The sequence below is a fragment of the Lissotriton vulgaris genome, chromosome 2_1 (genome assembly GCF_964263255.1).
Source record: "Lissotriton vulgaris chromosome 2_1, aLisVul1.2, whole genome shotgun sequence".
Lineage (NCBI taxonomy): Eukaryota > Metazoa > Chordata > Amphibia > Caudata > Salamandridae > Lissotriton > Lissotriton vulgaris.
The window spans coordinates 1858072380-1858360737 of record NC_141687.1 but is presented as its reverse complement, the minus strand read 5'-3'; the positions used below and the strand labels follow the sequence as shown (position 1 = coordinate 1858360737).

At 48.5% G+C, this 288358-nt stretch overlaps 1 protein-coding gene across 1 annotated transcript; it reads left to right on the top strand.

Annotated features, from left to right (window-relative positions):
• Nucleotides 1-152369: 152369 nt before the first annotated feature.
• Nucleotides 152370-285283, top strand: PDCD7 (programmed cell death 7). Its single transcript, XM_086958042.1, has 5 exons — nt 152370-155136; nt 173526-173664; nt 188117-188353; nt 257192-257279; nt 284641-285283. Exons 1-5 carry the CDS (start codon nt 152449-152451, stop codon nt 284765-284767), a joined length of 3279 nt encoding a protein of 1092 aa, XP_086814168.1. The 5' UTR covers nt 152370-152448; the 3' UTR covers nt 284768-285283.
• The last annotated feature ends 3075 nt before the right edge of the window (nt 285284-288358 follow it).

Genomic DNA, 288358 nt, shown 5'->3' with positions numbered 1-288358 from the left:
TCAATGCGTGATGCTTCATTTTCCATGTTACACATTGAGAGGTTAGAGTCATTACCGTTTTCTGTTGCTGAAGCAACTGCTGTAACGTGGCTTATCCACGGATTAATCACATTACCATTTGCCTTGTACAAGTTTACTAATTGTATGCGTTACATAGCTATAGGGAGATATGAACCTTTGGGGAACTCATTCCTACACGAGACGTGGTCTCTTCCATTCACTTATAGATGCCTGAAAGACGGGAAAGAGGTGTACCTTAATGGGGAAGAATGTACAGAGTTCCTTGACCATTCATTGATATGCAGACCCATCCAGTTACATGGTTCTTGTAATCAGGACCGGCCTAATTTAGCTTGTTTTTTAAAGGGGACCCAAGTTCCTGCAATTGTTCCCACATTCACATTACTGGCGAATGGTAGTTATTTGCTGTTGAACAACGAGGAGTGTTGTGGTTTAATTAAAGGGGTCGCTTACGTGGTAACTGTATCGGAACGTGTAGTCCGTTGCAAAAACGTCCTGTATCCCCCTACACATGGGAGTTCAGCTGTTTCCATCTGGCCGCGCATCCCAACCTTGAAAGCAGAGTTCAATGGTATGACTAGAATAAGAGCCCTTTTGTCTCAAAAAGATGTGGCCCTGAGTTCGGCCCGAGAAACATTCGTCCTTCACATAGCTAATACGCGCACCGAGGTGCAGGCCCTTTTGAACACTGATTTACCGTTACATTTCACTGAGCTGGTTCACCAAATCTTTAATGCCTCCTCTACATCTGGCCTGGCTCATTTTTTTAAATTGGTTAGCAGTGGTCTCTTGACTTCATTCGAGAAGATATTTGGAATCATCCCTAGCTTTTTCCATTCTATTTTTTCGAGTCGGTTTGGCGGCTTCTCGGTTTTGCTGGCATTAGCTGCAGGCGTTTTTATACTATTTAGTTTTGTTAAACATGGATGCCCGTCCTGCGCTGGAAGCCGCAGAGCCCCTCCTACTGCTGTTTCGCAACCGGATGCTTGATTACTATGGCACCCTGCCGCTTGCGACTTTAAGCACGGCTTTTGGATTATCATTTCGGTTTTCCTACTTCACGTGTGTCTAGCCTGTCTTTCATTGCCTGAGCTGCGATTTCGAATGGGCCCTTGATTTGTGTCTCTGCTTGACGGTGTCTCCTGACGTCGATTTTAATCATCTGATGAGCCCCGTAGTTGCTCACGAGTTGGTTTGTTCTGGCGAAAGGATTATGGCCTTGGCAGCGATGCATGGACTAATGGGTCATTGGGACATACTCTCAGCGGCGCATGAGTTCTTGGCACATAGCGTTCTGGAAAACCCACCGGGTTGTCCTCTGATGCTGCTAGAGGATCCAATGCTGGAGGAACACATTTGTTCTTTTCCACTGCTTAATTGGATGGCTGAACTGTTTTCGGATGATGACAGTGATTTCATTTTAGAAACTGTTGCTGCATATTTTGCATATACAGTCCTACCATGAGTTGCCTCGGATACTTTGGATTATTTGGGCACGTACCTGTTTGTATTTTTGATGGTGCCTTTGGCTTTCACTGAGTGCTTTTTATACGCCCCGGGCCTATTGACTTTGTATTCCCCAGGCCAATATATTTGGGGTTTTAAAAAATTTTTGGGCCACTATAGGCCATCATTTATGACTTTTAAGATTAGCTTTGCTCATTACTATTGAACTTTGCTTTCATGTTATGCCCCTATTCTGGTGTTACATTTCCTTGGTTTTGTCCGTGCTCGGATCATTGGGGGGGTGTCATATAGCTTCTTCTTTTCTATATACTGTGTTAAGTTAGCATGAGCTTATTACAAAGTTTAAACGCCATTTTACCTTTCTGCCTCATTTTGCACACGACACATAATTGTTGATTTAGCTTTCAACGCAGAAGAGCTTCGTGATTTTCTTGAGAAATAATGTGTTATTGCTCTGATATCTGTTTTGCTCGGTACACTGTCTGCACAGTGAGTGCTGAAGGCTGAAAGGATAACTAAACACGATGTTGTTGTGAGAAATGATCTTAGCACGTCCATAGACATAACACACATGCTGCTGTCAAAATCTGGCTCTAGGCGGGTTTTATATTGTTGTGCTGCACACACACGAAACACACTTGATGGTTATTCGCATGCAGAGAGCTGGTGGAAGATGATGTGATCCTCTCCCACTGAGATTTTGAGGTATGGGCCCGCCCTGCTAAAACCCAAATGAGACCCTCATAGATATAAAATACTATGCTAAATAGGGAGGGTGAGAATTAGGTGTTGTTAATTCCTATTCATTACAGCATCTTAGTATGCTGTCACCATTCGCCTTTTATGGACTAATAACTATGCTGATAACTTTGTTGCTTATAATATGTTTGCTAGTATTGTACAAGATACTGCGTTTGAGAACCTTGTATTAGTAAATAAATATTTCAAACATGCACGTGTCCTCTTTTACTCCACGTTCTGTTTTGTAATGATTATATAACGAAAGAGTGTTCATGTGTTCCACGATACCTGAGGTAATCTAAGTTCATGTTCTGGTCTGTCTAAGCATTGGGAGTTTGTTATGACCAATGAGACACTGTAGCTAGCTCGGTAAGGGGATTTTGGGTACTGAGGTGAGTTTTGGGCCATCCTAATTCACCGAGGTTCCAGGTCTCTATGCACGGTTCTGTAGGAGAACGGAATTCCCGCTACACTACACAGGATGAAATGTGATCTAGGGGAGGTTAGCAAGCGCATGGGGCAGTGTGAGGTCTTGTGGTCAGAGATCGTGCCACGTAGGGTGTGGTGCGGTGCAAAATCGGTACAGGCAGTGGAGCGATCCAGGAGACGAGTCAACTGCTCCATGCGCAAGTTCACGGAGCAGAGGGTCCTGGGTTTCATCAGACATGAAATGATCCAGGAGAGGGTCAGAGGGTACTATGAAGAGGATGGGGTCCACCTATCCCCAGTAGGGATGGACTTATTCTTGTTAGATATGAAGGAAGCGTTCAAGTTGAGAGGGTGTAGGTAAGGACAAAGGAGAAGGGTAGTGTGGGGGGCCCTGTCAGCGACGGTGGCCCCCACCAGGTCTGTGGCGGAGTTACAGGGCGATCTTGAAGCAGATGGGTACAGAAGGTTACCTCAGCAGGGCACATAGGGGTGCCAGAGCCTAAAACCAGGGGCCTCATTGGAGGTTCCTGGAACCTATGTCTGCGCCCCAGTAGTCCTTCGGGCGGTTGTGGGCCTAAACAACTGGGGGCTTGCCTAGCTACGCTCCGCCCCGAAAGGGGTGTGAGGCATAAGGACCAATGATCAGGTGATTCTTGAAGGATTATCGGAAGGGGCAGCACAGAGGTGGGTCGCCACGGTGCTGCTTGGCTCCTCAGGCGGGCAGGTGGCTAGAATGCTGCCTGCCCTTGAATCACCCGTAAGCTAACCCACAATGATTACATAACATTGTATGTAAAAAACCTGCAGCAGCTTTTCCCAAGTTAACACTTGTGTGGTGTGTGTTATTTGCGGGATGCATGCTATTGTGGGGTCGGGGCCTGTTGCCATGATGTTACTATGCGGCCGCCCGAGGCCACCGTAGGTGGCCACTCAGGAGGGCGGCCCTCTAGTAGCATTGGGCTTCCTCCGCCCAGTTACATCCCACTCCATCTCTGTCCCCAACGGGGAGGGGGGTGGAAAGGAGGAGACATGTGAGGGGCCGCAGGCGGGACGTCACGTCCGGTGCACCAGGTAGGCAGGGCTAAGAGTACTTAAACCCCCACCGCCATCTCTCATCCTCTTTGTTGCACCGGACACGCAGTGGTCGCCCGGCTAGGGGACACACTATCTCCCTCCCTACCGCTTACCCTTCGTGTGGGCAATGGGGATGGCCAGAACCTTTTAATACTTTCTTTATCGTTGCAGGCGGAGTTACAGGGCGATCTAGCAGCAGATGGGTACAGAAGGTTACCTCAGCAGGGCACATAGGGGTGCCAGAGCCTAACACCAGGGGCCTCATGGGTGGTTCCTGGAACCTATGTCGGCGCCCCAGTAGTCCTTCGCGTGGTTGTGGGCCTAAACAACCGGGGGCTTGCCTAGCTACGCTCCGCCACGAAAGGGGTGGGAAGCATAAGGACCAATGGTTAGGTGATCCTTGAAGGATTACCGGGAGGGGCAGCACAGAGGTGGGTTGCCACAGTGCTGCTTGGCTCCTCAGGCGGGCAGGTGGTTAGAATGCTGCCTGCCCTTGGATCGCCCATAAGCTAACCCACAATGATTACATAACATTGTATGTAATAAACCTGCAGCAGCTTTTCCCAAGTTAACACTTGTGTGGTGTGTGTTATTTGCGGGATGCATGCTATTGTGGGGTGGGGGCCTGTTGCCATATTGTTACTATGGGTCCTGTCCTGGGAGATCCCATTTCACCCAAAGTAGATCTTATTCCACAGCACCAAGGGAATTTGTGGCAACAGATATTTAAAAAAACCCTACTGTTCCATGGCTTACCTCGGGCGAAACGAGATTTTGCAAGGCAGTGGAAGGATGTCATGCGACCCTCAGCCGGTGCCTGGAAGAACGGAATGGATCACTGTATGGGTACGGAGATGGCAGTTTATCAGGCCATGGGGTGCCATTAAAAACATGCAAAAATATGGCAGAGGTGGGCGACTCATAAAGGTATAGTTTAGCTCTGCGTCCCCACGGTAGATTCCCTCATTAATATTGAAACGCGACAATACAGCGGTGGCTCACAAGACCCCTTGTTCCCTGCATTATTCTGGTGTCTTTGCTGAAGGAATGTATGATATGCTGATCGTGGGTGGGATGGTGGAACTGCTTTATGTCCATTTCTTTTGTGTTGCTGGGAACGGGCAATGGGTTGCGGCTGCACAGCAGGATTTGATAGGCCATATTGACCGGATTGTAAAGACAAAATGGAAAACCAATAAAATGTGTTGTAAAAAAGAAAAAAAAATAACATAAAACAAATGATGTGGGTATATGGTCTGGAACAGGGGAGTGATGTGTGTAGTAGATTATGCGGAGTCTAAAAGTTTCCTACGATGATGATGTGTACATCACTTTTAAGTGTAATAAGTAATGTAATCAACAGCGTATTTACATTCAAGGGTATCAGTCTGTGGGAAGGCCACTACTTTACACTACGTGTGTGCCTTGTGGGGTGGAGGGAATAAGTTGAAGCCACAAAAAGCGTGTTTTGTGTACAACAGGACCAGGAGGTTGAGAAACGCCCCATTTTGTAAGAAGGAAAAGAGTAACAGAGTGTGGGGCCGAGCCGACACTCGCAAGCATCAAACACTACCCAAGACACAAAAATTCAATGCATAGTGCCTTATAACTTCTCTAACCAGTGCCTGGTAAGAAGGGTGTATTACAAGCTGGACTACTAAGAAGCCCATTCCATTGTTAAGAAGGCAATGATGTTAGTGTGTCTCACTGTTAATGCATAGTGGCATTAGCAATACCTGGAACAACCCTAGAGATTCTATCATTTAACAACCTTCAGAGCAATCACTGGAAATTAAACAAGATCATAAATCAACCATGATGGATGTGGTATGTCAGAAGGAATAAGTGCTGGAAGTCCCGTTTCTCTTTTCAGTGTTTTTTGAGTAATTGAATAATATCGCTAACAAGAAATATCATTGATGAGATATGATGTGGTTTCAGAGCCTTTTGACATTTCAGATCAGTTGTTGCTTCTGTTTAAAATATTCAGAATCATCGCTGGCGGGTGTGAGGGCAGAGGCAGCCGACACTCAATGCACCGTTTCCGACAATTTTTGTACATATTTGTTAATTATTTGAGGGCATTTTGGTATTATTTGCCTGAATGGAATTGAACACCTTCCGATGTGAGGAGGCAAACTTGTACGTAAGGGCCATATATGTGAAGTTTTGTTTCTGCTTAATCGAATGCATAGCACCTAAAAAGAAAAAATATTTGCATTTTTATTTAGGTAGTCAATATATGCAGCAATGGAAGAAATTGGATGTTTATGTGAACACTTTCTGATGATGGAATTAGACACTTTTATAGTTGTGTATCTAGGGTCTGGGCAGTGGACTAAGGAACCTGGAATCATACTTAAAAACATTTTAAAATATTCCTTGTTCGGCATCATCCCCACAGCTGTTCCTTTCAGAGCACATGTTAAAATACTGAAAGTACCATGAACAAGTAAAATATGTTTCTTATGAACACTTGTAACTTCAGATTCCTCACCTTAGAATATCCCATATACATCAGACTTGAACTGGAGAATCTTATAACAGTGCTCCTGCCTGCCAATAGGTGGCGTTGTGCAGCCCCGCACTGGCTCCATACTTCCGAGGAAGTGATGGAACAGAGCGCATATAAGTGCCACACCTGCATATGGACGTCAGTTCCTTTTTTCCACACCTTTCAGAGTGAACTCCAAAACCTTTCCACGGTGTTGCGACTACAGGAAGCAGATATTGGGCACTGACCCGCACAAAGTATACCATTGGTGTCTGGGCTCTGGACACCACCCTACGTCATGTGATAAATGTGCCATAATGCACATGAAGGCGATTTGAGACTGGCATGCGAAGTTGTATGTCGCCGACCATTATAAGTACTTGCTGTCTTCATGCAGATCCTACTCACACTCCAAGTTGTGGGCCTGGTCCTGGGACCCTTCCAATGACCCCTCCAATTCCCACCCTAAATCTTCAGGTAAGTTGAGGTGCAAGTCTAAACAAAAGCACAAGATAGCAAAGCAGGACTCAATGCCATCCCACCACCACAAGTCCAAAGAGAAGGCGCAAGGGCATCCTGATACAAGTTGCACTTCCTTCAGGTCTTTGGCCACTGAACCAATTTCTCAGTAAGTCCTGACACACCCTGAGTTCCCTGGGCCATAACCGCCCATAGCACCTCGAAGCCTTTGAAGAGGCCTTGCTGCAAATTTTGGGACCCATTACCAGGCCTGTACGGTCTCCAGAGCAGATTTACTCTGTGGCCCTGCGATTCTAGCCGGTCTTTGGCGCACCGTTGATGATCTGATGGCAATGTCTGACCTAGAATCGAGATCGACTCAAGCTCAACTGATGTCCTGCTACAAAATTAAAAAACTGCAACCATTTCTCATACGTTTGACTTTAACCCAGTGCCGCTACCACATCACAACTATCAGCAGAGCCTCTATGTCCTTATTGATACTGATTTGGATTCTGATCCTGTGCATGAGGGTGCACTTCGGGGTACTGATGATGATGGTGAACGGGATGGCTTCCTTCCCTTCATTCTACTGATGATGTCATATATCTGGATTTACAAAGTACCAGTGGGTTTGATACCATACCCGAGCTAGAGCTTGATTCGCAACATGGGCCACCACCAGAAGAAAGTTCCTCATTTGAAGGAGTGGTTCAGAGGGCAGGCGAAGTACTATAATTACAGCTGTCCTCCATTGAAACTTAAATGTTTTGTAGTCTGGGTACAAGAAATTGGGTTATTAGTTGAGGGGGCTAAGTACCCACCTCAACAAATAATCGCAGACCTTGATTGAGGGCGGGGGGGGGGGCTTAAAATCACTAAATTAAATTTAGCTCAATCTCCTGGTAGCTATGGCACAGATCTGACAAAGGCAATGTATAAACTATATATGCAGTACTAAAACAGTAATAGAGTCAAAACGCTTAACAATAGAAATCCCAACACAAATGAGAATAAACAAAATGACACCAAAATGGCATAAATCCAATACAGGTAAGAAGTGCCAAGGATAGTCAATGGCCATGGTAGAGCAGGACCTAGGCACAATTTGATCCTGACTGTGATAGCATGCGGGTCAGATACACTAACCAGGTTCGTCCTAGTCAAAACTTTTACCCGCTGACTTCATGCTTTTAAGTCCCAATTCACCACAGGAGTACACTTCTAAAGCCCCCCAGGAGAGGCACTTAGAGACTCACGGGGTGACAGGCAGAGGACAACAGGAAGATCTAGTCCAGGTCTAGTTGCCACTGGTCAGCTGGGCAGTTGCTTGTTGTGTCCCTGTAGTCTTAACAGAAGGTCAGCCATGTGACCCTTGGAGTCGACTTTCTTTCTTTGTCATGGGTGCAAGAAAGTGAGCAGGTCCAGTCTTCCAGGCTCTTCTTGAGTCTCGGACAGAAGGTTCAGTCCTCTTCTGATCTTCCATAGCTCCAGGATCATTCTGAAGTGGGTGCCTAGAGGAGCCACGTTTGTCTGGCACCAGCTACTGCATGGGAATGACCCCGGGGATGCCCTAACCAGTGGGGTAAAGGTTTCTGGGATTATCCTACCCACTTTGGGCATTTTCAAGATGGTCAAAGATTTGGCACACTAAGCATAGGCTCAGAGGGCTGAGGGTGTGTGTGTGGAGAATGGAGTGTATGATGACTTCCCACATCAAATACTAACATCCAGTCCCTTTAGCCCCAACAAACTCAGAGACACAAGACTTGTAAGATGAAAGTGGAGCTTTTAGCAACTAGACAGTGGATACACACAATGTGTTTTATCATTTTGTTGCCCTCCTTTGAAGTGCACCCCAAATGTTATACATAAACCTAGCAGACCTGTCAAATAGGCTGAGACACTATAATGTCAAAGCAAGACCCACGGCTCTTGGGGCCTGACTGGCTGGCAGGAAAAAAGAAAGGCTCTGCCCAAGTGTCACCCAACATTTGCCTGTGACAGGGAAGGCTTCTTTAAACTACACCCAAGTGTCATATGAAACCCTCAAAATACTTGTGAAACAGGATGTGACATTTAGGCAGAATTTATCACTTTAAAGTTAAAGAGGATGCTCAGTGTCCCCCCTGTAAATTCTGTCAGGTTCAGAGGGCTCATCTCTGCCCATTCAGAACAGCCTATTATTTTGTTCCTGGGAGCAGGTTCACAGCTCTTTCACGCCTGTCTAAATACAAATTACTAGCTGGCTGACGTGGGCGAACAAAATGCAGATTTTAGCTTCCAGGGGCTGTGGGTAAGTTACCTTTTGTAATATTTATAACAAATCTAACTTCAACATTGAATTGGATTTAAACAACTATTATAATAGTTGTTTAATTATTTTTCTAGCTAGTCCCATTCCCAAAATACAGGATTAGTATTTAATATTGCATCCCAGTGTTTTCCTATGGAACAGCCAAGCCTGTCACAGTGAAAATAGCTTTGATGGCATTTTCACTGTAAGGACATTTAACATTAAACTTTTAGTCCTACTTTTAAGTGCCAGGCACACAGCCTTTGTGGGCAATACGGCCTACATAGAGACAACTTATAAATATTTCAAAGGAAGGTTTAGGTTGGTTAAAATGGGTTATTTTGATAGGTCGACTTTTCAGTCAAAACAGCACAGCCAGGCTACTGGATGCAGGCCTGTAGTCATGTTTTACTCTAATACTGTAGTGGTTGGCACAACGAGTGCTGCAGCCTCCTGGTGCTATTTAACTTACAGGTGCTGGACAATTGTGCATACCATATACAACAGATTTATAGGTACGTTAAATATGCCAATCATGAGTATACCAATTATACCTCATTGAAAGGAGGAACCCAAGTACCTTACCACTGGTCAGAAGGGGTAAAGTGCACAGAGTTCTCTAGACAGCAAAAATGGTTACAGCAAAAAGGCAAAAAAAAACCAGGGGGCGTGGCCTAGCGAGTCATCATGGCGGTCGCACTGAAGGCGAGCTCCACTGAGCCCGTCATTAAAATTAACCCTGGGTGTAGGACTATGCTACGCTTGCGGAGCGTGAGTAGTTTACGCAACTACGCGATATGCGAAATGCACATAGCACAGTGCAGAAACGCGTAGTGGGCATTTTTTGCTTGCTTGCTGTCCTCAACCTCAAGTTGGCGACTGCGAGCAAGCAAAATAATATCCTGGCGAGACATTTTCCTCGTTCACCATCGGCAACATCAAGTGGCCGATCGCGAGCATGGAAAATAAACTCAACGCGGCCGCTCATAATGAGAAACTACCAGTCGGCATTGAGAAAACTGCTGCTCGAGTACAAATCTACACGAGCGGCAGAAAACGACCGCTTGCACTGTGCAAGATGCGGTTTGCAATGATTGCACAGTGCGGACAAGCATCTGGCACTGTGCAATCAGTGCGAACAGCATTTTCCCTACCGCACTATGCAGTTCGTGTAGCTTAGAAAGTGCACTTCGCGTAGCTACATGTAGCGCTGCTACGCGAACTACGCCCAGGGTTAATGAAAATTCTTTACCTATCCTGCTTTAATGATTTTTGCCATCGTAGAAATGCTGTGAAGGGGGCTGAGTGCCGCGGGTACTCTGCGGCTGTGTCATCGACCAGCCCCGGGCATGCTCCAGCCTGTCCTGTTGAGGTGCGCGGTCTGTGGGCTCTGTGACGAGCCTGAGGCGGTGTGGCGCGGCTGAGCCCAGCGCAGCGGGGACAGGAGCTGGGCGCTGACCTGTGGGGCCGACATCGTGCCCCGACTGTGTGTCCCTATCTGCGGAGAGGCAGCAAACTGGAGAGTGCTGATATCCTGGTACGGAGGGGCTGAGGCGGCTTGGTGAGTCGATGGAGAAACCCTCCCACTTTCCCCTGTGATCCTACTGAGCTCTGCCTTCCTTGGTGCCCTGGGGGTTCGCTGCTCCGACGAGGCTCCTGGCCAGCTGATCCTGGGGGTGTGTGTGAACCCCGTTTGTTGCCCTGCCCCCGCTCCAGAGGTTGGATCGGTCCATGCGCTGGAGGGGAGAGTGGCGGCGCTGTGCGGGGACGTATGTCCAGAAAAACTGTGGGTGATTCGACCAGCTTCTGTGCTGGGGGACTCCTGTGATTTCCCTGTGGTGCCATTCTCGGGCCCCGGTTGTGGGTCCCTGCCTGCAGTGTAGTGGTGGAGGGTGCAGTGCTGGTGGGCCGTTGTGGAGGGGGTGAGGTGGCCTGGTGGACCTGTGGAGGGCCCTCCCCCGCATCCTTACCGGGATCTGCCACTCTCGGACCACAAGTGATGTCGCCCCTGTGGGGCTTCTGGCCGGTTTATCCTGGGGGTGCGTGTGGACCCTGTCCCTGTTGCCCTGTCCCGCATCGGTGGTTGGATTGGGCCCCCCCTGGAGTTGAGGGGGTGACTGTGTGCATTGAGGCCGGCTTCTGTACTGGGGGCTCCCAGCTTTGGGCTATATCCTCCCCCCAACTGTGCTGGCGCATTATCGGCGGTCATATTGGGCCGTGTGTGCATTTGAGGGTGTGTGGAGTGGCTTTGGGTGTTGTACTGTGACCCACTTGGCTTTGTAGAGTGGAGCCATCTCCGGTGGTGCCGTGGCCTGTTCCCCACGTGTGGGCTTTCCTCCCCGCTGCAAGATCTGGCAGCCAGGTCAGGCCGCGATTGGAGTGAGTGCGTTGGGGCTCCTGCGACATCCTGTGTGGCCTGGTCGGGGTGGCACAGCTAGTTGACTGGAGGCTACTCCTGTGTGGTGGTGACGTGCTCCTCCTACGTAGGGGTGGACTTGTTGTGGCCCCTTTATCATTTGTGCTGTGCATACTGTGGAGTGGAGGTTCCACCCACGGCTGGAGTCCTAGTGCCACCATGACAAGTGATAAGCATATAGGGGGCCTGGCTAAGCAGAGCACCATGGACCGCTTTACTGGTCCAGCGGCCTTGGCTGCAGAGCAGGAGGGTGCGCAGGGAGGAGTCCCGGACAATGCTGCCCTTATGGCAGCAATTACGCAGTCCTGCACGGCCCTCGTGACCAAAATAGGGTAGGTGGGTTCTGAGGTCTGACTCCTTCGCCAGGACCTGCACAATGCTACTGAGCACATTACAGCGGCAGAAAACAGGGTCTCTGGAGTGGAGGACTTGGTCATTACTTTACAAAAGAAAGTAGCATCATTGGAGACCCTCACTATGGGCCTGGCATCTTGTGCTGAGGATGCAAAAGGGAGGACACGGAGAAGTAATCTGTGCTTTGTGGGGTTCCCGGTGGGCTGTGAGCTATGGGGGATATGGAACAGCTCTTAACCAAATGGCTGGTCAGTTGGCTCCCCCCAGAATCTATGTCTAACTGCTTCGTCCTTCAGAGGGCGAATCGGGCCCTCATGCAGAAGCCGCCACCGGAGCTTGAGCACGACCAATCATAGTGAAAATCCTGAATTATCATGATCGGGATGCTATCCTGAAACATGCCCGCCTTAAGGAACCATTGCATTGTGACAATACTTGTATCCTTATCTTTCCAGACTACACTTGCCTGGTTCAGCAGAAGCGCCTGTCCTTTATGGTGGCGAAGGCCCGCCTACGTCACTTAAACCTGCTGCACACTCTCCTGTATCCTACTAAGCTGAGGGTGGTTTATCAGTCACAAACTTTGTTTTTCGATTGCCATGAGGAAGTCTTCCAATGGACTGACGAGACAGTAAGGGTGCCTTCGCATACACCGCCAAGACTGGAGTCCGACTCGTCAACGAGTGAATCCGCCCGCAAGCCACCTAAACCCAAAGGCAACAAGCACTCAAGATCCAGACGTCGCTCGCAGTCCCATAGTGATGCCAGAAGGTCGGCCTCATAACTACGTACATATTTGTTTAGGCTGTCGAAGCATATTAGCAGGCTGTTATCCCCCGTTGGCCTTGGCAGTCCGGGGGACAGCCCGGGTTTCATGGGGGGGCTTCTGGGGATCCATTGACGGAGTTGGGCCGGGTCCTCCCATTGTGATCACCATACCACCTTCCCCGAAACAGATACTTCAGTGGTTTTGAAGTATTGGGGTGGGGGGTTGGGGTTGGTGGGGATGTCTTTGTTCACTATTTGAAAGTCTTCTAACTGTTCATCAGATGTTTTTTGCTTTAATTGTTACGTTTTATGGGATTGTTTTGATTTCACTGCCCTGTCATTTTGCTGCTTTGTGCCGCTGTGTATTTACATGTCACCGCAGGTCCTGCTCATTGTGTTTATTGTTTCTCTGGATGTTCGCCCCTGTGGTTAGCCCACTGCCTATTGCTGGGGCCCTTAGGATTGTGAGTTGGAATGTCAGGGGGCCCCTGGATAAGGTAAAGAGAGGGGCTATCCTTTTCCAGGCTAAGCGCTACCAGGCTGATGTTCTTATGTTCCAGAAGACAAGTTTATTGGGGACCAAGGCTCTTTGCCTATGGAGATATGGGTATTCCCAGGTTTTCTACTGTGGGGTTCATGAGGCGTTCCCGTGGGGTGGCTCTACTCATCCACTGAAGGGTCCCATATGTTCACTCCAAGACGTGGGCAGACACTCAGGGGAGGAATGTCTTTATACAGGGATCTATTTAGGAGGAACGGGTGGTGCTGGGTAGTGTCTACGCTCCTCCCCCCGTCCTGGACTTTGGCTGAACGCATTATGACTTTGTGGGTGGATGTTCCGGATGGAGTGACAGCTGTGGGTGGTGACTGGAATGATGTGATGGATGGGGCTCGGGGGTGACTGGGGAAATGCCAGCTGCTGGCCAAACAACTAAATTATCCTCCTTGGTGTCTGGTCTGGGCTGGGTGGACTCCTGGCAATGGCCGCATGCGGGGAGCAGGGTTATACATATTTCTCTGCTGTGCATAAATCGTTCCCACAGTTGGACCAGATCTTGTACCGGTTGCAGTGGCTGGGAGAGTGACGGACGCGGAGATCCTTCCTAGAGGTCTATCGGACCACTCACCGGTTGCGCTCACTCTATGGTTCGGCCCAGCGAGGCCATCATTTCGTTGGCGTCTCTCCCCCATGTATCTGCAAGATGACCAGTATAGGGATCATCTGGGACAGGCCATTGATCAATATCTAGATCTTAGTGTGAGTTCGGTGGCGACCGCTGCACCGCTGTGGGAAGCGATGAAGTCTATTATTCGGGAAGTGGACATATCTTTATTGCTTCGTGGCATGGAGTCCTTGGTGCGCTCGGAGGCCCACATGTTGGAATTGGAGCACGCAGGTAGGGAGGATGGGGAAGCCCTGGCGCCTCGACAGTTGCTAGTGGAGAGACAAATGCACATGGATTTATTGCTGGATGAGGCTCGGGTTGGCATGGCTGGTGTCACGTAGTAGGATCTATCAATGGGGCGATAAGTCCAGTAAATTGCTCCATCGTCTGTGTCTGGTGACGGTGAGTTCCCTGTTCTCTCTGTGCTTTTGGGGCTGGATGGTAGGGCATTGGGTGATCCCTCAGTTATAGCTGAGAGCTTTGCGCACAACTATGCTGATTTGTATGCCCCACGGGAGTCCCTGTCAGAGGACATGGTTTGCCGTTTTATTTCGGATCTCCCACCCTGGTCTCTCTCAGATGAGGCTTGGGCAGAAATGGATCTCCCACTCATGGTGGAGGAACTAGGCACAGCATTAGGGAAACTTAATTCTGGGAAGGCCCCTGGGCCCAGCGGATTCCCCAGTGAGTTTTTCAAGAAATATTTTTGGAAACTGGGACTCCATCTCCTTCGGGTTGTGAAGGAGGCACAGGAGTGTTGGTGCCTTCCGCGTGACTGGGGACACGCCAGGGTGGTCGTGTTTCAAAAGCCGGGCCGTCCTCCGGATCAACACTCTTCATACTGCCCCATTTCCTGCTAAATATTGAGTCCAAGGTTTTGGCCAAGGCCTTGGCCACTCGCCTATGCTCCCATATCACCTCGATGGTCCATCCGGACCAAGGGGGCTTCATGCCTCGCGGAAGACACTACACAATATCCGGCTGGTACATATTGCTATAGACATGTTTCGGAGGCTGGATGTGCCAGCGGCTCTCCTTTCGGCGGATATGTATAGGGCTTTTGATTCCCTTAGTTGGACGTATCTATTTGCGGTTTTGGATGATTTGAATTTGGGCCCACGTTTCTTGGCCTATTTAAAACTTCTTTATACACATATCACGGCTTCGGTCCAGATTGCGGGAGCTGCCTCCTTCACTTTTCCTATTGGGCGGGGCACCCATCAGTGATGCCTGCTGTCGCCATTTCTTTTTGCCCTCGTGATGGCGCCCTTGGCGGCTTGGGTGCGAATTGACGCACAAGTGGTGGACTTCAAATGGGCACAGGTAGTATTGGACCGTATCACTCTCCACACGGACGGTGTTCTTTTCTTTTTGACCGACGTGAATGGGATGGGCCCCAGAATGCCGCCTATTATGGATCTATTTGGGGAGACTTCCGGTCTATTCATGAACGCGAGTAAGTCCGTGTTGTGGACACTAGGGCATCAGGTGGAATTGGGTACCTGGGCATCTGCGGTGCTGTTTACCATGGTCGGTATGAAATATCTGGGGGGGTTTCTGTCCGATTCATTGGGGGAGACCTGGGACTGTAATGTTGCATCGGTTTGGGCGCGGGTGCGTGACAAATTGAAAACTTGGTTTCATATGCCCCTTTCTCTTCCAGGTCTGTCGGCCATCTTTAAAATGGTCTTGTTGCCGTGCTTGCTCTATCAGCTACAGAATAATCCATTCCCCGTTAGGCCCTCTTGGTTCCTCCAGGTTAATTTGGTTCTGGGTCAGTTTCTTTGGGTAGGAGGGGCACCCAGGGTTGCGATACAGATATGTTTTCATTCCACTTCCAGTCCTACTATCCGGCCTTGCAACTCCTGATATTGAACAAATGGTGGTATGGGGATTGCTCTGATCCTGCATATGCAGTGGAGCGGAGTTTGATGGGTTACTATTCCTTACACACGGTCTTATACTTGGCTTCTATTTGCATGACACTGCCATCCATCACAAGGGTAGTTTTCCAGGTGTGGAGCCAGGCCCTGTGCAAGATCGGGTGGTGGGGCAGGCTGACAAGGAAGACTCCCCATTGGTCCAATTGTAGATTGCCACAACTTGCAGGCTTGGGGGGTTTCTGAGAATGGAATAACATTGGCATTTCTACCTTGCAGGATTTTATGCGTGGCACGGTTGTAAAATCTTTCCAGGATCTCCAGCATGACTTTCAGATGCCGAAAACACAATTTTTCGAATACTTGCAGTTTAGACATGCCATATTTTCCAGCGTTGCAGAATTGGAGTCTCTTATTGAGTTCAGTCCTGTTGAAGCTAAAGTAAAATCTCCAAGCTATATCAAACCTTTGTGACAAATTTCGCCACTACTTTAGATAAACTTAGAGAGAGGTGGGAGGATGACCTTGGTCCCCTGGATGAGGAGGACTGAACTGAGGTGCTTGCGTTCCCTCGAGGAGTGGCGATAGCTATTCGCCTTCGGTTAATCCAATTTAATTATCTTCACTGAGTATATTATACACGTGTTGGGCTGTGGAGGGCAGGCTTGATAGGGTCCCCAGTGTGACTACGATACGGCTCTGCGAATGGTACTCTGCTTCCCACAATTTGGCAGTGCGCGGTGCTCGAAAGGTTCTGGCGGGGAGTTTTGGCCTGCCTTGCTGAGGTCTTGGGGTGGGAGCTCCCTTACTCCCCAAAAGTGGTGCTGTTTCATATAATGGAGGGGGTGGGGGGGAAATATTTATAAGCGCCATCTGATGCTACTGGGCTTTACTCTGGCTAAACGGGACATTGTAAGTGGAAGGCTGGGGCCCCACACCAGCTCTCGGCGTGGAACTATGGTTTGGATTTCAATATGGGTTTGGAGCTTCCTATTTTTCAGTCACGAGTGTGCCTGTTGAAGCATTTTAAGATCTGAGAGAGGTGGGTGACATTCTAGGGTTTGGACCTAGAGCCCCCTGTCGTGAGGGATGTGGCAGTTGAGGGTTAAGTTTGGTAGGAGTTGTGGTTCCGGACCTATTAGGTCCTGCAGATAATGTTCCTTATGTGCAGGCGAATTTGTGTGATTAATTGTGTGGTGCAAAGACAGTGCAGGGGGAGGATGGGTTTCTTTATTGTTTCAGTTTTTGCATAATCCATATGCTAAAAGTCAACGCAATATTTCTGGTGTACCATGTGGCAGTCTGTCTCTGGGTTACAGAGCTTTGCATTGTATTTGACAATTGACATAATAAAAACTGTTGTTAAAAAACAAAAAACAGGCGTGATCCTGCAGAAAAGAACATTTCCAACATAAACACACAGTTTATTGTACTGATTTACAAAAGTGTCTCACAAATGCATACATGAGGACAAGTGTTTCTGATCCTTGAAGGTGCCAAGATTCAGAACACCAAGTATGTAATTCAAAATAGTTTAATCAAACTCTGTGTTCGAGGTCCTGCAAGTAAGAAAAGACCTGTTAATTGAAAGGAGAATTCAGATCATATTATGGCATCATTGCAGCAAAGGACGATTAGTGTGTAGGCTTGCACAGTTTTCCCACCAAGTGTAACGAAAGATCTTCCGGTTGGACTTGGAGGCATAGATATCCTAATCCCATACTTGTGAAAACATTACAGTTCATTGTAGGTGCTGAGATCCAGGTGCTTATCGCCATTTTGGAAGGATGTATATTCTTGAGTTTCTGCAAAACATTTATGCAGTTTAATGTCAGTCATTGGTGTAGGGTCCCATGGCCACAATGCCATCAAGACTGAACGTGTGGGGGCTTGTATAATTTCTGATGGACTCAGAATCTGTTGTTGTATCCTGCCCTAGAAGATGTGGAAAAGTGATACAAGAAGGCTGTTGGCCAAAGCAATTCACCTGGACCTAGGACTGATGATAAGCATGCAGAGAGTTTGTATCAGTGTATCAGACACCTAAGACATATGACTATTGACCCAGAATTGATATTTTTTACCATTGTACAAAGTAGAAGGTCACAGTCCACAAACCTCAGATAAATAGTGATGATTTTACTGGGGTTGGATCAAAGTTTATTTCGAGTTCTTCATGGCTTTCCTAAATCTTTTCAGAAACTAAGGTAAGTCCTACAGTCCTAGCTGGATACCAAAACAGACTAAACCAGGGCTTAACAGGCTTGAAAATACGGGGAAACAACATGCAAGGCAGGTGGCAAAAAACGGAGCTTTCCAGTGTACTGCAGTAAGGGATCATTTAAATAGCTTCGAAAAACCGAACAGGTCATTGAAGTAGCTCTGAGAAACCACAAAGCAAGCAGGATCTAATGACAGATTGTCGCAGTCTGTGATTCCATTCCCTTCGACCCCCTAAAGGATCTCAATAAAATGGCTGACAACAAATGAACACGCCCCATCCAGAACAAAATGGTAGCTTTATAGCCACATGCCAATGGACTGAATTCAGACGGGAGACACCAGATATTTAAGTTTAAGAAAAACTTTCGTTTGTCTCCCGCCTGAAATCCCATCTGCTTCAATAAGGGTCAATGGGAAAAATACATTCTCCCGATTTTAGTTTTTGAAAACTCACACTTTCCTCTTCTAAAATGTTGGCACAGAGTATGACAGAGCAGTGCTCATTCAATTCGAAGCAAATGACCAATCTTTTTGTGAAACTCAAAACACTTACACCAGAGTCCAATACCCCATTCCAGTGTCCACCTAACCGACCACATGATGCTTTATCGGATTTCTGGAATGCACTGTATAATACATTTCATTGTCTGCGAAGGCTGTGACACATGCCACTGAAGAGGACATGCTCATTGCACTGAAGTATATGGGCTTACCCAATCCTGGATATAGATTGTAGGTACAGTAGGTGTAGCGTGTCATGTTGTTCTTGAGTGAGCAGGTGGAGGGGCCACCTCAGTTCCAGCATGCATGCTAAGGCGGTCCTCAGTACAAACTGCAACTTATGGTTACCCTGTGAACAGGACCAACTGAACGACTGCTCTTCTGCGATGTTGGAGTAGCTTTACTCTCCGCCAGCTGCCTCAAAACAGCAGGAAAGGAAAATAAAACGATAATAAACACGTTTTATTATAGTTTCATTTTTATTTTCCCAGCTGAGTCTTTGGGATGGAGGCCAGGGGGTGACAGTCACTGGAAAGGGACTGGTATCCGGACGGCCGAACTGACATGCGCACTGAAGCTGTCTCCAAACTGAGCTGGGTTGGAGACAACAGGCACAGGCTCCCAGTCTCACTAGGGGTGCAAATTCAGGATGTTCGGGCATTAGAGCAGGGTCAGGATTGGCCGTACTGGAGTCTGGGAGCCTGTGCCTGCAGTGGACCTGGAGAAGGTTAGGGCGATGCCACTGGGCGCAGGTAGTTTATTTTATTACATTTATTTTTGTCTTTTATATGTCGTCCATCGTCCACCCGACCCCTTACCCCCTGCCCCACCCAACAACTCGTCAACAACACCCACCGCTACCGGACCAACTATTTTAGTGTGCTCATATTTCTCCAGGTATCACCCTCATGTGAAAAAGGCTGCAAGCTGCTGGCAGTGCCTAGTCTCACAATTGTTTATGTATAGATATAGAATGAGGAGTTCAGTTTTTGTCTAGGTAATGGTTTTTTGAGGTGACACCACACACAATTCTCAAACATAATTGCTTTATTATTTGTCCTGGATAACCTTGTAAGGATCATTGTTCGCAGTGATGTTTTCACTGCTGCTGCAGTGCTTGGTAATGAATAAAATCAGCACGTGCGTTTACTGTAACTGCACCCACATGTGCTGGCAGTGTATGGGCTCTCTTTGTCCTTATCTGTAGAAATTGCAGTATATGTAAGCTAAGCACACAAGTAGGATCATATTTGATCTAGTACAGTAATACTAAAGTAGTTCTTGGAGCTGAGTTCCCTGATTTTTTTAATTGTCTCTTTTAAGCTGCTGCAGTCTTGCTCTGGAATGTTATCAGGTAATGTTCCACGGCGTGTTTCAGTTTTTATCATCCCTCTATGAATTGGTGGACTACAGCCTCCATTTTGGCAGTCATTTTCACATTTTACTAAAGGAATTCCACGTATGACACCAGATTAATGTGGGTATGGTATAGTGACCACAGAACCAACGGAAAAAGATGAAAGTAACAGTTTAATTTGTTTTCAACGAAAGGTCTCTTTAAACAAAAGGTATGCCCTAGTCATTTCTTATGCGATGCATTTTGGGTTTCCTTTTGTAAGCGGTAGTTAGTTTCTTGTGTGGTACTTGGCTGTCTTCTTCTAACCTGTTGTCTTCTCTCTTTAGGCTTTTGTGGAATGGACCCTTTATGGAGGTTCCCACCCTCGTGGGAACAGAGAACATATCAGGTAATTATTTTTGTCAGCTGTTGTAATCCCACCCTCGTCGCCATTGTTACAATCCAAAAGATGTCCAGAGGTAGCCATGAAGTAGGTTATAAATAGACGGTTAATTCAGCTTAGTTACAGGTTTAGATGGTAAGTAGGAGATATGAAGTTCAGCCCCACCAGGAGCAGCATCCTTGCTGCTCAGCCCACACGCTCCAATTGTCTCTCTCTTAAACACACCAGGCACTCCAGCATTCCACTACCTCATCAAGCATTCCAACATTCCAAACACATCATACTGGCTGAGCAGCAGGGAACAGGGAACCAAGGGAAAGAATGCATTATGAGAATTTAAGTCAGAACATCAGCAAGTCTGTTTCTTTTCTTGCCTTTCCTTCTGTATGCGTTCTCTCTTATTAACTCTTCTTATTCAGTTCCTGATCTCTATCAGCTTTTCTTTACTTCTTTTCCTGAATTACAATTATTTTTCTTGAAAAATTTTAAAAGGGACTTTCTTGTTCTCAATGGATGGCTTTTACTTTAAAAAAAACTACCCTTTAGCCAGTTTCTAATTATTGGGATTCTCTTTCCCTTATCTTCAACTCTCTGGTTTTTACTAACCTCTCTCCTCTTATCTTGAAGGTCTGATATTGCCTTTGTACCACAACCCACATTCTAACTTTCATTCATTTCTTACTTAATAGGTTAAGTGACGCAAACCCCACAACAAAGCAAACAAACAATTGTTTGCCTTTGTGTTTCTTTATTTTATACACGGATCTTGCAATGTTTTCCCCTTTACTGCTTGGCAACATCTTATTGCCACTCTCCCTCCAACCAGCTTGTGTGAGCAGCTTCATTCGTGGACACGCACCTGTGTTTGCCAACCTCCTCTGAGAGCAAGGTGGAAGTACAGTACTGGTCCGGTCTCTTTCTGGGTTGGGAAGTACTCAGCGGCAAGCGGCTGGCTCCTGAAGTGGTTCTCTGGTTTTGCTCTGCAGCATCAGACCCTGTAGCGTGTCACCTGTCCTGGATCCCATCTCTCCTCCTGTCTGTAGGCTTTCCTCATGTGGCTCTTGTTTAATCTTTTCTTCTGCCTTTTGCTCAAGTCTGTCTGTCTGTCGCCTTCTTTTTGCTGGTTTTACTCCATGCTCTGTGGAGTGACACAGAAGAGTATTTTGTCTCTTTCTGTTGTTTTCTTCTCTCCCTTCTGTCCCTTTTTGCTTTTTAACCCATTGTTTACTTTTCTCTTCTCTCTAGGGTCCTTGCAGGATGGGACGTCTGCTGGGAGCTGGAACATGTCTACCTCCACAGGTAAGTCTATTTTCTTCTTACAATACTCTAAAATTACACTTCTTACTTTTATTAAAATCAAAAGCCCATTCTATTGCATATATTGTGTATAGTTGTTACTATAAAAAAAGAGAATAGTGGCAAAAATTGCAGCAAATAAACATAATATTAACCCCTTCAATGCTGATGACGGCCCCCAGCCGTCAAGCACTACGGTGGGCGTGTGCTGATGACGGCTGGGGGCCGTCATAAACCCACCCACTTCAAAAAATGCTGCACAGGCGCAGAATTGCGGCCACGCCCAAGGGGTTAATAAGAACTGCAAAATCAACAGAATATTAGAAAGAACAGAAACATTATGATTATGATGGTAATTCAGAATTTACCTGGATTTGTTCTCCCAACCCTCCCTTTTTTCCTCTAACTAAACTATTGTCACAAACTCCTCACCACAAGTATTAAAACAAGTATTACAAGTCCATCTCATAAGCATGTTTGTACCAATAATTTTTCAATGTATAAACAATAAGATATGTTGTATTACTGTAATGTCTTTTTTGTTATTGTTTTGTGTGCTTTAACACTCATGTCAATAGGGGCTTCACCATGTGACTCATTTATTTGTGCTGATTCTGATGACTCATTCGTTGTTTCCCTTTGCCAACAGGTGTCAGTTCTGGAACATGCCCAAATGACCTGCTGACCCTGATGACTCATTTGTTTGTGCTGACTCTGATGACTCGTTGTTTCCCTTTAGCAGCAGGTGCAAGCTCTGAAACATGTTTAAGGGTACTGCATTCTGAGACAGCACCTTTATTTAAAGAGGTTGTGTCCTTCCAGCTAGATTTCAGAGAGGTGTTCCATTCTTCCTACAGATCAAAGCTGCATGTGTTTACTGACACCAAAGTCTATAACTGTGTGCTTTCAGTCCCACTCGCCTTTTTCAGACGTTTAGATGAGGTACTGCCTTCTGGCACTTGAGCAGAAATTCTTCTGGCCAATTAAGAAAAAACTGCACTCTGGTAAGTTGGCAAGTTGGGGGCAGGGCACATTTAGGTCTACACTAGGGGTTGGTGAAGGGAGATCAACCAACCATAGTACCAGAGACACACTAGGAACTAACTCCTAGATCCCCCTCAGTAGAGGTTTGTCTGTGGCTTTATGGGCTTGTTTTGGGAACTTAAAATCAACCTTGAAAAGATTGGTTAAAGATTTTGGTTCAGGAATATCAAGAAAGTTGTGTTATTTAACATAAGGAACTGTTTATTCTGGACTCTGTTCTCTTAAAAGGAACAAACAGCGTTTTCTTGTGTGAAATGTAAAAACAATTCTTCGTGAAAGTAGAACTAAGAATTGTTGACTAACATTTTTCTTTCCCGGCCTCCTTCCCTGCAGTACCCATCCTAAATTTTCTTCACCCCCGTTTGGCCACATCAATTCTCCAGTGAAATATAAAAATCCTAGTCGGAAGGAGGGACTCTTGAGAGGATTGCTGCAGAGGAACCATGTCTGACAACTATCTTCTCAGTAAAAGGAGCCTCTTTGAGTTTCTTAGGTGGTGTTGCATTTGACCTGCATATTTTGATGGCCTGTATAGCCCACGGTCCCTGCTTGTTGCCATCAAAAAGGTGATTATAGCTCCTGTTTTCATAAACCTAGTCTATCAGCTCCCGGGAAGTGTGAAGATTCCTCTCACAACACTGTATTTAGCGTAAATACTCTTTTCAAATTGTTTTGAAAATAATGGGGCACTTATTGAATGTTGCCAAAAATAACAATCAACATGCACCTTCACTTACCTCTGCTACTAGGAAACATTATTGAATGTTTGAATTACATATTTGAACAATTGCTAAAATAAACACAAAACAATATAAATCATTGCTGCCTTTGTACGATTAGTTAATGTTGATGCTTGTAATTCAAAGACAAACATTTAACAATATATTCATGCTAACAGTACTAAATACAATATGCGTGTACAATTTTAAACTGGGCACTCAAAAAAATGAATATCTATGAAATGCAAAGGGAGATACTTAAGCAGTAAAAATGGGACAATTTCATCATCCATGAAATCATAGTGAAAAGTGTGTGTGTGTGTGTGTGTACTTTGTTCATTGAAAAAACAAAGGTTACAGGGGTGTTATAGTTAGGCTCAGGATTCACTCGTACAAAACGAGTGAAATACAGCCGTTATAGTTATTTGAGCTAACTATAACTCGCGCCCCCCACAATGAACTGCTTATAACCTTGCATATTACATCACTCGTGACCTGGTCAGTGACATCACTGATGACATCTCAAATGACTTGACAGATGACATCCTCCAGTGACTGTGAGTGTATTTAAAAAGTGTATGAGTGTTAAATATATATATATATATATATATATACCAAGGTGTATTGATGAATCAGTGGTTGTATGAGTGCCTTTATGCATGATTCAGTGGGTGCGTGACTGACTGTATTAGTGAGTGATTAGGTTTCTCAGTGAATATATGGGTGAGTGACTGGTTGTGTGAATGTCTGTATCAGTGGATACATGAGTGGCTGTATTGGTGAGTGATTGGTTGTTTGAGTACCTGTATGGTTGCCTGAGTGTCTGTCTGTGTGAGTGGGCGTGTGACTGCCTGTATGGATGAGTCGGTGTGACAGTCAGTGGCTATATGGATTAGAGAGCATATGTGAGGGGCTGTATGGCTGTGTGGTTAGGTAAGTGGATGTGTCAGTGGTATATGAGTGAGTAAATGGATATGTGAAAGGAAGTATATGTGATTGATGGGGCATATGAGTGACTGTATGGGTGCTTGAGTGAATGTAAGAGTGGCTGTATGGGTGAGTGTGTGAAGATCTATGAATCAGTGAGTGGGTGTGTAAGTACTGGTATGGGTGTATGAATGGATATTTGGGAGTGGGTGTGTGAAAGGTTCTATTGGAGTGCGAGTGGGTGTGTTAGTGATTCTGTGGATGATGTTATGTGATGTCATCAGTGATGTCACTGACCATGTCATGAGTGATGTAATATGTGAGGTTATAAGCAATACATTGCGGGGCAAGTTATATTTAGCTCACCTAATTATAACTGCAGAATTTCACTGGTTTTGTACGAGTGAAACCTGACCCTAACTATAACGTCGCAGTAACCTTTGTTTTTTTCCATTAATTTCTATGGTGTTTTTTTATTCCCTTTCCGAACTATAACTTACCTGTAAATTTAGTTTTTTTCATTGAGTTTCCTATTGTTTTTGAACTAGTAGTCATGTTTGCAGTGTGGTGTGAGAAAGGGTGCAGGCCGCCAACCAGCTCACAGCAATCCCGCTGTCTGGGACTTACTGGAGGTAACAGAAGGGGTTCCTGGCCCCCAATGCCCCTCTGGAGAGAAAGCACTTCATTCCCCAACCAGCGATGTGCCAGGTAGTGCTTTTGTAGAGTGGTGGGAAAAGGGGGCATGGCCTCAGAAGTCATCTCAGCAATCTCACTGTGTGGGACTTCCTGGAGGTATCAGGAGGTCTTGTTGGCCCTCAAGGACCCTCAGCAGCCCAGGGGACTTCACCGGCGCGCAGAGTATTGGAGAAAGGGGGTGGGCCTACGGTGAATTTCCAGGCTTTTTTAATGTTTTTTTTACGGAAGGGGGCTGACTAGGCACCCTTCCCTGACCATATTTCGGCCCCAGGGTCCCCATACCCCGAGGCACGGCCTCTATTCTGGGTGCGCTGGTCCCATCCAGACCACCCAGACACTTCATTAGGGACCGCAGGGGGCCTGAAGGTCTCCTCTGTCTCTAACGGCTCCAGAGTACTGTGGTAGCCAGCAATGCTTTTGGACAGAGGGAGCTGCTGCATATGCAACTTCCCCTTTCCAAAAGCAATTCCCTTCCGCTTTCAGCGAGCAAGAGCATTTTAATGCACTAGCTTGCTGAAAGCAGAGCAATATTTGCTATGTCTTGGCCGGAATGGTAAGGCTCCCGCCAAGCAATAGCAAACTGCATTGGCCTAGGGGTGGGCACCCCAGACATTGCAGAAGCCGTCCCTGGGGGGTGGTGGTCCACATGGTCATTATTGACTCCAGGAAGGGGCCCGCGCCGCCCCCCCTCCATTTTTGTCATTTGCCCAGGGAGGTGGTGTTCCCTGGGCTGTGGGGGGCATGCGGCCCACGCATTCAAATATGCAAATACCCTGGGGAGGTGGCAGTCCCCAGGGCAACATGGGTCAACATGGTACCACACTTTTTTTTCAAAATGAAAGCCCCGGGGAGGTGGTAGCCACCTCGGGGCTGCAAGGGTGGTCCGGCTGGGGGTCCACACCCCTTTGCATTGTTTTAAGAAAAGCTCCAGGGAGGTGATGGTCCCCGGGCCAGCGGGGGAGGCTGTATAGGCCTCCCCTGCGTTAGTTAGTAAAGAAGCTCCGGGGAGGTGTTCGTGCCCGGGCCATTAATAAGCCCCAGGAGGTGGGGGCCCATGTGCCTCCCTCCTATATTTGCATAATGCCCCTCAGACCTGGCCCAGCCGGGGGCTGATAATGAATGTAGCGCGGGAGCCCGCGCTTTGTTTTTTTTTAATTTACAGCCGTATCTGCTGTGTGAGCAGTTGGCCTGGCACATGCTGTCCACTAGTTATAGTGGGCACCTTGCACCAGTCCAAACAACCCTTATTGATGATAAGTTTATAGACAGCCTTTATTGAAAGCTATCCTAGTGGTAGCTATGGAGAGCAGCCTTCAGGCTAAGTCTTGTGAGAGTGTAAAGCAGCTTAGTTTACCATATTATAACCTCTTGAATGTCTAAATGAAAGGAGAACCACACAAGGTATATATAAAATATATGTATTTATTTCTAAACACTCTATAGTAATCTCTTTATGAGATTACAGAGCAAGATACACAATTTAAACACCCTAGAGCTTCAGTAAATAGCACAATATACACTGGGCCCCAGAGGGAGACCAACCCGTATATTAAGAAAGTGGTATGAGAACCACGACTTGACTAGACACAGTGCCTAGAGCACGTAGAATTGCTGGGACCCCAAGGAACCACCCAAGGTAGTGACACAGGGGACACACGGGGGACACGTGCAGTATGGGAACACAGCCGCGAGTGCCATTAGCTTCTATGGGGAAAGTCACGATTGGAATTTTAAAGCTTAAGGACACTTAGGAGAGGACTTTGAGCAAACCTCTTTAGACTTAAGGGGTTCTAGGGCCAACACCCATGGGAGCACCATAGTACTCACGTTACCTCACCCAGGGAAGCCGGGTGCATAGGTGTCAAATAGTGTCAGGAATCGCCGTTGATTTCAATGGCGAACTGCTGCAAAGTGCTGCTGCCGTGAAGAAGGAAAGTGTCCAGTGTGATCCAAACCTGGATCGCAGATGTGAAGAATCTGAAAGAAAATGGGACAGAGTATGGGTCACTTGCCAGTGACCAGGTGCACGGAACATGAATACCCTCCGGTGTTTCAGGTGCAAAGAGGTGAAGCTTGACTCTGCAGCCACGAGGACCAGGAGGTCTTGACGATGATTAGGAGCTGGATTCGAGCTGTCCCACAAAAGATGTCGAGTACTGCAGCACCGATGCTCGAATTGAAGACAACAAGCCTTGGCAACAGCAACCCACGCAGGAAGACAAAAGATGCTTCGGTGTAGACCAGAAAGGTCCAGGGGACTACCCAAACAATGGAGAGTCAGGGCACGTCTAGAGAAACCAGGTAAGCCCAAGGAAAGTTAAATTTGCCTTCTCAAGGACCCACAGGTTGATGGACCAGGGATCGCGAAGGTACCTTGAGAGAAAACACAAAGGGCCAGCTCACGGAACACCCGTGGAGTGCAGGCTGGCAATCTTTCGTGGAAATGCTGCTCGAGTCTGGCCAACAATTAACCCAATGCACAGCCTCAACGATTGTCAAGAAGCATATGCACTTGCAAATGTGCACAGTGTCCAGGGGTTCCGGTTCCACAGTACCCACGAGGGCTATGGGTCTCAGCTTTGCTGTTGACTCGTGTTGGCCTCTGGAAAGTCTCGGGACCCACCTCCTCAGAATCCGGCAGTAGGTTCGGAGATGCAAACTGGTCACTTTGGTGCCTGCCACGCAGGGGAGTAACTCCTTTACTCCAAGGAAGATTCTTCAGTCATCTAGCGCTTTGTAGATATTCGAAGTTCCAGGATTCAGTATCTGAGTTTCATCCCAGTACATTTAAAGTCCTGTAGCCAGGGGTTCCTATCTTATACCCAAGGAAGGGGTGGAACAAACTCTGGGGGACCCACCTATGGGAGGGTTTGGAAAGAGGGGTGGCTACACCCATTTCCTTTGTCCAGTTTCATGCCATAGCAGGGGCTTGTAGCCCCTGTAACCGGTTTGAACTGGGCTATGCACAGGGACACCAAATGTGCCCCCAGTGCTGACTTCAAAGCACACTTGGAGTGCACCCACCCAGCCCCAATACACTAAAGCCTGTCTGGGAGGTGGTGACGCCTGTCTGGGAGGTGGTGACACCTCCCTGTGACAGGAAACCTATTGTCCAGTCCTCCCCTGCCGGAGTTTCGTCCAGCAGCAGGCCAGAAGACTTGTGTCTGTGGCTGCAGCATCCATTTTGTGATGCCAGGTTTCTGTTAAGCTGGTACCGGGTGTACCGGTGTTGCCATATTTCTCCCTCTAGAAGGGTGGAATCACACCTCCGCCGCCAATACTGGCAGGGAGGTATGATTCCAAGGTGTTTGACACCAAACACAACATGTTTCCTTGAAGCCATTCCAAGTTAGTATTTACCGCGAGGTTATAATGCACTTAAGAGTATATGGTCTGGCTGCATCACAGAACAACCCCGGAGAATAGATTCCAAAGGCTGCAGAGGAGCCCTGCCCATGCATGGGCACCCTCTCACCCAAAACTCAGCACCCTGCCTTCAGGATTGATAAGCCCTGCCATAGGGGTGACTGATAGTTTTATATGTGCAGTAATATAAGGTAGATATAGGAAACCTATATCTAAGTAGGGGTGCATACACCACCTTACACAGGCTGCTGTAGCAGACCTGGGGTGTCATTTTAGAAGGCTGCCCGGGGGTGGCATAATACATGCTGCAGCTCCAGGTAGGCCTCTGGGGTACCTATGCCCTTGGTACCTAGGGTACCATATACTAGGGACTCATAAGGACACCCCAGTATTCAATCTGGAGTGTAACTAAAGTACATGGAATCCTTTTAGAGAGGAAGCAGCTAGGCTGGGGTCCTGGATAGCAGGGCCCCAGCCAGATTAAAGTCGAAAAACAGTGAAACATCAGCAAAAAGTGGGGGTAACTATAAGAAGCAGATCCTACTCTCCTACACACTGATCCCACCCAAATCTTTTTTTCAATTACTTTTTTGGGCCATCTGGGATCCCACTAGGACCCTCCCCCCCCCCCCCCCCCCCCTCCCAAGAGGCCTAGGGGATCAAGGTGTTTCTGCCCAGCCCCCTTTTCTTTTATATTACATATTGTGTGGGACTCTGCTTCAAGCCAAGTCCCAAGATGGCTGCCAACACTTCCTGTAGGATTTTGGTCTCCCACATATCTATATTTTTTAACCTTAAATATCTCTCAAACTACAGAACGGATTTACATCAAATCACAAAAAGCACACTTTCTGGACCAACATCTAGCTTTCTGACAAATTTGGTGTAATTCTGTTCAGAGGTTCAGGTTGTATTTGTTTTCAAAAATGTAAAAAATTCCCATAGACATAATATGGGAAGAACGTGTTTTGGGACCCTCCTTCTTTCTTGGGCCCCACTTGACGGATCACCCCGAAACTTTCAACACTGCAGTTGAACCAAAAAGGGGAAGTTTTTTAAAAGTTCGAAATGATTCGTCAAGCGAAGTTATTGGCAAATCAAAAAATGCTTTTCCTATTGTCTATACGCACTGGAAATTAATAAAAGCTAGGCAATAATGCCTAATTCACCTTAGCAGCTTGGTACAAGAAAACTAAAATTAATTCTGAATGGATTAAAAGCAAAAAGTTGGCTTAAGGCAGCTAAACAGACAAACAGCAGCAGCTGCTTTTTTCTCTTGTTTTTCTGAGTTCTTAGCACTATAGAAACCGATGCAAGCTTTCAAACTTGCAGCATCAAAGACGGATATCATTGATCAAGGTGACTAAGTCTCCAAATTCCCTTCACAATAAAAGGAATAACAAATGTTAAAATAATGAATAATGATTCCCGCCAGCTGTTGATGATGAATCCATGATCTGACTGAAGAATAAAAATGTTAAGCCTCTCAGATGTCGAGTTGAAGATGTAGTTGTAGTTAATGAAGCATTTTGTGCAGTGACACCAATTTGGGGTTGAACATGATGAGATTGTCGGTTGTCCTGTGCTTGTTAGCACAGGTGAAGGCACAGATACAGAATCATACACTGCAGCTTTGATGATGGGTAACTGCATTGCACTGCAGAACGCCTGATGCACTCTGATTCATTTAATTACTGTCAATTAATTAAATGTCAATAGGTAGTAAAGCTAATGCTTCCAATGTTAAATGTCTAGAATGTCTATTTTTCACAGCATCTCATGCAACAAAATACAGGACCCTTCCAAAATAGAAAGCATAGCTTCACAAGGAAAAATTATCCCACCACACATATTTGAGAATAACGAACTGAAGAAGGAAAGGATGAATCTAAAAATAGTCTTAAAATCAGCCAACAAGCCAGATCCAATGGTTTTAAAAATATGGATAGTGCCAGCTGTATTTGAAGCATGAACTATAGTGTGCAATGGATCAGCATAAAGCATTGGGAATTAACGGGCACATGCATCATTGTCAATTGCATTCGCAAACGGTGCGAATCTCAATTTTCGGTCGTTTGCGAATGCAATTGACAAAATTGGGATGCATCATGTTTTTCGCAAATTTAGAAATCGCAATCATGTTGCGATTTCAAAAATTACGATTGTATTTAAGAAATCGCAATTTAAGATTTCTTAAATGCAATGCATGAACTTTTTTAATTTGCGAATTCGCAAATAGGGAGAGGTAAATTACCATGAAGTTGACCTCCATGGTAATTTGCGAAAACTTTCAAAAATGCACAAAAGTGCATTTTTGAAAGTTTTATTTTACACACACACACATGCCCTTGGGGCATGTGTGTGTGAAAAATGCACTTAAAGTTATATTTCAGGGGTGCAGGGGGGGGGTCCTTTGGACCACCCCCCTGCACCCTTGAAATTGCATTTTCAATTTGCGATTCGCAAATTGCTAATCGCAAATTGAAAATGACTTCCCATTCATTCCTATGGGCCCTAGGCCCACAGGAATCAATAGGAAGGGATTCCTTAATTGCGATTCGCAAATTGTGAATCGCAATTAAGGAATTTTAAGAAATCGCAAAATAAATTGGGATTTCTTAATGCATAGCCTTTTGCAATTTCTTAATTGCTATTCCTTAATTTTCGCAACTAAGAAATCGCAAACAGCAACAATGATGCATGTGGCCGCTGGTCTGCAAAAGTTGCTGAATCTCAAATGCAGGCTGGGCTATTTTGAAGATCAAATGTTTTCTGACCCAAATTTAATGATACTTCTTTCTAGGTTATTTTAATTTATCAAGGCACATGTTTATCATGTTTACTTTTGGCCAAGAGTCAATTACAGTTATCTTTCTTTGTTGTCAGTGGGTAAACTGCGACACCACAACATTTTACAATTTAACTATTTTTGGAACAGTTAACAAATATACAAAGCCTGGGGTCAATCCACAACAGGTTTGATTTGTTCGAATTATGTAGGAACCATTTCCTAGAAGCGTGTGATAAGGAAGAACGAAAGAAGCAAGTGCTATGAGGAGTTTGGAAGCAAGACTGGGCTTCAAAGGATTACAAGCACTGTTAATAATGATAAATTCACAAAGAAGTGAGTGTCCTAGTGGATTGGTGCACTCAATTTTACTAATGAAGGCAGGATTTTCTTTTGTCCAACAGTTATACTAAAGGGGAAACTTCCAGAATTGTTGTAGTAAAGTGTTGTATATGCTTTTATAACATCCAAGACATGTATGCTGCTCACAATCATAGAAATAAAAAAGCAGTGACTGTCAAGGTGATTACTCCAAGCAGAAGCCACATAAGATGTGGATCTTTATCAACAGAAAACTGCACAAGTGTTGCCTCTCACATCAATGGAAATGTGGTAATGGAATGTGCCCTGAAAGCCTCCCCATCCCTATGTGCTCCAGCTACCTACCCTACGCTTGTCTCGAGATATAAAACATAAAACCTGTACCAACTTACGATATCACTCAGAGTGCACCAACACTCCTAAAATATCTACAACAGTAATAGTACCGTTAAAACCTCGAGAGTAAAAACACTTTTCGCTAAACAACTATTAAGAGTCGTCCAAAATTACGAAGTTTAAACTCCAAGGCAACAGGTCTGCTTGAAATCCACACTTCCCCAACTACAATGTGTCTGCATCAGTCAATGCAAACATTATTCACATGGCATTGTGAATAGATATCAGCTTCCATCCTCTCAAAGTTAGAGCCATCCTCACAGAGTAATTATCTTTGTGAGCTGAAGCACCAAAAGAAGTTGGAAGATAGCTACTAGTAACGTATTTGTATTAACTTTTAGAATGTTAAGGAATCCAACCTTTTTTCTTCAGTTGCTGCTGTGAGTTGGGCAGTGAAAGAAGTTAATATTAGCCCCTTGTGCCTTGCTATAAAATCAGTATCAACCACATTCTTCTAAACAATTCCCTTTTGGTGGTCAACCCAGTGCATGCTCTCGATTTAGTGTCCTCCCTAATCTCATCTCAACGTTTTAATTTTGGTCTGTTTGTAACACTTGCACCTTTTAATTATTTAGAGACAATTCTGTCAATTGAACAATCTATACCTGAACAATCTATTTCTACCTGGGCACTGTCACACTTAGAAGCAGTGAGTCCCATGGATCCAGGAACATAGAAGAAAGACCCAGGCAATGCAATGATCTTATTAGTCCATTCTTAGTTGTGGTAGCAAGAAAAAAGGCTTTTCAGCTAAGCTATAAAAAATAGATGTCTTTCCTGAAGACATATACATTCTTATACAGGTTTGTCCTGTCATAACGTCCAAATAAAGGGCAATATCGAAACATCTGATGAATGTATTCCTATGTAGTCTGCAGAAATGTTTCTTCAGGAAAATTGAGGGCACAACGCTGCCATAATACAATGTATAAAGTACAAGGGTATTGTAGACACTACAGTTAGTTCAAGAAATAACTCATGCTGCATGTATAGGCATGATTGGCTCTGAATTTAAGTCAAGGATGTGCCTTTTGATGGCATAGTCATGTTTGTTCTCTCAAAAGGTGAGCTTCTGGAGAAATGTAACACTGGTGTGGTGACAGCAAACTCCTAATGTTCCATTGTCTCAGGTCAACAGAAGGGCATTCACTAGAACTCACAGGCATTTGATGCTTTCAGAGCCAGGCAGACCTCCAAAGGTCAAAAATGACCCAAAATCACCAATGTCACCTGAGAAACACGCCTGCAGCCAGGACTACCAGTTCTAATAATGCTGTCCTTCTGTGAGAATTTCTGTAAATATCTACACCAAGGGGCAGGTCGCCACAGCAGGTGGTTGTTTTTCTTTCAGACTTTGCAGCATTTCATAACTATAGACAATGGGTGCTGGAAATAATTTTGCACAGTCTACCTGTAACCTCCCAGAAGTCCCTCCTGCCTCCCCTCCAAAGTTGAATAAAAAATATGTAGATCTTCTACAGGAAATTCAAAAGCTTCTGCTTCTGGGAGTTAATAAAGTGGCTCCTGAATCAAGAAAATGGTCTTAGGTGTTACACCGGGAACATCACTGTCCCCAAAAAAAGGCTGGGGCATCAGGCCTTTTTTAAACCTATTCAACACAAATCAGTTTCTCTTAATAGATACATACCTGATAATGCTATTGCCTTAGTCCTGGTGAATTGTACTCAGATACCCGATGGAGGTTGAGAGACCAAGTAGGAGGAGCCTCCTTCAGCCAAGTTGCATAAAAGGACAACCCATTCTGTAAAGACTGAAAGACATTCAATGGCTGAAAGGATGTTTCGGCAGTAACTCTTGATGACCTTCATTAATTCAATAAGTATACTGTTGCAGGTTTCACAACTCCTGGACAGAGAACAATTGGCCTGACGCTAGTGTCAATGCATTCCCAGGACTCCGCTGAAGGTTCTCAAAGACAAAAATCTTTGTAAAAGCACTGCTTGTCCAGAGACTTTGTATATATAGGACTATATATGGTATTTCTATAGCACAAACCTTGCCAAAAGACAGCAGAGCATTGTACATGGTCAAAGACCAGCATAAAGTCAACAAGTCAGAGGAGATTAAGCCGGATTGTGAATGATTTATGCATTGTAATGTAGTGTTCTTTAAAGTGGCGAAGCTTTAACTCTTTTTTTTAATTGGAGCAGCATTGGCTGTCTTGATAGATACAGGGATGTTGTTCAAGATCCTGCATGGATAGATGAAAACACCTTCCATCTTGTTTTTTTAAAAATATTTTACACTTTTTAATCTGCAGTCTGATTGTGTCCTAGCTGCAGGTGTGCCGACATCCAAGGAGATGGTGAGATTGTCTGCAACATACGCAAGGTGCTGGTTTAAATAGCTTTGTAAATGCTGCAGCTGGTTTTGCAGATGGTAGAAGCCAACAAGGGGAGCCAATGAAGTTCCATCAGGATGGGGGTGATGTGATCATATTTCTTCAGGCCCTGATTGAGACATGCTGCAGCATGTAGGAAATTATAAGGGGTGCCAGTGTGTATTCTGGGAGGCTCTGGAATAGGGCACTACCACCAACCAGATACAAGAGTAGGAGGGCTTGAGCAGCAGTTCCAAAGTCACTTTCCGGATAACTATAGACAATGATGTTTCCTCCTGTACTTCTGATTGGGGCAAAACTGGCTTGGTCTTGATGAACCAGGTTTGACAACAATGGGGCAATCGTATTTGACAGCAATTGACCCAGTATTTTACAATTTACGTTTCACATGGAAAGTAGGCAATAAGCGGTCATTTCTAGTGGGTCGCAATATGACCTTGGCATTACCACCAGTTTTGCCTCCCGGGTTGACGGCAGTTTCCATCTGTTGTATGCCCCAGATACATTTGCTGTAATTTGGGGGCCAACCATGTACTATAGATGGCATACAACTCTGTTGGGAGAACATTGCTCCCAGGAGTTTTGCCAAATGACAAGTGTTTGAGCACATGCTTAAACTCTGCTGGGGTAACCGGGGCATCCAATTCCTCTGCCTCCAGAGAAGGTAACATCTTCTATCTCATCCCTTGTGCATAATCTCCTATTCTGGCACTCATGGCTTGTGGAGGTTCACATATAATTTCCTGTAGTATTCTGACATTGCCTCCTTGATTTCCGTATAAATGTTGACATTAGGCCTTTCTCTGGTTCTTAGGGCTATAATGAGGGTGATGGCTCTCTCACTTCACACAAACCATGCCGCAAGGTCACCTGATGTGTCCGCCTTATCATACTCTCTGGCTGTTGTAGTCCTTTTAGTCCGATAGCCTCAAGTGCTGCATACATTCCTTATAGCTTTGTCTGGTTTCTAATAGTATTTCCATTGTTGCTTGTATTACTGCTTGTTTATCTGGAGTGCAACAGTCTTTCTCTAGTACGTTAATTTCCTTATTTAACGTCGATCTAACATAAACTCAAGTGTCTAGTTTATGCAACTTCCCCCAATTTCGATTTTAAATGCTTTGTTTTCCACCTGTGGGCCACCCACTGATTCGTCCTTGGTGTCAAAATAATTTTTAATATTATCTCTGATGGTGGCCGAGAGCACAGCGTCAGCTATAGAACCTCAGCAGGAGGCAGTGATCAAACAGCGTCCTTGCTAAATAGTCAGCATGGGTTACTGCACCCTTATGGGGGTTTGAGTGTAAAACCAGGTCCAACCGTGAATGGATTTCATAGCTGTTAGAGTAATGCAAATACTCAGTGCTGGTCAGATGGAGAGCCCACCAGGAGTTAGTCCGCCTGCAGTCACATAACCTTGAACCAAAGGTTTCTGCTGCTTTAGCTGTCTGAGTGTTCTGTAGTGGAGGGAATGATCTGCCTGACACATACAAGATCAGGATTAAGTTACATATATACAAAAACCTCATTAGGAGCTGGATGTTAACGCAGCTCAGCCCTTCTCTCCATGAGCTGCCTCACTACCTCCTGGAGGAGTACTGGCACACCCAGAGGACTCTGCAGCACATATTCCATCTCCCAGTAAGAAAACTCTTGCGCGTACACTTGGATACTACTCTCACACAACATATATCTCAGACCTAGATACTACACATTCTTTGCCTCCTTTGTCAGCATGATGGTTCCCCTGAAGACCTTCATCTGGGGCTCCCTATTCTCAATCTGTAACAGTTCTTGAGTCAGGGGCCATGCATTCTTCCTGTGAATCTCCACTTCGTGATCTCCTCCATGACCCTGGTTTGCTCTGCCATCGCCCGCTCCTCAGGCGGTCTGCAGCTCTGGTTTCATCTACCAGCTTGTAGCTGGGTAGTGAGTGTGCTACTTGGAATACAGGTTTATCAGGGAGTTCTGTGGGTGCTGTTGGTACTGGGCGATGAGTAGCCGCGGAACCGTTTTCATTCATGGACATACCCAGGGCACAAGTCCTAAATAAAGAAATGTGAGGGCTAACCAAGTTAGGCAGTATACAAGTGACATCATGGAGAATGACATCCCAGTGGTGGACAACGCAGCCAATGACAACCAATGACCTCACAGGAAGAGACACCACAAGAAGTGACATCATATCTTAAGACCTCACACATTTGTTTAGCAGGTCTATCATGAGTACCATTTGAGCGCATTACAATATTTAACAAATAGGATTTTGCATCAGGTGTGTACCAAATAAGTGAAATAAACCCCAAAGTAAAATCTGGGCCTCAGCTTATACATTTTTTTTTAAAACCCTACCACAAAGAAGTTGGCAACAAGGAAACACCTGGCAGTAAATCTTTTCTGCTTAATTGGTTGCAAAGTCTGCATTTTAAAATATCTTATGCCTGGGGTTAAGGCTCCTGCTGCAGAGATCTTGGTGTGCCAACTAAATCTCAGTGAATAATAACAATACAAAAAAAACTCTGGAGGTTAACCTATTTGCTGGAGAAGCCTGTGTTTTGTCTGGTCCCAGTTTTGAATTAAAGTAGCATAGAGGGTTAATATATCTCACTGCAAAGCACATTATGTAACACACGGATGACAGGGCATTTGTAGTTTAGAACTGCATTTTTGTGTGTGCATGGGGGCGGAGCTTTGATCCATGGTTTCGTTGTTGATCGAAAGGGGGAAACTTTAACAAGAAACAATTGATGTTAGTCCTCTACAATATACACAAAAGTAGTAGAAGCTTTAATTCGTTTTAATGTATTAAAATGTAAATACGTGTGATGTTTTAATGTTTGTTTTGCCTGTTTGGCACAATATCAAAAATAAATAAATGAAACAAACTTACCTGTAAGCTATGTCCTCGGTCATTGTAACACTTCCGACGATCATTGAGAAGTCTAGGAAAGGAAATGTTGCTTCAATTATCTTTTCAATGACTGTCCCATTTGTACTACATAATAATTCTTAAGTGGTCCCTACTGTAGAGAGCCATCCGGGCTCTCCACTACATTGTTGCTGCTTGAAATCCACACTTCCCCAACTACAATGTGTCTGCATCAGTCAATGCAAACATTATTCACATGGCATTGTGAATAGATATCAGCTTCCATCCTCTCAAAGTTAGAGCCATCCTCACAGAGTAATTATCTTTGTGAGCTGAAGCACCAAAAGAAGTTGGAAGATAGCTACTAGTAACGTATTTGTATTAACTTTTAGAATGTTAAGGAATCCAACCTTTTTTCTTCAGTTGCTGCTGTGAGTTGGGCAGTGAAAGAAGTTAATATTAGCCCCTTGTGCCTTGCTATAAAATCAGTATCAACCACATTCTTCTAAACAATTCCCTTTTGGTGGTCAACCCAGTGCATGCTCTCGATTTAGTGTCCTCCCTAATCTCATCTCAACGTTTTAATTTTGGTCTGTTTGTAACACTTGCACCTTTTAATTATTTAGAGACAATTCTGTCAATTGAACAATCTATACCTGAACAATCTATTTCTACCTGGGCACTGTCACACTTAGAAGCAGTGAGTCCCATGGATCCAGGAACATAGAAGAAAGACCCAGGCAATGCAATGATCTTATTAGTCCATTCTTAGTTGTGGTAGCAAGAAAAAAGGCTTTTCAGCTAAGCTATAAAAAATAGATGTCTTTCCTGAAGACATATACATTCTTATACAGGTTTGTCCTGTCATAACGTCCAAATAAAGGGCAATATCGAAACATCTGATGAATGTATTCCTATGTAGTCTGCAGAAATGTTTCTTCAGGAAAATTGAGGGCACAACGCTGCCATAATACAATGTATAAAGTACAAGGGTATTGTAGACACTACAGTTAGTTCAAGAAATAACTCATGCTGCATGTATAGGCATGATTGGCTCTGAATTTAAGTCAAGGATGTGCCTTTTGATGGCATAGTCATGTTTGTTCTCTCAAAAGGTGAGCTTCTGGAGAAATGTAACACTGGTGTGGTGACAGCAAACTCCTAATGTTCCATTGTCTCAGGTCAACAGAAGGGCATTCACTAGAACTCACAGGCATTTGATGCTTTCAGAGCCAGGCAGACCTCCAAAGGTCAAAAATGACCCAAAATCACCAATGTCACCTGAGAAACACGCCTGCAGCCAGGACTACCAGTTCTAATAATGCTGTCCTTCTGTGAGAATTTCTGTAAATATCTACACCAAGGGGCAGGTCGCCACAGCAGGTGGTTGTTTTTCTTTCAGACTTTGCAGCATTTCATAACTATAGACAATGGGTGCTGGAAATAATTTTGCACAGTCTACCTGTAACCTCCCAGAAGTCCCTCCTGCCTCCCCTCCAAAGTTGAATAAAAAATATGTAGATCTTCTACAGGAAATTCAAAAGCTTCTGCTTCTGGGAGTTAATAAAGTGGCTCCTGAATCAAGAAAATGGTCTTAGGTGTTACACCGGGAACATCACTGTCCCCAAAAAAAGGCTGGGGCATCAGGCCTTTTTTAAACCTATTCAACACAAATCAGTTTCTCTTAATAGATACATACCTGATAATGCTATTGCCTTAGTCCTGGTGAATTGTACTCAGATACCCGATGGAGGTTGAGAGACCAAGTAGGAGGAGCCTCCTTCAGCCAAGTTGCATAAAAGGACAACCCATTCTGTAAAGACTGAAAGACATTCAATGGCTGAAAGGATGTTTCGGCAGTAACTCTTGATGACCTTCATTAATTCAATAAGTATACTGTTGCAGGTTTCACAACTCCTGGACAGAGAACAATTGGCCTGACGCTAGTGTCAATGCATTCCCAGGACTCCGCTGAAGGTTCTCAAAGACAAAAATCTTTGTAAAAGCACTGCTTGTCCAGAGACTTTGTATATATAGGACTATATATGGTATTTCTATAGCACAAACCTTGCCAAAAGACAGCAGAGCATTGTACATGGTCAAAGACCAGCATAAAGTCAACAAGTCAGAGGAGATTAAGCCGGATTGTGAATGATTTATGCATTGTAATGTAGTGTTCTTTAAAGTGGCGAAGCTTTAACTCTTTTTTTTAATTGGAGCAGCATTGGCTGTCTTGATAGATACAGGGATGTTGTTCAAGATCCTGCATGGATAGATGAAAACACCTTCCATCTTGTTTTTTTAAAAATATTTTACACTTTTTAATCTGCAGTCTGATTGTGTCCTAGCTGCAGGTGTGCCGACATCCAAGGAGATGGTGAGATTGTCTGCAACATACGCAAGGTGCTGGTTTAAATAGCTTTGTAAATGCTGCAGCTGGTTTTGCAGATGGTAGAAGCCAACAAGGGGAGCCAATGAAGTTCCATCAGGATGGGGGTGATGTGATCATATTTCTTCAGGCCCTGATTGAGACATGCTGCAGCATGTAGGAAATTATAAGGGGTGCCAGTGTGTATTCTGGGAGGCTCTGGAATAGGGCACTACCACCAACCAGATACAAGAGTAGGAGGGCTTGAGCAGCAGTTCCAAAGTCACTTTCCGGATAACTATAGACAATGATGTTTCCTCCTGTACTTCTGATTGGGGCAAAACTGGCTTGGTCTTGATGAACCAGGTTTGACAACAATGGGGCAATCGTATTTGACAGCAATTGACCCAGTATTTTACAATTTACGTTTCACATGGAAAGTAGGCAATAAGCGGTCATTTCTAGTGGGTCGCAATATGACCTTGGCATTACCACCAGTTTTGCCTCCCGGGTTGACGGCAGTTTCCATCTGTTGTATGCCCCAGATACATTTGCTGTAATTTGGGGGCCAACCATGTACTATAGATGGCATACAACTCTGTTGGGAGAACATTGCTCCCAGGAGTTTTGCCAAATGACAAGTGTTTGAGCACATGCTTAAACTCTGCTGGGGTAACCGGGGCATCCAATTCCTCTGCCTCCAGAGAAGGTAACATCTTCTATCTCATCCCTTGTGCATAATCTCCTATTCTGGCACTCATGGCTTGTGGAGGTTCACATATAATTTCCTGTAGTATTCTGACATTGCCTCCTTGATTTCCGTATAAATGTTGACATTAGGCCTTTCTCTGGTTCTTAGGGCTATAATGAGGGTGATGGCTCTCTCACTTCACACAAACCATGCCGCAAGGTCACCTGATGTGTCCGCCTTATCATACTCTCTGGCTGTTGTAGTCCTTTTAGTCCGATAGCCTCAAGTGCTGCATACATTCCTTATAGCTTTGTCTGGTTTCTAATAGTATTTCCATTGTTGCTTGTATTACTGCTTGTTTATCTGGAGTGCAACAGTCTTTCTCTAGTACGTTAATTTCCTTATTTAACGTCGATCTAACATAAACTCAAGTGTCTAGTTTATGCAACTTCCCCCAATTTCGATTTTAAATGCTTTGTTTTCCACCTGTGGGCCACCCACTGATTCGTCCTTGGTGTCAAAATAATTTTTAATATTATCTCTGATGGTGGCCGAGAGCACAGCGTCAGCTATAGAACCTCAGCAGGAGGCAGTGATCAAACAGCGTCCTTGCTAAATAGTCAGCATGGGTTACTGCACCCTTATGGGGGTTTGAGTGTAAAACCAGGTCCAACCGTGAATGGATTTCATAGCTGTTAGAGTAATGCAAATACTCAGTGCTGGTCAGATGGAGAGCCCACCAGGAGTTAGTCCGCCTGCAGTCACATAACCTTGAACCAAAGGTTTCTGCTGCTTTAGCTGTCTGAGTGTTCTGTAGTGGAGGGAATGATCTGCCTGACACATACAAGATCAGGATTAAGTTACATATATACAAAAACCTCATTAGGAGCTGGATGTTAATGCAGCTCAGCCCTTCTCTCCATGAGCTGCCTCACTACCTCCTGGAGGAGTACTGGCACACCCAGAGGACTCTGCAGCACATATTCCATCTCCCAGTAAGAAAACTCTTGCGCGTACACTTGGATACTACTCTCACACAACATATATCTCAGACCTAGATACTACACATTCTTTGCCTCCTTTGTCAGCATGATGGTTCCCCTGAAGACCTTCATCTGGGGCTCCCTATTCTCAATCTGTAACAGTTCTTGAGTCAGGGGCCATGCATTCTTCCTGTGAATCTCCACTTCGTGATCTCCTCCATGACCCTGGTTTGCTCTGCCATCGCCCGCTCCTCAGGCGGTCTGCAGCTCTGGTTTCATCTACCAGCTTGTAGCTGGGTAGTGAGTGTGCTACTTGGAATACAGGTTTATCAGGGAGTTCTGTGGGTGCTGTTGGTACTGGGCGATGAGTAGCCGCGGAACCGTTTTCATTCATGGACATACCCAGGGCACAAGTCCTAAATAAAGAAATGTGAGGGCTAACCAAGTTAGGCAGTATACAAGTGACATCATGGAGAATGACATCCCAGTGGTGGACAACGCAGCCAATGACAACCAATGGCCTCACAGGAAGAGACACCACAAGAAGTGACATCATATCTTAAGACCTCACACATTTGTTTAGCAGGTCTATCATGAGTACCATTTGAGCGCATTACAATATTTAACAAATAGGATTTTGCATCAGGTGTGTACCAAATAAGTGAAATAAACCCCAAAGTAAAATCTGGGCCTCAGCTTATACATTTTTTTTTTAAAACCCTACCACAAAGAAGTTGGCAACAAGGAAACACCTGGCAGTAAATCTTTTCTGCTTAATTGGTTGCAAAGTCTGCATTTTAAAATATCTTATGCCTGGGGTTAAGGCTCCTGCTGCAGAGATCTTGGTGTGCCAACTAAATCTCAGTGAATAATAACAATACAAAAAAAACTCTGGAGGTTAACCTATTTGCTGGAGAAGCCTGTGTTTTGTCTGGTCCCAGTTTTGAATTAAAGTAGCATAGAGGGTTAATATATCTCACTGCAAAGCACATTATGTAACACACGGATGACAGGGCATTTGTAGTTTAGAACTGCATTTTTGTGTGTGCATGGGGGCGGAGCTTTGATCCATGGTTTCGTTGTTGATCGAAAGGGGGAAACTTTAACAAGAAACAATTGATGTTAGTCCTCTACAATATACACAAAAGTAGTAGAAGCTTTAATTCGTTTTAATGTATTAAAATGTAAATACGTGTGATGTTTTAATGTTTGTTTTGCCTGTTTGGCACAATATCAAAAATAAATAAATGAAACAAACTTACCTGTAAGCTATGTCCTCGGTCATTGTAACACTTCCGACGATCATTGAGAAGTCTAGGAAAGGAAATGTTGCTTCAATTATCTTTTCAATGACTGTCCCATTTGTACTACATAATAATTCTTAAGTGGTCCCTACTGTAGAGAGCCATCCGGGCTCTCCACTACATTGTTGCATTTCCACACTGTGCACTCGACCCGAGAAGATAAATAAACGGCGGAAGACCCCTCGGGGTCTTCCCGCCAGAGCATATCCAAAGAGTGTGAGCGTGCAAATGTTTCAGCGCTGCGTAGGACCTTACTGCCCTCGGCCCCGCCTTGCTACATTGGCAACGGGGCCGGTCATACCCCCGGTGCACCATCCCTGCCAGGCAAGGAGAGCGAGGAGCCCACCCGCGACGGTCCGCTATCCAGGGCGCCTAATCCTGCCACCTCTCCACGAGCGCAGCTTGCCACGGTCTAGGCTGTGTCTCCTGTCCCCTGCGCTGCCTCTGCCGAGGTGCATCTGACTCTGCCTCTGACACCGCTGCTCCAGCCGACGTCCCCCCTTGCCAGGTGCGACTCTGCCGACATGTCCTGCACCCGCGGAACGCTTCCCTGGACTGACGGGAGCGTGCTCAAGCCGGCGGTGCATCAGACAAGAAGGACTGTATGAGCCTGCACGCGGCCGAGTCTGACAGCCCCAAGAGGTGCTCCTGCGGTGGCGCGCTGCGGTATTGCAGGTCCAAAGTGAGGGAAACAGTGATAGGAGCCTCCCACGTGGCCCATGTCTCCCCATCTGCTGCAGGGGAAATCAGCAATTCCCAGCCAGCCTCCAGGGGTGGACCTGGAACCCTACCTCCCTGTCGGCCCCCTTGGAGGGAGACCCAGAAGGCCCTGTGCAGCCTAAGAAGAGAAATTGCAACCAAGACTCCACCACTGGAAAAATTGAAGATAGGGGAGTTGTCAGTCAGCCACGCAGCCGACAGGGAGACAGTACCACTTTACCCAGATGAGCAAGCCCAGTGCATCGTGCCTCACCTGACCCATCACACACGCCGGTGCAAACCTCGCATCCAGGACCCCTAGTGCTAGCACTGTGCCACAGCAACCACGCCCACGCACGCCCCCACCATGAGCACGCCAGCCGCGCCAGGCATGGCGGGCCAATCGGCCGATGCGGACAATCCACCCAGGGGTGCCAACGCATCACCCCCAGGACACAGCCACACAGTTGTATCCCCACTGCCACCATTTAGCGAAACAGCTGAGCCTGTCATGGTGGCCCCGCAATGGAAGGCGAGGATTTGGCGTTTGAACCACTATTTCAAGGGCACCAGAGAAACGCATGGTACGGTGAAGAGGTCGCTACTTATATACTACGGCAGCGCGGAGATCTACGATCTGTTCGAAGCCCTGCCCAACACAGGTAACGATGATGAGTATGAGGTGGCGGTCGCAGCGCTCAACAGGCACTTCGACCCTCAACTTAACCCAGACTTCGACCAGTTCAAGTTTAGACAGGTGTCGTAGTGGGACACGGACATGTTTTACGTGCGGTTGCACAGGTTAGCCAGCACGTGCGCCTTCCTGGACCAAAGGGAGGAAATACACGGCTAAGTCATCCAGGGGCGCCGCTCTACACTGCTGCGGAAACTGATCCTTTGCCAACCGGGGATCTCTCTGGATGAGATCCTTATCTTAGCCAGGTCTCATGAACTATCAGACGTCCGGGTGGGAGAAATGGAGGTGGCTTTGCACAAGTCCGCCACGGCGACACACGCCCCAAGATATTCGCCTGTCAAAGAAGAAAGGGTTAAAGGGATACTACGGCGTCCTTCCATGGCTTGCCAGGCACCAAGGACAACAACCGGCAGGAATGCGGCAACTGCAGACCACCTGACGAGGACAGTGTGTGGAGCAAGGGGGAAGACGTGCTTCCACTGTGGGAAGATGAACCACTTTGCTAGGGTGTGTCAAAGAACCGGTCCCGGCAGGTCCCTCAAAGGTCACAGCGGCATGTCACAACGCCTACGCTTGATCTCGCTCGAAGACCCACAGTCTCGCTCTCAAAGACGATGACAACAAAGTGTTTGTCATATCTTTTGTCAGCAGGTCAGATAACCACCGGAGGCTGACAAAGATGTGCTCTGCCCTCGTAGAAGGGTCCGCTGTCAGGGTGCTCATCGACACAGGCGCATCGGTCAACGTTATGGATTCGGAACAGTGTGACCATCTGTCACCACGGACCCCGCTCGCATTCACCAAGGCTCGAATTTTCACAGATGGAGGGACAGACCCACTCCCTCTTCGAGGAGTCATCGATGCCAAAATCGTCAGCGGTTAGCATGTCACAGTGGCTCGTTTCCACGTCACGGAAGGGAGAACAGGCACGCTACTCAGCTGCCACATGGTGGAGGACCTAGGCCTGGTCTTCTTTGTGAACCAGATCCACGACTCTCACGCCGAAGACATCCTGAGGGAGTTCCCGGCACTGTTCACTGGACTTGGCAAGGTAAAGGGGAAACGGTTCGAGCTCCACATAGAAATCACAGTGAGGCCCACCCCCCTGAGGCACCGGAAAGTGCTGTTCAGTCTCCGCCCGCAAGTGGAAGAAGAATTCAAGAAACTGGTAGACCTTGATGTCATCAAGAAGGTGTCCGGCCCCACCCCGTGCGTGTCCCCGCTGGTCGTGGCTCCAAAGCCATAGCAGCCGGAGCTTGCATGGACATGAGGCTCCCAAACCTGGCGGTCAAGAAGGAACGCCACCTTACGCCTACCATGGATGACATTGTTGCAGATTTGAACGGAGCCAAATGGTTTTCTAAGCTGGGCCTAATCGTGAGATACCACCAGCTGGAGCTAGAACCCGAGCGCAGGTACATCACCAAGTTCTCAACTCACATTGGCCTCAGGAGATACAAGAGACTGAGTTTTGGGGGGTCGTCGACAGCCGAAGTCGTCCAGAATGCCATCAGGGAAGCACTGTCGGGTCTGCAGGGTGTCATCAACCTGAGGGACGACATCCTGGTGTTCTCAAACACCCTGGAAGAACATCACACTCACCTCGAGGCCACCCTCTGGCGACTCGAAAACTGCGGGCTGACCCTTCACAAAGCAAAGTGTTCATTCTACCAGGAGTCGGTTGACTTCTTTGGGTACATCTTCACCCGGGAAGGACTACAGGTGGATCCCAAGAAAGCCGTGGCCATACGGGCAGCCAGCACTCCAAAGACTCCCACAGAGGTTTGCTGTTGTCTTGGCATGGCTACATAGTGTGGCAGGTTCATTCCGAATCGGGCCTCCCTGTCAGAACCACTTTGCACCCTCACCCGCAGTGACCACAAGTGGGAATGGACCGTGGCCGCCAACACTACAGTCAACAACATCAAGGCTGCGCTCATTGAAAAGACAGTGATGGCCTACTTTCACCCGGGGCGGTGCACAAGCTGATCGTCGATGCCAGCCCTGTAGGCCTTGGAACAGTCCTCCTTCAGGAACACGCTCAGGAAATCTGGAGGCCAGTAGGGTCCGCCAGCTGGGCATTATCGGACACTGAGACAAGGTAAACCCAAATCAAAAGGGAGGCCCTGGCAATAAAATGGGCATGCCAGCATTTTCACCTGCACTTGTATGGACAAGAGTTTCAAGTGGTAACTGATCACAAGCCACTGCTCCCGCTCTTTGCAGGGTCATCAAGACTGGCTCCTCCGAGAATAGAGAGATGGGCTGTACAGCTACAGGCTTACAATTTCAAAGTTATCTTCCATCCAGGTGCACACAACCCAGCCGACTACCTCTCAAGGCACCCTAAGTCCCTGGTCCCTCGAAGTCACCCAACGGATGTAGCGTAGGCTGAAGCATTTGTGAAAATGATTTTGCATTAGGCATGCCCCATTGCCTTGACGCTAGAGAAGATTGGCCACGAGACGGACAAAGACGAAATACTAACCAGAGTAAAGTCTACCCTGCTGAGCAATGGATGGGCACACTTCCTGGATAGGGCTCAGGCACTCTGGGCTGAAGACAGCCACGCTCGACAACAGATCTGGCAGGTATGCCACAAACTGTGGGAGAACAGGGAGTTGTTGTGAGGGGACATGTCATCATAATCTCAAAGAGAATGCAACACCGGATCCTCCATTTGGCGTCTGTCGGACACCAAGGGATGGCAAAGACAAAGGCCAGACTGCGGAACAAGGTGTGGTTCCCGGCCATGGATGCCATGATGGAAGACATGGTGAGACAATGTCACGCTTGCACAATCACTGACGGGGATCCGGCACCGGGGCAGGTAATCACGGGAGAGCCAAGCAAACTCCCATGGGCAAAAGTCAGACTTTGGGAGCTTCCCGGATGGTCGCACCATGTTGGTGCTGGTTGACTCCTTCTCAAAGTTCCCGATTGTGGAAGTGGTGGCGTCGACAGCATTCCTGCATGTACGGAGAGTCCTTGAAAAGTCATTTGCGCTCATGGGCCTACCTGATGAAATACGTTCAGACAATCGACGTCTGTTCCATGGATGTGAGTTCCAAGAATACCTGGAGAAGAAGGCGATTCGTCACAAGAAAATCACCCCTCTGTGGCCACAAGCTAATGGGGAGGTGGAACGTCTCATGCGGATACTCAACGGGGCCCTGTAAATTGCTGTTGATCAAGGGGAAGACGCAGAATCAGCACTCAACCAGTTCCTAGATGCCTACAGGCAGACACCACACAGCACGACCAAGTGTGCTCCCGCTCACCTGCTCTTCAAAAGGCCCCTGAGGAACAGCATCCCGACTGATCCAACATGGAAACCCTAGAACAGGACAATGAGGCCATTGAAGCGAGAAGGACATCAACAAATCAAAAGGCGAGTGAAGCCAGCAGAGCAAAAGAGCCACAGTTGAAAGTGGGGGACCTTGCCGCGGTCATTGACAGACACATTGTTTGGAAGTTTAGAACACCATATGACCCGGAAGAATGGGTCATCATCAAGGTACAAGAGACCATGGTTACCGCTCAGCAGGGGCAACAAGTTGTCACTAGGAACGTGTCAAGCTTCAAGAAAATTAGTGGGCAGGCGGTGACCAGGAAGAGTCTGAAGGTCTGGCGGACACCCCGAGCCTCACCCCCATTGGCTCGCCGGGACCATTAGTCTTTTCACCAAGTCCCTCGCGGGCAGAGAGTGGAGGGATTGTCCCTGTTGCCAGCGGGCTCAGCCAAGAGGTTGTGACTGTTTCACCCCCGAATACTCAGTCGGATGCAGTGGCCAGCTCCAAATCCCAGAGCTAGAGGTATGGTCTCTGGCCAAACCCTGCACCCAGCCAGCGGCTGAGAGACTTTGTGTGTACAGTCCAGCCAAGTATCACGCATTAGGCGTTCGACTAACGCATTTCAGTGTGGTACTCCGCATTACCGCACTGAAATGCATTGTCACGCACAATGCATAGTCTCTCACAGCTGCCACTGAAGTGCTGGCTGGCTGTTAAAACTGTTAAGTACGGCAGCGTGCCATGCCCACACTGCTCACACAGGCTTGCAGTTGAGCTGTTTAGGCTGCTCTGGCAGGGTGAAGGCTCACACTGCTACAATGTATCACCTTGAACCCCCACGGAGCAGCCGACCAATCAGGTTGTGTGCATCCTTGCTGCCAAACTATGGAACAGCTTGCCTGAAACCATACGGGGGATGCAAGACCTCTTAGCCTTTAGAAAGGCCATTAAAACCCATCTTTTTCAATAATCGGTTTTCTCTGTGCACCTTCACTCTGCTCTCTGGTCAGCTCGCAGCGCCGGGACGCCCCTTGGCTGGGGCAGCCGTGCGCTATACAAATTCCCATAACATTAACATTAACATTAACATTAGGCCGGGCCACGGGGGATGTCACATCCTGCTGCCTGAACGGGTCCAGAAAGTTTGTGAAGAAAAGCGGAGGCTGGTTTGTGTTTTGCACGGCTCCGCAAATGTATTCAAATATGGTGCTTGCAGCGTCGCGTTGCCTGCTGCACGCAGCTCGCACCAGCCCATTGCCTGCCGGACGCTATCAGCCGTTTTGCTTAACACTCCCCTGCCCCCCAATTCAATAATGCCGGACGCAAGGAAGTCTGAGAAGAGTGAGTGATCCGGGTTGCAGCGACCGCCAGAACAGAGTCTGCATGTCACTGAATGGGCCCGCCTGGGATTCACCAGCCTGGAGGGTGACTATTAACTGAGGCGGCCCGGGACGTCAAACCAGAATTACCGCAGCAGGCAGTGGCTCGCAGCCTAATTAAGCCTGCAGCCACTGCCTTGCAGAAAGATAGTGTGTCAAGCAATTCTTTAAGCGGAGCGTCACCATCATACTTCTCCAGACTCTGCAGCTACTGCCCAAGTAAGTGCCACAAGCCTCTGTGTGATTTACGCAATGAATGGCAGCACGTGGTTAGGCAGCTGCAGCCTGCAGTCAATGCCTGCCTGTGTTAGTACTAAGGTGACACTGCGGGATATTTTCAATACTGCTGGCCTTGACCCCCAGTTGCTAATTTCAGATTTGTGCTCGATGTCTTGCAGTACATCAGGCAGAAGGCTTGTGGACACTGCAAAGCTCTTTAGTTTCATCCCAGACTATTGCTGGATGGATGAACTACCTATGAAAACACTTAAGCTGTTGTAAGGGGATATGTGCTACGAATAACATTTGCTAGACTGAAATACCCACGAAAGAGTCATTGTGTTGGTATAATATACGCAAACAGTCCCCAGTACCAAACTGTATTTTTACAAGTCAATAATTGGAACACAAAGATTTTTCACCTGGAGCAGGTTTTCATATTGGGAAGGTTTACTCAGTTTAGAAAAGAAGTGACGGGGGGGCGTGGCTACGCAAGCGGCGATGGCGGTTGCAGCCTGATAGAGCTCCCGCCGGCCCGCCATTGATCCGACGAATTATCCTTGTCCCCGAGCCCCCTGACCCACAGCCGACACGGGGCTACGATTACCGGAGGTGCCAGTGACCGTCCGGTGTGTTCGGCGGCGATCCTGCGCGTCCGAGCGGCGCTGGGCGGCAGGCTGCGGAGTGCGGCCTGGTGGACTGCGGAGCAGCCGGGGCCTCGATTTTTGAGCTACCGAGGAGCGGGCTGCGGCTGAGAGACGGCGGCGGCGCCCCGCCTGCCCTGGGGCGGAGAAACTGCTGGCAAATCATCCGTCCGAGGCCCGGCTGAGCCTGAGGGCAGTGTGGACATAGCGGACTGACCGGAGCGGCAGGGGCGGCCTGGTGGCCCGAGCGCAGCCGGGACCTCGATTTTCGCGGCCTGGTGTCAGAGGCCGGCAGCATAGAGGGGAGACAGACGCCCTGGAGAGCCCTATCGGCGGCGATTGTGCCGCGGCGACTACGCAGCACTCCGGCAGCAACTGTGAGTAGTGGGGGCCCCCACCTTCTTCCCCCCCCCACTCCCCCCCGGGCCCACGGACCAGAAGGGACAGCATCGCGGTGGCGCGTGACGCAGTGAGTCCACGCTCCGACTAGGCGAGCAATACCGGTCACGGCGAGCCACGATCATTGGCGGCTGGTGTGGGGGCAGTAACTGAGGTCCACACGGCGACATACCCGACAATCAGCCGACCCGGAGTGCCCTGTCTAGGATTCCCAAGGGCCAGCGGCGGCCAAGTGACCCTGCTACCTCTGCCACCATGACCAGGGGGGGTAACAACTCCACTAAGCAAGTCACCATCGATAAATTCACCGGGCCTAGTGGGGGCCCCGGACCGTCAGGGGGTGGCCCGCCTGGAGGGGGGCCGGATAACGCGGCCCTTATGGCGGCCATAACCCAGTCGCGGGACATGCTGGACGCCAAGATAGGGGCCGTTGGTGCAGATGTGACACTATTGCGCCAGGACCTGAGGAACGCAGTGGCGCGGATCACGGAGGCAGAATCCAGGGTGTCAGTGGTGGAGGACGATGTGAGTAACCTTAAGAAGAGGATGGCGGCGATGGAATCGGCGCAGCGGATTACGGCGCTCCGAGTGGAGGATGCAGAAGGGCGGGCGCGCCGCAACAACCTCCGCTTCCTTGGATTTCCCGAGAGCTGTGGGAAGGGTGGCATGGAACAGTTCCTTACACAGTGGCTAGAATCGTGGATGCCCCCGGGGACGCTGTCTGCATGCTTCATTATTGAAAGGGCGCACCGGGCCCTGACACAGAAACCACCGGAGGGTGAGCGACCTAGGGCGGTGATCGCACGGCTGTTGAACTACCATGACAGGGACGCCATCTTGAGGGAAGCTAGAAATAAAGACACCCTCTTATGTGAAAATCAGAAGATCTTGATCTTCCCAGACTCTACCAAACTCGTCCAACAGCAGCGCCAATCCTTCATGGCAGCCAAGGCGAAGTTGAGGGGCCTTAAGCTACAGTATTCCCTGCTGTATCCGGCGCGCTTGAGAGTGATCTTCCAATCACGGACACTATTTTTTGATACGCCGGAAGACCTGTTCAGATGGACCGATGAAACGGTACAGGTCAGACCGAATCCACAACCGGGGCTCAATCCGGGCTCCCCTGAGGGCTCGCCTCGGCCACAGCGTGACCGATCGTTCAGACATGGCCGTACCAAACGCTCCAAATCACGCAAGCGAGCGGCCTCGGCAGATGACACGCAACACACTGCTAGAACCGAAGACTCCGAACAATCTAGCACAGATCATTGAAGTCTCCGGGGCCTCGGCTCCCTATTCTGCTACCAATGCTGCGATTCCCGGATGGACGCACCTGGTCGCCTGAGACCTGCTGGTTTGCTGGCTGTATCGTGGCCTTATGACAGTACTGTTATTGCCTACTGAGGGTAGATGAGGCTGTGGGGGGGGGGGGTTAGGGGACTGCATAATGGTGGCTGCCACTCTCCCGTTGTGAGAGGGACACGGAGGGGAGGGGGTGAATTCACTGTTCCTTTTTGGGATGTTGGGATCCATTGGTATGAGTGGGCCTGAGCCCGCTGTTTCGGTCTCGGGGCTACTCATACCGCGACAGATACTTCATAGTTCATTGAGGTATAGGGTGGGGGAGGCGGGGGACGGGCGGTCAGGGTTGTGGCTGCTGAGTTGGGGTTTGGGACTGTTGGGGACTGTGGGGCAGAGGGATTGGTGATGTGTTTTGGGGTAGATAGTACAATGCATGTGTGTGTCGTGATAATGATTCCTGTGGCGCGTGGTGGGTGGTGCTGGAGTGGGGGGCTTATGTGGTGGACTCCGAAAGACTATGGCTGATACGATACATCGGACTCCAGAGGACTCTATGCGAGTAGTCACGTGGAATGTCAGGGGGTTGCTAGACAAAATCAAGCGTGGGGCTGTTTTGCGATGGGGTAAGAGAGCAGCGGCAGATGTGTTATTGCTCCAAGAAACTCATATGATGGGTACGAAGACACTGGGCCTGCAGAGGTTTGGATATCAACAAGTTTTCCATGCCGGGTTTACTCGGGGATCCAAGGGAGTGGCCATATTGATCCACCGTAGAATAGCATATGTCCATGAGAAACAATGGATAGATCCACAGGGTCGCTACTTGTTTGTGAAAGGCAAGGTGGGCACGGAACCTGTGGTGTTTGGGAGTGTGTACGCCCCCCCCCCCCCTGCAATGGGCCCTGGCTGAGAGGCTGTTCTCTGTGTGGGATGATATATCCGAGTCGGTGGCAGTAATTGGGGGAGATTGGAATGACGTAATGGATGTGTGTATGGATCGCCGGAGGCGCCTAGTAACGGCTGAATCTCCTTCCCCTTCCCTTCCACCCACTAGACTGCATGCAATGAGTGAGGGGCTGGGCTGGGTGGATGCTTGGCGACATATGCACCCTGCGACCCGTGAATATACCTATTTATCGGCGGTGCATGGATCATTCTCGCGCATAGATTGTGTTTCTACCTCGTGAATGCCTGAGTAGGGTGAAGAGCGCGGCCATCTTGCCGAGAGGCCTATCCGACCATTCCCCAGTTTCGGTTGATGTAGACCTCATGCGGACACGGCAGCCGTTCAGGTGGAGGATGTCCTCGTGGCATCTGCTACAGCCAGCCTATACTAAACATTTGCGAGAAACCATAGATCACTACTGGCGGGAGAACCTGATAGAGGGGGCGGACGTGGAGGTGGTATGGGAGGCGATGAAACCTACCGTGCGTGGTGTGGATATCGCGTGGTGCTCGGAGGCCCGTAGGCGGCGCCGGGAACAAACTGAGGTGGCGGCTGAGCGAGTGGCGACCCTAGAACGGGAACGCCGCGAGGGTGGAGATGAGATCGGGCTCAGGCTGCTTTTACAAGCACAGCAATCGTACGCGTCCCTCTTGATGGATGAAGCCAGACAGGCGTGGCTGGCCACCAGAAGTAGGGTGTATCAATGGGGGGACAAATCGTGCTCCATGCTCCATCGCTTGTGCCAACACAACTTTCAACCCCTTGTACTGCCGGGCATTATAGACGGTAATGGGGAGGTCCTGACTGACCCTAGCGAGCTGGCAGCGAGCTTCGCCTCTTACTTTGAAGCCCAATACGCCTCTGGTGACCGATTGCCTGAAGGTGACTTAGACCGGTTTTTCGCGGACTTACCGCCCATACGGGTATCGGACGAGACCAAGGAGATCTTGGATGCACCCCTCACGGCGGAAGAGCTGGGAGACGCCCTGGGGCAGCTCAATGCGGGTAAGACTCCTGACCCTAATGGCTACCCGTGCGAATTTTTCAAGAAGTTTCACGTACAGCTAGGGCCACACTATCGTCGAGTGCTTGAGGTGGCGAGGACGCGAGGCGCGTTGCCCCCCGATTGGCGCCATGCCGAAATAGTAGTATTTCAGAAGCCTGGTAGACCCCCGGGCAGCCATGACTCGTACAGACCTATCTCCCTTATCAACATAGAGGCCAAAATATTGGCCAAGGCCCTAGCAAACCGCCTGGCTCCGTATATTACAGACCTAGTCCATTCAGATCAGGCAGGCTTCATGCCCCACAGGGCAACACGACACAATATTAGGCGGGCACAGGCGGCACTGGACGCTGTTGGAGCCTTGGGGGACCGAGCGGCACTGCTATTGGCCAATATCAACAAGGCTTTTGATTCGGTCAGCTGGTCGTACCTCTTTACACTGCTATCGTGGCTCAACCTGAGGTTCCGTGACAATCGTAAGTGGTGTTTTCGACTCGCACGAATATGGTCGAGTCTGGTATCTATGAACCGCAAATGACGAGTTTAGTAAGTGTGCGCAGTTTCGCTGTGCTAACTTAAACCGTTCGTTTGTTATATGGGTTTGTCATCTGTACCCACGGGTTCCATCTTAGATACGGCATCCATTTTGTCTCTTGCCCTCAAGTAGCCAGCGAACGGACGTTGTCCGCTTCGCGACCCTGGGACTCCCAAGATATTTGCGGAAGACACATGTCCTTTGTAAGTGTCTTTATGACGAGGGGGATGCTACTGTAAAGCAGATGGTGCCGCTTGAGGCTCATCTTGCTGCATGGACATATTGTCTCAGCCGTGCATCTCATTAGGCACGTCCCTTTGATGCCTGTATCTCGTGTTTCCCGATACCTCCCCTTTTACACCCTTTCCGATCTCCCCACTGTCTCCGTCTTCCTCTGCACCTGTCCTTGTTCCTATTTCGATCTGTTTTACTGTCGATTGGAATTCACTAATGTTGGGAAGATGGGTTTTTACAGTTGGGAACCACCAAATGTCTCCGCACTTATGTTCCGGACCTCATGTGTTTCAAAGTGACCAAAGCGACCCCTTTTGGGGATAATGGTGGGAACCGGGTTGTAAACTTTCGTGTTCAATGTAACTCTATGGGTAAAAACTGTATAAAAGGAGCGATCCACAGAACCAATTTGAAGCAGTCTCCCCAAGTTGCACGTGGTGTACTTGTCGTGATATCTGTGTTCCCTGCAGCAAATAAACCCTGAATCTTTGACGCCGAAGGAAGTGTCCCGTGTCTCTGTCATTCGTACGCCGGAGCAGGTTACCCACGAAGGTTTCAGGTGTTGTGCCCTGGCACCGCTGGGTCTTAAAGAACCCAGTCCTTCAGTTGGCGCCCAACGTGGGGCTGCATCAGTGGTACCGGTCCAAGCCCGACAATCGTGAGGAACTTCGTGTGAAATCTCCGAGGGAAGGTGCACTCCGCTTCATCGATCCTGTTGTCGAAACAAGTGGCCCGAAGACTTTTCCCGCGAAGATTCCCGCCTCCTGACGGCTGCGACGGACTGCTGCCCTGACTGTAGACCTGTTTTGGCGCCTGGCGTAGACCTTGGTAGAGCGAGACGATTGACGGGCCTTCCTGGTGACGCCATCGATCTTTGAGTTAAGTATTTGTGGGTCGCTCCCAGAGTTCTTGGTTGTTGACACTTTAGCGAGTGTTTTTGTTGTTTACGCTGTGTGAGTGTTTTTTTTCGGTGACACTTTGCTAGCGTACTTTGTTGTGTTGTTTGACGACTGCAGCCGCCAAAAACCGAGGGTTTTGTTCTTTGCTGGGACTTGGTAAATCCCGTAACCCTTGAAGTTTGTGAAACTCGGCTAGTGTGCAAGATGCCTGGTCGCAGTACTTTGTTTAGTTGTTTCAGACCTTGTGGTACGGATTCCCGACTGGAGGACTCGTGTCCGATACCTCCGGTTGGAACTCCCACTTATGAGCTCTATAGCAAACATGGGCTAGGCCCCATTACTTTTAATGATTACTGGATTAAATATACGAAGAAGGACGGCGACCTTCGCTGGCCACCTCATGGTAGCTTCGAGGCCCCGATCCTAGATAATCTAGAGATTAAATTGTTTGAAAGAAAGTCAAGGCCGGCCATGTTTGATGCCTTTCGGTTGTGGCGCAAAGAAGCCCGACAGAAAGAAATCAGACAGACTAAACGAAATCAGAGAGATAGTGCTGGTACCATTGTAAAGAAAGCAGAGCAGTTCCAGCATGATAAGGAGGTTAGGGAAAAGGAAGTGTTTGACAGATTACAGCGTATGACTATAGATAAATGCTATCCTACTTTGCCTACGGAGTCGGAAAAGAAGGAAGAGCCAGTTGAGGATCCTTTAATGTCTTATCTCATGAAGTCGCCACCTCCGTACGTACAGGGTACCGCAGCCCCTGTGGTCCCTGCCGTTCCTATTCTTCCGCCTATTCTTCCTCCGCTTGTTCCTCAACCTGCACCCATTCTTCCGACTGTTCCTGCTCCTTTGCCTGTTGCTATCCCTACTGCTCCTCCGCTTCCACATGCTCCTGCTCCCGCTACTGCTCCAGCTACTGCTCCTGTTTTGTTAACTCCTGCTGTTGCTACTGTTTCTACTCCTTCTCTTGTTAGTCCTGTATCGTATGCTTCTCCCTCTACTCGTAGTCGTAATTCTCCTCTTGCGGCTAGCTTCTTTCATTCGCTCGGACCTGTTCATGGGTCCGCTGGTTCCGATGGTCCTCAGAGACGTAGTCAGCTTCCTGGAAACAGAGAACGCGTTGCGCTATATAATATGGCGATGGGTTGGATGGTAAATCCTCTTAGAAGTCCACCCCGTGTCGTACTCGATACATTTTGTCAATTCAATATACCAACCCAGAGATATGTGTTTAACGAAATGTGTAAGTTCCTTCATGATCAGATAGCGGCCGATGCGCCTGACGAGGTGCTCGCCGCTCTGTCTGATCTTCAGCTTCAGTTCGCAAATGGACTGATAGTGGATACTAACGTTCGACGTGCTGTTGAGCGGTTGCTATCTTTTCGTCCCGCTCCAATCCCTCATGCATTGTTTGTTGAAGATATTGAAAGACAGCCAGACGAGTCTGGTCAATTTCTTATGCGAGAAGTTCCACCGGTTTGGATACCAGCTAATCCTAATGCTGCTCCTCCGGTATTGGCGCACTTCCAGAGAGTATGGATACATCTCCCATGGAAACGCTCGGAAGTATTGCAGGTGAAGCAATCTTTGCCTGACCCACGCAAAAATCCTACAGGGTATTACAAGGAATTATCGCAGCTCGTAGATGCTACGGTAATGAATCTTGCCGATATCGATATGTTGTTCGGCAATGTCGTACCGCAACCGGTATGGGCCAAGATTCGCCATGAAAACCATCCAAATGAATTAGGTGGTGCTTGGGCTGCCATTGTAGCGGCAGATGCCGGACAAGCGGCTGCTACTAAACCCGACCAGTTGATTATTGACCTTCCTCAAAGAATTATCACGCTAATGAAAACTCTTATGCCAGCTATGAGGGTGAACTGGGACAAATTGTCAGCTTGTAAGCAAAAGAAGGACGAGAGTGTTTCCGACTTCTTCACGAGGTTTGAGGAAGCATTCATCGACCATAGTGGACAGGATATGGGTACTGAGGGTGGTCAAAGATTGTTTGTGGATAAATTTGTTTCGAATTTATTGCCCGATTTGAGCAATAAATTGAGGAATTCGGAAAGTGCATGGGCCGTTTCTACCTCAGCTCAGATATTGGCTACGGCGCAATATTATGAGAATAGAGAGAAAGAAGAGAGCGACCGTGCTGATAAAAAGACGAAAGAGCTAAAGACTAAAGTGCTGCTTCAGCAAGCGTATCCTCCACGTTCGAATCAGAATGCGTCCCAACAGAATAGATCGCAGCCGCAATCGAACAGATCCCAAACTCGTAATGACTCCTCCTCCCAAAGATCCTCGTTAGGGTACAATCAATGTGCTTATTGTAGACAGGAGGGACATATTAAATTCAATTGTCCTGTTCTAAACGAACGTAACAATAGTAACTCGTCTAGAGGAGGTCGTGGTGGTTCGCAGCAGGCATCACGTGGTAGAGGTCGCGGTGCTCAGAATGATCGCTCAGATAACTCATCAAATTCTGATAATTGTTTCGATCAACGTGGATCATCGCAAGGACGATCTGCGCAGTACAATGTAGACGATTATTACGTCGATCAGGGAACTGACGACTGTAATTACTAGGACAGCCATAGACAAGGAGAGGGAGTAGTATCAGTTCCGGTTGATCAGAGAGGGCCTTACGTCGCAGTTGCCACATCGGGCGTCGTTGAGCCTTTTCTGTTGGACACTGGTGCAGCGAAAAGTTCCATTAAGCATTCGAAACTCCCTGGCGCACCTTTGTCTGGCTTAACAAATGTTTCCGTTGGATTCTCTGGCGCCCCTGTTAGCAATCCAGTTTCGCGCCCTTTGCCCCTTAAAATTGGGCCACGTGAGCTCGAAGCTCCGTTGATTTTGACTACTGGTTGTGGCGAAAATCTTTTGGGCCTGGATTTGCTTAAACGTTTGTATGCGACTTTGTATTGTTCTCCTGCGGGTGTAAAGCTTACGTTAGGAGAGAGGGTTGTCTCTCCTATGTATTTGTCCCTCGATAAGCTCCCACCGGAATTGAGTTCTCTTCCTGCGTCTTTGTGGGCAACGGGTCCAAACGATGTGGGCCTACTTGATATCTCACCTTATGTTGTACAGTTGAAATCTAATGTGCGATTGCCACGTATTCCCCAATATCGTATCTCCCTTGATGGTGAACGAGCACTGTTAGCGATCATCTATGATTTGATCGAGAAAGATGTTATTGAAGAGACTCGGGGAAACGTGTGCAACAGCCCTGTACTGCCCATTCTCAAAAGTACTGATCCTTCAAAACCGCCTGTTTATCGCTTTGTTATCGATTTACGGGAGGTGAATAAAATTGTGGTTCCTCAATTTCCCGTTGTGCCTGACATCACGGCGCTACTGACTCTGATTCCAGCTTCTGCATCATGGTTTTCGGTGATTGACTTGAAAAATGCGTTTTTCAGCATCCCGATTGCCGAGGAGAGCAGGGACCTTTTCGGTTTCTCTCTTGGTGGACGCAGCTTCCGGTTCAAACGCGCTCCTCAGGGCTACTGTGAAAGTCCATCTATTTACAGCCAAGCCTTGAAGGGTCAACTGGATGCGTTTAGGTTGCCGATCGGTGCGGCCTTGATCCAATACGTCGACGACTTATTGGTGGCTGCTGATACTCAGGACATTTGCAAAATTGCTACAGTGTCGTTGCTGCAACATCTCTGTGAGTTGAATCATAAGGTGTCCCCTTCTAAACTCCAATATTGTTGTCAAGAAGTAACCTATCTAGGTCACTTATTGTCAAAGGAGGGAAGGAGGTTGACCCCAGAGAGAATTGCAGCGATTGCGCGAATGGCTGTGCCAAAAACCCAAAGAGATGTGCGTGCCTTTCTAGGTATCACGTCGTACTGCAGGCAATGGATTCCAAATTTTTCATTGCTAGCGAAACCATTAGTGGCTCTTACGTGCAAGGATGTTTCAACTCCTTTACCATGGACGGAAGAATGTCAGAAAAGTTTTTCTGAACTGCGTGATTCATTGTGTTCGGCTCCTGTGTTAGGTACCCCTGACTACAGTAAGCCGTTTACATTATATGTTCACGAGAGGGAAGGTTGTGCGTTGAGTGTCTTAACGCAACCTTTTGGCGGTAAGCAACGTCCATGTGCATATTTTTCCTCGACCTTGGACCCGGTAGCTAGAGCATTGCCGAGTTGTTTACGAGCAACAGCGGCAGCTGCGGTCTCCATCCGACAATCAGCGGGATTGGTCATGGATAATATGCTTACGGTGATGGTTCCGCATGCAGTCGATACTCTTTTGAATCGGATGAAAACTCAGCACTTGACGAGTGCGAGGTTGTCTGGTTACGAGTTGACGTTGTTGGCAAGCCACATTCAGATAAAACGTTGTAATGTTCTGAACCCGGCAACTTTGTTACCAATTAGCACAGAGTCAGATGAAGCAGCAGAACATGACTGCTACTTGAGGACCGAAGAAGAAACAAAAGGTCGAGTGGACCTTAAAAACACCCCATTGGAAGATCCGGATGGTACACTGTATGTGGATGGGTCTTGTTTTAAGTTGCCGAATGGCGATGTGACTACTGCTTATGCTGTTGTAACATTGAATACTGTTGTTGAGACTGCGAGGTTGAATCAGAATTCTGCCCAAGCTGCAGAGCTGATCGCTCTTACTAGAGCGTGCGTGTTAGCGAAAGGGAAACGTGTGAATGTGTTTACCGACAGCCAATACGCGTTTGGCGTCGCTCACAGTTTTGGACGATTGTGGAGAGAGAGAGGTTTCTTGACGTCGCATGGTACGAAGATTCAGCATGGCCAGCTTGTGAATGATCTTTTGGATGCATTGACATTGCCTAAGCAAGTAGCGATTGTTAAATGTAGTGCGCATCGTAAAGTGACGGATGATGTTGGTCGTGGTAATGCGTTTGCGGATGAGATTGCTAAGGAGACTGCCCGGAACCTTAGCACTCGGATGTATGTGACGAGTTCGGTTAGGTGGCCTACAGAATCGAGTATGTGTGAGGACACTATCGAGAGTGTGAAAGCAATTCAGAACGAGGCCACCGAGACTGAAAAGATGAAGTGGAAAGAAAGTACGGGAAAGTTGGATGCGAGTGGTTGTTGGATTGATTTGACTGATCAGAAAAGATGGATGTTACCGGATGCGTATGTGTTGGCCGTTGTGACAATGGCGCATGGGTTAGCACATATTAGCGCGAAAGGTATTTGCAAGTTGCTATCCCCTGTATGGAAGAATGATGGCATTACGAAATGTGCTGAACGTCTGGTGAAGAATTGTATGGTGTGCCTGATGTACAATCCTGGCAAAGGAACCCCAACTCCTCCTGGCAGTTTTGCTCCCCCTTCATGTCCCTTTGAGGTGATTCAATTGGACTTCATCCATATGGAGCGATGCAATAACCTGAAATACGTTTTAGTTGTGGTTTGCGCATTCTCCCGATGGATCGAGGCCTATCCTCTCAAAGACAATACTGCTTTGTCTACTGCGAAAATCCTACTGAAGGAATATTTTCCTCGGTATGGAATGCCTAGAGTCGTGTGGTCAGATAACGGAAGTGAGTTTGTGGGTAGTGTGATGAAGAGTGTGTGTAAGGGCCTTGGAATTAATCAGAAATTCCACAGCGCCAATCATCCCCAGTCAGCTGGATTGGTTGAAGGGTACAACGGCACCCTTAAACTAAAGCTAGCGAAGATTCAGGCTACGACTGGTCTTTCGTGGCCTGACGCTTTACCTTTAGCATTACTGTCAACTAGGGCGACTGTACACTCCCGAGTAGGGCTTAGTCCCTATGAAATAGTGTTCGGCCGTCCTGCGAATGTGTGGGGGGTTCCTAGGCCAGGAATGTTCTCTGATCTTGAGTACCCAATGTTGATCGATTATCTACATGACTTGACTGCTAAACTGAGGTTAATTCACCAACAGGTTTACGACGCATTGCCGACGCAGACGGAGGGTCCAGGCCACCAGCTCCAGCCCGGAGACTGGGTGGTGACGAGAAATTTTTCACGCAAGAATAACCTGGACCCGAGGTTTACCGGACCCTATCAAGTGCTCCTGGCCACGAGGACTGCCGTTCGTCTCGAGGGACGTAAGAATTGGGTGCATGCCACCCACACCAAAAGAGTCCCCATCCCTTTGCCGGCAGACCCGTGGGTAAGGAGAGGCATTGCATCAACTGAAACAGAAACATTGCCGGCGTTTGTACCTTTTAGCGACGCACAGCCTGTTGGAGAATCCTCAGCGCAGCAGAAAGACACTGTTGAACAATTAGCATCAAAAGACTCAAGACCAGAACACTCAACTGATCAGCAGGACGCTGTCTCTTCAACTGATCCTTTGTTTGACGAGCAGACACGTCCTGGGAAAACCCGATACTTTCTACGATCTCGCACTAAAGACTAATAAAAAGATCCTGCTTTTCTGTATTGACAACTGCATTATCCCGTTTTCCGTGATCAGTTTTGAATATTCATATTACTGTGATTATTTTATACATATATTGAGCTTCATTCCTTGTACTTTTTGCTTCCACAGCTGAGAGATTTTGTTTTTGCATATATACATATTGTGCATTAAAGGCCGTAGGGCCGCGCGCGTACTTCCTTCTGGATAGTAGGTCTTGACGCTAGGTTAAAGGCCGTCGGTTCCTGGGAACTCCTGGGGATTGACTATTGCTACACAGAACGAAGTGCGTCAAGAAACGTTGCGGACGGTCGTAGGGAATGGCATTCTCGAAGCTGAATGATTTGGAAGGAGCTCAGGCTCATAGATTCAAGCTGCAGCAACTCAGTCGTACCAAATGTTTCATATTCCAACTATGGGTATTGTTTTTGACTGCTTCTGCATTATTGGCGGGTGGGGTGTATTTTACGATGTCTTACTTCTTGCCTTCTGCTACACCTACTCCTATTCCTGACCCCAAACTTACCTCTACTGTTTCTCCCCATTCCTTTCACATGCTACCGGAACACGAACAGGCTAGACGTGTAGAATTCCGCAACAATTCCTTTATTCAGCTCCTTCATCAGCATCAGTTAGTGGTTAACACTACTAATTGTTGGGTGTGTGGGTTGATGCCACATACTACGGATAAGGGAATTCCATATCTGGTGTTACCGTATAGTTCCCAAGGGTCAGCTCGAGCATTTCAAACAATGTTTCGAAGCGCACTGGGTTTCCACCCCATTCGAGAACCACGTTCTCCCTACTCTGGTCCTACCTCGTATCAAAAACCTTTGTCGATAGCAATAGAGGATTTAGATAGTGATATCTATGATCCCTCGCTTATTCCTGAAGAAGAGATACAGGCCTATAGGGTCCTAAGTAGAGGTGAATATAGTGCGTTCACTAGCGAAAAGCAGCTTAAAAGCTCGCCCCCGATATGGGTCGTACCCCACACTGGTAATTTTTGTCTCATGGGTCGTGGCCGAAGATCGCAAGCCCGACTTGGAGCAAGTGCTTGCACTGAAAATTACATTCTGCCGATGTTCTCGTCCCCTGTGTTTCTGGCTGCCAAGGGTACATACTTTATCTGTTATGATCGTGCATACGCATGGTTGCCCGCTGACTTCATGGGCTCATGTTTCATTGCAAATTTGTTGCCTCCGACGTTCATTGTAGATGCCGATTATCATAAGACTAGAGTTGTACGAGGCGTAATTAGCGAAGAGGATACCGCCGGTCAAGAGGCAGGAGACTTTTTCAAGGGTTTCCTCCCGTTTTGGGGACCTATGGTTAATAGTAGGAACCTGAGACAGTTGACTCGAGTGGTAGAATCGACAGCTAATATTACTGCCAGTGCCCTTGGTAATATCACCACAGAACTGCAGGCGGATAGACTTATGACGTTACAAAACCGTATGGTTTTAGATGTTATCTTAGCAGATCGAGGTGGGGTATGTAAGGTGATCCATTCGAGCTGCTGCATTTTCATTCCAGATAATGCTCCTACTGTCTATCAAGCCATCTCGAGGTTGCATAAGATCTCCGAATCCATACACGTGGATGTAGGGGATTGGACGCTACTTGGATGGTTTTGGGGCCTGATGTCGACTTGGGGTTGGAAGATTCTGATGATCATCGGAGTCGTTGTAGTGTTCCTGTTCACGTGTTGCCTTTGTGTGCAGTGTGGTCCTGCCTTATGTGGCCTCTGTGCTACAACGTGTATGAGACAACCACCTGTTATCAAGGGGACTCGGTTGGACAGAGCTATGCTACAACAACATCTAGATGGTCTGATGAATATCGAATATGATTCCGACTAGTGCTTGCCTACATGAGGGCAAAAGGAGCGTCTGAGGTTCCGTGACAATCGTAAGTGGTGTTTTCGACTCGCACGAATATGGTCGAGTCTGGTATCTATGAACCGCAAATGACGAGTTTAGTAAGTGTGCGCAGTTTCGCTGTGCTAACTTAAACCGTTCGTTTGTTATATGGGTTTGTCATCTGTACCCACGGGTTCCATCTTAGATACGGCATCCATTTTGTCTCTTGCCCTCAAGTAGCCAGCGAACGGACGTTGTCCGCTTCGCGACCCTGGGACTCCCAAGATATTTGCGGAAGACACATGTCCTTTGTAAGTGTCTTTATGACGAGGGGGATGCTACTGTAAAGCAGATGGTGCCGCTTGAGGCTCATCTTGCTGCATGGACATATTGTCTCAGCCGTGCATCTCATTAGGCACGTCCCTTTGATGCCTGTATCTCGTGTTTCCCGATACCTCCCCTTTTACACCCTTTCCGATCTCCCCACTGTCTCCGTCTTCCTCTGCACCTGTCCTTGTTCCTATTTCGATCTGTTTTACTGTCGATTGGAATTCACTAATGTTGGGAAGATGGGTTTTTACAGTTGGGAACCACCAAATGTCTCCGCACTTATGTTCCGGACCTCATGTGTTTCAAAGTGACCAAAGCGACCCCTTTTGGGGATAATGGTGGGAACCGGGTTGTAAACTTTCGTGTTCAATGTAACTCTATGGGTAAAAACTGTATAAAAGGAGCGATCCACAGAACCAATTTGAAGCAGTCTCCCCAAGTTGCACGTGGTGTACTTGTCGTGATATCTGTGTTCCCTGCAGCAAATAAACCCTGAATCTTTGACGCCGAAGGAAGTGTCCCGTGTCTCTGTCATTCGTACGCCGGAGCAGGTTACCCACGAAGGTTTCAGGTGTTGTGCCCTGGCACCGCTGGGTCTTAAAGAACCCAGTCCTTCAAACCTGGGCCCGGTTTTTCGGTCCTATATCGAACTACTTTATACGGACATCACGGCATCAGTGCGAGTCGCCGGGGCGGTGTCAGAGAAGTTCCGCATTGGCCGGGGAACTAGGCAGGGGTGCCCTCTTTCCCCCTATCTTTTTGCCTTAGCAATGGAACCCCTGGCTGCCAGAGTTCGCAGGGATGCGTTGATACGGGGCTTTGAATGGAATGCCACACTATCGGATAAAATTGCATTATACGCGGACGATGTCCTCTTCTTCCTCACTGATTTACAGCGCTCCGGCCCACGTGTCCTGGAGGTCATGCAGCTATTTGGGGAGGTGTCGGGTCTCTACCTCAACGTACGTAAATCCACCCTATGGGTACTTCATGGGGACATGGTGACGGATCCCTGGGCTTCGGAACTGCAAATGGCCACAGTTGGCCTGAAATACCTCGGGGTGTTCCTCTCGGACTCGGTGGGCACGGCCTGGGAACGTAATCTACTGCCTGTCTGGGGGCGGGTCCAGACGGATATTAAAACCTGGTCCAGAATGCCTCTTTCTATTTTTGGTAGGTCGGCTATCTTTAAGATGGTTGCACTGCCGCGCCTACTCTACCAACTACAGAACCATCCGTATCCTATCCCACCCCAATGGTTTCGGCAGGTCGACTCAGTACTGGGCCGTTTCCTTTGGGCTGGCGGTGCTGCCAGGGTAGCGCTGCGCACCTGCTTTCTGTCCACGTACTGTGGGGGGCTAGCCACCTCGGATATACGGTCATACTACCAGGCCGCTCATCTTCTGGTTCTAAATGAATGGTGGTATGGTGACGGTGGAGATCCGGCATACGCCCTAGAACGTGCATTAATGGGGGATAACTCGCTCCACACCATCCTATACTCACCCCGGCTACGTCGGCCATTGCCGAGAGTCACTAAACTTGTATTTGGGATGTGGCGGCAAGCCCTGCGCCGCATGGGTTGGTGGGGTAGACTGACCGCGGAAACACCACTATGGCGCAACGGTCTGCTACCGGAACTTTCTAAACTATCAGGCTTCGATGGCTGGGACTCAATAGGCATTTCGCAGCTCGGCCATGTGATGTCCGGGACGACTCTCAAGTCCTTTCAGGCTCTTAGTGCTGAATTTGGTATGCCCCAGTCTCAATTTTATCGCTATTTGCAACTTAGACATGCATTGACGCCCAGTATAACCAATCTTGACTCGCTCCCAGAGTTCAGCCCGATCGAGGCGAAGGTGTTCATGGGCGACCTTGGAGACAAAAAAGTATCGCGCATTTACCAGACCATGGTCACACATTGCTCTTCCACTCTTCTTCGGCTGAAGGCGAACTGGGAGGCCGATATAGGACCGCTAGATGAGGATGATTGGCGGGAGGCATTAGAATCCCCGAGGGGGGCGGCTATAGCAATACGGTTTCGCCTCATACAGTTCAAGATTTTACACAGGGCCTATTATACTCGAGAGCGTCTGTGGAGAGCGGGCCTGATTGAGTCCCCGGAGTGTCTGAGATGTGGGGCGGAGGTGGGTACATTGCTCCACACGGTGTGGTCGTGCTCAAAACTGGTTGGCTTTTGGAGGGGTGTCTGGGGCTGTCTGTCGGAGGTGTTGGGCTGGACCCTTCCCCGTACCCACCGCCTGGGCCTGCTGCACATCCTGGAGGGGGTTGGTGGTAATGCCTATAAGCGTCACCTGCTCCTCCTGGGGTTGATGGTGGCCAAAAGAGACATGGCCCGAGCATGGAAGGAGGTGAGGCCCCCCCCCCTGACTGCGTGGAGGGCAGGCTTAGATTTTTGCATGGGTCTGGAGAAGCCAATCTTTGAGGCGCGGGGATGCCCTCGTAAACATTTCAAGATATGGAAGAGGTGGGCGGACTACAGAGGTTTGACACTAGATCCCCCGGAGGACCGGAGGAAGACCTATAGCCCTGCCTACTCCTGAGAAGCCCACTCCCACACACTCACTTGCTGCGCCAAGAGTTTCCATACATACGGTTCCACACACATGCATGGGGTTAGGGAGGGTTGTGGGGGGTTCGGGGAGTTGGGTGGGTAGATGCTGGAAAAGATGAAGTTGGGGTTGATGTTTTCGGGTACCATTGATTCTGCTGGTTCATTGCTTTGACGCTCGGATTTATTCTGTGACTGTAACCATAATGCCTGGTGGTATCGTCCTGATTGTGGGATGCCACTGTAATTCATATGCTCATCTTTATCAATAAAATCGTTGTGAAAAAAAAGAAAAGAAGTGACGGCGCTCTTTGCCGATAGATAGGACCTGCCTCGGCCCAGTTCACACTGCTTCTCTCTTTGAGTAGGTGTTTGTTAATTACAACTTGGGTGTAACTTAAACCTGAATTTCCAGCAGTCAGTGGCACTTTTGTAAAAAGCTCTGTGAATCGACCCACTCCGCGTGCAGCGCTAGATTCCCCTCCGTGGCTCCTTTACTCGTACAGTGAGTGGTTTCTGACACTTAACCAGGTAGGCACCCGGCAAGGTTACAGGGCGATGGGGGCAGGTTCAAAGGGCAAAGCAGAATTTTGATAGGTAGCGCATTTGTGCGCTACACAAGATTGACAGCCAGCCCTGTACTTGAGAGATCGATGGGGCGGCCATGTGGGCAAGTAATGCCATCATTAAATTTACCAAGATAAGGCTCCTAAATGTCTGGTTTCCATTTTGGAACAGTTACCGTCTTTGCGTCACTGGGACTACATTACCCAGCCACCCGTCTGCCACGCATGCGCAATTCCTTGTGCGATGTTTCAGACGATTGACTCGTTTGCGGCGTGAGACCGGGCATCTCTCCGGTAAGAACCTTGCCCTTTACTTTCCGTTGTGTTTATGAGTCTAATTTATATGTGCCCCTGGACCCCAGCCAATCTATTTTTAATTTTGGCAACCGCAATTTTGTCTCGCCAGAAGCACGGCGTCTTGAATAACTCCCCGACGCTTCGCACACCCATCTCGTTGTGAAGATACTTTCCCCGGCTACACGAGCTAAACACCGCCCGGAAAGCCCATGATGAGCACTTCAGTGACTGTGTTAGTAGTATGCTGTGCCAGCCTTAAACATAGGAGTCTGATTTGAATTAATTTTCTCGAATGTTGTTTACCAGGGTAATTCCTCCCTCCTGTCTTTGGACTGAAGATCTGATAACAGCCAGCTAGGGACACACGTAACTCCCCTTGAGGTAACTTATTTGGCCCTGCGCTGCTCAAGACTCGTATTACTTAAATTTCTGGTTTTTGATTTAGAAATGTTACTAAACCACTCCCCTTGGGATTTGTTTCCTCTTTTCCTTTCTCTTCTCCTTTCTATGTTTGTAGGAGCCACCACTCTCTCAAATTATACCTCTTGCTTCCATCTGACGGGTAAGCTGGAGACGTGGTTTTGGTGTAGTAGTGCTTAAAAGGTTTATTGGCTTTCCAGAATATTGTCAAATACAATCTGAGATTTGACCCCTGTTTTCTCTTTCTTTGTCTCCCCTGCAGAGCGTTTTATGGTCCTGAAGAGAATCCTGATAATAAGAAGGATTCGAAACGCGTAGGCCGTGTTGGGTCTACTTGTGACATCCAGGTGCCCAGTTGTTTGGCACTGGGTTTTGTCTCTATACACTCATTTTGTGTTAAAATTCTTTGATAATCTAATAAAAAACGTGAACTATTAGCAGTGTATTGTTTGCAATTTATAGGGATTGCTTCAAAACCTTATAGTGGACCTGGTACTTCACCAACTGGCTTACTGAATTTCCAGTTTGTGTGTGGTACATTGTATGGTTGTTTGAATGAAAGTGGATTAAATGTGATATGACTGATGGCATGGTTGAAGTTCTTTTACTGTTTTTGTGTCCTAATTTTCATTGTTGGATAAGAATATAACCCGAAATGGCGCACTAAAGTATAAATTGTGTTCATTTTGAATAATTTTGAATAAACAGCTATTGAATAGCCTCTCCAGGTATTGAACTATTGTCTTTATTCTGAAAAAAAGAATTTGCTAAATGAATGTATCAGTATTGGCATCTCTCCTTTGTTGTTTTGATCATTAAAAGTCCAGCTTTTGGGCAGGGGGGATGGCGTCCACCCGGTAAAATAAGTGGGGGGATGCTGTCCACTCGCGTGGTACCCCAACTCATGCCCTGGCTCTAACTCTCACAAATACGAGACCAGAACTGCATTGCAAATGATTTTTTAGGACTTGTTGTGCCCTGGGTGTAGGTAGGTGAGTGTACTTGTTTAAAAGGTTAAAAAACAAACATTTGCAATGCAATAGGTCTCGCATTAGGAAAGTTTGAGCTATTGGTATTATAAATGACAATTTTTTTTATTTGTGTGTTGGTTTTGAAAATAGCGAATTTAATAGCTTTGTCATTTACAATGCCAATAGTTATAACTTTCGCAAATGTGACACCTATAGCATTTATAAATCAATGTGTTGTAGCTACGTGTCTTAGATGTATTGATATTACAAATAATGTTTTTTTTATAATTAATACTTAAATAAAAGTTATTGTAATTTATAATGGCAATAGCTTAAACTTTTGTAAATAACTTTTGTGAAGATTATGTTCAGTGTATTTTATTGTGACGAAAATCCAAGAACAGAAGTGAAATATTAACATCTTTTTGTGACATTTGTAATAAAGCTTGAAAAATTGAGAGAACATATTTGAAGCAGTTGTTGTTGAATGGTTGCACAGATTGATGCTGTGGTGGCTCTGAGTGATGTTGTGGTGGCGGCGAGTGATGATGCGGCGTTCAGTGATGCTGTGGTAGTGCATAGTGATGTTGTGGTGGCCCTGAGTGATGCTGTGGTGGTGCTGAGGGATGCTGTGGTGGTGCTGAGGGATGCTGTGGTGATGCGATACATAGAGTGAGTGAGATAGATAGATAGATAGATAGATAGATAGAGTGAAGGCGATGGATAGCTAGAGGGAGGGCGATAGATAGCTAGAGGGAGGGCGATAGATAGATAGAGTGAGGGCGATAGATAGATAGACAGATACATAGAGTGAGGGCGATCGATAGATAGATAGAGTGAGGGCGATAGATAGAGTGAGTACGATAGATAGACAGAGTGAGGGCGATAGATAGATAGAGTGAGGGCGATAGATAGATAGAGTGAGGGCGGTAGATAGATAGAGTGAGGGATATAGATAGATAGATAGATAGATAGAGAGATAGAGAGATAGAGTGAGGGCGATAGAGTGAGGGCGCTAGATAGATAGATAGATAGATAGATAGATAGATAGATAGATAGAGTGTTGGCGATAGAAAGCTAGATAGAGTGTGCTGCTCTCAGTACATACCTGTTGTTTTTAATCTAAGGAGCTTCTTCTAAAATGGCAGAAAAATAAATGAAGAAAAAGAAAATGGCTTCTATTTTTTAGTCTTCCTGGTGCGTTGGTCTCTCTATTTGAGGAATGTTTAAGCTGTTCTGTTGGCTAGTGAGCAAGATACTGGTGGGGATGGAGGGAGAGAGCAGGAAGGTAGTGAAATAAAGTAAGTGATAAGATGAACGTATCCAGCTGTCCTCTGAATTATTGGTATCACCGCCACTCTCACCTGGCAACTATCGCTCATTGGCCAGTTCATACCTAATGGCAACTTTAATTAAGCTACAATTAAAACAAGCAATTAAGGAGGCTTTTGGTCATTTAACAGAGATAGTTAATGACCAACTAAGATATCATCTGTGAAAAGGTTACATTAATTGTTCAATAAGGGAGGAGACCTGTTCCTAATACAGTATTAGAAAATACAATTTCAGGAAGGAAACAGAATTCACAAGACTTTCACAGTGTGAGGGGCGCATCTTTCACCAGCTAATAAAATGCCCATCGCTGTCTGAACTGTACGTAATCAATGTTCCCGCCATGCGTCCGGGCCATAGAACGGCTTGAAGAAACTTACAATAATTTAATGCAACCCTGTTGCACCTCCTCACTGTCAGAGACGTGTCATGAGCAAGGGCCTGGATGACAGGTTTAAGGGTGAGGTCTGTACTGGCACACATTACTCTGCTCCTCACTGTGACTAGGTAAGTCGCTTCATTTTCATGTGCCCTGGCAGGTTATTTAAAAATTATGGTTATCAGAAAGAAAAAGAAACTTTACACATATTCTAAAAATATCGACAGTGCAAGTGGTCTGAACCTTATCTGCAGATGATTTGATACAATGTAAACAACTGCATGCAAGAAAAAACAAGTTTAATCAAAAACTTTTGATGTTTATAGATGTAGCTCGTTGGCTGGATTCCAAAATAGCCCATCAACAGTGAAGATTTATGGAGAACGCACAAAAACGGGAATTTAAATAGCAGAACAGACATGCTACATCCTCACCAGGAAGGTCTATGGGTGACAGCTTGTAAGGGGTAACTAAATACTGAGCCATGTGTAATGTGAACGACAAACTGCTTGCAAGTTCATCAGAGAATCGGAGCAAACTTCTTAAATGCGGGCCGACCGACACGTCCCCGCAGGGGACCCACATAAGAGGGCGGCCCCCTTAGTGCCACAAGATGGCACACGGGGCAGCCCAGTGTTCTGCGACGCCCTTCGGGTCCCGTCGTAAATTCCTCCCCCGCCCGGCGGCTTCTTTGTCTCCTCACCTGTCGCCGTTTGGTGTGCCCTCTGGTAGCATCCAGAGGCCTCGTCTGGCGTCGGGGTGCTGTGTTTTCCACTGTTCGCCGGCTTTCTTTCTCTTGCGGTGAGTCGGGGTGAATAGGTTGTGTGTCGCCGCTTTCATGGCAAGGGGACAGCAGGGGTGCAGAGGCCTTTGCCGTGGGTCGCGTGCGCAAAGCCCCTACCCTGAACCCTGGGAGATTCTTCAGGGCACGGCCTCTGTATTTTCGGGGACATGTGGGCTCGCGTATGTGGGCCCGCGTTTTATTTGCGTGTGCGCTGGTGCGAGGTCCCATGAGAGGCCTTGGAGGGTGAGATGCTGCTTTCCGCCTGTAAAGTTGGAATGAGGCAATAAAGACTTTTAAACTATTAAAATAGTTTATTCCAACATTGGCAGCATGTGACCAGTTTTACTACAAAAGGTACACTTTTTTCCTAACGCAGGACAGGTAGGACTGTTGCTAAGATGATTTTTTGAGCCACATCAAAAACAGTATGAGTTAACCTTTCTTTGAAATGGCTTAAATGAAGGATTATTTTGAAGAACATCATTGATCTGAATATCTTTATCAGGTTGAAGCATATTCCCATCAGTGATGCATCTTGAGGAAACTATCGATCTTTCAACACTCTTTGCCATTTCTAAAACTTCATTTAAAGTTGGGTTGCGACAACTTAATATTCTTTCCTGTATTTTTTTGTGATAACAATTGTACACAAATTGATCTCTGAGGACAGTATGCAGATATGCCCCAAAATTACACTCTGCAGCCAAGTTTCTTAAAACAGAAATAAATTCCTCAACAGATTCATCCTGTTGTTATTTCCTTCTCATGAAGTTAAAACGTTCCATCATGACGCTGGGCTGTTCTAAGAATTTTTTATTTAGTCTTAAAGTAGCGTCTGTAAAAACATTCCATCCATCTCCATTACCAGGTGGTGGTTCAGAAATTGGAAGATTGTTAAAAATCTCTTTCCCAGCAGTTCCCAAATGACTGTATAAAATAGCCAATTTTCTTTTTGCAGAATACTCATCTGCTCCAATCGCCACTAAATAATTTTCAAAACTTTTGTACCATAATTTCCATGCCTCTTTTGGTTTACCTGGAGTAGGCAGGAAATGATTTAAATAAATGATTTGTTGATTAGTGGCCATTATAAATAAATAAATAAATACATTCAAATCCTTTGTCAAAGCTTTTTTCTTTAAAAATTATTAAAACAGAGTTCTCCAAAATAGTACTTGTTTGTACTAAATAAATAAGTCAAATGTCTTGTTTTAAAAACGAAGTTGAAGAAAATACCTTTTAAAACGAGGAAACGCTCACCGTGAAGAAACGAAGAAATCACACTCGGAAACACTCACTGTGAAACATCACCATGGAAGCAGCTTCTAAAGTAAAAGCAAGATGGCCGCCGGAGCGTGAATGAGCGTGGTGACGCCAGTAGGAGTCATTGCATTGACGCTGTCATAGAGAGCAGGTTTCCGACGTGGAGATTAAGAGATTGGATGCGAGGGTCCGGTGTGAAGCGCTTCTCAAAAGAAGGTGCTTGAAGATTTTTGTGCAAAAATATTAAAATGCTGCCAAAAGAATGTTCCTTGTCGCCAAAATGTAAAGTTGGAATGAGGCAATAAAGTCTTTTAAAATATTAAAATAGTTTATTCCAACATTGGCAGCATAATACAGGAGCACGTCCAAACAGGATGAGATCCAACAGCTGAATGCCGTGAACACATTGAAACATAGATAAGCAGGTTGTTCCACGAGCGATGCACTTTTGAAGAGAAACATTCTCTTTAAAAGTGTGCGCCACGGAACATACAAACGTAATAAGATGAAAACCTGGAGCGCGCCTGAGCGTGCCAGAAAACATAACAAAAGAAACACTTACTTGTACACTACACCGCCATGTTTGAGCGAGAGATTGTAATTTGTAGATTGTAATTTGTTTCCTTGTGAAGGTGTAGACGGTGCCCTGCACCCCGGGAGGTACTCCGGTGCGCGGCCTCCGATTGTTCGGGGGCATGTGGGGTCACGTGTGTTTTGGGAATTGAGGGGGCATTGGTGTTTGATTCATCGGAGAGGCTACATATGATGGGATGCGGCTTGCCGCTCATCCAGGGTCGCGCGTGCAAAGAAATCGCCCCCCCACACCCCTGTTTTTGTCATCGGTCCCGGAAGTGATTGGAGCATGTGGGACCACTGGGGGGTTTCAACTCTATTATCTTTTGCTTAGCTCGGGGAGGAGACGATCACCGGTCTGCTGGCCTTGACTCCGCTTCACGGTTGCATTTCGACTGTGGCGGACTTCTGCTTCAGAGCTGTTTTTCAGTTTGGCAAGTTTGTTTTCAGACCGCCTGTAGGAATGCTTGTAGGGTTATGCGTGCGGGGCCCGTGTAGGCAAGGAGGCATTGGATGTCCACGCTTCGCGAGCAGAGGTGCAGCGGTAACGAGGGCTCGACGGTGAGCAGAGCATGGGAGTCACGGTGCACACTGAGCAACTGTACTTGCCGCACTATTAGATTGGGTGTAGACCAATATGATGGTTTTTAGGTTTTGCCTGGCGAAAACCTATTGAGTATAGTATGGGAGGCATGGACGTCCCCCGTCTTCCATTGGCTAGCTCCATAAATGGAGGCTAGCCATTGGAAGACGGGCCTGTCCGTCAATGCCGGACCAGATTCGGGGGCATTCCCGAGAATTTTTGGCTTTTGGCTACGTCAGTCTCTGGAATGCCCCCGAATCTGGTCCGGCATTGAAGCCACCCGCCTTCCTGCTCGGGCCGCGCTTTGAATGGGTGCGCAACGTTTTGCTGTGTCCCTGAGGCTAGTACGACTCCTAGTGTGTTGGACACTGTGTGCATCGTAGTCCTTATTGGTAAGAAGCTGAAGCGAGTGCACTAAGAACTGTACGTTGGGATGAGGAGAACTGGGCGCTTCGTATTCTGCATCCGAGCGCCTGGGACACAGCCACACCCCTCCTGCATCTAAAGCCAGCCGGACGCGTCACCAGGTACGCCTCGCCCCCTTTGCTCTGGCCAGCGAGACTGTGCGCACCTTACCAGCCAGTAAGAGGCATACGCTGCAACCGCGCGCTGAGAACAGTGCGCTTCTGATATTGTGGACACCATTGTTTTAGCCCAAAATGGATGCAGTTTTGCTCAAGGAACGGTTTAATTCCCCCGCCCTTCTTCAAAACCCCCCTCCCGTTGCTATGATGAGGATTTTTTTGCTAGAGCATTCTGGGACTGCAGATGTAGACTGCGGCAAAAATGTTGGTATGCACTTGGAAAAATTATTTCCCGGTCTCCTGCCTAAAATAAGATATAGTATTGTAGCAAATCAGTTAAACACCTTAAAATATAACAAAAACAAAAGCCTTCTTGAATATAATGATCCTCTTTTTGGTCATTTTGTAAATAATGGGCATTTTAAAATAGCCTCGTATCCCAAGCAGGCATCACCATGAAATCGATGATTTTTGAGCTTCTGGTTAGCAAGCAACCTGGTGAGCTATTGCGGCAGCAGCAGACATGTTCCTGTCAGCTGAAAACGTACACATTGTTTTTGAGTCTGTCAAGATCCTATAAGCAGGTCATCTGATTTGAACATCTGCTCTGTGGATATTAAGCAGTGTTTCCCTCCGTTACAATCACCCCCCCCTCGTTTTTGTGTCCTTCTGCCCTCTGTCTGCCTCGTGTTTTCTGCCAATCTGCCCTCCGTTACAATCATCTCCCCCTCGTTTTTGTGTCCTTCTTCCCTCTGTCTGCCTGGTGTTTTGTGCCGTTCTGCCCTCTGTTACAATCATCCCCCCCCCAGTTTTTGTGTCCTTCTGCCCTCTGTCTGCCTAGTGTTTTGTGCCGTTCTGCCCACCCTTAGAATCACCACCCCTCGTTTTTGTGTCCTTCTGCCCTCTGTCTGCCTCGTGATTTGTGCCGTTCTGCCCTCCGTTAGAATCACCCCCCTCTCGTTTTTGTGTCCTCCTTCCCTCTGTCTGCCTGGTGTTTTGTGCCGTTCTGCCCTCTGTTACAATCATCCCCCCCTCGTTTTTGTGTCCTTCTGGCCTCTGTCTGCCTCGTGATTTGTGCCGTTCTGCCCTCCTTTAGAATCATCCCCCCCTCGTTTTTGTGTCCTTCTTCCCTCTGTCTGCCTGTTTTTTTGTGCCAATCTGCCCTCAGTTATAATTGTTTCCCCTCGTTTTTGTGTCCTTCTGCCCTCTGTCTGTCTGATGTTTTGTGCCGTTCCTCCACCTGAACTGAGCCCTTTAAAATAAGGCCATGCTCCAAAAAGTACCGCAGCCCCCTGCCCTGAACCATAGAAAACTGCCCCCTTCCTCCGTGAAGTACTCTGACTCTGCTCCCTACCCTCCCTTGGCGCCTAAAACTGTCCCCTGCCATGCACCCTACAAAGCCTCGACTTAGTAAACTGTCCCTTCTCTGTGTGCTTCGAGGCCGTAAAATGTAAGCCTAGGCACAAATGGATGGTTGGATTTGTGGGGTAAAGTTTTATTTAATGTGATTTTATGTAGCGCAAACTTTACCCGAAGGTGTCAGAGCGCTTTACATAAGAACCAGTTGCCAAACCTAAGGAATTTGATTTACATGCGTTAAGTAAAAGATACAAACAGGAAAACAATTGAAATGTACTAGATGTAGTCGCACAAAGAAGAGACTGTTGATTCTCGTTATATTTCTATATACATATAGAAGGGATATGAATAGATGTACTGCAAGAGTCACATAGGAATGTTAGAGTAGAAAGGTCCACTGCATATACTAGTGAATACAGTCATCTCTATATACAGAAAAAATTAGTTATATTTAGAGGGGTCTGAGTGGGACGCAGTGGGTGGATGGATGCATGATGGATGTATGCATAATGCATGGATGTATGGGTGGATGCATGGATGGGTTGTTGGTTGGATGGGTTGGTGGATTGCATAAATTGTTGAGGGATTGGCTGTATATATGCATCTATCCATTCACCCATCCATGCATCTATCCATACACCCATCCATGCATGCACCCATCCATGCATCCACCAACTCATCCATGCAAGCATTACAACAAGAGCCCGCAGCTCTCCTTCGTCTCTCCTCGCCCCCTTCCCTGAGCCCGCAGCTCTCCTTCGTCTCTCCTCGCCCCCCCTTCCCTGAGCCCGCAGCTCTCCTTCGTCTCTCCTCGCCCCCCTTCCCTGTGCCCTGCCCTGCTATTGTAAATGACAATGCCATTTATTTATGTTAAAAAAAAACCTAAATAAAAATAATGTCTAGAGCAATGCCAATAGCTCTAACTTTAACAAAGGCAAAACCATTGCATTGTAAATGCTTGTTCGAAATGTGCCTTGTTACTGGGAGTACCTTCTCCTCACAGGGTGAGGAGGATGTAGAAATCCGTGTTAATCAGACCCCCCAGGATATCGCGATTTCGCGATTTCGCGATTTGCCGCGAAATCGGCACTTTCATAAAAATGCCGCGATTTTTACAAAAGTGCCCGCGAAATTGGCACTCTTGTAGGAATCGCGGCATTTTTTCAAAAGCCGCTATATCCTGGGGGCCCACTCAAGTTGTTTATTGGGGCGGGCGGGAAGGACACAAAAGAATAACTTTCCGGGCTTAATGGGGCAGCTTAATGGGGCATTAGCAGCTCACTGTGAAGGGCTTTGAAGTGCCCCTCCCGCGCCTGGGTCTCCGCTGGAGACCCTCCCGGTGACTGGGGCGAGGCCCTGCCCTCTCCCCTGGAGCCGAGGGTCAATAAGTATGGGAAAGAAAGGCCCTGATGGGCGATCAGGGCAATACTAACTGTGCCCCCCCAGGCGCAGTGCAGCCACGTCACCGGCGCGCACAGAGTCACGCTAGACCTTGTGCTGGCGTGTAGTGAGTTCAGTGACTGTCTGCTGAGTCTGACTGCTGGCTGGCTTCGTCACGTCGTCACTTCTATCTTGCAATAAACGCCACACTTGCAGTTATTCTATTTATGCTGTCCTTCATTGCAACACTCACGCAGACTGATTGCCGGCTCGCACCTCTCATGATAAAACTCGTGTCAGCGCGAAACGGAACATTAGGAGGAGGCCTGGAAAACTGACCATGAGGCCTGCGAGACGAGTGCCAGGGCCCCTTCTGGAAACGGGAAGAAAGGAAGGGAAGAGAAGGAGAGGAGAGCTGAGGAGGGGAGGGGACAGGATGGGAGGGAGGGAGGAGAAGGAGAGAAGGGAAGAGAAGGAGAGGAGAGCTGAGGAGGGGAGGGGATAGGATGGGAGGGAGGGAGGAGAAGGAGAGAAGGGAAGAGAAGGAGAGGAGAGCTGAGGAGGGGAGGGGATAGGATGGGAGGGAGGGAGGAGAAGGAGAGAAGGGAAGAGAAGGAGAGGAGAGCTGAGGAGGGGAGGGGAGGGGACAGGATGGGAGGGAGGGAGGAGAAGGAGAGAAGGGAAGAGAAGGAGAGGAGAGCTGAGGAGGGGAGGGGACAGGATGGGAGGGAGGGAGGAGAAGGAGAGAAGGGAAGAGAAGGAGAGGAGAGCTGAGGAGGGTAGGGGATAGGATGGGAGGGAGGAGAAGGAGAGAAGGGAAGAGAAGGAGAGGAGAGCTGAGGAGGGGAGGGGACAGGATGGGAGGGAGGGAGGAGAAGGAGAGAAGGGAAGAGAAGGAGAGGAGAGCTGAGGAGGGGAGGGGAGGGGACAGGATGGGAGGGAGGAGAAGGAGAGAAGGGAAGAGAAGGAGAGGAGAGCTGAGGAGGGGAGGGGAGGGGACAGGATGGGAGGGAGGGAGGGAGGAGAAGGAGAGAAGGGAAGAGAAGGAGAGGAGAGCTGAGGAGGGGAGGGGAGGGGTTAGGATGGGAGGGAGGGAGGAGAAGGAGAGAAGAGAAGGAGAGGAGAGCTGAGGAGGGGAGGGGACAGGATGGGAGGGAAGGAGGAGAAGGAGAGAAGAGAAGGAGAGGAGAGCTGAGGAGGGGAGGGGAGGGGACAGGATGGGAGGGAGGCAGGGAGGAGAAGGAGAGAAGAGTAGATAGAGGAGAATTGAGGGGAGGGGAGGAGAGGAGGGTAGTGGGAAGGGTAGAGAAGGGGAGGAGAGTACATGAAGGAAGTGGAGCTAAGGAGAGGAGGGGCGGGCTGGGCTGGGGAGGGTGACCGGCAGAGGAGGAGAGGAGAAGAGGGGTAGGGGATGGGAGAGGAGAGGAGAGGAAAGGAGGAAGGAAGAGAGAAGGTAGGATGGAAAGGCCAAGTACAGAAAGAAGGGCAGGTTGAGCAGAGAATGAAGGGAGAGATGGAGGTTCAGGAGGTTTTAACAAAAAGTAACCCCTAAACCAGAGCTTTACCACTACATTGTGGACATTCATTTCGTGTAACTGTCAAGCTGTAGGAAAAGGGAATTACTTAAACCCACAATCAAGAGTGTTTCTAGGGAGAAATGCTTACATTAGTATACCTACATTGCTTCATGTTGTTAAATAACGAAAAAAACTAAAATATCTGTGTTTGTTGTAGGAAAAATGGCCAAATAAAATGCCGCAAAATTGCCGCTAAATTTCCATATTTGTGCCGCTAAATTTCCATTTTTGTGCCGCTAAATTTGCTAGCCCATGCCGCTATATCCTGGGGGGTCTGGTTAATGAGGGTGTTCAAGCAACTATTGCGCGGCCATTTATTTACACTGGGTGCAGTGAGGTGTTTAAGCCACAGGGTGGCACTGTCCTTCTGTTATGTTCACTGTGCACGCTAACGGTTGTCTTTGATATGTTTATGGGGTTTTCTCCAGCATCTCATCACCAGCACGGTATACAGTAACTTTAGCTCTATGTAATGCCTTTTTTTGAGGGCCTGGCGGAAGGGGTGCGGATGATTTCAGGCACCTTCACATGTCTCTGTGTTTACCCATGGGAAACATCTCGCGTTTTGTCTCTCACGTTATGCTGCTTGTTCAACACATTGCCGAGCAGGGGAGTTGGCATGGGTAACGTACTGTTGAACCCCTCGAGCGTGTTGGAGAGTAAGCGGGGGGAGTACCTTGGGGTTTTCTTCAATCCCCTCACGATTGCCCCTGGCTCCGTGTTGGTACATTAAACTTTGCTTCCCCTTCACCATTGACCTATTAATAGTGCAAGTTCAACGGCGAACATCCAAGGATGCACGTAGATGGGCTGTGTCGGTTTCTGGTAAGCCCCAGTTTTCTAGGACGAGTTGGTGTGCTGGTCAGGAAGTATTGGTGGGGCACGAGGAGGAGTACATCTTAAAGCGGTACGGTGCGGCGAGGTGCAGGCTATGATGTGTTATGTATAGGTCTAAGGGGTTGACGACAGGCGCCTTAGGTACTAGGCTGCTGGAATTGGCTTTTTGGGATCTGGCCACGTCTCCGCATTTTCCTATGGCTCAGCACAGGGGGGTCCGATTATTTCAAAATGGCGCCACGCGCGGAGGTCACACATCCCCCCTCCTCAGGGCCTCGAGGAGGGGGGATGAGGAGAAGGGAGCAGCATATCCCGTTCCCTTTGGGGCTCACAATAGGGTTTGTTGGCCCGAGTGCCTTTACTAGTTTTATATCCGTCCTCGGTCTTCGTTTTACATTTTCAGTGGGTCCGGGTAGCTCAGTGGTTTTGTGGCCCCTGCTTTTCGTGGGAAAAGAGTTTTTTATGCACTTTCAGGAATTCGGCTGCCTGGTTTTTCGCCGATGCTCTTCGGGGCTGATCAGCCGAGAAAATAGGCACGTTATCTAATCCAGCTGCACGCGCATGTTCATTGAGGGTAATTTGTTATACCTCTAGTGTGCCACCTGCCAGGAGCGCTGTCTTTAGTTTTTATCCGGTGTAGTCATTAGCGGAGCTCAGAGCTCCTAAGCGTCTCGAGTCCCATGGTGTCCTTTACTAGGGTCTTGGGCTTTTGTGCAGCGGGGCTCAGTTTAGTCGAGCAAGGGGGCAAATTTGTGAGCGTGTTGGCTTCAGAAGATGGCGAATATTAGTGCTGACAATACTGCCGCTGCAGGCCAGACCTTTTGCCCTTCCTCTTCGTTGTCATATAAGGGCTAGAAGTGCTTTACACATAGGTGCGTGCACATGCTATCCGTAGCAGGCGGTTCTTGCGCCCCTCCTTCTTTTTTACAAAACGTTGCATCTTGTAGTGGGTACTTCTTTTCTCGAACAGGATACAATGGGCAAGAGGCTAGTTTTACCCGGTGGAGGCCTTGCCTCCTCAGCGCTAGGTGGCCTTCACCCGTATCGGTTTCAATTGGCTGTTTCGTGAAGTAGCCACATGGCAAGGCCAGAGAGCGTGGGTTAGACCTGGGACTTTGTGATACTTGACGACTTTCCTTTCATGTGGCTGCAGATTTTCACCTTGCGGCAATATGAAACGGAGGGCAGTGGGGGAGAGATTCTTCCATCTTCCACCCTGCCCGATTAGTTTCTGCGAATTACAATTTTCTCAAACTCAAGAACAAACGTTACGGAGGCAATGGTGGCACTTGTGCAAAATGTAAGAAGAAGCAAAACGTGGGGTACAAACAAAAGTGAAGCGTGCATGTTACAACAGAGTACCAAACACAGGTAGAAGGATACTCCTTCAGAAAGGGCAGACTCAAACCACATGTACACACTAGGAGGACACTTCCATAGTCCAGGAGAGTAGAACTCTCTTTAATAAAAGGTCTTCCCACAGATAATAGAGAGGGCATGCCTTTTGGAAGTATCTTCGCAAGAGAAGAACGTTGAGGTCAGTTTTGAAGGCCTGGGAGGCGGAGGTAGTTTTGGGATGTAAAGTAATTGAAGTGCTAAGGTCATTTTGATTTAGCATTTGAATAATTATCTTTGTATTTGCCTCAACGAACAGCTTATGAGAATGTGAGGTGGCTACCTAGTCTCGTAGCTGTGAAATGAAATGAAATGAAATTTGGGTTTTCTATAGCGCATGGCTGCCCGTGAGCGTCCCAGCGCTGAAGATTGCAGAACCTCTGGGGGGGAAGGCCGGTGGTAGGGAGGAAAGTTATAAAGGAAACAGATGCGTTTTAAGAAGCTTCCTGAATTTCATGAGATTAGTTTCAGAACGAAGATAAGATGGCAGAGCATTCCAGATGGTAGCCGCTGTGACCGAGAAGCGGCGTCCTCCCGTTCTGGCTTTTTTGATTCTGTGGACCGTGGCCAAATGGTGTTGGGCTGAGCGTAGGGGCCTGTTGGGTGTATATGGGAAGATCATTGCTTTCAGCATTGAAGGCCCTTGGTTTTGCATAGCTTTGTGAGTGGTACACAGGGCCTTAAACTTGACCCTTTCGCGGATCGGCAGCCAATGTAGTGCCTTGAGGGCAGGTTTGGCTGAAGCTCTACGGGAGGTCCCCGTGAGGATCCTGGCCGCAGCATTCTGTGTTCTTTGAAGGATGTTAATCGTAGATTCTGGGGCCGCCAAAAAGAGGGCATTGCAATAGTCCAGTCTTGATAAGACTAGACCTTGTATTAGCAATTTCTGTGAGGGACCTGGAAGTAATGGGAGGATCTTTCTGGTGGAACGCAGTAACCCCACACATGTGCCAGCTGTTTTTTTTGCTTGCGTTTTCAGGGATAGGTCTTGTTCAAGCCAGAAACCCAGACTTTTTAATTCAGTCTTGGGTTGTGGGATAGGGCCCAAACAGGCTGGCCACATGGCAGAGGGAAGGGATGAAATTTTGTTTCCCAGCAGCATGAGCTCAGTTTTCGAGCCGTTGAGTTTGAGCCTTGAGGTGGTCATCCAAGCGTGAATTCCTTCTAGACAGTCATGTAGATTTTTGAGCTTATCCTCTTCAAGTGAGAATGATACGATCATTTGGGTGTCGTCAGCATATGTGACGGCTTTTATCCCAAAAGGGGAGACCACATCTTCCAGGGGGGCCATGTATGTGTTGAAAAGTGTAGGGCTCAGTGAAGAGCCCTGGGGTACCCCACACTGGAGAGGGAGAGTGTCGGATCGCACATTCCCTTCGCAAACCTGGAATGTTCTGTCTTGTAAGAACGATGAAAGCCAGTTAAGGGCTGTGCCCCTCACTCCTAAACTGGAGAGGCGCTTGATCAGAGTTTTGTGATCAACCGTGTCAAATGCAGCGCTTAGATCCAGGAGGATCAGTAACACCGATCCCCCTGAATCCAAGATGCATCTGGCCTCCTCAACCACTTTAAGAAGGGCTGTCTCGGTTCCTTGACCAGGACGGAAGCCTGTCTGTGTGGGTCGGAGAAGGTTGTTGGTTTCAAGGAAGGCAGACAGTTGTTGGTTGACTACCTTCTCCGCAATCTTACTTAAGCCTGGTAGGAGGGAAATTGGGCGGAGGTTAGTGAGGTCTGCAGGGTCCATACCTGGTTTTTTTTGTAAAGCCTTTACAATGGCATGTTTCCATTTTGGGGGGACTACTCCTTGGTTAAGGGAGGCATTGATAAGGTTGGTAGCCAGATGCGAGATTGTAGGTCCGACTTGTTTAAGAATGCGAATGGGAGCTGGGTCGTTGGGGGAGCCACTTTTCAGGTTGGAAAGAGCTTTCAAAAAGTCGTCATTAGACAGTTGGGTAAAGCTGTCTAGAATTGGGCTAGTGATGAGAACTGGTGGAACGGCTTGGGGGGTGTGATCAATTAAAGGAGGAAGTGACTGTAGGATATTGGTAATTTTGTTTTGAAAAAAACAAGCTACTAGATTGCATCTGGCAACTGTGGGTTGTTGATTTGAGGGGGGATTGGGTATTTTGAGGAGGTCTTTAACTATTTTATAAGTCTCGCGAGACGAGCTGGAGGCAGCTCTGATTTTTTTCTCAAAGAAAGAGGCTTGTGCTGCTTTTCGCGCAGCTTTGTATGTCCTCATTGCTAATTTATATTCTGCCTTGATGGTAGGGTCCCATTTTTTTCTCCATTTGCGTTCGTGAGTTTTGCAAATTCGCCTTAGGTTCTTGAGTTCCTGTGTGTACCAAGGTGATTTGAAGGTGGTACTTTTGTTCTTAAGGTCTGTCTTGGGGGCTACTATGTCCAGGGAGGAAGTGAGCCAATTAGTAAAGTTGTCGTTGGCTCTCACTGGGTCAGGGTCTGGTAAAGGAGTGGAGCGTATTAACTCCTGAGTCCAGCTTTCAAAGGATATTCTGGACCATAGTCTGTCACGTTCTTTTGGAATTGGCTTGTGGCTAGTGTTTGTGGTGGTTTGCCACATAAAAGGGATGAGAAAGTGATCAGTCCAAGGGAGGGGGAGTGATGGGCGAGTTTCAATTGTTGTGAGGTTAGCAAAGAGAGGGTCCAGAAGGTGGCCCTTGATGTGAGTTGCCTCTGAATTAATCAAGTGAAGGTCGAGTGTTTTTAGGTCTGAGATAAGGTCCATAGCAGTTTTATTTGAGCTGTCCTTGAAGTGTAGATTTAAGTCACCAAGCAGGATGAAATTAGGGGTTGAGGTACACGAGGAGGTGGTGGTTTCCAATAGCGCATTAATAAAATTACCTGTGCTCCCCGGAGGACGGTATACCAGAATGCCTGAAAGGGATTTATTGGGGGTTATTGGAGTAGAAAGTGCGCACTTTCACAGTCCTCAATTCCACCTTCTTGAAGCCTGCATGTAAAGGAATTTCTATATATAATCGCTAGGCCGCCTCCTATACCCTTTGTTCTGTTCTGATGGTGGATAAGGTAATTCTTGGGTAGCATGCTCACAATGTCCGCCTCTGAGTGAGGCGTCAGCCAGGTTTCTGTGAGGAATAGAATATCTAATTCTAGATCTTGAACTAGTATTTTAATCTCAAGTGCATGCTTAACCGCCGATCGGCAGTTCAATAGAGCCAGCCTAAGGCAGTTAGCGGTTTGGGGGGTGAGTGTTTTAGGGCACTCATCGTTAAAGATGATTGAGGGAGTAGGGATTAGGGGGGGAACTTTCGAACGGAATTGTAGAAGGAAATCCCGGGAGTATCTGATTCGGTCCCTAGGCGAAACGGGCATAGTGGGTGGCCCTGTGCCCGGCCTGGCACGGACGGGCCCAGACGGGCTTGCCTCTGGCGCGCCTCCGGCGCGCCATCGGCGCGCCCGCTGCGCCCGCCCGCTGCGCGGACGTGGAGATAGCTCCATTTTATAGTGGGATGGTCCCAAATCGGCCAGCCACTAGAGCGCTGTCCAGGCCCCACTTAAAGATGGCGGCCGTGGATTCTAGCCTCGAGGAAGTAGGGGTTTGGTTCTTAAAAGCTAAGAATAAGGCTTTTCGCTTTGGAAATAATCTCCAAATGAGAGCGCTTTAGTTGTGTAATCAGGGGCAGCGTACAAAGTATTTAAATGACACAGAAAACAATTACACGATAAAATTCACAAGTCTGTATGTTTTAAAAAGAGCGCTAAATTCGGAAAGTGCAGTAATTTAAAAGCAATTGGATCAGGTGTCAGCTAGATAAACCTCCCGGCTTCCGCCTCAGGAGTGTGGTGCAATCAACCAGGCTTTGGCCTGGTTAGCATGGCGGCATGGATGACCCCGGTCCCATGGGATACATTTGCATACTTGGGTAATTTATTGTTGTGTTTTCTCCATAACTTGCATATTTTTCTGTTGTGGTATCATTTATGTTTAATTTAATAATGTGGATTGCCTAGGATTGTTACTTTTCTTATATATGGGCCCTGTCCCATGGCAGTGAATTCAGATTGGTAGATAGGGGGCAGGGCTTTTAATGAATTTGTTGTCTCAAATGCAGAAACAGCGATGGAGAACCACCCTATTCACATGGGGGGGGGGGAACCTGAAGTTTCTACATTTATAAGGGCCATAGCACGCTGGGATTGTGTGAGGCTGTGGGCACAGCTGGGCTGCGCATAGGTCAACCATTAGGGGGGTGTTGCATGTCCTCCTCAAGTCTTAAAACAAGGGGCATGTACCTGGGCGTGCTCCTTGCTGTATTCAGTGTGCGTAGCACAGCTGGGCTGCATGTAGGTCAACTATTAGGGGGGTGTTGCATGTCCTCCTCTAGTTCTAAACAAGGGGCAGGTAATTGGGCATGCTCCTTGCTGTATTCAGCGCACGTATCTCAGGCATGTGAATATAAGGGCATGTTATATCTTTAGCACTGCATATTACATACGTCCGCCAGTCCTCCAAGAGAAAGGCATGCCCTTTCCGCACCCTTCGGTGGAGGGCTAGCAATTCTGGCGGCTACCAGCGATCCAGGGCATGGTTGGTTCAACACCAAAGGTCACTTTTGGGCATCAGGTATAGTTACCTGGGAGAGGACATGTGCGATAAACAATTCCTAGGCAATCATAAATGAATACATATATACATGTGCGGAGGGTATGACAAAAACCAAAAAAACAGGAAAAGGGGCCGGGGAGGGGGAAGGATTATTTTTGACCTATACAAAATTGGTGTTATAGATCTACTTACTTCGCGTTTTGTGGGACATAAACAGAAACTTTGAATGATGTCACTTGATTTCTTGATTATATCAGCTGCTTGGACAATTATTTCTATAATATAGAAGTGTATAGACATTTGTTCCATGATAATATACTTATATGTCAAATGCCAAGTATTCCCACAAAAGATAGAATGTACGGCACTTACTTAAAAATCCCACTGTAATGATATGGGGATCGTGAAGTCGTTTGTTACGCTTAAAAATTGTTCAGTTTTCCATCCAGAGATTTCGTTTTCTCTAAATACAGGAGATTTTATTGTAGGGGTGACAAAACCTGTCTACCTAGTTATACAGAGCTGGGGATTTAATCCGCTCTTCACACAATCCTAGATTCACGTTTCTTACAGGACATGTTCGTTATTTGCGAACCACAAAATTGATCATTTACACCCTGCGATGTTTTCACCCTATAAACGCTGTTTATCTGCAGATACAACAAAGTTAAAAACTCACTAGTTGCCGTATTTGAAATGGGCCGCTAAACTAATAGCAGACTGAAATCGCCAAGAATTGTTGCCTTACTCATAATAAAAACGTACTTTTTGCCCAAAGGGCAATCCTCATACCTGTGAGAAATGTTCACTGACAGCAGTGGTAACTGAGGCACAATGATATTGTGTCCTTGTCAACGGCTTCAGGGGCAGTCGAGGCAGAGCTAAGACAATAAATAAAAGTTTTGACTAGCCTAATCACTATTGTTATGTATTTTAAGAGTCTTGCACATATATATCAATTAATTGTGACAAAAGACCAGAACTACGTCCATTGCGCGATACATACCTATCTGAAAATTAGGATGCTGCAAAGATACAATATTTTACACACTCGTGCTGGATATAGCCAATAGTGAAATCTGCAGTGTTTAAGATAATAACGCTGCAAGTTAAAAATAAATAAAAAACACGTGGTTAGAAGAAACTGCCGTGATCTATCCCCTGCAGTATACCAAATGCTATCCTCCGTAACACTCCCAAGATTACCTGCATAAGATTGCCGACGCTGTTGCCTGATCAACTCGCCCGCTGTTGGCGTCTGACGTCACCGGATAGAAAGGTCTGAAAACCTAATCTTCCGTGTGACCAATTTAAGTACTGGGAGAGGACTACAACAATTAAGCTTGAAGGGATTTGGATGGGTCACCCCACAGGTGATGCAGTGACTGCCCTGACTTTTATCAACATTGGTAATTTGTGACCACAGGACGACTATTCATTCATCTAGCACATTAGTCCTCGATTGCAACATGAATTTGTATACTGCAGGGTAGAGACTCAACACACTTTCACCGGCCTTATTAAGACCGAGCATTAGACATTTTTGTTATGTGTTACATACATGCTAGTTACTGCCTCCGGGATAGCAATTTATTTCATTGCCTGGGTCCAGATGCACCTGGGAGCCTCTCAACAAGGGCAGTATGAATGAGTATTGCTCTATAGTTTATGGGGCATGTCCTTTTGACATGTACTAGAGGTTAGTACTTGATGGCTAATTTTCCAAGCATATGTTACTAGCGGGCGATGCGTTGCATCCACTTGATAGAGCTCGTAGCAGTGTTTATGCTACGATGTGCAGCTAGTAGTTTTGTGTTAACAAGTTTTGGATGGCTCTATTCAGCTATTGTTTATCCCCGTTATGTTGCTGTGGAAAAATACCGGGACATAATAAAATACAAAAGTACATCGTTCCTGCCATAGCAATCCACCTGTGTCACACAAGGGGGAGGGGCCCTTACCATTGTCTCCGCCTAGCATTGCGGGGTACTCACTTGTCACCTGGTAACTTTTAACCCCACAAGGTGAGAGAGTCTGCCTGGACTTCCGTAAGTGCGGCTAGGGCCCGCCACTGCTATTATCAGCAGCAAGTTCACCGGCGCTCTATTTTACAGGGTGGTTGGTTCTGGTGCGTGGCACCGTCCCTCAATTGTCACTCATAGCACTGTCTGGCTTTCAGAGACGAGCGCTACTACAGCCACGGGGTAAGTCAAGTTCTTCGGTGACTATTGCCTTGGTTTTATTTGTTGTTGTAATTTCTGGTGCCCAGAATATTTAGACACTTTTGGCACGTTCCACCAGATAGGGGTGTCGTAGCAGGAGGGCCTGCGATTGATTTGGCTGGGTTTCACTTGTAGGGTCCAGACGTGGGCAGGTAATCCCCACAGTCTTAAAACGAACTGCTGGGGTTCACATGCAGTGGAGGGCCCTTGGTTAGGTGCACTAGGAATAGTTCGGCCTGAGTCACATTTATTTAGTTATTTCAGGATCTAAGATGGGGAGATCGTAGGCAGTATCTTCACGCCGGGAAGTACACAGTGAGAAAGTAGTAGTGTACAAAGTTGCCCAACTTGATATATACATTTGTTAATAGCGCCTTGGGTGCAACGAGTGCCCAATCGGGGTGACTGATCAAGTGACAGACATTACTAGTGACTCGGCACAGTGTACTATAAGAATGTTTGCATAAGAAGGTCCCAACTCGCCTTATACGCGTGATGGAGACAATTAGTGACATGCCTAGAGGTAAGCCTTGTGTTGTAGGGACGGGATGCCAAGGGAGGTAGCTTTGCGGCTTCCACAGGCAGGTGATTTCCGCAGGGGCGTAGCTAAGCTTGCGGCCAGGCAGGGGCTTGCACAACCAAGGTGATTACATTAAGGGCAAGCACGCACCAAGTGATGGATTATCAAGTCCATTCAAAGCAGACATTAACTCCTGCGCAAGTGCCAGGGAGCTAAGCAGTGGTGGTAGCTGCCAGTTAAATTGTGGGTTGCGGTGCAAGAACCTGAGGAGAACGTGGGGTCAACATAAAAGGGCTATAATGATTGAAGAAGTTTGTTTTGGCGGTCCGACTGCCCAAAAAGGGTCAGGTGTTTTGCGTGCATGTGTTTCCCCCTTTTATACATCAGACACATGGACACCCGGGGGCGTGGCTAAGCAAGCCACGATGGCGGCTGTGTCTTGCTGAGGCTCCGTGATCGGGCTAGCATCCTGCCCATTACCTGTGATCGCCGGGAGCCTCAACTTCCACACACATCACCTGGGCTGCCCTGGGGCATCCCCCAAGCGACCTGCAGAAGCAGCTGACGGACGGCGCGTCCTGGAGAGTCTCCTACCGGAGCCGAGCGCCGACGCTGAAAATGGCGGGCGCAGCCCCGTCTCCCGGACGCGGAACCCGCTAAGTGCCGACACCCTCAGCGTTGGCCACAGGAGATACTGCCAGCAGACGGCGGTGGGGAATCCCGGGGGAGCTGTGGGTCCGGCCCTCGCAGGTACGCTTTGGACGGCGCTCGATTCTGCCTCTACACCCCCGGTGCGCAAGATGGCGGCCGCCGCGCCAAGGCTCCGCAACCCCGGCGCTTCTACCCCGTCGGAGGCCTGATCAGGCAGTGACACCGACCGACCCGCCACCGCGGACCACGAGGGACCGGCGGAAGCGCCGCCAGAGCGGGACTGTGCCTCCGGGGGCCCGCAACTCTCCTCGAGGGCGGTGAGTGCCAATCGCTCCCCCCCCCCCCCCCCCCCCCCCCACCCCGGAGACCCGACACCGATGCCCGGCGGGGCCCCCCCCACCTACTCGAGGCCCTGCAGGGGTACACAGCCCACATAGCCACCGGACAGAGGGAACCGAAGGACTTTGCGTTGGGGGCTGGGTGGAGAGCCCGAGTGCCTGACCCTAACATGGCGCCCACGGAGGCCTAGGCGCCGAGAACAACACGAACCTCGCCCCCCCTGGGCCGATACCACCTGACCCAGCCGGTCGGGCACGGACTCTGCACTGCACACTAGCGAGGGAGAGGGCACTTCCACGACCTCCTGACGCCGGGCGCTGCCGGCCCTGACGAGCCACCTCTGACACCCCGGGCTGGTGGGGAGACCCCCTTGGAGTAGGCCGGGGCCGCTGGGAGCCCGAGCGGGACTGGAGAGGCCTACCAGCATCGGGCTACCACCTACCCGGACGCGCAGTGAGGTGAGGGTTGGCCGATCACGAAGCTACACAGCAGCCCCAGGAAGTTCGGCCAGCCGGCGACCGGGAGCCACCCTTGCAAGGGCTAGAACACCGAACGGAGCCCTCTTTCACCCCGGAGCCCCGGCTCCCAAGATGGCGGCCGCCACCCCGGAGCTCCGACGCCTCAGGGCTGTTTCCCTGCCGGGAGCCTGATCGGCCCTCAAACCCGGACAGCTTGCCACCGCGGTCTACAGGATGACCGCCACTCACACGGAGCTGAGCGCTTTGGAGACCCCGCCACTACCATCGGTGAGTGCTGTGCTGCCATTTCCCCTCCTACGCCCTGAGGATCTCAGGTTGGCACCCCGGTGGCCCCCTCTTCACGTCCACCCACGAGGACAGCCACAGAGCACGCTGCCACCCGGCCAGAACACCCAGTTCGCACTCACGTGTACAAACTGCCCAGTGGTTCCGAGTGCCTGACCTTAACGTGGCACCTGTGCAGGCCTAACACCAGAAACAGCCACGAGTCCCGCTTTGGGGACGAGAGCATCCCACCTGCATTGGAGACGTTGTCAGCGCCTTCCTTAGCTCGCGCCACCCGACCTTGCCCTGCCGGTCGGCGCGAGCACTGGACCCCGCCCTGTGAGGTGCAGAGGCCCCCACGCGGTCGAATCCACCGACCCCGGTGCCCGCGTACCACCCTTGACGCCCTTGGTGGTGGCCCCCCCGGGGTGAAACGAGCCTCGCCTTGGACCCGGAGGAACCGGAGTGGCGGCCCACTCACCCACCGATACCACGTGGCGGCGACCTACCACCCGCAGGACACACGACGACCGAGGGGAAACCCCCCCCTCTTCCCCTCAACAGCACCCATGGGGAAGCCGAGGAACACCCAGGGGTCGGCAGTCCCAGAAACGGCTGTCGAGAAGATGCCCCAGACGAGGGCGTGGACACAGTCCAACACGTCGCAAGCCGACCCTACGCTATCAACGAAGCTGGACCAGGTGCTGGCAGCAATAGAAATGTCTCGCCTCTCGATGGAGGAGAGATTAGGCACCCTGGCAACAGACATTAGCCTGATCCGAGATGAGCACCGTAAACTGGCGGACAGAGTGAAGGAGGGTGAGCGGATCGTGACTGAGTTGCAGCCAACGGTGCAATCGCAGGCAGCAGATATGCAGGAGATCCTACGCCGCGTGGCGACCCTGGAGGAACGCACAGTGGATTTGGAGGGACGCTCGAGACGCTGCAACATTCGCGTCCTGGGCCTGCCGGAGGGGATAGAAAACTCGGACCCTCTAACCTACATGGAATCCTGGACTAAATCATTCACCCCGGACTGTGACCGGTCACCTTACTTCTCCATCGAGAGGGCACATAGGGTCCCGGCCCGGGCACCCAAACCTGGTCTTCCCCCGCGGCCCATGCTGGCCAAGTTTCTGCACTTCCGGGACCGGGATGCGGTGCTTCGTGCGGCCCGGACGGCGGGCCCCCTGCAGGTGGAGGACCAACACGTTATGGTATTCCCAGACTATGCCAGGGAGATTCAACAGCGTCGATCCACGTTCCTAGAAGTTAAGAGGCGCCTCCGCGCAAACGAACTTCAATATTCCCTGCTATTCCCTGCCCGCCTCAAGGTGATCCACAAGGGGAAAACCCTCTTCTTCGACACGGCGGCGGACGCACAGGACTGGACCGAATTTCATTGCCCGCTGCTCCCTAAACCCGGACCCCGGAAGGCACGCAATAATGACTCCAGACGGTCCAGGAGACGTGGCGCTAACCATGAGCGATCTGGCCACCCCAAGAGCCAGACGTCCTCCCCAGCGGGCTCACCCGATCTCACCCAAATCATGCAGGAACGACGAGACGCCCTACGGGCGGTCACTGAACTACATTCGTCACCCCCTGCTTCGGACTTGGAAGGTCAGCCACACCTATTCACCCCGGAGAAGGATCGAGACAGCGATGGAACCATGTCGGGATTTGGCCCGATCTCCTCCCCCCTTGCTGTGGCACAAACTCTGGACGCTGCCCTCACCAGCCAACCTGTCACTTCCTCGTGAACAACTGAACTGTCACCTGACATATCCTTTTCTTGAATGCCTGTGATGATGCGCGATGCCTAGCAGCCTAGACTGATCTACTAGATAATTGTAAGCGCCAGCGAGCGATAGATATTTCTCCTACTAGAGCCCGACCCGCGCACAGGCCCAGCGTAGACACATGCTGCCACCCCCGCAAACTACTGTTGACTTTCTCCCCTAGTGGGACACTAGTTTGGATATGCCACCCCCAGTGACGTATCCTCAGTATTGGGACAGTTACCCACCCGAAGTTCTAGTTACTGTTCACCTCCCCAGTCCCCCCCCATGTTTAAGGAAGCTTGGCGCGCAGGAACATACACGACACGCACACCTAGACGGCACACGGGAACTGTAGAGGGGCCCCCCCCCAACCACGACACCCTAGCAATGGCTGTCCCCCACTCTGACGTTAGTATCCTTACACTAAATGTACGGGGCCTACACACACCCAGCAAGCGCTACTCTGTATACTCCTACATACGGCGCATGGCGGCCAACATAGCGTTCTTACAAGAGACGCACATTAACGCTACTGAACTCATTCGCCTACAAGCCAAATGGCGAGGGACCATCTGCGCCACACAATACTCAGCGTTCGCACGCGGCGCATTAATCTGGGTGAGACCTGGTACTCCCTTCCGGGCGCTCCGGCGAGTAGTAGATAGAGAGGGCAGATACGCGCTTCTAGAGGGAATTCTTGATGGGCAAGGGGTACTACTTGGCAGCATATACGCCCCTAATACGGATCAGGACCGGTTCTGGGATCACCTTACGGGAGTCCTGGCCCAGTTCACCACAGTCCCATGGGTGCTGGGAGGCGACTTTAACTGCACACTAGACCCCTCACTGGACCGCTCACATCCCCCCCCCCACGCACTCCCCGGCCCCACGGCAGGCGGCCCTCTTCAGGGCATGGACCACACACTGGGCGCTCACTGATGCATGGCGACACCTACACCCACGGGCTCGCATCTACTCCTTCCACTCGATTCCACACAACCTTCGGGTCCGCCTAGACCGTTTCCTCTGCTCTGTTCCGATCCTCCCTAAGGTTACATCTACAGATTACCTGGGACGGATCCTCTCAGATCATGATGCCCACATAATACGGCTTACCTGGCGCCCCCCGCATCCACCGGTCCCCACCTAGCGCCTCCCCAGGGACTGCCTAACGGACCCAGTCTTCAGGGACGCGCACAAAACTAGCATAAGCGACTACTTTATGCACAATGAGAACACAGCGTCATCGGTACTAGTGGAGTGGGACGCGTATAAAGTGGTGGCAAGGGGAGAGTGCATCAAACAGATAGTGGGGGTCCGCCGCACCTTAGAACGGTCGCTCTTAAAGACGGAGCAAGCTCTAGCTGCTCTCACCAAACGGCCGGATGACTCGGAGGAACACGCCGTGCTCACGGCAGAGGCCAAAACGGAATACCAAACTGCCTGCGCTGACCTCCGTAAGTATAACTTCAGGGCATACGCCTCTCGGGTGCACAAAGACCGAGACAAAACCGGGGCTCTTCTGGCCTGGATGGCGAAGCAGGACACCGAAATCAAGCCGATCACGGACATTCTCAACCCGGAGGGTGTACTGGTGCAATCACAAGCGGAGATTCTCCTAGCATTCCAACGCCATTATACACGAGTATACGAAGCCCCGACATGCTGTACCCCGTTCACCGCAGATCAGTTTTTAGACCCTCTGACGCTGCCCACGATATCGGATTCCGACAAGCGCACACTAGACGCCAAGATAATCCCCTCTGACATTACCCAAGCGATACGCGCCATGTCCCGAAATAAAGCACCGGGACTGGACGGCTTCCCACTAGAATACTACGCAACATTCTCTCCCCTGGTGGTTCCCCGTCTGTCACGGGTGTTCGGGGCATCACTCCACTTGGGGAAACTACCCCAGTCGCTACGGGAATCCGTGATTGTCACCTTTCTTAAGCCCCACAGAGATCCGCTTCACATGGGGTCATACCGACCTATCACACTCCTGTCGGCTGATTGTAAGATCCTGGGGAATATCCTAGCTGATCGTTATGCACAGGTCATACGCCCACTGGTCCACCCCGACCAATGCGGCTTCGTCCCCGGGAGGAATACCTCCCAGAACCTCCGCCGAGTCTTCCATATCCAAGATCAGGTACGCGACAGATTTCCCCGTGCTGCCTGCCTCATTATGGACCTAGAGAAGGCGTTTGACACCCTCACCTGGCCCTACCTATTTTCGGTCCTGCGGCGCCTTAATCTCGGCCCGACGCTCCTGGCATACACCCGCCTCCTATATACCGACCTCACTACTCGAGTTCGTATCGGGAAACGTATCTCACCGGCGTTTGCAGTCCGACGAGGCACAAGACAAGGTTGCCCCCTGTCGCCCCTCCTGTTCGCGCTAGCGGTCGAACCGCTGGCGGTTCGACTGCGTCGGGAGGGGATGGACTGGGGAGTACCGCTTGCAGACGGGACCCATTGTGTGTCCATGTACGCGGATGATCTCCTCATATATGTCCGAGACATTGAAATGGACCTAACCCCCATAGGGGCCACATTGGCGGACTTTGCAACTGCCTCGGGTCTACAAGTCAACTGGGACAAGTCCACGGTTTACCCCCTACACCCGGACCTACCCCCCCGAGACATCGACCTTGGACCACATAGGCTTTCGTGGTCCACGGAAGCTCCCCGATACCTCGGCGTCCGCTTATACCATTCTCCGGCGGACATCTTTGAGGGCAATCACCGCAAGGTACTCGAGAGTCTGCGCCCGACAGTCGCCTTCTGGAATAAGTTACCACTGGCCCCGATTGGACGGATAGCCCTTGCTAAAATGGTGATGCTCCCCCGGCTCCTCTACCATTTCACGAACCTGCCGGTGATACCACCCAGATCCTTCTTTCGCGACGTTGATTCCCTCTTAGGAACTCTCATCTGGGGAGCAGGCCGCCACAGAATCGCCCTGAAAACTCTTCAACTCCCCACAACACAGGGGGGACTCGGAGCTCCATCCTTCGAGGCATATTTCCTCGCAGCACAGCTCCAGTGGCTGTCCTACTGGACAGCGGACCGGTATCCCCAGGAGACGGTTACCCCTACTGGTAGAATCATGACTCCGGAACTCACCCGTCTGCTCCTCCCGGGCACCAAGCCACGACGCACTTACCCCCTCCAGGTGACGATAGCGCGCCGATGTATGCTACGGATTCACCGGCTGTCTCCCGCTAGACCCCCATACTCCCCGCTGCTGCCGCTAATAGGCGGCCCCAAACAGGATTCCTACTTTGCGGCCCCACTACTCGCCGACTGGTCCCGCTGTGGCATCACAGATCTAGAATCACTCTTCGAGGAGGGTCAGCTGAAACCGCTGGACCGCCTGGTCGCAGAATACGGGCTCCCCCCAGGCCAATTCCTCAGGTATAGGCAACTGCTCGACGGATACCGACCCCATTTCAATCTCCAAAATGGCGAGCCAGACACGCATCCAGTAATACATACTATCCTGCATATGGGGGTGGGTCGCCACCTGGTCACATGGCTATACAAATCCATCCGGGAACTCTTATACACCCCCCTGACGACCCTAAGGGCCACTTGGGAAGAGGACATAGGCCGTGTTCTACACGACTCGGAGTGGACTAAAGCTCTTGAGGCCCCTAAACGTGTTTCTAGAAATGCCCGCTTCAAAAATATCCAATATTATATATTACACAGGGCATATCTCACCCCAGCGCGATTACAGAAGTTCTACCCCTCCACGCCATTCCTGTGTCCCAGATGCTGTTCCCCAGCTGCGAACTTCCGTCACATGTTTTGGGACTGTCCCAATCTCCAACCCTTCTGGCAGGGGGTGCACAACACACTACTGGAACTCACGGGTCTCACTACACTAGCCACCTGGGAGTCCAGTGCATTAGGCATCCTCCACATCTCTAAACGTGAGCCGGTGCATAGGCGCTTCGTGTCCTTAGCGCTCCTACTAGCCAATAGATGTATAACCATGCGCTGGCGATCCCCAGAGGGTCCCCCCATAGCACACTGGCAGGGGGCGGTTAACAAATGGGCGGCAGCGGAGGAAGACGCTTTAAGGGAAGAAGAAGCCAAGGGCGCGCGCAAGCTTCCCATCTCCATGGAATGGGCCATGCTCCTTCACAGCTTCCGCCAGTCCACGCAGGCTGGAGACCCGCCTGACCCTTCCCCTCCCCCCACCCGAGAAGACCGGTAGCCTTCACCTGAAGTGAGCCACCCCGGAGCCGGACCCCGATAACCCCCTATATCCTAGGCAACCTCTCGCATGTCCGGCCACCCATGGGTTTCTCCCCCCCCCCCCCTCGACGCCCGCCGCCATTATCTCCCTACTTAGACCCTGCTAGCGCCTACATGCTTCCCTCCCACAGTTCCGTTACCCCCCTGTTCACTGGTAACACTGCTGTGTGCACAGTACAGATCTAGATCCGGCGCTGTAACGGCATGAAAGTACCCATCTGATCTTATTCATCGCCCCTATGGCGATACCGTCCCATCACCTTTCAGCCTGCAGGAGCCTTTACATGATTACAATGCACTGATTCACCGAAGTCATGTTTATGTGTACCAGTTCTATTTAGCAAGAAAACGTTGCACACATAGCTGTTCGTGGCTGAATGTTGAGGCCACGTCGGCGGTCTGTTTATTCTGTACTGCAATACTTTACTGCAACAATAAAAACAAATTTAAATAAAAAAAAAGACACATGGACACCCGTTTCTATGTCTCTTTTCCCAGGGCAGGTTAGTTCCTAAGGTGGGAAATGCCTTTGATATGCCTCGCCAGGACAGGAATAGCCGCTCACACGAGCTGGAGTCTGCAAGGGAGAGAAAGGTTAGAAACTTAGACGGGGAGCGCTGGGCTCAAAACCCACTCACAAAGTCAGCGAGGGGTATCAGGCTGTAGGTGTCTTTGAGAGTCGGGCTAGGGCATTATAGGGCTGAAGTGGGTGACACAGCATTGTCAGGGACACAGATGGGTCCCAGCGAATCCACCAAATAGGATTATAACTAAACATGTGACACACTATCTGGTAGTTGATCATCATTACTGGTAGAAGTATCAAGGGTCACAGGTGGATAACAGGGTCCGGGCACCTGTAGGTTGGCACTTCACGATATGGTGCAGTGTCTAATGATGGACACCACACACTGATTCCCTCAAACCTGTGTGACACCTTTGCTATGGGCACCAGGGATGAAGACCACAATGACCACACGGGGCAAATTAGCAACCAGTGAGGGACAGGTAAACGTCAGTGGTCGGAAATCACCCCTGGCTCCTGTGGCAGAGAGCTTGGCAGCTGAGGCGTGGGAGCCTGCGCGCAAAGTTCTGCGCTATGCCACTGGGCAGAGGAGACTTGGCCTCATTAGACCTGGGTGCTACACGCCAAATTCACAGAGTGTGTTGAGAACGAGGGGTACCTCTCCCCAGTATAAGCATAGACTGATTCTTGCTGGTTAGGGGAGAGGCCCTAGAAATAGCAGGATGTAAGGAGGAATGCCGGCCTTGGTGGGGGGATCTGGTGGGGGGATCTGGCTGGGAAGGGTCGCCACACCCAGAGGTGTGGCGGAGTTACAGGGCGATCCAGAGGCGGAAAGGTACTCAGGGGTACCCTCTTCAGAAGCACAAAGGGTGCTGAGGCCTAATATCCACAGGAAGTCTGTGCGGTGGACCATGGGGTGCGACGGCGCCTCGCTATCCTATGGGCAGTTGAAAACCTGTACAACTGGGTGTCGCTTGAACAAGAGGGTGGACCAATGGTTCACCGGAAGTGGGAGTGGCTATCCCTCACCACAACCGCTAAGCAACGATTGGCTAAGGCCACGATGCATGTTGGCCCTTCAGGTGGTAGGCCGCGAGGGGCGGCTTGCCTTTGGATAACCCACCATGTTGGCATATGTGTATGCTAATAAACCTGCAGCTACTTTTCTCCAACAAAAAAGTTGTCTTGTCTGTTTATTTATGCTTCATGTATGTTGCTGCAAGAGGGCTGGTGAGTGGGCTGATATTGGCACTAAGCGTCCTCTGAGAGTTTTCGCAAACGAGGAGTGGCTTTTAAACAGCCTACTGTGGCTTAAACTATTTGGAATCCTACACCGCGTGCATGCATCGGAGAAATGGAAAGCAATGCCTGAACTGTGCTGCTAACAAGCTGAAATATCGCGTTGATATTATGTGGGCAATGCTAACTGCTTTTAGTCCCATCATACACGCAGAGTGCATTGTTTACTCATTGCTTCCCGTGCCTAAAAATTACTCAAGCTCCCTGTGCCTAAAAATAAATGAATGTGTCTGCCTGTAATGCAACTGAGGTAGTTTGCAGGAGGTGAGCCCGCTGGCTATTGCTCTAACTAAGAGACGGAGGAAGGTAGACATGGGAAGGAAGATATGGACGCCGCGCAACCGAGATAAAAACAAGCATCCCTAACGGGATGGCTAGGCGAGACCTAAAAAGAGGGTAGGAATGTAAGATGGACAAACAATATAAAAGGAAAGAAGAATACAAAGAGAGAAAATGCAAATGGGTGAAAAATGTAAAGGATAACTAACTACGGTATGAGCAGGCTTGTTTCGGTCTTATTTTGTTGGCATTAGGGCTCATTTGTCGTGTGCTTCCGTTGGTTTTTATTCCATCCGTGGCCTCTTGCAGCTTTTTCTTGAAATGCTGTAAATGTGGTTTCTGCTGAAAAGTGTTTGTGGATGCAGCGATGGGGGTGACATGGTTTTTACGTGTCTCGAGAATGCTCAGAATTCAGTAGACTATAGAGGCTGAAATTTGAAGCGATTCCCACGGCCAATATTAAGACACTGTAGACCTCTGTGTAGTTTTGCTATATAATTCCTCCCCAGAGCTCATTGCTGGCTGCAACCTCAAGCCGCGAGAGTCCACTTATCCTCTCCTTTGTAACCTTCCCAGCGGAGCAACTGCTTGAGTTGGCAAGTGTGTGGATAAACTCAATAAGGTTTTGGGATTTTACTAATAGATGGCGTTGTCAATGCAGCTAGGTACAGGTACAGCTGCTGTCTAGCATCTCATTATTATTGTACGTTTGCTGTGCACAGTGTCGCCATGTGATAGCATAGTTGTGCCAAATAACTATTCTGTTAGACAGCACCAAAGCAGTGTGAACAGCCTTGTCTCACAAGTAAGACATAAGTTTGTGTGAGGCACCAATAACTCAATAACTTCTCATTATGTCAACAAGGACTCCGAAAATGTAACTGCCTTTCACGAAGCTCACAGTTTTGGCATATAAGAGAACTGAAACACAAGGGACAGGCCGATTTCAGCACGAAGGGATTGCGTACCCCATTCCTGGCTCAAGTACGGGCGAGCCTGACAGCAGTCAATCTCAAGTATATTTTTGATAAACCTGACGAATTAGATGGGATTGACGGGAAGACGATTTGGAACATCCTATATAAACATTATGGGGAGATCAGATATAAACAAGAATCTGTCAAAACTTCTGTGAAACAGTACATTTTAATGGAAGGTGTTATTTAGTCCATTTCATGTTTACCTGTTGGTTATCTCCTCAAAGATAGTACGTGTTGGGAGCGCAGTCTTCTTTTTCGATTAAGAGCAGGATCTATATAATACTTATTGTGTTTCCCTATAGGCTATCAACCTAACATTGAGAATTTGGCATGCCCATGTCAAAATTCGGGGAAACAATCTATATTGCACTTTTTGTTCTTTTGCTCCTCCTATCAAAAATATAGTAAACTCTTGTTGATACCGTTCTTCAGAGCTAAAGGTATAAAGGACTTTAAATTGGCCTATAAAATTGTTTTCCAGCTCAGAGAAGATGACATTATATATCGTGTGTGCACCTTTTTAAAAATGGCTATTCGTTCTCGTCTCTCCATGATAATGTCCATTGGGCAAAGATGTATCACATGTATTAATAGGTGTTGTATATTTGCACTTTGCACAGTCGCACTTTATTTAATGCTGCTATTTGTAAATTATATGAGCTACAGTAATCTGCTCTCTTTGATGTTTCACGGGAAATTTTGCATTTCGCACCTTAATCTAACGGTTTTTAGGTCTCGCCTGTCGATGCGCATGCGCATCGAGCAAGCGAGAGTATTGGGACTTATCCACTCTTTCCCCAACTTGCAAGGAATCGTGGCGATTCCTTGCAGTGCCCGTGACTTTTAAGCTCAATGCGCATGCGCATTGAGCTTAAAAGCGCGTGCACATCAGTTCCCTCAGCCGCACTCCGCCCCCTCCCCTTCCCGCCGTGTCGCATTTCTCCTCCCCCTCCCCTCTGTTTGTTTAATTTAACCCGCTCCGCCCCCTCCCCTTCCCGCCGTGTCGCATTTCTCCTCCCCCCTCCCCTCTCTTCCCTCCGTCTTGTTTATTTTACCCGCTCCGCCCCCTCCCCTTCCCGCCGTGTCGCATTTCTCCTCCCCCCTCCCCTCTCTTCCCTCCGTCTTGTTGCCTATGGGCGGCTGTGCTGGCAAGCAGCGCTGCTTCCTCTCCTCTTTCTGTTGAAACAAACAGCAGGGAGGGGAGGCGTTTCCAGGGCCAGCTCACTCTCGCTCTCTTCGTCTTGTTTTGCTTTCGATCTAGACCCGTCTCCAGCAACAGCCTCTGCTGCCTTAACTTTTAGTTTTCTGAGTGTATCGCTTTTTTAAAATAGCGAAACACGTAAACATTTCAATATGGCCATTATGTTCAGCTTCTTCCGCCATACTACAGTAGCGTATCCGTTTTTTTCGAGTGACGGACATTCAGTTAGTTTACTTCCCATTGCCGTCTCTTATTGACTACGCAGTTACAGTCTGGATGACGTAACCACGTCACAGATACGAACGGCTTGCCGGGCGCTGTAGTCCTTAACTATGCTGCCTGTAGCCCCACCCCGCTTCTTTGCTCTAGTCTCCCTCAACCCCTCACCCTCACCCTCACTCACCCTCAACCTCAACCCCTCACTCACCCTCACTCACCCTCACTCACCCTCAACCCCTCAGCCTCACCCTCACCCTCACTCACCCTCACTCACCCTCAACCCCTCACCCTCACCCTCACTCACCCTCAACCCCTCACCCTCACTCACCCTCACTCACCCTCAACCCCTCACCCTCACTCAACCCCTCACCCTCACTCACCCTCAACCCCTCACCCTCACTCACCCTCAACCCCTCACCCTCAACCCCTCACTCACCCTCACTCACCCTCACTTACCCTCAACCCCTCAGCCTCACCCTCACTCTCTCACCCTCACTCACCCTCACTAACCCTCAACCCCTCACCCTCACTCAACCCCTCACCCTCACTCACCTTCACTCACCCTCAACCCCTCACCCTCACTCACCCTCAACCCCTCACCCTCAACCCCTCACTCACCCTCACTCACCCTCAACCCCTCAGCCTCACCCTTACTCTCTCACCCTCACTCACCCTCACTCACCCTCAACCCCTCACCCTCACCCTCACTCACCCTCACTCACCCTCACCCTCACTCACCCTCACTCACCCTCAACCCCTCACCCAACCTCAACCCCTCACCCTCACCCACCCTCACTCACCCTCACCCTCACTCACCCTCAACCCCTCACCCAACCTCAACCCCTCACCCTCACCCTCACTCACCCTCACTCACCCTCAACCCCTCACTCTCAACCCCTCACCCTCACCCACCCTCACTCACCCTCAACCCCTCACCCTCACTCACCCTCAACCCCTCACCCTCACTCACCCTCAACCCCTCACCCTCACCCTCACTCACTCACCCTCAACCCTCACCCTCACTCAGCCCTCACTCACCCTCAACCCTCACCCTCACTCACCCTCAACCCCTCACCCTCACTGCACCTCAACCCTCACCCTCACTCACCCTCAACCCCTCACCCTCAACCCCTCACCCTCAACCCCTCACTCACCCTCACTCACCCTCAACCCCTCACCCTCACTCTCACTCACTCACCCTCAACCCCTCAGCCTCACCCTCACTCACCCTCACTCACCCTCAACCCCTCACCCTCACTCACCCTCAACCCCTCACCCACCCTCACCCTCAACCCTCACCCTCAACCTCAACCCCTCACCCTCACTCACCCGCAACCCCTCACCCTCACTCACCCTCAACCCCTCAACCTCAACCCCTCACCCTCACTCACCCTCACCCTCACCACCCTCACCCTCACTCATCCTCACCCTCACTCATCCTCACTCACCCTCACCCACCCTCAATCCCCTCACCCTCACTCACCTCCTCACCCACCCTCAACCCCTCACCCTCACTCACCCCCTCACCCTCACTCACCCTCAACCCCTCACCCTCACTCACCCTCACCCTCACTCACCCTCAACCCCTCAACCTCAACCCCTCACCCTCACTCACCCTCACTCACCCTCACTCACCCTCACTCACCCTCACTCACCCTCACCCTCACTCACCCTCACTCACCCTCAACCCCTCACCCTCACTCACCCTCAACCCCTCACCCACCCTCACCCTCACTCATCCTCACCCACCCTCAACCCCTCACCCTCACTCACCCTCACCCTCACTCACCCTCACTCACCCTCAACCCCTCACCCTCACTCACCCTCAACCCCTCACCCTCACTCACCCCTCACTCACCCTCAACCCCCCACTCACCCTCACCCTCACTCACCCTCAACCCCTCACCCTCACTCACCCTCAACCCCTCACCCTCACTCACCCTCAACCCCTCCCCCTCAACCCCTACCCCTCAACCCCTCACCCTCACTCACCCTCACTCACCCTCACTCACTCACCCTCAACCCCTCACCCTCACCCCCTCAACCCCTCACCCCCTCACCCTCACCTCCCTCACCTCTCACCCTCAACCCCTCACCCTCAACCCCTCACCCTCAACCCCTCACCCTCAACCCCTCACCCTCACTCCCCTCACCCTCACTCACCCTCAACCCCTCACCCTCAACCCCTCACCCTCACTCACCCTCAACCCCTCACCCTCACTCAACCTCAACCCCTCAACCTCAACCCCTCACCCTCACTCACACCCTCACTCACCCTCACCCTCACTCATCCTCACCCTCACGCATCCTCACCCACCCTCAACCCCTCACCCCTCACCCCCCTCACCCTCACCCACCCTCAACCCCTCACCCTCACTCACCCCCTCACCCTCACTCACCCTCACTCCTCACCCTCACTCACCCTCACCCTCACTCCACCCTCAACCCCTCACCCTCAACCCCTCACCCTCAACCCCTCACCCTCACTCACCCTCACTCACCCTCACTCACCCTCACTCACCCTCACCCTCACTCACCCTCACTCACCCTCAACCCCTCACCCTCACTCACCCTCAACCCCTCACCCCACCCTCACCCTCACTCATCCTCACCTCCACCCTCAACCCCTCACCCTCCTCACCCTCACTCACCCTCACCCTCACTCACCCTCTCTCACCCTCACTCACCCTCACCCCCAGCTCACCCTCACCCTCACTCAACCCTCAACCCCTCACCCTCACTCACCCTCAACCCTCACTCACCCTCACTCACCCTCAACCCCTCCCCCTCAACCCCCACCCACCCTCACTCCACCCTCACTCACCCTCACTCACCCTCACCCTCACTCACTCACCCTCAACCCCTCACCCTCACCCCCTCAACCCCTCACCCCCTCACCCTCACTCGCCCTCACCCTCACTCACCCTCAACCCCTCACCCTCAACCCCTCACCCTCAACCCCTCACCCTCACTCGCCCTCACCCTCACTCACCCTCAACCCCTCACCCTCAACCCCTCACCCACCCTCAACCCCTCCCCCTCAACCCCTCACCCTCACTCACCCTCAACCCCTCACCCTCACTCACCCTCAACCCCTCACCCTCACTCACTCACCCTCAACCCCTCACCCTCAACCCCTCACCCTCAACCCCTCACCCTCAACCCCTCACCCTCAACCCCTCACCCTCACTCACCCTCAACCCCTCACCCTCACTCACCCTCAACCCCTCCCCCTCAACCCCTCCCCCTCACTCACCCTCACTCACCCTCACTCACCCTCACTCACCCTCACTCACCCTCACTCACCCTCACTCACTCACCCTCAACCCCTCACCCTCACCCTCAACCCCTCACCCCCTCAACCCCTCACCCCCTCACCCTCACTCGCCCTCACCTACCCTCAACCTCACTCACCCTCAACCCCTCAACCCCTCACCCTCAACCCCTCACCCTCACTCGCCCTCACCCTCACTCACCCTCAACCCCTCACCCTCAACCCCTCACCCACCCTCAACCCCTCCCCCTCAACCCCTCACCCTCACTCACCCTCAACCCCTCACCCTCACTTACTCACCCTCAACCCCTCACCCTCACTCACTCACCCTCACTCACCCTCAACCCCTCACCCTCAACCCCTCACCCTCAACCCCTCACCCTCAACCCCTCACCCTCAACCCCTCACCCTCAACCCCTCACCCTCAACCCCTCATCCTCAACCCCTCACCCTCAACCCCTCACCCTCAACCCCTCACCCTCACTCACCCTCAACCCCTCACTCACCCTCAACCCCTCACTCACCCTCACTCTCACTCACCCTCACTCTCACTCACCCTCACTCACCCTCACTCACCCTCACTCACCCTCACTCACCCTCACTCACCCTCACTCACCCTCACTCACCCTCACTCACCCTCACTCACCCTCACTCACGCTTAACCCCTCACTCACCCTCACTCATCCTCACTCACCCTCAACCCCTCACCCTCACCCACCCTCAACCCCTCACCCTAACTCACACTCACCCTCACTCACCCTCACCCTCACTCACCCTCACTCTCACTCACCCTCAACCCCTCACTCACCCTCAACCCCTCACTCACCCTCAACCCCTCACTCACCCTCACTCACCCTCACTCACCCTCACCCACCCTCACCCTCACTCACCCTCACCCTCACTCACCCTCAACCCCTCACCCTCACACAGTGCAATAGGTCTCGGAGCATTTGAGTTAGAGCTTTTAGAATTGTTTATGGCTTTTTTTATTTGTAATTCTTTAGCATTGGCTACAGGAAACAAAAATGCTAAAGATTTACAAAAAAAACCCATAAACAATTCTAAAAGCACTAACTCTAATGCTGCGAGACCTATTGCATTTCCAATGCTTGTTTAAACAGGAACTATGCACTTTACAAAGCTAGCACTTTAGACAATGCTGCTAATTGCTTCAGTAAACTGCTCTGTAGCTGATGCTATGAGAATTCGTGTACTACGTATATATTGCTGCTATCTTAAAGGTGATCTGTGCACATGGGCACTTTATTCTGATGCTGCTTTAGAAATATACCTGAAAGCTGGTGATGCTCTAGGAAATAATGCACTTTTACACTTTGTCATGCAAGTATTGCTGCTGTTGTTAATGAAATGGAAAACATAACGTTTTTATCTTACTTTTAATGTGATTTTTATTATCTTGACCATGTACGTGATTATGTGTGTACTTTTATGGATAACGAAATATCCGAATAAAGATTATTGACTTGACCCCATTGCATACATTTTCTTTGGAAAGAGAAGAAGCTCTCGGCATTGCGTGGTGGGGGCGAGGAGCGGCATTGCATGGCGGGGGCGGGGAGCGGGTTCCTTTGAAGTCAAATGGTGTGCGATGTGCACTCGCCCGGCTATGGAAGTGTTGTCATGGGGCTGAGCCTTGCATTCACACTGTTTTAAGTTGACATGAGCGTATTAAAAGTTTAAACACCAATTTTCGGGGGCGTGGCCAAGATGACGGCGTGAACAGACGCACTGCCCTGAGGCTCCCCCCGATTTAGCACCGGCCAACGGGCTGTTGTAGTATCTGTCGGCCCTGCATTAGAGCCGAGATGTGACCCTGACCGTGCGGAGCGGCCCCCAGCGGCGGTAGTGGCGGCTGGAGCAGTGTTCCCGCATCCGCGCGGATGGTCTCCGCGGCTTAGTGAGCGGAGGAGCGGCTGGCGTGCCGACCGGGAGTCCGGAGTCCCGCGGGCCTTTACATCACCCTTGCTGGACTCGGAGGTCCGGGTGAGATTGTGGGACAGGCACTGTGCACAGCGGTGGGTCCAGTGGTGGTTGCCGAGCAAGGAACCGCGGCCAAGAGCGGACTGAAGCTGAGGCCGGATTTCGGCCACCGTCTTGCCCTGGGCCCGCGTTGGTGTGTGGAGCCGGTCTGCGGGAGAGGCAAAGTGGCGGAGCAGGCAGAGTGGCACACGGTTGGAGGTGCGGCTGGGGGAAACACCGGAGCTGGCAGTCCTGCAGCAGCTGGGGCAGCAGAGACCCAGTACGCCGCAGTAGGAGAGAGCGGAATCGCGGCGGACCTGTGTGAGCCGCCATCTTGGAGCGGGTCTCGGCCATGGTTAACGGCTACCTCCCTTGCCGCGGACAGCAGTAGCGCAGCCCGGGACCGCTGAGATCGAGAGGGGTGGGCGAGACTGGATCGGCACTCAGGTACTCGGCGGTAGGTGGTGGGAGGTTCCCCACGAAGAAGTGACCCTGTGCCTGGGCCCCGGATTGACGCCGGTGGTGATTGCCGCCCATTGCGGACTGGGACTGAGACCGCGAGCTGCAGTGGCTGTCGCCCGAGGGGGCTTTGACGTTGTTTGGGGCGCTCTGGGAATGGAGACCCGGTGGTAGTGTCTCGGCCCCTCAAACTGGTGAGAGGAAGACGCTAGCAGAGGCCCTGTCACCGGCCTATACGGGAGAAATGGGTGGCCCGGCCTTGTGGAGGCCGGCTGAAGAGATCGACTGGGGCCTGGGGTGCTTGGAGGATTGGGAGACTGACTGAAGAGGCCAAAAGAGGCTCACGGGTGGTGGGTGCCGACTCGTGCTTTGTGGAGGCCAGGCGAGATCAGCAGTGTACTCAGTGCAGCAGAGACAGGAGGCTCTTGGACTGCATGCTGGACCCCGCAGACAACTTGGCCTGGTGGAATGGCGGCATCTTGAGGGGTACTTGTGGCAGGCAGTACGTTTGTCACTTGGAGTCCTGTGTGGGACGGCCTAGAACTGCTTTGTGGAAGTAGAGCTAGATTTGCGAGTCGTACATCTGGTTGGAGTTTGGGATTGGTTTGCCCATTCTCGAAAGAGGCCTTGGGGCACAGTGGACCCGGTGAGCGTTTGCCAGGGAACACGTGGGTCGCTATGTCCACGACAAGAGGCCGCAAGGATAAAACCATGAAAAATTTGTTTGCACAAGCCCAGGCAAGTCAGCAATCTAAGACCATGGTGGCGAATAGAGCCAGTTCCGCCGCTGAGCGGTCAGAGGGAGCGGAACCTATCACTAAGGCCTTTTTGGAAGCGCTGTTCACCAATCTCAGAGACGACATCCATACTTTGAAGAAGGAATTCACAGCAGAGATCAAAGAGGTGCGCAGAGATGTGGATGGCATTGGGGAACACGTGGCTGAGCTGGAGACCAGGAGTGATGGACGGGATAACGAGTTGGAGGCCTTGCACCAGGAGATAGTGTGGATCTATGACCAGCAGGTTGATTTGCAAACACATCTGAAAGATTTAGAGAATCGTTCTCATCGCCACAATGTTCGTATCTGAGGCGTCACGCTGATGGATGACACTAAAGACTTGTTTAGCTTTACAAGAGAACTATTTAACCACATCCTGGGTTGCCCCTTGGAGTCGGAGCTACGGCTGGACAGTGTTCATAGGGTGGGTCCTCCGCATTCAACGGCCACCCCCCCGGACATCTTGGCATGCGTGCAGGACTATCACACAAAAGAAGAAATCCTTCAGAAGGCATGCCAATTGCACCCCCTGTCCTTTAAGGGGCAGTCTCCAGTTCTTTTCCAGGACTTATCGGCACTTACCCTGCAGAAACGCAGGACCTTCAACCCTGTTACAGCCTATCTGCATCAGAATAATATCCCCTATAGCTGGGGCCATCCATTCCGGTTGATATTTAAGAGAGACAATAAGCTTCACCAACTTCGATCTATGAGAGAGGCATGCTGTTTGCTGGACTTGAACCCCCCGGCAGAGGATGACGAGTCGAGAGAGCCAATCGCAGAATCGGAGGACACTAAGCCTCGATGGAGGCAGCAGAGTTGACGACGCTGTGTACGGAAGCCTTCTGCGACTGAGATTAAGAACGGACAATGGGCTGCAGTGGAGGCGGTATCGTCTGGTTTGGAATCGTCTCAACCTGGCTGAAGTTTGTGCGGACTTTGCTCATGGCTGTTTTCCTACTTCTGGTTTGGCTTTGGCCGTTGGCAGGAGGGTGGGCTTTGCTGTACTGGACAGACTACCCCAGTGCTGGTTCCTTTTCCAATCACCTACGGATGATGGACAATCTATATTGTTGGAAATGTTTTTTTTTTTCTATTGGGGAGTTTCTTTGGGGTAGGTTGGGTGGGTGGGGGGTGGGCTTGTTCCCGGTCCATGGGTACTCCTGGATGGGTCAGAATGCTAGATCCCTGATGTCTTGCAAGAGGCTCAAAAGGTCGCTCTTTCCTAAGGCTCCCGGCTCTATACATTTGCCGATGTTTTTTAGACATGTCGATGGCGCTGCCAGCTTCTCATTCTAGATGTTCTAACTTTTGAGTGCATTATGCCTAACACTGAACTCTAAATCCTGACATTAAATGTTAGGGGACTTAACAATCCAGTGAAGCGGAAGGCGGTCCTCTCTTTTTTTGGAGCACTCAAGGGCTGATATCTGCCTTCTGCAGGAGACGCATCTGCTTCAAAAGGATTGTCACAGGCTTAGGTCCCGCTGTTTTCCACTCCAGTTTTTCTTATCAGCCTCCACTAAAACGGCAGGGGTGGCGATACTGGTGGCCCAACGATTTAGAGGCAAGGCTTTACACAAGGGGGCAGAGATAAGGGGAAGGTTGCTATCCTTTAGATTCTCCCTAGGGGCATTAGTCTTTACGGTAGGCTCCGTTTATGCTCCTAATGAAGGTCAGGATACATTTGTTCATACGGTGCTTAGTGAAGTTGCTGCCTCGCCAGACAGACATGTCCTATTGGGGAGGGATATAAACCTGGTGTTTGATAACCAACTAGACAGGTCTTGTCAGCATACTTCACAGGCAGGTGCTCTTTCCCCGGGGGGTTGGCTAGGCTTGGTGAACTTTTGGTGCAGCTTTCATGCTGGGGACTACTATTTTACTCAGAACTGGAGATTTCGTTATACGCTCTTACACCGTAAGGAAGTACTGGGAAAGATCAAGGGGGTTATCACAGACTACCTGGCACTCAATAGTAATGCAGACACTATATTAGCGACACAATGGGCAGCGCTAAAAGCAGTGTTACGGGGAGAGTTCATTGCGATCTCAGCTGCGGAAAATGTAGAACGGGCACACAAAAGGGAATAGCTCACTCGGAAAACGAAAGAGTTAGAACATATGCACCAGCGCACGGGGACTTCCAGGGGCTGGAGATAACTGTGGCTTATGCGGCAACAGCTAGCTGCGTTGGATCAAGACAGAGCTGAATACGCGGCCTTATGCTTGAGGCATATGTATTATACTGGGGGGGATTGTTGCGGGCGCCTCCTGGGCCACAAACTTCTGGAAGTTCGACAGAGACAGACGCTACAGGAGATTGTTACCTCGGGATGGTCGGCGGGTCACTGAGGATGCTGATATAGGTGCTGCGTTTAGCGAGTTTTACACTTCCTTGTATACTGGGTCCACACTTGAGTTCGCGTCGGGAGAGTCCTTTTTGGCGTCGGTTCCTCTCCCAACCCTAACAAAAGACCAGACAGACCTCTTAGACCACTACATCAGGCCAGAGGAGGTTATAGCGGCCATATCCCGGCTTAAGCTAGCGAAAGCACCAGGGCCTGACGGATTCTCGGCAATTTTTATAAAACATTTTGTCCTCAGGTGGCCCCCCTGCTGACTGCCCTCTTTAACTCCTTCTCGGAGCCGGGAGCTATTCCTAAAGACCTCTTAGATGTCACTATATTGGTTATCCCCAAACCGGGAAAAGATCGTTCGCAGTATGAGGCGTACCGCCCTATATCCCTTCTTAATGTTGACCTCAAGATTTACACTGGCATTCAAAGACACTAGAAGGCCCTGTTACGCAGCATGAGATATCTGCTGCGATCAAGAGCCTTAATCGTAATAAGACCCCTGGTATGGACGGGTTACCGGTGGAATTCTACTCAACTTACTCGATATCCTCGTACCGTTTCTTGAGAAGGTGTACAAAGTGGCATTTGAGATGGGGCGCCTATCGGAGTCTACCATGCAGGCACTGGTGGCTTCCATCCCTAAACCCGACAGGGATACTCTAGACATGGGTAATTTCAGACCTCTTTCCCAGTTATCGACTGAATACAAGATCCTTAGTAAAGCCCTGGCTGGGCGCATTCAGCCTCATCTCAATACTCTCATACATCAGGATCAGTGCGGTTTCCTTCCAGGGCGTAGTACCTCCCTGAACACGCGCAGATTACATGCGTTGATATCGGCCTCGCCTCCGGACTTACCGCGGGCGGGCTGTATAGCGCTTGACTTGAAACAGGCATTTGACTCCCTGTCCTGGTCCTTCATGTTCGAGGCACTGAAATGCTTTGGCCTTCCGGACACCCTCATTCGTTGGATACGCTTATTATACACCAACCCTACGGCCAGGGTGCGTACTGGCAGGTATGTCTCTGAAGGATACACGGTGCACAGGGGCACCAGACAGGGTTGTCCCTTATCCCCGATCTTATTTGTACTCGCACTGGAACCGCTGGCGCTACGAGGCGCCTTCGACTGGATGGGCATCCCGGTAGGGGAGACGCACCATTTGATATCCATCTACGAGGATGATATCATGTTGTATTTCCGGGACCTAGACTCCGACCACACAGAGATTTGCAACCTTTTCCAGCAATTTGACTCTGTGTCGGGCCTGGCGATTAATCCTTTAAAGTCGGTTGGGTTCTTCTTTAGGGAAGGTATACTGTCCCCTCATCTCCTCTTTGGAACGTATCTGATACCGGTAGCCCCGGTTTCCTTTAAGTATTTGGGCATACAAGTATATAGGAAGCCCATGGATCAAATAGATGGGAACTTTAAACACGCCATTACACGTCTCCGCGGTAGTGTAGGCTTTTAGACTTCACTGCCACTGTCTGTCATGGGCAGAGTTGCTATTTCGAAAATGATAATGCTTCCCTGACTCCTATATTATTTTGTGCATATACCTGTAATACTTCCCCAACACATTTTTACTTCTCTTAACACCCTATTGATCACCCATATCTGGGGCACCGGCTGGAGACGCATTAGTCTGCTTAAACTCCAATTGGGAACTAAACTGGGGAGACTTGGAGTGCCGGATTGCAGAGGCTACTATTATGCCAGCCGGCTATAGTGGCTATCCTATTGGATTGCGGGAAAAAACTTGCAGGAGATTGCGTTTACGAAAGACAACCTAGACCTTGGGGAACTCCACTCCCTGTTGTTGCTGAAAGCCCGGATTCCCCCGAGCTGTCCTCCCCTCTTACGCACGGCATTGATATGTTGGAAGAAAGCACTGTCATATACGTCCACAGTACCTCCATACGCGGCAAACATCCCATTGTTGGGTATTCCGACACCGCAGGGTTGTCTTACACGAACTGTGCTGCGGACTTGGATGGACCACGGGGTGGAAGAGGTGGGAGCCTTTTTTGGTAACGAGACAATACTAGATCATGACTCCTTTATGTAGATAATAGGTGCCCCTTCCAGATTATACCTATTATACGCCACAGTGACACATTCTATCAGGAACATATGGGCACCTTTACGAATAAAACCTAAACAACATGAACTGGTATATTTGATGTATTACATGGGGAAGGGAGGACACCTTGTATACTGGCTCTACACGGGGATCATGGAGCATGCTGCAATTCCGCTTACAACACTTAGGGAGATATGGGCTCAAGACTCTGTTGTAGAACTAACAGACAAAACCTGGCAGATTATATTGGAGCACCGGAAACGGGTGTCACGTAACGCTAAATTCCGATTTATCCAGGTAATGGTGCTCCACAGAGCATACTTAACGCCCAAGTGCATACACCGTATATTCCCAGCCGCCCCACATTGCTGCCCCCGATGCCAAGGTGAGGACGCTTATTTCATTCACATGTTGTGGTCCTGCCCGCGATTGCGGAGCTATTGGGCTGAATTGCGTCAGATACTGCATACGGTCACACAATTATCTGTTCCACTAGAACTCTTGTATTGTCTAGTGGGAATGCGTAGGAGAACTAAGTCCTTGATGGTTAAATTAAAATTCCTGGACCTGGCCATAATTCTGGCGATCAGATGCATAACAATGAGATGGAAATACCCGAGGCCCCTAGGGTAACTACGTGGCAGTCGGATCTAGTACAGTGGGGCCGGGAAGAGGGTACAGCCTTAAGGAAGGAGGAAGAGAGAGGTCATGGGAAACAACCCATAGCGTTAGAATGGGACGCGATGGTGGTGGAATTGGAAGGAATCGATGCCATTGCCCCTCATACAGATGGATCGCAATAGCCTGTACGGGACAAGGGAAGGTGGCGGAGAAGTTGCCCCCCTTTGCAAGAAGGTGCACATGACCATTGTGTCCTATAACTGCAGATTGTTGATAATTAATGCTTTGCTTTAGGGAATTACCTAGTTGAGTCTGACGAGACCAGGAGGGGGTGGGTTAGAGGGTGGGAGGGATGTTGGGGGTGGGAGTTTACTGTTTTGAGAATAATATTGCTCTTCTCTGAGGCGATCTATATAATATGTCGTCAGTGCCTAAACTGACAATTGTTGATATTGATATTTCATTGCCTCACGTGCGAATTGGTTAAGAGACTGTTATTTATATTATGTGACGAGAGTCTATAGTAGATAATGCAAGGAAAAGAAAAAAGGGGGAAAAAGACTGTGATATATTTAAGTCCTGATGTAATGTTTTCTTTCTTCATACAGTCACCAATAAAGAGTTTAAAAAAAATAAAAAAAAGATTTACACTGGCATTCTTGCGGCTCGGCTGGCACCGCTCATGCCTGGGTTGATTGACCCAGATCAGGCTGGGTTCATCCCGGAACGACAAACTACTGACAACACCAAGAGAGCCTTGCACTTGATAGAACACGCTACGCGGCTACCGGGCGAGTTAATGCTACTCACGATTGACGTTGAAGAAGCGTTTGATTGTGTTCATTGGCCCTACTTAGAGCAGGTCCTGATGAAGGTGGGCATGGGTGAAAAGTTTCGCACTTTGGTTCTGAACTGTTATAAATTCCCATCAGCAACGGTTCGAGTAAATGGTTATACTTCGCCACGTTTTCCCATTGAGCGGGGAACTAGACAGGGGTGCCCCCTCTCGCCCCTGCTCTTCGCGCTTTACATGGAGCCACTGGCGCAAGCGATTGGGATCAACCCACGAGTGAGAGGGATTAAGTTTGGCGCGTTTGTTCACAAAATCGGCCTATATGCGGATGATGTACTTCTTTCTTTATCCTCTCCTAGGGAGTCGCTGCCGGCTTGCCTTGACACTTTAGAGGCGTTCACACAGGCGGCGCGTTTTAGGGTAAACATGGGTAAGTCGGAGGCTCTAGATCTCTCACTAGAAAGGCCTACACGGGCGTATTTACAGGAGCACTTTCCCTTCTACTGGGCGTCTGAAGCCGTCCCTATTTGGGGATACAGTTGGCTTCCACACTGCAAGATACTGTCCGCATCAACTATGCACGGGCTCACCATAAAATTTGTCAGGAATAGGGTAGATGGCGGCATTTTCCCCTATCCTGGTTGGAGAGGGTAGCGGCTCTCAAGATGACGATCCTTCCACAGCTTCTTTATCACTTTCACACAATCCCTCTACGCCCGCCAGACGGATGGATTCGTAAGACCCAATCGGAGCTGGCTCAGTTTATCTGGAATGGCAAGCGTCCAAGAATGAAGCTTCGACTGGCGACTCTTCCTCCTGAGAGGGGAGGTCTTGGTCTACCAGATCTGCTTCTTTATTATCAGGCGGCCCAATTGCGGGCTCTTGTGGAATAGAGCAGTTGGGAGTCCGAAAAGCACTGGCTTTTGCGGGTCACCCACTCCAGGAGGTTCCCTTCCTTCGTCGGCAGCATCGACCCCCTAACCTTTACGCCTCACATATTACTAGGGCATTGATGGAGGTGTGGGAGCACACTAATATTAAACACAAGCTCACCTCGTTTCCATCACCCCTCACTCCCATGATGGATAACCCTGACTTTGGGCCGGGGAAGATACTCTGGCCTTTGCAAGGTGGTGCCCAGCGGGGTGTAGAATCCTGTTTCACTTGTATGCTGAGGGAGGGGTAATGCCATTTGAGATCTTTTGTCAAGAATACGGTTTACCGGAATCGGAACGGCTTCGATATCTTCAAGCGCGTCACTGGGCGCTCAATAGCCAGGTTAGAGAGGACGCTAACCAGCACCTGCGACCATATGAATATTGGTTAATCACACGGAAAACTGATAAAGATCTTATATCGGAACTATATCGACTGCTCCTAGATAGGTACACTCATGTTTATAATCCAGGGAAGGCGCGCTGGGAGAGAGAGCTGGGGCGCACACTTAGCAGCAAAGAGTGGTAGGGTGTTTACTATCAAGCGCGACACTCCGCATATCATATGGGACTGACTGACACCCTTACCAAAATATCATCATATTGGTATTACACGCCAGAGAGGTTGCATGAGATGGATACCATGAGGGAGGCAGTCTGTTGGCGCGGCTTTGGAGAGCGGGGTACATTGGTTCATCTATTGTGGGGTTGCGATCAGCTCAGGGAGTACTGGAAATAAGTCATTGATGAGGTGGATTTACATTTCGACACAGAGATACCACGGTTTCCCTCTTATGTTCTGTTACGGTTGCCTAACACCATCACATATCCACTACGATCACGTAGGGGTCGCTTAATTGCTTTTGCTCTAGGCTCTGCACTTCAGAATGTGCTCTCGCACTGGTGCACCACGCACACACCCACGTTTCAGGGGTGGTTGCATCGTTTATGGCATGTGTTAGGCATGGAAAAACTGTCCTTGATATTGGCGGGGGAGAGTGCTAAGTATCCGGAGCTCTGGCAGCCCTTCCTGTCTTTACTTGCCAAAGAATTCAGAGAGGTGACGTGTCCACACTATCTACGCTTACTGCGCCTGTCAGATGTGGACTGTTAGGAGTGCTCTAGCGGTCAATTGTGTATGTGAAAAGGGGTATTGGACCGGGAACGTGGGAGGTGGGGCGGAGCGGGGGGGAGGTAGTTGAGTGGTTTATATATGGTTTGCTTGGTTTTTTTTTTTTTTTGCATATCTGTTTGCCCATACAGGGTGTTTCGCCTGGAGTCAATCCAACTTGTTTGTATGGCTCAGTGTATCTTATTGGCAGTGTTTCTGGGCTTTTGATGTCTTGAAAGTATGGTGCCAAATGCCTATATGCTATTTCTGTGTGAGCGTTTATTTTGTTAATAAAAATATTTAATACTAAACACCATTTTTCCTTTCTGCTGCCTTTTGCACACGGCACACACTTTATTAATTGTTTAGAGTCTAGCAGACTGTTTTGCTTTACACGAGAATAACATGTTTTTCTATATTGGCAGCCTTGCTTGGTAATCTTAGTCTGAACAGTGAGTGCCGAGGCCTTCAAGGTTATTTCAACACAGTGGTTGTTATTCAGACTGATCAGCGCACATTCTAGACATAACACATATGCAGCTGTGGCCACCTGATTTTGGTGTGTTTAATAATGCACTGCGTAGGCATGATCACACACACTTGGAGAACATTCGCATGCTGAGAGCTGGTGCAGAATCTGATATGATCCATTTCTGCTAAGTACCAGAGGTCTGGGGCCACCCTTGTAACCCAAGAGACCTTCCGTAGATATAAAATAACCTACAAGCAAGGGAGGGTGAAATATAGGTATATTTTACACCTGTTTCCGTTAGGATTATAACATGCTTTCTCCCTTTGTATTTTATGGAATAGTAACTATGCTGATAATCTTGTTGTTTATAATATGTCTGCTTGTACTAGCTAAGATACTGCGCTTGAGAACACAGCATTAGAAAAAAATATTTCAAACTTGCACTTGTCTCCTTTTACTCCCTGTTTTGGACTGGTATGAGAGTATAACGAAAGAGTGTTCATGTGTTCCACATTGCCTGTGATGCAGCGGTTCTCCAGAAATAATTTCTAAAACCATGTCACCTTTCCCTGAAGTACAAATTCATAGATATACTCGACAGTGGGGCCCATAACACCGCGAGTTACTCACAAAACATTTACACCTTACTCCATGGATCGGCAAAATTCAAATGAGAGCCACTGTTTCATAGTGGAGTGTCTAAAACTAAACCAGATATTTATACTATTTACACCTGCAGTTCAGACAAGTTTACAATGGTTTTCATTAACAAGACATTTATTTAGACACACCACCTTTAAGGTTGATGGATCTGCTAGTTAAAAATTAGGCGTAGAAAAACTCATGACCAGCTTAATTCTCCATTCATCAAATTTTTATTAAAAGCAAATTTGACATGTCTAAGTTTATTTACTTTATTTCTTTATTCAAAAATTGACATTTTATAAAGGAAAGTAAAAATTTAATTTCAACCCATTTATTTTACCTATTCAGGAAAGTTCAGAAATAGACATTACATTTTGAGTTCAGAATACCAGTATTAGCAAAAGACAGATAGTTCCCAAATGTCATTCTTCTAACTCTCTAACTCAAAACCCTCACCTAAAGTACATTTCCTATTAAAGAGAAAATTATAAGTCAGTTAGAATCTTACATCACAGGAAAAATCAGCATTCCAGCAGCATCTCTGGTAGAAATCGAGAAGGAGTTTTTTCCTCACTAAAATCAGCACTTTTTAAACCTTTTTCACTAACTCTATCTATCTAAAAGTGTAACTTTTACCATAAATTCAAGTTCTGATTGGAAAATTTGGGGGTGGATGAGCATCATCTCGTCATCATAATATTAAATTTTCCTTCCGTCCTCAATTTTCAAATGGGTCCTTTGTTTGGCCCAAGTCCGGCCTAGTCCTATTCTCTACTCACAACTTTAGCATTTATTCCCACGTTCTGAACCATTGTGCTCATCCTTTTGGCAGCCATCTATGCTTGGCAGTTCGGGCTGGACTGTTCCCATGAGGCACAGGGTCAGACTGATTTGCATATTGCCATGTCTGAACTGGGGTGGCAGAGTGGGCTAAAGAATGGTGATGGATTAAACCCAGATCTTTTGACTGGGTGTGAGTGTTTGAGTGATTCAGATGCTCCATCCATCACCACCCCCTTTTGTACCGCTTTTGGCCACCATAAGTGTGGCAGGGTATGCTCAGACGTGAGTCCCTTGCTCACTTTGCCACTGGATTCAAGCAAGCTGGGCTGAAGACGGCTGGAATGCCAGAAACCGGTCCTCGGAAGCTTGTTTCCGGTCCAGGGAAGAAATGGCTTGGCAGTTCGGGCTGGACTGTTCCCATGAGGCACAGGGTCAGATTGATTTGCATATAGCCATGTCTGAACTGGGGTGGCAGAGTGGGCTAAAGAACGGTGATGGATTAAACCCAGATCTTTTGACTGGGTGTGAGTGTTTGATTGATTCAGATGCTCCGTCCATCACCACCCCCTTTTGTACCGCTTTTGGCCGCCATAAGTGTGGCAGGGTATGCTCAGACGTGAGTCCCTTGCTCACTTTGCCACTGGATTCAAGCAAGCCGGGCTGAAGACTGCTGTAATGCCAGAAACCGGTCCTCGGAAGCTTGTTTCCGGTCCAGGGAAGACATGGCTTGGCAGTTCGGGCTGGACTGTTCCCATGAGGCACAGGGTCAGACTGATTTGCATATAGCCTTGTCTGAACTGGGGTGGCAGAGTGGGCTAAAGAACTGTGATGGATTAAACCCACATCTTTTGACTGTGTGTGAGTGTTTGATTGATTCAGATGCTCCGTCCATCACCACCCCCTTTTGTACCGCTTTTGGCCGCCATAAGTGTGGCAGGGTATGCTCAGACGTGAGTCCCTTGCTCACTTTGCCACTGGATTGAAGCAAGCCGGGCTGAAGACGGCTGGAATGCCAGAAACCGGTCCTCGGAAGCTTGTTTCCGGTCCAGGGAAGGCATGGCTTGGCAGTTCGGGCTGGACTGTTCCCATGAGGCACAGGGTCAGACTGATTTGCATATAGCCATGTCTGAACTGGGGTGGCAGAGTGGGCTAAAGAACGGTGATGCATTAAACCCAGATCTTTTGACTGGGTGTGAGTGTTTGATTGATTCAGGTGCTCCGTCCATCACCACCCCCTTTTGTACCGCTTTTGGCCGCCACAAGTGTGGCAGGGTATGCTCAGACATGAGTCCCTTGCTCACTTTGCCACTGGATTCAAGCAATCCGGGCTGAAGACGGCTGGAATGCCAGAAACCGGTCCTCGGAAGCTTGTTTCCGGTCCAGGGAACACATGGCTTGGCAGTTCGGGATGGACTGTTCCCATTAGGCACTGGGTCAGACTGATTTGCATATAGCCATGTCTGAACTGGGGTGGCAGAGTGGGCTAAAGAATGGTGATGGATTAAACCCAGATCTTTTGACTGGGTGTGAGTGTTTGATTGATTCAGATGCTTCGTCCATCACCACCCCCTTTTGTACCTTCTATACTTCCAGGTCATGTCCTTGAACCGTAGTCACTCCAGGCACAAACAGCTCGTATTCAGAGTTTGCTCGCGCATGCGTATTTCTTTTGTGACCACAATAATCGAGTGACTCCATTTTCTTTTAGGCCTCACGAGTCAAAATGGGAACAATCACAGAAACAAACACAAACAAACGTTAATTTAAGAATTTTAACCCTTCTGTTTACCTCCCCCTTACTAAGGTTTACCCTATTAGTAGTTACCTAGCAAATAAGCAACACTTAAGCATATTAAACTTACCTAATCCCACGATTTTTGCCACAAATACGTAAACAAAAGCACATTTATGCTGCGTTTTATTATTTTAAAGCTGCTTATTAGTTTACAACATGACAGAATCACACGATTAGTTAATTATGATTGCAACACATAAGCAAAATTAATTTCCACGTGTATCTGTGTGTGTGCAATTCCTATTCTAAATTGATTAGTTATTCACACCTCTCCATTAGTTCATATTAAGGTTATGGAAATGTGACTTCACAAGGGGTACACAAAAAATGTTTTCTCCATCTTGCTCCATCAACTCCCCCCTTTGGTGATTTATCACCAAATACTTCCCAAAATGTAGCACATTTATATCAGAACATGTTTCAGGTTCTTTAGGTTATTATGGATTTATACTCTAGTATATTTTTCTCTTGTTTCTTTAAAAATCTTTTCTCGGAATTCCTCCATTTCTATAGCACCTTTATCTCTCTCTCTCGTTTTTCTTGAATTATCTTCTTTAATTACTTTCTAACATTCCTTCTTTTTCTGTATATGCAACATAATCTTATCACTAAAATAATAAATACTATGACTGTTACTGGAATTAATATTTTGCCTATAATTGAACTACCTATTTCTTGAAACCAATGTTTAACTGTTGTAAAACTTCTACCTTGTCGCTCAAGGATACCATCAACCTACAGTGGTTCAATTTCTCTATGCAACTCTGTAATATTTGTGATGTGCTTTTCAATGTTTTGACTTGTATCTGGAATATAGGTGCAGCAATACTGTAACTTCAGAATTCCACGAACTCCTCCCTCTTTTGCTAAAATTATGTCAAGAGCAAGACGATTTTGCATTACCATAGTTCTCATGGCAATCATTTTGGTACTATTAGGAATCCACCTGCTGTATCTGTTGACAAACGATCTACTATTGTTGACAGTCTTCGAATTTGATTTGCATTGAAAGATATTCCCACTGCTGGTATCAGTGCTCCAAAAACATCACCTATTATTTATATAACACTCTCTCTTTTTCTACTACTTAAAGGTTTGCCTAACTCATGAATACCATTAGTACCTCTGTCTACATGAAAGATTTTAGTAAAGACCAAGCCCACACAACAGGTACCATACCAATGGTCAGGTAATCTATAATAAGCCTTGTTCCCACAGATAAAATAAACACCAGGAAAAACTGGATCATTTCCCCTTTAAACCCCCAACCCCCTAGTATTCTATAGGTGTCTTTACATTGACTTGCTCCCACAAAATAATTGTCATACACAGTGTTGTGTCTCCTAATACAACATTTTCCTAACAATGGAGTGTCTATATTTATTGCTACATTCACATTTCTTTCATCAATATTTTCATCATTAAATGTCCAATATTTGGATTTCTCATGCTTTACTTTTTCTATATGTTTATATGCAATTCTCCTTTCTTCAACCATATCTAAAAAGGCTTTCTCTTCTACTCTCATTTTACATGTCAAATTATTTTTAAATGCATAGTCATGACTTAATTCATCTATTTCTAGAAAGTATTCTCCCATAACTGTAGCAGGCCTTTTCTTATTCAATGCCTTATCAATTTTCAGCTCCGCAAAGACTTCATCTGAATTAGAATATTGGTATTCCAATTTTCCTGTTTCATAAAACAGTCTTGCAATTACATTACATGTAACTCCATATGTAAGTGGAAGATGGTGATATGTCACCCCTTCGGAAACAGATGCAGGTAACTTGACACACACATAACAGTCACTAGCATCCATTGTCCTGACGTACTCAGACAATAATCTTGAAAATGTGTTCTTGGTAAAGTCACTAATAGAACTATCCTGATGTATTTCTGGCCTATATACATGCTGCTTGTTAGACTTTGATTCCACATTCTGTTCTCCTGAACTTACATTATGTTTTAACTTTACTAAGTTATCCTGGAAAAGAATGACAATAGCTAAAATTATCCATATCAATATTAATAATCCAGTGCATATTAGACACGATCTGCACCACTTTCTAAAAATAGAACATTTCGTCTTATGCTCATTAGTAACCTTTTGTTTTTTTTTACACAGCAAGTTTTGCTAACAGGGTTTCTTTGACATTATGTCACCTACAAGTTTTTAGTTTTCTAACAAATTTTTCTTCAACCTTGTGTCACAAACAAACTTTTGATTTTCTAATAGAATTTTCTTCGACCTTGTGTCATCTAATTTACTTTTCACCTACAATGCCTTTTCTTCTAACAGGATTTCAGATTTTACCTTTACTTTTCCTTTCTAATTACTTACAACCTTTCAATGTGCTTAATTCTTTACCCACCTTACCCATTTGTCTTTGGGCAGCTCAGATTTTCTTGACTACTGTTTACCTCTTCAATCGGAGGCAAAATGATGTAAGTCCATTCAGGTGATTTGTACTTCTGGTTTGGTCTTCTCACTCTCTTTGGCCTTTGAACAACTTCTATCTTCTTTCCCAATGTCTCTTTTTGACTAGTTATTTCATTGACATGTTCCTCTAGCTTTCTTTCTTTATTAACCAATTTAAATCTCAGTCCATCATTTCCTTTAGGCCAATTATTTCCTTTGCAAAATCTTTTCGTCTTAGGCTTTGTGGTGTTATGTTCCCCTCTTCAAGCCCTTTTCCTTGGACTCTTTCTCAATGAAGTTTCATCTTCACTGTCGTCAGTTTCACTTTCAGTGTCCTCAACAGTTTTATTTATCACAAACTTCACAATACCTTTCTCCCTTTCAGAGTCAGTTTTCTCCTTTGACAGTTCTTTCACTCTGTTAGGAACATCTCCATAGCTGGTACTTGGAATCTCATCCTTATCGAGAGTTTCTTCCTCTTTTCCAGTATCTGGATTTTTGTCCCTGCTTTCAGAGTTTTCAGACTGTTTTTCAGTATGTTCTTGATCACTAGTTTTATCTTTACTTTGTTCAGTGTCTCTACTGGTATCTTCCTCTACCAATTCTCGATCTTCAGACTGATCTTCAGAATTCTGTACTTCAACAATTTCTCCTTCTCCTTCAGACGCAGAGCTAGTATCTGATACTTCCAGATGTCGACGTTCTTGTCGATCTTCAGTATCTGAACCTTTCTCTGGTTCCCCTTCAGAGTCAGAATCTGTTGTGCTTTCACCTTCCTCGTTTTGATTTTCAGGTTCAGGCACACGGATAGTATGGCTTGCGTGTACCCATCTCTTCACTCCGCCACATTTAACTGCAGTGGTGCTGACCAGTATGACCTGTCTCGGTCTCTGCCAACGAGGCACCAAACAGTTTCTTCTGCGGTGTACCTTTATTCTCACCCAGTCTCCAGGAACTAGGTCATGAGCTGGACTTTTCTCTTTCGTGTTTGATTCAGTTCCCACCTGATGGAACACAGAAGTCACCACGTCAGATAAGTTTTTGCAATAATCCAGTATGATGTCATCATTTATTGTCAACAACTTATTAGCTGGTACAAATGCTTGTCTCATCACTCTACCCATCAGAATTTCATGTGGACTTAATCCAGTTTTTAGGTTTCGCCTATTATCATTCGCTTGCGAATGTAATAGGCGAAAATTCAAGGGCTCGATCGACTAGTCAAACCACTGCGGTTTCTTCACAGTGCATGTGAGTCACGTGACCACAAAAGCGGGTCACGTGACCACACAAGCACGCGCACCCCAGGCCGGCATTTCTCCTCCCCTAATTACCGGCCGGCACATCAAAGGCTGCTGCTCTCCATGTGTCTTGTCACCCGCCTCCGCAATGCCGAGAAAACACAAACCCAGTACTGACTGATTGTAAAATGCACCAAGTTCGAAGGAATTTCGTCTTTTCATTTAGCGATTACTGGCCGGCACATCAAAGGCTGCTGCTCCCCATGCGTCTTGTTTTTTCTGCCTTTCTTTCCTCATAAAATTGCGCACTGTTTGACTGTTTGATTTGGTCACAAATGTAGTAAAATGCCAGCCCAAGGAGGACTCGCTTCCAGTTTGCACACATGCCTACGGACTTGGGGCTGCCTCCTTTCCACTGAGCGGCTTTGAAGCACTGGTCCCTCCCTGCCTGTTGGAAGCCTCGAGGGCCTGGGCAGACGCTGAGTTGATTGATGTGTCGAGCACAGAGTTATTATAAATGCATCCTCCTCTGAACCTGATTGAGGGTTTTTTCCAACAGCGGGCAAGAACGCACACAGGAAGCGTGCCCTGTACAAACACAGGTGTCCCCGCGCAACTTGTACACGAGATGTTTCCGGCCGGGCGGGGCCGAGCGCCCCAGTCTGCCCGTGAAGTTTTAAATCAACATACTTCATGTAAAACCCGGGCCAGCGTTCCTCGGAATCTTGTTTGACGTTCGCCGGTGATATAGCTCGTTGGGATAATGCCTCTGCTGCGTGAATCTGCTTGAAACCAGAGGGCTACAAGTTCGACTGCTACCAGCAGCTCCGCGGAGTCAATTCTAGATCCGCGGATTATATCATAGAACCATAGCTCAGTGTAACATTGGATTTTCAACAGAGATATGTCTGTTCCCCAGTCCCTTTAACAGAACGCATAAGAATAATGCATCTCTTGAAGGGGTTTGATTCAAGTCCACAGAGCACGATTTCCAAATCCAGTGGGTTTACCAAGTGGGGTAAGGCACCTGCAGCAAAGTTCTCTGAGCATCCTGCAGGCCCCTCATTTCAGTTCCTATTGCACAGTTCAGCAGGTTGAAACATCTGCTGCAGACGTCTGTCTGTCCCCTGCAGGTGACAGTTTATATTCGCACTGGCGTGGTTGCGTGTGCTAATGTATTCATCATTTATAACGTGTCAGCAGTAAGCATGGGCGGAAAATCCGTTACGCTCGCGGATTTTGCGGATTTTCGGTAAATTCGCAATACGCGAACGCTCGCGAATTTACCGAAAATCCGCAAATTCGCACGCAGCAGATTTTTTTTCTTTGCGGTGTAAGTTCGCAATTGCGAACATGTAGGTGCGGCGGGCAGCAACAATCTCGCACTCGCAAATCTACTAGCAACCAGCATAGACCTTCTGAAAATGATGATTTTTATCAGAATAACTCCTCAGGTTGACATTTGCCTGCACCTTTTTGGATTTGAGGCCTTTTGATTTTCTTTGGATAACTTTTGGATTAGAAATCAACTTTCTCATATACGCTTGGTGGGGCATTACAGTTGCTGTAATGCTGTTCTGCAGAAAAACGAGTTTTGCAAAAGTGAAAGCAGGTTCAAAAGTTCAAACTCATCATTAGTAACCGTTCCCTGTAGTGCTTCCTGACAAGGGCCCCTCCAGAGTTCAGTTGCTAGTTGCAACAATTGTATGACCCTGCTCTGACCCTCACAGCAGGCTCATAGAATAGCTACAAGTAGGCCACAAAGGTCCTGGAAAAAAAATTGCACTGCAACAGAAAGCAAATTACAGATAAGGAAGCAGGTGCCAGACTGGAATTTTAAAACAGTGACACATTAATAAATCAACCCCAAATTAATTCATGTCAGTTGAAGCAGGCAGGTGTGCTTGCTTTTCCCCCCCATAATCTACAGTGATGATGAACCAGAGGGTGGCATTGATGTACCAGAGGGTGACATGGGTGAAACAGAGGGTGGCAGGGGTGAAACAGAGGGTGCTGGGAACCTGTGATGATGAACCAGACGTAGAAACAACATAATCGTGACCGTTCCGAGCCGACATGTAAGTTCGCAATTGCGAACTGTTACAAAACCCTCGCGAACTGTCAGAAATCCTTGCGAACTGGCAGAAATCCTTGCGAACACAAAAAAAAATCTGCAAATTCGCGAGAATTCGCGGATTGCGAGTTCGCAAATTCGCTAAATTCGCGAACGCCAGATTCGCAAAATTCGCCCTTGCTTAGTCAGCAGCAGTATACTGATGGCGAACAAGGGTTGCTTCTCTTCAGCATTTCAAGACCATTCAGATTTGATCAGATTTATTTTTTAGTTATAACACTTGCATTTGTACCTTAACATCGGCATTTTAAAGACGTCTGCGATTTTTCCTGCCTTTTGTGAAAAAGTTTGCCACTGTCAAAATGCCAGCTTTCTTTACCACGAAACTGAAAGCCAGTTTTTTTTGTCAATGTGCCTTAGTTTAATTTTGGTCGATGTACCCCCTTCTGCCTTCCGTAGCAGCACAGAACCTTACAAATGCGTTTGGTTTATTGATTAATTCCTTCATTCGTTTATTCCTTCATTCACTCAGTTGTCAGCGTGGAAACTGTGGCCGTAAATCATTGAACTGCTGCCTTTTTTCGGTTAATCGCTTGCATTGTTAGAGTGCGTGTATTTGCTGCATAGCAGTGAGTCCCCCGCCCAAGAACTGGGCGAGCGTATGTTTGCGTATTTGTGTGGATCTGCCTTGGACAATGTGTGAATTTGGGTGTCTCACTGTCTGTGTTCTTGTGTCTGTCTGAAGCTAGCACCCTGCAATGCGTTATAGCCCCCACTCCTCAAAAAGATGTATTTGGTACCAAACTGTTTCGTTAAAAAAAATTTTCCAACCACATTTTTTGGCACCAAAAATGCGTTTTTAATTGTTGTAGGGAAGCTATTTTTTTTAAACACCTTTTAAACACCAGGTCAAATTCCCAATTTTTAAACTGAAATATGGGTCGCATACACGCATAATAGATTTTCAGGCTCATCCTCACAGTAATTGTCATGTTGACTTTGTATTCTTTAAAAAATCAATTTACATTTTTACTAAGACTAAGTCTGCCTGCAGTGTTACAAAATATTTTTGAGCACAATTGAAATGCTTAAAAATTAATTTCTGGTTATTTGAAAGTCACGTTTTACAGAATAGCTAAGCCGTTGGTTTATATTTTATAAGAGTGCACCATGTCACACCTGGTGCAGTAGTTTTTGAGACATTTGTCCTGAGTATAGACCTATGTGAAGTCCCATGGAAATATATGTTATAAACCACATTAAAAAAAATAGTATTAGTTGGATTTTATTTAATCAAATACAATCACGCTGCAATTAAAATTACAACGAACACTTAAAAAAAGACACATTACACATCTTTTATGATATGAATTACCAGCACCACACTTCACATGTATATAAGTAAGCAGCCAAATTTTGACCATTAAATACGCGTTTTTTGAAGTGTCAGGGGTAAGCAATTCCCAGTTCCCTTGAATTAAGTAATGTCACCATATATTTGTACTTATGTGGTTTTATATAGTGCAAACTAGACCTCATATGGCCTCGTAGATCTGTATATGAATGGGCAGACTAGTTAGCATAGGGGTGTGTAGGAGGATAACTATTCACGGGAACAATACCATCCCTGTCAACCACAAAATCTACGCCACCAATTACTTGAGAATCCTATCAAAAGTGTATCATATGATGTTAAAAAATTGTAATTATAATTGTAATTATATAGCGCTTTTTACCCCTGATGAGGCGTCAAAACACTTTTTAGGTCTCGCGACCTATCAATGCGCATGCGCATTGAGCGGAGCGAGAATTCAAGTGCTCAAAATACTCGTGAAACCACGGGTTCTTTGGTACGGTTTTCTTCGAGTTCACGTGAATCACGTGACCAAACAAGCACGCGCATCAGCCTCCCTCCCTCCCTCCTAATTGCTTTTTTTTCACGGCCGCCACCACATCAAAGGGCTTCTCCCAGCGTGTGCTCTGCGGCTTCTCCTCCCCTAATTATTCATGGCTGGCCGGTGGCCGGCCGTACTTTCAGTTTCCCGCAGTCCCCCACTAAGGCATACTTTTATAAACAGCATCGTAACATGTAATAGAGTGCACCCAGCCCAGCCAGCCTTTCACAGATAGCAATACATATTTGATTAAATTGTGTGTATTGTTGCTACAAACGCAGTCGCTTTCACTTTGACATGCTGCGCTTGTTTACATTTCTGTTGCTTTCCTCCCACCTCCCACCCGCTGTTCATGTTCACAATGCTCCCACCCACCTCCCTTCATTCTCCGCATTCCCTTTCTGTGTTTCTCCTTTTACAAAGACGCATTCGTAGGAGACTGCCCTGTGTGGATGTTTAAAGCTAGGCTGTCATTAGTCCCCTACTAAGGCAAACTTTTATAAGCAGGAACGTAACGTTATATGGATAGATTCACTGCGGCATCGCGTTCTGCTGTAGTTTTCTGCTGGAAATCAAATGTGCACTACCCTTCCTGTTGCCTCTGCTCTGCCCAAGTATATTTCACGGACAAGCTTGCACTGCTGATGTTCCGGATGTACTTGTGCTATCTGCGTATATGACCCTCGTGTGCACCTCGTCTACCCCTCCCAAGACATGTTCCCCACCCAAGTGTGTGTTCCCCTCCCATGCACGTGTCGCGCTCACATGCACCCCTTCTACCCCTCCCATGCGCGTGTTCCTCCTCACCTGCGTGTGTTCCCCCTCCTTATTCCCTTTCCGTGCCCATTTTCCCACTCCCCATGCACCCCGTCTATTAATTCGAAAAACATTTTAAAAAAGACCAATAACTGCTGCCCAAGCCATTTGTTTAGCTTTAGGGTCCTAAAATAGTCGGAAATGTCACACATGCAGGAGTGCACTTGTGCTCTTCATGACTGGCACAAGTGAACTATTGACATATTTCAAGTGCAGGGAAAACATCAATCTATGATCCGTTGGCCTCACAGAAGGAACACAGGCACTCTGCCCCCTTTGTGTGTGTAACACCAGCCTTTTTATTCATTTGACTATCCAAGTGGCCCCAAGTCTAGTCAAATGAGGATTCTTTTTCACTTTGTATGCCCCTGATTTTGCACGAATCGAAACATTACAGCGTAAATACACTGAACATAATCTTCACAAAAGTTATTTACAAAAGTTTAAGCTATTGCCATCATAAATTACAATAACTTTTATTTAAGTATTAATTATTTTAAAAAATGAAAAGCCATTGTTTTTTGTATTATCAATACATCTAAGTCACGAAAATACAACACATATTGCATTACAAATGCTATAGGTGTCACATTTGCGAGAATTAAAACTATTGGCATTGTAAATGACAAATCTATTAATTTCGCTATTTTCAAAACCAACACATAAATAAAAAAAATTGTCATTTACAATACCAATAGCTCAAACTTTCCTAATGCGAGACCTATTGGCAACGCCAGTGCTTGTTCTGTCAGGTATGCTTCTTAAGGTCATCAAAACGAGTGGCACAGCATCTGGCCACTTCAATCCTGTTACCAAGCACATTTATGCAATCCTGTTCTTAATAGTTCCATTTACCTACTCAACTACTCCTGAAGCCTCAGGCCTGTAAGCACAATGCAGATTCTGACGAATGTCCAGTGCTTCACATGCCATTTGCATGAGTTCATTTTGAAAATGGGGGCCACGATCAGTCTCGATCGTCACTGGGAAACCGAACCTAGGGATGATTTCTCGTAGGAGTAACTTTACAACAGTTAGCCCATCATTCCTCCTCGTAGGGAAGGCCTCTACCCATCGTGAGAACAAACAGATGATTACCAAAACATATCTAAGTCTGTTACATGGCGGAAGCTCAATGAAATCCAATTGCATTCGTGTAAATGGACCTCCCTACCGTCCTATGATTCCCAAACTTACATTTGTTCTCCTGTTTGGATTAAACTGTTGACACACTAGGCATCTCTGGCATAAGCTTTCAGCAATCATCCTGAATTTAGGATTATACCACGTCTGTCTAAATAGACGAAGCATTGCATCTCTTCCAATGTGAGCTTGACCATGGTACATTCGAGCCATATTAATGTTAATGTTAATGTTAATGTTAACTGGCATTTATTGAGCGCTCGTACGCCCGGAGGCTTCATGGCGCTGTAGGAAGGAACAGGGCGCGTCAGTCATTTGATAGAAGGAAGCAGCTCAATGATGTGCCTGAGAAAAGAGCCAGGTCTTCAGAAGATGTCTGAAACTGAGGAGATTATCGCTTAGTTTTAGAAGAGGGGGGAGAGAGTTCCAGAAGGCAGCTGCGAGATGGTCAAAGCAGCTGCCTCCGAGACGTTTCCTCTTGTACGGCGGCACAAACAAAAGGGATTTATGGGTGGACCAGAGATGTCGGGAGGGGCTGTATTTATGGAATAGGTCCCTAATGAATTGGGGGCCAGTATCATGTAGGGATTTGAATAAAATGCAGCCCGTTTTAAAGGCCACACGTTGTTCCACCGGCAACCAGTGTAATTGTTTCAAGCCAGGTCTGACTGATTGCCTTCTAGGGATGTTCAGAAGAAGTCTGGCTGCTTGATTCTGAACCAACTGGAGGCGTTTAAGCTCTCCTTTTGGGAGCCCAAGATAGAGACTATTGGAGAAGTCCAGTCTGGATAAAACCAAGGAGATGACGATCTGAGTGAGAGCGGAAAAAGAAAAGAAACATGCAATTTTTTAAATTTTTTTCAGCTGAAAAAAACTGGAGGAAACGACTGCTCCCACCTGTTTCTTCAAGGAAAGGTCTTCACTGATGTGGATGCCCAGACTTTTGACCGAAGATGACTTAGATGGAGGGGCACCCATGCAGGAGGGCCAGAAGCTGGGATTCCAACTATGTATACTCTGTCCAGGCAAGACCAATTCGGTCTTGCTTGGGTTAAGTTTTAAATGATTGCAGCTCATCCAACTCAGAATGTGGGACATGGTGTTTTGAAATTCTACCACTGAGTCCTTGGTGTTAAGAGGGAAGATGAGCTGCAAATCATCGGCATAGTTGAAGATGGTTACCTTGGCGTTTCTGAGGGAAAACAGAAGAGGACGCAGGTACAAATTAAAAAGTAGGGGGGACAACGAAGAACCTTGAGGCACTCCACAGTTGGTGGATATGGTGGGGGCCGTAAAAGTGCCCAGTCTAACCGATTGAGTTCGGCCAGAGATGAACGAACGGATCCAGCTCAGAGCCGGGCCCCTGAGGCCAGCCTGCTCGACACGGTCGACCAAGATGGTGTAGTCGACCGTGTCGAACGCAGCAGAAAGGTCCAACAGCACCAGAGCCTGGTGGATCCCCTCGTCCGCATTCCGCCTCAGGGAGTTCTGCACCGAGAGAATGACTGCTTCGGTTGAATGGCAAGGGCGGAAGCCGGCCTGGTTAGGTGCAAGGTACTCAGATTTCTCCAAGAAAGTAGAGATACTGTCGCAGACATGGGATTCCAAAAGTTTGGCGCAGTATGGCAACATAGAAATGGGCCTATAGTTGAGTGGGTCTGACGGGTTGGCTCCTATCTTTTTTAGAAGGGGAATGAGTAGGGCTTTTTTAAAGTTGCTTGGGACTTTCCCTTGAGTGAGTGATCCATTCAACAAGGGAAGTAAGCCCTCAGGGATGAGGGTGCCTACTTCTTTCAAGATAAAAGGAGGGCAGATGTCGTCAGGGGAACCAGATTTGACTTTGGTAAGAAGCTTGGATAAGGTGACATTGTCAATATGAGGGTATGAAACCAGAGTGGCAGGATTGTGAAAGATGTCGGAGAGCAAAAGGGGGGCTGAGTGGTGGGGATGCTCTGTTTGATGGTGCAGATTTTATTAAAAAAGAAGGAATTGAGTGAATTGCAGAGTTCCTGAGTAGGAGTTATCGGAAGGGAGGTTCTGTCACTGGTACTGAGGTTTTCCACTATGTTGAACAGTTCTCTGGATTTATTATGAGCTTTGAGTATTTTTTCAGAGAAATATTCAGTTTTGTGTTTCAGGATAAGCTTGTGATAGTCCCTGCGAGCTTTACGGTAGTTATCCTTGTCTTGCTCTAAGTAGGCTGTACGCCATTTTCGCTCCAGTTGACGGACCTCAAGCTTAAAGTTTTTCAAAACAGGTGTAAACCACCTGTGTGCGTCGTTGGGGCGGGAACGAGGGAAGTTGGTGCAAGGAGCATAAACATCGGCTGCCTGAAGTAGCCAACCTGAAAAAGCCTCTTCCATTTCATCAATGCCCTGGTCGAGTGAGGGAGGGGAGGAAGATAAGGATCCAATAAAGGTAGGAATGTCGACATTCTTCCACAGTCTAGTTTTTCCTCCTGGCTGAGGTTGGGACCTTCTGCTACTTACAATGGTGATGGTGAAATTGATCAGGTAATGATCCGACCAAATGCAGGGCATGATGGAATTAATAGCAAGAAGAATGTTTTGGGACCAGATTTGGTCTAAGCTATGCCCTTTGTCATGGGTAGGAAGATGGATATGTTGAATGAAATTCATATCCAGTAGCGTTTCTTTAAGACTGGCTGCCTGAGGATCAGACTCAATAGAGTCCATCCATAGGTTGAAGTCTCCCAATAGTACAATTTTGTCATGGGAGATAGTCAGGGATGCAAGTTGTTCTGCAAAGGATGTGGTAAATGTGGGCGAAGTTTGAGGGGGGCGGTATAGAAAGATCAGAAGTAGTGATCCTAAGTCAGTGTCCAGTTTAAAAAGCAGGTTATCACATCCTGTTAAATCTAAAGATGGTAGAGAGGAGACTTGATGGGAGCTGCGAATGATCGCAGCGACACCTCCGCCTCTTTTGCCGGCGGGTCTGTCGGCGTGCAGGATATAATAATTCGAGGGGACAGCGGCTAAGATGTCAGGCAAGGATCCTTCATTGAGCCAGGTTTCAGAAAGAAATAAGAAGTCTGGCTGGTCGGCCTGAAGCAGAAGAAAAATGTCAAGGTGGTGTTTGACCATGGACCTGGTGTTTAAGTATAGGCATTTAAGAGTAGTCACGGAGTTATGAGGGGTAGCAGAAGGCAGGGAGGAGCTATATTTGGGAATTTTGGCATGGATGTATTCGGGCTTCAGAATGCCATGTGTGGCAGCACGTTTTAAGGTATGGGCGGGCGGGGCAAGTACAGCGCTGTCTGGGGGTCTAAGTGACAGCAATGTAGAGGAGGAGTATTTAATGTTTGGTCCAGGGGTTGTGGCCCAGGCCCCGGACTGCCGCGGACGGGCGCAGACGGGCTTGACTTATGCGCGACTTCGGCGCGCATTCGTCGCGCCCGCTGCGCTCGTCCGCTGCGCTCCTGTATGCACATTGTTTATAAGGCCTGCCTCCCGGGAGAACTAGACCGCTAAATCCGGTCCAGCTCCACCCAAGATGGCGGCTCGCCTCACCCTCCACACAAACGGCACCAGCCGCGATGGACCAGGGCGGGTAGCAGAAGAAAATAGTATCCAGTCAGTAAGTGCAAGTCAAAGTATACAAAATGACAAATTAAAAGCAGTTTTTAAAATACGAGCGCACTAGCGCTAAGATCGCGCTACAGCGCTTACAATGACTACCAAGTGACTGAGATGTCAGAGAAACGAGTCCGAGGTTCCTCGAGGGCCGGGCTGCTGCCACCAGCCAAGCGTTCTCGAGTGGCCCAGAGCAAGGAAGTGTTTTAAGGCCTGCCTCCCGGGAGAACTAGACCGCTAAATCCGGTCCAGCTCCACCCAAGATGGCGGCTCGCCTCACCCTCCACACAAACGGCACCAGCCGCGATGGACCAGGGCGGGTAGCAGAAGAAAATAGTATCCAGTCAGTAAGTGCAAGTCAAAGTATACAAAATGACAAATTAAAAGCAGTTTTTAAAATACGAGCGCACTAGCGCTAAGATCGCGCTACAGCGCTTACAATGACTACCAAGTGACTGAGGTGTCAGAGAAACGAGTCCGAGGTTCCTCGAGGGCCGGGCTGCTGCCACCAGCCAAGCGTTCTCGAGTGGCCCAGAGCAAGGAAGTGTTTTAAGGCCTGCCTCCCGGGAGAACTAGACCGCTAAATCCGGTCCAGCTCCACCCAAGATGGCGGCTCGCCTCACCCTCCACACAAACGGCACCAGCCGCGATGGACCAGGGCGGGTAGCAGAAGAAAATAGTATCCAGTCAGTAAGTGCAAGTCAAAGTATACAAAATGACAAATTAAAAGCAGTTTTTAAAATACGAGCGCACTAGCGCTAAGATCGCGCTACAGCGCTTACAATGACTACCAAGTGACTGAGGTGTCAGAGAAACGAGTCCGAGGTTCCTCGAGGGCCGGGCTGCTGCCACCAGCCAAGCGTTCTCGAGTGGCCCAGAGCAAGGAAGTGTTTTAAGGCCTGCCTCCCGGGAGAACTAGACCGCTAAATCCGGTCCAGCTCCACCCAAGATGGCGGCTCGCCTCACCCTCCACACAAACGGCACCAGCCGCGATGGACCAGGGCGGGTAGCAGAAGAAAATAGTATCCAGTCAGTAAGTGCAAGTCAAAGTATACAAAATGACAAATTAAAAGCAGTTTTTAAAATACGAGCGCACTAGCGCTAAGATCGCGCTACAGCGCTTACAATGACTACCAAGTGACTGAGGTGTCAGAGAAACGAGTCCGAGGTTCCTCGAGGGCCGGGCTGCTGCCACCAGCCAAGCGTTCTCGAGTGGCCCAGAGCAAGGAAGTGTTTTAAGGCCTGCCTCCCGGGAGAACTAGACCGCTAAATCCGGTCCAGCTCCACCCAAGATGGCGGCTCGCCTCACCCTCCACACAAACGGCACCAGCCGCGATGGACCAGGGCGGGTAGCAGAAGAAAATAGTATCCAGTCAGTAAGTGCAAGTCAAAGTATACAAAATGACAAATTAAAAGCAGTTTTTAAAATACGAGCGCACTAGCGCTAAGATCGCGCTACAGCGCTTACAATGACTACCAAGTGACTGAGGTGTCAGAGAAACGAGTCCGAGGTTCCTCGAGGGCCGGGCTGCTGCCACCAGCCAAGCGTTCTCGAGTGGCCCAGAGCAAGGAAGTGTTTTAAGGCCTGCCTCCCGGGAGAACTAGACCGCTAAATCCGGTCCAGCTCCACCCAAGATGGCGGCTCGCCTCACCCTCCACACAAACGGCACCAGCCGCGATGGACCAGGGCGGGTAGCAGAAGAAAATAGTATCCAGTCAGTAAGTGCAAGTCAAAGTATACAAAATGACAAATTAAAAGCAGTTTTTAAAATACGAGCGCACTAGCGCTAAGATCGCGCTACAGCGCTTACAATGACTACCAAGTGACTGAGGTGTCAGAGAAACGAGTCCGAGGTTCCTCGAGGGCCGGGCTGCTGCCACCAGCCAAGCGTTCTATTTGAGATCATGCTATCGGGCATTACTGGTCTTTCATCTTTGTAAACCCAGATTTCATCTTCTTCTCTTTGTCTGCATCCTGCTTTTAACCAAACATCTTTCTCTTCCTCATCTGCTTCTGCCTGCCATGTCTCACCTACAGTTGTTAGCATCAAAGGACTTGAAACATGCTCCTTTTCTCTGTCTCTGTTGATTGAGGCCGAATTTCTTGCACAGTACTTTGCAATTGAGTCTACATACCTATTACCTTGGGTGATGTTGTCATCCCCCTTATTGTGTGCTGCACACTTTACCACAGCTATTTTGTCAGGCAGTTGATTTGCATCAATCAACATTCTCACAAATTCTGCGTTACGTATAGGGGATCATGCAGAAGTCAAATAACCTCTTTGGGACCACAGTTGTCCGTAGTCATGGACCACTCCAAAACCATACTGACTATCGGTCACTATGGTTACGTTGATTTCTTTTCCCAAACCACATGCTCGAATCAAGGCAATCAATTCCGCTATTTGAGCAGAACGAATTCCTTTCAGACAAGAAGCTTCCAATACATCTGCCACTATACAAACGGCGTATGCTGCACTCAAAGCACCCTCATCTGTTATCAGACACTAACCATCCAAGAACATCACATAATCAGATTCAGGAAATGGCTCATCGCTGATATCTGGTCTTGGTTTTGTACAGTATTCAAGAACATCCAGGCATTTGTGATCTACCTAATTTCTCACTTCGGTTTCCATGGTATCAGGCAACAATGTTGAAGGGTTTACATTTACGCATCTAGAGATTGTCACATTTTCTGCTCCCAGAATAGTTTTTTCATATTTGGTCATCCTATTGTTAGTCAAATACTGTGTTTTCGTTCTAGTGAGGAGAATCTCTACAGAGTGAGGTACATACACTCTCACAGGAAATCCCCTCACTATTCCTTCACTTTGCTCTAAACTGACGCTTGTAGCTGCTACTGCTTTTAGACATCCTGGCAACGCTTTTGCAACAGGGTCCAAAACAGCTGAGAAATACGCAATTGGCTTTCTCAGTTTTCCATGTCTTTGAATCAGCACTGACAATGCACATCCTTCTCGTTCACTGCAGTACAGTTCAAACTCTTTCTCATTATCAGGCATCCCTAAAGCTGGTGCTTCACATAGACTTGTTTTTAACTGTTCAAATGCTTCCATCTCCGTTTAGGTCGGTACTATAGGATCTCTGATATCTGCTCTGGTTAGTCTTTGCAATGGTTTTGCAATCAGTGAGAATCCACTAATCCACTGTCTACAATAACCTACCATTCCCAGAAACATTCTCACTTGTCTTTGAGTTTTTGGTGGCTGCATTCCTTGTATCATTTTAATTCTCTCTGCAGTGGCTTGTCTGATTCCTTTGGCAACCTTATGACCTAAGTATTGCACTTCTTTCTGACAAAATTGTAATTTAGATGGAGACACTTTGGGGTCGATTCCGATTCTGGAAAAACCGCTCCGAATAGCCGTTCAGAGCGTTTTTCCCGTACAAATCGTACCCTGCAACGTCCCCCGTACGTACGACGAAGTACGATTCGTACCAGGAGCCGTACTCCGTACGAGTCGTACAAAGACTGTACAACTCTAATCTCCGTACGATTCTCCCTCGGAACCCGCTGTACGCGACATCTGTACGGTTCGCGGCTGCTTTTTCCTACCCGGCAAGTACGATTCGTCTCGGGTACGCACCGTACGACCCTTTTCCTACGGGAGCTGTAAACAGCCATAAAAGCAGAGTTCGCCGCGAAACAGGTACGGAACGGCCCCCCCCTAGGTACGGCACGTACCCCCCATGATCGCAGGGGTACGGCGCGTACCCCTGCGATCATGGGGGGTACGCACTGTACTCTAAGATCGCAGGGTGTACGCACCGTACCCCATGTTCGCTGGGTGTACGTGCGTACACCCTGCAATCGCGGGGTATGGCGCATACCCCCATGATCGCAGGGGTACTCGCCGTACCCCTGCAATCATGGGGGGTACGCGCCATACGGTGTGTATGTGACTGTGCCCTTTTCCGTACGAATCACCCTTACCTGACGTGGACCGTATGAATCGCGTCCTGATTCCCCGGTCCGGATCGTACTCGTCGGGTCATACGGCATGTGTATGAGTCGTACGGTTCACTGTTTCAGCCCTGCATTACGTACGGATCGCGACGATTCGGACGGATTGACGGAATACGGATCGTACTACGAGACTCGGACGGATGGGTACTGTTAGACCTGACACCCTTGGCGTGGTTATTCCCCTATCTTTTTGCCTCTGACTCATGTATTTTTGATGCTGTGCTGGATTTCGTTTTTGCTGATTTAGATGCTTGGGACACTCTGCCACTGCTGATCAGTGTCAGAGTGTAAATGCTCCCTCTGTAAATTGTCATATTGATTGGGTATACCTGATTGGCATATTTGTATCACCATGAAGTCCCTAGTAAAGAGCACTGTGTGTGCCAGGGCTGGTGATGACAGATGCTACTAGTGGGCCTGCAGCGCAGATGGCGCCACCCACATGAGTAGCTCTAAAATGGTGTCTCAGGCCTGCCAGCGCAGGGCCTGTGTGCAGTCAGTGGACTGCAATGTCCGCCTGTCCAGTGTCCCCACTGGCTGGGCCTAACCCTTCCCTGTCTGTGCACATCAGTCACCCCTATGGAAGGCTCAAGGTACCCCCCTGGGCAGGGTGCAGTGTATGGATAAGGTAGAGCATGTACTAGTGCATGTACCATGCTCTGGTAGTGAGCAGCAGCCATTTTGTGTGCTCACTGCTGTAAGGCTGTCTTGCTCCATAGAGTAACATGGGGGAGGCTGGTCCCATTGGATCCCAGCCTATCTTCCCATAGGAACAAGATGGAACATAAGTGATTGATATCCCTGAACTCAGAATTTAATAACACATCTTTTAGTGAAGGTTGTTTTTAAATCCTGGGGTTGAGAATAGTACTTTTAGAAAGTGGCTGTTCTCTTGTCTAAACCTTTCTGTGTGCCTGGGCCTGTTTGTGGATTGCCTGGCTGGTCTGAGTGGGACAGGGGCTGCAGGGCCCCGGAGGGGGTCGGAGTCAGCCCAGGGGTGAAAGGCAACATCTGTTGCCAGGGAAGGGGGAGGAAGAAGCGCCTGATAGTGCCGGGCTGTGTCTGCCTGACCACCATGCTGGCTCCCTCTCCTGCCGGCCCACTGTCACCTCTGACCCTGAAGCTGACAGGAAGAAGAAAACCAGAAACATTCCAGTGCTCAGGGCCCCCTTGCACAAAGGCTTCAAAGGACTTCAAAGACTTTCAGGGGTATAAGGGAAGGACCCCTGACTACAGAAGATTAGATTCTAAGATCCTACAAGCAAGAAGGAACCTCGGCTGGAAGAAGGACGGCTGGAGAACTGAAGGAAGATTGCCTTGCTGTGTGCTCTAAGGGCTGACCTGTTCTGCTGTCTAACTGGAAGCTGAGGAGGAGAAAGGGACTTTGCTGTGTGCTGGGACCCTGCCTGCTTGAAACTGCCAATACTTTGCTGTGTGCTGTGTCTGCAACTTGAATCTCCAAGGGCCTGAGAAGAGCTGGCCTCCTGTTGGGAACCCAGGGTTAAAGGTTCCTAAAGCTTTGCCAAAAGCAGCTGCCAGATCGTGCTGTGGTGACCTGGGACGTGTGGTACTCGATTGGGGAGCGTGAGGAAGGGATCGGTGTGCTCATCGGCACATTCCCAGCGAGGGTCGGAGGCTTGTGGTGTCTCCCCTCGTGAAATCCGCTCCCAAGGGGTTGTGAGGCCGAGAGGGGGGTCTATTCGTGACCTGCGCCCTCAAAAACCCTTTGCCGCCAAATCACCATCGCGGCCCAGGGCCAGGAATACCCCCAGAAGATTGCCGATCGTTGGGGAGCTGAAGCGGCGAAGAACGAAGCCGCCGCGCTCCCATTGGTCGAGGGAGCCGAGCCCCCTCACTAACGCTGCGACGGGATAGGCCCGTGCGGCGCAGCGTCATCAGTGGTGGTGGGCCGTGATTGGCCGAAGGAGCGGAGCGTCATTGCTGGCCTGCCCCGGGAGCCGCACTGCCCTTGGCTGACTCCCGGGTGCTGCTGGAGGCTCGCCCCATTTGCAGCGACGGGATTGGCTGCCTTTGCTGAAGCTGCGGAAGGTGCCGAGGAATTGCCAGGAATCACCCCCGGGACCGGGGTAGATCGACCGACCTCGCCGAGGGATCTCGGAGCATCCCGCACCCCTGGCCTGCCGTCCCCCCCCAAGGTGAGCAGCACCACCTCCCCCGCCGCTCGTTGGATTGTCGAGAGCGGGCGGGAGAGGAAAGGGGACCGGCCGGGGCTGAGAGCGAGGGCGTTCTGCTCGGCGCGGTGCGCCTGAGGCGCAAGGACCCGCTGACTGAAAACAAGGAGTCACCCGTGGAACTGGTGAGGCGCGGATCCCGCGCTTGGGGACCATTACCGGGTGGGATGAATATTGCAAGCAACAGTAGTTGCATATTTTAGTTTACTCGTTTGTGAGAGCTGAATTGAGATAAGGGCAAAGTGATATTTGTTAATACTGATTCACAAGAGACTGGAGACAATTTATATGAGACTTCCTGAAACCAAGTACCACCTTAAAGATTAAGTGCAACCATTGAGAAGAAGTGCTACGTTTTTATAATGAAGTAATTATCGTGCAGCTGCTTGATTTACCTTGCTGAAACTAGATAAAGTTATATATTTTTATAAAATATACTTACCTGTGTGGTCTCAGTTTGTGGTGGATTGGGGATTATTGTTGTGTTAAGTGCAAATGTTATCCACATTGCCTCTGTTTAGCCTAGACTGCTCGTGCCATGCTACCTAGAGGGTGAGCAGGGGTTATCTCAGAGGGTTATTCCTTCACCCTGACTAGAAGCAAGGGTCCCTACTTGGTCTAAGGTACTTACCTCTGCCAACTAGAGACCCCCAGATCTAACAGTGGTGGACAGCGGTGCGGATTTTGAACTAATAATTGCACTTGACCTGCAGTGATTTCTTGTACATCACTAGTCTAGTTTAGCAGCACAGGTTGCGCAAGAGTTTTTCTTTTTGGAGTGAAACCTTTTTAGTTGAAAAAGGCAGGAAGCATCATGTCTCGGAAAGCGCCAAGCGTGAGTGTAGAAGTGGAAGGGGAATTTGTAATCCAGGAGTTGTTCATCTATAACAAGGAGCAACTGAAAGCATTCTGCAAACAGCTTGGATGCCCAGCGAAGGGCAGCGCAAACAAGGAAGAGCTACAGAAAGCTCCGAGGGCCTGGTGGGAGGCCCAACATGGTGATCCAGAAGTTGTTACTGGAGAGGGAGGCGCACAGGAGAATGCTTTTGTACCCAGTGAGTTGCCAGTGCGGAAGCCAGCGTCTAAGAATGGCAGCGACCACTCCAGTAGGGTTATTTCTCCAGAGGAGATGGAGGATAATCAGAGAGCTACGGCCCATGAGATTGAACTTTTTAAACTCAAAGCCCAAGCAGATGAGAGAAGAAATGCTCTCGCTTTGGAGGAGAAGAAACTCCAATTGGCTCATGAGAGGAACATGAGGGAGCTGGACATCAAAGAAAAACAAGGGGGGTCCAGTTCTAATGGTGGCAGCGCACAACCGGTACAGGCGGGTAAGGTATACATGCCAAAGGATCTGGTACAGAATTATCAGAGGGGTGAGGATATTTATGCGTGGTTCAGAGCGTATGAACTTGCCTTAAGGATGAATGAAGTGCCTGAGAAGAATTGGGGGGGCAGGATTGTGGAAGCATTTTGAGGCCTCTGGGAGGGATGTTTTGGCACCCTTAAAATCAGCAGATGCTTTAGCCTACCCCGCTATGAAGGAGGCTTTGTGCCTCGGGTATGGGCTCACTGCAGAACAGTACTGCCAGAAGTTTAGGAACTTCAAGAAGCTTGATTCAAGTACTTGGGTGGAGTGTGTGAATATGTACACGCGTGCACTGGAAGGTTGGATAAAGGGCAGCAAAGTTACTGATTATGTGGGGTTGTGTCACTTGATTAGTAGGGAGCACTTAAGTAGTTTATGTGTCCCCGAGCTGCGCCAGCATCTTTTGGATAGCAAGTTAACTGATCCCAGTGAGCTTGCTAAAGAGGCGGACCGGTGGACTAGCACCAGGGTCCACAAGGGGGTGGTAAGTACCCCAACCAAAGGTGGACAAGGTCCCCAGCAGAAGAGTGGGGGGGACACGGGTAATCAAAAGGAGTCTTCTAAAGGGCCCCAAACTGGTTCCCAGGAGAAGGTGTCTCAACTCCCCCAGTCAGAAGTCCTGGCCCCATAAAGGCACACAGGACAAAAAGACCCCGCCTACTTGCTATTCGTGTAGGGAGGTGGGGCACATTGCCCCCAAATGTCCAAAGAAACCTCCAGCACCCTCTGGTGCTCCAGCACCGGCGTTAGCCAGTGTAGCTTTGGGAGGGGATTTGATTTCTAGTGGGGAGAAGGGGTTAGCATTGATGACCCTTGTCTCTCTAGGAGACCAAGAGATGGCCCAGGAAACTTTGCTGCCCCAAAACACTAAGAAATGCGGGCAGAAGGTGACCATCAATGGACGGGAGGTAGAGGCTCTGAGAGACAAAGGGGCCAGCGTGACATCTGTAACGTGTCGGTGGGTGTCTGAAGAGCAAATTGTTCCCAAGGTACTCCGGCCTGTGGTGGCAGCTGACAGTTCAGTGCGCTACTGCAAGTTGGCAAAAGTTCCATTTGAATGAGGAGGAGTCTCCGGTATTTTGGAAATTGTTGTAAGTGATGCCTTGCCTGTAGATTGTCTATTAGGTAATGACCTGGAGAGCTCCCCATGGAAAGAGGTGGAGCACAGGACTCACTTGGAGATATTGGGTTTGACTGCGTGGATCTGTGTGTCCACCCGTGCAATGACCGCCGGAGAGGGCGGTCTAGCAGAGCTGGAGCCTGGAACAATGGCCCAGAAACCTGCCAAGAGAAGAAGGGGTAGAGGGCGCGGGAAACCAGCCCCCACTGTTCCCACGGTCCAGGAGGAGCCAGAACCTGAGGGGGATGCCCTGGAACCTACAGGGGAACAGGTGGCCGAACTAGGGGAATTGCCTGAGCTGTCCCAGTGGCAGCAAGATGGTGGTCCCTCCAGGGAGGAATTCTGCCAGGCTCAGAAGGAGTGCCCTTCTCTCATTGGTGTGCGGCAGCAGGCTGCCGACCAGGCCGCAGGCCTGGGGTCCAAGGAGCATTTGATCTACTGGGAGGATGACTTACTTTATAGTGAGCCTAAGTTCGCTGAGCCCGGTGCGGCCCGAGTGCTGGTAGTGCCCGAGCGCTTCAGGAACTTCCTAATGGGTCTGGCTCATGACGTGCCTCTCGCAGGACATCTGGGGCAAGACAAGACCTATCACAGGCTTGTCACCCATTTCTACTGTCCCCAGATGAGGAAGCACGTCGCTGCCTTTTGTAAGTCTTGTCAGACTTGTCAGGCCAGTGGTAAGAGCGGAGGGAAGTGCGTGGCACCCCTCCAACCCTTTCCCGTGGTGAGCACCCCTTTTGAGCGGGTGGGCGTTGACATCGTGGGGCCCCTGGATCCCAAGACAGCCCTAGGCAACAGGTTTATCCTGGTCTTGGTGGACCATGCCACTCGGTACCCGGAAGCCATCCCACTCAGGACAGTCACAGCCCCAGTGGTGGGCCGTGCCCTGATGGGGATCTTTACCCGTGTGGGATTTCCCAGGGAGGTGGTCTTGGACAGGGGTACAAACTTCATTTCTATGTATATGAAGTCCCTGTGGGCAGAGTGTGGGGTGACATATAAATTCACCACTCCTTACCACCCTCAAGGAAATGGGTTGGTTGAGAGATTCAACCGCACCTTGAAGGGCATGATTATGGGCCTGGAGAAGCCCATGAGGCGGAAATGGGACGTCTTGTTGCCATGCCTGTTGTTTGCCTACAGGGAGGTGCCTCAGAAATCCTTAGGGTTCAGTCCCTTTGAGTTGCTGTATGGCCACCCTGTCAGAGGGCCTCTTACTCTGGTGAAGGAGGGGTGGGAGAAATCCCGTGGGAAAACCCCTCAGGATGTGTTCAGCTATGTGCTGGCCATCCGCAACCAGACCAAGCGCTTCAGGAAGCTCGCCCAAGAGAACCTGGAGGCTAGCCAGGAGGAAATGAAGAGATGGTATGATCAGAACACCTCACTTGGGGAGTTCCAACCTGGGCAGAAAGTGTGGGTGATGGCGCCGGTGGAGCCTTGTGCGCTCCGTGACAAATGGTCTGGGCCATATGAGGTGGTGGAGCGCAAGAGCGAGGTTACCTATTTGGTTAACCTGAAGACTCCCAGGCAACCCCTGAGAGTGCTACATGTGAACCCCCTCAAACCCCACTTTGAGAGGACTGAAGTGACTATGCTCATGGCTACAGATGCTGGAGGGGAGGAGGATAGTGATCCTCTCCCTGACCTCCTGGCAGTCAAGGAGCAGGATGGGTCAGTGGATGGTGTGGTCCTCTCCCCCACCCTGACCCCAGAGCAGCAGCAGGACTGTCGCCAAGTCTTGGGTCAGTTCGCCCCCCTGTTCTCCCTGACCCCAGGTGTCACCAAGTGGTGCGTCCACGATGTGGACACTGGAGACAGTCTGCCTGTGAAACAGAAGTTTTACAGAGTGGCTGACAAGGTCAGAGCCAGCATCAAGGAAGAAGTTTCCAAGATGTTGATGCTAGGGGTTATTGAGCCCTCAAGCAGCCCCTGGGCTAGCCCAGTGGTCTTAGTGCCTAAGAAAGCTGCTACCCCAGGTGGCACCCCAGAACTCCGGTTCTGCGTGGACTACCGTGGGCTCAATGCGGTCACCAAGACTGACGCGCACCCCATCCCCAGAGAGGATGAGCTGGTGGATCGGTTGGGAGCTGCCCGGTACCTGAGCACCTTTGATTTGACTTCAGGTTACTGGCAGATTGCCTTAACTGAGGGGGCCAAGGAAAGATCAGCATTTTCAATGCCAGAGGGGCACTTCCAGTTTCGTGTCATGCCCTTTGGGTTGAAAAATGCCCCAGCCAATCCCAGAGACTGGTCAACCAGGTATTAGCAGGGCTGGAGGAATTCAGCGCAGCATACCTGGATGACATTGCTGTGTTCAGCTCCACGTGGGAGGAACACTTGCAACACCTCTGCGCAGTGTTTGAAGGCTCTGCAGAAGGCAGGCCTCGCTATCAAGGCCAGTAAGTGCCAGATAGGGCAGGGATCAGTGGTGTACTTGGGACACCAGGTGGGGAGCGGCCAGGTGGCGCCCCTACAGGCGAAGATTGATACCATTCTGGCTTGGGAACCCCCCAAGACCCAGACTGAGGTGAGAGCCTTTTTAGGTCTCACCGGGTATTACAGACGGTTTGTCAAAGGTTATGGCACCATTGTAGCCCCTTTGACAGAGCTGACATCTAGAAATCAGCCCAGGAAAGTGAATTGGACTGAGGCCTGTCAAACTGCTTTTGACACCCTCAAGACTGCCATGTGCACAGCCCCGGTGCTTAAGGCACCTGACTTTTCAAGTGAGTTCATTGTGCAAACTGACGCTTCAGAGCAAGGCGTGGGAGCAGTACTCTCACAGGTCAATGATGAGGGTGGAGACCAACCAGTGGCTTTCATTAGTAGGAGGCTACTCCCCAGGGAACAGAGATGGAGTGCAATCGAAAGGGAAGCTTTCGCTGTGGTCTGGGCTCTGAAGAAGCTGAGGCCCTACGTGTTTGGGACTCACTTCCGTGTTCAGACCGACCACAGGCCCCTCAGATGGTTAATGCATATGAGGGACGAGAATCCAAAACTGTTGAGGTGGTCCATTTCCCTACAGGGGATGGACTTCACGGTGGAGCGCCGCCCTGGTACAGAACACGCCAATGCTGATGGTCTGTCCAGATTCTTCCGCCTTAGTGATGAGGACTCCCAAGAGGTTGGGTAGTTCTCCCCACTTTCAGCTGGAGGGGACACGTGTTAGACCTGACACCCTTGGTGTGGTTATTCCCCCATCTTTTTGCCTCTGACTCATGTATTTTTGATGCTGTGCTGGATTTCGTTTTTGCTGATTTAGATGCTTGGGACACTCTGCCACTGCTGATCAGTGTCAGAGTGTAAGTGCTCCCTCTGTAAATTGTCATATTGATTGGGTATACCTGATTGGCATATTTGTATCACCATGAAGTCCCTAGTAAAGTGCACTGTGTGTGCCAGGGCTGGTGATGACAGATGCTACTAGTAGGCCTGCAGCGCAGATGGCGCCACCCACATGAGTAGCTCTAAAATGGTGTCTCAGGCCTGCCAGCGCAGGGCCTGTGTGCAGTCAGTGGACTGCCATGTCTGCCTGACCAGTGTCCCCACTGGCTGGGCCTAACCCTTCCCTGTCTGTGCACATCAGTCACCCCTATGGAAGGCTCAAGGTAGGTACCCCCCTGGGCAGGGTGCAGTGTATGGATAAGGTAGAGCATGTACTAGTGCAGGTAATATGCTCTGGTAGTGAGCAGCAGCCATTTTGTGTGCTCACTGCTGTAAGGCTGTCTTGCTCCATAGAGTAACATGGGGGAGGCTGGTCCCATTGGATCCCAGCCTACCTTCCCATAGGAACAAGATGGAACATAAGTGATTGATATCCCTGAACTCAGAATTTAATAACACATCTTTTAGTGAAGGTTGTTTTTAAATCCTGGGGTTGAGAATAGTACTTTTAGAAAGTGGCTGTTCTCTTGTCTAAACCTTTCTGTGTGCCTGGGCCTGTTTGTGGATTGCCTGGCTGGTCTGAGTGGGACAGGGGCTGCAGGGCCCCGGAGGGGGTCGGAGTCAGCCCAGGGGTGAAAGGCAACATCTGTTGCCAGGGAAGGGGGAGGAAGAAGCGCCTGATAGTGCCGGGCTGTGTCTGCCTGACCACCATGCTGGCTCCCTCTCCTGCCGGCCCACTGTCACCTCTGACCCTGAAGCTGATAGGAAGAAGAAAACCAGAAACATTCCAGTGCTCAGGGCCCCCTTGCACAAAGGCTTCAAAGGACTTCAAAGACTTTCAAGGGTATAAGGGAAGGGCCCCTGACTACAGAAGATTAGATTCTAAGATCCTACAAGCAAGAAGGAACCTCGGCTGGAAGAAGGACGGCTGGAGAACTGAAGGAAGATTGCCTTGCTGTGTGCTCTAAGGGCTGACCTGTTCTGCTGTCTAACTGGAAGCTGAGGAGGAGAAAGGGACTTTGCTGTGTGCTGGGACCCTGCCTGCTTGAAACTACCAAGACTCTGCTGTGTACTGTGTCTGCAACTTAAATCTCCAACGGCCTGAGAAGAGCTGGCCTCCTGTTGGGAACCCAGGGTTAAAGGTTCCTAAAGCTTTGCCAAAAGCAGCTGCCAGATCGTGCTGTGGTGACCTGGGACGTGTGGTACTCGACTGGGGAGCGTGAGGAAGGGATCGGTGTGCTCATCGGCACATTCCCAGCGAGGGTCGGAGGCTTGTGGTGCCTCCCCTCGTGAAATCCGCTCCCAAGGGGTTGTGAGGCCGAGAGGGGGGTCTATTCGTGACCTGCGCCCTCAAAAACCCTTTGCCGCCAAATCACCATCGCGGCCCAGGACCAGGAATACCCCCAGAAGATTGCCGATCGTTGGGGAGCTGAAGCGGCGAAGAACAAAGCCGCCGCGCTCCCATTGGTCGAGGGAGCCGAGCCCACTCACTAACGCCGCGACGGGATAGGCCCGTGCGACGCAGCGTCATCAGTGGTGGTGGGCCGTGATTGGCCGAAGGAGCGGAGCGTCATTGCTGGCCTGCCCCGGGAGCCGCACTGCCATTGGCTGACTCCCGGGTGCTGTTGGAGGCTCGCCCCATTTGCCGCAACGGGATTGGCTGCCTTCGCTGAAGCTGCGGAAGGTGCCATGGAATTGCCGGGAATCACCGCCGGGACCGGGGAAGATCGACCGACCTCGCCGAGGGATCTCGGAGCGTCCCGCACCCCTGGCCTGCCGTCCCCCCAAGGTGAGCAGCACCACCTCCCCCGCCGCTCGTTGGATTGTCGAGAGCGGGCGGGAGAGGAAAGGGGACCGGCCGGGGCTGAGAGCGAGGGCGTTCTGCTCGGCGCGGTGCGCCTGAGGCGCAAGGACCCTCTGACTGAAAACAAGGAGTCCCCCGTGGAACTGGTGAGGCGCGGATCCCGCGCTTGGGGACCATTACCGGGTGGGATGAATATTGCAAGCAACAGTAGTGGCATATTTTAGTTTACTCGTTTGTGAGAGCTGAATTGAGATAAGGGAAAAGTGATATTTGTTAATACTGATTCACAAGAGACTGGAGACAATTTATATGAGACTTCCTGAAACCAAGTACCACCTTAAAGATTAAGTGCAACCATTGAGAAGAAGTGCTACGTTTTTATAATGAAGTAATTATCGTGCAACTGCTTGATTTACCTTGCTGAAACTAGATAAAGTTATATATTTTTATAAAATATACTTACCTGTGTGGTCTCAGTTTGTGGTGGATTGGGTATTATTGTTGTGTTAAGTGCAAATGTTATCCACATTGCCTCTGTTTAGCCTAGACTGCTCGTGCCATGCTACCTAGAGGGTGAGCAGGGGTTATCTCAGAGGGTTATTCCTTCACCCTGACTAGAAGCAAGGGTCCCTACTTGGTCTAAGGTACTTACCTCTGCCAACTAGAGACCCCCAGATCTAACAGGTACGAATCGTACGGCGATGGCTCCGGATGAAAATCGTACAGACGTTTTTTTCCAGGATCGGAATCGGGCCCATTATGTCCCTCTTCTGCCAAATGATTCAGCAATGCAATGGTATCAGTTATACATGCATCTTTTGTCTTTGATGCCACTAGGAGATCATCAATATATTGAACCAATAAAGACTCCCCAGGCATGCTCAAATTTTCTAGTGATTTCTTTAACAGTTGATTAAAGATCGATGGACTTTCAGTATACCCTTGAGGAATTCGGCACCATGCCAAGATATGATCTCCAAACCGGAACGCAAAAATTGGCTGGCTTTCAGGGTGCAATGGAACTGTAAAGAACGCATTACACAAATCGATCACAGTGTACCATTCTGCATCATGGGGAATTTGATATAAAATCACTGCTGGATTTGGTACAATCGGACAACATGGGACAACTATTTTATTAACTTTTCTCAAATCCTGTACAATTCTAAAAGTTCCATTTGGCTTTTTCAATCCCATTATCGGTGAATTACAAGGACTATTCTCTATTTCTCTCAGTATGCCTTGTTCAATCATTTTGTTTATTACTGGGGTTATTCCATAAATTATTTCTGCAGTCATTTTGTACTGGGGAATGTTCGGGTAATTTGCACCTTCTTTTACAGAGATTTTTACAGGATCTACATCTGTCATCAATCCAATATCTTCTCCAGTGAAATCCCACACTTTCCCTTTCACTACCTTTTTCAATTCATCAGGAATCTTTTCTCGATCAAACACTGGAAACTATTTATTTTGCTCTGCTTCAATCATAAGCATTGTCATTTTATACAGGCTATCTTCATCTGGGGTTTGCAGTTCTAGGCCATCTGGTGAACAGTATATGGCACAGTTCATCTTGCATGAAATATCTCGTCCTATCAGATTTACGGGGCTACTATCACACACCACAAATCGTGCATATCCTTAAAATTTCCAATTTCTACCTCAACTGGTTATGTCAAAGAGGTTTTAATTTGTCTGTTCGCTACACCTACAACCTGGATTTGTTCTGCCGAGAGAGGAAGGTTTTGAATTTCCACTGATCTAACAGTAGAACGGGTAGCACCAGTGTCCACTAGGAAAGTTATTTCTACATCATTCACTTTTCCGTTTACAAATGGACCAGACTGATCTACCTCAAGAGTGGCTCCAAGCATACACTCTTCTTCCCCTCTCAGGCACCATCAGAAACTTTCATCCGACTCACTCCCACCTTCCTCTTGTAACCAATACTGGGAACTCACATTCACTCTAGGAGATCCATTTACCTGCTCGCCTCCGCTGAATTCTGTCTCTGCACTGTATCTCTGATGGTTTACACTGTGTGGAAGTGGCGGTTGCGGCACCTGACTTTGCTGAGTAACTATCTGCTGCTGTTGCGGTTGCTGTTGAATTACCTCATTCTTCACCTGTGGATTCAAGATGTATTTTCTGGATTAACTCTTGGTGGATTCTTACACTCTTTTCTCCAATGCCCTATCCTGCTGCAATTATGACAGGGATATTTTTTCTTCAGCTCTTCTATATTTCCTACTAATTATGTTTTACCGAAACCTCCTTTCAGTTTTCCCTGATTTGGGTCATTATTTTTACTATCCATTTGTGCTACTTGCTCTGCTACCTTCACTTGTGCCCACATAGCTTTCTCTTTTAATTTCTTTTGTTTTGCATCAATTTCTTCACTGCAATATTTAGCTTTTCTCAAAACCTCATCTACAGTGCTCAACTGCCATCCTATCAGGGTGTGTCGGATCATGTCTCCAATTTCTGGTCTTAATCCATACACAAACCGATATACAAAATGACTCATGTCTTTCTTACTCAGTTCTTCATACCCACTGTACTGTTTAAATACCAACAATAATCTCTTATTAAATGTATGTACAGATTATTTTGGTTCCTGTGTAGTTCTGTCTATTTTAACCCAGTCTGTCTCTCTTGGTGGAATTTTATTTTTCAAGAATACAATTACTTGTTCATATTTGCACATTACATCCAGTGATGGAGCACCTGTCACTTTGTCTCGAGGATATTCCTCCCTTGGCCAATCTACTGATATTTTGCATTCAGTCCATAAGTCTACTGGTAGAACTATGTCAAAAAATCCATCTAGATCAACACTTTCGAAACTTTCACAAATCAATCTACCTGTCGATACCATTCCACTGGCTTTTCCCTCAATCTGGGGAAATCATTTGTAAATGATAATATATCCTGTCTACTCCAAGGAACATGTACATATCCTCCTCCAGGTATTTCTCTCATAAGGAACTCATTTACGACTGTCTCTTTTTCTCTGACTGGAAACGCTAATGTAGATTTATCACTAGTCTCCTCTTTCTTCTTTGCCCATTTCACTCTCCACTTATTCACATCTCCTCATCTCCGTAATAGCACAATCAATTCTTTTATTTGGGTTAACCTTCCGGCAGTATTCATGTTTTCAATGTATTTTTCTGAAAAATCCACTCTATAGGATTTCTGCAATGTTTTATTCTTTGTGAACTCTACTTCAAATTAATTTGCCAAGCCTTCTAATTGATCATGTACAGACTTCGCTTTCCATGTTATGCTTTTACACATGAACATAAGTTCATTATCTTGGTACGTTTTTAATCTGTCTGTCCCAATTGTTCCAATAATTAATTCTTTCATGTCAACTTTTAATCTCGCTACATCCAGTACTTTAGGTTCATGCTCTTTTAATTTCAGAGTTTTAATCCAATCACTTAATTCTTGCTCTGAAGGTCCTACAGGAGTTTGCGTTAAATATATTTTCTCTACGCTCTTTTCAGGTGTAGCAGAATCAGACTCTGCTCCAGTTGCATGTTTGTAGGGTAAACTCTGATTGAAAGTTAAGTCAGGCGGATTTACATTATTTGTTTGTCTGATCTCTGATAAATCTGGATAAATATTTCCTCTCACTTTTTGCAAACTCTGTTGCAAAGGGATTGTCAAACTTGGTTCTTTTATTCTTTGGTTTTCAAACACGGGAATTACAGGTCAAGTCGTTACTGGGACTGTTACTGCTTCTATGTTTTTAGTTAATTCTTATATTTTCTCTGTCAGCGCATTTGTATTCCATATATATTCATCAGTACATGTTTGTTCCTCAGCTCGTTTTCTACCCTATTTACACTCTCTTGCTCACTATTTTGCTTTGGAGTACCAGTAAGTCTTGGTTCTGTTATTGAATTACTCAGATTATATCTCTCTTCTACTCTTTCGGGTACATCTCTAAAATTAGAAAATTGTTTTGGGGTTTCATTATTTCTTTCATCTACGAGTGGAGCATTAGGTGTAGTCCATAAAGAACCTGGTTGATATGGTGGTGGTATCCTATTTAATATTTCTTCTAGCACAGCATCCTCTGATTTGCTGTCACCATAACCTTCTCTCCCTGTTTCTATATTTTTCCTCTTTTCTGTGCAGTTCTGCCCTTCATAATCATCCACTAATCTGACTGGTAACATGTCATCACACATGTCAGCATTTCTCCATCTACGCATTTTACTCTCATGTGTTTCTCCCCATAAATTTAGAAATCTACCTCTTGGTCTGACATGTCCTTTCAATCTTTGGCTTTCTAATTCACGCATCTCATCCTCCCATTCAACTAAAGCTTCGAACTGAGTTGGTCTAGGTCTTGGGTCAAGATTCATCATCTTTTCTCTCAAATTTCTAAAAAAACTGCCACGTCAAAAGACCCTCCTTCTGCAAAAGCTAACACACCATCATTTCTGGTATATCTTACTCAATTCTCTAACCAAACACAGGTATGGTAACCACATTTTGACAACATATAGGAAGCAGGCGTTTTCGGTGGAGGAACAATTTTCGCTCCCTTGTGACTATCGCCTTATCCTATACAAACACATTTTTCAATTTCTTAAACCATGAAGGTTTCTTCTTTTCCTCTCCGTAATAGTAATCCATTTTTCTGTAATTTCCCTGTCTTTTAAAAGATCGTGTACTTCCATGTTGCTGTTTCGTAACACCAACCTATCACAGCGCGGTTCACACTAGCGTACCAATTAGAACAAGATACGTCTTAACCAATAGTTTAGCTGCTTTTCGTGATGCACCAATCAGCATTTTGCCCTGTTTTGGTCACACGGACCAATCCTAGCGCGACACTTTTGATGTCACCAGCGCTCCGGCTTCTGCAGCGTCGACTAACCCCTCCTTTACAAGATTTTTTCAAGAAGCCGTATTTACAAGATATTCGACAAAACCGTTTAGTAACTTATATAAAACAACTCCATTCGTCTGTTTCGCTAAATAAAGCGATAGAATTTTTCAATCGCACAAGTATTCTGTATTTCCAGTAGACAGTACTTACCTCTTCTCTACCACAGAATTTTTACATTTGCCAATAAAGTAGCACCACTTCCTCTACTTTATCCTTCTCTCAAGCTCGGGTCAAGATGCGTTGTAACGGGTGTATACCGCTCTATTACTCTCCCAGCAATAAGTTTTAAATCGGGATACACAATGATCCCTGTGCTTAAAACCAAGATTTTATAGACTGCCCTCACTATGCATTTATCCTTTCACACGTAGTGTCCCTAAACAGTGATATGCGATGATACCACCACAGTATACGACGATACTACTTTTTTTAAACAAACTATGCGATGTGCGACTTCATTGCCACAATTCCTCTGCCTGCAGACAGAGTGACCAGCTTCACGCAATACTCGGAAGCCTTTTTAGGACTACATATAACGTAATATGAACTCTACAGATGTTAGTCACAATTCTGTACATCAAGAAACCTTATATAACGCTTTATACATAATCCTAGCTAATTCTATAGCAACCAATGCTCTGCTACCAAGCTAATTACTGATGCAGCGGTTCTCCAGAAATAATTTCTAAAACCATATCACCTTTCCCTGAAGTACAAATTCATACATATATTCGACAGTGGGGCCCATAACACCGCAAGTTACTCTCAAAACACTTACATCTTACTCGGCGAAATTCAAATGAGAGCCGCTGTATCATAGTGGAGTGTCTAAAACTAAACCAGATATTTATACTATTTACACCTGCAGTTCAGACAAGTTTACCATGGTTTTCATTAACAGGACATTTATTTAGACACGCCACCTTTAAGGTTGATGGATCTGCTACTAAAAAATTAGGTGTAGGAAAACTTAAGACCAGCTTAATTCTCCATTTATATAATTTTTATTAAAAGCAAATTTGACATGTCTAAGTTTATTTACTTTATTTACTTTATTTCTTTATTCAAAAATTGACATTTTATAAAGGAAAGGAACATTTTTATTTCAACCCGTTTATTTTATCTATTTAGGAAAGTTCAGAAATAGACATAAAATTTTGAGTTCAGAATACAAGTATTAGCAAAAGACAGATAGTTCCCAAATTTCATTCTTCTAACTCCCTAACTAAAAAACCCTCACCTAAAGTGCATTTCCTATTAAAGAGAAAATTATAAGTCAGTTAGAATCTTACATCACATGAAAAATCAGCATTCCAGAAGCATCTCTGATAGAAATCGAGAAGTTTTTTCCTCCCTAAAATCAGCACTTTTTATACCTTTTTTACTAACTCTATCTATCTAAAAGAGTAACTTTTACCATACATTCGAGTTCTGATTGGACAATTTGGGGGTGGGTGAGCATCATCTTGTCATCATAATATTACATTTCCCTTCCGTCCGCAATTTTCTAATGGGTCCTTTGTTTGGCCCAAGTCCGGCCTAGTCCTGTTCTTTACTCGCAACTTTAGCATGTATTCCCACGTTCTGAACCATTGTCTCATCCTTTTGGCAGCCATCTATACTTCCAGGCCATCATGTCCTTGAACCGTAGTCACTCCAGGCACAAACATCTCGTATTCAGACTTTGCTCGCGCATGCGTATTTCTTTTGTGACCACAATAAACGAGTGACTCCATTTTCTTTTAGGCCTCACGAGTCAAAATGGGAACTATCATAGAAACAAACACAAACAAACGTTAATTTAAGAATTTTAACCCTTCTTTTTACCTCCTCCCTTACTAAGGTTTACCCTATTAGTAGTTACCTAGCAAATAAGCAACACTTAAGCATATTATACTCACCTAATCCCACGATTTCTGCCACAAATACGTAAACAAAAGCAAATTTATGCTGCGTTTTATTATGTTAAAGCTGCTTATTAGTTTACAACATGACAGAATCACATGATTAGTTAATTATGATTGCAACACATAAGCAAAATTAATTCCCACATGTATCTGTGTGTGCCCAATTTCTATGCTAAATTGATTCATTATTCACACCATTCCATTAGTTCATATTATGGTTATGGAAATGTGACTTCACAAGGGGTACACAAAATTTTGTTTATCCACCTTGCTCCATCACCTAAGGTAATATAAATTCCATGTTCTGGGTTGTCTAATCATTGGTGTTATGGAAGAACCGATGAGACACTGATGCTAGTCTGGTTGGGGATATTGGTTAGTAAGGTGAGTTTGGGCACACCCTAATTCACTGAGGTTCCAACTCTATGCGCAGTTCTGTGTAGGAGCAGAATCCCTGCTACAGTGTCTGGAGGCAAATGGCAGCTATTCACAATGCGCGTGGTTGTGTCACATGCACTGTGCCCGATCCGCAGTTTGGGTACACTTTTGAAAGCCTCACTATAATCTCGCCAAACAAGCACTGCTAAAGCAATGCCGTAGGCGAGACCTAAAAACGCAATAAATAGATTTAAACCATACCAAAAAACAATCGTGCACAACATGCGTTAATTGGCGCTATAAAAACATTGGCATCACGCAGTCCAAGATTGTTTGTCAGGTAAAATAATCAGCATAGCGGCACTGTTGAATCAGTTGCACTTCAGATGAGTTTGAAGCAACAGCTACGAATTGAAGCATGTAAATAAAAAATACATTCGAGCACACAAATGGTCTGATTCAGCTGAATAATTTATACATTCATAACGAAAATGTTTTACTCCGTTAGATTGCTTGAAATGTGTATATTCGAAGGAACCCGTTCCAAGATGGCCGCCACGTTTCGATGTCATGACGGAAGTTGTTCTAGTCCTTCCTGTTTCTCATTCTATGGGATACTACGCTGTTCGTGATGACAGATAGATGAGCATTGAGCATACAGGGTCTTGTACGCTATGGAGAGGCCCCCGCCTCCTGCGGGGAGAGAGCAATGGCCAATATATCAAGCCCAGGAGCCCAACTACCACTCCCAGGTCCTTGGTCATCACTCTCAACTAACCCAGCCTCGTGGACCTTATCAACCACCGCACCTCTACAGTGCACCGGCTCAGCAGGGTCTACTACACCCCGGTCCCACGCCTCAATCTCAGACGCCTTGCTTTCAACAGTCACAAACCAAAGGGCCACAATATCAGCAGGCTGAAGCTGGTGCTTTTCAGCAATTTCAGCCCCAGGTGTCTTCCTTTCAGAAAAGTCTGCCACATGGCACTTCCCATCAGCAGTTTCAAGCGGTATCCCAGGATCAGAGGTACTCTTTACAGCAACAACAAACGCATGGTTCGCCCTTTCAGAAGTCCCACGATCAACCAGGACCCCATCAGCACCGACAGCCATGGGGATCTACCTTTCAGCAAGCGCAGCCCCAGTGCCCTTCTCTTGCGCAGCCTCGGATGCCTACTTATCATGGCCAGTTTTTGAGGCCCCATTGTCAGCAGGCTGCGGGGTCCTCTTCTGATCAGCAGCTGCAAGACCCGAGCTTTCAGCAGCGATATAAAGAGACGCCCTTTCCCAGGCAGCAGTCTTCGTCGTCCTCTTTTCAGTCGCAGTCCCCTGAACCCACCAACCATTTTCGGAGTGGGGCTTTTATAAAAGAACATCCGAGTGACACTACATTTGAGGGCCGGCCAGGTCAGCCGTGTCCAAAACAGGAGTTCATGAGAACCACAGATCTCAAGCAGCCCGAGCAACCTACTTTTCAGCAGATCCAACGCCATGGAGGTTCATACGAGCAGACACAACGCTCCGAGTTACACCCACCATTGCACACCAAAGACTCGTCTGGTTTGGCTCCTTATCTTCAGCAAACGTTCAATACCAACCTGTCCCTGGACAACAGGGTGCCTACATTCCCTACTGGTAGGTCTTTGGGAAACCCACCTGAAGACTTACACCGTAGTGGATCAGCGTTACAGAACACACGGATGGATTCAGATCCAAAAGGAGCAGTTTCCCATACAATGTTTCAGGGTTTAAACTTTTCAGAGAGGCCTCCGTATAGTGCTGCACTCCCATCTACCTCCCCAGCGGCTCAGTGTCTTGTTAGCTCAGATCCAGTCCATCAACAAGGTTCTGAAAGAACCGGTGGTACTGGCCCAGCTGTGCCACTGGGGGGTGAATCTCTGGTCTCTCAACAAGTAAGTGCACCACGGATTAGTTATCCACCATCATTGCAGCCAGTTAGGGTGCAAATGCATGACAGTTCTCCGTCCTGGCTGCCGCCTGTCATTCAGAGTCAGGGTAACTGTCCACTACCCAATCCAGATCGGGCTAATGTGCCAGGTCACACTTCATACACCCATTCAAACAGTGTGCCAAGAAAGGATCCACCTTCATTTACGCATATAGGTAATGTGCCATTTCAAGGCCATCCTGCGCACCTTAAACAGCCAGACCAGCTGTTTGCAGAAGGTAGTAGCTTACCAGTACAAGCTAGTAATTCTTTTAAATATTCAAACGAATCACAAATGCAGGCAATTACTCAATTTCCTAAGCCAAATAGTGCACAAATTCATGGTAACATTCACTTGCCTCAGTCAGATAAGCTACAAATGCATAATATCCCCCAGTTAATGGTACAGGAGACTGCACAACGGCAATCTATCACCTTGTCTGCGCCTCAGAGGATACCTGCGCAAAATGAAGGTTCATTGGCACAAAGTGGTCATCCCACAGCTAATGCAGAGAAGGCATCAATTCAGAGCTACAGCTCGATGCCTCACCAGGAGAAGTCAGTGGTGCAGACGAACCAGCAGTTCCCTCATTTAGACAGACCTCCTCTTCAAAACAGCCAGCAGTTTCCCTATTCAGACAGCATTACCATAAAATATGGCGCTCCATCTCTCACTCCCGAGGTGCAGTCTGTTCAAGGAAATTACCAACTTCCATATGCTAACAAATCCCCAGCACAAGATGACCATCGGTTTTCCCATCCGGGAATGCCACCCTTGCAATTTATCAATCGCTTGCCTGAACCAGGCAGGCCAGAAGTGCAAGCTGAACACCCATTCCCACCATGCATGGCCCCAAGGCAGTGGCCTCCAAATGCTGAGCATTTTCAGAACCTTGGTTCTCCTCTTGTTTGTACCAAAGTGGTTAATAGTGGGGTTGCAAGTCAGCAGGACGATGAATGTATTCAGCGAAAGCAAGATGAGATATGGATCTCAACGTTTTTGGCAAACAGAAGGCAGAATCACCTACACCAGACAAAATCTGCAGGGACGCCGGCCATAGCTGAGGCCCGTGACCTTGTACTTGGCTGCCAAAAGTTGGTGTGGGAACTCAGGACAGTCTGCCAGTTGTTACAAGAAAACGCAGAGAACGAACAAGTTTGGTCTGAGGTTTACCTACAAGCAGCTACCATCCACAAGGAACTGCAGGACAAAATGAAAGCTCTTAATCGTCCCGGATATATTGAAGGGGTGAAAAAAAAATTGGAGAAGATTCGGAAGAAAAGACTTCGTAAACAAAGAGAGAAACAAGAGACGCCGGTTAAAAAAGAGGAAGCCGCGAGGGCAGCTGAAAGGGAAGCTAAGATTGATAAGTGGAGAATGAAGTGTATTCAGGAGGTGCACGAGAAGAAAAGGGTATGTACTTCTGTCTTAGCTGCATTTAAAATATAATTAGGGGTCACTTTGTTTGTTCACTCCGATCTGTGCTTTGAAGATGTGCACACCCAACAAAACTTTCAGCAGTAGTTGTCAGAATTGGGGTTCGCAGATCACTTATGTGTACTTTTCCTCATACGCTTGTTGTTGTTTAATGATGCATAATTCCCTCTAACGAAAACAAACCATACTACCATTAATATGCAGTCAGTTTTAGATCCCGGTTACAACTTTGTGGGCTTACAGTAAACCCCTCTAGTAAACTTGAAAACAGACTAGACGCAGGATATTTTCAGTGTCACAACATATCAATAGAGCTTCAAAATATGTGAATTGAAGTGATGTATTTTTTAAAAAACTATTTATTAGGGATGTTTGTCAGTGGTAACCTGGTGACATGGGCAATAGACCTTTACCAATTTATAAGGCAGTGCAACAGACTGGGGTGCACTATTAGGTTATTGGTTTAGCAGGGGTACTTCTGGAAATGCAGAAAGTTTGCGCTTAGTGCGAGATTGCTTTGTTAAGTGTTCCAGAATCTTGATGCTCAGCAGGCGAAGGCCTGTTTCGAGTTTAGAAGTTTTTTACTTTCTGGATATCAAGTAGGAGGCGTAATTTACTTCTACTGTCTTTCTTCTTCAGTGGTGCAGAGTTTGCTTTTCAGGTAGCTGGGATGCAAAACCTTGTGTGGCACTAGCCAGTTTGAAACTGTAATTAGTTTGAAAGCGAAGCCACTGTAGGTCTGTCAGAAGGTAAGGAATGCCCTCCAATTTCTTAGCATCGTAAAGGCTTATTTCTGTGCAGAGAATGGCCGGAAGAGGAAGGAGGGCAGGTTTGTGGAGCCTGGCTAAAATTGAATTGCCACAATTTAGGAATGAATACCAGGGCTTGTAAAGCCACTCTGTAGTCTGAGGGTGGAATAGTCGATTTGAATTTTCTGAGTAGAAGTAGTTGGAAGGAGGCATTTTTTTTTATACGTTTGAAAACGTGAGGCACCATAGCTATTTTTTGTTAAAAAATAAAACCAGTGAGTAAGTAAAAAAAGGCAGGTCATGATGAGTGAAATGTCTAGATGTGAGACTTACAAGTCATTTTTGGGGACTGGAGGTCAGGATTCTTTAAAATAGAGAAGAAATTATATTTGTCTGGAAACTGTTTCAGGGAGTGTGCGCTCATCCAATTTGTGTTTTCGAGAATGTTAAGTTTGCTGGATTGCAATATTTGATCAAATTTACTACCCTATGCACATTGATTGGCTACCAAACATTTCTTTTTGCGGCGCATCAGACTATACTGTTAGATGCAGATATTGCAAAGAGAGGGAACAAGGATTTATCCTTGTAGTACTTAACATTTTAGAAGCGGTATGCCTGATCTGAATAAATATATGTTCTTAAATCTAGATTGGAAAGACTTTAGGGGATCATTCTTGGATTTAAGTGCTAGAAGTTACATTGAGGCTACCTGTTCTGTGAATTTCCTAGTAAAGGAAAGTTTGAATACCTGGTCTTGTGTTCTGGAATTCCCTATTAGGTTAGGTTTTTTCTCCATTTAAAGGTGTGATATGGCCACATTTTGAGGAGGACCTGGTGACGTGAGGATTAAGGATGCTGTGTTCTGGGCACAAGGTTTTATCAGGTTTGCTGAGATAAGGTTATCTGAATATGATGGAGGGTGGGCGGGGCCAATAATGACTACATTCATGTAGTTGAATAGAAGACCATGTAAGTGTTGTTTTGTGGTATATTTGACTGAATTGCTGATTGGATGTGTTTGTTTAATCTCCTACATATTTCTAGTATGTTATCAGATAAGTAGATGGCGCTACTTGTTGCAATAAGAGTCAAGCTTGGGATGTTCAGTTTCTAGTTTGAATTTCAATGTTTTGGAAGGTTCAAGGCTTCATTGATATGATTTTTAAGGCAGTTGTCTTTGCAAGGAAAATTAGGTCTCTATGGATGTTTCTCTGCTCCTATGGGGAAATTGAAGTTTGTTCAAATGTTTTTTGTTGTTGCTGGTGCTTAGTTTGGTGGGTTCTCTTTGAATTCTATGCTAGTAGAATAGGTTTGTTGACCGTGTTTAAGGGAGTCACAATATAGATGTTGGATATACTTTCAATGGATTAAGGCCTTTACATTTCTCTTGTGATTGCGCCAAGATTTTCAGATAGTCGAGGAACTGAGATGTCTTTTACTTGTCTTATAATTATTGTCATTTTTGATTAGCTTGTATATGAAGCTCAGCATAAAATGTGTAGAAAAGTATTGTGTTTTTTTTGTCGTGCCACGTTTGGCATTTTTTTTAGGCTAATACAGTTTTGGAGGTAGATTTAGATTCTGTTTCTTTCCTTTGTTGTGTGCCAGTTGAGAGGTAAGTTGAGCAAGATCAAGTTGAGAAATCATGCAGCGAATAGATTTATTTTAGTTTTGATGAAAGTGGGGTTTTGCAGATGCCTAAAGAGATATTGAAATCTCATATGAAGAGGTGAGGAGTTCATTGATGTGGTCCAGCAGTGTAGTATAATGTTTTGGTGTGGGAAATGTGTTATTCGAAACTGTGTTATGGTTTTTAATTGGTTTTGTATTTTCCTATACACGTTCAAAGAATTGAGAGTCCATAACTACATTTCATGTGTTACTAGGATTTCAAATGAAGGTGGGACGATGGGGGAGAATCAGGTTTCACTAACAAATAGTATATCTAAATTATCAGATGTTATCAAATATGCAATCTCTCAGGTGTGGGTTTGACAGTTATAGAGTTGATTTACTTACATTTCAGACAAGCATCCTGGAAGGGTACAGTGTGTTGCCTAGGTAGGTTTATTAATTGATTTATACATTTGAGTTGGTCTGGGCATCCTGTCATTGTTTAGGAGTTGGTAGTTTGTTTTTGAATTGTGATCTGTTGTTCCACTGGAATTCTTGAGAGCCTCTCCTATTTAGATAGGTTATCTATTGTTTTCACGCTAACATGATGAAACCCCAAATATGTGTATTTTTGAGGTTGTGTCCAAGGTTTTCTGTTGTAACAATTCGGAGTGTTCTTCAATACGCCTTGGCCACTCTTCTTATGTTTTGCTTGTAATGACAAGGATGTGAATTCTGTAAAATCGCTATTTGCCAAAGACAGGATGCTTCAGAAATCTGTGTCCTGTATAGAAATCCACTGGTCTCATTTAGTGCCACGCAGTGAGGTGACGTACTATGGCAGCATTCTCCTTATATCCTAACTGTGAGAATATCCCTCTTTGATTATCTCAGGGTTTATGTCAGTTTGAATTTTAGCAGGTTTACGAGTTATGCCACATTTCTACCAGATTCAGAACATACCAGAGTTCTAGTTATGTCATATCTTTTGAATTTTGTCAGGCTCTGCTTATAAACGGTCTCCATTAGGGCAGTTTTTTTCATCACATTATGTTGATTTCCCAAATAGTTTATGTAAATGAAGTCAGATTTCATTTGCACCCAATGCCTATGGTTGCTAACTAAGGATCAGCGAGTCTCTCATACTCTTTCCTCCTTCACTTGACCACATTGTGTAATTATTAAGCAAATCATTTAATCGTGCCTTACTTCCCTTCTTTGCCATCATTGTGAGCATATACCAAGCGCTAGATCAATGACTGGTTTGCGTTTCACAACTAGATGAACTCTGCAAGGTCTTGCCAAAGTCAAAATGTTATCATCCTGATTCGTAAACCTGCTTATTCATTTAAGTTTGGGTTACCTGTGCAGAAGTTGGTTTTGAGCTGTTAAGTGGATTTACTGGCATGCAGATGTTGGTGAAAGCACATGTGGACTGGAAGTAGGATTCCCAAGACTGGAATGCCCCATGAGTTTTCTGTACACCCATAAAGTACTTAACTCAGCAACCCCTTTCCAGCTCTTGAAAATGTTGAAAGTGTACTCTTGACAAGGATAGGCTGAAAGCGTTTTCCAGAGTGGGAGAGCCCCCCCCCCCCCTTAAAAAATATGTAGAGTGTAGGGAAAGGAGTTTCTGCATGCTGAAACATATTTTCCCATGGATAAAAACGTTTTAACAAGTGATTTGCATTTGCTCTGCACATTTCCACTGTAAAAAATGTAATTCTCATTAGTTTACCAGAAATATAGTGTCCAGGCATTCTTTGGTAACCTTATGTGAATTCTTTAAAGTCATAAATCTGCACCAGTTGAAGGTCGTAGACTTAGCATGCATTAAACACTTTTGAACTATCTCCCTGCTCCCATTCCCAGTGAAGGTCAATGAGAAGGCCGTCAACAAACAACTGACCAGATTCCTCTAGGAAAACAGCACACTGGACCCGTCCCAGTCCCAATCCGGGTCCCGCAGCAACCACAGCACTGAAACTGTCCTCATCGCCGCCACCAACGACATCAGGACCCTGCTAGACCACGGAGAAACCGCGGCCCTCATCCTCCTAGACCTGTCAGCCGCCTTCGACACTGTCTGCCACCGCACACTACGAACACGCCTCCACGATGCTGGGATCCAAGGGAAGGCCCTGGACTGAACAACCTCCTTCCTCTCTGGCAGAACACAGAGCGTCCACCTCCCCCTCCCCCCCCCCCCCTTTTCAGCTCAGAAGCCACCAAGATCATCTGCGGCATAGCCCAGGGCTCATCCCAACGCTGTTCAACATCAACATGGCACCGCCCGCCCACGTCGCCCGACTGCACGACCTCAACATCATCTCCTACGCCGATGACACCCAGCTGATCCTCTCCCTCACCAAAGACCCCTCACCGCCAAAACCAACCTCCACGAAGGAATGAAGACCATGGCCGAATGGATGAGAAACAGCCGATTGAAGCTGAACTCGGACAAGACGGAGGTCCTCATCCTCGAATCCATGCCCTCGGCCTGGGACGACTCCTGGTGGCCTTTGTGTGCGTGGGTGAGGAGCTTGAAGGTTATCCTCTTGCTAACGGGGAGCCAGTGCAGGTCTCTCAGGTGCAGTGTGATGTGGCTGCGGCGGTGGATGTCGAGGATCAGGCGTGCGGAGGTGTTCTGGATGCGTTGGAGCAGTTTCTGGAGTTTGGCCGAGGCTCCTGCGTAGAGGGCGTTTCCGTAGTCCAATCAGCTGCTGACGAGGGCCTGGGTGACTGTCCTTGTTTCGGTGGGGATCCACTTGTAGATACTGCGGAGCATGCGGAGGGTATTGAACGGCTCCAACCTATTCAGATGCCTCCGCACCCCTTTTGCTTGACATCCCCCGCCGCAGCCACATCACACCTCACCTGAGAGACCTGCACTGGCTCCCTGTTAGCAAGAGGATTACCTTCAAGCTCCTCACCCACGCACACAAAGCACTCCACAACAATGGACCAGCGTACCTCAACAGCCGACTCCGCTTCTACACCCCCACCTGTCAACTCCGCTCAGCCGATCACGCCCTCGCCACTGTCCCCCGTATCCGAAGAGTGACCGCCGGTAGCAGATCATTCTCTCACCTCTCCGCCAAGACATGTAACACTCTACCCATCCGCCTACGGCAGACCCAAGACCTTCTGACCTTCAGAAGACTCCTCAAAACCAGGCTCTTCGAACAGTAGCAGCTCTCCCCCCCCCCCATCCCTCAGCGCCTTGAGATCCTAGCGGGTAAGTAGTGCGCTTTAAAAATACTTGATGGATTGATTTATTAAAGGAGGCCTCCAATAAACAAGCATTGGCACAATCAATATGTTTTACCTATGTGAGTTCTATTGGCTTTGTCATTGTTCTCCTAAAGATGTTGCACAGCATCGCAGGGTGCTTTGCGACATAGCTCAAAGTAAACATAAAAAGGTCTATGGCGGAGCCAGCGTTTACCACTTCATAGCACTTTTTAGGTCGAGCCTGGGTAGCGTATGCGCTGCTCTGCGAGGCATGCTGTATTCAGGTAGGGACTTGATGCTCCTCCCTTATTTTTGGATTGCCTTGTGTCATTGTCCACTGTAAACTGTGGCTGTTCATTGGTCAATAGGCTTAGTAGTCCCTCCTTTGTACAGCCTAGTCTAATTTTGTTACCTCCCATGGCGATACCACCTGTTATGTGTGGTTACTCGGTAGGCTTTAATTACGGCCTCTGGTCACTATTTTCTCAAATAGCTTTGTCCTGCCTGCTGTTGCAGGCTGGGCATGCGCTCTCCCAACACTTTATACAAAATTTTATAGCACGGGCCCGAACACATTTGCAATGCAATAGGTCTCGCATTTGCGAGGGTTTAAGCTATTGGCATTGTAAATTACAATGCCTTTTATTTTTCTGTTTTAAAAACCACACCTAAATAAAAAGCATTGTCATTTGCAGTGCCAATAGCTCAATTCTCGTAAATGTGAGACATTTTGCATTGCAAATGCCTGTTTTTGTTCACTTTAAGCCATGTTGTGAAGCAGCCAAGGCTGCTTTACAACAATAAAATAACATAAACAAGGCCAAATAGCTCTGCACAACAAAATGTTATATTCTGTTCTATCTATTGTCTTACTCGTATCTCAAAATCATTACTGCTTCTCTTATTTTTTCATTCCTCATATAAGTAGTGAGCACGCAGAAAGATGACCACAACCTACTACTATTAATGTAATCTTGCAAAAAGAAGCATGAGTAAATATATGAATAGTTTTCCTTGAGCATATGATTGATCCCAATAGGCAACACTAATCACTTAATTAATTAACAACTTACCTTAGTTACTGGAGCAGTGTGTGTTGTAAAGTGCTTCAACACCTCGTCAGGGGCAATACGCGCTATATAATTATATTATGATACAACTAACCAGAGTGGAAAACAAGACATCAATGTTTTTTACCATTTGTGTGAAATTTACTAGTGATCCACAAGGTGGCAGTCATGGCTCACTTTTCAGATGAACTGCACCCCGCAGTCTGAAGTATTACGCAAAACAAAGAGCGGCAATGTCAATATTTGGCTGCCAATGTTGTCAAAGGTAGTAAGCAGCATAGATGCATCACCATAGGCGTGTGTTAAATATAATGGTGGAAGGTACACTCCAAAATATTTAACAATGAAGTACGCTCCCTGTTTGCTCGGTTTCAGTAGAAAGCATACGAGTTAACATACACTGCATTATAAGCGGGGCTGAACGATAGGGATAGCAGAGACATGCACGCAAAGAGTATATATTGGAAAGTAAATAAAGGGAGACTGCAGTGTAAGGACACTGCTCACGGGAAACAGTACTTGGGACAGGCTCTGCGGCAACAGAAGACTCGACTCCAAGCCCAGGAGAAGACTAAGGTGAGCAGGAGGTGCTGACCAATGAAACCAGAGAGACGTGGGAGTTACTTTAAAGCCAGCTTATGGTTAGTAATGCCACGTGGAAGCCAACTAATGAAAAAGGAAGATAAGTGATTGGTGTGCTCTATGCCCCTTTTTAAGAGTTTTGTTTTTATGATAGAAGAGATTTCGAAAACACAGCGCAAGCCTACTGTAATATAGGTCTTTCCCCCCCCAAATTACTGTTATTATCTTTTGTTTTTATTTTTTAACTTGAAAATTAACAATCCATTCTTCAGCATGTATTTGTCTATACTCGATGAGCATTCTTGGTTCCCTGATAAAACGTCAGGCCTTTCACTTTAAAAGGGAATTCCTATGCAAGCCGTATCCTCCCGCCTCCCCGCTGACCCTCCCTCCCGGCTCCTACTTATGATGCCCCCTCAGCGACCGCGCAGCGGACGCGCGCAGCGGGAGCGCCGACTGAGCGCCGAAGGTGCGCTTAAGGTAAGCCCGTCTGCGCCCGTCCGCGCCTTGACCGCGCCCAGTGCCAGAACCCCTGGCCCCCGCCGCCACCAGCCCACCCGCCGGACCTACGACGCCACCGAACTCAACGCCCTCAACGCCGGCCGACTCCCGGGCTGCTACCGAGCCAACCCGAGACGCACCCACGGACCCTTCTGCTGCAACGCCTGCAAGTTCACCTGCATCCGGACCTGCATCACTCCAGCAGTGCTCAAGACCTCGACGAGCAACAGCAGCGACCACCTGAAGTGCATCCTGCTCAACACCCGCTCCGTTCACAGACATGCCATCGAGCTCTGGAACCTGCTCGACACAACGTCACCAGACGTCGCCTTCCTCACGGAAACCTGGATGAACGCCTCCTCAGCGCCCGACATAGCCATCGCCATCGCCATCCCAGACGGCTACAAGATCATCAGGAGGGACCGCATCAACCACACCGGAGGAGGCATCGCCATCGTCCACAAGAACACCATCCGCATCACGACCAACACCGACGACACCCTCGCAACCGCCGAGCACCTGCACTTTCAGGTCCACATCAACCCCAAGACCACCCTCATAGACAAATCATCTACAGACACCCGGGACAACGCACACAATTCAGCGAAGACATCGCCGACTTCATCAGCCCGCACGCCCTCTGCTCCGCCGACTACATCCTCCTCGGGGACCTCAACTTCCACATGGAGAACAACAACGACTGCAACACCACCACCCTGCTGGACAACCTCGGAAACCTGGGTCTCAAGCAACTGGTGACCACCCCCACCCACTACGCCGGACACACACTCGACCCCGTCTTCTCATCCAGCAAGGACATCGCCTTCAGCCACGCCACCGGACTCCACTGGACGGACCACAGCTGCGTCCACTTCAGCTTCGCAAGGACCACGATCCACCACCACCAGCAACAGGCTGCACGCAGGAGCTGGAACAAGATCACAGCCGACCAGCTCGCGTCCTCCCTGAGCATGAACCCTCCCACCAGCACAACGAACCCTAGCCAGGCGGCCACCAACCTCACGAAGTGGATCAGCGACTGCGCAGACGAGCTCGCCCCCCTGAGGACCCCGCCCAGCAGACCCGGTAGCAAGAAAGCCCCATGGTTCACGGACGAACTCAAGAGCTCCAAGAAGAACTGCCGAGCCCTCGAGAGAACCTGGCACAGAGACCCAACACCAGACAACATGACTGCCCTCAAGCTCGCCACCCGAAAACACCACCAACTCATCCGCGCCACCAAGAAAACTGCATTCAAGGAACGACTGGACAACAACGCACACAACAGCAAAGAACTCTTCAACATCGTCAAAGAGCTCTCCAACCCCAACGCCGGAAACAACGACATCACCCCTTCGCAAGACCTTTGCAACTCCCTCGCCTCCCACTTCTACAACAAGATCGCGGACATACACAACAGCTTCAGCACTCAACCGACGAACACCACGACCGAACCACCGCCCCCCACCACCACCCTCCGCGCCTGGACTCCGATCAGCACCGAAGACACTGTCCGCACGATGAACTCCATCCACTCCGGATCTCCGACCGACCCCTGCCCTCACCACGTCTTCAACAAGGCCGACGCTGTCATCGCACCCCACCTGCGGGACATCATCACCACATCCTTCGACACCGCTACCTTCCCAGAGAGCTGGAAGCACGCCAAACTCAGCGCTCTACTCAAGAAGCCATCGGCTGACCCCACCGACCTCAAAAACTACCGCCCCATCTCGCTGCTCCCGTTTCCTCCAAAAGTCATCGAGAAGACCGTCAACAAGCAGCTGGCCGCCTTCCTCGAGACGAACGGATCCCTCGACCCCTCGCAGTCTGGCTTCCGGGCCAACCACAGCACCGAGACCGCCCTGATCGCAGTCACCGATGACATCCGAGCTCTGCTCGACAACGGAGAAACAGCGGCCCTCATCCTCCTAGACCTCTCCGCGGCCTTCGACACTGTCTGCCATCGTACCCTAGTACAACGCCTCAGCGACGTCGGAGTCCAGGAGAAGGCACTGGAGTGGATCATCTCCTTCCTCGCCGGAAGGACAGAGAGTCCGCCTCCCTCCGTTCAGATCTGAAGCCACCGAAGTCATCTGCGGCGTCCCTCAAGGCTCCTCGCTCAGTCCGACCCTCTTCAACATCTACATGAGCCCCCTCGCAGACATCGCACGCCAGCACAACCTCAACATCATCTCCTACGCCGACGACACCCAGCTGATCCTCTCCCTTACCAACGACCCCGCCACCGCCAGAGCCAACCTTCACGAAGGGATGAAAGAGGTAGCCGAATGAATGAAGAACAGCCGCCTGAACCTGAACTCAGATAAGACGGAAGTCCTCATCTTAGGATCCTCACCCGCCGCTTGGGACGACTCCTGGTGGACCCCCGCCCTAGGTAGCGCACCCAAACCAACAGACCACGCACGCAACCTGGGCTTCATCCTGGACTCCTCCCTCTCCATGACCAGACAAGTCAACGCCTTCTCCTCGTCGTGCTTCAACATCCTGCGCATGCTACGTAAGATCTTCCGGTGGATCCCCACCGAGACCAGGAAGACGGTCACCCAGGCCCTCCTCACCAGCTGTCTGGACTACGGCAACACCCTCTACGCCGGAACCACCGCCAAACTCCAGAAGAGACTCCAGCGGATCCAGAACGCCTCAGCACGACTCATCCTGGACATCCCCCGCCGCAGCCACATCTCCGGACACCTGAGAGACCTGCCCTGGCTCCCGGTCAACAAGAGAATCACCTTCCGTCTCCTCACCCACTCACACAAAGCCCTACACAGCCAAGGCCCAGGATACCTCAACAGCCGCCTCAACTTCTACGCTCCCAAACGCCAGCTTCGATCGACCAGCCACGCCCTCCCCGCCGTCCCCCGCATCCGTAGAGCCACCGCAGGGGGACGGTCCTTCTCCTACCTCGCCGCCAAGACATGGAACTCCCTCCCCACCCACCTCCGCCTCACCCAGGACCACCTCGCCTTTAGGAAGCAACTCAAGACCTGGCTGTTCGAGCAGTAGCAGATCCCCCTCCCCCAGCGCCTTGAGACCCACTGGGTAGGTAGTGCGCTATATAAATGCGATGATTGATTGATTGATTGATTATATTGCCTACAGATGGGGGCCATCCTTTCTGCCTTCTGTTTACTTAACTTGGCAGGGTCGGAAAGGCCCTGTTTGAAGTGCAAAGTCTTGGGCATACCCGAGGGAGCAAAAAAGGAGGGCAGAGCGCAGGTGTGAGCAAATGGGGTGTATATATGGTGTGGTCGTGCGACCTCACCGTGTAATCACTTATCAACTCCTTTCGGACCAGAGCGTTTTGTTTGTTAAACCCTCTAGCTCAGAGGTCTTCAAACTTTTGTCGGCCGAGCCCCCCCCATCTAAACCTTTTTACACATCGAGCCCCCCTCACCGCCACCACCACCTGACAAAAAAGTTCTGGAAGCTGGTACTCTGCATCATTGATTGCCATTCCCTCCTGCAGAGCCCAGAGTGAGCGGGTGGGTTGAGTGCATAGTGATCAGTGTGAGTACATTGTGATTCCTGTGTGTGCATGGCGAGTGTGAAAGTGAAGGGCGGGTATGAGGAGTGAGTTGTCTGAATGCAGGGTGCATTTCCAGACACAGTTGGGGTAACTCAGCATGTCATTGAGGCCTGGCATAGGGTTTCAGATATTAGTTAAACTATTGTTTTTATGGCATTATTCAGGGCCAAGGGGTCGAGGGTGGAGGAAATAAATATTGTGCTCATCCTGCAACAAACTTCCAGTCTTGCGATTAGGCATGCCAGCTCATTATAGTGATGTCCCAGACGGTACAAAAGTAAGCAGTCCACTAAAGCTTATTTTCAGCACTTATCTGTGCATACTTGGAACAGCAAAAATAAATAGAAAACATTTTTAATTGAGTTCTAAGGCTGCCTGAATGATCTATGACTTATAAATAAAAGGAACAAAGTTTGAAACATCACATTACAAATGAATACATACTATTTTATGTATAACCCTATTTAGTGTCATGACAAGACCTTTGCAGGCTCTTTAAAAAACACATGGCTGGCATTTTATTTTGCTAACCCTGCTTCATATTCCCTGTTCATGAAATGCATTCTCACATTAAGGCAGTAAAATGTAAAGATAGGCAGAGTGGGGGCACAGGGGGTACTTGAACTAGAAAACCAACAGCCTCTGTAATCAGATTACAAAGGTATGTAAATATGCACGGCCCCCCCCCCGCATATTGTGTCAGCCTGGACTGATTTTGGAGCTGCCAGCCGCACCTGACTACTTCACAGGTCTTTAAAAGACCATTTACGCATTAAAGAGAGGCTTTGTTGTTTTGTCACCCCTTCTTAGAGCCCCTGCATTTCCACTCCTCATTTGCTGGAAGAATTAGGCTCCCCACCCGAAATTGTTGCACCTCTGGCCTTTAAGACCTGTGACCCCAGACACTCTCAGCCGGGCCCTAGGCAGCTGGAGCTGCAGCAGCCTGGCTGAGACACACGGCTGACTCGCGCCTGGAATCAACAAAAAAAGATGAAGGTGGGGTGAAGTGCACGCCCCCCCTCCCCCTGAAGGGATGCTGCGCCCCCACAGGGGGGCGCGCCCCACAGTTTGAAGACCGCTGCTCTAGCTCAACCCTGGATAGCTGTGGTTCAGAACAGCAAGACTTGCACAAAGAAAGAAGTATAAAGCATTTAAACAGCACCAAAAGAATTGAAGAAATGACTGAGACACCCAAGTAACCCAAAACCAATTATAAAAAAAGTAGATTGTAATTTTAGACGCCACAATGAAAAAGATCCACTGGATGGATCCGGAGATATAGATTTTATTTACAAGGCACAGTAAACATGCACGTTTTACTCAACCATGAACAAGCATTAGCAAATTCAACAAATTTGACAGAAACCTTTTGAGCATGAGGCATTTTGGGGGACCATCAAGGTCCTCCGAAACAGTTACATCAGCCAGTGAAGCAGTCTTCAGTGTGTTCCAGTCACTTCTATTCTTTGCTGAAGGTTTGTATGGAGTGGTCCTGATGCAAGGAATACAAGATGCTGAAGATGCTCAAGGATGCTGCGGATGCGAAGCAGACAACAGTGGTCTTCCTGTAGCTACTCCTCAATCCACTGAGGGGTTGAGGTGGTCCTGGCCACAGGGTCCCCCAAAGTCCTCTTGGTTCTGGCAGAAATCCAATCGGCTAGTATCATGGTCACAGCCAGATCCTTCCCTAGGTGAAATTAGTCTTCTGGGTGACCAAGACTCAGATGCAACTTTGAGCATCAGTTCCAGGTCTTTGGTGCTGCACAGTGGCGGATGGCGGTGTTGGGAAGATTCTGCGCTACCAGCTTGCCTTAGCAGTTTTGTTCAGCTGTTTTGGACCCGTGTTGCGAGCAGGTCGTCAGCCAATTGACCCTCGGATTCTCTTGCTTGGGCTGGGCTCTAAAAAGGATTCCACCACAAGCACAGTCCCATCTCCTTTGCTAGCCACCAGGTTCAGCAGGTGAAGTCCACGCCAGTGCAGCCTCTCTTTGCCGAGTCCTTGGTTTAGCAGGTCTGTCCTTTTTCGGTTCTTCTTCCAGACTAGTTCTGATCTGAGTGCCAGGGGTGCCCTTTATACTCTAAAAATGCCCTCAGGGTAGGATGCTGATGGTAGCCAATGGGCTACCAGGTCCCCTCCCTCCTGATTACCACTTCCTGTGAAGTGGGGCATCTGGCTATCCCAGGATGCCCCATTCCGCACACTTCCAACAAGGCAGAAATCCTCTCTTGGCGTCCAAAGTTCCCTAGCCCAACCCCCAGATGTGGCTACCAAGGTGCTACATTCCCCTGAAAAAACAGTTTTGCAACTTGTTTCCCCATGGCCGACTATAGTGCCAGCCTATCTAATTAAACAATGGAGCAGATCCTTTCCCAATTGTTAACAATTTGCTCTCTCTTCAAAGGCAGCCTGCCACTTGAAGCTCTCCTTTTGGGCCAACACCCTTGTGGCTTCCTGCAGGAGAGCGGTAACATCGCTTGCCAATCCAGGCATCTATTTTCTCCTTTCTCGGTAGCCATTAGCTAGTCTCTCCAGTAGGGCAATGAATGTTCTCTTGGACAGGCTTGTTGTGCAACCGTTAAGGGAACAGGAGATTAATGGCAAAAAAGTGGCAACTTTACAAAAGTTGCACATTTCAACATGTTATGATAATTTTGACTTTAGAATCAAAGCTGGGCTTAATGTAACGAGTTATTTGATACCTTGGATTATCAACAGATGGACAGATGTGATTGAGTAGCTGGGAATACATGTCTCATCTTCGAGGAATGACTTGTATCACTTGAATTACAGTAGGTTTTTATCCAATTGTAGAAAGATTTTGACACTTGGTGCCATTTATTTGTGTCCGTAATTAGGCAGATTAATAAAATCAAAGTGTTGACATTACTTCAATGCCCATTTCTTTTTCAGAATCTCCCATGCTATTTAGACGCAAAATGTTAAAAATGTCAGTGGGATAATCACATGATATACATGGGGCTTTAAGCGGCCTATATTAGCTAGAAAAAAACATTGCTTTCCATTGGAGAGGGGAAGATGAACGCGTCGAGAATTAGAGCTATATTAGCTTCCACCTCTGTCCCATGTATTACAGTTGATTATTCTTCTGGAAATGAACACTCTAATCAGCACTAGTTCCTTACATGCAATGATGCGGAAATATGGAATGCATGGCTTTGCGTATATATTCTCCAGCTCTACAAAATGCTAGTGATAGTTGTGGATAGGAAGGACTGAGACAGCCGAAATTAATGTCTGCCACTTTGGTACAACCCTCGGCTCTCAGAAAATGTGTTGTATACAATGTCAGAGGGAGCAGAAAGGGCCTGTGGGAACTTAATCCACGGTGAAGCAAAGGTGAGATCGTGTAATTCCAAGAAATCTGACAAAAAGGTGATCTCTCATGGCCAGGCAGTTTCTCCAAGTATCAGAAATTTCAGAACCGGAATCACAAAATCATACTAAATTGAAAGCTGCTTGGGAATTCGTGTTGGGGTATTTTAGGGTATTGGATCTTTGAAGATAAATGGGGCTTAATGAAAGGCAAATCAATTTGCCAGTTAGCTCTAACCTTCTCCAAACCCAGAACTTCTCCACTTATAATTCGTGCTTTGCCACAATTAATACATTTTCTCAGACTATACCATTACATGCACAAGTTTACTCACTGAGATTGGTAATTGGAAACACATTTTATTGGACTAGAACACTATTATACCGTTTTTAATAGATTGGGGCTTAACGCCTGATGTGTAGTAGATCCATACCCCTGCATTGCAATGTTAGGCAGACAATGGAAATCCTTAGTAGGAGATAAAATGGATTAACTTGCATTTTGCTTCCTTACTGGCTAGATCTTTAATAGCATGGACATGGAAATCCTTAGAAAGCACTACAGGTGAAGATAGGATCATGCAATTAAAAACGTCTCTATCACTAGAAGAATTATATCAAGAAGAGAAACTATTTCAGAATACATTTAACAGGAGATTGAGCCAGCACTTGGGAGTCAATCAAACAGGATTTATAAAGCACTGCTATTCACCTGGGAGGGTATCCAAGTGCTCAGAGACAAGCTGCTAAGCTGCAGTCAGTTGAACAACCAGGTCTTGAGTTTCCCTCTCAATGCCTGAAGAGAAGATGAAGTGGAGGGGAAGGCTGTTCCACGCTGCGAGGTAGGAGAAGGAGCGCCCTCCACTGTTGCTTATGTAAATGCGAGGTGTGTGAGAGAGAGGGAGGCAGAGCGCAGGTATCTGGAGATGGAAGCTCAGCCGATGGTTGATGTACTCTGGCCCTTGATTGTGCAGGGCTTTGTAAGTGTGGGGAAGTATCTTGAATTGGTATCTCTTGTGCACGGGGAACCAGTGGAGTTTCTTTAGGTGAGGGGTGATGTCAGTCTGTTTGGGGAGGTCGGGGATGAGTCTGGCTGCTGTGTGCGCCTTAGTTGAAGCGGCTGGTGACAAGGGCTTGAGTGACTGTGCATCTGGTATGATTGGGAGCCATCTGAAGATCTTACGGAGCATGTAAAACGTGAGGAAGCAGGCAGAAGAGACTGCGTTGATGTTTTTTTTCATGGTAAGTTTGTTGTCCAGGATGATGCCACGTTTCGGGGCGTGGCTTGTGGAAGTGTTTGAGAGTCTCAGTTTTGTGGGCCACTAGGAGTCCTTTCAGGGGGAGGTGTTGTTCTCGAAGATCAGTACTTCTGTGTTGAGTTTGAGGCAGTTGCTTTACATCTTGTTGGTGACACTGTTGTTGCATGTGCAGAACTAGGCCCTAGAGGTTGAGGTGGGTTGTCGTCTGCTTAGGAGATGATGTTCTGTCCATGGGCTCTGACCATGTTTTGCCGGGGGCGGGGGGAGGGGTTGGTTGGTCGGTCATGTAGGCGTTGACCAGGTTTGGTGCTGAGGGATTAACCTTGGGGGACGTCGCAGATTATGTTTTTGGGTTCCGAGGTGGTAGATGGATTCTCTGGGTTCTTCTGGTGGGGAAGTATGCGATCCAGTTGAGGGAGTCCTTTTGGATTTCAATCTGATGAAGCTGCTTAACCAGGGTGTTGTGGATCATGGTGTTGAAGGCTGCTGACAGGTCGGGGAGGATCAGTGTGGCTGTTTCTCGCCGGTCGAGTAGGGTTTAAGGAAGAGTGGCTCAGAGCTACACACTGGTAGCTAACTCACCCAATTTACCTGAAAATGTTTCCCTATTTTTATTCTTTTGCACTGATTACGACTTGGTTGTGTTTTCTGGTGGTTGGAAGTATAAATTGTGTGGTGTTTACCGCATCTGATAATTACCAGGTTAGTTATATAAATCGGTTGTTAAATTTCAGAAGGCCAAACCTACTGGAATTTCACAGATGAAAAGTGAACAGTATTTACCATACCACGTGGATTTTGGTGCACTAAGAACCAAAATCCCCATGTAATTCCCTTGAAACTCGTGATAGGTGCTACTTATCACTTTCAACAGTTACCCCAAGGTACCGTTATTTATCTTCTTCAATAAAAATCACCAGGATTCCAGCAAATTCTTATTCAGAGCCATAGAAGCAATTTCTTCTCTTAGTGATGTATAATATATGCATGATTCATATCCCAAAATAAAAAGGGATGAATGGCTGCATGTGTTGGCACAGTAAGAACCTAACATATTTTCCCGCGGGCATTAGATAGAAGTGAAACAAAAGCTGTATTTCCTCTGAAAGTCAACAAATGCGCCTACATAGATTTAAAAGAAACAAAGAGCAATGGCTATCCTCGATGAGATTAGATGAATATAAAAGGCTAAATTGCACAGACAGCCAAAAGAAGGCATCACAGACTTTGTACAGAGAACCAATGCCTCCATTAAATTGATGCAAGGCCACTGGAATTATACGGTAGAGGAGGACCAAATTATGCCGCAGGTTTGACTAAATTATGCGTCAGTAAAAGCCAAATTATGTGTAAGGCTCCCTGTTTTCTGTTTTTACTGATTTTTACAGATAAATACAGACAGACTACATTTATTTTTTTGTCTGTATATATTTTTAAAATGAGGATAAAAAATGAAATTGGGTTGCTTTTTGAGTAATTCTAAATACTGTCTGCCATGACAATAGCTTTGTGAATTGATAGGTGAGGTGGTTAAAAAAGAAAGTAATTTCAGTAAAGAGGCTTTAACACCAGTAGATATGCACAAGGTTGATGCTGAAATGTGCATATGTTCATATAAGTGCATTGATTTATCTTCTGCAGGTGTTCATATCACTGAAATTTGGCAGGCATTCAAGCATGAGTGAATATTTATCGGTTAAATAGACGTGGAAATATATAATTTTAGCTTCATTTTTCCACAAAACCCAAAATAAATATGGATAAATACAGATAAAATTAGCCTAAAATAAATATCGATAAATATAGACGGAAGTGTCATAATAAATACCATACAACCGGGAGCCCTAATTATGTGGCATAATGCGGCACATTTTGTGATAGTATTACTTCATTATTTGTCATGCGGCACATCTTGTCATAGCATTACTTCATTATTTTGTCATTGTTTTACTCCTGGTAACACTGTCTGGAACGAGAGGTCACCTAAGTAGTACCAATTTAACAACCAATTACAGCAATAAGCTACAGAAAGATGGGCAGTCAACTTTTGTTCAAAGCCTTCTAGTGCGCAGGAACCGGAGTCGGATATTTTTTGTAACTTTTGATCTGTTTGAGCTAGAGACAATTTTTTTGGTTAAAATCTGCAGATTATGCAGCAGGTTGTGTGGCAAATGCAGCAAATCCATAATCATGCAAAAAGTGCAACGGCCGCAGAAATTCATAATTCCAGTGGACCTGCTAATAATCTATAATCTCATTGTATGCCCAAGAAGTTCTGCCGTATTCCTCAGAAGTGGCATGATATTCCAAAAGTCTGCTAGTATATTCCGTGAATGTGACATTGCAAACAAAATATCGTTAGGTGTCTGCTTGGAGTGTTCCATCGTATGTGAAACAGTGCAAACATAAGCTGCATTCAGTTTTGACTGTGCCTAATGCTGGAGATGTATTTATTTCTTCATACAGGAACGGGAAGTAAAAGCTGCTGCAGACAGTGTCTTATCTGAAGTACTGAAAAAACAAGGAGACACTAAAAGGATGATCTCTGTGCTGCGTGCCTTGGAAAAGCTCCGAAAGCTAAGAAAAGAAGCTGCAGCCCGAAAAGGTAAAGGGGCGCTCAGCTAGGTGCGTGCTGAATGCTTCAGGTACCTGATTAGTGAACTTCTCCAGACTTACAGCAGACTAACTGCTAACAGGATTGTTCCTTTAAATTATAGCTTCTCCAAGTAGCATCCAATGTACATATATCTTTTCGAACCTTCCTCCTATTTGTTGGTTTTGTAGGTGGAGCGACAAAGCAGTTGCTCTCTTTAAGTTAGGCATACATATTGTTTTTGCAATCATCACGGTGATCAAGTGACTGGGGTTTTCAGTGGGTTTTTAAGGTTCGTGCAACTTTCAGTGTCTTTTTGTGGGTCTGCTGTGAGGTTCAGGAAAAGCTGGATGTCTGTGTCACAGAGGATTGCAAGCTTCAAGAACATATTGGGGCATTTACCTTAATGGTTACTTTAAGAACGCCAGATTTCGGAACCTTATTGGGCTTCCTGCTATGGTCTTGGGTGCACTGGTGGAGTAGTAGTATATGTCAACTTTTCCAGATTACTTTGTAATGTTATCTTCCTCTGCTCTCTGTTATTTTCAATTGGTTTGTTCCTGTATAATGCTTAAGACTTTCTTTTAATATTTTCAAATTGTCGAAAATATCAATGTTGATATAAGAATGTAAAGGTAAAAATATATTCATACTGGTCTCATCTTGTGGTCTGCCATTCTGGATTTTAACACATAGATGCTCTAAGCGGTCTCGTTGGAAAGACGTATTGGAACATGCTGAAAGCATGCCTAGGAATGGACTCCTCCCATTGCTTACCATTGGCTTTGTGTTCTTTAAAATTCGTTTTTTTATATTTGCTTGCATTTTATGCGCTGGCCTTATATATTTTTTTAGCCTGCTCAGCATGTCTTTGACCCTCCCATAGAGCAAAGCCTGTTTTCTGCCTCTTTGATTGGCTCCTTCTGTAGTTCTGAGTGCTCACTTTTCAGGTACTCTTTTGTTCTTTTTTGTAAAGCACTCCTAGAGAGCATGTTTTCAGCTGTCTTCCTGGTGTGCTTCTCTGCCCACCCCTAGTGCTCCACGTTCGTCTGAGGCCCATGTGCTTCTCTTCCCACCCACCCCTACCCCACCAAGCGCTCTGTATCCTCTTCCCCCCACCGAGTGCTCCATGGTAATTTCTCTCCTGCACAGTGGTCCACATTGTCCTCTCTTGTGTGCTACTCTTCCCCACCATCCAGCGCCTCAAGTTGACCTCTCTCACCAGTGCTCTTCTTTCTCCACCTATCCTCCATGTTGCTTTGTCCCCTGTCCCCATCCCACTTGTTTTTTGTGTGTTTTTTTTAAGCACAGTTGGGCATTTTTAAAATTATTATTTAAGAAGTGCTTTTGGCACTACTTTTTATATACCAAAACATTCCGGATTGATATATTTAGAGAAAATGCCATCTTTTGGTAGGGGCGTAAATGATGCAACAGTTGCATCATAACTCTATTTTAAAAAGTTTTTATTTACCAGTTCACCTCAGATTGGTAAAAAAAAAAAAGGCTTACCTCTTTTTTTTTTTTAGGCATGCATGTTGGTGCATAACCTACAAAATGACACTGCTGTACAGTTTGGCTACATTTTGGCAAAACCAATAAAGTGCATATGCGAAACATATTGGGTTATTCCATGCTTGTTCTTCCTTCCTAACAGATGTGATTTGTGTGTAGTTCCAGTTTGAGATCACTCTTGCAACAATATCCATTAGAAACTAAGATCTTGCTGTTGAAATATAGATCTCTTTTGTTGTTGATAGCCCTGAATGTAACAAATGAAGAATGGGGTTTGATTACTATGGTACCAGTTCATGTAGCTAAGCGGGCAAGTTGCTCCAGTTTACTTGATTGATCTAGTATATGGAGTCTTTCTCCTGGAGGAGGATATTCCAGCAATCCGGAGAGATCGAGACATCCAGACTGGAGGAGGCATCGCCATCATCCACAGGGACACCATCCACATCACGACCAACACCGACGACACCCTGACTACCGCCGAACACCTACACTTCCAGATCCGCACCGACCCGAAGACCACCCTCAGAGGCACCCTGATCTACCGACCCCCGGGACCACGCACACAATTCAGCGAGGACATCGCCGACTTTGTCAGCCCGCATGCCCTCCCCTCCGCTGACTACATCCTCCTGGGGGACATCAACTTCCACCTGGAGAACAACAACGACCGCAACACCATCACCCTGCTCGACAACCTCGCCAACCTCGGACTCAAGCAGCTGGTGTCCACCCCCACCCACCTCGCCGGACACACACTCGACGCCGTCTTCTCATCCAGCAAAGACATCGCCTTCAGCCACGCCACTAGACTCCACTGGACGGACCACAGCTGCGTCCACTTCACCTTCAGAAGAACGACGATCCACCACCACCAGCAACAGGTTGCTCGAAGAAGCTGGAACAAGATCACAGCCGACCAGCTCGCCGCTTCCCTGAGCCAGCACCCTCCCGCCAGCTCAGCGAACCCCAGCCAGGCCGCCGACAACCTCACAAAGTGGATCAGCAACTGCGCGGACAAACTCGTCCCACTGAGGACCCCGCCCAGCAGACCCGGCAGCAAGAAGGCCCCATGGTTCACCGACGAACTCAAGAGCTCCAAGAAGAACTGCCGAGCCCTCGAGAAAGCCTGGAGAAGGGAACCAACACCGGACAACATGACCACCCTCAAGCTTGCCACCCGGAAGCACCACCAACTGATCCGCGCCACCAAGAAAACTGCATTCAAGGACCGGCTGGACAACAACGCACACAACTGCAAGGAACTCTTCAACATCGTGAAAGAGCTCTCCAACCCCAACGCCGGAAACAACGACATCACCCCATCGCAAGACCTCTGCAACTCCCTCGCCTCCTACTTCCACAACAAGATCGCGGACATACACAACAGCTTCAGCACTCAACCGACGCACGCCACGACCGAACTACCGCCCCCCACCACCACCCTCCGCGCCTGGACTCCGATCAGCACCGAAGACACTGTCCGCACGATTAACTCCATCCACTCCGGATCTCCGACCGACCCCTGCCCTCACCACGTCTTCAACAAGGCCGACGCTGTCATCGCACCCCACCTGCCGGACATCATCAACACCTCCTTCGACACCGCCACCTTCCCAGAGAGCTGGAAGCACGCCGAACTCCGCGCTCTACTAAAGAAACCAACAGCAAACCCCACCGAACTCAAGAATTACCGCCCCATCTCGCTCTTCCCGTTTCCAGCCAAAGTCATCGAGAAGACCGTCAACAAACAGCTGGCCGCCTTCCTCGAGACGAATGGATCCCTCGACCCCTCACAGTCTGGCTTCCGAGCCAACCACAGCACCGAGACCGGCCTCATCGCTGCCACCGATGACATCCGAGCCCTGATGGACAACGGAGAAACAGCGGCCCTCATCCTCCTAGACCTCTCCGCGGCATTCGACACTGTCTGCCACCGCACCCTAGTGCAGCGCCTCAGCAACGTCGGAATCCAGGAGAAGGCACTGGAATGGATCATCTCCTTCCTCGACGGAAGAACACAGAGTCCGTCTACCACCGTACAAGTCAGAGGCCACCGAAGTCATCTGCGGCGTCCCTCAAGGATCCTAGCTGAGCCCCACTCTCTTCAACGTCTACATGAGCCCCCTCGCGGCCATCGCACGCCAACACAACCTCAACATCATCTCCTACGCTGACGACACCCAGCTGATCCTCTCCCTGACCAACGACCCCGCCGCCGCCAGAGCCAACCTTCACGAAGGGATGAAAGACATAGCCGAGTGGATGACGACCAGCCGCCTGAAACTGAACTCAGACAAGACGGAAGTCCTCATCCTGGGCTCCTCGCCCTCCGCCTGGGACGACTCCTGGTGGCCCCCCGCCCTGGGCACCGCACCCAAACCGACAGACCACGCACGCAACCTGGGCTTCATCCTGGACTCCTCCCTCTCCATGACCAGACAAGTCAACGCCGTCTCCTCGTCGTGCTTCAACATCCTGCGCATGCTACGGAAGATCTTCCGGTGGATCCCCACCGAGATCAGGAAGACGGTCACCCAGGCCCTCGTCACCAGCCGACTGGACTACGGCAACGCCCTCTACGCCGGAACCACTGCCAAGCTCCAGAAGAGACTCCAGCGGATCCAGAACACCTCAGCCAGACTCATTCTCGACATCCCACGACACAGCCACATCTCCGGACATCTGAGAGACCTGCATTGGCTCCCCGTCAACAAAAGAATCACCTTCCGTCTCCTCACCCACGCACACAAAGCCCTACACGATCAAGGCCCGAGCTACCTCAACAACCGCATCAACTTCTACGCTCCCAAACGCCATCTCCGATCAGCCAGTCACGCCCTCGCCGCCGTCCCCCGCATCCGAAGAACGACAACAGGAGGAAGGTCCTTCTCCTACCTGGCCGCCAAGACCTGGAACTCCCTCCCGACCTGCGCCTGACCCAAGACCACCTCTCCTTCAGGAAGAAGCTCAAGACCTGGCTGTTCGAGCAGTAGCAGCACAAACCCCCCCCCCCCTCCCACAAGCACCTTGAGACCCTCCGGGTAAGTAGTGCGCTCTATAAATGTCTTTGATTGATTGATTGATTGATATTTAGCCCTGGTGTCCGGCAACCCCGTCTGCTCCCATCCATTCGCCCCATGCGCCAGGCTCCCTGGTCCTTTTTCCTCTCAGACGTATACAAGGGAAGTGCTACTGCAAGTCAGCTCCTCAGGTAGGCATGCGTTCTGTAATCGTAGAATTCTTTGTGAGGGTGCAACGATTTTTCACTGTAGTAAGTGAAATTTTAGCTGTTGGTTGGAGCAAATATTGTCTGCCGACAAGCTACGGTCGCTCTCTGATTCTTAGTCCATTATATTGCAATGCACTCTGATCCAATATTGTTCACTTAATAAGCATAGTGAGTTTTAGAAAAATGTTAGAATTACATACTCCTCCCCTAGTACTTGTAAAGGAAACCTGGGCTGATGAGACTTCAGACCTGGATCTTGCCACAGCTTTGCCAGCTGGATATGCTATCTTTTAAATTAGACCGGGCTGGTAAATGCATGAAGGCCAAATGGTAGTATATCGCAACTCTTTGGAGATAACCTGTTAACCTTCCAGCTTAGCCGACAGTGAGGCTCTTTCTTTCAAATGTAAATTGACCAAAAACTCATGTTTTATGGTCCCTTGATTTATTAGATCCGGGCCCCAAAACATATATTTTTAGATGCTTTAAGCAATTTTATAGAGTTAAGTGCACAATATCCTAATTACACTTTATTAGGCGATTTTAATTTACACCTGGAAGACCCCAACAATAAAGATTCAGCACTTTTACTTGATAATTTGAGTTGTTTTAACATAAATCAATTGGTGAACACCGGTACACACATAGCAGGACACACTTCAGATGGTGTTTTTTTAGGAACTCTGATCTCGGGCTGGAAGCTGTATTACCCATAACCTGGTCAGATCCCAAGGTAATCTGCTTTAGCCTTACCATTCCATCTCATAAATCTATAGCTAACATAATAGGGCAGGGCAAAAAAAGACTCGGGCCTGGAACAGAATTAGTAAGTTGGACTTGTCAGCCAGTCTAGAAGATATACAGCTGCTGCTTGCAGAGGACCCCAGTGCCGCTGCAGCAAACTTTACAGAGTGGATAAATGAGGCAGTTCCTAAGTTGGCACCTCTAATGTATGTAAAAACTCGTAGAAATAGACGCACTGCACTGAGGATTTCGCCCTAACTTAATGCCTTGAAGAAAAAAAATGCCATAGTTAAGAGAAAGTCTGGAGAGCAAATTATTGTGAAGTGGAAAGATGTAGATATATTCAGCGATATAAAAAACGTATTACTGTGGAGAAAGCAAATCATTATACCGAAAAAATCAATTTGACCAATAATTTCTTGAGAGAGCTTTTTAAGACCGTTTAGGGCCCTCTCTAGCCCTTCCCAATGCCATTCTTCCCAGCCAGACGTTTTGTGTTAAGCTGGCGTAATTTTTCAAAAGGCAGTATTTGCTGAATTTGATTCTACCCTATCTTTTATGGATCCAAGCCCAGAGCTTGTTTACTCAAGCCTTAATGATAGTGAGCTCCATAATTTTCCACCTTTGACTATTGCCCAGGTGCTCGAGTTAACCGGTCACACTAAATCAGAAGCCCCATCAGACCCCTGTACACCCAAAATATTACATGACATAGCTGATAAGATAGCCACGGTTCTTACCACTTTCTTAAACGTTATTAGTGTAGGTTTCTTCCCCACAGATTGGGAAAAAAAGCCTAAATTCTTCCTTTGCTGAAAATACCCTCACATAACTCCTAAGGAAAAGAAAAATGATCGACCCATTTCACGTCTGCCATTTCTGGCGAAGGTGCTTGAGAAGCCTCTTAACAGTACTCTCTCAGAGTACCAAGAGAATTAGTTTTTAGATGAGGCACAGTTTGGCTTTAGGTCAAACTATAGAACAGTCAGCTCTGTTCGTAGTTTCCGATGAGATTAGACATATCATGGACAATGGAGTGAGCACTGCGTGGTCCTTTTGGATCTTAACGCAGCCTTCAACACCATGAGCCATGTGGTCTTGCTATAAGATCTAGCAGATATTGTGATTGCTGTATTGGCCCATGCTCTTTACTCTTAATTTTTAATAAATAGCAGGCTGTGACCCTTGAAGAATATAACTCTAAATACTTTTCTCTGCCTTGTGGTGTCCCCCAAGGGACATCACTAAGCCCAACACTTTTTAATATTTATGTGGCCCTTTTGCTAAGAAAATGGGTTACTCTGGAATTGCCACAGTATCTTATGCTGAAGACACTTAATGTTGACGAGGTGGCAGACAGTTTCAGCAGATCTACGTGTGCATTTGTCAGCTTGATGAGAGGCAATTTTCTCAAGTTGAATTCAGAAAAAAACTGAGGTTCTTGTTTTTGGAAGGGACACATCTTTGTGGAATCAATCTTAATGGCCTCAGACTTTGGGCCTTACCCCTTTGGCAGTGTCCAAAGTTATTAACGTGGGGGTACTTTTTTTATTCTGATCAGTCTTTCACGGTTCAGATTAACAGATTGATCTTGTCTTGTTTCTTCTTGTTGAGAACTTTGAGGAAGGTTCTGCCCTTTATTCCTTTCGATTTGCAGAAATCGGTTGTCATTGCATTAGTATTATCCAGATTGGATTACTGTAATCCCCTTTATTTGGGCATAAATAAGGCTCCCAAAATAAGCTTCTGACCCTGCAGAATGCAGCCGGTCGTCGTTTTAAGAAAATACCAAGGTTCAAATCTGTCTGGTGCCTTATCGGAGCTTCACTGGCTTAAAAAAAAATGTGTGGTTTTAGGGCTCTCTGTATGGCTCATAAAGCACCCCATGACTTCGCATCAGATTACCCAAAAAATAAATTCATGAAATATGCTCCTAGAAGACTGTTGTGATCAGCTGTTTCCAAATCCGTTACAGTTCCATAAATTAAGAAACCTTCTTGGGTGGCAGAAGCTTTGTTCACCCCCTTGTCAACTTTGGAACCCACTCCTATTCACCTTAAATGTCAGTCCAATATGAATGGTTTTCGGAAACAACTGAAATCCTGGCTGTTCTCTCTTTCTGTTGATTGCTACACGAGCGCAGGTCGCGCTGTCACCTAGCTCGGACAACTGGTGATTTTAATACTCCCTTTGCCTATCTTTGTTTACCTAGGTTTCTTTAACCCCTGATTTTATTGCCGCTCCACTGGGCTTCTGTCCCCTTACCTGCACTTAATTTTTGGAAAATACACCGCCATTTGGCGGGTCCGGGTTCCGGGGCTGATTTCATTTGTGGGCGCCATCTTTGGTTGGGCTGAGTGTGTGTGTGCGCGGGCGCCATCTTGGAGTGTCTCGACGCTCGAGGGGATGTGGGAGACGCCTATTTAAGGCGGACTCGACTTTCAGGCATTCTGTTTGATTGCTACACGAGCGCAGGTCGCGCTGTCACCTAGCTCGGACAACTGGTGATTTTAATACTCCCTTTGCCTATCTTTGTTTACCTAGGTTTCTTTAACCCCTGATTTTATTGCCGCTCCACTGGGCTTCTGTCCCCTTACCTGCACTTAATTTTTGGAAAATACACCGCCATTTGGCGGGCCCGGGTTCCGGGGCTGATTTCATTTGTGGGCGCCATCTTTGGTTGGGCTGAGTGTGTGTGTGCGCGGGCGCCATCTTGGAGTGTCTCGACGCTCGAGGGGATGTGGGAGACGCTTATTTAAGGCGGACTCGACTTTCAGGCATTCTGTTTGATTGCTACACGAGCGCAGGTCGCGCTGTCACCTAGCTCGGACAACTGGTGATTTTAATACTCCCTTTGCCTATCTTTGTTTACCTAGGTTTCTTTAACCCCTGATTTTATTGCCGCTCCACTGGGCTTCTGTCCCCTTACCTGCACTTAATTTTTGGAAAATACACCGCCATTTGGCGGGTCCGGGTTCCGGGGCTGATTTCATTTGTGGGCGCCATCTTTGGTTGGGCTGAGTGTGTGTGTGCGCGGGCGCCATCTTGGAGTGTCTCGACGCTCGAGGGGATGTGGGAGACGCCTATTTAAGGCGGACTCGACTTTCAGGCATTCTGTTTGATTGCTACACGAGCGCAGGTCGCGCTGTCACCTAGCTCGGACAACTGGTGATTTTAATACTCCCTTTGCCTATCTTTGTTTACCTAGGTTTCTTTAACCCCTGATTTTATTGCCGCTCCACTGGGCTTCTGTCCCCTTACCTGCACTTAATTTTTGGAAAATACACCGCCATTTGGCGGGTCCGGGTTCCGGGGCTGATTTCATTTGTGGGCGCCATCTTTGGTTGGGCTGAGTGTGTGTGTGCGCGGGCGCCATCTTGGAGTGTCTCGACGCTCGAGGGGATGTGGGAGACGCCTATTTAAGGCGGACTCGACTTTCAGGCATTCTGTTTGATTGCTACACGAGCGCAGGTCGCGCTGTCACCTAGCTCGGACAACTGGTGATTTTAATACTCCCTTTGCCTATCTTTGTTTACCTAGGTTTCTTTAACCCCTGATTTTATTGCCGCTCCACTGGGCTTCTGTCCCCTTACCTGCACTTAATTTTTGGAAAATACACCGCCATTTGGCGGGTCCGGGTTCCGGGGCTGATTTCATTTGTGGGCGCCATCTTTGGTTGGGCTGAGTGTGTGTGTGCGCGGGCGCCATCTTGGAGTGTCTCGACGCTCGAGGGGATGTGGGAGACGCCTATTTAAGGCGGACTCGACTTTCAGGCATTCTGTTTGATTGCTACACGAGCGCAGGTCGCGCTGTCACCTAGCTCGGACAACTGGTGATTTTAATACTCCCTTTGCCTATCTTTGTTTACCTAGGTTTCTTTAACCCCTGATTTTATTGCCGCTCCACTGGGCTTCTGTCCCCTTACCTGCACTTAATTTTTGGAAAATACACCGCCATTTGGCGGGTCCGGGTTCCGGGGCTGATTTCATTTGTGGGCGCCATCTTTGGTTGGGCTGAGTGTGTGTGTGCGCGGGCGCCATCTTGGAGTGTCTCGACGCTCGAGCGGATGTGGGAGACGCCTATTTAAAGTCGTCCTCTCCCGCGCAGCGGGATCGCGCAGTGGGACGCCGTCTCTTAGCCGGAGTCGTGCCAGAGTCCTGCCCGTCTGCGCCCGTCAGCGTCCCGGAGGCGTACGAGGCGACGAGCAGTCCTGGGCAACTGTATTTCATATGTAGCTTGTGCATGTGAGCATTATGCTTCACTATTCGGGTTCGGAACTTCGTTCCTTGCAACACACTAATGGCTCCTGCCGTACGGTGTTTCCTGCGCGCCACAAGGGCAAGTATTGTTGCCCTGAGTGTGGCTGGCGCCCGCAGAAACATCTTGGCGGGGCGCCGCAGAAGGTGGCGGTTAGTGCTAAACATCTGGGCTTACTGCTCAATACTAGATCTCTGGGCCGGCATGCTCTGGACATATTTGATCTGCTGGACTCAGAAAAACCCTTGTTTCTGATGCTCACCGAGACGTGGCTCGGTGAGGCGTCCAACCCAGATATTGCTACTGCTCTCCCGCCCGAGTATAACATCTTCAGGCAGGACAGGCCGAAGGGGCGTGGAGGGGGGGTTGCACTAATAGTAAATAAAATAGCCACCTGTACCATCATCCCCTCGGACGCGATCAAGGATTGCGAATCCCTTGCCTTTGCCATTGTTCTTTCTCCGCACCAATCGATGAAGGGTCTCCTAGTCTATCGGCCGCCAGGGCCTATGGGCTCTTTTTTTGAAGAGTTCCAGTCGGTGACTTCTTCTTTATTACTCACGTCAGAGCATTGTATTGTGGCCGGGGACTTTAACGTCCACATGGACGTGGAAACGGATGCTGATGCGATAAAAATGTTGGAGGTCACAGCCCCTCTGGGCCTGGTTCCATATCATATCGGACCGACCCATGAGAAGGGACATACTTTAGATTTGACCTTATCTACGACCCCTATAGAGATGCTGGCTCCTAGCCAGGTTCTTTGGTCCGACCATAGGTTGGTGAAATTTTACTTCTCGGAAGTTGGGAAGCCTTCCGGCGCCCCCCGGCAGTCTTCCGTCGGATTCAGGGCACTTCACCGGATTACTCCGGAACTGCTGGCACAGGCTTGTGCGGACCACCCCTTCGTGTTAGCAGGGAACTTAGAGGAGGATGTGGAGCGACTGCAGGCCTGGTTCTCAGAGAGACTTAATGATCTGGCTCCTCTGAGACCCCTCCGCAAACCTGAAAAAGGTGCATCTGCCCCTTGGTTTACGGAAGCATTGGCGGCCTCTCGGCGCCAATGCAAGGTAGCGGAAAGAGCATGGCGCGCAAATTACGACGCGACGGCGAAACTCGCCTACAGGTCTGTGGCGAAAGCTTACCATCGGAACATCCTCGCGGAGAAGGCTTATTTCGCGAGAAAAATTGAAGCTGCCTCCAATTCCTGTAAGGAGCTTTTCGCCGTTGTGCGGGAGTTTACAACGTCTCGCGCAGTACCAACCCAGACCCCCCCCCCCTGCGCCTTGGGTCAGGGCGATTGCGGACTTTTTCACCTCTAAGATCCAGCGGATCCAGGACTCCTTCCTTGTGCTGGAGCCTGAGATACCGGGTCGGGTGGAGAATACCGCTGCTACCCGACTTAACGCAGGTGTGGCCTTGGCAGCTTTCCCTCCTCTCTCGCTGACCGCCTCATTTGACCTGATGGCTGGGCTTAAATCAGGTTCTCCTCGGGATGCCTGTCCGGCAAAATTTTTGGCTAAAATGGCAGCTGTCATTAATCCCCTCGTGAACCCCCTGTTGAATTGTTCTCTTGCACAGGGTGTGGTTCCCCAGGCCTGGAAGCAGGCCATGATTATTCCCCTGCTTAAAAAGCCTGGCCTGGATGTGGAGGTGTTGGCGAATTATAGACCTATTTCGCTCCTGCCGGCTTTTGCGAAGGTCATTGAAAAGCATGTCCATAAGGTGCTTGCCGATTACCTGGAGTCCCACGACCTACTGCACCCTACCCAGTCGGGTTTCCGCGCCAATCTTAGCACCGAAACTGCCCTCCTGGAAGTCTCGGAGGCGATTAAGGAGGTGTTGGATTCGGGCGGGAGAGCGATGCTGGTGATGCTAGATCTGTCGGCGGCCTTCGACACCGTCCCTCATGAGGGTCTTCTTGCAAGACTCTCAGAGGTTGGTCTCCGAGGGACGGTGCTCCAGTGGTTTCGATCTTTCCTGGCAGGCCGTCGACAAACGGTCTGGGCTTCTGCTTGCTCCGCCGAGATGTCGCCATTGGGTGTTGGAGTTCCTCAGGGCTCTGTCCTGAGTCCAACTCTATTTAACATATTCATGGCCCCTCTGGCGGCATTGGCGGAGTCTTTCGGGGCCCAGATCGTTTCTTATGCTGATGACACCCAGCTCCTCTTCACCTGTGAGAGGGGTGCGGACTTCGATGGAGGTAGGATCCAGGGTTGCCTTGAGGCTGTGTTTCAATGGTTCCATCACAACAGCCTCAAGTGCAACTCGGATAAATCCGAGGTCCTCTTTTTTGGGTGCAGTTCGGATCCGGACTGGAAAGTGTGGTGGCCTGAGAACATGTTTCCACCAGCAAGTTCGTCCCAGGTGGCTAAAAACCTTGGGATTAAGATCGATAATGGCCTCACACTACGTTCACAGGTAATCGGTCTCACTGGTACCTGCTTTGGCCTACTCCGGATGCTACGTAAGTTCCTTCCCCTGTTATCGGAGGAACATAGGAAGATCACGGTGCAGGCGATTGTTGGCTCGAGAATTGACTATTCCAACGTCCTTTATCTCGGCTTGCCAGAATATCTTCTCCAACGGCTACAGGTTGTCCAGAATTCGGCAGCACGGGCCATCTTTGGACTATCTCGCCGTGCCAGAGCCTCGGGTCTTCTGGAGGCTCTGCACTGGCTCCCTGTCCGGAAGCGGATAATTTTTAAAACTCTTACTCTGGCACACAAAGCCTTGCACGCCTCCGGAGCAAAATACCTGCAGAAGAGGCTGGCCTTTTATTTGCCTGCCAGGTCGCTCAGGTCTGAAGCCCTGTTTCTTGCGACGGTTCCTCGTGTGAAGAGAGCCCGCATCGGAGGCCGCTCTTTTAAACTACTAGCGCCTCAGTTATGGAATAAACTGCCTGTGTCCCTGCGCAGCATTCCTAATTTGTTGGCCTTTCGGAAAGGGCTTAAAACTTGGCTCTTTTCCTCTTAGTTTCGGTCCCTACTAGGTCTCTTTTATCTCTGTTTCTTATTTTATTTTCCCTGTTGTGCTATGAGATTAGTGTGCAATCCAAAGCGTCGGGACACTCTTCCGAGTAGCCGCACGCTATACAAAACCCCTGCATAACATAACATAACATAACATAACATAACATAACATTTCTCTGTAGTCTTCTTCTCCCTCCGTTCAGGTCAGGAAATTGGTAAATGCTATAGCACCAAGACGCCCAAGGGCATTTATGCCCTCTATATATTTTAAATCCAATATTGAAACTTGAATAAGCTAGTAAATTTGAAATCTCAGAAATTCCTTAAGGAGGTTTGAGAGGAGATGTGTATCCTAGGATGAGGGAAGGCATATTGAAACTTCTGTAGCAACTGTGCAAAATTCTTTGGTGGAGATTGAGGACTGTCTTTTTAAGTTTCGTTATTGCAAGTCATTGTTTCCTCATTAGGAAATCATTTCTGAATTCACTATTTTTTGTGAAGCTTTATTCCTTCCTAGTGAACTGTTTGTTGCTTTTTAGGGTTGGTTTGACCCAATTCTTGGTGTGTGCATGATTATTCATGGGCAAGTTTGCTATAATTGTGTATTTTGTATACATTTCGTCGTAGCTGTTTGGGAGACTTGTGATTGAATGATGTTTTTGAACCAACACTTTTGTTTCTAGAACGGATCATTGGAATGGTGGTATGCACCTACAGCACTTCTTTGAATTTGTGGTCAGCCGGTGGAAAAACGTGGATTTGATATTTAGATTTTGCAGTTTCATATACAGTTGAGGGTGTTAAAGTTGGCATGCCAGTGAAGTTTTAACAATTTTCTTGGTCGAAAATTTCCAGTTACTTGTTTGTTTGCTCCGAGTCTGATGTTGACCTTATCCGTTAGACAGTTCCTGGCCCTTAAGTTTCTGCATCACATCTAAAATGTATTAATTTGAAAGACATTTTGAGTTTTCCAAAGATTGTTACCCTTACAGCGTGTTCCTCAAAGGTTGTGGAAAGAGATAAAAAAGGTAAGGGGATCATCATTGTGGAGTTATGAGAACAAGAAAAAAGAAACCTCGGTTAGATGAGATTTTAGAGGAATGTGTAAAATAGCATTGGGCTAGATATTCCTTGTTAAGTCGGTTGCATTAGCCAACAGTCTTTTCAACTTCATTGGGGCATATATTCAGGAGTAGGTGAATGTATATTCTGAAATTTGCTTTTCTACATGTTCCGTGTTGACTTAGTCTTTGTAGATTTGGAGCTTGGTATCGAGTCAAATGCAAAGCTCCTATCCCATACGTATTGCGTTTCTCCTCCGAGACAACAAGTGGCATGAGGTTATTATCACTCCCTTATTAAAAGTATATCTTCCCAGTACTTCAAGGTTGATGTCACTACGAGATCTATTTTTTTCTGCATCACAGCCTGCAGTGGTTAGCAGGCGGTGAGAATAGTAAGGTGTAATGTTAATCGCGCTGGGTTCAGATTCTGGGTTCTACATTTACTACTGTTACTGTGACCAGGGCTAATAAGGCATGCCAGGATGTGCACACATGTGAATTTGGAGGCTGCTCTCCTGGAATACGTGTTTCAGGGTGAATGTTGAATGGCAAATTTAGCAAGTAAGAATGTAAAGTCACTCCTCTTCACTCTTCCTCTATTTTGCAGCAGATTCCCTTTGTTACGGGCAATTTAGTCCTCTATGAATTTCTATAAATGCATTTTGCCTTTTCCCCCCCAGGTGTTTCACCTCCAGCATCGGCAGATGAGATCTTTGATAATCACATCAAGAGGCTAAGGCTCTTAATCAAAGAACGCACAAAACTTTATGATGCAGAGGAAAGAGCTTTGCGGGTTATGCTTGAAGGAGAGCAGGAAAAAGAGCGCAAGATAGAACGGGAGAAAAAACAGAAAAAAGAAAGGGAGAAACTACTACAGCAGCAGCATGAAATCAACAGCATTCTTTTTGGGGAACCAGGTAAGTGCAGTTGCTATCCTTGCTCAAATGGTCCCTGGTTCTCATTCATGGATTCTTCCTTATTGATGATGAGCACTGAATGTCACTGATTTGTGGAGCACTTTTGTTTTAACATAAAGAAACGTTCTCCATAGAAATACACACTCCTATTCTACACTAGTGGTAATGGTACCTCTGCAATTATTGGATTGTTTTTTAGTCCATAGGGAAATCATTCTTAAGTTTCCCTCCGTGCAGCCTATTGGGTTAAGATGTCAAATGACTGTTGTCATGTCACTAGGCCCACTGGTTGCTGTGCGAACTGAAAAGTGTACTCTTTCAATTGCGTAGCAAAGAGTCCCCTTGCAGCAACGTTTATATTGCCTCTCTCCCTTCCCATGGAGATGTACTGATCGGAGGGTAGCGAATCCTACCACCAGTGCCTCCATTGTGCCCCACCAGACCCTGAACTCCGGGGGAGTGAGGTACAATTGCCAAATCCCAGTGCGCATTGCTTTTGGCCATGCTGTTTGTTCTATGGTGTACGGACAGTGGGCGCAGAACTTGGTTGAAGGACATGCCCTGCTTGATGGACCCACTGGGTATGGTGTTGGGCCATGTGAAGTCGCTCTGGGGACAAGTGCTCATCTGCCCTCTGTCCATGGCAATGGCCTGTAGCTTTGTTTCCAGTATTTTGTAGTACTCTTTACTGCTATCTGGTACCTATTTTCTTCATTTGATAGACTTTTTTCATGAATGTCTATCTCCCTAGAGAAGATGACATTGATTTTCTTTATCTGAATGTCCAAATTTGCCTGTCTTCTTTATTCTTAAAGCTAGTGAACAAGCTTTTATTTGCATGCCCGCTCCACAAGGACAAAAGTGGTGGGCAGCAGCCCCCACCTATTGACCTGTTGCAGCTGGCCCGACGTGGTTCAAGCTATTCCGCTCACCCCCTCCTTGGAGAACCGCTCTGGCTCACCGATCGCTCCCCTCCTTGCCTGGGAGTTACCATGGTATGTGGCCAGTGGGAAGGCTGTACAGCAAATACCCAGTGACCAAGGGATCGGCACACCTTACATTGAGCTAGGTGCCACACGCTGGGAGAAAGCAGGTATTGTAGTAAAGACATCGGCATCGCCAGAGATGGAGGTAAGCTGTTTAAGGGCTGAGGAGTCGAGGGTGCCCTGATGGGCCCCTAAATCAATGAGCCCAACTACTATTTTGTAGGAGGTGGCAAATGAGCCCAATTACTTTTTCCTAGGAGGTTGCAGCTCTAAACATATTTTAACACAGTGAGTCCTCATAAGGCCTGCAAGATTCTACCAAGTCAGCCCCCAGGACTCCAGAGGAGTAGTGACACCGCATAATGACAACACTTGCATCCCGAAGCCATATCCTATAGTCATGTGGCCACTATGAAGTGAGAGAGCCCACCGAAAGTGTCTTACAGCAAGCCTAAACGACCTGGGGCCCCCTCTGGCCAATCAATGTTAGTGCAAGCGGGCCAGTGAAGAGAGTCCTTCTCCTGCCACTGTGACACTAACTGGATCTTTTGAGGGAGGTGCTGGCACTGGGTCTCAACCGTTAGGTGGAGGGTCCGCAGGAGACTTACCCTGTAAAGCCTACTCCAGCTGATTGGTAGGTGGACATAGTGACATCGCCCGTACACCCACCATACAACCAAGGCCCCTGTGAAACAATTGGACCCCTAGCCTACAAGTCTAATCTGCCCAGGGAGGCTTGTAGGTCAAACAAGAGGGATAGAACACTCTCCACAGACTGTGTAAAACCCCCTCCTCCTCACAATATTGGCCCCTAGACCTCGTTCCTGCCAACTTTCATTGAGGAACTGCCTGGCTGCACTTTCTGCCTGCTTGGGTACCCTTTTCCCCTTCCATTGCAGCACTAACTATATCCTTAGGGGACGTTTGGCCCTGCACATTGAGGGGATGCCTCGGAGATGACCTGGCCGCTCAGGCCAGATAATATAAAACTAACATGATGTAATCTACTGACTAACAAACAAAACACACAAGATGACGGACGGAATTTTGCACAATGGCAAAACATTCTCCCCCAGTCATAGATCTGGGTTTAATCCATCGTTCTTTTGCTCACCAAGCCACCCCAGTTCAGACATGACCATATGCAAATCAGTCTTGAACCTGTGCCTCATGGGAACAGTCCAGCCCGAACTGCCAAGCCATGTCTTCCCTGGACCGGAATCAAGCATCCTAGGACCGGTTTCTGGCTATCAGCCTTCATCAGCCAGGATAGCTTGACTCCAGTGGCGTAGTGAGCACGGGACCCACGTCTGGGCATACCCTTCCCACATAGGGTGAATAGCAAAACACCCAAGATGATGGACGGAATGTTGCACAATGGCAAAACATTCACCCCCAGTCACAGATCTGGGTTTAATCCATCGTTATTTTGCTCACCAAGCCACCCCAGTTCTTTTTGTTTTTGCATTAGACTAACAAATAGCTCCTGCCCCTGACTGTTCGGACAGATCATAACCTGTAGAGACTTTGGAATATGCCAGGAGACCAGCGACTACCTAGATTCACAGCTTCCTCCCTATCTTGCCATTATCCTGATCCCCCAAGCAGGTGCACTGCTAGATCAATGCAGCACTACAATGCAACCCCATCTGCCCACTTCTGTTCTTTTTCCTTATGGCTACTCCAACCCTTCTCCCCTCCCCCTGCCCCCGCCTCACACCCCCCCACAAGACCTGCTGTGGTCATTGCCAGTGTCTGAATTTAAAAGCGGGGGACTTGGGGAGCTACGGCACCCATCACTCACACTGCACTTTTTTTTACCAGTGCTGCAGTCATGGAATCACCTTGCCTCTTCACAAATGCAAAGTAAAATTGATAACATTTCCATTTCTGCCATCATAGACGCCAAAGTAAGTTCGAATCCCCCACCTTCCCTGAGTTACCACAAACCTGACTCATCATATACTGACCCCATTCTTCAGGCAATACATGCATCCCGGGTAGCTCTCAAGACCAGGATTGGAGAAGTGGGCACAGATGACACCCTACTACGGCAAGATCTGTGCAACATGGAGGTAAGGTCTTCGAAACAGAAGGCTGCATAGCTGAATTTGAAGACTCAGTCACAGAATTAAAATCCATTGTATCGCAGCCCACCATGACGTCTAAGATGTTGGAAACCTAAAGACAATGAGAACCGGGCTCAAAGGAACAACTTGAGATTTATTGGTTTCCTAGAGGCAGTGGCCAGGAGAGGTTCCTTGAAACCTGGGCGACATCCTTGTTGTTATAAGGCAAGTTGTCACCCTACTTCATCCTGTAAAGGGCCCTTTGAGCTCTGACACAACGTCCATTGCTGGATGCCCTCCCACCCACCCCCGCCCTCTGATCTCTAAAGTCTTGAACTGTAAAGATAGGGATGCCATCCTCAAAGGTGCAAAAGCGTTAAACAACTCTTTTCAATCCACCTGTGTCCCCATCTTTCCCAATGACACCTGCGTGGTTCAGAAACAAAGAATATACTTTGAAACAATCAAGCAGAATCTACGAGCAATGTCATGTATATGCTTATTTTCATAGCTAGGTTAAGAGTACTCCCTGAGACAGACTGGGTTGAAGAGAAAAAAGACCCGCTCCCCACCCCTCTCCAGCCCCCAGTACCTCTTATGGAGTGAGATGCTCATATTTGCAGCAGCAGTGACCACGCTGGTGTAGCAAACAGTGAAGGCAGATGCTCGGGCTGATGAAGAGGCCCTCCCCAGAGAATCACAGGACTCCCCAGAGACGAATAGGAGATGACCGATGACTGATGTCCAAATGTGAGGACCCTTAAACCGCGGACCCATTATGCTACAGACTATTTTCTTGGAGGAAGATTTGGTCCCTAGCGAGGCAGGATGAACAAATCCAGATGTACTCCTCTGTGCATTGAGCACCAGGCGGGGCATACCATCAAACTTTTTCTCTTCGCTTGCTCTTTCTATTCAGACGCAATGTCTACAGAATATGGCATCCATGTGTGACCAAATGTACCTTATTGCTGCAGCACATGTAAGCATGTCTGGAGTTGATTTCACTCTTCCTTTCAGCCACAGACATGATATATAGAACTGTTGCAAACATCCTATCCTTGAAGTTTTAGATCACTCGCCCAATTAAGATTAGAATCGGGGCCCCTGGGCAGGGTATTGTCCAATCTGCTACACAGTGCTCGCAGTACCTATTGCAAGAACAGAAAAACCTTTTATGATCTCAGTGTGGGTTTGATCGAATACCTGGGTAACGCTTTGGGCCGCTGGAAAAGCCACAATGCTGTGACAATTCCAAAGCTTTCTTGAGAAGGAGAGATTAAAAAAAACTGCAGCTGTCTGCCCTGGAGGAGAGTATAATCACACTCAAGGGTGGATTGAGCAAAACAACATACTCTCCTCCATGCAGGCAGGGTTTAGATCAGGCACCAGCACCCTTGACCAGGTGTTTCGGCTTACCATGATGTACTGGAAGGTGGTTCTTTTGGGCGGTGGTGTCATCTACGCTGCTTTTGTCGACCTTAGGTCGGCATTTGACCTGGTTCCCAGAGCAAAACTCTGGGATGCCCTGAGAAGCATGGAATTTCCTCCAGAACTATTAGACCTGGTTAGGCGCCTTCATGAGGATAACTTTGCACGCGTAAGATGGGGTAAACAGGGTCAGGTGACCGCTAGCTTCCCTGTCGAACGCGGCGTCCGGCAGGGCTGCGTGCTGGCCCCTACCTTGTTCCTCCTGTTTATCAACCGGGTGGTTGCATTTTTTAACGACACTCATACTGATGCACCTACCCTGGGGGGTTCAAAGTATCCCATGTTAATATTCGCCGACGACACCCTGCTCCTTTCAAGGACCCGTAGCGGCCTACAGGCTGCCTTAAATAGATTTGCTAAGTTTTGTTCATTAAATGACCTCCAAATCAATGCTGACAAAACCAAATTTATGATTTTTAATAAAAACAAGCCAATCACCAGTTCATTTTCATTAGAGGGTGTTCCAATAGAACAGGTTAAAGTCATGTCATACCTGGGCGTGACTTTGGACCATCAACTTACATGGAAACCCCAGCTGGAAGTGTTAACCCTTAAGTTTGTTCGCCTTACAGGTTGTCTGATAAAGGAACAGAAAAAAACCATGACAAAACGCATTACACCTGCGCTAAAAATATACGAGGCCAAGGTGAATGCGGCTACCCTGTATGGTGCGGATATCTGGGGATATAAAGGTTTGTCAGCCCTTACTGGTGCTCAGAACAAGTTCCTCCGGAACCTAGTGGGACTTCCCCAATCTTCCCCCATTACACCTCTGCTTTTAGATCTAGGTTGTAGACCGTTGGATGAGATGGCACAGTACCGTCTTGTTGCTCTTTGGCGTCGCCTTTGGACGACCCAAGAACTTAGCTTATTTGCCCAAGAATTAGGTGAGGTCAGAGCATTGTGGGGTGCCCAGAAAATTCCATGGCTACGGGAGGTTAAGCAAATACTGTATTCTATGGGCCTCCCTGAGCTATGGCTACATCCCGAATGTTCAAGCTTCCCATCGAAAGCGGAATTCAAAGAGCTTTATTGGGCTGTTAAAAAATCTGTACTGGTCTCCCTCTCCTCTGTTAATAACCTAACGGGACAGTTCCTAATGCACAAGATAACCCCATTTCTCGAACCTTATTGGGACTTGATATGCAAATCACTTGATCGCAAGCTGTACCATCAGTTTCGGGTGGGAACCCTACCGATCAAGTCTTTTACTGCAAAGTGGGCAATAAACTCAAGCGACAAATGCCCCTTTTGTCCTGATCAGGTAGAAAGTCTGGGCCACGTATTTTTTGCATGTCCTGCTTATCGATCGCCCAGACTAAAATGGTTGAAACCAATCTGTAAAACACTTAACTGTGGGGGTAGCCACGCAGCCCTGCTTAAATTGAGAGATTTACGCACTGCTAAATGAGTGATTTGTGTTGCAAAATTTTTGGGTTGGCTGTGGCTTATCCGTGTAAAGAAACTGTAAATCGCTTTTTTATTAGTTTTAATGTTTACGTATTGCTGTACACTATCTTTTATGTACTGGGGGATCCAATGTACAATGCTGTATACTGAAAATGTTTTTTAAAAGATATTTGTTGTCTTTTATGAATTTTTTTTATTCGAAATAAAGACTAATTGAACTTGAACACACTCAAGCTTGAACACCTTGCTAAGAAGGATGAGAGAATTCAGCACCAACTATTCACCAACATGGCCTTCCTAAGCCTACTATGCCTAGGTGAAGCCCAGCCGTACTGGAAGGCCTCAAATAGAGGAACCTATGCGTTTGGAGACAAATCTGGAAAGCTGCTGTACTCTTGGCAATCAAAAATGTATCCTGCACAGTAATTCCTGAGCTACAAGAGCCATCAGGGAAACAGATCAATACAGCAGTAGAGATTTATTCTGCTTTAGCTTACTACTATAGGAAGCTTTATGCCCACCAGGAGCGATCTGCCTATGAACGCACCAACCCCCCCATTGATTATCTCCCACTGTACACTTTCAGTGCATTAAACTGATAGTCTAGACTAACCCATCACACTAGAGAAGACCGAGGCAGCTATTGACTATATGAAATATGGGAAGGCACCAGGTCCAGATGGGTTCCCGATTGAATATCTAAACCAGTTCAACAAGTATGTATCAGGAAGCCATGGAGAAGGGTCTGTTTCCTCCTGAACTTGATTTGGCCACAGTTGTGGTCCTAGTCAGAGCAGGTGCCCCTTCGAATCTATGCTCTTCATGTCCCCCGATCGCTAAACTCTGAGATAAAGGTCATAGTCAATAGGCTGTTATACTGGCACTTTGCTTGATCACCCGGACCAGTGCACTTTTATCCCCCTCCGCAGCACCCACTGCTGCTTTCGCAGGGTTACATCGTACTGGTGCAGTGCCACACTCCTGCTCATTGACTTACCCACCAGTCCATTGGTGCCTGAAGGAGGCTAAAACTGGAAGAACCCAGCTACTAAGCCAGAGGATGCCTGTATAAGCATCACAAGATTTGGGGAAAATGATGAACCTATTGTAATTTTGATTGCCGGGTGATGTATGTGACGTGTGTTCTTTTGGATACATTCATAACATTATAATTGCACTGTGTGAGAAAATGCCCCTATTTCTGTGGTCACTCCTATGTTTTGTTGAATGTTTTTGCTGGTTTTAAGACTCCGCATTCTAGGGCACAGCAGTCCAGTGCCCAGTGTATGTGCTCTGACCCTAAAACATGCAGAAATTTGCTAACCCCCGATTGGCATAGTTAGCTTTCTCATAAGGCCATAGTATATGGTGCAGAAATGGAATTGAAAAGCCAAATGCAACCTTTGGACTGCAGCACTTATTGTGCCATCCAATAGTGTGATACAAAAGGGGATGATAGACGGAGCGTTTGAGCCAATCAAACACTCACCCCCAGTCAACTGATCTGGGTTTAATCCATCACCATTCTTTAGCTCACTCAGCCACCCCAGTTCAGACATGGCCGTATGCAAATCAGTCTGACCCTGTGCCTCATGGGAACAGTCCAGCCCGAACTGCCAAGCCATGTCTTCCCTGGACCGGAAACAAGCATGCTGGTACCGGTTTCGGATTCATAATCCTCATCAGCCAGGCTATCTTGAATCCAGTGGCCAAGTGAGCAAGGGACTCACGTCTGAACATACCCTGCCAACTTAGGGCGAACAAAGCGATACAAAAGGGGATGATGGACGGAGCGTTTGAGCCAATTAAACACTCACCCCCAGTCTACTGATCTGGGTTTAATCCATCACCATTCTTTAGCTCACTCAGCCACCCCAGTTCAGACATGGCCATATGCAAATCAGTCTGACCCTGTGCCTCATGGGAACAGTCCAGCCCCAACTGCCAAGCCATGTCTTCCCTGGACCGGAAACAAGCATCCTGGGACCGGTTTCGGATTCATAATCCTCATCAGCCAGGCTATCTTGAATCCAGTGGCCAAGTGAGCAAGGGACTCACGTCTGAGCATCCCCTGCCAACTTAGGGCGAACAAAGCGATACAAAAGGGGATGATGGACGGAGCATTTGAGCCAATTAAACACTCTCGCCTGAAGACGGCTGAAATGCCAGAAACCGGTCCTCGGTAGCTTGTTTCCGGTCCAGGGAAGGCATGGCTTAGCACTTCGGGCTGGACTGTTCCCATGAGTCACAGGGTCAGAGTGATTTGCATATGGCCATGTCTGAACTGGGGTGGCAGAGTGGGCTAAAGAACGGTGATGGATTAAACCCAGATTAGTTGACTGGGGGTGAGTGCTTGTATTGTCAACGCTCCGTCCATCATTTCCTTTGGTTTTTCTTTGTTCGCCATAAGTTGGCAGGGTATGCTCAGACATGAGTCCCTTGCTCACTTTGCCACTTGATTCAAGCAAGCCGGGCTGAAGACGGCTGAAATGCCAGAAACCGGTCCTCGGTAGCTTGTTTCCGGTCCAGGGAAGGCATGGCTTGGCAGTTCGGGTTGCACAGTTCCCATGAGGCACAGGGTCAGACTGATTTGCATATGGCCATGTCTGAACTGGGATGGCAGAGTGGGCTAAAGAACGGTGATGGATTAAACCCAGATCAGTTGACTGGGGGTGAGTGCTTGTATTGTCAACACTCCGTCCATCATTTCCTTTGGTTTTTCTCCTTACAATAGTGTGACAAAGGAAAACACAACTTCAGGTCTACCAGTGTAGCATGCCTGCTACAGTGTAAAACCTGCAGTGCAATCTGTTAAAAAGCTCTTTTTGACAGGCAAACACTTGTCTCTTAAATATAAGTATGCCCCTCACCAATGTAAGCATTGTAGCCCACATTGTATTATGAATGGTATTTAAACAAGCATTTGCAATGCAATAGGTCTCGCATTAGGAAAGTGTGAGCTATTGGTATTGTAAATGACCATTTTGTTTTAATATGTGTTGGCTTAGAAAATATATAAATTAATAGCATTGTTATTCACAAAGCTGTTAGAACTGGCTATTTCTGGTAGGCTAAGGCTGACGCCAAAGCCAGGCAGAAACCACCATTCTAGTCAGGGCAAGGAAGTCACACGCCAAGATAACCCCTGCTCACCCCCTTGGTAGCTTGGCACAAGCAGTAAGGCTAAACTCGGAGGCAATGTGTAAAGCATTTGCGCCAGCGCACAACAGCAACAACATACTAGGCACACCACAAAAGAGACTCCACACAAGGTTATTATAAAAATAACTTTTGTATTGTAAAAACACATCAGATAAAATCACACATATACATGGTGCCAACTGGCACGGGCAATATTCACAGGGATTATGTACACAAGACAGGGCCACAAGGGCCATTGTCATATTCAGATATAGCACTTCTAGATAAAATGTAGAATATAAAATAATAATCAAAGATAACAACCAGTAACCACTGGTAACAGGCACCAGGACCTTACTAGGACCACCTGTACTAAAAAAAAGAAGAACCACCTAAGTATCACACAGCATTTAGGGGTCTAAGAAAAAATACATTACTCATGATGCAATAAACCTACATTCAGAGGAGTAGAAAAGACAACCACCTAAGTATCACTTTTAGGGGTATAAACCAGAAAACCTTACCCATGATGCATAAAACACATTCAGAGGAGTAATAAAGAGAAACACATGATGCCTAAAACATTCAGAGGTGTTAAGAATAAAGCACATGATGCAATAAAATACATTCAGGGGTGCAGCGCAAGAAGACACATGATGACTAAACATTCAGAGGTGCAGCGCATGGAAAGAAAGACACAATGCATAAACCTACACATTCAGAGGTGCATAATAAATCAATAGCGCAAAAACTCACATTAGCAATAACTATTAAAGAGCATAGAAATCACATTACGCCAACACTACATAAGCCACCACCTGTGGCAGTCCCTAGGCCAACTGGCCTTGTGGGGTAAGGATGCCCTGAGTCCAAAGTCAGGGTGCGCTGCCATGCAGTGCCAGTTTCAAAAGTACAAAAAGCCTAAACGTGGCAGCTGCCCACAAAGTGCTGGGCAACTGTGTACTAACAAGCTGTGGCAGGGCTCTCAGTAGCCCCTAGGACCAATCTGCGCCACCTGAGCCACACAGGCTCTAAAACAAACATGCCCCAAAGCGTTGGGGCCCACTGGGCTCTGGAAAGAAGTAGGGGGGGGGGGCGCTGGAGCCATCTGGCTCAGGAATTCACTGTGCCCCCTAGAGCCCTCGTGGCTCTTAACTAAAATAGGCCCACGAGCCTCCGTGGCTCTGTAAACAAAATGCGGGCATCGTGGGAGCCTTCACGGACTCGTGGACAAGGGCGCCGTGAGCCTCGCAAGGCTCTATGCAAATAAAAACATGCCCCTTCGTTGGAGCCTCCACAGGCTCTGCGTGACGTTGGGGCGGCCCACTGCCATCTGGGGCCGCCCTTGAAGCCCTCGTGGCTTCTCCACATCGAGCGCGAGCTCGCGCTACTGCGGGGGGGGGGGGGTGGGGGGGCGGACACCGACAATGTGTCCCGGCGCCCCTCCCCTGCTCTACCCCACTCCGCCCGGCCCCAGCCCAGACTCAGGGGCGGCTCCGGGCGGCGGCTCTTCTCCGCTGGCGGTGGGGGCAGGCACCGACAATGTGCCTCGCGCCCCGCCGCAAGTCTCCGCCTGCCGCTCCTCTCCTCACTCGGGGCTCCCTCTGCACACGGGAGCCCCAGAAGCCGGCCACACTCCTCCTCTCTTCCTTTCTCCGCGGCGGGGGCAGGCACCGACAATGTGCCTCGCGCCCCATCCGCTACCGCTCCGCCATGCTTCTCCTCTTTCCCTCCCCTCGCCTCGCGGTCGCCATTCCTCGGCACCCGGGCTGCGGGGCGGGACTTCCGGGTCGCCGCGGGCAGCGCGGCGGCCCGATTCAGGCAGGCGGGCAGGCATTAAAGATATCGGCGTCGGCAGCCGAAATTAAATAAAAAGTACAAATAAGCGAGGTGGGCACTCGCAATGTAAATAAAGCGCTCCCAGCGCTAAATGACGACCCACAGCGCTATAATCCAAATAAAGCGCTCTACAGCACTAGAAATCAGGCAGAGCGCTCCCAGGCACTCAGGGGGAAGCACAGCGCTTCCTGCAGGCAAATGCAGCTCCTCCATGCTGCAACACGGTCCCAGAGATTCCAAGGGGGCAAGCAAAGTCCCCCCCACAGCCCAGCAAGGCAGAGGGGTCCCCCAGGAGTCCAGGAATGTCCATCAGAGGTCCAGGAGCTGGGCAGGGTCCAGGGATTCCCCTGAGCCCCAGCAGCAGCATGCCCCTGGCAGATTCAAGTCAGAAACAAGAACATTTTGGAAGGGGACACAGCCCCTTCTTATACAGTGAAAAGTCTTTGAAGTCTCAGTGTGAGAACCAGCTGGACTGGTTTAGAGGGAAGTCCCCTTCAGTATCAGGGACAGAGGTGTCAGTCGCCCAGCGGGAGGTGGAGCCAGCTTTGTAGTTAGGCAGGCACATCCCTTCACTATCAGGCGCCATCTCCTCCCACTTCCCTGGCAGCAGATGCTGCCTTTCATCCATGGGCTGACTCAGACAACCTCCTGGGCTCTCCAGCCCCCTGTCATCCTCAAACCAGACAGTCAATCCACAAGCAGGCCAGGCACTCTGGGCCAGGCTCACCAGCCAATCGCACGCTAGCACCAACTTACACAAATATGCCAACTTCCAAAAGTAGTACTTCTAGACTAGACACAGTCATGCCGCATACATCATTTTGCAGCATTCACTCTCACGAGTTCATACATACCAAACTCGCCCCTGCACTCCCCACACATCAGGAACTACCATGGGCATACATATTCCCCATTCATTCCTTTGGGAGGGCAGGTCACTCACCACACATACAGAGCGCTCAAGCACTTTACACTGTACCACAGTGAAAAAGTGCGCAGAGGCCTAAAATCACCAACACCAGGTTCCAAAAACAGGCTAGGAAAAAGCAAAAAGACTAGGGGTGAACCTACCCAACGGGCCGGGTCCAACAAAAGCCAATAGCTTACACTTTCCTAATGCGAGTCCTATTGGCTATGGCAATGCTTGTTGGTAGCAAGGAAGGACAGCGATGATGTGGTTGGGCTGAGTGATGAGGTGGTGTATTAGAGTGATGTGGTGGTGTATTAGAGTGATGTGGTGGTGTATTAGAGTGATGTGGTGGTGTATTAGAGTGATGTGGTGGTGTATTAGAGTGATGTGGTGGTGTATTAGAGTGATGTGGTGGTGTATTAGAGTGATGTGGTGGTGTCCCGGAGTGATGTGGTGGTGTCCCAGAGTGATGTGGTGGTGTCCCAGAGTGATGTGGTGGTGTCCCAGAGTGATGTGGTGGTGTACCGGAGTGATGTGGTGGTGTCCCTGAGTGATGTGGTGGTGTCCCTGAGTGATGTGGTGGTGTCCCTGAGTGATGTGGTGGTGTCCCTGAGTGATGTGGTGGTGCCCCTGAGTGATGTGGTGTGTGGGAGTGTGTGTGTGTGGGAGTGTGTGTGTGTGGGAGTGTGTGTGGGTGGGAGTATGTGTGGGTGGGAGTATGTGTGGGTGGGAGTGTGTGTGGGTCCGAAGTAAATGGTGGCAGGGCAGACATCATAAGACAGAGAGAAGAGATTGCGTGGTGACTGCGTTGGTCAGTTTCAGAATCAGGGGCAGTGTCAGCACAGTCTGCAAGGGATCAACATGTCTAGAGGCAAAGCATAGCGGATGTAGCATTGCAGCTAGCAAGTCGAGTGTTTTCAAGCTGAGTGTCCCTAGAGAGATGGCAAAGCAGCAACAGCATTTGAAGAGCAAGGCTACTGTAAACCAGCACGGTAGGCTTTCACTTTCGGCCAGAAACAAGCTCTCGGCATTGCTGTGGCGGACGGGGGGGGGGGGTGGCGGGGGAGCAGCAGCCTTTGAAGTCTGATGCCTAGGCACAGACAAATGGTGGTGCGCGATGTGCACGCGGGGGGCGGGGGAGCGGCAGCCTTTGAAGTCTGATGCCGAGGCACAGACAAATGGTGGTGTGTGCTGTGGCTGGCGATGGTGTGCACACGCATAGATCACATGAACTGTATGCAATCCGCAGCCGTTTTGGTAGACTATTCTTTTCCGCTTACTATAATCTCGCCGGAGCAATGCACAAGCGCATGTTGCTATGTCCCTAAAATAACAACTCTGTAAAAGCTATTTTCACAGTGGCAATCCTAGCTGCCTCAAGTAGAAAATTGGAGCACAGATTAAAATACTAATACTGTTTCTTGAATTGGTCCACTTTGAAAAATCATGAAACCACTATATTTTAATAGTTATTAAAATTCCAATTCGATGGTAAAGTCTGATTTTGTGGTGCAAATATTTTTATTCCTATTTTATGAAACATCAATGCCACATATAGACTTTGCAATTCATTAGGCTATGCACAGCCCTGCTCATGTAACGCATATATGGAAGTCAAATAGGCAAACGGTACCCCCTACCCCTATCCCTCCCCCTCCATTCACTTGCTGTAACAGTTAGGGGCCTACTTTAGAGGTGTTGTCTAGGAGTTCGGCTCAGGGGTGTGAGTGGCGCTAGAGTCGGGTAAGCATAGCAATAGTAAATACCTAGGACAGGTCAGTTTGTCGAATTCTATCGAGAGCAGTGACAAAAAGGGCTGCCACACTTCTTTAAAAGCTGTGCCGTGCCCAGATAATGTGAGCAAAATCTTCTCCATACTCAAGATGTGCCAAAACCGTTGTAGCATGGAATTTCCTCCAGAACTATTAGACCTGGTTAGGCGCCTTCATGAGGATAACTTTGCACGCGTAAGATGGGGTAAACAGGGTCAGGTGACCGCTAGCTTCCCTGTCGAACGCGGCGTCCGGCAGGGCTGCCTGCTGGCCCCTACCTTGTTCCTCCTGTTTATCAACCGGGTGGTTGCATTTTTTAACGACACTCATACTGATGCACCTACCCTGGGGGGTTCAAAGTATCCCATGTTAATATTCGCCGACGACACCCTGCTCCTTTCAAGGACCCGTAGCGGCCTACAGGCTGCCTTAAATAGATTTGCTAAGTTTTGTTCATTAAATGACCTCCAAATCAATGCTGACAAAACCAAATTTATGATTTTTAATAAAAACAAGCCAATCACCAGTTCATTTTCATTAGAGGGTGTTCCAATAGAACAGGTTAAAGTCATGTCATACCTGGGCGTGACTTTGGACCATCAACTTACATGGAAACCCCAGCTGGAAGTGTTAACCCTTAAGTTTGTTCGCCTTACAGGTTGTCTGATAAAGGAACAGAAAAAAACCATGACAAAACGCATTACACCTGCGCTAAAAATATACGAGGCCAAGGTGAATGCGGCTACCCTGTATGGTGCGGATATCTGGGGATATAAAGGTTTGTCAGCCCTTACTAGTGCTCAGAACAAGTTCCTCCGGAACCTAGTGGGACTTCCCCAATCTTCCCCCATTACACCTCTGCTTTTAGATCTAGGTTGTAGACCGTTGGATGAGATGGCACAGTACCGTCTTGTTGCTCTTTGGCGTCGCCTTTGGACGACCCAAGAACTTAGCTTATTTGCCCAAGAATTAGGTGAGGTCAGAGCATTGTGGGGTGCCCAGAAAATTCCATGGCTACGGGAGGTTAAGCAAATACTGTATTCTATGGGCCTCCCTGAGCTATGGCTACATCCCGAATGTTCAAGCTTCCCATCGAAAGCGGAATTCAAAGAGCTTTATTGGGCTGTTAAAAAATCTGTACTGGTCTCCCTCTCCTCTGTTAATAACCTAACGGGACAGTTCCTAATGCACAAGATAACCCCATTTCTCGAACCTTATTGGGACTTGATATGCAAATCACTTGATCGCAAGCTGTACCATCAGTTTCGGGTGGGAACCCTACCGATCAAGTCTTTTACTGCAAAGTGGGCAATAAACTCAAGCGACAAATGCCCCTTTTGTCCTGATCAGGTAGAAAGGCTGGGCCACGTATTTTTTGCATGTCCTGCTTATCGATCGCCCAGACTAAAATGGTTGAAACCAATCTGTAAAACACTTAACTGTGGGGGTAGCCACGCAGCCCTGCTTAAATTGAGAGATTTACGCACTGCTAAATGAGTGATTTGTGTTGCAAAATTTTTGGGTTGGCTGTGGCTTATCCGTGTAAAGAAACTGTAAATCGCTTTTTTATTAGTTTTAATGTTTACGTATTGCTGTACACTATCTTTTATGTACTGGGGGATCCAATGTACAATGCTGTATACTGAAAATGTTTTTTAAAAGATATTTGTTGTCTTTTATGAATTTTTTTTATTCGAAATAAAGACTAATTGAACTTGAACACACTCAAGCTTGAACACCTTGCTAAGAAGGATGAGAGAATTCCGCACCAACTATTCACCAACATGGCCTTCCTAAGCCTACTATGCCTAGGTGAAGCCCAGCCGTACTGGAAGGCCTCAAATAGAGGAACCTATGCGTTTGGAGACAAATCTGGAAAGCTGCTGTACTCTTGGCAATCAAAAATGTATCCTGCACAGTAATTCCTGAGCTACAAGAGCCATCAGGGAAACAGATCAATACAGCAGTAGAGATTTATTCTGCTTTAGCTTACTACTATAGGAAGCTTTATGCCCACCAGGAGCGATCTGCCTATGAACGCACCAACCCCCCCATTGATTATCTCCCACTGTACACTTTCAGTGCATTAAACTGATAGTCTAGACTAACCCATCACACTAGAGAAGACCGAGGCAGCTATTGACTATATGAAATATGGGAAGGCACCAGGTCCAGATGGGTTCCCGATTGAATATCTAAACCAGTTCAACAAGTATGTATCAGGAAGCCATGGAGAAGGGTCTGTTTCCTCCTGAACTTGATTTGGCCACAGTTGTGGTCCTAGTCAGAGCAGGTGCCCCTTCGAATCTATGCTCTTCATGTCCCCCGATCGCTAAACTCTGAGATAAAGGTCATAGTCAATAGGCTGTTATACTGGCACTTTGCTCGATCACCCGGACCAGTGCACTTTTATCCCCCTCCGCAGCACCCACTGCTGCTTTCGCAGGGTTACATCGTACTGGTGCAGTGCCACACTCCTGCTCATTGACTTACCCACCAGTCCATTGGTGCCTGAAGGAGGCTAAAACTGGAAGAACCCAGCTACTAAGCCAGAGGATGCCTGTATAAGCATCACAAGATTTGGGGAAAATGATGAACCTATTGTAATTTGATTGCCGGGTGATGTATGTGACGTGTGCTTTTGGATACATTCATAACATTATAATTGCACTGTGTGAGAAAATGCCCCTATTTCTGTGGTCACTCCTATGTTTTGTTGAATGTTTTTGCTGGTTTTAAGACTCCGCATTCTAGGGCACAGCAGTCCAGTGCCCAGTGTATGTGCTCTGACCCTAAAACATGCAGAAATTTGCTAACCCCCGATTGGCATAGTTAGCTTTCTCATAAGGCCATAGTATATGGTGCAGAAATGGAATTGAAAAGCCAAATGCAACCTTTGGACTGCAGCACTTATTGTGCCATCCAATAGTGTGATACAAAAGGGGATGATAGACGGAGCGTTTGAGCCAATCAAACACTCACCCCCAGTCAACTGATCTGGGTTTAATCCATCACCATTCTTTAGCTCACTCAGCCACCCCAGTTCAGACATGGCCGTATGCAAATCAGTCTGACCCTGTGCCTCATGGGAACAGTCCAGCCCGAACTGCCAAGCCATGTCTTCCCTGGACCGGAAACAAGCATGCTGGTACCGGTTTCGGATTCATAATCCTCATCAGCCAGGCTATCTTGAATCCAGTGGCCAAGTGAGCAAGGGACTCACGTCTGAACATACCCTGCCAACTTAGGGCGAACAAAGCGATACAAAAGGGGATGATGGACGGAGCGTTTGAGCCAATTAAACACTCACCCCCAGTCTACTGATCTGGGTTTAATCCATCACCATTCTTTAGCTCACTCAGCCACCCCAGTTCAGACATGGCCATATGCAAATCAGTCTGACCCTGTGCCTCATGGGAACAGTCCAGCCCCAACTGCCAAGCCATGTCTTCCCTGGACCGGAAACAAGCATCCTGGGACCGGTTTCGGATTCATAATCCTCATCAGCCAGGCTATCTTGAATCCAGTGGCCAAGTGAGCAAGGGACTCACGTCTGAGCATCCCCTGCCAACTTAGGGCGAACAAAGCGATACAAAAGGGGATGATGGACGGAGCATTTGAGCCAATTAAACACTCTCGCCTGAAGACGGCTGAAATGCCAGAAACCGGTCCTCGGTAGCTTGTTTCCGGTCCAGGGAAGGCATGGCTTAGCACTTCGGGCTGGACTGTTCCCATGAGTCACAGGGTCAGAGTGATTTGCATATGGCCATGTCTGAACTGGGGTGGCAGAGTGGGCTAAAGAACGGTGATGGATTAAACCCAGATTAGTTGACTGGGGGTGAGTGCTTGTATTGTCAACGCTCCGTCCATCATTTCCTTTGGTTTTTCTTTGTTCGCCATAAGTTGGCAGGGTATGCTCAGACATGAGTCCCTTGCTCACTTTGCCACTTGATTCAAGCAAGCCGGGCTGAAGACGGCTGAAATGCCAGAAACCGGTCCTCGGTAGCTTGTTTCCGGTCCAGGGAAGGCATGGCTTGGCAGTTCGGGTTGCACAGTTCCCATGAGGCACAGGGTCAGACTGATTTGCATATGGCCATGTCTGAACTGGGATGGCAGAGTGGGCTAAAGAACGGTGATGGATTAAACCCAGATCAGTTGACTGGGGGTGAGTGCTTGTATTGTCAACACTCCGTCCATCATTTCCTTTGGTTTTTCTCCTTACAATAGTGTGACAAAGGAAAACACAACTTCAGGTCTACCAGTGTAGCATGCCTGCTACAGTGTAAAACCTGCAGTGCAATCTGTTAAAAAGCTCTTTTTGACAGGCAAACACTTGTCTCTTAAATATAAGTATGCCCCTCACCGATGTAAGCATTGTAGCCCACATTGTATTATGAATGGTATTTAAACAAGCATTTGCAATGCAATAGGTCTCGCATTAAGAAAGTGTGAGCTATTGGTATTGTAAATGACCATTTTGTTTTAATATGTGTTGGCTTAGAAAATATATAAATTAATAGCATTGTTATTCACAAAGCTGTTAGAACTGGCTATTTCTGGTAGGCTAAGGCTGACGCCAAAGCCAGGCAGAAACCACCATTCTAGTCAGGGCAAGGAAGTCACACGCCAAGATAACCCCTGCTCACCCCCTTGGTAGCTTGGCACAAGCAGTAAGGCTAAACTCGGAGGCAATGTGTAAAGCATTTGCGCCAGCGCACAACAGCAACAACATACTAGGCACACCACAAAAGAGACTCCACACAAGGTTATTATAAAAATAACTTTTGTATTGTAAAAACACATCAGATAAAATCACACATATACATGGTGCCAACTGGCACGGGCAATATTCACAGGGATTATGTACACAAGACAGGGCCACAAGGGCCATTGTCATATTCAGATATAGCACTTCTAGATAAAATGTAGAATATAAAATAATAATCAAAGATAACAACCAGTAACCACTGGTAACAGGCACCAGGACCTTACTAGGACCACCTGTACTAAAAAAAAGAAGAACCACCTAAGTATCACACAGCATTTAGGGGTCTAAGAAAAAATACATTACTCATGATGCAATAAACCTACATTCAGAGGAGTAGAAAAGACAACCACCTAAGTATCACTTTTAGGGGTATAAACCAGAACACCTTACCCATGATGCATAAAACACATTCAGAGGAGTAATAAAGAGAAACACATGATGCCTAAAACATTCAGAGGTGTTAAGAATAAAGCACATGATGCAATAAAATACATTCAGGGGTGCAGCGCAAGAAGACACATGATGACTAAACATTCAGAGGTGCAGCGCATGGAAAGAAAGACACAATGCATAAACCTACACATTCAGAGGTGCATAATAAATCAATAGCGCAAAAACTCACATTAGCAATAACTATTAAAGAGCATAGAAATCACATTACGCCAACACTACATAAGCCACCACCTGTGGCAGTCCCTAGGCCAACTGGCCTTGTGGGGTAAGGATGCCCTGAGTCCAAAGTCAGGGTGCGCTGCCATGCAGTGCCAGTTTCAAAAGTACAAAAAGCCTAAACGTGGCAGCTGCCCACAAAGTGCTGGGCAACTGTGTACTAACAAGCTGTGGCAGGGCTCTCAGTAGCCCCTAGGACCAATCTGCGCCACCTGAGCCACACAGGCTCTAAAACAAACATGCCCCAAAGCGTTGGAGCCCACTGGGCTCTGGAAAGAAGTAGGGGGGGGGGGCGCTGGAGCCATCTGGCTCAGGAATTCCCTGTACCCCCTAGAGCCCTCGTGGCTCTTAACTAAAATAGGCCCACGAGCCTCCGTGGCTCTGTAAACAAAATGCGGGCATCGTGGGAGCCTTCACGGACTCGTGGACAAGGGCGCCGTGAGCCTCGCAAGGCTCTATGCAAATAAAAACATGCCCCTTCGTTGGAGCCTCCACAGGCTCTGCGTGACGTTGGGGCGGCCCACTGCCATCTGGGGCCGCCCTTGAAGCCCTCGTGGCTTCTCCACATCGAGCGCGAGCTCGCGCTACTGCGGGGGGGGGGGTGGGGGGGCGGACACCGACAATGTGTCCCGGCGCCCCTCCCCTGCTCTACCCCACTCCGCCCGGCCCCAGCCCAGACTCACCGGGCCTCAGGGGCGGCTCCGGGCGGCGGCTCTTCTCCGCTGGCGGTGGGGGCAGGCACCGACAATGTGCCTCGCGCCCCGCCGCAAGTCTCCGCCTGCCGCTCCTCTCCTCACTCGGGGCTCCCTCTGCACACGGGAGCCCCAGAAGCCGGCCACACTCCTCCTCTCTTCCTTTCTCCGCGGCGGGGGCAGGCACCGACAATGTGCCTCGCGCCCCATCCGCTACCGCTCCGCCATGCTTCTCCTCTTTCCCTCCCCTCGCCTCGCGGTCGCCATTCCTCGGCACCCGGGCTGCGGGGCGGGACTTCCGGGTCGCCGCGGGCAGCGCGGCGGCCCGATTCAGGCAGGCGGGCAGGCATTAAAGATATCGGCGTCGGCAGCCGAAATTAAATAAAAAGTACAAATAAGCGAGGTGGGCACTCGCAATGTAAATAAAGCGCTCCCAGCGCTAAATGACGACCCACAGCGCTATAATCCAAATAAAGCGCTCTACAGCACTAGAAATCAGGCAGAGCGCTCCCAGGCACTCAGGGGGAAGCACAGCGCTTCCTGCAGGCAAATGCAGCTCCTCCATGCTGCAACACGGTCCCAGAGATTCCAAGGGGGCAAGCAAAGTCCCCCCCACAGCCCAGCAAGGCAGAGGGGTCCCCCAGGAGTCCAGGAATGTCCATCAGAGGTCCAGGAGCTGGGCAGGGTCCAGGGATTCCCCTGAGCCCCAGCAGCAGCATGCCCCTGGCAGATTCAAGTCAGAAACAAGAACATTTTGGAAGGGGACACAGCCCCTTCTTATACAGTGAAAAGTCTTTGAAGTCTCAGTGTGAGAACCAGCTGGACTGGTTTAGAGGGAAGTCCCCTTCAGTATCAGGGACAGAGGTGTCAGTCGCCCAGCGGGAGGTGGAGCCAGCTTTGTAGTTAGGCAGGCACATCCCTTCACTATCAGGCGCCATCTCCTCCCACTTCCCTGGCAGCAGATGCTGCCTTTCATCCATGGGCTGACTCAGACAACCTCCTGGGCTCTCCAGCCCCCTGTCATCCTCAAACCAGACAGTCAATCCACAAGCAGGCCAGGCACTCTGGGCCAGGCTCACCAGCCAATCGCACGCTAGCACCAACTTACACAAATATGCCAACTTCCAAAAGTAGTACTTCTAGACTAGACACAGTCATGCCGCATACATCATTTTGCAGCATTCACTCTCACGAGTTCATACATACCAAACTCGCCCCTGCACTCCCCACACATCAGGAACTACCATGGGCATACATATTCCCCATTCATTCCTTTGGGAGGGCAGGTCACTCACCACACATACAGAGCGCTCAAGCACTTTACACTGTACCACAGTGAAAAAGTGCGCAGAGGCCTAAAATCACCAACACCAGGTTCCAAAAACAGGCTAGGAAAAAGCAAAAAGACTAGGGGTGAACCTACCCAACGGGCCGGGTCCAACAAAAGCCAATAGCTTACACTTTCCTAATGCGAGTCCTATTGGCTATGGCAATGCTTGTTGGTAGCAAGGAAGGACAGCGATGATGTGGTTGGGCTGAGTGATGAGGTGGTGTATTAGAGTGATGTGGTGGTGTATTAGAGTGATGTGGTGGTGTATTAGAGTGATGTGGTGGTGTATTAGAGTGATGTGGTGGTGTATTAGAGTGATGTGGTGGTGTATTAGAGTGATGTGGTGGTGTATTAGAGTGATGTGGTGGTGTCCCGGAGTGATGTGGTGGTGTCCCTGAGTGATGTGGTGGTGTCCCTGAGTGATGTGGTGGTGCCCCTGAGTGATGTGGTGTGTGGGAGTGTGTGTGTGTGGGAGTGTGTGTGGGTGGGAGTGTGTGTGGGTGGGAGTATGTGTGGGTGGGAGTATGTGTGGGTGGGAGTATGTGTGGGTGGGAGTGTGTGTGGGTCCGAAGTAAATGGTGGCAGGGCAGACATCATAAGACAGAGAGGAGAGATTGCGTGGTGACTGCGTTGGTCAGTTTCAGAATCAGGGGCAGTGTCAGCACAGTCTGCAAGGGATCAACATGTCTAGAGGCAAAGCATAGCGGATGTAGCATTGCAGCTAGCAAGTCGAGTGTTTTCAAGCTGAGTGTCCCTAGAGAGATGGCAAAGCAGCAACAGCATTTGAAGAGCAAGGCTACTGTAAACCAGCACGGTAGGCTTTCACTTTCGGCCAGAAACAAGCTCTCGGCATTGCTGTGGCGGACGGGGGGGGGTGGCGGGGGAGCAGCAGCCTTTGAAGTCTGATGCCTAGGCACAGACAAATGGTGGTGCGCGATGTGCACGCGGGGGGCGGGGGAGCGGCAGCCTTTGAAGTCTGATGCCGAGGCACAGACAAATGGTGGTGTGTGCTGTGGCTGGCGATGGTGTGCACACGCATAGATCACATGAACTGTATGCAATCCGCAGCCGTTTTGGTAGACTATTCTTTTCCGCTTACTATAATCTCGCCGGAGCAATGCACAAGCGCATGTTGCTATGTCCCTAAAATAACAACTCTGTAAAAGCTATTTTCACAGTGGCAATCCTAGCTGCCTCAAGTAGAAAATTGGAGCACAGATTAAAATACTAATACTGTTTCTTGAATTGGTCCACTTTGAAAAATCATGAAACCACTATATTTTAATAGTTATTAAAATTCCAATTCGATGGTAAAGTCTGATTTTGTGGTGCAAATATTTTTATTCCAATTTTATGAAACATCAATGCCACATATAGACTTTGCAATTCATTAGGCTATGCACAGCCCTGCTCATGTAACGCATATATGGAAGTCAAATAGGCAAACGGTACCCCCTACCCCTATCCCTCCCCCTCCATTCACTTGCTGTAACAGTTAGGGGCCTACTTTAGAGGTGTTGTCTAGGAGTTCGGCTCAGGGGTGTGAGTGGCGCTAGAGTCGGGTAAGCATAGCAATAGTAAATACCTAGGACAGGTCAGTTTGTCGAATTCTATCGAGAGCAGTGACAAAAAGGGCTGCCACACTTCTTTAAAAGCTGTGCCGTGCCCAGATAATGTGAGCAAAATCTTCTCCATACTCAAGATGTGCCAAAACCGTTGTAGCCAGCCCGTGTGAGTGGGTATCTGAGGAGTCCCCCCCCCCTCTCCCCCCCCCCAATGAGCGAGTATATTTTGCATGGCTGCACCTAGGGCCAACCCAATCTAACGTCCTCTTCTGGACTTTAAGGGATGTGTAAGTGGATTTGGTACCCCCAGGAGGACATATGCTGGGAATCTTGGCCGTTCTGGTATCTAAGTTTGTATCAGTTTCATCCAGTATTTGAACCCAGTACTGTTGTAAGTGTGTATATTGCCATAGAACGTGTACCACTGTGCCGCTTTCCCCGCAACCCCGCCAGCACTTTGCACCCTGTGTGGGATTTATCTTGTGGATCCGCATGGGGGTATAGTACCAATTGGAAGTTACCCTTGTTAATGTTTCTGTCAGCTCTACATTACTCGCTGTATGTCTCGATCTATAGCATATTCCTTCCCATTCTTTATTATTCTAGAAACGCCTGTGTTACCGGTTCCTCCACTGTTCCCTCAGTCTGCCTGTGGGTGGTCTCCATCGTTGTGCACTCCGGTGCAACGCTGCCGGCGGGGCGTGTGAGCATATCCTTAAGTGATCGATCTTTCTTAATGTGAACAGAGGACATAGTCAGACCCTAAGCATTGTGGATGCTTTTGTCTTCCAACTGGGGGCCTCAGGAGTATCTTCTGGGGAGGTCTTTCCCACCTGCGTTAAGCCCAGTTGCGCTCGTATGCGGGAGGTCTTTGCGTTTGCTGTGTTTTGCCTTCTTAAGGGCCTCAGATTTTCGCCTGCCCCAGGCCTGAACATCGGTACCCCGGGCTCTATCCGCTAGGCCGCGCCGTGTTGCATCTGCAGTGGCAGCGTCAACCCCCTCTTCCCACCCCCCTCCCCCAAGTGCTCTGATGTGTTATATGTAGGTGCTTGTGTCCTCACTGCCAGTGGGGCGTCGGCTATGTACACTCACTGGCGTTGGTCGGGCTCCCTTTGTGATTCGGTACCCCGATCCAGCCGAGCAGTTCTCTCTCCAGGCCTTGGCCTACTGTCAGTAACCAACAGGTAGTAGCTGCCCTGAGTCCTGGGCCGGATGCTGTGTTGCAGGTCTCCCATGCATCATCCCCCTAAGCCTCCTCGCGTCCACGTCTGTTGCGGCAGCCACGACTCCCCTCTCAGGGGCCGGGTGTCTGTCACTGTTCTCGGTAGAGCGGCTGGAAGAGCCTGAGGATCCCGACATAACGGGCCCCAGCACACCTCGGCCACGCCGTCGGCTCTGCTTCCGCCGCTATCCAGCTCAATCTTGGCAGTTCCTGTTGTGCTGGCCATGTATTGCTATTGTTGGGTGGCCTCTGCTCTTTCTGCAAATCACTTGGTCTGTGCCGTCAGTCCCGGGACCAGCCTCCAACGCCTCGAGGCTCGGCCGCCAACTTCCCAGGGTCACACCGTCTCCTCTTTTCGGCCCCAGATCAGCCACCCACGACGAGGCAGCTCTGCTGGAGTGACACCGGAGTCCTGGGTGAAGTTCTGGACGCCTTCTGACTCGCTTTGTCGTGGCTAGGTAGTGATATCGGCCCGGCGGCGGCCAGGAGCAGCAGAGCAGAGCATCCTATCTTGCTGCCATCTTGGCCACGCCCCCTAAAGTCTGATTTTAATAAATATCAAAGAAAAAATAACTTTTAGAAAGGCACCTTTTCCATGTCTGAAATTCCTGAAGGCTAATTTGCTGTCTTCGCTCAGCCTGGGAATATCTGTAAAAGAGTTGTGAAATTCCACCCAGGAACACACAATAGCCTGATTTGAAGGCACAGAGATGACTACGAATATGTAGATTGATGGCTGTGGGCAGTCTGACACTACAGTGTCAAATCCTGCATGACAGATCTGGCTAAAACACATGTAATATTGTTGTTCCTTTCAAAGGGGCAAACAGGATGCAAGGATAATTCTTGTGTTTCCCCTGTATAGTTGCCGAAAGACCCTGCTTTTGCTTTGCCATAGTTTTGTCTCTTGTGCTTGTTGTGGTTATAGGGTCTACTTCAAACTAGATTTTAGTGTTAGGTGTGCGAAGACACAAAAATTAAGCTAGTGCACTTCCCACTCACACCCCCAATCTTCAGAGCCCAAGTTTATTGCCAAATCCTATTTTGTTGTTGTTCCTGAGCTGCGCCCTCAGGGCAGCACTTTTTGCAATTCAAAATTACTACATTAAGTGCATCCACAAATACTTGGATAAACTACTCTAGGACTGAAGTTAAAATAGTAAATAAGCCTCTTGGAATATTTGCAGGAAGGTTGCCCTTGTAAATTTGACCTCCGAATGTCTGCCACGCACACTGCTGCCCTGAGGGTGCTGATCAAAGCAAGAAAAAAACTTGTAAATTTAGTGTGCCCAAAAACCTTTGCCGCCTTGGATTTGGTCTTGCAAATTGCATTTTGGACCTGTTTGTAGTAAAGTAAACGGGAGATACTGGAAAAGATTTCTGGCCAGGGCTTGGGAACAATTACTCCATTGGTTACAGAGGGACTAGGAGTGTGTTAGGATGTCGTCCACCCACAGGCTAGTAAACCCTACAAAACTATACTCGCACTCAATCTTCCTCAGAACACAGCTGGAATTAACCTGGTGCACTTGCTATCTCTCACCTTTGAGAAGGACGATTGAAAACCAAAGACACCAATATCTCCAAGGATCATACAGTTGATCACCTGGGTGGCTCCAGGAATATAAAAAACCTGAAGACCTTTCTGTAAAGAATCTCAGCTGACCAGAGGCAGCTGGATCTGGACAGTATTTTGCAGTTGCCCTTACACCCTGCAAGTCTTAAAGTACTCCCGTCCTAGTCCTGGGGCAGTGGAAGTGTACTCCTATGGATGTTTGAGCACCAGAAGAAGTTTGGGAGCTTTTTTCAAAACTTTAGCTCCAGAGCTTCAATGAGACCGACTCGGAAAAGTATCCAACCAACAGTTCAACTGGGTATTGGATTGAGTTTCAGGTTTGTCCTGAACGAAGAGTTTTCTCAGAAAAGTCTATTTTCAGATTGAGACTTGGAAACCTTTTTGAACTTGCCTAAGTACAGGCCCTAGCAGAGCCAATGTACCTGGTGTACCGGAATCTTGGCGTAATTTCTGTCCGACCGTGATGGTGCATGGATCGGATATCCATGCACCATCACGGTCGGATATAAATTACACCAAGGTCCCGGTCTACATTTACAGTTGACTACCATTGGCGCTTTGCGCTTTTTGTTGCTCTTTTGTCTTAAATCATCAAAGAAAATCATATCTCCGGTACTCTTATTAGATTTTTCTAAGTTGCGCACCATTTTGTTTATTAAAGATTACTTTCTTTTTATAAATTGTACTGGAATTTTTATTTTTGTGTTTTTGACTTTTTAACTATTTTGGTACTTCTAAATTGCTTATGCCTGTATGCTACATGACCTAGCTAAAGGGGCTGTGCTCCGCTTCAAATTATGGAAACCTTTGACTAGACCTAACAGGATTGTGACTTTATTAGTTGTAGTGGTCACCAATCCACCATAATTAATATTTCACTTTTCCAAACACTGTATTTGTATTTTCTGAGTAATTGAAACAATAAAATATTAGGTATAAAAAAGTCTTTGCTGCTTGCTGATACACAATGTTGGACATCTAATTTCCACAACACACAGACAATATCTTGGTGTGTTACGTGATTCAAAGTTATACAACCTCTGTGCCAGATTAACACGAAAGCAATTCAGGAAATGGGAGCCAAAATGGAGGTTGCCTTCAAGAGATGTGCATCTCAATTAGCTTCCAGAAGAAGGACTTGTTTCTGAACTTGTTCATGGAGCCCTTCCTCCACGGTGTCATAAGAAACATAAGCATACATTGTAAACGTTCCATCATGGTATGGAAAGGAAGATGTTCATAGAAGATCCACCTCTTCATCTGAAACTACTAGTGTGCTAGATCATATAAAATTTCCCATAGCAAGTTCTTCTGTGCAGGATATTTCAATAAGACAATGTTGACTGTTTTCGCCAAGGCCGTCTCTGCTGCACCCCCTTTATTGTGCCTATTAAGGTAACTCATTATCTTGTGCGTAGCTCTGGTCTGGTTCCGATAGCCCTTTGGAGCCCCTTCAGTGAACCAGGTTTTGGCCTAGGATTATTTGTGTCTGCTAAATCCAAAACGCACGTCTACCTATGGGAATTTGAATTAACTTAGGTCCTTCATGTTCTCAGAGAATAGAGAACCTTTTGGTTTTGATTTTTACTTCATGCAAATGCCATAAAAACATTGGCACAGCAAAGATGAACAGAGTGAAGCAGAAAACATTTCCTCCTCTGGACACCAAGTCGGGGCTCGAAAAATGGTACTAGTCCTGCAGGTCTAGTACCTTGGAAAATCCCCTCGACCTAACTGCAACCTACTTGACCGCTGTCTGAAAATGGAGCAAAAGTGACAAGATAACAAGATTTAAAGGCATCGTTATTGCTCATTCCCTTTGTAAGCAATAAAAATGCCTTTAAATCTTATCTTGTCACTTTTTCTCCGTTTTCAAAGACAGAGGAAAAAGTTAGTTTGTCTTCCTACTCGCCAGAAAGGGCGAGTAGGACCTAAAAATAGCCAATGAAGCCTCTTTAAACAAATTGCAGGTTGTCCAGTATACGGCGACCCGCTTAGTAGCAAATGCCCCTCCCAGAACGGCATCTTTACTCGTTCTGCAACAACTACACTGGCTCCCAGTGCTGAAGCGGATTAAATTTAAGATCTACTGCACTGTTTTCAAAGCTCTTATGACCTGGGTCCTAATTATCTATCAGACAAATCTGTATGGTATTTACCTTCCAGGTACCTACGGACAGGATCTAAATCACTTCTTTGCACCCCTCAGTTCAAAAAAGCTTGCATGGGTGGCCAAGACTTTTCTCATCTAGCCCCCCTTTTTTGGAACCAACTTCCCCTTCAAATTTTGTCAATGTCCGGACTGCTTACAACTTAGAAAGCTGCTAAAGACTTATCTGTTCTGATGTGTGCTTGCTTGGCTGAAGTTAGCAGTAATAGCGCGGAGATACCCCTGACGGGGTGACCGGGCACTATATAAATGATTAAATATCAAATGAAAGTAGATTCTTGAGGTGACTAGAGAATAAACATCTATTGAGGACCAGTCTCTTACTGAATCTCTACCCTGAGCCCAGAGATTTCTGTGCAGGAGAGTCTAATTCAGATACACTTCATATGCTGAATTTGGACATCTGGTCCACTAACAAGCATTTGCAATGCGATAGGTCTAGCATTAGGAAAGTTTGAGCCATTGGTATTGTAAATGACACATTTTTTTATTTAGGTTTTGTTTTTGAAAATAGCGAAATTAATAGCTTTGTCATTTACAATGCCAATAGTTATAACTTTCGCAAATGTCACACCTATAGCATTTGTAATGCAATATGTGTTGTATTTACGTGACTTACATGTATTGATATTACAAATAACAATGGCTTTTAATTTTTTTCCAATAATTAATACTTAAATAAAAATTATTGTAATTTATAATGGCAATAGCTTAAAGTTTTGAAAATAACTTTTGTGAAGATTATGTTCAGTGTATTTTATTGTTACGAAAATCCAAGAACAGAAGTGAAATATTAACATCTTTTTGTTACATTTGTTATAAAGCTTGAAACATTGAGAGAACATATTTGAACCAGGTGTTGTTGAATGGTTGCACAGATTGATGCTGTTGTAACGCTGAGTGATGTTGTGGTGCCCCTGAGTGATGCTGTGGTGGTGTGGAGTGATGCTGTATGCTATTCTATGTTTTGTTTTGCTATCCTATGTTTTATTATGCTATGTTTTGCTATCCTGTGCTTTGATTTGTTATGCTATGCTATGCTGTTTTGTTATGCTATGCGATGCTGTTTTGTTATGTTATGCTATGTTTCTGCTATGTTTTGTTGTGTTTTGTTATGCTGTTTTGTTATACTATACTATGCTATGTTTTGTTATACTATGCTATGTTTTGTTTTGCTATGCTTTGTTATGCTATGCTTTGTTTTGTTATGATACAGCCTGCAGCTTGAATGGGACTGTATTTTCTTGGACTTGCTCGAGTAATGGTGTGATCCGTGGCTTTTGTACTCTGGGATTGGTGCAGCCTGTAGTTTTTCCGATGCTTGAGTACTGCTGTAGCTGTATCTTGCTGCACTTGATGCCTGATGCAGCCTATAGCTCGAATGTAATTATATTTCTTTGTATTTGTTCGAGTAATGCTGTGATCTGCTGTAACCTTTTACTTGGGTATCTATGCATCCTGTAATTCCCTAGGATTGAATACTGCTTAGCCTGTACGTCCCTGTACTCGATCCCTGATACCGCCAGTAAATGAGATCAGATCTGTAGCTCCTAGTATGTGAGTACTCCTGTAGCTTCTTGCTTGCTGTACTCTATGCATCTTGCAGTTCTCTAAGCTTTAGTACTTCTGTACCCTGTAGCTCCATGTACCTGGTGCCTGTTGCTGCCTGTACCTCGGAAGAGGCCTGTGGCTACATAAGCTTTAGTACTTCTGTAGACTGTAGTTCCATGTACCTGATGCCTGTTGCTGCCTGTACCTCAGAAGAGGCCTGTGGCTCTATAAGCTTTAGTACTTCTGTAGCCTGTAGCTCCATGTACCTGATGCCTGTTACTGCTTGTACTACAGAAGAGGGCTGTGGCGCCCTAAGCTTTAGTACGTCTGTAGCCTGTAGCTCCATGTACCAGATGCCTGTTGCTATCTGTACCTCAGAAGAGGCCTGTGACTCTGTAAGCTTTAGTGCTTCTGAAGCCTGTAGCCCCCTGTTCCTAATCCCTGCTGCAGCCTGTACCTCAGATGAGGCCTGCCGCTTTCAATGCTTGAGTGCGGCTGTAGCCTGTTGCTCGCTGTACATGACCCCTGGTGCAGCCTGTACCTGGGATGAGGCCTTTAGCTGTCTATTCTTGAGTGAGTAGTGCTGTAGCTCGTTGCTCCATTTACATGAACACTGATGCAGCCTGTAGTTCAGATGAGGCCTGTAGCTCTCTGTGCTTGAGAAGCGGGGCGAGGATGTGGCCTAACGGCCAGAGCAGTCAAACTTGACACTGGGTTGGTGTCCCAGCAGGCACGCTCAACATCCTGTGATTCTGGACAAATCACTTAATATCCCCGTGTCTAACAAAAAATGAATGTGCCCCTCTGTAACGCAACTGGTGCTTATGGAAAGTGCTCTAATACCTTCATTTCAAGTTCGTGCCATATAAAACTAAAAAAAAAATTAAAAAAATAGTTGTCTGTGCTTGAGTACTGCTATACCCTGTTGCGCTCTCCACTCCATCACTGATGCAGATTCTTGCATCGATGCGGATTTAGCTTCAAACTCAAGTTCTGCAGAACTCCAGTCTCCAGGACTAATACAACCTGCAGCTCAAATGTGACATTATGTGTGTCTGCTTTCTCAAGAACTGCTGTGGTTTGCAGTTCCAGTACTCGAGCACTGATGCAACCTGTCGTTTTCTATGATAGCATCTCGCTGCAGCCTGTAGCTCCCTGCAGTCGACCCCTGAGTAGAATGTAACTGGATGAGGCCTGTAGCTCTCTGTGCTTTAGTACTGGTGTACCTGTCACTCCCTCTACTCGAGCACTGATGCAGCCTGTAGTTTTCTATGCTTACATACTGCCGTAACCTGTAGCTCTCTGTAGTCAATCCGCAAAGAAACCTGTACCTGGGATAAGGCCTATAGCTATAGCTCTCTGTGCTTGAATACTGATGTTGCCTGTCCCTCCCTTTTCTCGAGCACTGATGCAACCTGTCGTTTTTAGGTCGAGGACCTAAGGGCTGCGCTTGCGCAGTCTCCGGTCGGAGATTTAATGTTTTTGAGTACGGGGCTTGAACCCGCCTCTGTCCTCCATCTCTCCTCCATTGGCTGGCTTCCTAAACGGAGGCCAGCCATTGGAGGAGAGGGGCGTCACTCCAATCAAGCCCCGTCTCTTTCGGATTTGGGGGCTTGTTTTTGGCATTCTTTCCACCTGTGACGTCATCTGTCACTCAGATAGCCAAAACTCGCCCCCGATTCCGAAAATTTTGGAAGCTTGTGGCGGCCATTTTTTTGTTGTGAGGAACAGCGCCGATGTTCGGTCTTGTTCATTCTGTGCTTAGCGCTTAAGGAGACCCAAGCTTTCACAATCTCCGATTTATCTATTATAGAACACAAACATGCTGACAGCCTTTTATCAGTCTTGACACCAAAACTTGTCAGGGAACGAATAAGAGGGCATATGTCCCCCGGGGGTACTAAAGAGATCATTCTGAAGTATGACGTGGCCACACAGCTTTTATTTTAGAATGGACTACAAATCCCGCCTTCTTCTCAGCCTATTCCGAAACTCCTCACTTTGATGAGGGGTCCAATACAACCTATGAGAGTCCGCGTCTGCCTGCAGCCTATGAATACTTACTTCCGCTGTCGTGAGGTCTTCCGAGCCTATCGAGGCTCTCTGGTCTGTAGATCCCGTTATTCCACTCTGGAAGATGTCTGCTCGTCTCCCATTTCCTTTGATGCTCTGTGTGTCCGTTGTCCTATTGCTGACAGTTGCCTCCGAGACTCAGCGCTGCAAAAAGAAGGACATCCGAGACATTCAACAAAACCATGCGCAAGCATGCTGGCTCGGTGCCGCTGAAGTAAGACAAGGCGTTTCCATTATTAGGTTTAAATTATTTCGCCGCCAGAACGAGTACCGTTAGGCGCTTTAAATCCATGTTAAATCTTTCATTACGTTAACATTTCCAGCATGGTTAGGCATGATCACTACTGGACGTTAAACCTAATTCTACATCGTAAAACACACCGAAAAACATAGAACTTATTACAGTGCGACTCCTTCTAGGGCAGTGGTAAATGAAGTTATTCGGCACGATTCCAACGATCAAGCTCTAATATGTTGGTAGCATGCAATGTGACTTTTGTACTGTAGCAAAACATTTGGGAATGCACATTTATTACTACACCTTTCCTACGTAAAATGCTTTATTAGACGGCGGTGAGTCAAGGGCCCCGCTGGGAAAGTGCTGCAGATTGAAAGCCACCGCTCGGGATTGTTTACTGTAAACCCGGCGCACAATCAGTCAGTCGGATGGAGAGTCGTGGTCGGGGATGGAGGGCAAACCGGATGCTAATGGAGTCCCGAGCCGTCCCTTGCACCCGCTGCACCTCTTGACACACTTCGAGGCGCAATGCACCAGGGAGCCCCGAGCCGCCCTCTCGTGCTACGCTCGCTGCACCCCTTGGCACACTTCGAGGCGTCACCCGTGGCTCAGCGACTCTCCCTCACTTTCTTCACACTGTGACACTTACAGAGCGCCCTCTCTCCACGTGCTCCCCGGGCCCCCTCCTCACTTTCCTCTCCCACTATCACAGCATGATTAATCCCCGTCCTTCCCTCCCCTGCCCTCCCACTGTCCCTCCTCACCCATTAACCCGTCACGGGCTAACTGGCACCCTTCGCCCGTCTCGTGCTTTTAATGTAGCTCCCGCTCCCCTCTCCTAATCTCTTGTAACACGCTGTGAGCGCGGCCTCTCTCCCCGCTATCCTCTGCCTTGACTTCCCCTCACCCTCTGCGACGGTTCTCCCTCCTTTCATCTCCTCTTCCTCACTTCTTTGAACTCCTCCCACACTTTGACACCATGCGCGCTCTCTGCTCTTCCTCTCTTCTTTCTCTCTCCCTCTCTTTACTTCCACCACACTTTGACAGCACACCGTCACTTTCTGCTCGTCCCCTGTCCTTCCTGTTTCTCTCGGTTTGTCTCCCCTCGCCCTGTCACAATCTGAGAGTGCGCTATCTCATCCTAATCTTTTATCTCTCGTCTTCTTTTCACCCCAAGTTCACTGTGGGGCCTGGGCGTCCTCCCAACCCCCTTTCTTGCATTTTCCCTTGCTGGTCCCCTGCACTCTCGTCACACTGTTGTCAACAAACCCCCATCAGAGTGCGACTGGACTCGTTCCTTTCCTGCTGTCTCCCGACCTCCCATTCGCGACACTCTCGTCACTCCCTGGTATAACCTCTCCCCTTCACTCTCCCCTTACTCTCGTACCCCTTACCAATTTAGCCGGGCGCCCCTCTACTCCCTGCTCTTGCCCTAGCCTACCCCTTCCCGGGATTTCACCCCCTCCCCGCAAACCTTGCCCGCTCTGCCAGAAGCACGACTGACAGGCGGGAACATTGGCAGGCGAGTGAGGGAAACGAGGCGTCGTCGCCACATGACGGCCAGGGACACAGAATCTCAGAGGCTAAGAGACGCTGCATGTTTACACAGAGACACCCAGCATTCACTGGGAACAGGTCGGTCTGCTACTTGGGAGAGAGAGCTATGAAAAACATAGGGCCACAAACCGCTTCACAGCCTTGCCTCCAGGCTGTGAGAGACGTGAATTCATGAATGCAATTGCACAACGCTGTGCTGACTCAAGGCGGTGGCTCTGTGTGTGTATGTTGCTCTGGGTGTGTATGTGGCTCTGGGGTGTTGTATGTGGCTCTGGGTGTGTATGTGGCTCTGGGGTGTGTGTGTGGCTCTGGGGTGTGTGGGGCTGTGGGGCTCTGTGTGTGTGTGTGTGGGGCTCTGTGTGTGTGTGTGGGGCTCTGTGGTGGTGTGTGTGGGGGCTCTGTGTGTGTGTGGGGCTCTGTGTGTGTGTTGTGGGGGCTCTGTGTGTGTGTGGGGCTCTGTGTGTGTGTGGGGCTCTGTGTGTGTGGGGGCTCTGTGTGTGGGGGCTCTGGTGTGTGTGTGGGCTCTGTGTGTGTGTGGGGCTCTGGTGTGTGGTGGGGCTCTGTGTGTGTGTGGGGCTCTGTGTGTGTGTGGGGGCTCTGTGTGTGTGTGTGTGTGGGGGCTCTGTGTGTGTGTGTGTGTGGGGCTCTGTGTGTGTGTGGGGGGGGCTCTGTGTGTGTGTGTGGGGGCTCTGTGTGTGTGTGGGGCTCTGTGTGTGTGCTGTGTGTGTGGGGGGGCTCTGTGTGTGGGGCTCTGTGTGTGTGTGTGTGGGGGGGGGCTCTGTGTGTGTGGGGGGGGGGGCCTCTGTGTGTGTGTGGGGCTCTGTGTGTGTGTGGGGGGGCTCTGTGTGTGTGTGTGTGTGAGGCTCTGTGTGTGGGGGCCCTGTGTGTGTGTGTGTGTGGGGGCCCTGAGTGTGTGTGTGTGGGGCCCTGAGTGTGTGTGTGGGGCCCTGAGTGTGTGTGGGGCCCTGTGTGTGTGTGTGTGTGTGGGGCCCTGTGTGTGTGTGTGTGGGGGCTCTGTGTGTGTGTGTGGGGGGGCTTTGTGTGTGTGTGTGGGGGGGGGGGGCTCTGTGTGTGTGTGTGTGGGGCTCTGTGTGTGTGTGTGTGGGGCTCTGTGTGTGTGTGTGTGGGGCTCTGTGTGTGTGTGGGGCCCTGTGTGTGTTGTGCTGTGTGTGTGTGGGGCCCTGAGTGTGTGTGTGGGGCCCTGAGTGTGTGTGGGGCCCTGAGTGTGTTGTGTGGGGCCCTGAGTGTGTGTGTGGGGCCCTGAGTGTGTGTGTGGGGCCCTGAGTGTGTGTTGTGGGGCCCTGTGTGTGTGTGTGGGGCCCTGTGTGTGTGGGGGGGGGCCCTGTGTGTGTGTGTGTGTGGGGGCCCTGTGTGTGTGTGTGGGGCCCTGTGTGTGTGTGTGGGGCTCTGTGTGTGTGTGTGGGGGGGGCTTTGTGTGTGTGTGTGTGTGTGTGGGGCTCTGTGTGTGTGTGTGTGTGTGTGTGTGTGTGGGGGGCTCTGTGTGTGTGTGTGGGGGGGCTCTGTGTGTGTGTGTGTGGGGGGCTCTGTGTGTGTGTGTGTGGGGCTCTGTGTGTGTGTGTGGGGCTCTGTGTGTGTGTGGGCTCTGTGTGTGTGGGGCTCTGTGTGTGTGGGGGCTCTGTGTGTGCGTGGGGTCTGTGTGGGTGGGCTCTGTATGTGTGTGTGGGTGGGTGGCTTTGTGTGGGTGGCTCTGTGTGGGTGTAAAATGCAATCTACTCGAGGGTCTATCCTCCTGTGGGCTTTAAACAACTTGTTGGAGGCTCCACTCACACTGCTGGACATACCTTAGATGATATTTTCTCAAATGACACCAGATTGACAATCGGAACCCCAATCCCTCTGTCCTGGTCCGACATAGGGCAATTCCTTTCTTTCTCAATACGACTTCCTCTGTCTCTGACCATATCAAAGGGAAAGCATGTGAGAACAGAAGAAACTATAATAATATATCTAACACTACACCTCTCCCCTTTCCTGGCTGACTTTCACCCCCTCTCTCTGCCTGATGTAAATAAAGCTGCCCTAGGCCTATCGGCTGCTCTTTCCAACGCTGTGGACCTGCTAGCACCCCTAAAAAACACTATTCGGCCCGGAAAGTCCCTGGTCACCCTGGTTCTCGGAACATCTCTTAGATTGCTGCGGCAGAAATGTAGACAGAAGGAGAGAGCTTGGTATGCCTGCCCTGACTCTCAGGGGGAAAACCTACATAAGTCAGCCCTGAGAGAATATAAAAAGGCCATAGCTAAAGAGAAAAAGAACTATTTCAGCCAAGATCACTTCCTCAATGACATCATCCAGAGAGCTTTTTAAAATCATTGACACGCTATCTACACGTAAAACTATTGAATCCGTGAAATGAGTCACAGGAGCTTTGTGATGATATCGCAAGCTCTTTCAAACTAAAATCTGACATTTATGTCTCCCTTAAATCTCTTAATACTGAACTGGATGCCAATAAGGTACCCCTATCTCCTCCCTTCTGTATCTCACACAATGAAACCCCTGAAGTGGGCCCTTCGTTCAATTTCTTCAAATTTCCACATCTGACACTGGACGAACTAAATTGCCTCCTTGATTCCACCAAATCATGTTCGCCTCCTGATCCATGTCCTCTAAAGATCGTGAAGTCCTGCAGAGAGACCGTTCTTCCTCCTCTTCTGCAGGTCATGAACATGGCCATAGATGAGAGGTCTTTTCCAATTCCCTGGAAATCGGCAAGTTGTCAAGCCCCTTCTAAAGAAACCTTCCCTAAATCCTGACGCTTTAAAAAACTTCCGGCCAATATCTCTGCTCCCTGCCCCGGCAGAAATAATCGAGGCACATCTTGATTCTCATCTGACTACTTACTTAGAGACGATGGGTCTCCTTGACATTTCCCAGCATGGATTTCGTGCTACCCATAGCACCGAGTCTGCCCTCACTCTCGTAGTTAACAACATCCGCTCCGAAGTGAACAGAGGACAGACCGCATTATTGGTGCTACTTGATCTTACAGCAGCATTTGATACCCCTATCCCCTTCCATCCTGGTAGACCGGCTGAAGGGGATAGGGGTAGGTGGAAGTGGCTTGAGTCTTTTATCCTCTTTCCTCACCCAGAGACAATAAAGGGACCAGCTTGGTGGTTTTTTGTCTCCCATGGCCGTGCAATGTGGGGTTCCTCAGGGCTCCTCCCTGAGCCCTCTGTTATTTAACATCTATATAACCCCACTTGCCGAGGTAATAGATCTTTTTGGGTATCAAATTCTGTCCTATGCAGACGATAGCCAGATCATCATTTCCACCACCTCACGACAAAGAGGCTGCCTCCAAATTTCGAACTTGTATGGAGGCAGTTTCGCAATGGATGGTGCGTAACTACTTAAAACTCAATGGGGAGAAGACGGAAGTCCTAGTCTTTGGAGGAAACCATGACATCTGGTCCGAAGACTGGTGGCCCCCTTCTTTGGGAGACTGCCCCTAAACCTACCAACTCCGCCAGGAACCCTTGGTGTCCTCATAGACTCGGCCCTCTCCTTTTGACCTTCAGGTCAACAGAAACAGTATCCACTTGCTGCAATACCATCCGCATGCTGAAAAAGATCGCCCCCTACCTGTCATTTGACGCCCGCAAGCAGGCAACAGTCCGCCCTGGTATCTTCCAGGCTCGACTACTGTAATGCGCTGTATGGGGGCATAAATAAGAAATCCCTCCATTGCCTCTAGATGGTCCAAAATTCTGCTGCTAGGATGGTCCTAAAGCTACCTAGGCTATCTTGCCAACTCGGGCCAGGAAGGATTTCCATTGGCTACCCATGCATGCCAGGATTTCCTTCAAGCTCATCTCTCTGGCCCAAAGGGCTGTTTTTGGCTCTGGCCCGAGGGTATAAAGACTCTTGTCAGTCCTTATTCTCCTAAAAGATCCCTCCGTTCATCCTCAAGGAAATCTGCTCGTCGTCCCCAGATTTCAAAAGGTGAAATGGGGTGAAGAGCCTTCTCTACTCTGGCCTCTAAACTGTGGAACAATCTCCCCCCCCCCACACCCCCCCCCCCCCCCCCCCCCCCCCCCCCCCCCCCCCCCCCCCACCCTCCAATCTCTCCAACCAACCCTCTTTGGCCACTTTCTGGAAGCTTTTGAAGACTTGGCTCTTCTCTCAGGCTTATCATTAAATTTTTATTATTACATTTTTCTGTATGAGTATATATGTTTATGTGTGGACTGCGCTTTGATTCCCGTTGGGCTAAGTTCGCGCAATACAAATTAACTTTCATTCATTCATTTCATTGTGGAGAAGTGTGGCTCAGGGGTTAGAGGCGGCAGACCGGGAAGCTGAGATCGACCCTGGACCAGGGTTCAATTCCCCGCCTCGGCGGGTCTTGGGCTCAAAATTCCACGGACTCGATAATTCTCGCTCCGGTGCCTACTCGACTCACGGGTTCACACTCTGCGACTCTGGGCAATAGCTTGCTTAATCTCCACAACGGCCCCTCGCGGTGGGATGCCTGGCTTTCACCTTGTGGATACCCTGCCGGGGTTATCTCACAGGGGAATACCAGGACGGGTTCCCTAGGCAAAGCGCTTAGATACCGGGTCGGGTGATTTGCGCTATATAAATACATGTACATTTACATTCATTCATTCATGCATTTACGAGTGATTAAGCTATTGGCATTGTAAATGACAATGCATTTATGTAACGATTAAGCTATTGGCAATGTAAATGACAGTGCCATTTATTTATGATTTAAAAAAAAAAAAAGTCATGAGCAATGCCAATAGCTCTACCTTTAATAATGCCGAGACCATTGCATTGTAAATGCTTGTTTATGCTTGCTTCTCGCGGTAGCCTGTAGCTCACTGTAGTCGATCCCTGAAACAGCATGTACCTCAGAGGAGGCCTGTAGCTTCCAGTGCCTCAACCTGCTCTCCTGTGCCTGTCTCTCGCTGTATTCGATCACTGATGCAGTATGTAGTTTTCTATGCTTGCATCTCCCTGTAGCCTGCAGCTCCGTGTAGTCGATCCATGAGGCCTGTAGCTCACATGCCCTCAGCCTGCTTTCCTGTGCCTGTCCGCCCCAGTGCTCATCGGCGCGCCCTGCTGTTTCCTAAAGATCCGGGTTTCCTTTCAAGTCACCTGTCAGATCGGAGATAAGACATAGAAGCCAAACACAGACATAGGCTGCCATAAAATGCAGATGTGGCTTGTCCGGAGAATGCTTCGAAATGTCGGGCTCTGAATGCTGGGTTTGCGCCGCTCTAAATGAAAGAGGCCCTTTTAGCATTTCCAGAAATGCTGCATGTTTAACTTAGTCTCAAATGACCACATAAGCATTTAGTGTCTGCTTCTGGGAATCCGAGAAAAGCCACACCCTCAAGGCTGGTTCGTCTTAAAGGGGAACAGCGCCAACAACAGGGCTCTCATTGTACTCAGATGCCATATCCTCTGCCACTATACTGTCCCTTTTATATTGTCTTTGGTGTAAACTAGAAGCTAGTTAGCCGGCTGGGTGAAGCTTATCTACTATTTATGCGACCGTAAAATAAATAGAGCTATAGCTCTGTGTAGCCTGTGGCAGACAAATTGACACTTCCACGTCATGTGTCCTCCTGACAGGAAGTGACAGCATTCCAAGGATGGTGCAGTAGGACAGCTCCTGAGTGGACAGTTCTAAGGGGTCACAACTTCAGCTACCCTGGCTTTGTAACAAACAGTTCTTTGCGTGCTGCTTTTTCACGTTTAAAAAAAAACACATCTACAAGGCATCTAATACAACTTGCTACTAGTTGAAAACAATTAGATAAAAGAGCCTGGGGGGGGGGGGGGGGGGGGGGCGAGGGAGCGAGCGAGGGGAGGGACCGAGCATATGGGGATGGGGTGTGAGTGAGGCCAAGCGAGCGCAAAGACAATAGAGAGGCAGACAAGTAGATAAAGACAAATGCTGGTCTGCGAGGCTTCCTTTCAAGTCGGTGGGGGGGGGGGGGGCAGAGCAGGGGAGCGAGCGAGTGGGAGGGAAGGAGGGGGTGTGAGTGAGAAGTGAGGCCAAGGGCGCGCTGGGGAAGCCTCACGCTTGATTACCTCACATGCATTGGGGACAGTCCTTGCTTGGTCAAGAGTTTGTTTCAACTACATATGTTCGAGCTAATAATCCCTGCGGGATGTAATAGCTCGACCTAAATATATGTTCGAGCTATTAATCCCTGCGGGATGTAATAGCTTGACCTAAAAATGACTATTCGAAGGCTGATAACCTCCTCCCTCAGTATTTGCCAGGTCTGGTACCTTCGTGAACTAACTGGGTGGCCGAAATTCATTCTGCTTCACAGTGAGGTCCAGGCATTAGCAATTTGTGGTGCAATCTTTCAGCCTTATGAATATGCCTTGTGTCTTCACCAAGATTGTGGTATCTTTCTTCCGAATGTCAGGAGTCGACATACAACTATCTAGTGAAGGCAGGTTCCCCCACATAGGTTTCTGACCACTTTATGTGCACATTTACCTTGCTGCATGATCTAGGGTTGTCCATCAATCAGCAGATGTCTCAACTTATTCCTTCTCAACGGCTGGCCTTTATTGGAGTGATCCTTGGTACGACCTGCATCCTCCATCTCCGATTGTTTCTGGACATTTGGGATATGATGAAAATGTTTCAGGCACCAGCGACCATTCTAGTTGTGGAAATTGACTGCCTGTTGGGCTCAGTGGCCTAGTGTATCCTCCTAGTTCGCATGCCCGGTGTAGAATAAGATCCCCTCAACCCCCCACCCAGTCCTGTCTCAGATGACAATGATCCAGCATCAGGGAAGCCTCTCTGCTCAGTGCTTCCAGATCATGATTTATAGAGGTGTCCTTCCAATCTCTCAGCAAATTATCCACCTTAGTCGTAGACCAACATTGTAAGGGATGACTCCTCGTTAGGGTGGGCCCCCCAGGAAAGCACTGCCTACATAGCACCGCGCTGGAGCTTCAAGACATTGCCCTAGCCCCGAAGGCATTTCTTTCCTCCATCTCATACTTTTTGTGCAGGTCCTCTCAGAGAGTAGTACTGGTATCCAATGTCCTCTACCATAACAGTTGAGGGGGATTTGGTTCCTGGACCCTGTGCTGGGAGACCATGTACTTGTAGCAGTGAGCCCTCAAACCCAGAGCTTTTTTAATGACTGCTCACCCTAGATAGCACTTTGAATGTGAGGGTGGAGGCTTTGAGATGCCTGTCCCTGGAAGAACACGAATTGGAACTCCGCCCTGTTGGGACCAGTGGTCGTTGCTGAGACTTCGCAGCATTAAACTCTGCATTCTCTCTTTGGACTGAGCCAACCTGCATTTGTAGATGAGTATCTGGGCCCCCTTCTTAATCCTCATATGTTTCATCTCCATGCTGGAGATTGAGCAGCCAATTAGAGCCTTTCTTTGCAAGTGTCTCTCCTTGCCATGCTGAAGACTTAAACCTTTTTGAGACTCGCCTGTTGTATGTTCTGTGCTTTGCGCCTTCTCTGTCAGCAGTGCTTGGTCTTCTCTACCGAGTATAGGAGTACTTCACTGCAATGTATGCTTGCTTGTGTCATTCAGACTTGCCTTTTTCATATTCACATAGCCTCTGGTGGTTCATCTCTTGAAAGGATTACTTTGTATGTTTCCACCTTTGCCTCTTGTTGTTATGCAGTGGGATTTAAATGTGTTTCTCACATTGCTTGTGGCATCCCAACTGAGCTGATAAACAGCTGTTCGGTTCATGTTTTTTTTATACATAATATTTATATTCGATTTTTAGTAACACTGAAACATGAGTCGCACATAAACCACTCAAAAACCATGGTAGCATGTTCCCCATAGTACCACATTGTCTCCATTCCATCCCCTTCCTGTAACATTATACAACACAATACTATTCTAGGCTATGTAATTATGAACTTCTGCATATAAGGACCAAGTGTTACAGGCATTGGGCTCTATTAAAGTTCCTCCATATTGCACCAAGTCTCTCCATATTTTCTTGTAGATTCAGTGGGCATCCACGTGCCATGAAGATAGGCCTCTCCAAGCTAATACAGTAATCTAGTCCTGCTTTCCAGTCCTCCAGTAAGGGGTTATTTGCATCTTTCTAATGTTTAGCAATATCTCATTTGATGTCCAAAAGGCCCATCTATCAAAACGCTCATTTATATTGATTGCTTCCACGGTCAATGGTGATATGCAACAGAGACATCTTATAGTCCTGAAGGAGTTGCCAACCCATTACTTCCTCCCACCATAAATATAACTCCCTCCCATAGCTCACTCACAGCCCCTCACTGTGTAAAGAACCTCTTCCTTGTGTGCCTCAAATTCACCAACCCCATTCTCCGCAATCTGTCTTGTAAGTATGTGCGATCTAAGTATTTTAGTTGAATCAGGCTGGTTGTGACGCAATAAAAAAAATTCACAAGGAGAATCTTGTGCCTCCCTCCAGCTATCTTCTGTCAAAGTCTCTAGGTCCCTTTCCCACACCTCACGCAGATGGGAAAAGGAGTCAGGTGAGTTATTTGCTAGCGATCCATCGATTGCAAAATTCTGTGCTCCTTCCCCTCTTTTGATAGGGTCTTGGCCACTAAGGGGCTGTAGTCCAGGAACACCTCAGTCCTGCAATATAGGGCCCACGTTCATGCAGGAGCTGCAGGTATTTTTAAAATTGACTATGGTGTAAGTTTGACTCCTCCAGTAGGGCTGAAAACAACTTTAATGACGTTCCTGCAATGATTTCTCCCAGTTTGGAAAACTCAATAGTGTCCCATTGTTATAACCCTCGCAGCCTTGCCACTTCTCTCAGCCTGAAGAGGGGTTTCTTTGGTGAGTCTGTGCTTCCAATACACAGCCCTTGTTTGTTCTTTTCATCTCTGACTCCTGGAACGGCCGTTTTGGTGGTGTATACTTCACCCCTATCAGTCTGGTCTCAGTTTGCAGTATTTTACCTAGACATGTTGGTTATCTTTACTTGCCCCTTAATTTTTTGCAGAAGTGTTGCTCATGTTCCATATGGGCCAGTCCATCAATTAATCAATCAAGGGTTTGCAAAGCGCACTACTCACCCGTGAGAGTCTCAAGGCGCAAGGGGTGGGGGCAGCTCCGGGTCAGTCACCGCTTCGGATCAGTCGAAAAGCCAGGTCTTGAGGTCCTTCCTGAAGGTTTGCAGGGTTAGGGAGCGTCTGATGTTCACGGGGAGCTCGTTCCAGGTCTTGGCTGCGATGTAGGAGAAGGCTCTCCCGCCGGTTCTGTTTCTGCCGATGCGGGAGACCTCTGCAAGGACGAGGTCGGCGGAGCGGAGGTTCCTTTTGGGTACATGGAAGGAAACTCTCTTGTTGAGGTATTTGGGTCCGATGTTGTTTAGGGATTAGTAAGCGTGGTTTAGGAGTTTGAAGGTGACCCTCTTCTCGACGGGGAGCCAGTGGATGTCTCGCAGGTGTTGGGTCATGTGTCTGTGACGCGGAGTCCCGAGGACGAGTCTGGCAGCTGCGTTCTGGATGGTCTGGAGTCTGTGTAGTAGAGCTATTCAACTATTTCATCTTTTTTCCCCTCTCCTCATTCTTTCAAGGAGGAGGAGTGGTTGCACATGCTGGACCCTAAGCGACCTGTCTCCTGTCACATTGACCGGACAAGGTCAAATCAGGAGTTTGACCAGCTTTTTTTGTTTTACTTGGGGTGCTGAAAGGTAAAGCGGTACAAAAGGGGGTGGTGATGGACTGAGCATCTGAATCAATCAAACACTCACACCCAGTCAAAAGATCTGGGTTTAATCCATCACCGTTCTTTAGCCCACTCTGCCACCCCAGTTCAGACATGGCTATATGCAAATCAGTCTGACCCTGTGCCTCATGGGAACAGTTCAGCCCGAACTGCAAAGCCATGTCTTCCCTGGACCGGAAACAAGCTTCAGAGGACCGGTTTCTGGCATTCCAGCCGTCTTCAGCCCGGCTTGCTTGAATCCAGTGGCAAAGTGAGCAAGGGACTCACGTCTGAGCATACCCTGCCACACTTATGGCGGCCAAAAGCGGCAACACAATTACTATTTCATGTGGGGTCACTCTTTGCATTAAGCTCTACTAAGCTTTGCCTAAGTGTATTATACCAGGGCATTCTACCAGGCGTCTTCCACAGTGGTTGGGGGCTTCCCAGTTCCTTGTATTTGCCAGACAACCACATGGTCTTGCATTTGCCAAGCGTTATTACCTGGCAGCTCAGACATGAGGGGAAGGCTACTTTGTTAAATGGTGGTCTGCAATACTCAGTCACATCTCCTGTTGTCCGGTTGGGTCTTTCTTTGCAGTTAACATTTAGGTTTAAATATTTTTATTAGTTTAATGGACAAGTCAAAATGGAATGCAATTAGCAAAGATGCACAGCTTAAGGGCCGTGCGTAATGAAACGCTACATAGTACATTTAAAGCAGTTCAAGCAAGGGGGAAAAAAACACACAACCCAACCTCCCACCTCCCTCCATACCTAACCCTTCACTTACCAGCCCTACTTCCCCTTTTCCCCTCCCTCTGCCCCATTCAACCCGGTAAGTATCAGAGACTTGCAGTAGGAAAGTTAACCCCTTCCTTGCTGCCGTCGGCCATTGGCCGACGGCAGCACTACCTCCCCAGTGCTGCCATGGCCAATGGCCGACGCGGCCCCGCCCGTTTTGCGGAAGTGCCACACTGCGGGAAAATCTGGGGCGCAGTAAACGGGTTAGAGGTCCTATGTCTAAGCTGTATCTTGTGATTGTGCAGGGAGTCGCAGGAAGTGCATGTACCTTGGACAAGTGAGTTTGTGAAACTCTGAGCATAGAAGGGCAATGAAAGGGCGCCACATATCCGAAAAGGAAGCTCCATCCCCTTGAATAGAAAAGGAGATGCTCTCCATACCCAGCACGTACCATAATCTGTGCAACCATCCCTGTATCGAGGGTATTCTGTCTGAGCCCCACACTGCCAGTATATTCTGTAGGGCCGCCCCCAGAGCTATACCCATCTGCCTTCCCTTGCGTGATTTGAGGGGACATGTAAGCCTGTAGGAGACGCCTAAGATAATATATTGCGGGAACCATAAAATAGTGGTATCGAAGTGAAGATCTATTTCATCTAGGACCTGAGTCCGATACGACTGAAGCTTGGGACATTTCCAAAAAATGTGCAACAGGGTGCCAGCCGCTCGGCATCCCCTCCAACAGCCTGGCGAGCGGTTGGGGTCGCTTCTATGCAATCTGTGAGGGGTGAGATACCAAATCTTAGTAGCAGACTCTATGCTAGAAATATTGGGCGCTGATTGCCTAGCCCAATAATGGATGTAGTTCCATTCATTTTGAGTCTATGTGCGTCCCACCGTTTCTGCCCTGCTGACTTAATCTCTTGTTTGGGGGGGGGTAAAATGTGATAGATTTCAGTGATGAGTTTCTTGGTGGATTGCTTAGATAGTAACCATCGTTTGTAGGGGGTAAGCCTTCGTTCGGCTCCTTGGTGCACTGTGCCATATTTGATTGTGGGATAGCGCTCAATCTCGGCCAAGACAAAATCCACTCTAAAGTCTTCAAAAGACATGTGCCCCTTCCCGTTAAAAAATGCCCTATCGACCTGCGGCCTTGCTGTTCCCAGTGGCAGAAAGCTGTCTGGTCTAGGCCTGGGGTAAAATCTGGGTTGCTGGTGATGGGGGTGAGAGGCGATAGGAATGTGGGGAGGCCGGTGCGGGTGGCTGTGGCATCCCACGTATTGAGAGTGGCTCGCAATATCTGAGAGCTGTAGAGACCGGGGGCCTCGAAGCCTTACATAGAAAGGAGATCTTCCACAGGGGCTGCCCAGCCAGCGCCCACACCATGAAAAGCCTGTGCTTTTCAGACTCCAGGTGTGCCCACTCCTCAGGCACCGAAGTAGCCTTATAATAATAGTCTAGGTTGGGCATTCCCAAGCCTCTCTCATCTGGAGATCTATAACTCCTAATCCCTGTTCATCCTGGGTTTCTTGCCCGCTCACACAAAGGAGGAGAACTTGGCCTGGAGCTGTTTGAGCCATCCCTGGGTGGCGTTACAAGCAGTGTGTGGAAGAGGTAAAGGAATTTTGGGAGTGCGTTCATTTTAAGGGCTGCCACCCGGCCCATCCTCGAGAGACCGAAGAGGCGCCAGTGTTGTAGATCACGCCGTGTCTGAGCTAGTTTGCACGTGTAGTTTAGACAGTTTCTGCTGTGGAGACCCCCAGCTTTATCCCTAGATAGAGAAGAGTTTTTTGGTCCCACCTTACTGCAAACCCCGAATCGCCCCAAGGTGGTCTCTAGGAAGGGCAAGGGGTACCCTGTCAAATGTGTATTCGGCGTCGACAAATAAGGCACACCTCCAAACTGTGGAGTGAGTGGTATTATCTAAGAGGTGGAGCAGCCTCTTCGTGTTTTCGCTGCATTGCCTCGTAGCTACAAATCCTGCCTGGTCAGGTTCAATTAGCCCAGGCACCAGGTTGCCAATATGCCAGTAAAGATCTTAAGGTCGATATTCAACAGGGAAATAGGCCTATACGAGACACAAAGCTTTCCATCCTTTCCAGGCTTGGGCAAAACTACCACTGATGCCATCAGCAATGTAGGGGGCATCTCTGCGGTATCCCCGATTGCATTGAATAACCGCGTTAGTATTGGTGCAAGGACTGAGCAGAAAGTTTTATTAAAAAATGGCTGTGAATCTATCCTGGCAGGGTGATTTGAGGAGCTTAAGCCTGGCAATGGCTGAGATTACCTCCTTGACCCGGATCGAGCTATCTAACAGGGTTGCCTGATCCGGTGATAGGCGTGTGTTATGTTCTGAAAATATGTGTTATCCGTGGCAGATTTGGCCATTAAGTTGTCCCTGGCTACCAATGTGCGTGCCTCCCACAAAGACGCAATGGATGTTTCGGGGGTGTCATTCTCGGCTAATTACCCTTGTAGTGTCCTAGTGAGGCGGGCGATCACTTCAGGTCTGTAGCCACTGCCGCATGCTGTCAGAGAGGGAGCCAGATTGGCCCTGCCTCTGGGCCAAATGGTCCCGCTGACCATCAAACACAATATTCAAATCTCTCCCCAGGAATACCTGCCTGTCGGAGGAGGCGGTCAAGTCAGCCACCGCTTCACGCAAGAACGCCTCTTGGCCCTTATTGGGGACTTAGATAGTAGAAAGCGTGAACGTACGTAGCCCCACGGTCCAAGAGCGCGCCAGAAGTCTCTTAATTTCTAGCACCTGAGACCCCCCCACCCCCGGGGAAGGAGCAGTAAATGAGAATAGCAACTCCGGCCTTTTTTGTTAGGAGGGATGAGCAGTATTGCTGAGGAAAGGCCTTACTTCGTAGTTTGTGTGTCTCTTCGCAATAGGTGGATTTCCTGTAATAGGCAGATGTGGGCTTTGGTATTCTCCAAATTAGACTGGATGGCTCTGCGTTTAGTAGGGTTGTTGAGCCCTTTCACGTTGAGGGTCAGGATTTTAATACCCATCCTATCTGGTGGGGGAGGCGCAGCGCGAAGTGAGTGCAGTGATGCAGAGCGCGCATTCTCAGAATGGGCCTATGTGTGATAGCTTCCATAGGGATGAAACTCGGCCAGTGTAGCGGGCGAGCGGGTGGACCAGAAGATACAAATGGGGGGTGGGGGAGGAGGGAACCCATAACATACAAAAATAACACCCCAACGTAACATAAACACTAAACATGCTGGTATGTAAGCAAACCATGTCCAAAGCGTATTGCTCCTGGAAAAGTATCTCGGGGTACTTGTGGCCTCTGTCTCCCCGCTCCCTCCGGGCATGGTCAATGTCCGCAAATAGACTAGACCCAGCGGCTAACAAGAATATAACTACAAAACGGCAGAGACTTTATCTTCGTGTGCGCATCACTCCGATGGCGCGCCAGCGAGGGTCTCTAGTACTGCCTGCCGTTCTCTGGCCATGGTGTCTTAGTCAGGGCATGTTGGCGGGCAGGGCTAGAGGATTTGATAGTGGTCCACCCATGCCCTCTCTGGCGGCTGCATGGAGGTTTATGCAGGAGATGGGAGTCTGCTGCGGTGTCCTCGATTCCCAGTAATTACACGCTGCAGAGAGGGACCGGATTTGCCTCAGTTCACCTTTCAAGTGGAACATCAGTCTAAAAGGGTTACCCCAGGAGTACTTGATGCCAGCATCTCTGAGGTAGGATGTGATCAGGCGGAAAGATTTGCGCTTGAGTAGGGTGGAGGCCGCCAGGTCTTGGTATAGTGTAGGCTTCAATCCGTTGTAGGTGATATCTGCTCGACGCCTGGTCTCTCTAAGAATCCGCTCCTTTAGCTGGAAATCATGTACGCATGTTAGAATATCCGTTGGCGGGGCCAGGTGTGTTCTCCTGTGTCCCACCCTGTGCGTGCGGTCCAGCTTAATGGGGAACTCGGGAGGCTTCCCTAGGATGAAGTGGAAGAGACCGGCTACCAGTGCCTCGATATCACCATCCTTCTCACCCTGAGCCATGCCACGTATACGGATATTGTTCCGGCGCGACCGCTTCTCTAGGTCCTCTGTGTGGGCCTGAAGGTCCAGATAATGTTCCTGTAGTTTGAGGACTTCTTGCTGGAGGTGGTCATTTTCTTCGTCCCGGCCCGCTTCGTGTTCTTCCATCAAGTTAATTTGTTCTCCCAGACAGTCCACATCTTGGCGTAGCTCCCTCATGTCTGCAGAGAGCTCAAGCTTCATGTTGTATGAATCCTTGTGGAGTGAAGAGAACAGTGACTCTATGAAGGAATGGCTCACTGGGCCCTCTGTTCCCTCGCCATTCCCGCTTTCGTCAGAGTGCTTTGCCAATGGCGCCACCTCCACTTGATGAGCTGTTGGCTTGAAGAGCTAATATTTGACTGGACCTGTCTTTCTTGCCATTGGAGGCTGCCATTTCAAGGTCACTGTAGGGCCTTTTGTGCATGTGTCGGCCCAGGTCTAGAAACTTCCTGGACCTCCGCGCCAAAGCTGCTCTGCCAAGGCCTGTGAGCTGCACCAGTTTCCCAGGGCCTTTGTGGCCGACCTCAATCGCTCCCTCCGGGCCCCACCAGCCTTTGACTCAAACAGGGAATCTGCACAGACCAGGTAGTATAGCCGGTCTCGTGAGCTGGGCGCAGGTTTCAGTTTTCGTATTTGCTGGTTGCTTCGGAGGGGGCCCCTCCAGGTCTATCGGGCTGGGCTCCACGTGGCTCGCACGCCTTGGGCTTTTCCCCTCGTCCTTCTGCGTGGGGCCACTACAGGTGCTGCTAAAAGAGCTTTCTGGCGCGAGCTGGAAATGACGGTGGAACACCCTACGCAACTCCTGGGGGCCTTTGCGCCTTATGGGGAGGGTCTATTCAGGCCGTGTGCTGTTGCGGGGGCCCCTTTTGTCGTATACTGCTGTCCCTTCCTCGTGGGCGGTGCGTCAGTGTATACCCGACTGGGTCAACCAGGTCTTGGGCCCGATCTACGTGCACCGTTGAGGCTCACCTGCTCTGCCGCCAGTGCTACTAAGGTGCGTAGTCCGATGACAGGCGTTGTACAGCAATGGTATCCCCCCTTCTTGCGTCTCCAGAGGGCCCCTAGCAAGACCGCCACTGCTGCTGTGTAGTGGGGTCTGCCACCGGCACCCTTTCTGGCACTCCCTGTGCTACTAGGTCACCGCCGCCTCCCAGGGTACTTCGCCGGTCTCCAGCCACTGCTTGGTAGGGCTCTGGCGCTCCTATGACCGCTGGAAGTGCGATGCAGAGCCCGGCAGGAGCGGAGAGCGGAGCGGTTGCATCCTATCGAGAGGCCATCTTAGCCACGCCCCCTGCAAGTAACTTTTATGATCAGGAACCAGCTGAAAGGGATTTCCATCAGAAGGTACTTACATTTGGCAACAATATTTCTGGTGGATACCCCTCTCCTGAAGTAGTGTCTGTACTAATAAGGTTCCATAGTGTCTGTTGAATTCTGCTGTACCATAGTCTGCTTTTTTAAGCTTGTTTGTTTCCTCTTCCCATGCCTCAATCGGACATTGAAAGAGTAGCAAACTTAAACCTACGTATTAGGCAGTGCTGTGTATATGCCAATAATGTCACTTCTGTGGCGGGCTGAGCTGCAGCTGTTTGGACACACATGGCAGCGCTGGATTTTTTACAGCTAGGAGAATGCTCCTAAGTTTTTCTAGGAATTTGCACGATGTTGTAGTGTCCACCAGAGATATTATTATCAAAGGTAAGCAAGTTTTTCATTAGATCACATAGGGCTGTAAGAAATAAGACCTGCTGGAAAGAACAGTCATAAGAGGAAAGGGGAAGTATGAGAAGTTTCATGAATGCAGGAACATTGTGGAGGAAATCGTTGAAATCTGGAGGGAGTCATTCTTACAACTTTGGAGAGAGTGCCTGAGGAGGACAGAAAGTCTGGGTATTAGTGGAGGTTAAAGGGCGTGTTGGTTTGTCACTGCCGTCCTTCAACGACTGAGTTTGCAGAAGGTGAGAGTCTGATTAATATATTGTTGTGTGTTTTGAGGGTGTCTTTTGGGTTTCCATTCAGTGTGGATGTAGTTGCTCATTGCCCAACATGTAAACAGTGTTTATTTTGTGTAGTGGATAACAATACATTTTGTATAGCCTTTGAAACTGTAGTGGTTGAGGAAACCTATACTGTACAGTAGGTGAATCAAATATGTGCTGATGATTTTGTTGCCTCGTAGAGTAGGTTCGAGGCATGTGGGCTGCTGAATTCATATCTGTGCATAGATCGCCGCCTAGTGTTGGGTCCGGATGATTGCACATTGTTGTCCTGGAAGAGTCTTCGAAGTATCACGAGATAGGTGGCTCCTCCCCTGGACTACAGTGCGCATGGGCATCGCCTCCATCCCCAGATTGTTTTTTTCCGCCATTGGGTTCGGATGTGTTTCGGTTCCCTCTGTCGGAACCAATAGTTGTTCAACTTTTCTACTCGAGACCAAAAGGTCTTTAGGCTGAGCGTCGGTATAGTTTCGTTCGGGTTTCTTGTCTGACTCTCAGCTCCGAACTCTTGCTACCCTTCCGCGTGCTCTCGGCGCGGACGGGCCTACACTACACTTCTGCTATGGAGCGGACTCCGTTCAAGAAGTGTCCGGTGTGTAACTCCAAATATCCACACCTCGACGTGCACCCCGTGTGCAATAAATGCTTGTCACCGGACCATGACGAAGACAGCTGCATGGCGTGTTCGAAATTCCGCTGCAAGAAAACTCTCAAGATTCGTCGGGCCGCTAGACTCCAGGCCAAGTTATCGGCTACCCCGGCGCCCCCACCAGACGACATATTCGATGAATCTGTTGGAGACGACGACGACGTACAAGTTTCGGACTCTAGTCCCGCGTCCGAAGGGGATGCCTATGACGCGGGTGATGAGGACTTTGACGAAGTCGCCGACGAGGTAGGGGACGACGATCGGGCTATTGCCACCGTGGGGGATAGCTCGGAGGAGGAGCATCCCCAACCAGACTCGGGGGTCAATCCCCTTAATGCGGCCCAGGTCGAGGGATCGCCTTCGAGCCTTACCCAAGACCTTGTTATAAGTCCAGCAGCCCCGCCTCCGGGCCCGGTCACGGACATTTCTAAGGCGACACTCCCGTACAAGAAAACGAAAGTGAAGCCATCGGGTCACGCTTCCTTGGTTTCAAAACCGAAAGTGAAAGTTGCGGTGGTGCAGAAGGTTCTGGAGGCGTCAACTTCCAAACAATCCAAAATGGCCGACTTGAAGAGCCGCGCCAAAATGGCCGACCCGAACACATCGGGGTCGACGCCGAAGGCGAAGTTGTCTGACGCGGCTGCGTCGGCGCCGAAGACGGTCGGGGTCGAAGACCCGAAGACGGCTCCAAAGAAGCGTCAGGGCGACGCCGCAACCCGGGCTCAGCCGGCGCCGGCCCTTGGAGACAAGGCGCGTGAGGTGTCGGCCCCGAAGAAGGTGCCTTTCATCGAACCGACTCCCGACTCGGGGAGATCGCTCGAGCCGGTCAAGCCCTCTCCGGCCTTAACGAAGAAGGTGGCGGAATCCCTGCAGCGGATACGGAAGGACGATGTGGTTCCCGAATCGGACGACGTGGCGCCTAAGCACACGCCGAAGCCTGCGAAGGAGCAAACGCCTATCCGCTTTACCCTGCCGCCAAAATCGACGCCGAAGGCTTTCGCGCCGAAACAGGGCGGGCCCTCGAAGGAGGTCTTGACACCAAAACCAGCCTTGGTGGTGTCGAAGCTTCGGCTCCAGCCACTGGCTGAAGAGGAGCGTCGGGAGGTCATCATCGACGCCAATACTGGAAAACTGTCTCTCCTCAAGAGGAAAATCACCACGGAGCCGGTGTTGGAACATTTTCGGATCCCTCTCAAGAATAAGAGGGACTCTGCGGGGTCTTCGGCCCCGATAGAGCCTATGTCTCCACAAGCCCTACAATACTCGCCAACGCGTTCCACCGCAGGCGATGCTGATGATGAGGACGTAGAGTACAACTACCCGGCGTACTCGGATCCGGAGGAGGAACACCAACCTTGGTCAGCCGGAGGCGACCCAAAGGACCCGCAGTCGGGCCAGAACACGCAGCTTTTTGCGGCCAAGACATCCCCGACGGAGGATTCGGCGGCCTTCAACGCTCTAATCGAGAGAGCTGCGGCTAACCACGATGTCGAGCTGCACTCAGACCCTGTGGATGTGGACTTTTTATTTGACACTTTCTCAGTAGCCGAAAAGTCAGTCAAAACACTGCCAATACTTAAGGGGTGCTAAAACACGCAACGGAGGTCTTCAAGGAGCCCACCCGGGCGCGTGTCATCAACCCTCGCATTGACAAAAAATATAAGGCAGCGCCCTCGGATCCAACATACATCAAGGGACACTTGCCACTGGACTCGTTGGTTGTATCCAACGCTCGGAAGAGGGCGAACTCGCAGACCACTGGTGACGCTCCTCCCCCAGACAAAGAGTCCAAAATCTTCGAGGCCTCAGGGAAACAAATTGCTGCACAGGCAGCTAATATTTGGAGAATCTCAAACACACAGGCCCTACTTGCACGCTATGATAGGGCTCATTATGACACCTTAGAATCACTACTGCAACACTTGCCTGACCAGTACAAGGAGGCAGGAGAAATGCTGATTCAGGAAGGAAAGCTCATCACAAACGCATCCATAAAATGTGCGCTGGATGTGGCCGATACAGCCTCCAGGGCAATCAACACCAGTGTGTTGCTTAGACGGCATGCTTGGCTTAGAATTTCAGGGTTCAAGCCCGATATTCAAACGACAATACTGAACCAAACAGTTAATCCTGACCACCTGTTTGGCCCTGAGGTGGATGCGACGCTGGAAAAAATGAAAAAAGATACAGACACTGCCAAGTCTATGGGGGCCCTCCAGTCTCAACAGTTTCGGAGTGGTTCCTTTCGCCGCTCCAATTCCAGAGGCACCTCAAGGGGTCAGGCATCGCAGTCCACACAGTATTACAAAAGTAACACCCAAACCTCATACAACAACAAGGGTAGAGGTGGCTACAGAGGCAATAACGTCAAGGGCAGGGGACGTGGAAACAACAGCTCCAGGTCCACCACCGCCAACAAGCAGTGACGTCTTGTCACTGCCCCCCGACCATACAACACCGGTCGGGGGGAGACTCCAGCAGTTCCTGCCCGCGTGGAAATCCATCACCACGGACAGGTGGGTCAAGTCTCTTATCCAGTACGGTTCCTGTCTGGAACTTACTTCCATTCCACCAAACATACCCCCAAGGAGCCGTCCTATGTCCGGCGAGCACTTGACCTTGTTGCAGCAGGAAGTTCTAGTCATGCTGCAAAAAGGGGCAATAGAGCTCGTTCCATTGCAGGAAAGGGGAACAGGGGTTTACTCCCTGTATTTTCTAATCCCCAAAAAGGACGGATCCCTCAGGCCCATCCTGGACCTCAGGCCTCTCAACTGGTACATTCTCTCGGAGCACTTCCATATGCTCACGTTACAGCAAGTGCTCCCTCTGATTCAGCAGGGGGACTTCCTGGCTACGCTGGATCTGAAAGATGCATATTTTCATATCCCCCTGCATCCTTCCCACAAGAAGTATCTCAGATTCACGATTCAAGACCAGCATTACCAGTTCAGGGTTCTGCCGTTCGGGGTCACCACGGCGCCAAGGGTATTTACAAAGTGCCTAGCGACTGTGGCGGCGCATCTCCGTCGCCAGAACGTCCACGTCTACCCCTACCTGGACGACTGGCTCATTCAAGCAAAGACAGAACAACAGTGCGTCGACCATGTGTCACGCACCATTCATCTCCTGCACGATCTGGGATTCTCTCTGAACTACCCAAAGTCCCATCTCCAGCCCGCCCACGTGCGACAGTATCTGGGCGCGACAATCAACACTCTGGCAGCCACTGCGCAGCCAAATTCAGTGAGAATCGCCAGTATCCAGGCGCTGATCCAACGATTCAGACCCCAACACTCGCTTCCAGCGAAGGTGTTCATGCAGTTGATAGGCATGATGGCCTCCTGCATCTCCATTGTCCCGCACGCGAGACTACATATGCGTCCGCTTCAGGAGTGCCTAGCACGTCAGTGGACTCAGGCTCATGGGCAACTGACAGACCTAGTGTTGGTGAGCGGTCGGGCATACAACTCTCTGCATTGGTGGAATCCACAAAACCTTTGCAAGGGCCGACCATTCCAAGAGCCTGTGCCACAGATTATCCTGACGACGGACGCCTCTCTCCAGGGATGGGGAGCGCATGTACTCCAGTACACAGTGCAGGGACTATGGACACTACAGCAAAGGAAGATGCACATCAATGTGTTGGAACTGATGGCAGTCTTCATGGCCTTAAAGGCGTTCAAAGTACATCTGTGCAACAAAGTCGTGTTGATCCGGACGGACAACATGACGGCCATGTACTACATTCAGAAGCAGGGAGGCACACACTCTCCACAGCTGTCTCATCTGGCTCAGACCATGTGGAAGTGGGCCATTCAGAGGAACATCTTCCTCATGGCAGAGTATCTCCCGGGCAAGGACAATCAGATGGCGGATCTGCTCAGCAGGCACAGCCATCAAATGCACGAGTGGGAGATACATCCATCAGTACTCCAACCGTACTTCCAAAAGTGGGGTCATCCAGAGATAGACCTGTTCGCCACAAAGGAGAACGCAAAATGCCAAAGCTTCGCCGCCAGGTTCCCACACCCGCAGTCACAGGGCAATGCGATGTGGATGAACTGGTCAGGCAGATTTGCGTACGCTTTTCCCCCAGCACCGCTGATACCGCTGGTGGCACGCAAGCTCAGGCAGCACTCGATGACTCTCATCCTGGTTGCTCCGACGTGGGCTCGCCAACCATGGTACACCACGTTTCTGGAACTCTCCGTGGTACCGCATCAAAGGCTTCATCTCACTCCCAGCCTTCTGACGCAGAGCCATGGCGACATTCAACACCCAGATCCGCAACAGCTCAACCTGGCGATCTGGCTCCTGAAGTCCTAGAGTTTGGCTACCTCAATCTTCCTCCCGATTGCATGAACATCATTCGGGAGGCAAGGAAGCCCACTACTAGAGCTTGTTATGCGGCTAAATGGAAGAGGTTTGTCATCTACTGTGTTAACCACAATATTGACCCGCTAGATGCTTCCATTCAAAACATCATTTGTTACCTGTTCCACCTGTATCAATGCAATTTGGCGTACTCTTCCATCCGCATTCACCTGTCTGCTATGGCAGCATACCTCCAGAATAGGCAACACCTGTCGCTCTTTAAGGTCCCGGCTATCAAGGCTTTTTTGGAAGGACTCAAGAGAGTCATTCCGCCAAGGACCCCACCAGCTCCAGAATGGAACCTCAATGTGGTTCTTACAAGACTGATGGGTCCTCCCTTCGAGCCACTGCACTCTTGTGAGCTTCAGTTTCTAACTTGGAAGGTTGCGTTCTTAGTAGCAATCACATCGCTACGGAGGGTTAGCGAGCTGCAGGCGCTCCCCATCCAAGAACCTTTCTTCCAGGTACATGCTAACAGGGTTGTGCTCCGCACTAACCCTAAATTCTTACCCAAGGTTGTATCTCAATTCCATATAAACCAGACAATTGAGTTGCCGGTGTTTTTCCAGAACCCAGACACGCTGGCGGAGCGGATGCTCCACACCCTTGACGTTAAGAGAGCCTTGATGTACTATGTAGACAGGACAAAAGATTTTCGCAGAACCAAGCAGCTTTTCGTTGCTTTTGCCACACACCATAAGGGAAACGCTATCTCCAAAGCGGGGATCGCTAGGTGGATCGTGAAATGCATTCAAATCTGCTACGCTAAAGCTAAGCGCACTCTCACTATCCCACCAAGGGCCCACTCCACCAGGAAGTTGGGGGCCTCTATGGCTTTCCTAGGTAACATTCCCTTAGAAGATATCTGTAGAGCAGCCACATGGTCTACCACACATACTTTCACTAAACACTACTGTGTAGACGTGCACTCCAAACAGCAGGCAGCTGTTGGTCAGGCTGTTCTCAAGACACTTTTTCAGACTGCTGCAGCTGGCACGGGCGGCCGCCGCTAATGGAGGGGCTGCTATGTATTCTATGCACAGATATGAATTCAGCAGCCCACATGCCTCGAACTGCAAATGCTACTTACCAGTATGCATCTGTTCTTGGCATGTAGGGCTGCTGACATTCATATCGCCCACCCTCCTCCCCGGCGCCTGTAGCAGCTGCAGTGTTCATTCATATGTATATATATATGCTCATAGCATGGTCATCACTCACATACTTCACTCCATCTCTGCCAATGGCTAAAAACAATCTGGGGATGGAGGCGATGCCCATGTGCACTGTAGTCCAGGGGAGGAGCCACCTATCTCGTGATACTTCGAAGACTCTTCCAGGACCACAATGTGCAATCATCCGCACCCAACACTAGGCGGCGATCTATGCACAGATATGAATGTCAGCAGCCCTACATGCCAAGAACAGATGCATACTGGTAAGTAGCATTTGCATTTCTTGCGATCACAATCATATGTATGTTGGATAAAGGAAAATGTGTATGCCGACGAGTAGAAGAAGTAAATTAGATGCATGGGACGTATCCTTAGATACACATATTCAATATGAACATGTTTTTATTTACCTATTTATTGTAATTGATGTATTTTCTTTGCATATAGTATGTGAATAAACCATGTTGTTTAACACTAAGCGCCGTCCTCAGATCAGACAGCAGAGGCTCCCCTTATAGTGCTGCCAATCTCACTTATTCTGAAAGAAAGTGGTAGCAAAAAGGCGACAAGCTTGAGCTTTCATACTGCTTCATATTCTCACCAATTTATATTCATGAAACACAGACTCTGTTAATTACCTTCATTAACCTCTGCTTGTCTATAAAGAATATGCACCGTGCTATGTATGTCTTCCTAATGCCAGGAGTGCTTTCCTTCTGTGCTTGACAGCTTGTACTGTGATATTAGATCATCTAAAATGCACCTACACTCACCATTTCCTGAGCCGCGGTATTTCTTTAGTGACTATCCATGTGCTGGTTGTAATCTGGAGATCTTTGGAATCCTCTGCCAGGCTTGCAAGCCCTTCTAGTTCTGCTGGACTGTGAACTCCTCATTCAATGTGTACTGTAATTGGGCTCCATCACAGAAGGTAGAGTCAGCCCATTAGGCTTTTTTATTAAGATCACAGTTACAAGTTACTCGGAAGGAACAGCTGCTTCTGGAGTAGCATCCACCTTCCTTTCAGTCAATACTCACCTGTCTTCATGCACTCCCAGCACACCATGGCATTGCACTCTCAACAGGTAGGCAGAAGAGAGAATTATCCCAGAGAAAAAAGTGACCAGTGTCACGTTGAAGTGACTCTTTATAATCCTGTGTTCCTGCAGTTAAGTAGCCACACTAAGTCGATGGGCCTTTAAACATAGTGCTACAACATCTAGACAGTTGTGGCGCTGTGTTTCAAGCAAAGGTGTTTTTGCTGTACAAAATATACAGTTCAAAGGCTTCCAACACAAACAACAAGCAAGTTGGAGTAAATCAAGCACCTTTTGTCCCGTCCCCATTGGAATTGTTTCTGACCCTTCAGACTTCTGTATCTATCCTAATCTGTGCAGAATGGGGAACACAGAAAGGGATTGCCACTGCCCCTCTTATGGACTTGAGCTTAGTTCACACTGGTAGCTTAGTATATAGATAACTTGAATCCTGACAGAGACTTTTTGTAGGGTAGTTTATATTTCAATAGTTCTCCCATCATGTTCTGAGAAGTCATCAACTGTTGCTACTCTGTTGTGTTAAAACTTTTTATTGAAAACTAATCTTTTTTCCTGAAAATATGTACTATTAGAACACAGAATCATTCAAAGTATGAAAAAAAGTACACTTTTAATGTTGTAATCTATAACTTCTTACTAACTCTCTTGTTAGATTCCAAGAACATATCCATATAATCTCTCCTCTGCTTCATCCAATGCAGCCTCTCACAAATTATCCAAAGTTGAAGTATTGGGTGCATATCAGACTGGTGCATTAAAAAATGTTTTTTTTTAAAGTAATTTTTATTGTAGTCATACATAGATCAGGCCAAATCACATACATGTATCGCAGTAATCAGGGAGCCGTTGCGTATCATTTCTTGCTCCGTCATACACAGCCTGTAAGCCCACAACCCGGGGGTTGGGCGGCAATAAGGTCTTAGCCCCTCCATGCATGATGCTAGTGTTGCAGGAGTACCGTGCCGCAGAAGTGTGTGCATGACTACTTTTATCCCTCACCTAACTGGTGCAAATAACCCCGTCCCCTCCCCCCTCGAACTAGAGAACTCCCCTGCCCCCCTTCCCCCCCCACCACCTGCCCGAGGGCCTCCAGCAATGTCCGTTCCTGCTCATCAAGGGCATGTTCCTTGGTCTCCAATATCCCATGCTTATGTGTCGGTTATTCAGCTTATCCTACCTTCCCTGCCCGCGCCGGGGGTCTCATCCTCCTCGTCCTCCCCACTATCTCTGAGGGCCTGTACCATCATCTCCCACGCTGTTGCTGCCTCAGTCGCCCCCGGGTTAGGAGTCCTGCTCGCTAGCTGGTACCTGTGTGTGCTGTCGGAGGTCGCCCATTTCAAGAATTCTTTGAGCCACCGTCTAGGGGGTCGGGCCCACCCTCGCCTTCCAGTGCCTGGTTATCTCCCGCTTAGCCACTATCAACCCCATATCGATGAATTTGCTCGTGAGTTTGTTTTTGGGGGTGTGAGGGAACCAGTGCAGTATACACTCCGCCGGGCCGAAATCTACGGTTCCGTCAGTCACCTCGTTCAAAGTCTCCCCTATTGCCTGCCAATAGTCCCGAAGGGCCGGGCACGCCCATAGCATGTGCACCATTTCAGCCCCCTCCTCCAGACAGCGAGGGCATGTCGCCTCCACCGTTCCAAAGTACCTCTTAATCCTCCCCGGGGTCATATATGCCCTATGTAGTATATAGTAGTGGATAATCTGAAACGCAGCGTTTCTCGTACTGTTGCGGGCCCGACGCACGAGCTGTGCCCATGTCGTGTCAGGGATGTATTTACCTAGGTCAGCTTCCCACTTGGCTTTCAACGACGCGAGGGGTGGGAGATTTTCACGCACCATCCTATTGTAAAGGCACGTCACTGCTTTGATTGTACCCGCTGCCATCATAGTGTATTGGCATGCCGCATCCGTCTCGGGTTCCGCCAGCCCTGTTCCCCAGTGTGTCTGGATTGCTCCACTCACCGCCCCGTGGAGCAGATATCCCCCCCTCAGGAGGTCGAAGCGTTCTAGCAGTTCTTGGAACGGGAGTAGCGTTCCATTTTCGTAAAGGTCTCCGACAACCTGCACGCCCGCGTCTTCCCATCGCTGTAGGTGTGACCAGTCGCCTCCATGCGGCAACGCCGTCAACATGCCCAGCGGGATCTCGGGGGCGTACGGGCGTCAAATTCCCGCCCTCTTCTGCGCTCGATTCCAGCACTGACGGTACGTGCGTTGTTCTAGCGACAAGTCTCGACCGTCAATCCGCTGTTGTAGGGTGATGTAGGCCAAAATGTGGCGGGCGTGCCCTTCAGCCTTCCGTCTTCTGGGCCCCTGTATACTCGCGCTACCTCCTGCGTGAAGTTGGGCAGCTAGATAGTAAAGCTCGTAGTCCGGCACCGTAAGTCCCCCCTCGTCTTTCGGGCGAGTAAGCGTTGCCAGCGCCACCCTGCATCGTCCAGCTCCCCAGACAAACGCTGTTATCTGGGACTTGAGCTGCCGGAAGAAGGAGCTAGGTATCCATACTGGGAGCGTGCGGAAGTAGTACAACAGTCGCGGTAGGGCAACCATTTTCAATAAGGATATCCTGCCGGCGACAGAGAGCGGCAGCGTGGCCCAGAAGGACATGCAGCCCCTCAGTCCTCGCACGCAGCTCCCTAAATTACCCTCGAGCAGGTCCGCTGCCGTGTGATAAATGTGGACCCCCAGGTATTTAATGCAGGTGGGTTCCCAGGCCAGCGATGGCCGGTGGCACGGCCGAGCAGTGCCCTCTCGCAGTGGAAACAGGCTCGTCTTGGTCCAGTTAACGCTCAACCCCGATAGCGCTCCAAACCGCTCTAGCAGTGCCTCTGCACCCTCTAACTCCGCGACCTCGTTGTTCAGGAAGAGCAGCAAGTCGTCGGCGTATAGTGAGATGAATTGCTGCCCATCCCTGGCTCGCACCCCAGCGAAGTGCCGTCCCGTTCGGGCTTCAGCCGCTAGGGGCTCAATGGCTAGCGCAAACAAAAGTGGGGACAGGGCGCAACCCTGTCGGGTGCCCCTTTCCACTAGATATCGGTGGGATACCGTCGTCCCGACTCTTACTCTTGCCACTGCCTCCGCGTAAAGAACCCGCGTCCACTGAATGTAGCCGCGCCTAGACCGAAACGGTCCATAACCGTGTATAGATAGTCCCACTCTAGACTGTCAAATGCTTTTTCGATGTCGACAGAAAGGACCCACGCGGTCCCGTCCTCTTCACCCAGATCATCCATGAGGCGGAGAAGTCGCCTAATGTTAATCGTGGTGTTGCGGGCCGGTAAGAACCCGTTCTGGTCTTCGTGTATTAGTCCCGACATGTGTGGCAAGAGCCTCGCCGCCAGAATGGAGCTCAAGATTTTATAGTTGGTGGTGAGCATAGAGAGCGGCCGGTAAGACGCGGGGCTGCTGCCTTCCCTGCCCGGTTTTAGGAGCGGCACTACAATTGCTTCACGCATAGACTGAGGTAGGCGGCCAGCTTTCCTGGCCTCCTTGTAAACTATTTGGAGCCGCGGCGCTAAAATATCCAAATATTTACTGTAGAATTCGATGGGCAGCCCGTCTATCCCCGGCGATTTATTGCGAGCCATTTTCTTCACTGCCCTTCTGATCTCACCCAGTTCAATGTCCAACCCCAGCTCCTTCGCCTGCTCCTCCACTAGCTGCGGCAGGGTTAAGCCGTCCAAAAAGGCCTCGGCCGCTCCCCCCCTGGTCACCTGGGGCACTTTTATATAGGCCCTCATAATACTTCTGGAAACCATCTACTATCTCTGATTGAGTGTACCGCATGAGGCCAGCCTCATCCTGTATATGTAGTATGGGAGAGCAGCGTTTAGTGGGGTTCGAGAGCCAGGCTAGTAGGGTGCCTGATTTATCTCAGTCTACGTGGGATCGCAGCATGTACCGTCTATAGTCAAAAGCGCGAAGCCTCTCCTCCTCGGCTGCTACCTCCTCCCTAGCCGAGCCGACCGCCTCCTGGAGATCCGGACAGCCGGGCCGCCTCCTCTCTGCCTCCCTAAGTCTGGCATCCGCCCTATCCAGATCGTCCAACAACACCTTCCTCGTGCCTACGTACTTCGTAATACAGAGGCCCCTCATCACTACTTTAAAGGCATCCTATTCCGTAGCCCTAGTGTCCACCGACCCCTCATTCTCCGCGAAGTACTGGGACATCCCCTCCTCCAGGGCCGCACCAAGTAGGGGGTCCTCCAGAGTTTCTGGTCTAAGTTTCCAGGTCGGCACCCTGGGCGCCTCAGCCACCCAGGCCAGCCGAACAAAGAGTGGGTTGTGGTCCGGGATCGTTCTCGATAGGTACTCCGTCTCAGTAACGGCCGGCAGTACACTCCGAGAACACAGCACCGCATCCAATCAGACATGCAGGTCGTGGAGCCCAGAGAAAAAGGAGAAATCCCGGTCAGTCGGGTGCTGCGCTCTCCACACATCCGTCAGTTCCCAACTCTCCTGCCACTCCCGTCTACCCTTAGACAGTCGGTGTACCGGGGAGTCCTGCAGTGGGGGGTGGGATCGATCCAGGGCAGTGTCCGCTATGGAGTTAAAGTCCCCTCCCAGTAGGATCGGGCCCGCTAGGGAGTGTGCCAGTGTCCCCGATAGTTTCGCAAAGAAAGCCAGTTGGTCGATGTTCGGGGCATATATACTAGCCAGCACAATGTCTCTGCCCCTAAGCTTCCCCTCCACCACTACATACCTCCCCTCCTGGTCTATCAGCTGACGTGTGAGTTGGAATGGTGTGTCTGCCCTGATCCAAAGCAATACTCCCCTAGCATAGGCTGAATAACAGGTGTGAAAGAGCTGGCCCCTCCACCTCCTCTGCAGCGCTGCTCCCTCCTGCTTCGTGAGATGCGTTTCCTGTAATAGTGCAATATGTACCCCCCTCCGCAATAAAAAGGGATGCACTTTGTGTCTGCGTGCATAGTGTGTAGCCCCCTCACGTTCCAGGTTATGCAGTTCAAAACGTTCACATTAGCCATTGTCCCATTGATCAGATCGATGTCTTCCCTCCAGTGCCAGCCCCTCGTCGGCGGTGGTTCCCCCCCCAAACAAACCAAGACCTCCCAACTGCCCATCCCCCCAGCGTACCCAGGGTCAATGGTGGTAAAGAGATCAAACAAACCCCAACTGTGTTACCCCCCTCTCCCCCCAGAACAGGCCCCAATACCAAGACATCAGCTCCCATCCAAACTCCTGCATCTGATTGACCCAGGTTGCTGCTACACGGCCGTAGCCGTGGGTGCCTTAAGGGCCTATGGAGCGCGGCCTTGACCAGAAGGGAGCTGCGCCGCCCTCCCCCCCTGCCCCTTCCCCAATCCCCCATGAATGGATCTGGCTGCGAGCCCAGCGACCTTCCCCAGCCCTCACGTCTGCTGGGTCATGAGCCCCCGTCCAGTGCCCCAATCGTTTCCCCTCGCCTGCAGTGTGCAAATCAGACATTCAGGATCTCCTCCGACGTCTGTGGCGTCACCAATGGGCCCTTGGCATGATGGATGCCAGAGAGGTCCGATTCCGACATGCGTGTCCGTGCCTTGTTTGGAGCCAAGGCCCCCAGCCCGCGCCAGCTTCTCCACCTCCAGCAACGCGGCCTTCCGTTCAGCTTCGTTTTGGGAGGCCGTCGGCTTGCGCGACCCCGGCTTCCGTTTCTGCAGCCTCTTCGATTTCCGTAGGCCTGCTGACGAGCGCTCCCGTTCCTTTTCCCTTTCCTCTTGGCCCTTGGCTCCATCTGTCCCTGCCTTGTATGTTTTCCACCAGTCCCAAGCGTCCGCTGCCGCACTGAAAAAGAGCGTCTTGTCGTCCACCACTATCCGGAGCCTGGCCAGGAAGAGCAAGGAGTAGGATATGCCCTCGGTGCGCAATTCCCTTTTAATCGTCAGGAAGGAGGCACGTTGCTTTTGCGTTTCAAAGGTGAAATCAGGAAAGAGCGTGACCTTACTGTTCGCAATCTGAAATGGGCCAGCGTCCCGGGCTTTTTGCAAGAGCAGGTCTCTGTCCTTGTAATGTAGTAGCTTGGCTATGATCGGTATGGGCGGCAGCCCCGGCTTATGAGGTCCAGACGGGACCCTATGGGCTCGCTCCAATGTGAAGAATGGCGACAACCCCTCCGGTGCTACTACTGTCCTCAGCCAATTATCAAGATAGTTACAACAAGGGGTGGTGAGGGACAGAGTCTCTGAATTAAACAGAATACTCTCACCCAGTCAAGAGATCAGGGCTAGATCCAACACCGTTTTTTAGCTCACTGCACCATCCCAGTTTCAGAACCTGGCTGTATGCAAATTAGTCTGTTCCTGTCCCAGTGCATGATGGGAACAGGGCAAACCAAACTACAAAAGCCAATTCTTACACTGGGAAGGAAACAAGCTACCGGGGACCGGTTTCTGGCATTTCAGCCGTCTTCGGCCCGGCTTGCTTGAATCCTGATGGTGCAATGAGCAAGGGACTCACATCTGAGTATACCCTTCCACGCTTAGGGTGGACAAAAATATTTACAACAAGGGGTGGTGAGGGACAGAGTCTCTGAATTAAACAGAATACTCTCACCCAGTCAAGAGATCAGGGCTAGATCCAACACCGTTTTTTAGCTCACTGCACCATCCCAGTTTCAGAACCTGGCTGTATGCAAATTAGTCTGTTCCTGTCCCAGTGCATGATGGGAACAGGGCAAACCAAACTACAAAAGCCAATTCTTACACTGGGAAGGAAACAAGCTACCGGGGACCGGTTTCTGGCATTTCAGCCGTCTTCGGCCCGGCTTGCTTGAATCCTGATGGTGCAATGAGCAAGGGACTCACATCTGAGTATACCCTTCCACGCTTAGGGTGGACAAAAATATTTACAACAAGGGGTGGTGAGGGACAGAGTCTCTGAATTAAACAGAATACTCTCACCCAGTCAAGAGATCAGGGCTAGATCCAACACCGTTTTTTAGCTCACTGCACCATCCCAGTTTCAGAACCTGGCTGTATGCAAATTAGTCTGTTCCTGTCCCAGTGCATGATGGGAACAGGGCAAACCAAACTACAAAAGCCAATTCTTACACTGGGAAGGAAACAAGCTACCGGGGACCGGTTTCTGGCATTTCAGCCGTCTTCGGCCCGGCTTGCTTGAATCCTGATGGTGCAATGAGCAAGGGACTCACATCTGAGTATACCCTTCCACGCTTAGGGTGGACAAAAATATTTACAACAAGGGGTGGTGAGGGACAGAGTCTCTGAATTAAACAGAATACTCTCACCCAGTCAAGAGATCAGGGCTAGATCCAACACCGTTTTTTAGCTCACTGCACCATCCCAGTTTCAGAACCTGGCTGTATGCAAATTAGTCTGTTCCTGTCCCAGTGCATGATGGGAACAGGGCAAACCAAACTACAAAAGCCAATTCTTACACTGGGAAGGAAACAAGCTACCGGGGACCGGTTTCTGGCATTTCAGCCGTCTTCGGCCCGGCTTGCTTGAATCCTGATGGTGCAATGAGCAAGGGACTCACATCTGAGTATACCCTTCCACGCTTAGGGTGGACAAAAATATTTACAACAAGGGGTGGTGAGGGACAGAGTCTCTGAATTAAACAGAATACTCTCACCCAGTCAAGAGATCAGGGCTAGATCCAACACCGTTTTTTAGCTCACTGCACCATCCCAGTTTCAGAACCTGGCTGTATGCAAATTAGTCTGTTCCTGTCCCAGTGCATGATGGGAACAGGGCAAACCAAACTACAAAAGCCAATTCTTACACTGGGAAGGAAACAAGCTACCGGGGACCGGTTTCTGGCATTTCAGCCGTCTTCGGCCCGGCTTGCTTGAATCCTGATGGTGCAATGAGCAAGGGACTCACATCTGAGTATACCCTTCCACGCTTAGGGTGGACAAAAATATTTACAACAAGGGGTGGTGAGGGACAGAGTCTCTGAATTAAACAGAATACTCTCACCCAGTCAAGAGATCAGGGCTAGATCCAACACCGTTTTTTAGCTCACTGCACCATCCCAGTTTCAGAACCTGGCTGTATGCAAATTAGTCTGTTCCTGTCCCAGTGCATGATGGGAACAGGGCAAACCAAACTACAAAAGCCAATTCTTACACTGGGAAGGAAACAAGCTACCGGGGACCGGTTTCTGGCATTTCAGCCGTCTTCGGCCCGGCTTGCTTGAATCCTGATGGTGCAATGAGCAAGGGACTCACATCTGAGTATACCCTTCCACGCTTAGGGTGGACAAAAATATTTACAACAAGGGGTGGTGAGGGACAGAGTCTCTGAATTAAACAGAATACTCTCACCCAGTCAAGAGATCAGGGCTAGATCCAACAACGTTTTTTAGCTCACTGCACCATCCCAGTTTCAGAACCTGGCTGTATGCAAATTAGTCTGTTCCTGTCCCAGTGCATGATGGGAACAGGGCAAACCAAACTACAAAAGCCAATTCTTACACTGGGAAGGAAACAAGCTACCGGGGACCGGTTTCTGGCATTTCAGCCGTCTTCGGCCCGGCTTGCTTGAATCCTGATGGTGCAATGAGCAAGGGACTCACATCTGAGTATACCCTTCCACGCTTAGGGTGGACAAAAATATTTACAACAAGGGGTGGTGAGGGACAGAGTCTCTGAATTAAACAGAATACTCTCACCCAGTCAAGAGATCAGGGCTAGATCCAACACCGTTTTTTGGCTCACTGCACCATCCCAGTTTCAGAACCTGGCTGTATGCAAATTAGTCTGTTCCTGTCCCAGTGCATGATGGGAACAGGGCAAACCAAACTACAAAAGCCAATTCTTACACTGGGAAGGAAACAAGCTACCGGGGACCGGTTTCTGGCATTTCAGCCGTCTTCGGCCCGGCTTGCTTGAATCCTGATGGTGCAATGAGCAAGGGACTCACATCTGAGTATACCCTTCCACGCTTAGGGTGGACAAAAATATTTACAACAAGGGGTGGTGAGGGACAGAGTCTCTGAATTAAACAGAATACTCTCACCCAGTCAAGAGATCAGGGCTAGATCCAACACCGTTTTTTAGCTCACTGCACCATCCCAGTTTCAGAACCTGGCTGTATGCAAATTAGTCTGTTCCTGTCCCAGTGCATGATGGGAACAGGGCAAACCAAACTACAAAAGCCAATTCTTACACTGGGAAGGAAACAAGCTACCGGGGACCGGTTTCTGGCATTTCAGCCGTCTTCGGCCCGGCTTGCTTGAATCCTGATGGTGCAATGAGCAAGGGACTCACATCTGAGTATACCCTTCCACGCTTAGGGTGGACAAAAATATTTACAACAAGGGGTGGTGAGGGACAGAGTCTCTGAATTAAACAGAATACTCTCACCCAGTCAAGAGATCAGGGCTAGATCCAACACCGTTTTTTAGCTCACTGCACCATCCCAGTTTCAGAACCTGGCTGTATGCAAATTAGTCTGTTCCTGTCCCAGTGCATGATGGGAACAGGGCAAACCAAACTACAAAAGCCAATTCTTACACTGGGAAGGAAACGAGCTACCGGGGACCGGTTTCTGGCATTTCAGCCGTCTTCGGCCCGGCTTGCTTGAATCCTGATGGTGCAATGAGCAAGGGACTCACATCTGAGTATACCCTTCCACGCTTAGGGTGGACAAAAATATTTGCAACAAGGGGTGGTGAGGGACAGAGTCTCTGAATTAAACAGAATACTCTCACCCAGTCAAGAGATCAGGGCTAGATCCAACACTGTTTTTTAGCTCACTGCACCATCCCAGTTTCAGAACCTGGCTGTATGCAAATTAGTCTGTTCCTGTCCCAGTGCATGATGGGAACAGGGCAAACCAAACTACAAAAGCCAATTCTTACACTGGGAAGGAAACAAGCTACCGGGGACCGGTTTCTGGCATTTCAGCCGTCTTCGGCCCGGCTTGCTTGAATCCTGATGGTGCAATGAGCAAGGGACTCACATCTGAGTATACCCTTCCACGCTTAGGGTGGACAAAAATATTTACAACAAGGGGTGGTGAGGGACAGAGTCTCTGAATTAAACAGAATACTCTCACCCAGTCAAGAGATCAGGGCTAGATCCAACACCGTTTTTTAGCTCACTGCACCATCCCAGTTTCAGAACCTGGCTGTATGCAAATTAGTCTGTTCCTGTCCCAGTGCATGATGGGAACAGGGCAAACCAAACTACAAAAGCCAATTCTTACACTGGGAAGGAAACAAGCTACCGGGGACCGGTTTCTGGCATTTCAGCCGTCTTCGGCCCGGCTTGCTTGAATCCTGATGGTGCAATGAGCAAGGGACTCACATCTGAGTATACCCTTCCACGCTTAGGGTGGACAAAAATATAGGCCACCATATCCTTCACCCCTTCAGTCTCCGGTACGCCTACTATCCGGACATTGCTGCGCCAGCTCCTATTTTCCGCATCTTCTGCTCGCTTCTCCAGGGCTTGAATGCGGTCTAGGGCGTCCGTAAGTTTGCTCTCCAACACTTTCTGAGCGGGCGCCAGGTCTTTTAGCGTGGTCTCATTGTCCTTGACCCTGTCCTTCAGCTTGTCGTGGTCCTCCCGGAGCAGGCCTAGCCCCGACGCCACTTGTGCAATGTCGTTGTGCAGCGTGTCACGCGTGGCCGTTATGGCCTCCAAGATGCGGTCCTGCAGCCGCTGCAGGTCCGTGGGCTCAGTAGGGTCACCCTCCGCTGCATCCGAGGTCGCCGCCCCCTCCACCTTGGCTCTCGGCTTCCCCATTATGTTCAGGGCCCTGTCTCAGGCGTCTGTTCAGTGCCTGGTGCCCCTCCTGGGCTTCCGCTGTCCCTCAGGCCCTCAATCGGTGATGCAGTCCTGTTGCGCGGCTGCCGCTGCCCCTCCTGCGCTCGTTGCTGTGGCCTCTGGGGTGGATATCGGGAGTCTCGACCGGCCCTCTCCGTCACGTGCCTTCGGGGGCCACTCTCTGCTCACCCCTCTCCGCCATGCTCACAATGCGTGCCTCTACGCCCCAGGGAGCCGCCACCAGGCAAATTCGGGGCTCTTCCGCCGCTCTTTGGCAGGCCACCGCGGCCTCCTTGGGCTTGACCGCCCGGTCCCCCGAGCGGCTCTTGTCCTCTTCGGTGGGTCGCTGCCCGCGGGGGGGGCGTCTGCCCCTCCTGTTCGATTTCCTCCCCCACCCTGGCCTGCTGCGCGGTCCCCTCCTCTCACCTCCTTTCTCGCCTGGGTCTCAGGACAGATTCCGGTGCTCCTGGTTCGGTTCACGTCCCCTTTCTCCCGCTAATAGAGGCGCATCCGGGCGGCCGTCTCCTCCAGCGCGGCCGCCTGCGTCACAGCAACGGCCGGTACCTCCCGCTATGGCAGCGGCAGCCACCAAGTTCACCGGGTCCTCCGGTCTCAGGGAAGTCTATCGCCGAATGCCTCGTGGCCGGCGGCCGTGCCCGATCACAAAGCCGCGTTGCAGTGGGCGGCCAGGCCAGTATCAGCGCCCTCAGCTCCTCATCGCGGCCGCCATCTTGAGCGCCTCCTTCCTCCGGCCACTCCGGTGTTCGGCGGCCGCACTAGGTGAAACAGCCCCCGCAGCGGCTCCCTCCACGCCCCGCAAGTCACCGCAATATGCTCCTTCAGCGCCGGGGTTCACGTGGGCTCTCTGCCGTCTTTATCAGGATGAACGAGGGGAATAGTCACGGAGCTCTGGGCTCACGCCTCCATCACCCTCGGCGTCCAAGCCACGCCCGTGCATTAAAAAATGTTGACCATCAATGGACATGAACAAGTACACTAGCTGACTTTCAGATATTATTATACGTTCAATTGTACTGCAAATCGACTTTTAAAACACTAGTGAGGTTAATTGCATATAATGTAAACAGTGCGATACATTTTTTAATCAAGTGTCTCAGCTATCACATAATCATCACATTGCCCCCTTTAACCCCATATCTCAGCCGCCGCTGCCTTAAGGTTCATAGGTCAATAATAAAAAAATACACACAACTTTATATTTTGTGGGTTTTCTGGTCATTGTGTTGTGTACTGGAATTGATTGAGAGTGTTCTTGTTCAAAAGTAGTTAGCACTTTAAGTTTATCCTGGCTTTGTGTGACTTTTTTTTTGTACCCTAACAGAGGAGTTACCACCTGACCACCCTCTACATCCATTTAGGCAGTATTACCAGCAGGCAGAGCACACTCTTCCATCGCTCATTCAGATCAGGTAGGTTTCTGTTGGTCATTGGAGTTTGCTTTGATTAAATGAATACTTAACTAGTGGGTTGTGATCTGTGTATATCAGATCATGTTTGCATTCTAATGTTAGCAAAGCTACACATATATATACTAGGGAAGTCACTGTAGTGTTATTGATATTTTACTACGTTCTATGCAGTGGTTTCTGGTTTAGAAAAATGTATTGTGCATGTTCTAATCATTCTATATTGCTTTGTATGGTTTGGTTGGAGGATTCCGCCCTGCGTAGATGAGGCTTGAAGATACCAGTCATTTAGTTTTACATACTGCTTTGCTTGAGTTTTTTAAAACACAATACATTCAACATTAAAAAGAATGAGAAAGGTTTTCATCATATCATCTACTCTAGCTATTTGTCGATTATATTTTCTCTCGGATATTAGTGTCATGTTTTGACTAGTATTAATGCAAGCTTTACAGTTTTGCTCAAAACCACGCATAGATTTTTTGCCATCTCACATTTGTTTCCTGTGTAGAACGTACAGAGATCTATTTTACCAAGTTTGCTCTCTGATAGCTATGCTTCTTTGTGTTTTATGGTGGTTAGTTCCCAAATAAATGTTTAACATCCTCACATGGACATTATTACTGTGCTCTTCTTTCGAAAAAAGAGTCTGTGTGCTTCTGTGTTGCTTTATCCATGTATGTCTCCTCGGTTCATGCCAGCATGATAGCCGATGCGTTATGAAGTGTTTGGAGCATTGCCTCCCACTCAACCTCAGTAAGTTTCTTTTCTTTCCTTACTGCTCATTTGTCATTCTTCCTCTGCTGACCATTCCAACATGTATTTGACCCCCCTTCTGGCATTTTTTTGCGGTCGCAGGCAGTCTCTCCCTTTAGCTATTCACCTATTTACCAGTACTCATGCCCAATGAGGCAAATTTCCTTTGCATCTTATTTTTTCTCTCTTGGGCAATGAATCTAAAAGGCGTTGTTTACCCTTTAGTTCTGGGAGTCCTACGTGTTATGTCACAAACCATTTGACACCTTAGTCCAAAACCTGCACCATGAGGTAATCGCCATATCATAAACCGGACGTCTGCCAGCACTTCACTGCATTGCAGGCAGTTGGACCCAGGCTGAAGAAGACAACATTTACTAGCAGAATCTTCCTAGTAGTGGGTACCACTTTAGAAGAATTGGAAGGTGCAGCATGCATGAGAAATCCTCCAAGAGTGTGCAAGAGTTTGGTGTGTGAGCTCCAGGGAATGCATCAGGTCATCACAAGTTGGAGCGGTGATGCTGCCGCGAGGATCGCAATGCTTTTGCTCAGTGAAAAAAGGGGCGTAGCAGACCTTGCACGCCGTCTAAGTACTGGTTTATAACTCACTGTTCCACTCCTGATTGCAACGGACATCGTCATCGTTTGTTTCTTGGTTATCTATTTTCTACTTATTTAACTAATCTGTAAAGCGCTCAAGTTTGCTCTACATAAAACTTTATAAATAAATAAATTGGTGTTGGGTGGAGCACAGCCACAGAGTGTGTCATTGGCAATCAAGGACTGCTCGGCTCATCTAAGTATTTGCTACAGTGTGTGGTGAAGCTAGGAGACCACTAGTCATAAGATTGCCTGGACAAATGGAGAAAGGGTTCACAACTATGATACAACTGCACTTCTGTGTCCTGTTGCATTTATAAATAAATAAATAAATTCAAAGTTGAGCTCATTAGGCATTTGCAATCATAATATGTCCGTACAGAGTATTGTATTGTAATTGCATTTATATAGCGCTTACTACCCCTGACGAGGCGTCGAAGTGCTTTTTCGGCGAGTAGCACGCTACTCCGGGACCCATAGAGGATTAGTGTTGAATTAGTATAGTAAAACATGCAAGTACATTTTAAGTGGTAGATAGGTTAGTCAGTTATTTGGATTTGGAATGATAGCAGAAGGTTTGTATTTATATAGCGCTTGTTGACGTCATTTCAGTGGTGGATATTAGTTAGTTACTTGGAGTGAGAAGGATAGCGGAGGGATAAAAGGGGAAGAAAGATTTGCAGTCATATAGCACTTGTGGGTGTTAAATCGCTTTTCTGGCGAGTAGCACGCCATTCCGGAACCCATAAAGGATTACTGTTGAAAATTAGTATAGTAAAAAAAATATGAAGTAATTTGAGTAGTGGATATGTTATTCAGTTATTTGGGTAGTATATTAGTATAGTTTAATATGGAATTTGAGAAGTGAACATGTTAAGTTTTGATTGAAAAGGATAGTGGAGGGATAAGAGTGAAAGATTTTTTTTTTTTTTAGGTCTTAGCAGTAGGAGGAGGCTTTTGGATGAGTAAAAAGGAGTTTTGGGTATTGCTAAATGAGAAAAAGGGCAGCATTTCTGGCCCTAGTCCTGACCAGTCTCGAACAGGCTCAAACAGGCAAATGCCCTTGTCCTCTCCGCCCTTAACAGGACAGACAGGCTCAATCCACACTTTGGACTTCTGCAGGTAAAGGCTTCACTAACTCGAAATCTAACAATGCTGTTTGAATAAAACTTTACTCCCCCTGCTGGCCAGAAAATGTAGTGCACAGGCCCCAGTAAATACAGTTTAAACAGCTCATAGAAGCACCCTCTGATGTAGAATATCCCTGTTGCTAGGGGGAGGAGGAGGGAGGCAGGGGGGGCTGGCCTCACTGGCTTGTGAACACAAAATGGTGGCTGGGGTGCACTGTTTTAACACACAGGTCTTAGCACAGAGCAAAGGAGAAATTCCTTTAGCTTATGTTTCCTGTTCCCTCCAGTGTCCTTAAGCAGGAATATTGCATGTCCCCAAGCACTTTCTTACTAATTGAGTGAGCTGGGGTATGCACATTGTATCATGGCCATTTAGTCAGAGACAGGAGGTACCTAGGAAGAGGGTAGATGCCAGGTAAACTTGTGGATCATAATGTAGCATCCTTGTGTGTTGGTAGCCATATGGTTTATGCTGCATATTCCACCATAATACACTGGTTGAATAGTTGTTTCTGAGACTAATAAATATCTGTAAGAGAAGTTATTAATTAGGAACTTGACATTGGAAAGGGCTATAGACATTGCAAGCCAACTAGAAGATATTCTTTACGGCCTATAGAGAAGAGTTCTCTGTAGGCCATAAAGAATATAAGAGTTAACAGGGTCAAACAAGAGGACTTTTTTTTCTTTCATGGCCGTAAGTTCTTTATTGCATCAGTTAAAAACGCACATTATGTGTTACCAAGGTATATCTTACAAGTTTCAAGAGACTGTACAAACAAATTATTTCTCGTATCAACCAACTGTGTATTAGTAAATCTAAAAAAAAGATCACACACCACTCTTGTACTCAGAAGTTACACCATCAAAAAATTCCAGGATTCTCATCAGTCTTGTTTTGAGACATCACAAGTCTTCTTAAAACGTTTGTTTTTTTAATTGAACATTTTTAATGGGAACATGTTAGTACAAACAGTTCAACAGTAACATCGAGAGACAATGAAATATTGATCTACAAGTGTGCAGGGTAACCAGCAATAGGCTGCATCATCAAACCCCACACCAGACAATAATTCTAAAAAAGAAAGATTCGTACAGAGGCATGTTAGCTCACATGTTAGCTCACAGCATCAGTCATGATCCATAGAAGTACGGGTTCCTCCACACGCGCATCAGTCAAGCGTACCAGTGTATGTATAGGACTATTAGCGTGAGTTTATTGATGTGAGGTGGCATCTGTCAAGCCATGGAGGTAAGTAACTAGCGGTCACCAAATGTCATGCGGCCTACTCTGTCGGCATAAGATTCCATCATTCTGTCAGTTGTGTCTGACAATATGCAGCGTCTGCGAGCCAGTATTTGGGCATTAGCCCCGGTTTCCGCCTCCAGTGTATTGCCACTATATGCTTGGCAAAACCAGTAGCATCGCCACCAGGCACCGGCAGTCATCAGGGATTTCTTTAACGTACCCAAGTAGGCAGAGAAGTGGATTAGGTGTGATGGTAGTTGAGGTAATTTCGCTGATAGTCTCGCAAACCTCCAGCCAGTAGGAAGTCACTTTAGGACAAGACCAGGCCAAGTGCTGAAAGTAGCATCAAGCGCCGAGCAGCGTGTGCAGCCTGTGTCCGCAGTAAGGCCCATTTTGTGCAGTGCCAAAGGGGTACGTTAAAGTCTGAAGAAATTTGAAGTTAATCTGCCTCAACCTATAATTGGGGGAGAGTCTTTCTGTCTGGTTGCAGCAGTATTGCCATTGCTCAAGTGTGGGGCAGTCAAGCAAGTCCACCCACCACGCGCTGCGCGCACCTTAACCCCTTGCGTGCTCATGACGGAACCGTTCCGTCACAAGCACAGCCCACCCGAGGCTCGTGACGGAGCGGTTCCGTCACGAGCCCGGGAGCGCCGCGTGGCCACCCTCCCCCTTAGCACTGCGGCGGAATAGCCGCCGCAACTAAGGGGTTAAGTATTAATAGATGCAGCTGCCATAGATAGTGAATATAATCTTGTAACAAGTTTTTGATGCGAGTTAGTTGTCTGTATGTATTCTAGCGCAGCGTTGTTGAGGGGTGGGGCCGGAAATGTGCTGTTCACTTTTTTGCATGTTGCGCATATCTGTTGGTACAGCAGGCTATCTAGAAATGTTGGTGTTGATGTGCCGGTGTGTTCAGGGGGGAGAAGGAAGTGGCCTTCTGGACATAGGTCCGCATTTATGCAAATTTCTAGTGCCTTCACGCAACGCGCCTTCCTTTATTTTGTAATGCAGGGAAGGCAAGATTCTCGGCGAGTTGCATGGATGGGGCCTATATGATGTCTGAACCCATGTGTTTACGGAGACCCACCCATGCCCATCGCAGGCATTCAACTGTATTGATTTCTTTTCTGGGGTTTTTCAAGGGCAGAAACAGCGCCGTGCTGAGCGGCCAGGGTGAGGTCAGATCAGCCTCTACCGCCGTGTGCAGCTGGAATGGTGTTGGGCGAAGCCAGAAGTATGCCTGAGCGCAGTAGGCGTATAGTTTTAGATTTGGGCTCCAAGTCTGCCACGTGCGAAAAGGAGCATCGGGATATCACAAGCAATTTGCGACTGGCGTCCCGCTTAAGCCAGAGAGATTGTTTGATCTCAACCTATTGAAAAATTGCATCGTGAGAAGGAGCGGTATGTTTCAAAACATATAAAGAAATTTTGGTAAAATTTACATTTTGGCAATTGTGATGCAGCCTGACAAGGAAAGCGGAAGTTTATTCCAGGTTGGAATTTTAGCTTCTAGCCATTCCATAGTTCGCAGACCAGAGTTCATCTGTATTTTTACTGAGCAAAATGCCCAAGAATTGAATCTGCTCGTTGCCCATTTAAGCAGGATCTCGTGTAGCAAGGTTGTGTTTCATCCATTTTTTTTTAAAATCGGTTTATTAGTTTTCCACCACAAACAAACAACACGGTGACCAAGTACATCAATACATGTATCTTCTACAGTGCATAAATAAAAGAATCCAGAGTCCATGCAGCAACAGCAATAACAGCTCTGCTCAGGATATATAAGGACTAAACATCAGGCAAGAACCAAGCAGTCGCAGTCAGTCCCAGAAATTCAACTGCATTGCAGACATTCCTGTATCACATGGCTACATAGTACTAAATCAACCTATCCCCCTCCCAACAGCCCACCCACAACCCACCCGCTCTCACCGGCTTGTCATACTCTTCAGCATATCAGGTCACAAATATCCATGGGAACAATACTAATAAATCAGGGCTATCCGCACCAATAGGGCTAAGCTAAGGGAGGACAGACCTACTCACATCCATTTATAGTCATTGACACATTCAGTCACTCAGATCCACTCCCAACTTGTTCGCCTGAATCCGACCCCAAGTCCGCATCCTCATTCCTGAGATCCGCAACCAGTCCCTCCCACGGCCGCGCTGCTTCCAGTGCCTTATCATTATGGGACCTTTGGGCCTGCCGCAGGCGAACCACACTCTCACTCTCTGCCCATGTGAGTAACGCTGCTTTCCACCTGGCAAATCTAGGGCCCTCGGTTGCCTTCCAATGGATCGAGAGCTACCTCTTAGCCAGCAACAATCCCAGACCTAGAAATTTACTAGTGACTTTCGTTTTACTAGTGTGGGGGAACCAATGCAATATGCAGGTACCCTTGTCCGGGTGAATCTGCCGCTCCGTAATATCACACAATAGCGCCACTACATCCTCCCAATATGGGCCTAATTGCGGACAAGCCCACAACATATGCTCCAAGTCTGCACTTACTAACATACAACGGGGGCACTGTGCTGTATTCACATGAAAGTACTGGTTAATCTTCGCCGGGGTGAGGTATGCCCTATGCAGTATGAAGTAGTGAACCAATTGGAATCTGGCATTTCTTGTGCTCTTCCAAGCTCTTTTAACGAACTGCGGCCAGACCGTATCCGGTATATCCTTACCAATGTCCGCCACCCATTGTTCCCGTATTTTCCGCAGTGGCAGTAAGCCCTCTCCAAGCATCCGCCGGTATAAGAAGGTAACAGCTTTATAAGTACCCGCCGCCATCACCACGTATTGGCATGCGGAGCTCACCGCCGGCTCGGACAGGCCCCATCCCCAATATTTTTGAATGGCGGCCACCAGAGCCGTATGGAGTAAATAGTGGCCCCGTGGAAGGCCGAACCTCCCCTGCAGCACATCATAGGGCATCAGGGCGCTGTCCTCGTTCAGGTCTCCCCCCTACCTGCAGGCCCAGCAACTCCCACACCGCCAGCGCTTACCACTCCCCCCCGTGCGGGAGAGCAGTACACATACCTAGCGGTATTTCCGGAGCATATGGCTGCTGCATCCCAACTCTACGGTGGTACCATCGCCAACAAAGCCGCAAAGTACGCTCCTCAACAAACAAGGATCTCATAATTAGTCTTTGCTGGAGAATCACAAACGACAATACGTGCTGGGGGTTATCCGGCTCAACATCCCGCTCAGGCCCCCGGAATTCCAGCGCCACCGCCCGGGTGAGACCCTGGAACTGCGCCGTTAGATAATGCAACTCAAATTCAGGCACTGCAAGGCCCCCCTCTGCCCTCGGGCGCACTAACGTATTAAGCGCCACTCTCCTCCTCCCGTGTCCCCAGATGAAACCACCAACCATAGAACAGATTTGTCGAAAATAAACCGCAGGAACCCACACCGACCGGGTGCGGAACTAATAGAGCAATTGGGGCAACGCCACCATTTTCAAAAGAGCTACACGACCCGCCACCGAGAGAGGCAAGGTTCCCCAAAACTGCATGCTACTCTTAAGTCCTAAATTCTTATGTGGCTGACGAATGTATAATGCGATGTCTTCAGCATACATAGAGGTAACCAAAGCACAGGCGGAGAACCCAATACTGCGGTGAGTGTGATGTTGCCGTAGCCTAGCAGCAAGGGGCTCCATGGCAATGGTGAAATGCAGTGGTGAAAGTGGGCATCCCTGCTTTGTTTCTCTGGTGATCATAATGGGTTTGGTGATCTGTCCGTTGAGTTTTATGCACGCAGTAGGGGTTGTGTATAGCAGTCTAATGTTCCGGATAAAGCCCAAACTGAGGCCGAGGCAGGCCAGAAGAGAGAACAGAAAGGGCCACTCAAGGGAGTCAAACCCCTTAGTGGCGTCAAGCAGCGCCGCTATTGCGGGAAGGGTGGTAATAATTTTATGCATTACTGAGAAAATAGTTCTGAGGTGGCACGGCCTGGGATAAAGCCAGATTGGCCTGGGCGTATTATTAGCGGCATGAGGGGAAGTGATCGATTTGCCAATACTTTGGCCAGTATTTTAGTGTCCATGTTAATGAGTGAGAGAGGGCGATAGGAGTCTCAAGATGTTGGCGGCTTATCTGGTTTCAGTATTAGGGTGATGAGTGCCTCGTGTAGCCACGGGGGAAGGCGTCCGCCTTCAATGGATTTGTTATAAATTTGCACTAAATGTGGTATTAAAATTGGGGCGTGTTCTTTGTAAAATGCTGGGGTAAGGCCATCCGTGCCGGGTGCCTTGTCCGCTGGGAGTCCCGTAATCACTTGGGTGATTTCATCATTTGTGAATGGAGCGTCAAGATATTCGCGTTGAGCTGGACTGAGCCAAAGGAGCTTCATTGAGTCGAAGTATTGTTGTAGGGAGTCTCGGTCCTGCTCAGATCCTGCGGTGTAGAGTTGTTTGTTGTTTGCTGTGATTGTTTTTATGATGTCATCTGGCGTGGTAATTCTATTGCCTGAGTTGGTGCATAGCTCTGTCAGATATGTGGAAGCATGGGGTTGCCGCAGCAGATTAGCCACGGTTTTGCCTGGGTGCTCGCCTTCACCGTATCTGCAAGCAGACGTCTTGCTGCCAAGGCAGCTAATCTTGCGTTTGGCTTCTGAGTGGTACTCAGTGATTTTAACCCTAATAGCAGCCAGTGTGTCTGGATTGGGGTTAGAGCAGTAAGCTTGCTCTAAGGCTTGGAGGTCAGTCCTAAGGCATCTCAGAGTGTCCCGTATGGCCCAGAGGACTCTGACCTGTTTAGCGATGCATACCCCTTTAATTACCACTTAAAATCATTCCCAGAGAGTTAAGGGATAAAATCGACCGAACCGGTATTGAGATCAAAGAAGTCAGTGATGGCGCTGCGAAATTCTTCTTTAAATACTGTATCTCGCAAGGCATGAGGAGGTAAGCTCCACGAGAACATGCGCTTATGGGTTTGTGGCAGGTTTAGCGTAAGTCGCACAGGAGTATGGTCAGATTAGGCGCGGTACATATGTTTTACACTGAGGTTGTTCAGCTGGCCACGTCTCTGGTAGTGAGCCATAAATCAATACGCGACCAAGAGCCATGCGTAGTGGAAATACAAGTGCCCTCCGTTTTGGTAGGGTGCATATGCCACCAGAGGTCCACCAGGGCATTTTCCTGCATCAGTGTGTGTAGGGTAGCAGTGGCAAGAGGATGCTGTGTTTATGCACCAGATCTGTCAAGAGAGCTGAACGGTGCTATGTTGAAGTCGCCGCTCCATATGACTGGATATGAACCAAGGGAGGAGAGCTATCTCCAGATGTTCAAGAAAAAGTCTGGGTCGTCCAGATTGGGGCCGTAAATGGCAGCTAGTATATGAGGTTGGGAGTAGTGTGCGCTCGTTAGTATGACATATCTCCCCAAAGTATCAGTGTATATTTGGTCATTGCGTCATTGTTAGCCTTGTTAGATCAGAATAGTGACCCCTTGGCATAGTTTGAGTATGCCGCCGAATATCAATCAATCAATCAATCAGTGACACTTATAAAGCGCGCTACATACCCGTGGGGTCTCAAGGCGCTGGGGGGGGGGGGGAGCCGCTACTGCTCGAACAGCCAGGTCTTCAGCTTCTTCCTGAAGGAGAGGTGGTCTTGGGTCAGGCGCAGGTCGGTCGGGAGGGAGTTCCAGGTCTTGGCGGCCAGGTGGGAGAAGGACCTTCCTCCTGTAGTCGCTCTTCGGATGCGGGGGACGGCGGCGAGGGCGTGGTTGGCTGATCGGAGGTGGCGTTTGGGAGCGTAGAAGTTGACTCGGCTGTTGAGGTAGCTCGGGCCTTGGTCGTGTAGGGCTTTGTGTGCGTGGGTGAGGAGGCGGAAGGTGATTCTTTTGTTGACGGGGAGCCAGTGAAGGTCTCGCAGATGTCCGGAGATGTGGCTGGTTCGTGGGATGTCGAGGATGAGTCTGGCTGAGGCGTTCTGGATCCGCTGGAGTCTCTTCTGGAGCTTGGCGGTGGTCCCGGCGTAGAGGGCGTTGCCGTAGTCCAGTCGGCTGGTGACGAGGGCCTGGGTGACGGTCTTCCTGGTCTCGGTGGGGATCCACCAGAAGATCTTCCGTAGCATGCGTAGGATGTTGAAGCATGCCGAGGAGACGTTGTTGACTTGCCTGGTCATGGAGAGGGAGGAGTCCAGGATGAAGCCCAGGTTGCGTGCATGGTCTGTCGGTTTGGGTGCGGTGCCCAGGGCGGGAGGCCACCAGGAGTCGTCCCAGGCGGAGGGAGAGGAGCCCAGGATGAGGACCTCCGTCTTGTCCGAGTTCAGTTTCAGGCGGCTGGTCGTCATCCACTCGGCTACCTCTTTCATCCCTTCGTGCAGGTTGGCTCTGGCGGCGGCGGGGTCGTTGGTCAGGGAGAGGATCAGCTGGGTGTCGTCGGCGTAGGAGATTATGCTGAGGTTGTGTTTGCGTACGATGGCCGCGAGGGGGCTCATGTAGACGTTGAAGAGGGTGGGGCTCAGAGATGATCCTTGGGGGACGCCGCAGATGACTTCGGTGGCCTCTGACTTGTACGGTGGTAGGCGGACTCTCTGTGTTCTCCCGTCGAGGAAGGAGGTGATCCACTCCAGCGCCTTGTCCTGGATTCCGACGTTGCTGAGGCGCCGTACTAGGGTGCGGTGGCAGACCGTGTCGAATGCCGCGGAGAGGTCTAGGAGGATGAGGGCCGCTGTTTCTCCATTGTCCATCAGGGCTCGGATGTCGTCGGTGGCGGCGATGAGGGCGGTCTCGGTGCTGTGGTTGGCTCGGAAGCCGGACTGTGAGGGGTCGAGGGATCCGTTCGTCTCGAGGAAAGCGGCCATCTGCTTGTTGACGGTCTTCTCGATGACTTTGGCTGGAAACGGGAGGAGCGAGATGGGGCGGTAATTCTTGAGGTCGGTGGGGTCCGCTGTTGGTTTCTTGAGTAGGGCGCTGAGTTCGGCGTGTTTCCAGCTCTCGGGGAAGATGGTGGTGTCGAGGGATGTGTTGATGATGTCTCGCAGGTGGGGTGCGATGACAGCGTCGGCTTTGTTGAAGACGTGGTGAGGGCAGGGGTCGGTCGGTGATCCGGAGTGGATGGAGTTCATCGTGCGGATGGTGTCTTCGGTGCTGATCGGGGTCCAGGCGCGGAGGGTGGTGGTGGGGGGTGGTTGTTCGGTCATGGTGTGCGTTGGTTGGTTGTTGAAGCTGTTGTGTATGTCCGCGATCTTGTTGTGGAAGTATGAAGCCAGGGAGTTGCAGAGGTCTTGCGATGGGGTGATGTCGTTGTTTCCTGCGCTGGGGTTGGAAAGCTCTTTGACGATGTTGAAGAGTTCCTTGCAGTTGTGTGCGTTGTTGTCCAACCGGTCCTTGAATGCTGTTTTCTTGGCGGCGCGGATCAGCTGGTGGTGTTTCCGGGTGGCAAGTTTGAAGGAGGTCCTGTTGTCCGGTGTCGGTTCCCTTCTCCAGACTTTCTCGAGGGCTCGGCAGTTCTTCTTGGAGCTCTTGAGTTCGTCGGTGAACCATGGGGCTTTCTTGCTGCCGGGTCTGCTGGGCGGGGTCCTCAGTGGGGCGAGTTCGTCCGCGCAGTTGCTGATCCACTTCGTGAGGTTGTCGGCGGCCTGGCTGGGGTTCGCTGAGCTGGCAGGAGGGTGCTGGCTCAGGGAGGTGGCGAGCTGGTCTGCTGTGATCTTGTTCCAGCTTCTGCGGGCGGTCTGTTGCTGGTGGTGGTGGGTCGTTGTTTTCTTGAAGGTGAAGTGGACGCAGCTGTGGTCCGTCCATTGAAGCTCTGTGGTGTGGCTGAAGTTGATGTCCTTGCTGGATGAGAAGACAGCGTCGAGTGTGTGTCCGGCGAGGTGGGTGGGGGTGGACACCAGTTGCTTGAGTCCCAGGTTGGTGAGGTTGTCGAGCAGGGTGCTGGTGTTGCGGTCGTTGTTGTTCTCCAGATGGAAGTTGAGGTCTCCCAGGAGGATGTAGTCAGCGGAGGGGAGGGCATGTGGGCTGACGAAGTCGGCGATGTCCTCGCTGAATTGTGTGCGTGGTCCAGGGGGTCGGTAGATCAGGGTGCCTCTGAGGGTGGTGTTCGGGTTGGTGTGGATCTGGAAATGCAGGTGTTCGGCGGTGGTCAGGGAGTTGTCGGTGCTGGTCGTGAGACGGATGGTGCTCCTGTGGATGATGGCGATGCCTCCTCCCATCTGGTTGGCGTTTCGGTCCCTCCGGACGATCTTGTAGCCCTCTGGGATGGCGATGGCGATGTCGGGAGCTGAAGAGGCGTTCATCCAGGTCTCCGTGAGGAAGGCAACGTCTGGAGCTGTGGTGTCGAGGAGGTTCCAGAGTTCGATGGCATGTCTGTGGATGGAGCGGGTGTTGAGCAGGATGCACTTGAGGTGGGTACTGCTGGTGTTCGGCTTGGTGGGTGCTGGTGCGAGGCAGGTCCGGATGCAGGTGAACTTGCAGGCGTGGCAGCTGAAGGGTCCGTGGGTACGTCGTGGAGAGGCTTGATGGCATTCTGGGAGTCGGCCGGTGTTGAGAGCGGTGAGGGATATGAGAATATGAATTGCCCTAGTGGCGGGCCTTGAGCCTGGCAGTGTTAGTGGAGGCAAGCTTGGTTTCCTGTAGGAAACGTATGTCTGTGTTATGTCTGGCTAAGTAGGGGTGGGTGAGCCTGGATTTATGGTGGCATTGATGCATCTAATATTCCTGGTGATAAACGTTACCTCAGCCATACCAGTGGCCTGTGACAAGTGGAAGTGTATTGCTGGTGTTGTACAGCCCGCTCTTCTGGAGGGGGTCTCCATCGTATTACATGTTGTTGTCGATTGTGACAATGTATGCCGCGTGCTGAACATAAACTGTTAGAAGGAACACAAACCCATAGCAGAGGGGCGAATTCCCGGCCTCTGACTGCAGCTAACCTATCCCTCCCTCCTCCCACTGCAACCCCCCCAATCAGGTTGAGAAACATTCCCCCCACCACAGTAGAACAACAAAACTAAAAGGAACAAGAGACAAGTGGGATTCATCCTGATTGGGAGCGAGGGCTCAGCCGGACAATCCCCTGTCCGAAGGCGGGGTGAACAAGCGAGAGTGTACGATAATAGCAAAAGGCCCACTAGTCTCAACAAGTAACGTCAGAAAAAACAGCAGGCTATATACCCCCGGAGGTCAGCAAGGACCGTAAAAGAAACAAGCATTTGCAATGCAATAGGTCTCGCATTAATTAAGTTTGAGCTATTGGCATTGCTAAATATTGCAAAACCAATTGCAACAAAAGTCTATAAATTGTAGGCCAAAAAGAATGTGTATTTATTTTTGTAGCAAAAGTGGCATGCTGCGCTTTAGATGAATATATTTAGAAGTAAAGTGCGCCATACTGCGATTGCTACAATAGTTAATTGTGGATGCGTTAACAATTGATGTGTGCACTGATGGCTGGTGGTGTGTGTGCCTGGTGGAAGAGGTTGTGTGTGTGGTTGTGTGTGTGGTTGTGTGTGTGGTTGGTGTGTGTGGTTGTGGTGTGGAGCAAGCAGAGCATGCGCTGCTCTAGGCTCGACCTAAAAAGGGGAGCTTACTCATCCAAACAGGTTAGCTTAGAGAATGTCTCTGATTTTCTGATAATCATACCAACTTGTAAAGCATATTATAATTATAGGACCATGAGTAAAACTATAGGCTATGCCAGTGCTTGTTTTAAATTGCTGACCCTCTGTACATGCATGTGTACATGTACGCCCCATGCAAGCAGTGACTGCTCCCTGGGACTTAAGCATACTTCTTTTATTCCTCGCCTCGCCCCTCATTCCTTCTACAGCGCCCTGAAACCCGGACGGCAGGAGGCTGTGCGCTAGAAAAAATATATATAAATAAACATGCCCCAGCACAGAGGGGTGCAGAGAAGCATGGGTTTATTCTTCCCTTTGAAGCCCTTGAACCCAGAGTAGTTACCCAGATATCAGCCCTGAGCAAGGTACTGCCGCGAAGCATAAAACTTCCAGCGCCTATAGGAATGTTTGTAGAGGACGTCACAGCCAGGCCCGTGCCTTTAGCCACAGTGTATTCAGCATATATGTCTATGCAGGACTAAAAAGTGAAAGTTTTAGACTTGTGTAAGTCAGTGAATAAGTGTGAGCGCCTAAACACACGTGCAGTTTAAGAGCTCTTTAGCGTCCTCAGAAGCTTCCATTGTTTAAGTGGGTCCCTCCCTCAGCACACTTAAGTTACAGGAGGAGGTGCAGTCTTAACTCGGAAGAAGCCCCGATTTTATCATTCCGGTCAGATGTCAGGTAAATATTAGGTAATTTACATTTCGAAGGTTCATCTAAACATCTGTAAATGTCCTAAACTAGTACATATATTCACTAACTATGTAAATTCAAGAGGCAATGTAGAGTCGCGGGGTTTATGTGATTTTCACACACTGAAGTCACTTTTAATTGTTTCTGAAGGGAAGCCCCCGACGGGCCTTATGTAAGATCAAACCCTGGCCTGACTTAATTGGGCCCAAGCTCTAGAAAGGAAAGGCTACATAGTGTAGAAGCTGGAACTTTCCTGCGTTAATTGCAAGTCCGTTACACCCCTTCACTTACATTTTTTGCCCATTGCTATTCCGCATGTGAGCAACAAAAGTTGCTCCAATTCAAAGAGAAATGCATATTGTGAATCGAGCCTTCTGTACCGATGATTTTTAAATACACTTAAGAGTTTTGTATAAATTTACCTATTTTAGGTCTTATTTCCAGCTACAAAGAAAATAACATTCGAGTAGGCACTATACCCAATGCCTGAGGTTTAAGAATTCCCTCAAAAAGTCCTAAGGATAAAATAATTAATTGGCAATCAAGTCTTCTAGGAAAAATACGGATGTCCATTTTTTCCCTCCGCAGCAGAGATTTGTTCAGTTTCAGAACATGTAACATCAATCTTATTTGATAAAAATTAATTAAAGCACTAATCTGATAAATTTAAATTGAGACAGCAGCCAATAAAACCAACTCCAAAACCGTATCATCTGGACTGAAACTTTGATAACTGGCACTGTAAACGTGGTCTCTCAGCTGTCAACAATTTATTAAAGGCAAATTCGTGAAGAACATTCTCGATGGGGCGTCTGACAAAGGTTAATGGGTAGTACAGTAGCACAATGCTTTGACTACATAATGACACTATCGCCATCTGCCTTAAGAGCTACCAAACAGAACACCCATTTCTATTGCTCATATTTAGGCCAATACACATCTTGCCTTTTGTTTTTGGACGAGAGGTAGCGTTTGTAATAGATAATGCTCTTCAATATACAATTGGCCGGTACAGTAGAACTGTCTCTTGGCTCCCACTGAGACTGGAGACAATACGCATACTTCTGGGTGAAGTCACACCAGTGAATACTGCCAGCTGCTGGCTGTCAGATTTCTCATACACTGATTTTAACAATGAAAAGTTCTGTTGATCATATATTTTCAATTTCAGCTGGTACACAGATGGGGGTACACTCCAGCAGCTCAGTTACAACCGAACACAACGAAGTAATACGCAAAATGCAACTGCATATATTGCAGTAGCTGGGCAATGGTCAGAGCGGTTTAATTTTAATTATATATTTCTCTGTACCGCGAGGGGGGGGGGAGGAGAAGCCTCTAGCTCGGTGGTTCTTCCTCGCGCAGCACAGGCAGTTGTTTGGAATATTCAAGGCCACCTCTGACTGACCTTTCACCTGCCAAGTGTTATGCTTCATAAGATACTGCGCAGCAAGAAGTAAACGAGTGGGAGGGGTGGGGGGTGCACGAGCGCGCCCCAGCAAACACGCGAACATCAAAGGGGCGCCGCGAAAGGGATCGCAGGCGCTTCTACTCCTAAGTGCCAAGTGTGATTCTTCACAAGAAACTGTCGTCAAGAAGTAAAACTAGTACTTTGAAGTTACTTAGCTGGTAAGATGGTGTTCCCACATCCTTCTAAAAAAGACTTTTGCTTGTCTTACACCACAAACTAAACAACTAGACTAATTTAAATAATAACTCTGGTTGCATGAGCGTGCAAACTGTTGAGAAGTTTTTTTAAGTGCCCTCATGCTTGTGAATGTTCGCTTTACAAATATAGGTGATCGAGTCATCCACACTCGTTAAATGGTGATATTTGAGTGCCTGTCACTACCCAATAATGTGCCATGCCAAGAAAGAACCAAGGTTACTGGTACATCATCATGCTCCAATAGCGCCCTGGGCGGTTAGAAATGTCCTGCCCTGGCTTCTGCTGGAGAAAAGAAATGAAGCAGCGGCCTTTTCGCAGGCCAGTCTGAAGCTGGCCACATCAGAGATCAAGTTGTGCAGGCTTGCCAACGAGCAGAGCTTGGCTTTCTTAAATGTGCTACTGTGCCTTGTGCTGTATTCAACTCTAGGTGGCACTGGCACCCTTTTTATCCGAAAGCCCATCTCTCCATCACGCCTCCTGTTCCATTATCTTCTTTCTGGTGCCTGTTTTAATCTTTCTAGTATTACAAAACTAAACGCCAATGCTGTCATGTAATTTCAAACCACTTATTCCATTCCGTGCATATGAACAAAACTGTATGCAAGAAAGAATCTTATCTTTGAGTCAATCAATACGAATTGATTGACTCAAAGATAAGATTCTTTCTTGCATACAGTTTTGTTCATATGCACGGAATGGAATAAGTGGTTTGAAATTACATGGCAGCATTGGCGTTTAGTTTTGTAATACTAGTTAAGGCAGGGTTTGGCCTTGCTGCTTGGGAACCCATACCCAGTATTGATCAGTAATTGTGTTTTAATCTTTCAGTAATCACATCATGCGATCTTTAATGAATAAACACAAAAAGGCTGTTGCCCCAAGAGGATGAAAGCTGTTAGTTCCATTTTTAGTCGTAACGCTCACTTTTCAAAGCACTGCATGGCTGCAATGAAAATAGCCAAGAACCGTGGCAGTGTGCATTGTTTCAATTAGGAACACAAAGAGTTAAGGGTGGGTGTGCTGGAAGGGTGTCTTGGGACGGGAAATTAAGATAACAAGGGACGCCCAGCAGGGGTTTAGCCGAAGCGAAAGCGCGTGACCTCACGGGAACACACACACACACAGTCCTTACGCACTGCGCATGGCCAACTTTGCCTGGGGCGTGGAGCGCGCGGCAGTGTCCGGGGCTCCCGTGAGCTGAGGGAGCCGTGCGTTTTGGAGCCTGTAGCAGTGTCCGGGGCTCCCGTGAGCTGAGGGAGCCCCGCGTTTTTGGAGCCTGTACCAGAAAGAGCCCGGTGAGTGGTGGGGGAGGGGTGCGTGTTTGTGCCTGCATATGTCTGCGTGTGTGTGTGCACGCGTGTGTCTGCGCGTGTGTGCGTGTGTCTGTGTATGTGTGCGTGTGTCTGTGGGTGCCTGTCTGTTTGTGTGTGTGCGTCCATATCCATTGTGTGTGTGTGTGAAGAGCCTGCCAGAATCGTAGCGCGTGTTCACGGGCGTGACCTGATCCGATTCCGGCAGGCTGCGTGCGCGTGCCAGTCTCTTGTCCTCTCCTCTTTAGTCCTTGGAAGCAAAACTGACCACTATAGGATTGCTTTGCGACAGCAGGGCTTTGCACTGCATCGCAGGCGCGAGACCTAAAAATACTAATTATTGTCACATAGGTGGCTATTTTCACCTTCCAGCGGCAAGGAGCGGGAGCGGTCCTTGTTCAGTTGCTTTGCAAAGGCTACAGCCGCCTTAAGGTCCGTGAAATAGCAGGGTTTGCCCTATGTATCGATTCGCAACTTGGCCGGATACAAAAGGGCATATGTGATATTAAGTTCCTGAAGCAGCCGCTTCGCCGGCAAGAAGTCCCTTCTGGCGCTTTGGACATTTAGAATAAAGTCGAGGTAGAAAGCGAGAGTGTTGCCCTGATGTCATATTTTTTCAGCTCTCTTGCTTTCCTCAGGATGGCGTTGCGATGCTTAGGATGCAGGCGATGATTGGCCTCGCCGCACCCCCCTCGGGTGGCCGAGGACCCAGAGAGCGGTGGGCGTGCTCCACTATGAAGCATTCAGATAATGCTGAACCGAAGAGTTCGCGGAGCATCGATTCTAGGTAGTCCTCGACTTTGTTTTTCGCTGTGGACTCAGGAATGCCCGTAATGCTCAAGTTGTTCCTACGGGAATGCACTTCAAGGTCCTCGTTCTTGGCGCGTATGAGGTCCAAGACTTTGCCCATCTTGAGAAGTTTCTGCTGTGTCTCAGCAACGGCATCTCACCCACGCGCCTCCAAGAGCGTGATTCGGTTATCTTGGAAGTCCACGCGTTGTTTACGCCTGATCAAGGCGCAGTGCCAGATGATCAATTTTAGAGTTGATTGTCTTCCGACTGGTTTTGACTTCCAGGAGTAAGGTTTTAATGTCCTCGTCCTGTATGGTGGGAGCCTCTGTTTGTGTGGCCTGATCTCTGGTATCCTGCTGTGTGTCGCCGCCACTGCCTGCGCGTCTACCTTCAAAGTTCAATTTAGGCTGCTTCTGATCAGTTTTCCCTATCTCGACCAAGGGGTGGAGTCACTGACCTGGGGTGGTTCAGGTAGTGCACCTCACAAAAAACAGCGTAGGAGCCCCAGGAACAGGCCCAAAGGAGGTGGATTTCACACAAAGCTTTGTGCAACCAGTAGTTGTAATGCTAAAGGATGCAATAAGGTGCGGCTGCCACCGAGCACACCACCAGGACTGGAGGTTGCAGGGACACCCAGTTTTTGCTTTAATGACAGGCGATCTTTGTCACGGGGTTCGTCTTTTCGTCCAATCTTGGCGTGCCCCAGCGCGCAGCCCCACGTGTAGTCCCAAATACTGGCCTGTGATGCTGTTCCAGGTTTCAATTTACAAAAGGGGGGTGGTGATGAACAGAGTGTCTGAATTGAGCAGACCACTCTTACCCAGTCCAAAGATCAGGGCTTGATCCATCACCGTTATTTATCTCACTGCCCCATCCCAGCTCAGAACATGGCTATATGCAAATCAGTCTGTCCCTGGCCCAGTGCATCATGGGAACAGGGCAGACTAAACTACCAAGCCAATTCTTTACCAGAAAGGAGACAAGCTACCGGGGACCGGTTTCTGGCATTTCAGCCTCTTCGGCCCGGCTTGCTTGAATCCTGATGGAGCAGTGAGAAAGGGACTCATGTCTGAGTATACCCTGCCACACCTATAGTGGCCAAAATCGATTTACAAAAGGGGGTGGTGATGAACAGAGTGTCTGAATTGAGCAGACCACTCTTACCCAGTCCAAAGATCAGGGCTTGATCCATCACCGTTATTTATCTCACTGCCCCATCCCAGCTCAGAACATGGCTATATGCAAATCAGTCTGTCCCTGGCCCAGTGCATCATGGGAACAGGGCAGACTAAACTACCAAGCCAAGGTTTCAAAGCATGTATCAGATCTCCACTCTCTACCTAGACGGCTGCGGTGCTCCTCCAACGTCAAGCCGGATCGAAGGGTGGTGCCCCCAAGGCACTTGTCAGCAAACCCCAGCAGTCAGTACAGAGCAAACTTTAGGCAGGCCAGAGCGCTCACCCTGCAGGTAGCATCACGCCAATTCAGGGGGGGGAGCAGCAGGGTTGAATAACGTGTGCAGGCCGCAAATGTAATCTCGCCTGCAACCGAGCACCTCTACAGCACGCCGCCAGCATCAACTTACAGGCAGGCTGAGCAGCTCACCTCAAGTCCATGCAGCGCCAGTCCGGTGGGGTGGAGAGGAGCAGAGTCGTTGGCCGCAGACAGGTCGTCGTTGTCCCCCTTGCAGCAGACGGGGCTCTCCCTAGAGGTCAGCACATCGCCGTTCCAAGGCGAGACGGAGATCTCATTTCCAGGCCACACCGCATCAGCACTACAGGGTAGGCAGCAAAGTCGCACTAGATAGGCAGGCCGAAAATGACGTTAGGCAGGCAGCCAGGGTCCTCACCGCCAGGAAGGGACCCTCTGGCTTGACGTCAGGCAGCCAGGCACCTCTCCGTCCGGAAGGGACCCTCTGGTACCAGCGTAGGCGTTCTGGCCGCAGCTCTGGAATAGCAGGGTGCTGTTCAGCTCGTTGCAGCGTTCACTTAGCACAGGTAATATCCGCCATGCCCAGGCAGGATCCTGTATCAGGAGGCCTCATCCAGGATTTCGTAGCCACCATAATAGACTCCCCGGAGCCCACTCGTCTAATGGCGCCCGTGGGGGTCGACACAGGCAGGAGAGGCATGTCCGGCACCAACCGGCAGGAACGAAGCTGCACTTGGCCCCTCAGCACTCTACCTAGTCAGTCTCCGCATCCATGTGGCCTGCCGTATCCGGTGAGCCCTGCGGAGGACGTCGCTCGATCACGTTCCGGGGCAGCTCCGCTTTTGGAAGTAGATTGGATCGGACCACGGAGTGACTCCCTCCACAGGCAGGTCTTTCAGGCCGTTTTGACAGGCCTAATTTCAGGATAATGCCGGATAATTCTAGTCCGGTTGGCAGAGCTCACTCAAGGTGCAGCCATCTTGCCACCGGCAGACCACGCCTGCAAACAAGAGGAAGTTTAGTGGGACAACTGCACGTAAGGGGAAGGCTATAGGGAAACATTTGCCAAGCACTCCTGTTTGCTGGGAATTTGGGTTTGTATTTCACCGTGACACTGTTGGGCACCAATGTCTAGCTGTCTTTCAAACAAACCTAAGGGCCATTGTGGCTCTTTTGCCAGCATATGCAAGGCAAAAGGATCATAACAAACATAAAGAAAGGGCTGAATGAAGTAGAAAATGTCTATAAGGAAGAGGACTCGGAGTTTGTTCTCCAATGATGTGGAATAGGGGTGAAATATGATGCTCCCTTATGTGAAGTGAAGATTGTGCTTAAAAGGTAATGGCTGCCTCAAGATCATAGTACTACATTATTAGAGATGCCATGAAGCATACATATCAGGCTGCATTACTGAAATAGGACACATGGTGAATCACCTATGTATGGAAGAACATTCATTTTGTAGTATTTTATTAAACCAACAAGTTTCAAGGTATGGGATCCAGGGCCAAAGTATGTGTTACTGAGGATGGAGGATATTTGTTAGGTAGGCAATGGCAAAGAGAAAATGGATTTAAAATAGAGCCCAGTCATCCCTATCCAGGTTTTAAGTGTGGGTGGTTCAGAGAAGTAGAAAGTGTACAAGAATTGAAAGGAAAGGCTCTGTGAAGTGTTTACTGACAAGTAGGGAATGCTAAAAGATTTTAAACATAAGATGCTTCTCAAGAATGGATGATTCCTAAAGTGCCCAAAGGGCAATGGCTATGAATGACACTGGAAAGGTATGGTGTCAAAATAATATAATAAAAATGTAATCTCACAGAAATATTGCATTCTTAAATATCGTTTACAAAATTATTGCCCCACTGGAGTAGTTAATAGAAAATCTACACCACACAGGACGATATTTTGTAAATCATACTTTGAACATGATATTTCTGCCGGATTCTATTTTTGCTCTTGATAGCCTGACCTAATCCACTGGGAGAGGAACTTAACCTAGAACTAGATGGGCTGCCCAGGTACGAGATAATAAAGGAACAAGAGGCTTCAAAGAGGATAACGCCTGTGGTTTTGGCAACGAAGGCCAATGTAAAAATGTTAATGCATGTGGTTCTTAGAGTTGTAAACGCTAACATTCGGATAGACTGACACCCTTTGCCAGACATTAACAAGATGTTAGCCAAGCAGAGGATTGCTTTCTGAACTATGGACCTCTTCTCTCCATAACGCCAGATGCCACTGAGTGAAGATTACAGGCTGTTTACTTTTATTTCCCCAGAGTGGGTATACATAGGTTTAAGCCAATACCTTATCGGTTAGCTTCTGCATCTGCGTTATTCCAAATATCAGTGCGTCAGTCGTTTAAAAACATCAATATCATAAATATTTTAAAGATTACGCTCTTGCACATTGAAATAATGGGGAAGGTCATAACATCCTAAACATTTTGATGGAGAGAGGTTCGATCACACAGGGAAATAAATGCAGTCTGCAGGTGGCTGGTGTTGATACTTTGGGGCAACATATTCGCTCTGAAGGGCTAAACCACAAAGAGTGCCTTGTAAAAACAATTAAAGATGTTCAAAGTTCATGAAATAAGGATCAGTTGCACTCTTTCCTTAGACTGGCAGAACATTTACCCAATGTTCAATGGAGATGTTGCCGAGAAAACACCCGTTTTTCATAACTTGATGAAAACATTTTTCGGAGATAGGAAATGTAAAGAAAATGCTTAAAGTAAAGGTAGCTCGTTCCAGACCCTGGATGTGACCTAGGAGAAGGCCCTTACGCCTGCTCTGGTTCTGCGGATGCGGGGGTCTCTGCTGTGGCGAGGTCGGCGGAGCATAGGTTTCTTTTGGGTATGTGGAAAGAGATTATTTCGATGAGGTATTTGGGTCCGATGTTGTGGAGGGATTTGTTGGCGTGGCTGAGTAGCTTGAAGGTTACTCTCTTCTTGACGGGGAGCCAGTGGAGGTCTCGCAGGTGTCTGGTCATGTGCTCATGCCGTGGGTTGTCGGATGAGTCTGGCTGCGGTGTTCTGGAAGGTCTGGAGTTTGTGTAGTTGGGATTTGTTGATTCCAGTGTAGAGGGCGTTTCCATAGCCCAGCCTGCTAGTTATGAGCGCGTGGCTGATGGTCTTTCTGGCTTCAATGGTAAGTCTTGTGGAGGGAGTTGAAACAGGTGGAGGCGACCACGTTGATCTGGCAAGCCATGGAGAGGGAGGAGTCTAGGATGATGCTGAGGTTACGGACGTGGTTCGTCGTGGGTGGGTTTCTGAGGGCGGAGAGCCACCGGGTGTTGTCCCAAGTGGTGGGGGAGGGTGCAAGAACGAGGATCTCTGTCTTCTCCGGGTTGAGCTTTAGGCAGCTGTTGCTCATCCAGGGTGCGACGTCTTTCATCCCTTCCTGGAAGCGGAGTCTGGTGTGTTCGGGGGAGAGGATGAGCTGGGTGTCGTCTGCTTAGGATACTATGCTGAGCCCATGCTCTCGGACGAGGGTGGCGAGGGCGGCCATGTAGATGTTGAAGAGCTTGGGGCTGAGCGATGATCCTTGGGGTACTCTGCAGTTGATCTCAGGAATCGGAGAGGGAGGGGGCAGGGGAGTCTGATCCTTTGGGTTCTGCTTGCGAGAAAGGAGCGGATCCAGGGCTGTTCCCTGTATGCCTGTGTCGTGGAGTCTGGCTGCAAGAGTGCAGTGGGAGACGGTGTCAAAGGCTGCAGAGAGGTCTAGCAGGATGAGGGCAGCGGTGTGGCCCTAGTCGAGTGGCACGCGGATGTCGTAGGTGGCAGCGAGGAGGGCAGTCTCGGTGCTGTGATTGCTGCAGAATCTGGACTGGGAGGAGTTCAGGATGGCGTTCTCTTTGATGAAGGTGGTCAGCTGGGGGTTGACTAATTTCTCTGGGACTTAGGCTGCGAAGGGAAGGAGAGGTATGGGCCGGTACTTTTTCAGGTCCATCGGGTCTGCTGAGGGTTTTTTGTGGAGGGGCTTGATTCAGCCCGCTTCCAGTTGTCGGGAAAGACGCCGAATTCGAAGGTGGTGTTGATGGTGTGTCATAGCTCGGGCTCAAAGGCGGCGGTGGCTCTGTGGAAGATGTGAGGTGGGCAGGGGTCCGTGGGGGCTCCTGAGTTGGTGCTTTTCATGATCCTGGTGGTGTCTTCGGTGGTGACTGGCGTCCAGTTGGTGATGGTGGGCTGGCTGTCATTGCTGGAGGGGAGGGCGATTTCTGGAGTATGTTTGCTGAAGCTGTCGTAAAGGGACTTGATTTTCAGGTGGAAGTAGGAGCGCAGTTTGTTGCAGAGGTCCTTGGACGCTGTGATGTCCGTTGGGGTTTGGTGAACTGCTGGATGATGTTGAAGAGCTCCTTTGAGTTGCTGGCGTTGTTGAGGATTTTTTTACGGACGAAAGTCCTCTTGGTGGCCATTATGAGATGGTGGAATTCTGACATGGGGTGCTTGTAGGTGGTCTGGTCTTCTGTGGTTTTGCTGTTTCTCCATCGTTTCTCAAGACGTCTGCACAATCATCTGGCTTCTTTGAGGTCGGTGGTGAACCAGGCGGCCTTCCGGGGGCATTGTTTGTCGGGGTGCCGGAGGGGTGCAAACTGTCTGCGCAGCTGTTGATCCAGCAGTGTAGTTCCGTAGCTGCAGAGTTGGTGTCAGTTTTGGCGGATGGGGGTTTGTGAATGAGGGTTGAGGTGAGGTGCTCCCCTGTGACCTAGTACCAATTTCTTTGCCGCGGCCTTGTGCAAGCTTGTGTGCGGTTGGGATGCTGAAGGAGAAGTGTACACATTGGTGGTCTGTCCAGAGGGGCTGCGAGGTGTGGCTGAAGTGGGTGTTGTTCCCTCCTCCGAAGATGGGGTCGAGGTTGGGTGTGTCCGGCCTTGTGGGTGGGTGTGGTGACGAGCTGGTTTAGTCTGAGGTTGGCGAGGTAGTCGAGGAGGGCGGTGGATTCAGGGTCACTGTGGTTGTCAAGGTGGAAGTTCAGGTCTCTGATGAGTATGTAGTCCGTGGAGGCGATGGCGTGGGGTGCGATGAGGTCGGCAATGGCAGTGGTGAAAGCAGCACGGGTCCCTGGGGGTCTGTAGGGGGAGGGTGCTGCAAAGTGTGGTTCTGGTGCTGGTCTGGATCTGGAAGTGGAGGTGATAGGTGTTAAATAGGGAATCGCTCGTGCTGGAGGTGGAGGGAGCTCTTGTGCGCGATGGCAAGTCCTCCACCTGGGTGGTGGGGGCGGTCCTTCCTCTGGATCTTTTAGCTCTCTGTAATGGCAGTGGTGACGTTTGTCCAGGTTTCTGTGAAGAAGGCGGCGTCTGGCAAGAGGGTGTTGAGGAGGTCCCAAATCTCTACAGCGTGTCTGTGCAGGGAGTGCCCGTTAAGAAGGATGCACTTCAGGGCTTCAGTGGGGTGGGTGTTCAACTCACTTCCTCTTGATGTATTATGTACTAATCTTACATGTGTATCTTTCATCCAGGCAAGTATTATCCACAGAGCAGTGGATTGGTGAAGAGGTGTAACAGGGTGTTACAGAAAGAATTATAATTAGCTTTTCGTGTTGGATTAGACAGGAGAGCAGCTGTAAAGCAACTGATTTGGGTATATTGTCCAAAAGCAAATGGGGCTACTGGAATAACCTTGTATAAGTTGATGTAGGGTGGGAAAACGCATATCCTAAGCAGAAGCAGTGCTGTATTGTGATGAAATTAAGGGTGGTGATGTTAGGAGAAATGCATTAAGCCTGGTATCCTGGGCCAGGGCCAAGTTGCTATAGAGAAGTGTGGCTCAATGGTTAGAGCGGCAGACCCTGATGCAGAGGTCTAGCCCGGGACCAGAGTTCAATTCCCAGCCTCGGCGGGTCTTGGGCTCAAAAATTCCACGGACCTGATAATTCTCGCCTCGGTTCCTATTCCAATCATGGAGTCCCACTCAGCAACTCTGGGCAATAGCTTGCTTAATCTCCACAACGGCCCCCACAACGCTAAGGATGCCTGGCCTCCACCTTGGGGGTGCCCAGGAGTGGACGCCTCACAGGGAAAGCCAGGATGGGTTCCACAGCGCTATTCGTACAAGCGCCTTGAGACCCTTGCGGGTGAGTAGTGCGCTATACAAGTAACAATTTACATAGAAATCAGGAAGGGACAGAATAATTTATCCAGGCTTTTGCAGGTGTAAACCTGTTGGTAGAGATGTGGAGGTATCCGGAAAAAATGTATGGCACTTGGAGAAGGTGGTACAAATGAATGGCACTTAGAGAAGGTGGGACAAATTCTCACCTGCATGCTTGCAGCCATTGTGAGAAGCCACTGACTCAACATCGCCTCCTACGCCAATGACACCCAACTGATTCTCTCCCTCACAGACGAACCCACAGCCACCAAGAGCAAGTTCCACAACTGGATCAAGGCAGTCTCCACTTGGATGAAGGACAGGTGCCTGAAGCTTAACTCTGACGAGACCAAATTCCTCATCCTGGGCTCCTCCCTCTCCAACTGGAATGACTCTTGGTGGCCAGCAGCGCTTACCACACCCTCAGACCACGCACAAAACCTCAGCATCATCCTGGATTCCTCGCTCTCTATGAACAGCTAAATCAACGCAGTTTTGTCGTCCTGCTTCCGCATGCTCCGCCTGCTTCGTGGATCCCCACCGAGCCCAGGAAAACAGTCACCCATGCGCTCGTCAGCAGCAGACTGGACTATGGCACCGCACTCTATGCCGGCACCATCCAGAAACTCCCCCAAAAAACATCTACCTGTAAACAAAAGAATCAACTTCAAGCTCCTCATGCACACCTACAAAGCCCTCCACAACGCTGGAACTGCATACCTCCAGCACTACCTCACCTTCTACACTCCAGACACCTACGCTCCACCCAACCGGCCCTGGCCACCATCCCACGGACAAGACCACGGCTGGAGGAAGATCCTTCTTCTACCAGGCTGTAAAGACCTGGAACTCTTTGCCTCTGCATCTCAGGCAATCACCATCACTGCTGCAATTCAGGAAGGACCTCAAGACCTGGCTCTTCGACTGAGTTGCAGACCCACATTATTTGGGTTTCCATTTTGTGTTGGATAACTGTTTTGTGTCATGTCTGTTTTTCTGGCATTGTCAGTGAAATGTGGCACATCTTTTATGATGTTTGCTTTATTCTAGGGACAGGAAATTGTGTCTATATTTTAGTGCTGTATTTTATTATATAGACGATATATTCTGTAACAGTATCTGGGTATGTGCCTTAAGATTGACTTATGATGGAATGACTTTCTGAATCATTGATGATGTTATGATTGCTTCCAATGCCATTGTTTCCTTTAAACCGAAGAATATTATGGTGCACTTTCCAAGCATCATGCTTTTTATCACGTGGAATGATCTGAGAATTCTGGACTGCATTGCAATTGCTGAAAGTTCCATTCTTCTCCTGTATCTGTGTCTTTTTCCATTAAATCTACTTTTAGCTTTAGTCCTTTCAGATACTGCTTCGGGTAACAGGTGGATGGGCATTTCTAAGCAGTGCATTGTAGCCTAGGGTGCGACCAGGTTCTCTGGCTGTATTACATGGTGAGCACTTTTAAGTGCAGGAACAACAAATGATTCAGGATAACCAAAGCTTCAGTTATTTGCTTTCTCTTCATCTTATCTATTAATTGCTTCCTGTCTTCCCTGCTCTTTCCCCTTGGATCCTATTTTCCCACCCCTTTCAATCCGTTGCTTTTTTCCTCCCGTAGAAGCTTCTGTTGCTCTCCATGTTTCTGTCCTTGGAGTTTCAGCTCTATTCTTCTTGAGGCTTCTCCTTTCTTCCCACCCATTCCGCTGTCCCTATAGAACTGCTTCTCCCCTTCCATTTTCTGGGTCGTCTGGTCATCTTAGCCCCTTCCACTTCATTGGATGCTTCTGTAAACTTATGTAAAAGATATTCATATGTAATAAAGTGTTTTAAATTGAAATACAGTGTATTTCTTTCCTAGTAGAACTTGTTAAGCCAGTATAATAGCCATGGCATTTTAAGCCAGGCATTTACTGACGTGATTATTTCTGAGGTTGCTGAATGTGGGACTGGTATACTGTCTAGATCTTCGCAACAGTGAGTCCTCTTGATGTGTCTGATAATCACAAAACTTGTTTTGTAATACTGATGTAATGTTTTCTCTTTAAAGGAACGAATGGGACCAGTACCTTGTACCTACAGACCATCCTGGTGGAACCTGCGTTCCTCCTGGCTGGGTTCTACCCAGCCTTCCGACCAGCGACGCGTGGGCAGCTGCTGTTGGACAGACAGACTGATGTGCTTGTTGGAAGCAGATATCCTTTTGCAGATCCTAAACAGTGGTCTTATTGCCATTTGTTGTGGTGCTCATTGCAGGACAGAGCAACCTCTTTGTTCTACACCTTTGTGCTGGGGATCAACCTGTTTAAAGACTGATGCCTTGACAGACCTTCTCTATACAGCCAGCTTCAGAGGAGTTAACTCTCTTTGCTTAAGAAAGGTGGTGTTTCATTTGCACCGTTTTTTATATTGAATGATATGAACACTGCAGTGTTGACTCCTCCACTCCCCAAAGTATCTTTTATAGTATAAAAGATTAAATTGAGTTCACAGATATCATATTTCCACGGGAAAGAAAATACTGCATTTATTCATATTGGATTTTGGCCAGTGTTGTTTTTTTTCAACAAGAACTAAATGTAATCCTATTGATGTGTATTTTCGATCACCCTGGATGAAGGGCCATAGTCTTTATACGTGGTAACATAAATGTACAGTAAGATCAAATAAACCAATTAAAATGCAAAAGAAAAGTTGTTGGCTGGGGAAAAAAAGCTTTCACAGATGTTAGTTTAGAAGGCCTATCCAAAAGGCAATTGCATAGTGTCTACAGGACAACCTTAAGCCAAGGATAGATAGGTTAAGGATTGTTGCAAGTACTTACTCCCCCTATTGTGGTTAAGACATTGGTGGAAGAGCTGTCACATCTACCGGTTGTCCCTTAATGATATGACTGACAGGTAAAGAATCTCTCAGACTGAGTTCTGGACCTTGTTTACCGGTATATCTTTGTGTGGCTTTTTCATTGTGTTGTATAAAAAATAGTTAAAGCAAGCCTTGATTGACAAACCATGCCGCACCTTGATCTATAGATGAAAATCAAGGCTTCTGTGAAGTTTGCTGTATGCTCTATTGTCGCCACCAGAATCTCACCCATAAAGCATTTACTGAACCAAATAGCTGCACAGTATTGGAGGAATGGCAGATAATGTAAATGTAAATGTATAGGCATTTATATAGCGCACTACTTACCCGGAGGGTCCCAAGGCGCTTCGACCGCTGCAAAACCCTTCCTGGCTTCCCTGAGAGATGGTCCCTTAATGGGTATCTCCAGGATGAGACCAGGCATCCCCGGCGGTCTGGTGGGGCCGTTAGTGAAGATGAGGCAAGCTAATGCCCAGAGTTGCCGAGTGTGAACGCTGATCAGAGTGGGCACCGAAGCGAGAGAATTATCGAGTCCGCTGACCCTGGTCACATTTGTCTTTAGTAATATTTGAAAGAGAGACAAGAGATTTTGGTGGCACTCAAAGTGGTACACTGAAAAAGTGATGTGATGGGAACTGTGCAGTTTTTTGGTTCAGTGAGTGCTTCATGTGTGAGATTATGGTGGCGATAATAGGGCATATGGCAAACTTGTATATACTGAAGTGGGGGAATTCCTATCACCCCCAAACTCCCATAAATCTATTTTGTTTTCATCTTGTTCCCAGATTGTACAGCTCCTTGCTGCTCACCCCTTTTAGACCTCCTATGGAATCTTCTCCTTCAGCATCTCATCCACCTTGTCGATGCTGCTGTAGAAGGAAAATAATGATGGGGTGTATGTCTACAAGTTTCAGGATTTTTTTTTTTAACCTTGGGTAGTTGCCGCTGTCAAAACCTATGGCACACCCTGCCAATAATCTCTTGGAACCGCATTTGTGCGTCTGTGTGTGTATATAACTTTTAGTGTTCAATCCAGATTCTTCATGAACTCTGGTTGCTGGAGAAAGGGAACTAAATTGTGGTCTAAGAATCTGGCGCTTAAGCCAAGCATCTATTAATATCATCCATGCCCATCTGGAGGCTGCGTCTGCTAAAAACTCCTTGTTTTTCCATCCAAGTTTTTGCTTTTCCATTACTATCCATTCTAGTCATTGTCATTAATTCACCTCATGCATTATGTTTGTTTACCTTGCACAGTGTATATTTTTGGGTTCCCTATTTGGGCCTATGTTTTAGCTAGCATCTGGTAATATCATTGCCTATTCTGTGTTCACCTGTGACCAGAACAGTGGTACCATATTTAAAGAAATCTAAATATACAGCTAGAAGAATTATCTCTTTTCAAAGGAATGACTAAAGAAGCATGAGAGTTGGTGCTAAGGCTTATGAAAGGACCATTTATTTATAAAGTTTTATATATCGCGAACAAGATCCCGAGGGATATCGGAGCGCTTTACAATAGGATGGAAGGAAGGACATAAATGCAATATCGACATCACATAAGAATAAGAAACCAGAATGATCGCATAATTACAAAGACAATTAAGTCAAGGAGATAAATACAATAAGGCCTTGCCCTCATTTTGTGCTGGCATCGCTTGGACAAACTGACTTCTTTAGTCAGTGCTTGGTATTCAAGTTACTCCTTTCATTTTGAATGGATGTGCGTGAGACAGCAGATATAAAATGTTATACTGGTCTCTCAAGGTACATTGTAGTTCTCTAGATTGATGCAATGTGGTCAAATCTATTTTTTGATTAGATGAGTCTGGTGTGAAGAATAGCTTTAATCTGGTTAAACCACATTTCTTAGGAGAGTCTGTTTGGCATCTGCAAACTGCATAGGCAGAGTCCTGAAATATTGGAGGTTGGTGCTCAAAATTCAGAAGATCCCTGAAAAATATGATCTGGTCTCCTCTCACTTGAGTATCTGGAATTGTTGGCAGCCGAAGATGTAGAACTCGAGATGTGAAGCTAGACCCTGGAACAGATTACTTGATGCATTAGATCAAGACACTAGAATGAACTAGTTATAGCACAATAAGTTCTTCTGGTACTCTGAAACACTGAAGATCCGTTCCTGCTAATAACATTTTTTTCCTCCTTTTCTACATTTGTGCTTCTGTGGCGAACTGCTCAGTGGGGACTAAGGGAGTGTTTGGTACAGAGGGAGTCACAAAGGGATTATGATTACTCCATTACATAACTTATTTGTTGTGTTGCTTTGATTTCCTATAAAGAAATGTCAGTAAGTCCTAAACAAAAGCACAGGTGCACCACAAAATACCAACAGCGAAGTTACTTCAAAGCCGAGTATGACATGAGAGAAAGCTCTTCAGTTTTGATTTCTTTATTCTGTTTTGAAGTAGAAAAGACAGAACAGCCAACGTGCTTCGTCCCAACTTGGGACTTCTTCAGTGCAATTTAGGAGTAGTACTTCATGTCTTTATGTGTAGCAGAGACTGTAATAGGTACGCGCTATGCCTCGAATTGACGTTCTCCATACAAATATAAGAAGGGTAAGTCCAAGGTTCTCAAGACGAAGGTATGTGATGAATAGAGCTCGTAGGTAGATGATCTCTTTCAAATAGGATACAATGGTATAGCTCCATGTGGGGTCTATGGTGGTGTTGGTCACAATATTATAAAGTGAAGATAAGCGAGCAGCTACTCAATAAAACTGGTCAGATGAACCACTGTTCCTGTAATCGAAATCCAAACGCTTGAAGAAGTAAGGACCGCGTGTCTTAATTCTAAGTATATTTATTCTTGAGTCGTGATAACTGTGGAAGGTGGATGCCCCATCAGGCATAAACACCAGTCTCTAATAGGCAAGAGGGGAC

Bases quoted from the DNA above. Each gene is read 5' to 3' on its own strand.
- PDCD7 (XM_086958042.1), top strand. From the start codon at position 152,449: ATGGAGAGGCCCCCGCCTCCTGCGGGGAGAGAGCAATGGCCAATATAT. The intron at 155,137-173,525 runs GTATGTACTTCT...TTCTTCATACAG, and splicing joins AGGTGCACGAGAAGAAAAGG to GAACGGGAAGTAAAAGCTGC. The intron at 188,354-257,191 runs GTAAGTGCAGTT...GTACCCTAACAG, and splicing joins CATTCTTTTTGGGGAACCAG to AGGAGTTACCACCTGACCAC.